General features: G+C 56.6%; 16 protein-coding genes, 8 long non-coding RNA genes and 1 other non-coding gene across 49 annotated transcripts; 15 read left to right on the forward strand and 10 right to left on the reverse strand.

The window, feature by feature from the left end:
* Positions 1-5,186: 5,186 nt before the first annotated feature.
* On the forward strand, positions 5,187-36,273 carry TKTL1 (transketolase like 1). Its single transcript, XM_027053281.2, has 13 exons — positions 5,187-5,404; positions 15,360-15,477; positions 19,588-19,685; positions 21,072-21,263; positions 21,344-21,471; positions 22,698-22,891; positions 27,092-27,256; positions 29,491-29,647; positions 29,997-30,127; positions 31,530-31,613; positions 33,816-33,912; positions 34,045-34,164; positions 35,423-36,273. The coding sequence occupies exons 1-13, from the start codon at positions 5,268-5,270 to the stop codon at positions 35,593-35,595; spliced, it is 1,794 nt and encodes a 597-aa protein (XP_026909082.1). The 5' UTR covers positions 5,187-5,267; the 3' UTR covers positions 35,596-36,273.
* A 3,501-nt stretch (positions 36,274-39,774) lies between these two features.
* LOC128311480 (uncharacterized) lies at positions 39,775-42,494 on the forward strand. 5 transcript variants are annotated; one of them, XR_008289921.1, is made up of 4 exons: positions 39,775-39,913; positions 40,257-40,321; positions 40,420-40,522; positions 40,684-42,494. It is a non-coding gene; the product is annotated as an uncharacterized LOC128311480 (long non-coding RNA). The 5 variants fall into 5 exon arrangements; XR_008289920.1 differs by having other exon boundaries at positions 40,691-42,494; XR_008289918.1 differs by lacking the exon at positions 40,257-40,321.
* On the reverse strand, positions 39,874-41,670 carry LOC113597362 (uncharacterized). Its single transcript, XR_003418140.2, has 3 exons — positions 41,563-41,670; positions 40,676-40,829; positions 39,874-40,508 (listed from the first exon to the last, which is right to left on the reverse strand). It is a non-coding gene; the product is annotated as an uncharacterized LOC113597362 (long non-coding RNA).
* Positions 42,495-43,442: 948 nt separating the features above from the next.
* On the forward strand, positions 43,443-47,519 carry LOC128311481 (uncharacterized). Its single transcript, XR_008289922.1, has 3 exons — positions 43,443-45,025; positions 45,142-45,534; positions 47,169-47,519. It is a non-coding gene; the product is annotated as an uncharacterized LOC128311481 (long non-coding RNA).
* A 1,380-nt stretch (positions 47,520-48,899) lies between these two features.
* On the forward strand, positions 48,900-51,787 carry LOC128311482 (uncharacterized). The gene is made up of 2 exons (XR_008289924.1): positions 48,900-50,617; positions 51,355-51,787. It is a non-coding gene; the product is annotated as an uncharacterized LOC128311482 (long non-coding RNA).
* FLNA (filamin A) lies at positions 51,384-77,175 on the reverse strand. Of its 3 annotated transcripts, none has more exons than XM_027053200.2 (48): positions 77,022-77,175; positions 73,479-73,966; positions 70,244-70,492; positions 70,039-70,136; positions 69,758-69,905; positions 69,143-69,261; positions 68,986-69,063; positions 68,730-68,892; positions 68,439-68,639; positions 67,802-67,939; positions 67,592-67,715; positions 67,362-67,498; positions 67,070-67,263; positions 66,807-66,920; positions 66,570-66,713; positions 65,740-65,863; positions 65,497-65,657; positions 65,316-65,406; positions 65,056-65,225; positions 64,670-64,787; positions 64,312-64,574; positions 63,487-64,084; positions 63,219-63,392; positions 62,974-63,136; positions 62,734-62,894; positions 62,474-62,644; positions 61,960-62,083; positions 61,714-61,870; positions 60,843-61,032; positions 60,664-60,687; positions 58,011-58,258; positions 57,804-57,899; positions 57,513-57,615; positions 57,286-57,426; positions 57,065-57,193; positions 56,718-56,891; positions 56,459-56,620; positions 56,162-56,365; positions 55,934-56,086; positions 55,694-55,816; positions 55,306-55,572; positions 55,020-55,157; positions 54,726-54,841; positions 54,062-54,194; positions 53,192-53,368; positions 52,790-53,008; positions 52,499-52,702; positions 51,384-51,890 (listed from the first exon to the last, which is right to left on the reverse strand). In XM_027053200.2, exons 2-48 carry the CDS (start codon positions 73,849-73,851, stop codon positions 51,703-51,705), a joined length of 7,944 nt encoding a protein of 2,647 aa, XP_026909001.1. In that variant the 5' UTR covers positions 73,852-73,966; positions 77,022-77,175; the 3' UTR covers positions 51,384-51,702. The 3 variants fall into 3 exon arrangements, with proteins under 3 accessions (XP_026909001.1, XP_053057861.1, XP_026909002.1); XM_053201886.1 differs by having other exon boundaries at positions 73,479-73,887; positions 77,022-77,152; XM_027053201.2 differs by lacking the exon at positions 60,664-60,687.
* Positions 77,176-81,543: 4,368 nt separating this feature from the next.
* Positions 81,544-84,130, forward strand: EMD (emerin). Its single transcript, XM_053201889.1, has 6 exons — positions 81,544-81,777; positions 81,867-81,974; positions 82,144-82,221; positions 82,455-82,588; positions 83,531-83,577; positions 83,683-84,130. The coding sequence occupies exons 1-6, from the start codon at positions 81,696-81,698 to the stop codon at positions 84,014-84,016; spliced, it is 783 nt and encodes a 260-aa protein (XP_053057864.1). The 5' UTR covers positions 81,544-81,695; the 3' UTR covers positions 84,017-84,130.
* Positions 84,131-89,271: 5,141 nt separating this feature from the next.
* LOC128311485 (uncharacterized) lies at positions 89,272-94,372 on the reverse strand. Its single transcript, XR_008289931.1, has 3 exons — positions 92,786-94,372; positions 92,277-92,669; positions 89,272-90,641 (listed from the first exon to the last, which is right to left on the reverse strand). It is a non-coding gene; the product is annotated as an uncharacterized LOC128311485 (long non-coding RNA).
* A 944-nt stretch (positions 94,373-95,316) lies between these two features.
* LOC128311484 (uncharacterized) lies at positions 95,317-99,189 on the reverse strand. Of its 5 annotated transcripts, none has more exons than XR_008289928.1 (4): positions 97,901-99,189; positions 97,493-97,557; positions 97,292-97,394; positions 95,317-97,120 (listed from the first exon to the last, which is right to left on the reverse strand). It is a non-coding gene; the product is annotated as an uncharacterized LOC128311484 (long non-coding RNA). The 5 variants fall into 5 exon arrangements; XR_008289929.1 differs by having other exon boundaries at positions 95,317-97,127; XR_008289930.1 differs by lacking the exon at positions 97,493-97,557 and having other exon boundaries at positions 95,317-97,079.
* LOC128311486 (uncharacterized) lies at positions 96,122-98,066 on the forward strand. Its single transcript, XR_008289932.1, has 3 exons — positions 96,122-96,248; positions 96,982-97,135; positions 97,306-98,066. It is a non-coding gene; the product is annotated as an uncharacterized LOC128311486 (long non-coding RNA).
* Positions 99,190-101,281: 2,092 nt separating the features above from the next.
* On the forward strand, positions 101,282-103,944 carry RPL10 (ribosomal protein L10). 2 transcript variants are annotated; one of them, XM_015085585.3, is made up of 6 exons: positions 101,283-101,448; positions 102,330-102,388; positions 102,483-102,590; positions 102,820-102,958; positions 103,484-103,646; positions 103,734-103,944. In XM_015085585.3, exons 1-6 carry the CDS (start codon positions 101,426-101,428, stop codon positions 103,884-103,886), a joined length of 645 nt encoding a protein of 214 aa, XP_014941071.2. In that variant the 5' UTR covers positions 101,283-101,425; the 3' UTR covers positions 103,887-103,944. The 2 variants fall into 2 exon arrangements, with proteins under 2 accessions (XP_026909029.1, XP_014941071.2); XM_027053228.2 differs by lacking the exon at positions 103,734-103,944 and having other exon boundaries at positions 101,282-101,448; positions 103,495-103,603.
* Positions 103,303-103,435, forward strand: LOC113597407 (small nucleolar RNA SNORA70). The gene has a single exon (XR_003418172.1). It is a non-coding gene; the product is annotated as a small nucleolar RNA SNORA70 (small nucleolar RNA).
* A 1,802-nt stretch (positions 103,945-105,746) lies between the features above and the next one.
* DNASE1L1 (deoxyribonuclease 1 like 1) lies at positions 105,747-110,952 on the reverse strand. The gene is made up of 8 exons (XM_015085588.3): positions 110,766-110,952; positions 108,473-108,684; positions 108,035-108,123; positions 107,869-107,955; positions 106,823-106,923; positions 106,565-106,677; positions 106,236-106,484; positions 105,747-106,152 (listed from the first exon to the last, which is right to left on the reverse strand). The coding sequence occupies exons 2-8, from the start codon at positions 108,602-108,604 to the stop codon at positions 106,036-106,038; spliced, it is 888 nt and encodes a 295-aa protein (XP_014941074.2). The 5' UTR covers positions 108,605-108,684; positions 110,766-110,952; the 3' UTR covers positions 105,747-106,035.
* A 2,052-nt stretch (positions 110,953-113,004) lies between these two features.
* TAFAZZIN (tafazzin, phospholipid-lysophospholipid transacylase) lies at positions 113,005-124,694 on the forward strand. The gene is made up of 10 exons (XM_027053248.2): positions 113,005-113,495; positions 113,664-113,792; positions 114,790-114,835; positions 115,080-115,165; positions 122,467-122,547; positions 122,618-122,659; positions 122,884-122,946; positions 123,141-123,193; positions 123,615-123,692; positions 123,842-124,694. Exons 1-10 carry the CDS (start codon positions 113,387-113,389, stop codon positions 123,941-123,943), a joined length of 789 nt encoding a protein of 262 aa, XP_026909049.1. The 5' UTR covers positions 113,005-113,386; the 3' UTR covers positions 123,944-124,694.
* An 8,708-nt stretch (positions 124,695-133,402) lies between these two features.
* Positions 133,403-141,361, forward strand: ATP6AP1 (ATPase H+ transporting accessory protein 1). The gene is made up of 10 exons (XM_027053258.2): positions 133,403-133,610; positions 133,848-133,974; positions 136,350-136,424; positions 136,703-136,896; positions 137,420-137,460; positions 138,519-138,604; positions 139,043-139,281; positions 139,907-139,954; positions 140,047-140,278; positions 140,501-141,361. Exons 1-10 carry the CDS (start codon positions 133,468-133,470, stop codon positions 140,708-140,710), a joined length of 1,395 nt encoding a protein of 464 aa, XP_026909059.1. The 5' UTR covers positions 133,403-133,467; the 3' UTR covers positions 140,711-141,361.
* Positions 141,362-141,930: 569 nt separating this feature from the next.
* GDI1 (GDP dissociation inhibitor 1) lies at positions 141,931-148,004 on the forward strand. The gene is made up of 11 exons (XM_027053257.2): positions 141,931-142,113; positions 143,342-143,449; positions 143,589-143,688; positions 143,835-143,969; positions 144,432-144,630; positions 144,898-145,029; positions 145,618-145,717; positions 146,108-146,279; positions 146,578-146,722; positions 146,861-146,915; positions 146,998-148,004. The coding sequence occupies exons 1-11, from the start codon at positions 142,069-142,071 to the stop codon at positions 147,148-147,150; spliced, it is 1,344 nt and encodes a 447-aa protein (XP_026909058.1). The 5' UTR covers positions 141,931-142,068; the 3' UTR covers positions 147,151-148,004.
* A 757-nt stretch (positions 148,005-148,761) lies between these two features.
* On the forward strand, positions 148,762-155,380 carry FAM50A (family with sequence similarity 50 member A). Its single transcript, XM_027053261.2, has 13 exons — positions 148,762-148,967; positions 150,181-150,265; positions 150,371-150,470; positions 150,658-150,803; positions 153,233-153,309; positions 153,422-153,488; positions 153,630-153,691; positions 154,001-154,077; positions 154,459-154,513; positions 154,694-154,742; positions 154,842-154,912; positions 154,996-155,106; positions 155,237-155,380. The coding sequence occupies exons 1-13, from the start codon at positions 148,857-148,859 to the stop codon at positions 155,243-155,245; spliced, it is 1,020 nt and encodes a 339-aa protein (XP_026909062.1). The 5' UTR covers positions 148,762-148,856; the 3' UTR covers positions 155,246-155,380.
* Positions 155,381-166,655: 11,275 nt separating this feature from the next.
* On the forward strand, positions 166,656-182,461 carry PLXNA3 (plexin A3). Of its 3 annotated transcripts, none has more exons than XM_053201891.1 (33): positions 166,657-167,034; positions 168,916-169,539; positions 169,916-170,455; positions 170,930-171,112; positions 171,941-172,069; positions 172,140-172,240; positions 172,604-172,727; positions 172,829-172,985; positions 173,065-173,164; positions 173,338-173,452; positions 173,619-173,819; positions 173,956-174,052; positions 174,193-174,383; positions 174,463-174,608; positions 174,680-174,800; positions 174,906-175,042; positions 175,151-175,321; positions 175,607-175,700; positions 175,784-176,023; positions 176,099-176,242; positions 176,312-176,546; positions 176,636-176,778; positions 176,858-177,114; positions 177,239-177,305; positions 177,399-177,545; positions 177,631-177,790; positions 177,945-178,048; positions 178,223-178,319; positions 178,605-178,795; positions 179,051-179,220; positions 179,706-179,918; positions 180,057-180,207; positions 181,689-182,461. In XM_053201891.1, exons 2-33 carry the CDS (start codon positions 168,943-168,945, stop codon positions 181,782-181,784), a joined length of 5,619 nt encoding a protein of 1,872 aa, XP_053057866.1. In that variant the 5' UTR covers positions 166,657-167,034; positions 168,916-168,942; the 3' UTR covers positions 181,785-182,461. The 3 variants fall into 3 exon arrangements, with proteins under 3 accessions (XP_053057867.1, XP_053057866.1, XP_053057865.1); XM_053201890.1 differs by having other exon boundaries at positions 166,658-167,038; XM_053201892.1 differs by lacking the exons at positions 180,057-180,207; positions 181,689-182,461 and having other exon boundaries at positions 166,656-167,038; positions 178,605-178,884; positions 179,706-179,878.
* A 3,609-nt stretch (positions 182,462-186,070) lies between these two features.
* Positions 186,071-187,418, reverse strand: LAGE3 (L antigen family member 3). Its single transcript, XM_053201893.1, has 3 exons — positions 187,094-187,418; positions 186,652-186,780; positions 186,071-186,409 (listed from the first exon to the last, which is right to left on the reverse strand). The coding sequence occupies exons 1-3, from the start codon at positions 187,309-187,311 to the stop codon at positions 186,295-186,297; spliced, it is 462 nt and encodes a 153-aa protein (XP_053057868.1). The 5' UTR covers positions 187,312-187,418; the 3' UTR covers positions 186,071-186,294.
* Positions 187,419-192,540: 5,122 nt separating this feature from the next.
* UBL4A (ubiquitin like 4A) lies at positions 192,541-195,229 on the reverse strand. Its single transcript, XM_053201894.1, has 4 exons — positions 195,073-195,229; positions 194,789-194,894; positions 194,381-194,595; positions 192,541-194,261 (listed from the first exon to the last, which is right to left on the reverse strand). The coding sequence occupies exons 1-4, from the start codon at positions 195,118-195,120 to the stop codon at positions 194,151-194,153; spliced, it is 480 nt and encodes a 159-aa protein (XP_053057869.1). The 5' UTR covers positions 195,121-195,229; the 3' UTR covers positions 192,541-194,150.
* Positions 195,230-195,828: 599 nt separating this feature from the next.
* Positions 195,829-199,588, reverse strand: SLC10A3 (solute carrier family 10 member 3). Of its 5 annotated transcripts, none has more exons than XM_027053251.2 (3): positions 199,218-199,588; positions 198,826-198,859; positions 195,829-197,633 (listed from the first exon to the last, which is right to left on the reverse strand). In XM_027053251.2, exons 2-3 carry the CDS (start codon positions 198,850-198,852, stop codon positions 196,062-196,064), a joined length of 1,599 nt encoding a protein of 532 aa, XP_026909052.1. In that variant the 5' UTR covers positions 198,853-198,859; positions 199,218-199,588; the 3' UTR covers positions 195,829-196,061. The 5 variants fall into 5 exon arrangements, with proteins under 5 accessions (XP_026909052.1, XP_014942775.3, XP_026909053.1 ...); XM_015087289.3 differs by lacking the exons at positions 198,826-198,859; positions 199,218-199,588 and adding an exon at positions 198,216-198,256 and having other exon boundaries at positions 195,829-197,051; positions 197,139-197,633; XM_027053252.2 differs by lacking the exon at positions 198,826-198,859.
* Positions 199,589-199,646: 58 nt separating this feature from the next.
* Positions 199,647-200,655, forward strand: LOC128311489 (uncharacterized). The gene is made up of 2 exons (XR_008289934.1): positions 199,647-200,255; positions 200,365-200,655. It is a non-coding gene; the product is annotated as an uncharacterized LOC128311489 (long non-coding RNA).
* A 2,792-nt stretch (positions 200,656-203,447) lies between these two features.
* FAM3A (FAM3 metabolism regulating signaling molecule A) lies at positions 203,448-211,552 on the reverse strand. The gene is made up of 10 exons (XM_053201898.1): positions 211,358-211,552; positions 210,603-211,146; positions 209,078-209,191; positions 208,517-208,540; positions 206,218-206,341; positions 206,069-206,127; positions 205,552-205,602; positions 205,144-205,228; positions 204,941-205,067; positions 203,448-204,125 (listed from the first exon to the last, which is right to left on the reverse strand). The coding sequence occupies exons 2-10, from the start codon at positions 210,613-210,615 to the stop codon at positions 204,030-204,032; spliced, it is 693 nt and encodes a 230-aa protein (XP_053057873.1). The 5' UTR covers positions 210,616-211,146; positions 211,358-211,552; the 3' UTR covers positions 203,448-204,029.
* A 991-nt stretch (positions 211,553-212,543) lies between these two features.
* Positions 212,544-229,881, reverse strand: G6PD (glucose-6-phosphate dehydrogenase). 2 transcript variants are annotated; one of them, XM_053201895.1, is made up of 14 exons: positions 229,615-229,881; positions 228,601-228,728; positions 221,353-221,390; positions 221,163-221,271; positions 220,266-220,483; positions 219,134-219,292; positions 218,849-218,974; positions 218,440-218,533; positions 217,888-218,074; positions 217,367-217,602; positions 217,200-217,276; positions 217,022-217,114; positions 216,856-216,921; positions 212,544-215,681 (listed from the first exon to the last, which is right to left on the reverse strand). In XM_053201895.1, exons 1-14 carry the CDS (start codon positions 229,724-229,726, stop codon positions 215,474-215,476), a joined length of 1,851 nt encoding a protein of 616 aa, XP_053057870.1. In that variant the 5' UTR covers positions 229,727-229,881; the 3' UTR covers positions 212,544-215,473. The 2 variants fall into 2 exon arrangements, with proteins under 2 accessions (XP_053057870.1, XP_026909084.2); XM_027053283.2 differs by lacking the exon at positions 212,544-215,681 and having other exon boundaries at positions 216,156-216,921; positions 229,615-229,851.
* On the forward strand, positions 224,916-254,159 carry IKBKG (inhibitor of nuclear factor kappa B kinase regulatory subunit gamma). Of its 7 annotated transcripts, XM_027053289.2 has the most exons (11): positions 230,124-230,276; positions 233,933-234,134; positions 236,829-237,040; positions 242,079-242,197; positions 244,145-244,297; positions 244,848-244,944; positions 246,031-246,174; positions 246,414-246,556; positions 246,766-246,827; positions 247,027-247,203; positions 248,854-250,288. In XM_027053289.2, the coding sequence occupies exons 2-10, from the start codon at positions 233,948-233,950 to the stop codon at positions 247,167-247,169; spliced, it is 1,260 nt and encodes a 419-aa protein (XP_026909090.1). In that variant the 5' UTR covers positions 230,124-230,276; positions 233,933-233,947; the 3' UTR covers positions 247,170-247,203; positions 248,854-250,288. The 7 variants fall into 7 exon arrangements, 6 of the variants coding, with proteins under 6 accessions (XP_026909095.1, XP_053057872.1, XP_026909090.1 ...); XM_027053294.2 differs by lacking the exons at positions 230,124-230,276; positions 248,854-250,288 and adding an exon at positions 224,916-225,072 and having other exon boundaries at positions 247,027-247,839; XR_008289935.1 differs by lacking the exon at positions 248,854-250,288 and having other exon boundaries at positions 246,353-246,556; positions 247,027-247,096.
* The last annotated feature ends 557 nt before the right edge of the window (positions 254,160-254,716 follow it).

The following is a 254,716-nucleotide window of genomic DNA, read 5'->3' on the forward strand; positions in this document are numbered from 1 at the left end:
TTCATTCTCTGGAAGCTACTAGAGAAGGAGTATCACCAAAACCAGAGGGGAACCTAAGAAAGAGGTTGAGATGGGATCGATGAGACCAGTCAAGAGGAAGCAGAGGGTATCTCCAGCATGACGGAAGGGGAGCCCAGGCTAGTGGCTGGAGGGGCAAGTCAAAAGGCTTCAGGAGAGAACACTGCAAGGGAGTGAAATGCACGTTCTGCTGGACATCTGTAACCAGCTGGAAAGGAGATGGAGACAGCTGGGGAGAGTGCGGGCCTATGGAAAGTAGTAGAGAACAAGAAACATGGGAGCGGGGTGGGGTGGGGGCAGACAAGGGTTAACTCTAAGGTCAACGAAACATTGGGAGAGAAAAGTCATCAGAGTGATGACTCAGTTATAACTAGTGTTCCATGGACTTGATAATGCAAACACCAAGATATGACCTAACCCTAATCATTGTATACTGTACTGGAAGGGTTTGGTGTGTGTGTGTGGGGGGGGGGTGTATGACAAAGAGCTACGTTATCATCTTCTATAGTGAAAAAAAACAATCAATAATTGTTCAAATATAAAAATAAAAATAGCACTATAAACAATTTATTTAGGGAATTGGAGCTAAATACCAAAAGAAACAGCTGAAAGAGTTGAAAGCGGTTGATTCTAGGAGGTGGACGATTACGTGGGTGGAAACGATTACAGTTTTTGCAATAAACCTTGTAGAACCATTTAACTCTTTGAAGCAAGAGTTGGCCCAACAATGGCTTGGTTTTATACAGGTGTCAGCTAAGAATGGTTTATTAAATTTTGAAACGGATGAAAAAATCAGAAGAGTATTTTGTGACGCGTGAAAAGTATGTAAGATTCAAATTTCAGTCCGTAAACACAGTGATTGGCACATGGCCACACTTGTTCATTTAGGTGTTGTCTGTGGCTGTATGTGTGCCACAAAAATGGCCTAAATGGCTTCAACAGAGACCACGTGACCTCAAATATTTACTATCTGGCCCTTTACAGGAGAAGTTTGCTGACCCCTGCTTTCAACTATGTTCAGATAAACCATTGAATGAATAAAAGAACAAAATAATTGTTTATTTAAAAACAAAGTGGGGGGTGCCCGGTTTGCTCAGTCAGTAGAGCATGCGACTCTTGATCTCTGGGTTATAAATTGGAGCTCCACGTTGTGAGTAGAGATTGCTTAAAAATAAAAGCTTTAGGGATGGCTGAGGGGCTCAGTCAGTTAAGTGTCCGACTTCAGCTCAAGTCATGATTTCATGGTTTGTGAGTTCAGGCCCCACATCGGGCCCTCTGCTCTCGGCACAAAGCCTGCTTCGAATCCTCTGTCCCCCTTCTTCTCTGCCCCTCCCCCGCTCACACTCTCATGCTCTGTCTCAAAAATAAACATTTATAATAATAAAATCTTAAAAAAACATAAAATCTTTAAAAATTAAAAAGGAAGTAGGAAATAGGGTGAATGGACAGTTGTTAATGACTGGTTCTATTGTGGAATTTTATAGATAACATAAAAAACTCAAAATTGAAAAAAAAATTAAAGGTAACCATTAGAAAAAAAGAGTCACGTACATAAGATCCAAATAACCGAGGGGAGAAAAACCATGGAACTCTTAATCCAAAAAAAGGAAGGAGAGGAGGAACAAAGAGAAACGAGATACTAGGGTACACAGAAGCTATAAAATAGGATGCCGATGCGACGTGATTATCAAAAAGCATACGCTATGTTCTTGAACAGAAGACTCAACGCTACAAATATGTCAGCCCTCTACACATAAACTTATCAATTCAATGAAATCCCAATTAAAAACCCAATGGAATTGTCTTAGGAATCTTACATTAGCTACTTCTAAAACTTACTTGGAAGAGAAAATGCAAAACAGCGGCAAAGAAGAAAGAATTTTTAGACAGAGAGAGAGAGACGGTACAAGCGCAAGTAGGGAAGAGGGGCGGAGGGAGAGGGAGAGAGAATCCCAAGCAGGGTCCACGAAGAGTGTGGAGCCTGATGAGGAACTTGATCCCACGAGTTCACAGCCCAAGCCAAAATCAAGAGTCAGATGTTCAACTGACTGAGCCACCCAGGCGACCCTAGCAGAGCAATTTTTTAAAAAGAATAATAAATATAGTCTTGGGACCATTGGCTATTTGAAAAAATGAAATCACAGTGTTATCTTACATCATATACATCATATAAAGTTGAGACAAGGTACAGAATTGAACCTAAAAATGAAATAATAGGGGACTCCTGGGTGCCTCAGTCGGGGGTAAGCGTCCGACTTCAGCTCAGGTCATGAGTTCATGGTTCTTGGGTTTGAGCCCCACTTCAGGCTCTGTGCTGACAGCTCGGAGCCTGGAGCCTGCTTGGGATTCTGTGTCTCCTTCTCTCGGCCCCTCTCCCCCTTTTGCGTGTGCGCGCTCTCTCTCTCTCTCTCTCTCTCTCTCTCAAAAATAAATTAAACTTTAAAAGAACGAAAAAACAAAAGTGTTAGAAGGACATAATAGCAAGTGTTTTTACAATCTTTGTGTGAAGAGAACCTTTCTAAACAAGAGTCAACCCAAAATTCCACAGAGAAAAAGATTTATATATTTTACCACAGAAAAAAAATTCAAACCTTCTCATGGAAAAAAAAAAGCATGAAGTTAAAAAGAAGCAACATGGGGGGGTGGGCTAAATGGGTGATAGGCATTAAGCAGGGCACTTGGGTCGAGCACTGGGTGTTATATATAAGTGAATAAATAAATTAAAAATACAAAATAAAGAAGAGAAAAGCAAAAAAAAAAAAAAGCAACATTTAGGTTTGGGCTCAAACACTTAAAACCAAAGTATCTCTTAATATTTTCAAAAAGCAACAGGTTGAGAAAAAATATTTCCAGTCTCCCTGACAGAGAACAGTCTGGTCAACACAATATGCAGAGAATTCCTACAAAGTAGGAAACTAAAACAAACAATCCACTATAAAAACAGTAAAGGATAGTAGGCAATTCAGAAAGGACAAACTACGAGTGGCAACAAACGTCCAAAAAACTGTGCAACTACAAGGATATCAGGCAAATGTAAATCAAAGCACTGACTGTTGAATACGATTTTCTCATCCATGAGAATGGCACACACTAAAAAGACTGAACATTCAGTGTCGATAAGGAGGTGGCAAAAAGAACACTCACATACTCCGCGGGTAGGAATACACGTAGGTTTTTCTTGAGCAAATAAAATTTTCAACGCAGATCCCCTTCACCCAAGCAAGAACATGGGAGCGTAGCCGCCGCGTTAACGGACACTCGGGGCCTCTCGGGAGCTGGGCCCTTTTGAACCAAGATGCTCCGCGTCGGTTGAACTTAGGGCATAGAGTTGTGGGGAAGCCACGGTGGGCCTTGGAAGATCATCGCAAAGTCAAAGCCAACAGCTGAGACTACGCTGCGACCTGAAGGAGGTGGGAAGCTCCCAGAAGTCAAGCTCCCTGGGGAAAGCTGCACGCTAGCATTGGGCTAAGGCCATCCCAACCCTCAATAGTCACAAGGGGCTTGTGGCCTGCCGCCGTGCACAGGGTTCCAGAAAGAAAGAGGTCACCGCAAAGACAAGTCATGCTCATCTGCTAAGAAGCCCACCTGGGCTACCTTGGGGGTGGGGGGAAGGGACCAACAGAGGGTAAAATTCCAGCGTGGCTTTTTTGTTTAAATATTGTGATCAATTGCATGAAACATAAGCTTCACCATCGTAACTCTTTAAAGTGTGTGAAGAAGTCCCGTTTACATTCACCAGGTGGTGAAAAGACAACAACATCTAGTTCCAGAGCCTTTTTATCACCCCCACAGTAGCCCCTGGACCCCCGGCAGAGGCAGGCCTCTTTGAATTGATAGCACAAAGGGATATGTAAAGAAATTAAGTTATTTCGATTAATGTCCGCACACACGCAAAGAAGAGTTCAAAATCCATTGAGCTGAGGGAGCAGCGCGCGAGGGGGACTGACGCGCGGAAGGGCCGGAGCGCGGAGAGACTGGCGCGCGGCGCAAATTGGCGGGCGGAGGGGCCTGCGCTCGAGGGCAGTGGGCGCGCTGAGAGGAGACTCGCGGAGGGAGCAGTGCGCGAGGAGGTTTGGCGCTCGGAGGGGGGCGGAGCTCGGAGGGAGCGACGTGCGGGGGCAATCGGCACGAGGAGGGGCGGCGCGTGAGGGCAATCGGCACGAGGAGGGGCGGTGCGCGGAGGGAATCCGCACGAGGAGGGGCGGCGCGTGAGGGCAATCGGCACGAGGAGGGGCGGTGCGCGGAGGGAATCGGCACGAGGAGGGGCGGTGCGTGAGGGCAATCGGCACGAGGAGGGGCGGGGCGCGAAGGGAATCGGCACGAGGAGGGGCGGGGCGCGGAGGGAATCGGCACGAGGAGGGGCGGGGCGCGAAGGGAATCGGCACGAGGAGGGGCGGGGCGCGGAGGGAATCGGCACGAGGAGGGGCGGGGCGCGGAGGGAATCGGCACGAGGAGGGGCGGGGCGCGGAGGGAATCGCCACGAGGAGGGGCGGCGCGCGGAGGAAATCGCCACGAGGAGGGGCGGCGCGCGGCGGCAGCGGAGTGCGGAGGGTATCAGCACGAGGCGGGGGCGGAGCTTGGAGAGAGCGGCGCGCGGCGCAAATTGGCGGGCGGAAGGGCCCGCGCTCGAGGGCAGTTGACGCGCTCGGAGGCGACGCGCGGAGGGAGCAGTGCGCGAGGCGAATTGGCGCTCGAGAGGGGGGCGGAGCTCAGAGGGGGCGACGTGCGGGGGCAATTGGCACGAGGAAGGGCGGCGCACGGAAGGAATCGGCACGAGGAGGGGCGGGGCGCGGAGGGAGCGGAGTGCGGTGGCTATCAGCACGAGGCGGGGGCGGAGCTCGGAGAGAGCGGCGCGCGGCGCAAATTGGCGGGCGGAGGGACCCGCGCTCGAGGGCAGTTAGCGGGCGAGGGGGCGGTGCGCGGAGGGAGCAGTGCGCGAGGCGACTTGGCACGAGGAGAGGGCGGTGCTCGGAGGGGGCGGTGCGCGAGGGCAATTGGCGCGAGGAGGGGCGGTGCGCGGAGGGAGCAGTGCGCGAGGCGAATTGGCGTGAGGAGGGGGCGGAGCTCGGAGGGAGCGACGTGTGGAGGCAATCGGCACGAGGAGGGGCGGTGCGCGGAGGGAGCGGAGTGAGCAAGGACTCAGCACGAGGAGGGGGCGGAGCTTAGAGAGAGCCGCACGGCGCCGACTCATACGCTCCGCGGACGCGCTTCGCGGCATTCGGTCCTCAGACGCTGAAGAGTTCGCAGCTATGGCAGACCCTGCGGTGAGCACTGTGACGGCCGAGGAGGAGACCAAGCCTGACTGGAAGACCCTGCAGATCTTGCGAGACATGGCTAGTCGCCTGCGCATCCATTCTATCAGGGCTACCTGCGCGTCGAGCTCCGGGTAAGGTTCCCCCGTCAGAGGCATCGTGGCGGCCGGCGCGTGAGGTGTAAGGAGTAGTTGGGAGGTGGGCGGGCAGGCGGGCTGGGTCGTAGAGGCCCCGTTTGGGGCCGCGGGGGGAGCATGGACGGGCTCGCGTGGCCGGCGGGTCTGCGCTGGGGGGGGGAGGGGGGGAAGGGAGCGGCTCCCGTGGTCTCTCCCGTTGAGTAGCAGGCAGCCCGGAATCTTTCGGGCCCGGCGGGGAGGCGTTCTGTGGACGGCCTCGGGCCCGAGTGGGAAGGGGGCGTGCGGCCGTGGCGTTGTGTGTGGGCAGCTGCCCTCGACGCTGGCGTCCCGGACTGGAAAGCGAGCCGCGGAGAAGGCGGCTTTCCGATCCCCTGGCGTGTGCCAGGACGCTCGGGTTCGTGCGGTCGCGGTGTGGTAGCTTTTCCGTGAGGCGCGCGGGCGGCGGGACGGTTCGCGTTCCCTGGGGGCCGTGCTCGTGCTTGAAATTCACCAGTGAGGCCGTCGGGGCCCTGTTTTCCTGTGCAGAGAGGTTTTTGACTCCTGGGTCAGGCTTATTAGTCACGGGTGTATTTCAAATCTCTACTTGGTCCTTAGGGTTCTTGAATTTTCTGCTAGAAGTTTCTCGGCTGGTAGCCGATTTGTACAGTTCTTCGTAGTATCGTCTCTTCCCTTTTACGTCTGTGTGGTTGGTAGTACTGTTTTTGCCTTCATTTTAGAAATGAAACTGGTGTTTTCGAATCAGTAAATTTTAAAGTTAAAATGTCTTCGTTTTAATTTTGGTCATGTTCTTAAACAACTAGCTTTTGTTTTCATTGATCTGTTCTACCGGCTTTCTTGGTCTCCATTTCTGTTCTAATTTTTTATTTTTGCTCTAATCTTTATTACTCTTGTAGACTTGGGTTTAATTTTGCTAGTTCTTATGTTGTAAAGTAAGGGCTTTGATTTTTTGATCTTTAGGTCTTAATGAAAGCATTCATAGTTGTAAATTTTTTAGTATGGCTTTTGTGTCCCATGAAGTTTGGTGTGCTGTTTTCATATTCCAGGTATTTTTTTAAGTAAAAAAAAATGGGGGGGGGGAAGCTCCCCGGCGGGCGGGCCGCTCGTGGGGGGGGGGGAGGGGCGGGCGGGACGCACGCAGGCCCGAGGAGGGGGAGGAGAGAGGGAGAGCGTGCATCTTAAGCAGGCTCCATGCTTAGTGTAGAGCCAGGCTCAGCCAGATCTCAGGACTTTAAGATCCTGACCTGATCACGGAAATCAAGAGTTGGGCTCTTAACGCACTGCGCCACGCATGCGCCCCTCCAAGTATTTTTCTAATTTCTCGTCTTTTGACATATTGGCTGGTTAAGAGTGTGGTATTTAATTTCCACAAATGTGTGGGTTTTCCAGTTTTCCTTCTGTTAGTAATTTCTAACTTGAATAGTGGTGAAATAAAATACATTCCATGATCATCCCTTTTTTCACATCAAATAATCTTTTCAGGGGCGCCTGGGTGGCTCAGTCAGTTGGGCGTCCGACTTCGGCTCAGGTCATGATCTCACGGTCCGTGAGTTCGAGCCCCGTGTCGGGCTCTGTGCTGACCCCTCAGAGCCTGGAGCCTGCCTTCGGATTCTGTGTCTCCCTCTCCCTCTGCCCCTCCCCCGCTCATGCTGTGTCTCCCTCTCTCTCTGACCCTCCCTCATTCATGCTCTGTCTCTATCTCGAAAATAAACATTAAAAAAAAATTTTAGATAATCTTTTCAATACTGAACTATGGTGTTAAGATTTCATAGATGAGTTTAAGAACTGCGTATTTTGGGTTTTTTTTTTTTACTTTCATTTTGCTTCATTCACCTACAGAACTAATAATGGTTTGCATTTCTTCAAGGTATCTGGCAATTTTTCTTCAATTTTTTTTATATATGAAATTTATTGTCAAATTGGTTTCCATACAACACCCAGTGCTCATCCCAAAAGGTGCCCTCCTCAATACCCATCACCCACCCTCTCCTCCCTCCCACCCCCCACCAACCCTCAGTTTGTTCTCAGTTTTTAAGAGTCTCATGCTTTGGCTCTCTCCCACTCTAACCTCTTTTTTTTTTTTCCTTCCCCTCCCCCATGGGTTCCTGTTAAGTTTCTCAGGATCCACATAAGAGTGAAACCATATGGAATCTGTCTTTCTCTGTATGGCTTATTTCACTTAGCATCACACTCTCCAGTTCCATCCACGTTGCTACAAAGGGCCATATTTCATTCTTTCTCATTGCCACGTAGTACTCCATTGTGTATATAAACCACAATTTCTTTATCCATTCATCAGTTGATGGACATTTAGGTTCTTTCCACAATTTGGCTATTGTTGAGAGTGCTGCTATCAACATTGGGGTACAAGTGCCCCTATGCATCAGTACTCCTGTATACCTTGGATAAATTCCTCGCAGTGCTATTGCTGGGTCATAGGGTAGGTCTATTTTTAACTTTTTGAGAAAATTCCACACTGTTTTCCGAGTGGCTACACCAATTTGCATTCCGACCAACAGTGCAAGAGGGTTCCCGTTTCTCCACATCCTCTCGAGCATCTATAGTCTCCTGATTTGTTCATTTTGGCCACTCTGACTGGCGTGAGGTGATACCTGAGTGTGGTTTTGATTTGTATTTCCCTGGTAAGGAGCGACGTTGAGCATCTTTTCATGTGCCTGTTGGCCATCCGGATGTCGTCTTTAGAGAAGTGTCTATTCATGTTTTCTGCCCATTTCTTCACTGGGTTATTTGCTTTTCGGGTGTGGAGTTTGGTGAGCTCTTTATAGATTTTGGATACTAGCCCTTTGTCTGATATGTCATTTGCAAATATCTTTTCCCATTCCATTGGTTGCCTTTTAGTTTCGTTGGTTGTTTCCTTTGCTGTGCAGAAGCTTTTTATCTTCATAAGGTCCCAGTAATTCATTTTTGCTTTTAATTCCCTTGCCTTAGGGGATGTGTCGAGTAAGATTGCTACGGCTGAGGTCAGAGAGGTCTTTTCCTGATTTCTTCTCTAGGGTTTTGATGGTTTCCTGTCTCACATTCAGTCAGGTCCTTCATCCATTTTGAGTTTATTTTTGTGAATGGTGTGAGAAAGTGGTCTAGTTTCAACCTTCTGCATGTTGCTGTCCAGTTCTCCCAGCACCATTTGTTGAAGAGACTGTCTTTTTTCCATTGGATGTTCTTTCCTGCTTTGTCAAAGATGAGTTGGTCATACATTTGTGGGTCTAGTTCTGGGGTTTCTATTCTATTCCATTGGTCTATGTGTCTGTTTTTGTGCCAATACCATGCTGTCTTGATGATGACAGCTTTGTAGTAGAGGCTAAAGTCTGGGATTGTGATGCCTCCTGCTTTGGTCGTCTTCTTCAAAATTACTTTGGCTATTCGGGGCCTTTTGTGGTTCCATATGAATTTTAGAATTGCTTGTTCTAGTTTCGAGAAGAATGCTGGTGTAATTTTGATCAGGATTGCATTGAATGTGTAGATAGCTTTGGGTAGTATTGACATTTTGACAATATTTATTCTTCCAATCCATGAGCAGGGAATGTCTTTCCATTTCTTTTAATCTTCTTCAATTACCTTCATAAGCTTTCTATAGTTTTCAGCATACAGATCCTTTACATCTTTGGTTAGATTTATTCCTAGTTATTTTATGCTTCTTGGTGCAATTGTGAATGGGATCAGTTTCTTTGTCTTTCTGTTGCTTCATTGTTAGTGTATAAGAATGCAACTGATTTCTGTACATTGATTTTGTATCCTGCAACTTTGCTGAATTCATGTATCAGTTGTAGCAGACTTTTGGTGGAGTCTATCGGATTTTCCATGTATAATATGTCATCTGCAAAAAGCAAAAGCTTGACTTCATCATTGCCAATTTTGATGCCTTTGATTTCCTTTTGTTGTCTGATTGCTGATGCTAGAACTTCCAACACTATGTTAAACAACAGCGGTGAGAGTGGGCATCCCTGTCGTGTTCCTGATCTCAGGGAAAAAGCTCTCAGTTTTTCCCCGTTGAGGATGATGTTAGCTGTGGGCTTTTCATAAATGGCTTTTATGATCTTTAAGTATGTTCCTTCTATCCCGACTTTCTCAAGGGTTTTTATTAAGAAAGGTGCTGGATTTTGTCAAAGGCCTTTTCTGCATCGATTGACAGGATCATATGGTTCTTCTCTTTTTTTTTTGTTAATGTGATGTATCACGTTGATTGATTTGCGAATGTTGAACCAGCCCTGCATCCCAGGAATGAATCCCACTTGATCATGGTGAACAATTCTTTTTATATGCCGTTGAATTCGATTTGCTAGTATCTTATTGAGAATTTTTGCAGCCATATTCATCAGGGATATTGGCCTGTAGTTCTCTTTTTTTTTTTTTTTTTTTTACTGGGTCTCTGTCTGGTTTAGGAATCAAAGTAATACTGGCTTCATAGAATGAGTCTGGAAGTTTTCCTTCCCTTTATATTTCTTGGAATAGCTTGAGAAGGATAGGTGTTATCTCTGCTTTAAACGTCTGGTAGAACTCCCCTGGGAAGCCATCTGGTCCTGGACTCTTATTTGTTGGGAGATTTTTGATAACCGATTCAATTTCTTCGCTAGTTATGGGTCTGTTCAAGCTTTCTATTTCCTCCTGATTGAGTTTTGGAAGAGTGTGGGTGTTCAGGAATTTGTCCATTTCTTCCAGGTTGTCCAATTTGTTGGCATATAATTTTTCATAGTATTCCCTGATAATTGTTTGTATCTCTGAGGGATTGGTTGTAATAATTCCATTTTCATTCATGATTTTATCTATTTGGGTCCTCTCCCTTTTCTTTTTGAGAAGCCTGGCTAGAGGTTTGTCAATTTGGTTTATTTTTTCAAAAAACCAACTCTTGGTTTCATTGATCTGCTCTACAGTTTTTTTTAGATTCTATATTGTTTATTTCTGCTCTGATCTTTATTATTTCTCTTCTTCTGCTGGGTTTAGGCTGCCTTTGCTGTTCTGCTTCTATTTCCTTTAGGTGTGCTGTTACATTTTGTATTTGGGATTTTTCTTGTTTCTTGAGAGAGGCCTGGATTGCAATGTATTTTCCTCTCAGGACTGCCTTCGCTACATCCCAAAGCGTTTGGATTGTTGTATTTTCGTTTGTTTCCATATATTTTTTAATTTCTTCTCTAATTGCCTGGTTGACCCACTCATTCTTCAGTAGGGTGTTCTTTAACCTCCATGCTTTTGGAGGTTTTCCAGACTTTTTTCTGTGGTTGATTTCAAGCTTCGTAGCATTGTGGTCTGAAAGTATGCATGGTATAATTTCAATTCTTGTAAACTTATGAAGGGCTGTTTTGTGACCCAGTATATGATCTATCTTGGAGAATGTTCCATGTGCACTCGAGAAGAAAGTATATTCTGTTGCTTTGGGATGCAGAGTTCTAAATATATCTGTCAAGTCCATCTGATCCAATGTCTCATTCAGGGCCCTTGTTTCTTTATTGACCGTGTGTCTAGATGATCTATCCATTTCTTTAAGTGGGGTGTTAAAGTCCCCTGCAATTACCACATTCTTATCAATAAGGTTGCTTATGTTTATGAGTAATTGTTTTATATATTTGGGGGCTCCGGTATTCGGCGCATAGGCATTTATAATTGTTAGCTCTTCCTGATGGATAGACCCTGTAACTATTATATAATGTCCTTCTTCATCTCTTGTTACAGCCTTTAATTTAAAGTCTAGTTTGTCTGATATAAGTATGGCTACTCCAGCTTTCTTTTATTTCCGGTAGCATGATAAATAGTTCTCCATCCCCTCACTCTCAATCTGAAGGTGTCCTCAGGTCTAAAATGAGTCTCTTGTAGACAGCAAATAGATGGGTCTTGTTTTTTTATCCATTCTGATACCCTATGTCTTTTGGTTGGCGCATTTAATCCATTTACATTCAGTGTTATTATAGAAAGATACGGGTTTAGAGTCATTGTGATGTCTGTATGTTTTATGCTTGTAGTGATGTCTCTGGTACTTTGTCTCACAGGGTCCCCCTTAGGATATCTTGTAGGGCTGGTTTAGTGGTGACAAATTCCTTCAGTTTTTGTTTGTTTGGGAAGACCTTTATCTCCTATTCTAAATGACAGACTTGCTGGATAAAGGATTCTCGGCTGCATATTTTTTCTGTCTAGCACACTGAAATTCTCGTGCCAATTCTTTCTGGCCTGCCAAGTTTCAAAAGAGAGATCAGTCACGAGTCTTATAGGTCTCCCTTTATATGTGAGGGCACGTTTACCCCTTGCTGCTTTCAGAATTTTCTCTTTATCCTTGTATTTTGCCAGTTTCACTATGATATGTCGTGCAGAAGATCGATTCAAGTTACGTCTGAAGTGAGTTCTCTGTGCCTCTTGGATTTCAATGCCTTTTTCCTTCCCCAGTTCAGGGAAGTTCTCAGCTATTATTTCTTCAAGTACCCCTTCAGCACCTTTCCCTCTCTCTTCCTCCTCTGGGATACCAATTATGCGTATATTATTTCTTTTTAGTGTATCACTTAGTTCTCTAATTTTCCCCTCATACTCCTGGATTTTTTTCTCTTTTTCTCAGCTTCCTCATTTTCCATAACTTTATCTTCTAGTTCACCTATTCTCTCCTCTGCCTCTTCAATCCGAGCCGTGGATGTTTCCATTTTATTTTGCATTTCGTTTAAAGCGTTTTTCAGCTCCTCGTGACTGCTCCTTAGTCCCTTGATCTCTGTAGCAAGAGATTCTCTGCTGTCCTCTATACTGTTTTCAAGCCCAGCGATTAATTTTATGACTATTATTCTAAATTCACTTTCTGTTATATTATTTAAATCCTTTTTGATCAGCTCATTAGCTGTTGTTATTTCCTGGAGATTCTTCTGAGGGGAATTCTTCCGCTTGGTCATTTTGGATAGTCCCTGGCGTGGTGAGGACCTGCAGGGCACTTCCCCTGTGCTGTGGTGTATAACTGGAGTTGGTGGGCGGGGCTGCAGTCAGACCTGATGTCTGCCCCCAGCCCACCGCTGGGGCCACAGTCAGACTGGTGTGTGCCTTCTCTTCCCCTCTCCTAGGGGCGGGATTCACCGTGGGGTGGCGTGGCCCGTCTGGGCTACTTGCACACTGCCAGGCTTGTGGTGCTGGGGATCTGGCGTATTAGCTGGGGTGGGTAGGCAGGGTGCCCGGGGGCAGGAGGGGCAGGCTTAGCTCGCTTCTCCTTCGGTGATCCACTTCAGGAGGGGCCCTGTGGCAGCGGGAGGGAGTCAGATCCGCTGCCGGAGGTTTGGCTCCGCAGAAGCGCAGAGTTGGGTGTTTGCTCGAGCGAGCAAGTTCCCTGGCAGGAACTGGTTCTCTTTGGGATTTTGGCTGGGGGATGGGCGGGGGAGATGGCGCTGGCGAGCGCCTTTGTCACCCACCAAACTGAGCTCTGTCGTCTGGGGGCTCAGCAGCCCTCCCTCCCTTTGTCCTCCAGCCTTCCCGCTTTCCGAGCAGAGCTGTTCACTTATGACCTCCCAGATGCTAAGTCGCGCTTGCTGTCGGAACACACTCCGTCAGGCCCCTCCGCTTTTGCAAGCCCGACTCGGGGGCTCTGCTTGGCCAGCGAGCCGCCCCTCCGCCCCGGCTCCCTCCCGCCAGTCCGTGGAGCGAGCACCGCCTCGCCGCCCTTCCTACCCTCTTCCGTGGGCCTCTCGTCTGCGCTTGGCTCCGGGGACTCCATTCTGCTAATCCTCTGGCGGTTTTCTGGGTTATTTAGGCAGGTGTAGGTGGAATCTAAGTGATCAGCAGGACGCGCGGTGAGCCCAGCGTCCTCCTACGCCGCCATCTTCCCTCCTATCTCGTAAATTTTTTAATATGTAACAATTTTAAAATTCCTGTCCTGCACTTATGGAATACTTGTGAGGCAAGGGGTTTAAGTCTCTGCTTTGTAATTGTGAAGTTTGAAAGAAGACATGATTAATACATGTGAGCTGGGCCTAAAATCTTTTCTGAAAGTTGAGGCAGGAGTTCTAGAGAGTTGGTTTTGTTCCCCTGTCCTGTCTCCTCTTCCCTTCTGGGTTAATGGACTGGCTGGACTCCCAGGCCAGCTGCTCTCTAAGAACAGCAGTTACTTTGGATTTCAGTAAGGACCTCCAGTTACTCCACCGTGAGAAACTTGGGTCTCACCGTTCACTTCCTAAAAGAAAATCATTTTAGGTAGTATGTGATCTTCGCAGTGTTTTTTTTTTTTTTAATTTCCAGTTTTGAGATAATTGACAGCTAGTTTTCTGTAAGTTTAAGGTATACAGCATGGTGATTTATGTATATTATGAAAGGATTACCATGATAAGTTTAGTTAACATCTATGATATATACATGGAAATTTTTTTTCATTGTGATGACAACTGTTAGGGTATACTCTCTCAAATATACTATATAGCAGTGTTCGCTGTGGTCATTATGCTGTACCTTACATCTCTGGTAGTTATCTCATGATTGGACACTTGTACCTTTTGACCACCTTCATCTAATTCCTCCCTCCCCCATCCCCTGCCTCTGGTAGCCATAAATCTGATTATCTCTTTTCCTAGGAGTTTGGAGGTGTTTTTGTTTTTAGATTACACATGTGAGTGAGGTTAGCCGGTATTTCTTTCTCTGTTGACTTGTTTCATTTAGGATAATGCCCTCAAAGTCTGTCCATTTTGTCACAAATGGCAAATAGCCATTTGATATACATATCACATCTTTGTTAATGGACATTTGGGTTGTTCCTATGTCTTGGCTGTTGTAAATAATGCTATGGACAGATGGATGCAGATTTTTTTGACATAGTGTTTTCACTTCATTTAGATATATTCCCAGAAGTAGAATTGCTGGATCATATGGTAGTTTAATTTTTAATTTTTTGAGGATTCTCCATACTGTAAATTAGTTGCACTAATTTACAATCCCACCAACAGTGCACATGAGGATTCCCTTTTGCCCACACCTTGGCCAGCATTGGTTACCTCTTGGCTTTTTGATAGCCATTCTAACAGGTGTGAGGTGATACCTCCTTGTCGTTTTAATTTGCTTTTCTCTGATGATTAGTGATTTTGGGCATCATTTCACATGCCTGTTGGTCATGCATATATTTGTGTGTGGGGGGGTGTTCAGGTTCTTCGCCTATATTTTTACCTAAAATTTTTTAGGTTATTGGGTTGTATGAGTTTTTCTATGTTTTGGATATTAATCCCTCATCAGCTAACATGATTGGCAATATTTTTTCCTGTTCTGTAGGTTGTTTCACCTTGTTGGTGGTTCCTTTGCTGTACAGAAGCTTTTTAGTTTGATGTAGTCGCCCTTGTTTATCTTTTATTGCTTTGGCTTTAGCTGTTCTATCTAAAAAACAAGGATACATGTCGAGGTTTCTTCCTATGTTTTTTTCTAGGAGTCTTAATGGCTTCTGGTCTTACATTTAAGTCTTAATTTTATTTTAATTTCTGTGAGTGAACACTAGCATTATAGTTTCATTTTTTCACATGTGATATCCAATTCCCAGCGCCATTTATTGAAGACTGTTCTTTCTGCATTGAATATTCTTGGCTTTCTCGTCAAATTCTAGTTTCTCATACATGCGTGGGTTAATTTGTGCTTCATGGTGTTTTTGATCAATGATCTCAAAGATAAATTCAAATAAGTAAAAGACTACTCAGTTGCTAATAGTCACCAGATGAACTTGCCCCAAGTATACAGGTACTCCATTGATAGAGGGGGAGCTGGTCTTGAAAACCTTGCTCTCCACAGGGAGAGAGGTTATGAAGTTACTGGGCCTTATAGCATCCTTAAAAGCCATGAACTTGGGAGGCAGTGGCCCTGCATCCCTTTTCCTTGGCTGGATTCTTCCATGCCTGGGAGAAAGGACTGCTGCTTCTAGTCTGAGAAGCCTGTGTAATAAAAGGCCTCCTTGTGCACCGGGTCCCTGGTGAATCACCTGTGAGAAATGACCTGTACCATGTCTGTCTTTAAGCCATCCCACGTCCTCCAGTAGTGCTGCTGAGGTCATGGCCGTGCTGTTCTTTCACATCATGAGGTATAAACAGGAGGACCCGGAGAACCCAGATAATGACCGTTTCATCCTCTCCAAGGTAAGTCCCACAGGAGCCCGGAGCCTGCCCAGTTGCTTCTTAAAAGTCATTTTCAAAGCCACCACGTGGCAACAAGACCGGAAATGGGCTCTGTTTATTTTTTTGGTTCTTCTTTGTCTGCCTAATGTCTTGAGAGTCTTCAGTCTGCTGTGACAAAATAACTACAGACTGGGTAGCTTATAAAGCATAAAAGCTTATTTCTAGTAGTTTTGGAAATGGAAGTCCAAGATCAAGGCACCAGCATGGTCACTGCTGGTGGGGGGGTCCTCTTCCTGGTTGCAGATTTTTCATTGTACTCTCACATAGAAGGGGAAGTAGTCTTCTTAGGCCTGTTTTACAAGGGCACTAATCCCATTTGTGAGGGTTCTGCCCTTGCAACCTTATCACCACCCAAAGACCCCCCCCCCCAACCTCCTGATACCACTTTCGGCCTTAGATTTTCAACATCAGCGTTTTGAGAGGCACAAATATTGAGACGATAGCACCTCGTAAAGATTTAAGAGATGTTCTAGCAAGGATTGCAGTAGTGGAAAGGATGCTTGTGGCAACTGGCCACCCTTCCTTTCCTTTGTTGGTGCTCTGCCTTACGCCACCTAGCACTAAAGGCCCCCCCCCCTCCGGTCCCCAGCAGGGTCATGCTCCCATCTTCTGCCACCTGGGTAGAGGTGGGCAACATTAGTGGATCTATGTTGAGCTCAAGGAAAATTGAGTTGAATTTGGAGGGATATTCCACCCGACAGTTACCTTTATTTTCTATTTCTCAGTAAATTTGACCTGACACAATGGGAGGATTTTCTCGTTACACTAGGTGTAGCACCAGGTATCTCATGACATTGAGGGGCAGGAAAGGGGAGTAATATTAAAAGCAGGGTTGATCTAAAAGAACATTCAGTTCTTTTGATGTCTGAAAGTTTGTGGTGTTCTGAGAGAAACATTTAAAACTCAGCCAGCGTGTACAAATAGAAACCTCAGATCTGGGTAGTGGGTGTTAGTTTAGAGAATAAAGTCAGAGTATGGGCATGGCTGAAGTACCTGGGGTCATATTTATGACCCATGTCTTGGTGTCTGAAATGTAATTTCAAATGAGGTTTGGCGAAAGATAAAATTTCTGAGCATGTAGTGTAGAAAAAGCAAGATGAAGCAAAAGTGGTCCCTTAGCAACAAACCTAGGTGAAGGGTACATGGGATTTCGTTGTACTATCCTTACAAGTTTTCTATAAGCTTGACTTTTGCAATAAAAAATGGGGGCGCCTGGGTGGCTCAGTGGGTTGAGCATCCGACTTTGGCTCAGGTCATGATCTCACGGTCTGTGGGCTCTGTGCTGGCAGCTCAGAGCCTGGAGCCTGCTTCAGATTCTGTGTCTCTCTCTTTCTCTGCCCCTCCCCTCTCATGCTCCGTCTCTGTCAAAAATATTTTTTAAAATTTTAAGTAATAAATGCAGATGTACAAACAGCATGCGTACACAGATCTTTGGTTTAAAACCTGTAAGATGGGGTGCCTGGGTGGCTCAGTCAGTTCAGAATTTGACTCTTGATTTCGGCTCAGGTCATGATCTCAAGGTTAGCGAGTTCAAGCCCCACATCTGAACTCTCTGCCCCTCCCCTGTGTGTGTGCTTACTCTTTCAAAACTTAAAAAAAAAAAACTGTAAGATGGCTGGATTGTCCTGTAACTGTTGCTGTCTTAGTGGGATAAAGAGGCTTTCTGGCATGCGGTAGCAAGTTGGGCACTGTTCAGCTGCCAGAATTTATGGATTCATCAGATTTAAGAAGCAGGTGAGTTTGGAAGGAAAGCGAAAACACCTAGGAGTGTAGTTCGTCTTGGCATTGGCTGAGAATGGAATAAATGGACTTGCTATGGCAGAGGAGCCACAGTCTTCACGATTGGTACTCCTGGGATGTGAATGTCCGGCACCAATAACTGCATCAGGAGGCTCACTGTTAAGACCTGGCAGTATCGGTATTGCTGATTATGAGGTACTGTGAAGGCTTCTGGGGAGGTTTTTGTGATCCCTGTACATCCACTTCTATCTCGCCGCAAGGCCTTGTTTTTTATCAGCTGTTTCTCCAACCAAGCAGGCCAGAGAAGTAACCAAAAGTTCTTTTTGTAAACTGGTTCTTCAAGCGTATTTTGTGCCAGAACAAAGGTAAGAAGTGCCACCTGAAAGAGCAGTGTTTTCCGAGTGTGCATAGATCGCACCTCGTATGCATTCTATTCTAGCTCTTGCTCCTCCCCCCAGTTGTGAGTGTATCCCCCCTTGCCACAGTGTAAGGGTTCTTGGGGAAGGTAAGGGAACCCATGTGGGGTGCCTCCATCATGCTGAGCGTTGTGCTGGGGCTTGCCAATCTTCTCAATCCTACAGTCTCCTGCTGGCTGAGGGGGACTCTTTAGCAGAACTAGAGACATCAGGAGAGACTTCAGCAGGATGGTTCTGCAGGGCTAGGAGTACAAAACGGAGTCTCTGGGGGCACAAAAGTGTGAAGAAAGCTAAGGACAGTTAAGAGCCCTGGACGGAGCATGATGAGAGAAGGATCAGAGACTAACAAGTACCGTTGGCCCATCCTTGGTACAAAATACCTCATTCTTTGCTTGAATGGAGGGGACATTTGAGTGGAGGAGGAGTTAGACAGGAAACCTGGGTAACCAGCATGTTGGATGGGCTTGAGCATCCCGGATCCAAGGGAAGTGAGGGTGGGAGGGTTTACCAGTTTAAACAGATAGTCCAGGAAAGCCTCGAAGCTGACATTTGAGCAGAGACTTGGGGGTGGGGGGCGTAGTGAGAGGGAACTGTGTGCCTGTTTAGACTCCTGCACTTGGGGGATAGGGAGCTGTGAGTGCTAAGGCCCTGAGGCAGGTGTATGCCCAGGGCATTCAAGGGATGCAAGAAAGCCAGGGCATCCAAAGCGATGGCAGGAGAGAGTAGGACATTATGGGGGCTGGAGGGTGGTGTAAGAACTTGGACGCTACTTGGCACGAAATAGACCTTGGACAGCTCTCTGCAGGGTGAGGAGTGGACCTAGGTTTTGACAGCCTCCCCCTGGTGGCTGTGTTGAGAATAGGTATGGGGGGAAGTAAGGAGGTTACTGCAGTGAGAATTGAGATGTTTGTGGCCAGTTTAAGATGGTGGCAGGGGAAGCAGTGAATAAGTTCAGTGTGTCTTCGGAAGCTTGGGATCTTTGACACTGCCTTGTGGCACTGAGAGGGCATTATCTTTATGGATAGTAATAGCCTGTGCATAGACACAGGAGGAGGGGAGAGGAAGCAGGGGTGTAAAATGATTCATCTCTGGAATGAGCACTTACAGATGACCGCTTCTGAAATCTCATTTGACCTGAGTTTTACAAACCAGGGAAATTGTAATCTTCAATTGGGGGGGGCGCAGGGCACAAGTGAACGAGGGGCAGAGAATCCCATGCAGGGTCCACACTGTCAGCACAGAGCCTGAAGTAGGGCTTGAGCTCACCTGATGCAGAACTTGAACTCCTGAACCATGAGATCATGACCTGAACTAAACTCGGATGCTTAACCTACTCAGCCACCCAGGAGCCTCCATTTTCTTAAAATGTTTATTTTTGAAGGGGAGAGAGTGCAAGTGGGGGAGGGGCAGAGAAAGAATCCCAAGCAGACTCCACAAACTGTCAGCACAGAGCCCACCTCGGGGCTCAGTCTCACCATGAGATCGTGACCCAAACGAAGATCAAGAGAGACACTTAACCAACTGAGCCATCCAGGCACTCCGGTGTTTCAGAACCCGCATTCTCCAAAGAGATTGAACATCTGGTTTGTGCAGGACTACACGAAAGGCTTTGTGAAAATGGCAAGGCTCATGCTTACATTTTCTGCTTTGCTCTTAGGCTCTGTTTAGGCTGCTGTGTGAAGAAATTTCCCTTCTCTATAATTCCACAGGTCCAGCTGACCTTGGATTACCTATGGCTCCCCCTGTGTTTGTGATGTTGAGACTTGGGGTGCTATGTGGATGTGGTAAAGAGAAATCCACCCCAAAGGGTGGGAGGGGCCGTGCCAGAGAGCAGCCTGTGCTCCATGCTGGAAGTTGGACTGATAACTTGTGTCCTGCAGGTATGTCTAAGTTCATTTGGTCCCTTCTCTTACAGAGGCTGTCATTTGTTGATGTGGCAACCGGATGGCTTGGGCAAGGACTGGGGGCTGCTTGTGGGATGGCATATACTGGCAAGTACTTTGACAAAGCCAGGTAAGGCTCTTATCCACTGTTTACCTGTCCCCACCACACCCCTCAGGCACTTTGGCTTTACTTATGGTTTACTAGTTTGGGAAGACCGTGATTGTTTAGAAAGGTCAGGTTCCCAAGTGTCCTAGCAGTAGAGAAATTGTGTTTCTGTAAACTGTTCTGGCTTCTCTGGTTGGATTCTAAGTGCTGCCTGTAGCGTATAGACTGGTTTATTTCTGTTGCTCTCTAAGAGTGACATGTTTGTGTTTTCCATTTCTCCTGAGCCTCATTATAGAGCTAGTAGCTGGTGCATTTGCGACTCGTTGGGCCCCATTGTATGTTAATAATGAAAGAGTTCCTTTTTTAGAGTGGTTCCACTAGTGTCTTTCCTACAGGGGTGTATGCCCAACTGCCGCTGATGTGTGAGCAAGATGGGGGTGGTGCTGGGGGTCCCCAGGGTTGGCTGTGTTGGTGTGCATGTTCTCCCGAGATGCACCGGATGTGCCTGAGTCCAGATCCAGTCACATCTTGGTTCCAGCCCAGGTGGCCCCTTTGGAGGCACTTGGTTGTGCTTCCTCCACTGCTCAGGCAGCTACCCTCTTCCATCTCCCAGGAGTCTGTTAACGTTTTCATCTCATTATTGCCTGTATTAGTTCGTATCCTGTAATCAATTTTTAAACTTTTTTTTTAATGTTTATTCAGAGACCAAGTGTGAGCGGGGGAGGGGCAGAAAGAGAAGGAGGCACAGAATCTGAAACAGGCTCCAGACTCTGAGCTGCCAGCACAGAGCCCAATGCAGGCTTGAACCCGTGAACCATGAGATCATGACCTTAGCTAAAGTCAGCCGCTTAACTGACTGAGCCACCCAGGCACCCCATTAATCATTTTTTTAAAAACTTTGCAGCGTTTTGGTGGGGTCTAGGTTGTGTCTTATCGGTCTTAACGTTTTTGTGTTTTTATTGTGGAGAAGTTCACAGTTTACAACAGAACGTATGTTCCTGAGGGACAGTGTTTTGTTGTGATTGTTGTAAATAAATTTGTTACATTAGAAATAGTGGTTGTGCTTAAAACGGAGCTTACCGAGAAACTGTATATATGAATGTTGTTTGGGTGTTTAAGGAGCTACTTTCTCCACATCCCCTGTTGTTTGTGGGTCCCAGAGACATGGCAAAAGAATGCTAGAATAAGAAAACTAGCCCAAAAATCCATCTTGTGAGGCCCAAGTTTTTTAAAGCTGTGTTTCCTTAGCTCGTAGAGTTTGGACAGAACTGAAAAGAAAGTTTTAGGAACGTAATGATGTGTGAAGCAACTATTTCATTCTATTCCTTTGTTTTTCTCCATGAAATACATTTGCTTGAGTGCTCCAGAAGAGCCCTAAGCAGGGTCTTAACCTTTCTTGGCTTGCCCTAGCTACCGGGTGTTCTGCCTCTTGGGAGATGGTGAGTCCTCAGAAGGCTCCGTCTGGGAAGCGTTGGCTTTTGCTTCCCACTACAATCTGGATAACCTTGTGGCCATCTTTGACGTGAACCGCCTGGGCCACAGTGGTGCCTTGCCCATTGAGCACTGCGTGGATGTCTATCAGAAGCGCTGCGAAGCCTTTGGGTAACTGTGTCTTGTTTTATGTCACCCTTTTGCCCCATTCCCCCTTCACCTTGTAACCTAGCCTCCTCCTGGGTTGACAGGTGGAATACTTACGTGGTGGACGGACGTGATGTGGAGGTACTGTGCCAGGTGTTCTTGCAGGCAAGTCAAGTAAAGAACAAGCCCACTGCTGTAGTTGCCAAAACCTTCAAGGGCCGGGGCACTCCAAGTAAGCAAATGTTTCTTTTCTGCTCAGGGTTATTGAAAACCTCTGTCTGCACAGCAGTGTGGCAGGAGGAGACTCAGTCTGGCCAGGCAGACATCTGGCTTAGTGCTCAGTGATCCCACCTGTAATGTGCTGGAGGCCCTTGCTCTCCTTGGTCCTTACACATAGTGGGTCTGGTTAGGGTTGGAGGGGAAACCCAGACCCCCAGCAAGTGAGCAGCGATTTTTCCGTGTGCAGGAGGGAGTAGCTAGGAGGATAGTCCATCAGAGGACTGGCAGAGAGCGATTTGCATAGAAGTGCAGAGTGAGAGAGAATGCTATTATATGCGTGAACAGATATGCAAATAAGGGCATGTACACTTGCCTGTGCCCACACTCTCTGGGAGGACACCTACAGACCTGGTAATAGTGGCACTCCTGGAAAAGGTACCTGTGGAACTGAGGGTCAGGGAAGGAAGACGGGGTTTTGAAAGTAGTCTGGCAGATTTCAAAGCTGTACCTGAAGTCATTCAAGTATAAATAGTTGCAGAGGGTGTGATTCCTGCTTTGTTTTAATATCTGTGCTTTAGAATAAAACTGTTTCATGACTCTTCCTTAAAATACAGTCTTACTGTGGTGTCCCCAGTTCAGTAAATGACCACTTGACCAGTTTGCTCCTGGGAGAATTCTGGGTATTATCCTTGCCCTCGCCTCTCCCTTATGTGCCCCCTACATGCAAACACAGTCTGTCATCGATTTGGATTGATTCGGGTTGATCTCAGATCTGCTTCTTGCTCTCCGTTTCCCATGCTCAGATCCAAGTCATCTCTCCCTAATTATAGTCTCCCCAAGCCAGTCTCCACACGGCTGCCATGGTGGTCTTTGTACATTTAAGAGCTCATCAGTCACCTCCCCACTCCAAATTCCTCTGTGGTTTCCTATCTTGATTCTGACAAAACTCAAACTTTATATGCACAGGATCCTCCATGGTCCACCCTGCCTGTCTCTCCAGCTTCCTATCTCACACTCCCCCCTCCATTCACCAGTATATGGGCCAGTGCCTCCCCCCAAGAGCCTCTGGGCCTTTTCAGGCTGTCCTCTGGGGCTGCAGTACCAACTCGGGCTCCCTGTGCCAGGTTTTTATTCTTGTGAGTCCTCAGCTAATATCTTTTCCATAAGGATGTCTTTGAGATGATCTAACAGACGCTCCATTATGTACTTCTGGAACAAATGTCTTTTATTTGGTTGCAGATATTGAAGATGCAGAAAATTGGCATGGAAAGCCAGTGCCAAAAGAGCGAGCTGATGCGATTATCAAACTAATTGAGAGCCAGATACAGACCAACGAGAATCTTGACCCAAAACCCCCTATTGAAGACTCACCTCAAATCAACATCCTAGATATAGAAATGATTTCTCTACCTGCTTACACAGTTGATGAGAAGGTAGGCAAACTGTTCTCTGCTTTTTTTTTTTTTTTTAAATACCCAGGACTCTTCATTTACTCTGATCTCCATGGATGAACCAGTTATTAGATTGCATGACATTTAACTAAAGGTTATATGCAATAAAAATAGGTTTATCTTCTCTTTTACTATTTCTGATTTTTATTTCAAACTTCAGTCTGAATATTCTTACTAGTCAATTGATACTTCTAAGCGTCTAGTGCTGTGTAGCTTTTGCTTGCAAAATTGTGGTGTGGCAGTCTACTCTGTGTGAAACTGCTACAATTCTGTGTCTACTCTAAGGGTCGGGGCCTGGCTGACCAAGGTTTCGAACTTACCCCTGGATTACAGAAAGAAGTAGGTCAATTCATCAAAGACCAATTCTTCAAAAAGGAAACAAATTAGGTATGAAACCCTGCCATAATAGCAGACCCCAAATAGGCAGAGTCTTCAGGACCAAAGAAAAACAAGGTGATGAACCCAGAAGGAAAGAATTTTTTAGCCTTCATTTATTTATTTCGAGATCTTTAGAGTGTTGCTTATGTTTTCTTAGCCTGGTAATATGGGTTAAAGTGAATTGATTACACCAGAAATTAGGGGGGGGAGAAAACAGAAGAAAGGTGTTAATCAGGAAAATGCACATACTAATGAACGGTATTTTGGCACCACTTTAACTGTTCATACTCTTAGAACTAATAGTACAACTCCTAGGAATTTATCCGGCAGAACTATCTATGCAAGTGTGCAGTTATGTCTAGAAGAATGAATGTTGGGGCACCTGGGTGGCTCAGTTGGTTGAGCATCTGACTCTTGATTTCAACTCAGGTCATGATCCCAGGTCACAGGGTCAAGCCCCACATCAGGCTCAGTGCTGAAAGTAGAGCCTGCTTGGAATTCTCTCTCCTTCTGCCTGTCTCCCCCCACCTTAAAATAGGTAGTAAACTGATTTCAGCATTGAATGCTTATGGAATTGGAAAAACCCAACAAGAGGCTAAGCGTTCACCCCAATTACTAAATTTTTCAAGTTGTAAAGCAGCATAAAATCGTTTTTGTGTAGAAAACCTTAAAAGGTGGGGGGCATCATATATTATTAGAAACCATTGGAAAGTGCATTTGGAGAAATGACACCAAATTGAAGGTGGAAGGTGGGATTTTGAGAACTTTTTTTTTCTTAGTTTATTTTTTGAGAGCGAGCAGAGGAGGGGCAGAGAGAGCAAGAATCCCAAGCAGGGCACGAAACTGAAATTATGACCTGAGCCAAAATCAAGAGTCCCAACGCTTAACTGAGCCAGCCAGGTGCCCTTGAACTTCCTTTTTTTTTTTTTTTTTTTTTTTTTTAAAGAGGTTATGTTTTTTATGAACAGGAAAAAATTAAGTCCGGTTCATAAAAAATGAATGAGTTTAAAAACCAAGTCAGGGGCACCTGGCTGGCTCAGTCAGAAGAGCATTAGCTCTTGATCCTCAGGGTCCTAATAAGTTCAAGCCCCACAGTGGGTATAGAGATGACTTAAAAATAAATGGACTTTAAAAAATGGTGTGCCTGGGTGGCCCTGTCAGTTAAGCATCTGACTCTTGGTTTTGGCTCAGGTAATGATCTCCTAGGTTTGTGGGTTCAAGCCCCGTGTTGAGCTCCACACTGACCTTGCGGAGCCTGCTTGGGATTCTTTGTCTCCCTCTCTCTCTGCCCCTCTCCCACTTGTGCTGTCTCTCTCAGAATAAATATCAAAACTTTAAACCAAGAAACAGGACTGCTAAGACACTTCTATTAGATTCTTGATCTAGAGGTCTTAAACCTAGAGCCCTCTTCATACTTCGCAGTGAAGTATCTCATTAATCTGCCAGAGTGTCAGCCCCACTCTGGAAGTGTTAGCCAATGAGGTTAAATAACAGTAAAAGACTCCCTCCTGACTAGGAGGAAGGCAAGCCTCTCATCATTTGTAGGTGATAAAGTTGTATGTCTGGAAAACCCAAGAGAATCAGCTGGAAACCGTTATAAATAAGAGTCCAGGAAAAGAGCTTGTATCAAAACTAATATATGGGGGTGCCTGGGTGGCTCAGTTGGTGAAGTGTCCGACTTCAGCTCAGGTCATGATCTCGCTGTCCGTGAGTTTGAGCCCTGCGTCAGGCTGTCTGCTGTCACTGCACAGCCTGCTTCGGATCCTCTGTCCCCCCTCTCTCTGCCCCTCCTTGTGCATGTGCTCTCTCAAAAATACTCAAAAAAAAAAAAAAAGATTAACTCCTTTTTTATATTAACAAAACAGATGATTTTTGTAATGGCAAGAAAAACTAAAAAACTTAAATATATAGGAGCTATATTAAGATACTTTTAGGGGCACCTGGGTGCCTCAGTTGGTTAAGTCTCTGACTTCATCTCAGGTCATGATCTCGTTTACGGGTTTGAGCCCCATGTTGGGCTCTGTGCTGACAGCTCAGAGCCTGGAGCCCGCTTCAGATTCTGGGTCTCCCTCTCTCTCTGCCCCTCCCTCCTCACACTCCTTCAAAAATAAACATCAAAAAAAATTTTTTTTTTAAAGGTACTTTTAAAACTGTAGCCCCAAAAGAAACCCACATGCTTTATATATATGAGATGCTCAACAAATATCTGTACATAGACCATTCCTGAAAAGATGCTATACAGACTCGTCCTTTCTGTCTGCCTCTGGGCAAGGGACTGGGTGGATGGTGGACAGGTGAGCAGGGAGAGGATGGCCTCTTCACCCGAGGCTTTCATAACTTGAATTTTGTACTACCTACATGAATTGTTTATTTTTAAAGATATGTGTTTAGAGAAATGAACACAGACATGAAGAGACCAACCTTTTTCTTTAATGACTTTACTGAGATATGACTATATATAATCCATCCATTTGAAGTACAATTCAGTGGTTTAAAGCATATTAACAGAATCGTCCAGTTATCACCACACTGTCTTACGGCATTTCCATCACCCTCAAAAAAAAAAAAAAAAAAAAAACCATGCCCATTAGCAGTCACCCTCCATTTCCCCCAGCCCCTAGTAACCACTTGTCTACTTTCTGTGAAATTGCCTATTCCGGACATTTCATATTAAATAGTCACGTGTGAACCTTTTGTCTGGCTTCTTAGCATGATGTTTTTGAGGTCCATCCCTGTTGTGGCAGTACAGTATTCCATTTTATGAATATACTATACATTTTGTTTATGCATTCAATCCTTGATGGACATTTAGGTTTTTTCTACTTTTATGGCTGTTGTAACTGCTGCTTTGAACATTTGTGTGCAAGGTTTTGTTGAGATCTAGTTTCCTCTTGGGTATATACCTAGGAATAGAACTGCTGGGTCACGTGATAATTCTGCTTGACATTTTGAGAAAATGCCAAGCCTTAATTTCTAGTAGAAAAACTCAATCTTGTGAAAATGTCAATTATCCCCTGAATCCATAAACTCAGTTCAATCTCAATATCCTAATGGAATTTCTTGTTGGTATCATGATTCTAAAGTTCTATGTTTTAAGGGGTGCCTGGGTGGCTCAGTTGGTTTAAGCATCCAACTTTTGATTTTGGCTCGAATCATGATCTCACAGTTTGTGGGGTCCGGCTCCGCACTGACGGCAAGGAGCCTGCTCGATGGGATTCTCTTGCTCCCTCTCTCTGCCCCTCCCCCACTTGTGTTTTCTCCCCCCTCCCAAAATAAACTTTAAAAAAAGTTCTCCATTTTAATTTTTGCACTGTGCATTATCAGTTTTATAGTTACAAAGTCACAGGCGTTTGCATTTTGGGAAATTTAAGTATTTTGATAAACTTCTGTGAGGGGTGCCTGGGTGGCTCAGTTGGGTAAGCATCCAGCTGTTTCAGCTCTGGTCATAATCTCACAGTTCATGAGTTCGAGTCCACAGCAGGGCCTGTGCTGACAGTGCGGAGCCTGCTTGGGATTCTCTTGTCTCCCTTTCTCTCTGCCTCTCTCTCAAAAATAAACATTTAAAAAATTTTGTCTTGGTAAACTATATGAATGGGGGCAGAAGAATAAGTTTTTTTGAGAATTGCTACCCAGTGAACCAAGGATGGGCTTAAGATTGGCTAGCCATCCATTTTTGTGACACAAAAGGAAATTATTGATGAATTACAAATTTGCTTTCTTCGTTAAGACAAAAGACCATTTGTAATCCACAAAATTTCACCTTCTAAATCTGCTCTAGAAAACTCTACCATTTGATTTTTCCAGGTAGCTACTCGGAAAGCATGTGGTTTGGCGCTGGCTAAACTGGGCCACGCAAACGATAGAGTCATTGTGCTGGATGGTGACACCAAGAACTCCACCTTCGCAGACATATTCAAGAAGGAGCACCCTGAGCGCTTCATTGAATGTTTTATTGCTGAGCAAAACATGGTGCGTGTGCTATGGGTGTTCCTCCTGGGTCTTCTCATTGACAGTGGCCTGCTGGACACAGGAGGGCAGCCCCGAATTACAGTTTTTCTTTCCATTTATAAAAGCAAAGGTGCTGGAGGAGAAAATGGCTCTGAGGAAGCAAGTCGAGAGTAGCTAGGCAGTTTGTGGGGTAGCTTCCAGGACTGCTAGGATTCATTTGGAACAAGTAGTATTTATCAATTTTTTTTGATTGCCAGGTTTTAAAAATAAGTTTTTCTGTAGAATCCAAATTTCTGGATTCTCTTAAAGAGTAGGAAGATCTGTCAGCACCAAGACGGCATTACCTCCTGCCACCAGTTGGCTGGAACTAAGCAGGGGCCCCCTTTAGATGGTTGTCCACAGCCAACTGGCCCATGTCCCTGCCTCTGGCCACCCTGCACTTTGATTTATGGTGCTTCTCTGGGCCTGTTAGTATTAGAATTTAAGCTACCCTGTTAGGTAAAGTAGATCGTTAACATCTGTAAGCATAAATACGTTTTTCTCTAGGTCTCGTTAAGTTATTTCCATTTTGAATGGAAAAAATACAATCCATCATTCTCCAAATTGAGTCTCTTATCAGAAAGCTTGCTCCCCATCTCCTTGATTCCTTTAGTTAACAGCCTTCAGCATATACTCTGTACTGATGGGTTCCCACAGTGGGAAGAAAATTAGTAAAACTGCAGCTAATAAGTAGTATCTAATGCCATGTCGAACCTGGTGGCTATGGTAGGAATGTAACCGGGGCCAATCAGGGATGGTCTGTCAGTTGATGTGACATTTAAGCTGAGATTTAAGTGATGAGTCGTGCACAGATCTGGAAGACAGCATTAACAGCAGAGGGGACAGCTATCTCTGCAGCAGGCCAACATTTGAACCATCTAGGGAGAAAAAGTGGCAGCATGGTGAGTACAGGAGGAAATTGGCAAGGTCACCAGGGGCCAGATCATATGGTGCTTTTACTGGCCACTTTCAGTATCTTGGGTTCTTTTGCAGTTTACTGGGAAACCACATGATATGTTTTACAAGGCCCTGCAATGTGAAGAATAGCTTGCTGGGGGGCGGGGTGACAAGATGGGGACTTGGGCCAGGTTGGAAGTAAGTGGACTCATCTGGAATCTCTTTGGGAAGGAGAGCTAACAGGATGCCATAAGGGTGGGTGTCAGGGCAACAACCAAGGCTGGCACTCGGGTGTAGGCCAGAGTGCCTGGGTAGAGAGAGGTGTCACTTCCCAAGATGGACACGACTGGGGGAGAAATGGATTTGAGGGCATGGGAGCTCTGTTTGGGCCCTGGGGGGTCAGAGTACTGGTTGGTAAGGGGTCAGGTAGTTTGGAGGATACGTCAGTTGTCTTCAAGTGTATTCTATTGCCCTAACTTTTTTTTATACATGAAAGCCTTTTTATTGATAACCTGGAAGAGGCTGGGCAGAGAGTAGGAAGTGGGAAAGTGAGGATGGTATGAGAAGTTTTTTGTGAGGGAGAGCCCAGGTGAAGGGTGGTATCTGGAGGGGGAGGATGAGGTGGAGGTGGAGAGGTAGAGATAGAAGATACGAGCATATATTCGAGTGGTGAGAGAGTAACACGAGAAAGGGGCTGGATCCATGAGGGGAGGGGATAACTGCACTGCTGGAGATGCCCTTGAGGACTCAGGAGAAGGGTGAGATTCAGCATGGCAGGTGGGCCAGTGGACCGTAGGTAGGTGCAGGTACCCTGTCTCCTAGCCAGCAGGTGGGTGGTTGGGGGCCGATGGGAGAGCCTCTGTTGTTCTCTTCTCATTTCCCAGGAGATGCAAAGTGAGGGTACCATGTGAGGGAATAGGGAGAAGGGTGCAGAAGGGGACCTGCCAGGACTGTGGGGAGGGAGGCTTTGAATGTCCCGAGCTTTCCTGTCTTCTCTTCCCTATCTTCCTGACTTGAAGGAGCCAAGTCAGTGCCCCAATTCCTGTTATTTTCTGGAAGTTTGGGGGACATCAGGGGTTTGCCAGATTTCGGGTTTGCCCAGCTATGTGCCTGGGGAAGGATGAGGTGGTGGGGGGAATGTGGAGTAGAGATTATCCTGGGACACACTGTGCACTGGGGAAGGGGAAAGGAGGGGCAGGGTTCAAGCATTTGTTTTCCCTTTCACTATTGTGGTTTTGTTTTCCCAAGGCTTCCACATTTTAATTTTTCTTAAATAGGCCAACTATTCTAAGGGTGTCTAATTCACCTTTTTATTGCAGGTGAGCGTGGCACTGGGATGTGCCACCCGTGGTCGGACTGTTGCTTTTGTCAGCACCTTCGCTGCCTTTTTGACCCGAGCATTTGATCAAATCCGGATGGGAGCCGTTTCTCAAACCAACATCAACCTTGTTGGGTCCCACTGTGGAATATCTGTTGGTATGAGTTCTCAGTACCAGCATGTTTTGTTTTGCTTTTAGAATTTAAGGGTTTTTTTATGCTTATTTTTGAGGGGGGGGGCAGCAGAGAGAGGGAGGCACAGAATCCAAAGCAGGCTCCAGGGATCTGGAAGGTCAGTTAGGATCCTAACCCACAGTGATGTCTCGTGGGAGACATGTAGCAGTTAATTATGGCATTATATTGGCCCAAGAATTGGACAGTTTTGTAGGGCTCAGCTACAAGTGTGGGCCCTCCCCCCATGGAAATAAGCTTTTGTTTATCCAGCAGAGAGCAGGTTCCCAGTTGGCCCTTGATCATGCATTTTTGGGCTGTGGCTTTGCTTTCTCAGGTGAAGATGGCGCCTCCCAGATGGCCCTGGAGGATCTGGCCATGTTCCGAGCTGTTCCCAACTGCACTATTTTCTATCCAAGTGATGCCATCTCAACAGAACATGCTGTTTTCCTGGCAGCCAATAGCACGGTATTTTTTTTATTATTATTTTTGAGAGTGTGAATGGGGGAGGGGCGGGGAGGCACAGAATTTGAAGCAGGCTCCAGGCTCCAAGCTGTCAGCAGAGAGTCCCAACAAGGGGCTCGAACCCACAAACTGTGAGATCATGACCTGAGCCGAAGTCAGACATTTTGACTGAGCCACCCAGGTGCCGCACTAAGGTATTTTTTTTTTTTTTTTAAGGGGACACTGTTTAAGACGAGATGTTTCTGGGATCCGCTGCTAGTTTGATACCGATGATTGGGTTTTTCCCATTATTTTCTCAGTGTAAAGATCATATTTGTTATAGAAAATTTGGCTGTACGATTCCTTTAAGAGACAGAACAGTTACCCCAAAAAAGTGATTGAGCATGTAGAACATAAACATGATCACATTGTAAAAGACAGTACAAAAGGACACGGAACAGCTGACGGCCCATATGGGGCAGGGCTCAACACGGCGAGGAGAGTGCTCTGGGCACTCCAAGGAAAAGGGGGGCTGTCAGCAATGTCCTGGGAATGGGCTCCAGGAGGGATCAGTGATGCTGGCCTTAGACACATCCCATGCTGTCACCACCTCGTGACATCCAGGAAGCTGGAGAGTGACCAGTGGGTGGCCAGTGTCTCCACTGTAGACAGACCTCAGCGTCCCCAGCCCAGGTCCGCCCTCCAAAACCTCTTAGAAGGGCAGGAGTATGAATTGTGCCCCACTTGCCCTTTCGCAAGTCTCCCACAAGGGCTGTAGATGGACTCAACCTAATTCCTGTCTAGAACCCAGTTTCAGGGCAGGCTAGAGGACAGTCTGAACCTTTTCAGCTGCTCCACCTAATGGTCAACAGACTCCCCTCACCACCAGCCCTGTGCCCACCCATGGCCCTGCATAGGCAGCCCTGGGCATGGTTGGGATAGAACCAGTGTTCCTAAACTAATAGTTTATAATGTATAGTTTTTTAAAGAATGAAATGTTACGAACTATTATGGCAAAAATTAGTTGTTTAATGTCGTGTTCTGGGCTTTTTATTAAACATGAGTCCGTGCTGTGGCCTGCATTTGTGTTCTGCAGAGAAAGAACAAGTCCATGGGTATGTGAGAAAGCTTTCCTATATCACTGAATGTGATAGCATAGAAGGCTTGTCACTGAGGGCATCTGCCAGGGTCCTATGTAGGTTTTTGCCTGGCTTGGTGTAGTGATCTGATCAGGTGCCACCTGACGTGTTTGCTAGTAGCTGTATAGATGTTTATCCTCTGCTCCAAAATGTGTGCTTTGTTTTTAGTGAAGAGAATTGTTTAGCTGTCTTCCCCCCCTCCCTTTTAAAACAAGTTTATTAGTTGGAAATTTAGTTTTGTTTTGTTTTTTTTTTAACTGTAGCTCTGGTTTTAATTTACGCCCTAGGGGATATGCTATATTCGGACCAGCCGACCAGAAACTGCAGTTATTTACACCCAACAAGAAAGCTTTGAGATCGGACGGGCCAAGGTAAGATCTTAAGTCCTGTAGTGCCTTCTAGTATCATTTCATGTGGAGAGATGTGGTCTAAAGCTAGCACTAGGTATCCCTACAGTCAAGGCTTGATCCTTTCTTTGCTCTAGTTTAAAAAAAGTTCCGTTGTGACCTTTACCTCCTTTTCCTCAGGAAGGAGCATTCTACCAGTATCAGCCTAAGCAAACTTTTTCCCTTTCCAAATGGAGTCTCTTCTTTGTTGAACTCTTAAAGTGGTAACAACTTAAAGGTCCTTGAGTTGTTGGGGTGTAAATTACCACAGCCTGGAGCTAAATGAAATAGTACAACCGATTTCAAATGAATAGTGAATCTGTCAGGTTTTGGTTTTGCAGATCCAAGCCAGGAATAAAAGGGAACATGAATGTCTTGCCACTGGTCGTTGTGTGGCACTGAAGTTGGTGGGATGTGGCCTTGCCCATGGGCCTGATAAAGGCTAGCATCACTGGGCACTTGCTATCTTCTGTGTTCTCGCAAAAGCCCTAGAAGCACAGATTGGTAGCAGCCCTGTGTTGTAGGTGAGGGGCTTACTACGGGTTCACAGCAGCAAGACCAGGATTCAGACCAAGACATTGACCTGGTCTCTGTTGGGGCCCATGTATGTGCAAAGAACAGAACCAACAGCGTCTGGGGAGAAAATAAGTGACTCTGCTCTGCTACCTGGAGAGCAGAGCTCGCAGATGTTCTGACACATTTCCTTCCTGCCTTTCTTACGGTGTATATGTATGCTTTATGTAGTTGAGATCATATTGTGGAAGAAAGTTTGTATGTTTTAAGCTTTTTTGGAATGTCATTCATACTTAAATGTGTGAAAGAGCACTAGCCAGTGTTAAAGGAACAACAGGTGACATCTGACTTGATTGCTAAGAACTAAGCTGCTGGAGAATTCATAGTTTGTAGTGCTCAGAAGGACTGTGTCTGAGTACTGAATGGCTTTAGTGCTGCAAAAAAGCGGGCATAACCAAATGTTCGTGACCTGCTGCTGGGTAGCTTGCCAGCACTGAATGAGAAAGCCGCAGTATTCATCTTCAGTGTTAACCACAGGTTCTGTTGTTCCCCTTACTCTCCCGCGGAAACTCAAGGCTGAATGTCCCTGAGGGTGGAGGTGGGGGTCTCGGTGAGTGACCTGTAATTTGGCAGAGCTTTCTCATAGCTTGTCTTCTTTTTCCCCTAATATTTGCCCTGTCCTGACACAATGAAGTACATTTCCTGATGGTAAAGGATGTGAGTTAAAATGCGTGTGATAATGTGCGTGGCATGGATAATTCAAGGGCTAGGTTTTGCAAAGGGGGTGTGCGTTATGTATTTATATGGACGTATATGAAAAAGTTAGGATATTCTCAAAGAATGGGGTGGCTTAGAAGCCCTGAATGTTTGTACTGTCAGCAGTGCTTAAGCTGCAAGGAAACCTATACAAAAGGATGAAGTGCAGAATAGTTCCAGATGCCTTTGGTTGAGTGACTTTGGAGGAAATAGAAGTCTATGGAAAAAAAGGCCAGGCCCCTGTCCTTGCTTACAGAATAGCTAGTGGGTGAGCATGTAGGCTTTGATGTCAGATGGGCTTGGCTGTTTGCCTCAGCCCTATCCTGAGCAAGTTCCTCCCACTCTGAGGTTTGCTTTCTCCAGCCACAGAATGAGCCCTCTAATGCATGGGCTTTATAGGGCACTTGGACATGCAAGGTGCTTTGCACAGAACATGTCGCAAATGCCCCCAAATTATCCCCATTGACGTGTTCATCGTCAGAGTCCAGTCTGTGTGCACGCCCCAACGAGATGTTGCGGGTGGTCCAGAAATAGTGCTGTTACAGACCCTCTGTGAGTGTGAGTCTGTGGTCTGCAGCATGTGTCCCATACAACTTGTTTTTGGCCCTCTGCCTTTCAGATCCGATTTGAAGTCCACCTTCTTTGCTAAAGGGGCATTTTGTTATTCTATAAGAACTTAGTGATTTGGCACCGTGTATATCATGAAGCATGATAGGTGAATTTGTAAAGTGAATATGAAGTAGGATTTATCAAAAAGAGTGTCATTTGTCAGTGTGTTGATGCAGCTTTTTTTTATAGTGAATTATTAAGCAGTAAAATTGGTAGGGTCAGGGAAGAGCAATGTAGCAGAGTGTTATCTTTGAGATGTGCTCCGTGCATAGTAACCACGGCTTTTTTGTTCAATGGGCATAATACCAGGTCCTCCGCCACAGTGTCAATGACAAAGTCACGGTTATTGGAGCTGGAGTTACACTGCATGAAGCCTTAGCAGCTGCCGAAGATCTTTCCAAGCAAGGTCAGTTGGTGGTTGGTGAACATTGAAGTTTAAGCTGGGCAGAGGTAGGACTTGGGCTGCTTCATGTGCCCCAGTTGGTCTTTTTATTGTAAGTCAATTTCACACATAAACCTGGCTATTGCGGTTTTCCAGATATTTCCATCCGTGTCATTGACCTGTTTACCATTAAACCGCTGGATACTGTCACCATCATGTCCAGTGCAAAAGCCACAGGTGGCCGTATTATCACAGTGGAGGATCACTACTCAGAAGGTATGTGCAAGCCTTTGAGGGTCATGTTGAAAGTCTGCTTTGGTTAGAAGTGTTCTTGTTTACCATGATGGGAAGCGTGACCTGCTTCAGGGTGTCAGCCAGCCAGCCACTCATACAACAGTCTTTATTACTGCTCTTTGCAAGTATATCATCTTACAGGTCTCTTGCCCACCTACACCAGCTCCTCGCGGAGGGCAGGGGGGGCATGCCCATACTCATTTGTGTGGCCCCGGCACAGTGCCTGGTCCCCAGGTGGCTTAGTGGCAACACAAAGGAGTGTCTGTAACTCTCTTGCTGGCAGGAAGGGATCATAATGAAAAGCTTCACAGTTGCTCTTGAGTTTTGAATGATTAATAATTTGTTCCCCTCTCAAAATGGGAAATAGTGGCTTGCAAGCAGAGAACATGGCAACTTGCAAAAAAAAAAAAATGTGCATGGCAGGGAGAGGGAGGGAACTGGGAATGTCAGGTGGGGCACATGAGGGAGTGGAGAGTTGCATGTGTTCCTGTATCAGGGGCCCCAAGAGCACCCACCCCACCCCCCCCACCCCCCGCATGATCACTGAGCACTTAATGGCTTTAGTGATCCTCTGGAAGCACTCTGTGCTCTCACAGCTGAGGTTATTACGAGGAGAGAACACACACCAGGACCCGCAAGGACAGAAGACACAGGTCAGGGTGAAGGACCCCACGTCTTGGGTTCCCTTCCTCCCTTCCATGGGGGGACCACTGAGTGCTCTCCCTTCTCCAGCAGTGACAGATGCGTCCCTGGAGACCAGCGAACCCACTCAAGACTCCGCAGCATGGGTCTTATTGGGCACTGGCCACATGGGCCCCCTCTGCCAGGCACACAGCAAAGCAGGTGTTCCTGGGTACTCACACCAGCCCATTGCCCAGGTGTCACCTGAGGACCAGCCTTGCAAGCAGCCTTGTGCTGGTCATTCTTTTCTGTATGGTTTATTCGTTGGCATAATCGTTTTGGGTTTCCTGACAGCTTTAAGTATCTCAGCTTGCAGACCCCCGCATCTATGGAGCCCCAATTGAGCTCCTGTTATAGTGGGGCTGGGAGGAATTTGGAGACCCACAGTTTCGAATGAGACTTCTTTTGGCTAGCCAGAGGGTGGCTGTTGACGTGAATCAATGGCTGCTGAAGAATATTTTTCCCTAGGAGCCAGCAGATTCAAAGGCTTCTATACCTTGAGGCTTTAAGGCTGACCAGCTGCTTCCAGAACAGAGCCTCATGTCTCTTGTTTCCCCAGGTGGCATCGGGGAGGCCGTCGCTGCAGCTGTCTCTATGGAGCCTGACATCTTGGTCCATCAGCTGGCAGTGGCAGGAATCCCTCGGAGTGGGAAGCCCAGTGAGCTGCTAGATATGTTTGGAATCAGTGCGAAACACATCATAGTGGCTGTGAAATGTATGTTGATGAACTAAAATAGCTGTTAACTTCCGACATACTACCGTTTAAATCTATACTGTTGTGCTTTGTTTTTAAAAGCAAAGCAAGTTAACTATCTTAGGCTATAACTACATATGCAAGTGTAACACTGATCTTTTAGTCATTATATAGTGTGTTATAAGGTTAAAAATAACAGAGGAGCTGACAAAACCACCACCTAATATGAAGTTTTCTGAGAGGACAACATGTAACTGAATTGGGCATCAGCTAGTGTAAATTTCCCAAATGTGTGTAGAGTGAAGAAAGGCAGATTGAACCGTGCACTGCAGTCCCTCAGGCTTGGGACACTGTAGCACCCTGCCACACCCCGCTGTCCGAGTTCGAGAGTTTGTGCGCTGCCATCCTACCTGCAGCTTCCCGGGTCCAGTGTGACTGTAGTTGCCCTGCAGTGTCCTCCCGGTGCTTCATTTCATCTCCCCTCCATGGCCCGACGCAGAGGCCGCAGAGCAGCGGCAAAATCTCTTAGGATGTCCTGTGCTGCTTGCAGAGGGGACCCAACTAGTTCTAGTCCCCACACTGCACTCCCTAGTGAGGTCTCAGAAATGTCTCATTTGTCCAGTGCCCAGACCAAATCTGATAGCTCAATTGCATTCCTCTACTAATACTTGTTACTGTTAATACTAGTTACTGTTAATAAAGCATTTTAAAAAGCAGCTGCTTGATCCCATTTGTGCGATTCGGTTTCTGTTTGCTAGAAACTCCTTCCTTAATTAGAATTTTATCTCAACCAGGGGAGCGAGCCACGCTCTCCCACAACAGAAACCTCGGAAAGGAGGGTATGGAAAGGGTACTGGACGGGAGGTGTGCTGCTCGAGGATGGTGTAGGGCCGGAGCGGACTCGTTACTTCAGCTGTGAGCACAGGACTCATGTGGCTGGTACGCAGGAAGAAAACAGCCAGGGAACTTAGAGGTCAGTCCAAACTTGAAAACTAAAATTGACTGGAAGTGTCTGATACGGTTCTAATCTTCATTGCCCTCATGAAGTGCTCGTCAGGGGGTCTCTGTTCTAGAATGTATGGTAGAGAGCCCAAAGAACTGGCCTGGCACTTGGAGTCCCGCTTCTGCTCCTGCCCTTTTAAATCACTGTGAACTGGTTTCCTGGTCTGTACCATTCGCATGGCCGTTGCTGTACTTGTTTCCGAAGATTTCAAAAACCTGTATTTTTCTATAAAACAGTTGACAGTGGATACAAGATACAAAAATATATAAACACACACAAATACTAAAAATGTCACTGGATCTTTGGTAAAACACAAGGGTCACTGTAGAAAGTTTAGAAAAGCAGAGGAAATTCTGACCTCTCACGCTCCATATGATTCACCCTTTTAAACTGCACAATTCAGTGGGTTTTCATATACTCACCGAGTTTTGCGACTGTCACCCTGGTCAGGTTTAGGACCTCTGCATCACTCCAAAGAATCCCTGAACCCCTTAGCAGTCATTCCATTCCCCTTCTAGCGCCTGGCGGTCACCCCTGTATTTTTGGTTTCTGCGCATTTGCCTCTTCTGGAAACTTCCTAGGACTGCGGTCATACAGCATGCGGCCTTCTGAGGTCTGGCTTCTTTGTTTAGTGTAACGCATTTGGGGTTCGCCTACATCATAGCGTGTGCTGAGACTCCATTCCTTTTTGTGACCACATCATCCGTCCCATGTGTAGACCACATTTTATCGGTTTATCAGTTGATGGACATGTGGGTTGCTTCTGCTGACATACGTTTACAGACCTTCCCATTCAGGTTTGTGGATGTGTATTTTCACTTCTCTTGGGCGTATATAAACGTGGGAGTGGAGTTGTAGGGCCCTGTGACGTCCGTTCACTCATGTGCGTGTGTGAAAACGGTTTGTGTGGAGTGAAAGAGTCCGTGACCTCTGGAGCCCCACATTCTTGAGGAAATCCGTCGTGAATACAGCCGGGATGTGTGGCCACACGGGGGCACCACACCTGCTTGCATCCATCAGATGAGATCCACATCAAAAGTAGAGTAACAAGGGTGATGCACGACTCAAGGACCATTCCAGAAGCCTGCAGACCCCCACAGGTGCTAGGCAAACGCGGTAGGACTGATTTGGTAATGGGCCCAGAGGAGCCACGAACTCGCGGAGAAGGGAATGGCCTTGTGGCCAGCTGTGCGCAGCTAGGCCTCCTGACTACAAAGTATGGCCAAGGTTATGGGGGGGAGCACATTGTCAAATGGTGTAGTTGGTGAAAGACGGCTGGGTGTTGTGGGGCGAGGGGGGATGAACCTTTTTGTGTTGATGACGATGATAGTATCTATGTCATAGGGCGAGGCCAGGATTTTAGAGGTGCCATCGAAATGTCCCAATGGAGGGCCTCCCTGCCTTCCTGGCACGTTTCTACTCCTCAGTCCCTTCTGGGCCTCACTGGCGTGGTCCCGGGCTCCGCATCGAATAGGCCCCGCCTTTCCCCTCCCTGGCCAGCCCTCTCCTCCTCTGCTTCCCTGGCTGCTCGCACCCACCTCCAAACCGCCTGTGCGGTACAGGGACTCCCTCTACCCACCTTTGACACCGCCTCGCTCCCGCCACGCCCGCCCGGCAGGCCGGCCCTATGCCCCCGACCCGCTCTGGACACCGCCGACCCAATCCCTGGCGGCAGCAGAGCCACGTTATTGGGTTTTTTCCCGTCGCTCATTGGGCTCCAGCCAATCAGCGTCGTCTGCGCCAGGCCGGCAACGCCCCGAGCGGCGGGCGTCAGCGGGGGCCAGGCTGGAAACCGCACGCTGACAGGGGTGGGCAACTGCTCTGGTACCCTGGGCTCAGTCGGAAATGGAACGCTGCTCTTAAGTGCGGCCTGACCAGCAGGAGACAGGGGAATGCCTAGAGAGAAGGGGACACTGGGGGGGGGGGGGGGGACGGCCCCGCAGGAGCAGGGATGGGAAGGTTGAAGGTTGAGATGGCTGGAGGTGCAGGTAGGGTGGGGGCAGAGGTGTGCGGCACAGGCCCTCCTGCGCTACCAAAGCGTAAGGAAAATGGAAACAGCGTGCCTTGTCACACTCACACCTCTGAAGCAAGCGGGTCTGGGAGAGGAGTTCTCTGCCCAGAGCAACCCACCCACAGCCATGGCAGTCCAGCTGTGGCCTTGCTTCCCCCGGAGCATAAGACAGGTTACTTCCATCTCCTTCCTGCGCTACCATGCCAGTCGTGATTGGGAGCAGAAAAGCAGCGGCCTGGAACTTTGGAATCCTAAAATGATGCCAAATCATTCCCTATTGGGGAGGGCGACAAACAGCAGAGTCACAGAACGATCAAAATAGGAAGCCCAGAGCCCACAAGGGGAACTGCAGGCAGACAGGAACTCTGCCCTCCCCCTCAGTGTATGCCTGTCCTCCCACAGCCTGCTGGGGCTCAGAGGGGCTGATGGCATCCCGACTCTCAGCTTCGACTGAGGCCGAGCAGACGTCCCAGTTCCAGGTTTCCGGGCCACACTCCTCCAACCACGGCCATACCTTTCACACGAGAAACACAGAGAGGCTGGGAATTCAGTGGACTTTGGGATTCTGTAACCCGCACCGATAAACTTGTGTTTAATCTTCACCACGAGGAACCCTTGCAGGTACGGAAGGAAGGGAATTTTTAGGGCTGTCGGGGGGAGTTCTGTGCGTGTCGTGCTGTGACTGGAGCTGAGAGGTAAGGAACTAAAGTTGCCATTGTTTTCTCTGCGCGCTCCGGGATCACCACACCACAATCTTCAGAGCCGTCCTTACCGCCGTGACAGTACAGCAGCCACGCCGGCTCCTCAGGGCTTCCCGCAGGTGGCCCTTCATCCCGGTTCACTGCGGGTGACAGCCTGATGAAGGAAGAGGTCCCCGCAGACCGCGGGTGCTACGTACGCGCCCAGTTCCCATTGGCAGGGAGCCCGAGCCCTGCCCTGGGGCCCAAGGGCGCGACCACACCCATCCCCACATCCCCACTTGGCGGGCCCCTCTTCTGAGACCACTCCCAGGTCCGACTCTGTAGCAGTCGGGCAGGAGAAGGAGACGAGAAATAGACACGGTTTCTCAGCAGACGAAATCGAATACGAGCATTTGGTGGCTCAGGGCCCGGAGGGCTGAAGAAACAGATCGTGTGGCAGAAAGCTGCCGTCCCTAAGGCGAGGGGAAGCGGGAAGAGGTCGGGCTGAGCAGACACCTAGACGCCAGGATGAGGGGCCTGGAAGAGGCAGAGCCTGGATCTCTGAGGAGGGGCTGCCACAATTTCTCAGGGAAGGCGGAAGCAACCTTATCCACCACGAGGGGATATGGGGCAGGAGATGATTTCTGAGGACCATCTTCCAGGTCAGTAATTCTTTCTTCGGTGGCATCTGTTTGTGGTTTCATCCGTCTGTTGACGGATTTTATTCCAAAGGCTATGTTTTGTTACTCCTACGCTTTTTCATGTCTATTATAGAGAGACCGAGAAAGAGCGCGAGCAGGGGAGGGGCAGAGAGAGAGGGAGACACAGAATCTATGCTCCAGGCTCTGAGCCATCAGCACAAAGCCCGACGTGGGGCTCGAACTCACGAACCGAGAGATCATGACCTGAGCCAAAGTCAGACACTTAACAGACTTAGCCACCCAGGCGCCCGACTTCGACGGTTCTTTTTCAAAAATGACTGGGTGCTTTTTTTTTTCTTTTAAGGAACCTCTGTGTGCCCAACGCGGGGCTGGAACTCGCAACCCCGAGACACAGAGTTGCGTGCTCTAGTGAGTGAGCCGCCCAGGTGCCCCGTGCCTGGGCTTTTAAAATTATTCTTATCTGTTTGATTCCCTCTTCTGTGTTTTTATTTTGTTGTGTCTCACAGGCCATTGAAGACTTGGGGAGGTGGAGTAGCTTTCTATCACAATAACGCAAACAACGCGTAGATATCCACGAGCGCCGCTCTCTGATCTCCTGAGAAATCAAAGGTAATGCCAGTCTGGGTTTTGAAGTCCCTCCCCCCCCCCCCGCCCCACCCCAGTTAAGCACAAGAGGGGAAGGCGGCTCTCTTTCTCACCCTGCCCCCTTTGCTGTGTGCTGGCCCGAGGAGGCTTCCGTGGGGGATGGCCACCTGGGCTCACCTCTCAAGCCTCCAGGACATGCTGAGTGTGCCACACGTTCCCCGGGGACCTCCAAGTGAGGGAGCGAGCCGCGCCGTAGAGCACAGCCCCACAGAAGGGGATCTGGCTTGAGCCCGACGTCCTTGATCCACACCCCGCCTGGGCCACTTGCCAGCTAGTGGTGCGGAAGAAGCCATGAATGGGGATCACGCCTCGAACAGGCTGCTAGGGCTGCGGGATGGCACAGCCGTGAATGGGGATCACGCCCGAGGCACACCGCAAGCTCGCAATGCCATGACCGCAAACGATGTCCTCTGGCCTCTGAGAGTTGCACCCTGGGAAGGTCCACAGGGCCAGTCCTGTCTTCGACAGGCCTGCCGATTCTCCACCAAGGTGGGCCGTGTCTTCAAGTCGAGGTTGCTGACGCGTGTCCCGCTGGGCCTCTGGGGGTCCTGGGCCGGAAGCCTGGGGTGAGCTACCCTTCCAGGGAGGGTGGATGTGCTCGGCCGGCCCGGAGCCCAGCAGTACCACGACGATGCAGGGGGAGCAGTTCCCCTCTCAGCCTGCAGCTAGGGGTGGGGGGAAGGCAGCCCCTCCCTGTTCGCGGCTGCTAGGACTGGAGTCAGGGGGGCGTTCGTCCCCGCTCCCTCAGACCCACTTCTCCTTATAGCACCATCCTGCCTTTGTCCCGCGGGGGGTCACCCTTCACCAACACGGGTTTTAGGTGGGGTCTCGGTTCTGCCCTCTGACCTTCTGAAAGCCATTTGCTCCTGGCACCTGGGAACCCCACCCCGGGAGCTCCTCCCCACCCCGGGAGCTCCTCCCCACGGCCCTAGCGCATCCCTGCTCACCCACCCCTGACTTTGCATTTGCTCTGCGTCCTCTTCCCCGGGATTTCTCTTGCTTACCCGCGCGCCACCTATGCGTGTTTCTCATTCCGTATTCGCTGGTCTTTCTCCCAAACTGGACTGGCATCCCTGGAGGGCAGGGGCTGGCTGTCAGAGTGGCACCGCCCCCAGCCCCCAGCCTAGGCAGCCCCGCATCATGTGACCGGCGCCCAGGGCCACAGCCATTGGCCCAGCGGGTCAACCTACCAGCCCGGGTCACCGAGGACTTGGCAACAGGCTCATCAATGCCACCCCGAGTCTCCTTACTGTCATCACACGTGGGAGGAGGCCTTCGTGCCCACTATACGCAACCCAGAAGTCGCCAATTGACAGTTTAATACCCTTGGTGGTATAAAAATGTGTAACTTTGGGGCGCCTGGCTGGCTCAGTCTGTAGAGCATGTGACTCCTGACCTCAGGGTTTGAAGTTGGAGCCCCAAGGGGGGGTGTGTAGAGATGACTTAAAAACAAAAACTTTAGGGGCGCCTGGGTGGCTCATTCGGGTAAGCCTCCGACTTGGGTTCAGGTCATGATCTCACGGTTTGTGAGTTCTAGCCCCACATGGGGCTCTGTGCTGTCAGCATAGAGTCTGGTTTGGATCCTCTTGACTCCCTCTCTCTGCCCCTCCCCCACTCGCGTTCTCCCTCTCTCTCAAAAATAAACAAACATGGAAAATGATTAAAAATTGGGGTGCCTGGGTGGCTCGGTCGGTGAAGCGACCGACTTCGGCTCAGGTCACCATCTCACTCACGATTCGTGGGTTCGACCCGTGTGGGGCTCTGGGCTGACAGCTCCGAGCGTGGAGCCTGCTTCAGATTGTGTGTCTCCCTCTCTCTCTCTGCCCCTCCCCTGCTTGTTCTCTGTCTCTGTCTCTCAGAAATAAATCGCGTTAAAATTTTTCAAGGAAAATAAGTAATTAAAAATAAAAGTAAAATAAAAACTTAAAAAAAAAAATGTATACCTTCTTGACTGCCCAAACCGGCAAGCCTTGTCCTTGAAGACAAAAGACATACTGGGGGCAAAATATTTGCAACATAGGTAACAAAGAACTAACAGCCCTAGTGTACCACCAGTGGGGTCTTTCGGTCGGGAAGGCCATCTCTTAGTATCTATTGACATTTCAAACGCCCATAGGTTTTGGCCTGTCAATTTCGCTTTAGAGGTAATTATCCTAGAGGGAGGCCGACACACGTTCACAGTTGGTACTTGCGGTGCTAATGCCAATGGCAGAGAGAAGAGGAAAGGTAAACGTACCATCCAGTTGGGGATTCATTATGTAAATTATAGTACCTGCATATAGTACATACATACAGTACATGCATCAGATACCACGCAGCCAGAAGAGAAATGAGCTAGACATTTGTTTAGTGACATGGAAGGTTTTCAAAGACCTATTGCTAAGTAAGTAAGTAAGAGAAAATCACAATTAAATATATAGGATGTATGCTTTTTATTTTTATTCATTTTTGTTTTTCCCTGCCCGCCCCCCACCCCCGCCCCAGGGTATATGCTTTGTAAAACTCTGTAAATGACTATGTTGGTGATTGCATTAGAAGACTATATGTAGAAGAGAGAGACAAAATTGTTAACAATCTTGCTTAATATAATGTTGCTTTGTAAAAATGTTCGATGATGCGCTCTAAAACTGTGCAGGGTGCTGATGGAAAATGATAACAGCCAGGGTGGACCGCAAGTGGGCAGTTTCTCCCTTTAGGAGAACTAAACATCCAGGGGCGCCTGGCTGGCTCGGTGGGAAGAGCGTGCAACCCTTGATCCTGGGGTGGTGGGTTGGAGCCCCACGTTCGGTATAGAGATTACTTAAATAAATACCCTAAAATTAAATGAAATATTTAAAGCTAAACATCCATGTCCATAGGACCCAGCAATTGCACTCTTGGGCATTTAGGCCAAAGAAACAGAAGCTTAGGATCACGCGAAAACACGTACGTGAATGTCCATAGCGGGGGTATCTGCAGCAGCCTAGGACTGGGGACGAGCAGCGTGTCCTTCAGCGGGTGAATGTTTGAAGCAACCGGTCGACCCACACCAAGGACCGTAGCTAGCAATACGAAGGAAGAACTGACTATGGATACACGCAACCATCTGGATGGATCTCAAGGGCATGATGAGAGTGAAGGGAAAAAAGCCCACCCGGAGTCACTGAGACCTACTGCATACCGCATCATGGTTCCATTTACCGAAGTGCTCAAATGACCAACTTGTACACGAGCGAGCACACAACACTGGTGGTCGCGGGGTGGGAGGGAGCAGAGGGGAGGAGGCTGTGGTTACGAAAGGTTAACAGGAGGGGTCCTTGGGAGGGAACCAACTGGACGCGGATGCCCGTGGGAGTCGCCTGAATCTACACGCGTGGCAAAAGTGCAGAGCTACGCGCGGCCGCACACGCGGGTGCGGCACACACGGAGCAGCTCTCGGACGGCAGCAATGCCAAAGCCGGGTGTGCGATTGCACTAGATGTGCACCCTGCCGGTCCCAGGGAACTGCGGGAGGCGCCCCGGCGCTTCTCCGGAACTCCCCGTGAGGTCCGTCACTTCAAGATCCAAGTTCCAGCCAAAAGCACACAAGCAGGGCTTGGCGTGGACGGACACGACGACTTGCGCGACTCTGCACGCAGACGTCCCGCTCGTCCCGGCGGGACGTCTAGGCGTCGCGCGGCCCACCGGGCCCGACCGCTAGAAAGGAGCGCGCGGGAGCCGAGCCCAGAGGGGCGCGCAGGCGACCGGCTTGTTTTGATTGGGCAGGGGACACGTCCGTCAGGCCGCGGGGCCGGGGCTTCCGCGGGCGGCCTGGGAGCGGCCCCGTCCTGAGCCGAGCTGGGGCATTGGCGGAGCTAGCCGGAAGGGGTGGGCAGGAAGGCGGTGCCCCGCGACCTGTGGGGCGGGGCTTCCTGTGGCGCGCTGAGGGACAGGAGGAGACCGGTGCCGGGGCGGTGAGGGTGGGCGCGGCGTGCCCGGACGACGCCCCGGCCTTCTGGACACCGCCCTCCATCCCTGAGCTCCGCCCTCCGTCCCTGGGCTCCGCCCCCCGCCTCTCCGGGTCCTGGCCCCTGCCAGAGTCTCCGTTCCCCGAGGCCTGGGGACCTGTGCGTTCCGCCGGGGCGAGGCCGACCTGACGGTGTCTGGCCCTCTAGACGGCCAGGGCCAGTGTATCGGGGCCCCCGGGGGCCTAGTGAGGGGAGAAGGGGGCGGCGGCCCCACCGGGATGACCAAGGGCATAGTCACCGCGTCTGCAGCCCCTCCCCGCCCTGGCCTCGGAGAGCGGCCTTGCTGTGCGGTCCGGGGCGCATCCAGCCTCCCGGGGACCGGATCGCGGCACCCCCGCCCCCCTCCCCCCCCCTCCCACCCCTTCCTTGCCCGGCGCGCTGTGTGTTCCAGCGACCCTGAGTGCGTCTGGGACAGTTCTCTGTAAAGCATGGATCCCACCTCCACACACACACAGGCCTAGTACCCGGTACCCGGGAAAAGGTGGGCAGAGCTGGTGCCCGTACCCGCGAGTGTGGTGTTGGCCAGGGGAGCTCTCCAGGCTCCTGCAGGTGAGGACGGCAGGAAGGTAACACAGTCTTTCCCACGCCACTTGACAGGTGTGGTCCCCCTGGGAGAGAGTCCTGCCCGAGTCACCCTGTTCTCCAGGACCAGCTGTGGTTGTCCCTGCCTGTCACCTGGGGAGGTCACAAGCAAGGGCGGCCCCGCAGAGGCAGAGAAAGCTCGTGGCTTCTCTACAAGTGGGTGCCATCAGGAACCATCCGTCCCCGTGGTTCTCAGGCTGGACGGCCGCGTGGGAACACCTGGAGGGCTTGTTCAACCTCGCGACGCCGGACTCCACCCCGGAGTCTCTGATCTTGCAGATCTGCGGTGGGGCCTGAGAACTTGTGACTCTAACAAGCTCCGGGCTGACTGACGCTGCTGCCACCACCACGGGTCTGGGACCCCCTCTGTGAGGAGCACTGCTGCGGAGACCTGAGACTCACTCCTAGGTGTGTGCGTGCCCCGTGCCCTCCCTACCTGGGCATGGCCCCTTGGCCGGGTCCCCACGGGCCTGGGAAACGCCAGGAGGCTGCTAGCCCTCGAGGATTCGGGGACTTCCCCGTCGAGGGGCAGTCAGCGTTTCCTGCCCCGGTTTGTCTGGAGGGCACCGTCCACAGCCCGGGCGGGGAGAAGGTGTCTGTCGGGTTTGTACAGGCGCCCGGCAAGTCCCAGACCGGAGCGGATAGGTCCGGACACGTAGGAGAGAGAGGGGCGGAGATCAGAGTGGGGCCCGGCAGTGGGGATGCAAAGAAGCCTTGGATGAGGCAGAGGACAGAGCCGCACCCTGAGCTCGGGGCCGGGGGAGGACCCTGGGCCCTGAGACCGAGAATGTGGATTTGGGGGGAGCGTGCAGACGGGAAAGGGGGTCGTCTGCCCGGGACCGGCCCTGCCAGTCGTCTGGTCCGTGGGTGCCGTCGGCCCTCTAGCTGCTGGGAAGCCACTGCCTTTCTCCAGCAACATGGCCTCCCAGGTCCCCGGCGGTGCCGCCCGGAGCTGCTCGGCACCCGGCGCCACGACCGCCACCCACCCACTAGGGCCGGTCTCTTTGCTGGTCGCTGTTTGTTTGACTCCGCGGTGGCTTGTCCCCGGCTGGTGGGGGCAATGCAGTGCCCGGCACCGGCCGCCATTTGTCTCCAGAATGAGCAGCTCTGCAAGGCGGCGCACGAGCGTGTTCTGGCCGTGGGGTCAAAGGGTGTAGCCTCTGCCTTTCCTTCTCCCTGCTCGCGCCCCCTGCCTCTAGCTACCGGGTCTTGGCGCTTTTCCTGCTGGACCGCTTCAAGCTCTCTCTATAGGGTAATGCTACGAGGCCTGAGTCACGTCTTGCTAATCTTTCCCCGAGCTGCGCTGTCACTTGTCTCTTGACTGTGGTTTTGGGTTTGTTCAGGCCAGGCAGACGCGTTTAGTTTCTGTGTCATCGGGCTTTCCAGGCTCTTCCTAATGGCTTCCGGGGTTTCTCGTGGGTTCCTTTGCTCCAGACTTACTCAGAGAGGCTTTCTCCACGTAAATACCTGAGTGGCTCTGCGACGTGGCACACGAGCGTGTTGTGGCCGTGGGATCAAACGGACTAGCCTCTGCCCCTCGTCCTCCCTGCCCCCCCCCCCCGCCCCCAGCTACCGGGTCGTGGCGCTTCCATGTATTCCTCACCCATTGCTGCACACCGAGTTACCCCGACGTACCCCTGCCACCACTAATCCCTGTGATCTGACCTCCACACTGTCTGAGGACAGGCTCCTAGAGGGCTCGGTTGGGGGGCTCTGGCTCAAGGTGGCTCACAGGCCACAGTCCAGGCATCAGCTAGGGCCCAAGCCACCCGGTCTGCCTGTCGGGCGGGCCCTGCGTCCAAGCTGGCTCCCGTGGCTGTGGCGGGGCCTCAGTGCCTCCCCCGTGGGGCCCCTCCATAGGGCAGCACAGGGCAGGGCTTCCCAGAGCCAGCGATGTGACAGACGGGAGACAGAAAGAGACAGAGAGCGAGGGGGCAGAGGGGGAGAGAGAGAGAAGAGAGGGGCCCCGAGATTGAAGCCTCAGCCGTTTTACAACTTCATGTCTATGTTCCTGTTCCCTCCCCTCTGCTGTGTCCTTCTAGGTCACACGGGTCCACCTGGAGCAGTGCTGGAGGGGACGACACAGGAGGAGCGTCCTGGCTCCTGAACCTGGGTGCGGGCGTCCTGGTCTCACAGGGCCCCTCAGGAACACGTCCTTTGTCTAAAGGGGGGGGGGGGTGGCACGTTCCGGCCCGCGGACCAAGGCAGGCAGGGCCCGCATTTGTATGGGCAGAGGGTGGCTCTTCGTCTTTAAAGGCTTGCAGACAAAACGCACAAAGAGCCAGAGACAGGAAGAAGAATATGGGACCGGGTTCCCGGGCGGCCCACGCAGCCCAAGAGGGGCGCTTTCTGCCCTTTGCGGGGCAGCGTGCAGCCCTGGCAGCCGTCCCGACACAGGGGCGGGCAGCTGTCTGTCATCACGGCAGCCGGTCAGCACCGTTGCCAGCGTGCTGAGTCCTGCCCAGGCCTGAGAGCAGGAGGCTCTGGACCGCCGGTGCTCCCGCCCGGGCGCCTCAGTCCTGCCCCCGCGTCCTCTCCTTCCCCGGGGCCGGGGGCAGCTGCCCCGTGAGGCAGGCAGGGGTGACCTCTCTCCGCACACAGGCGTGCCCCCCCTTCTGCCCCCTGCCCTCCGCCGGGCGGCTGGCAAGCGGGTGAGGGCAGGGAGTGGAGAGGAGTGGGCCCCTCCTCAGTGATGGTTCGGGTAGCCGGGTGGCCCCGTGCTGGACTCTGGTGGCCCAGGTGGTGGCAGGCACCGGCTTGCGGTGGGGGAGGGGCGGGGTGCAGCTGTCAATTCAGGAAGGAGCTCCCACTGTGGCCACAGGAGGCCAGCAGCATCTGGTTTCCCTGGGGAAGTGCCCACCCGGTCCTTCCTGGCTGGGCCTCAGAGATGAGTTCGCTCTGACACGCTCTGACATGCTCCCGAGCTCTGGGTGTCACGCCGGTTCTGTGGGCCGGACCTTTCCCGTTGGCCGTTGCTGCCGCGCAGGGCCAGGGCCCGGGGTGCAGCTCCTGGCACCGTGGGCGGGCGGCCGCCGTGTGCTTTTTGAACCCGAGGACAGAGGGTCTCGGGGCAGCCAGGCCGTGTCCCGGGAGCAGCAGCAGAGACCAGGGCGTTGCTTGCTGGGCCTGACCTCGGGGACCGTGGTCGTGGCTCCTGGGGACATCCCCCGGCCAGCGTGTCGGGTGGCTTGGTCCTGAAGACGCCCCCCGGAGACCCACAGGCCCAGTGTGGCCCCACACGCCGGGGCCATCTGGCCGGCGTCGTCGCCAGCCCCCTGGCGTGTGTCTGAGCTGAACGGCTTTCCCGTCCCTCGGCCCCAGCAGGAGGAACAGCAAGGAGGGCCCGGCTTCTCCCGGCGGCCTTCCCTCGGAGGCCTCCTGCCCCTGGTGGCGGGCGGCGGCGGCGGGCGGGCGGGCGGGCGGGCGGGCGGGGAGGGGCGCGGAATCTTCCCTTTCCCTCACGGGGCCGCGCAGGCGCTCCCCCTGGTGGCCGGCCCTGTGGGTGGGCGCAGCCCCCCCCCCCCCCCCCCCCCCCCCCCCCCCCCGGCAGCCAGATCCTGCGCCCGCTCACCTGCCCACCCACCTTCGGTGCCCATCCCTGCACCTCACCGTCTCTGCCCGAGGACGTCTGTGCCCGGCCGGTCCTCAGCAGGTGTGCCGGCTCAAGGGCAACCCCCCACCCCACGCGTGGCTCAGTGGTTTGCTCAGCCCCGCCCCCGCCGCCGCCAGTGGCCTGGCTGGGCTCCTGGAGGCCCGGCCGGTGGGGAGCCCGTGGGGAGCCCGTGGGGAGCGCTAGAGGCGGCGGAAGCCAGCCCCACCTCTGAGCCGCACAGCACAGCGGCCCCAGCTGGGGACCGCCCTCCCCTGGACGCACCTGCCCCGGAGGAGGAGACCCCACCCTCTGGGGGACCCGTCTGCACTTGCCATGGGCCCACTCCCCCACACCCACCGCAGCGGGAGCGGGAGGAGACCGTCCAGAGCTGCAGAGCACTGAGCGCACGGGAGGTGCCTGTGGCGGGCACCTGTCGCTCTGCTCTGCTCTGCGTGCTCGCTGGCCCTGTCTTAGCGGCCACCCCATCCTCTTTCCCTTGGTTCCGCCGGGGTTCCGTGGTCGGGGCTGCCCTGGAGCACCTTGGCCCTATGCCCTGGAGCGGGGTGTGGCCACCCGCGCTGGGGTGGGCCCACAGAATCCTAAGGGGCCCCGGACTAAGAGGTGCTGGGACTCCCTCGCTGGCTCCCGTGAGCGGCAGCCCCACCCACCCTGAGGGGCCGGGTGCCCCCCTTTCCTCACCCCAGTCCCCTTCCAGCCTCTTTTGGGGGGATGGGGGGCGGCGGGCGATGGGGCAGAAGGGCGACAGGCAGGGCCAGGTGCAGAGGTGTGGCTGGGGCCGGCTGGAGGCTGGCTGTGGGGTGGGGCTGGTCAGCTTCCCCCTGCCCTGCGCTGCCTGGACTCAGAGCGGACGGGACCCCAAGGATGGGGGGCGGGGGGCGTGCTGCTCCCCACTGGGGTGGCCAGCGGTCCCGTCCCTACACTTCGAAGATGAGATGGGGCCAGCCTGCGGTCGCCGTGTGGCGGGGACCGCTCCTCTGCTCCTGGCGCCCCGCCTGGCAGGCAAGGCCTGGGCGCTGGTGCGGGTGCGGCGGGGCTGGGCCACCATCCCCGCTGGCTCCGGGCAGGTGACCAGGCCTCCACACCCTGTGTGTGAGCCCGGTGGCGGGCCCGGGCCTTGCCCCTCCCTGTCTCCTCCTAGCACCTGGCGGCCGGGGTGTCCTGCCGGGACTCTGCCAGTGCACCGGGTCCCAGCCCGCTTGCCGCTCGTAGGACAGAGTCCCGGTGCCATGCGCCCGTCCTACCCCAGAGCCCTCTGCAGGGATGGAGCCCCAGTCCTGCTCCCTTCTGCCCCCTGCCTGGGCAGGGCCGGGTCTGTCCTGTAGCCTCCGTGCGCAGAGCCTTCCCCCCCGGGGCTTGTTCCCCACCCCCAGGCTGGCATCTTTCGCCCTTGCTTCCCTGCGTCTGTCACAGCTGCCTGGACAGGATGTGGCATCCAGGGAGGGACAGGGGCTCCTCCTCAGCTCAGCCCAGCTCTGGAGCTGTCCTGTGGGGACCCTGGCCAGCATGCCCCGCAGAAGTGGTGGGGCCTGACTTTATTCACCTGCGTGCGGCCTGCCTTGAGAGGGCGGTGTCGCCCGGGACTGGCCACCGGGCGCCTAGGGTGGCAGGGCCGCCGCCAGTTTCCAGAACAGTGAGGAGGTAGTGCGACTTTTCTGCAGTTCAGGGAGTGTCTGTTCTCACTCTATTTTGCCGATCGTGTCTGCCGCTGCACTGCTGGCCACATCCTGGTTCTCTCCTCCCTTCCTGGCTGCAGTTCTTTTTTCATCAGACAGTATCAGAACTGTGCCCTCTGCTCTGGGCTTCTGCTGTTCCCGGACATGCTTCCAGATAGAGCATGGCCAGCGAGCCTGGAGCGGCCAGTAATGGGAGGCCTGCAAGGTGAGGCTTGGCTGGGTTTAGAACCCTTCCCTGCATGTGAGGGACAAGGCTGACTTCAGAGGGAGGGGGGGTGGCTATGAGTGGCACGTCGGTGACCGTGTTTTGTAGGTGGCGGCAAAACAAGGACTTGAAGCGAGGCACCCGTTCTTTTTTTTTTAAGAGCGGGAGACTGTGGTGTGGGACGTGGCGAGCCATGGCAGGGTGGCAGTGCAGGAGTTAAGCGAGGGGCTCCGAGCTCCCCGCGAGACCGCCTGGGGCAGGGAACCGGCACACTGCAGCCAGTCTGCCTCTCCTTGATCGGGGCCGCCTGTCCACCGAGTGGCCTCGAGATCCCTTGGGACAGAGGTCCTCATGACCAGTCCCTCATCCAGGGGGATGGTGACACAAGAAGCCTGGGAGATGGCCAGGGAATGCTGTGATTTCAAGGCCTGTTTATCTGGTCCCGACATCCAGTACTTTGCCTCCTGTAGTCTGGTCATGGCCTGGCTTTCCCTTAGGACAGTCTCTGTTCCTGGTGCGGCCCCGGGGAAAGTACACCAGCATCATATCCCTTTCTGGGGGTGGGACACGTCTCTCACCTGACCTTGGTCTGAACCCAGGGAGGCAGAGAAGACTTGCCAGTGGGCCTCTTACAGTTGGGAGCGGGGCACGGGTCTGGGAAAGCGGGAGCCCCTCGGTGCTAGGCCTGGAGCTCTAGCAACTTGTGGGCCCGTGCCCACACTTCAATCATCCTGTAGGAACCCTTGCAAGAAAGCCAGCACCAGCCTCAGGAGAATGGAAGCAGAACTTTATTCTTCTTGGCTAGGGAAGAGAACTAGCGGGTGGTCGTGCATAGTACCCCCCCACCCCTCCCAGAACCAAAGAAGACAGGCGGAGCCACCAAAGGGCTACCTCTGCTCGCCTCTCTCCTTTGCCCATGTGGAGGCAGGTGAGTGCAACGCAGGGCTGGGGTGGCTGCAGTGATGGGGCGGCCAGGGCCGGCCGGGGCTCCGGGGCCAAGGAGACCGGGGGGCTGCTCAGGTTGGGGGGATGGGCGTGGGAGCACTTCTCATCCTGGGAGCTGCCAGCTGGCACAGGCACAGAGCTCAGGGTACCAGGACACGGTAGGGGCTGCCTGGGATGTGCTCGTCACCCCACTTGACCACCAGCGTGTACTCTCCCTTGTCCTTGAGCAGGTAAGAGACGCTGTAGAGCCGGCTGCCCACATGCTTCACCAGGATTTCCTCGCACGGTGTCCGGGGGCCATGCACCCCTACCAGCAGCATGTTGTTGCCTGGTAGAGAAGGGGCCTCAGTTCCAGACCCCAAGTCTCTCCCTCCTACTGAGAATCCCCCGAGCCCTCTTTCTGTCTTGGTATCCTGCCCCCACCACCCTGTTGTGTTCAGGGGTGACGGCCCTTCCTAAAGAGCTGCCAGCACAGGAGACCCAGATCCTCCCCAGGCAGCTTCCCGAAGGGTAGAAATGATGGCGGGGAGGCGCAGATGGGAAGTGGCTTCAGAAGTGACAACCACGCCCTGGGGGCGCCTGATGGCTCGGTGGGTGAGGCGGCCCACTTCGGCTCAGGTCATGATCTCGCGGTTTGTGGGTTCGAGCCCTGCGTCGGGCTCTGTGCCGACAGCTCGGAGCCTGGAGCCTGCTTCGCATTCTGTGTCTCCCTCCCTCTCTGCCCCTCCCCAACTCATGCTCTGTCTCTGTCTCTCAAAAATACATGTTAAAAAAAAAACACCAAAAACAAAAAAAGAAGTGACAACCATGCCCTTGAAGGCACTCCCACCCCATCCACCCCCTTTTTCCCACGTTCCCAGGCACTGGTCATCCCATCTCATCTCTGGCCTCGTCTTTCTGGAGGGCACAGGTGATGGGCGGGGCCGGGGCACCCACCTGCTTTGCTACAGTCCACCGTGAAGCTGCTCTTTTGGCCCGCGTATGCCTTGCTCAGCCCCAGGCCCTTGGCCAGCACCTTGCTGGCGTCAGTGGAACCTGCGCCTGGGGCCCCGTGCTGGGGGGCACTGGCAGTCTTCGTCAGGGAGTCCACGAACACTGACGATGTCTCATGGAGGCTGTGGTTGCTGACAAGACGGGGACCTGCGGGGCGGTGGGGGGGGGGTTGCTAAGAGGTAGCCAGAGTGCCAGGCGTTGCGTTGGGCACTGGCAGTCTGCTGCCAGGCTTACCTGTGACTTTGGCCTTGAAGGGGCTGCCCCCGATGTGGTAGGGGCCACCGTACTTGATGGAGATGAGGTAGCTGCCAGGTGCCATGGGGGTGTAAGTGACCCGGTAGCCCTCAGGGCACTCTTGGCAGTCCATCTTCACCTTGGAGGGCCCATCAATGGTTACGGACAGGGCGCCGGCTCCCGCGTTGCTCGTGTTCACGATGAACTCAGCTGGGCTCCCTGGGGTTGGCGGGGGGCGGTGAGGAAGAGCTGGCCCGGCCTGCTTCCCCATCCCCCCACTCCTAGCCCCCCAGCCCCCCAGCGTAGCTTCATCACCTCTACACCTCCTCTTGTCACTGACAGCTTGGAGGAGGGGGCCTAGCATCGGTGTCCACACAGCGGAAACCGCATCCACTGACCTACCTGTGACACCACCTTCCAGGCCGGCTCCGTAGGCGGACACCAGGCCCGGGTCCCCTCCGTGCCCAGGCTCCCCAACTCGGATCTTGAAGGGGCTTCCAGGAATGTGGGTGCCGTTGAACTTGACGTCAATCAGGTAGACACCGTTCTCCCGTGGGATAAAGCGCACGGCATACTTATCTGAGGGACAGAAGGGCATGCTGAGGGCCTGACATCCCTCCCCGAAAACCGAGCAGGTGGCATCTGTGAAGAGGTTCCCTCGCCCACCAGTCCAGGAGGTCCACGTGGCCCACTCCGCTGCTTCTGGGGACCACACCGGGCACCCACACCCCATGGCACAGGCCTCCCCAAACCGGAGGACTGAAGCGGTAAACGCCCAAGCAGCCTGCTGTCGGTGCTCACTTGGACGGAAATCTACAGGCAAAGCACTTGCCTCTCTGCCTCCGGAAAAAGGTTACCACAGATGCCAGCCCCTGCCTGTTACCAGGGGCACGGAGGTCATGGGGCTGTGCAGGGGCACGACTAGCTGTGGGACTGGCGACATTGGCTGCCTCGGGCCTGTCTGCAGGTGCCAGCCCCGTGGCTAGACTTCGGGTCTCTCCCTCAGGAGACCGCATCATATTGCCTGCAGAAGGCGTTCTCCTTCCTAGAAGCTGTGGCTTCCAAGCAGACCCGCCGCCCCCCCCCAGGGCTGGGGTCGTGAGCAGGGGAGGGGCTGCCCGGCTGGGAGAGCCCCAGCGCTTGGGCCCTGCTTGCAGAATCTGTACCTTCCTTCTGTACTCTCAGTCTGCTTCCAGCCAGCTGGGCAGGCCCGCTGCTCCCAGCAGGGCCAGGGAAGATGGGTGGGTGGCCCGGGCAGGGACAGGGCCTCACCTTGGTCGATCTCTGTGACATAGCACTCCTCCAGGGCTCCCGAGGGGCTGTGCACCTTAGCATCGATCGCCCCCTTGGCCCCGTTCAGGCTGACTGCAAAAGAGGCTGGCTGGTTGACCTTTAGCCCTGACTCCTGGAAGCATAGCAGACGTGGTTAGACAGGGTGGCTGGGGTGCAGGAGAGCAGGGTCCCAGCGGCGGGAGGCCCACGGGGGTTACACTTACCCATCTGGCGTCCGATTTGGTTTAAAGAGGGAGAGCCACTGATTCTTGAGGGGCAGTAAGCTACAGGCACACGCCCCCACCCCCAGACCCACACTCTGCAGTCACACAGCCAGGTGGCAGGAATGGAGGGTAGCCCTGCCCTGTGGGCAGCACTGGGCCCTGGCAGGCTGTCCCTCTTTAAACCTCAGCCCTGGTGCTCAACGGGCACAGGCTTCTGTTCAAAGCCTTTAGACCTGAGACACGAGAAAAACTCCACACAGTGGGCAGGGGTGTTTCCTGCCGACCCCAAGCGTGGGCTGCGCCCGGCCAGAGCAGAGGCCCGGCGCCCTGAGCTGGGCTGGGCGGGTCACTTGACACGGGGCCAAGTCCTGCTCTGTGCGACGGCTCTGGTCTGGCCGGGCCCAGGAGCCCCAGGCAGGCGGTTTCTCTCGGTGCCTCACCTGAAGACTAGAAACAGTAAGGCGGCGGGCATCGCCAGACGGAGAAGCCACAGGTACTACGAAGGGGCTGTCAGGGATGTGCTCCTCGTTGAACTTGACTGAGACCTCGTAGTCACCTGGGCAGGAAGAGAGCACAGAGGGCGTGCTGGGAGGCCCCCACTTGCCACAAACAGCCTGGGTGGTCCTGGGACCTCAGAAGGGAGGGCGGGAGCCAGGTGGAGCCGTCCGCTCAGACCCAGACCGACACCCACACCCCGATGCCACCTCCCGTGGCCCTGGGCACGCCCTCAGCACCTGGCTCCTGGACCACATAGGCCACGCCGCAGGAGCCGTCCTTGCGGTCCTCGAAGGAGATCTCGGCCTTGCTGGGGCCCTCGACAGCAATGGCCAGGCCCCCGGCGCCAGCTTCCCTGGTCCAGATGCTAAATTCGGCTGTAGAAAGAGCAGTGTGTCCTCACGGAGGGCTGCTATCCTGGCCTCAGTCCCCTCCGAGCATGGCTGACGTGCTGCTAGCTACTTCCTCAACCCCACCCCCCGCCCCAGCCCATAAGAGCAAAAGCCTGGCAGGAAGCAGGCATACCTGGCACTCCGGCTTCAGCCCTCTCCAGGCCAGGGCCTCCAGCACGGACCTTGTGTGCTCCCCCTTCCCCCAGGGGCCCCACGGTGAACTGGAAGGGGCTCCCGGGCACGTGCTGGCCCTTGTACTTGACGCTAACTGTGTGCATGCCCATCTCGGCAGGTACAAAGCGGATGCAATAGGTGTGGTTCTCCCCTTCCACGATCTCAGCCTCATGGCTCTTGCCTGATGGGCTGGTCACCTGGGCTGTCATGTCCTGGATGCTAATTTCTGCAGGTGGGGGACAACGTGGTGAGCAAGAATCCCGGGCCCCACCCCTCTGCTCGGGGCCCCGTGGGGCTGGTACCCAGGACTCCCCAAGGCCCCCTCCCTGGCTCCCTAGGGCTCCTACCAGGGATCTTCAGGCTGAGGTCGCAGTGACTGCCGACATTGGCCACCGAGGGGGCCCGTCGCCGGCGTGTGATGCTCTCTTTCACCCGGCCCTCTCCTGTTACCTTCACAGAGAAGGGGCTGCCTGCAGGAAGAGAGCACGGCCCGTGCACCACGCAGGTTACGTTTCTGCCTGCAGGCTGTGGTGCGTGGCAGGGAGGGTGGCCCCGTCACGGGGGCAACGTGTGCATGCCCCACTCACCAGGCACGTGCTGGTCAGCGAACTTGATGTTGATGATGTAGTTTCCGGGCTCTGTGGGGCAGTAGGTGACCCTGCACGTGCCATCCTCCAGGTCCTCTGTGTTGATGTCCACCTTGCTGGGGCCCTCGATGGACAGGCTAAGTCCGCCGTAGCCTGGGAAGCGACAGCCCTGAGCCAGGGGGCCGAGCATGGGGGTCCCCCCCCAGCTGGTAGGTGGCCACCACCTACCTGCATCACGGGTGTCGATGATAAACTCTGCAGGCTCAAAGGTGTGGCCCTCGTGGAGGCCCTGGCCTGAGACCCGCACACGGCTGGCATCCCCGATCTCCGACTGGCTGATCACCACTGGGATGGGGCTGCTTGCCACGTGCTGGCCATTCTTCTTCACGTGCACCAGGTGCTCCCCCGTCTCCTTGGGCACGAATGAGATCCCTGGGCACAGGGCAGGGCCGTCAGCCAGGGGAAGGCGGGCCCGCCCCTCGCGGCGCCCCCCTTCCCAGGAGGCCCTGCCCCTCCACCTCTTACCCACGTGGCCATTGCGCAGTCGCTTCAGGAGACAGGGCTCCTCCCGGCCCGAGGGTGGCACTACCGTGGCTGTCAGCAGGCTGAGGTCCGTCTCGGAGATATTGATGGGGATGTCGGCGGCGGAGCCCACCTTCAGGTGGGACATGCGCATCGAGTCGTCGCCTGCCAGGGGACAGTCGCTGCATGTCCAGGTGCGGTGGGGAGAGGGTGCCCGCCCCGCCGTTCGCCTGCTTTTGTCACTGCTCCCAGTGCCACATACCCGTGACCCTGGCGGTGAAGGGGCTGCCCGGGATGTGCTGCTCGTTGTACTTGACCAGGATGCTGTAGTCCCCGGGCAGCACGGGAAGGTAGGAGACGCTGCACGTGCCGTCCTGGTTGTCGGTGCAGCTGATCTCTGCTTTGGATGGGCCCTCAATGGCCAGGGACAGGCCCCCTACGGAGAGTCGTGGGTGAGGATGGGAACCACGCCGGGGCCCCCGCACTGGTGGCACAGAGCCCCGACAGGCAGAGGCTGGGGTGGCAGGTGCGGAGCCCCACTTAGGGAGCGTCTCCGCTGGATGACGGCGTCCCACGGCACAACGTGAGGCTAAGATCGGAGCGGCTCACCCTCTCCCGCATCCTTGGTGTTAACGGTGAAGACCGCGGGCTTGTTCACCACTCCGTGGCTGAGGCCAGGCCCATAGGCGGTGACATGGCCGCAGTTGACATAGTCCACGTAGAACTGCAGGGGGCTTCCTGAGGCAGGAAAAGGGGCCAGGTGGAATGGGGCTCTGTGCCACCTCCCCAGGCTCCTCCCAGGGCGCTGGCAGTACAGCGTGGGGGCGCACCTGGGATGTGCATGTTATCGTAGCGGATGTCCATCTCGTGCAGGCCTGCTTCGCTGGGTGCATAGCGCACGGTCACAGTGCCGTCCTTGTTGTCAGTGATGGCTGGCTGCGCCACCTTGCCCGAAGGCATCCGCACCTCCCCTGCAGGGCAACGGGGCCAGGGTCAGGGCAGCCACTGGCAAACCCAAGCCTCTGTGGCTCCCGAGCCCCTTCCTGCTCCCACTCACCAGTGATCTCGCCTTTCTTGATGGTGAAGGGGATGACGAGGTCGAAGGGCCTCAGGCTGGTCACATCCAGCCCATTGACACCCATTAAGGGTCTCTCTGGGGCCTATAGTGGAGACAGAGGGCCCAAGTGAGGTGCTGTAGGATGGGTGGGCGTATGAGGAAGTCCCAAGGGAAGCATCTGGAGGTCCCTCCTCACACGTGGCAGGAGGGGGCCTCATGGGATACCCAGCTGGCCAGCCCCACATGTCCCCTAGGGCCGGGAGAGCCAGAATGAGGCACGCGAGGTCATACCCAGGTCTGCTGGCCACCCTGGGGATAGGTGTACGGTGGGGCCAGCTGCTGAGGCCGAAGTGGGGGCTGTGCTGTGGGCTGGTCCCCAGCTAGAGCCTGCAGAGCATCACAGAAGAGTTGGTGAGTCTACTGTCGTAGAGATGGCCCAGGGGGAGGGACAGGCCAGGCTCCCTCCGCCCAGACCCCTCAGCCCCGGCCCCTCCTGACCGTCACTTGGAAAGGGCTGTTGGGCACGTGCTCGCCACCAAAGCGCACGCAGATGACATATTTGCCCGGCTGGGGGGCCGTGTAGAAGATGTCAAAGGTGCCGTCCTCATTCTCTACCACGTCCACATCTACCTCCGAGCCGTCGGGCGTGCACACAGTACAGGTCACCTTGCCTTTGCCTGCTGCCTTGGTGTCGACGGTGATCACCGTCTCCTCCCCAATCTGGATGGTGGGGCCAATGCCAGCACCTGGTGGGGCGGGGTGGGTCCCCAGAGGGGGGCCGGCGCGTGAGCTTGGCACCTGAGCTGCTCCCGTCTGCCTGCCACCCGCCCAGGCCTCTCATTGCCACCACCAAGCGCAGCCAGGCCTCCCGCCCCCACCCCCCAAGCTGGGGCAGTGAGTGGTTTCTCAGAAGGCAGGAAAGGTTCCCCTGAGCCGCCTCAAGCCCGGGGACCCTGTCTTGGGGATAGCTCCACGTGGGAAAGGACTGACAGGTGGCGCACAGGTGTCTCGGAGGAAGGAAGGGCCTAGAGGCCCAGGAGGCCACCGCCATCGTCAGGGCACAAGCATTTGCTGCCACCTTCCCGGCCAACTGGGCCTCAGCCGGTGCAGTGGACCGACACCAGTGCCCTGGCCGGGCCCACGGCCGCCTTTGTCCCTGCAGCCCGGCCCTGGATCCCAGCGCTGTGTGCAGATGCGGTGAGGCAGGGTCCTGCTGCAGCGTGGGGGCGTGTGAGTCTCGCCTCCCGCCCCCCATGCCTGAAGGTGAAACCGGGCTTTCCTGACGACTGAGAACACTCGCTCGACCAGAGGCTCGTGGTGAGGGGTGGCCAGTGCGGCCCGGCACAGGCAGGGAACCGGGAGCGAGGAAGCAGGGAGCAGCAGGGTTGGCCCCCAAGCGGCACAGCACAGCAGGCAGTGGCGGCATCCGGGGGGGGGGGGTGGCAAGGAAGGGGGGGGAGAGGCACAGCACAGCAGGCAGCGGTGACAGGGGTGGGGGGGACGGGAGGCCCAAGCCGCAGCCACCGCCACTACGTTGCAAGGGCAGAGCAGCTGAGCAGCCTCTAGGGCCCCAGAGTGCCCGAGGAGAGGGGAGGGGCAGTGACGTTATGATCTGGGCTCAGCCGTGAAGGCCTGGCGGGGGGCTGTGGGCTGTGAGGGCCGGCGGTGAGTGTGCTTCCTGCAGCCCGGCCCCTGCGGGGAAGCAGCCGGGAGCACTGGACCCACTCGAGGGCTAAGCTGAAGGGGTCCCCCTGGCCGGCCTGCCACTGAGCTTCCCTGCTAGGTGAGGGCCCCCGCCGGGCCGAGCTCCCTGCTGGCCTTGCACGGCTCTCTCAGGCTGTAGACCTGGCCGCCTGCTGCCCACCCTGCCCTGGGAGGCCTCACCTCACGCCCACACCCGCTCTCCGCAGCTCGTCATCTGGACCCGCCATCTAGCTAGCGGCTTCAGCCCCGACCCCACAGGTCCCCCCAGTTCCCCACCTTCCCCGCTCAGCGCCTAGCCCATCCACAGGTCTTGGCTGCCCCATCCTCCAACTGCACTTGCCACGTTCGCTCCCCACTTAAGCCGCATCGCCACCAACCTGGCCCAGGCCGCCACTCTGACCAATCCAGAAGTGACTCTGGCTCCCCTACTGGGCTCTCTGCCTCCACTCTGCATACAGTGGCCAGATAAACTGAAACCACTCCCTTAGCCAAGTCTTGGCCCTGTCCCTATCCCCAAGGCCCTGTTCCCCGGCCCTAAGCATACATGCCTGTCACCTCAGATCCTAGAACTGTTCTGCCTACCAAGCCACCGAGCCCTTGCCCCAAGACCCTAGCCACCCTCTGAATCTTGTCCTGGCTACCTCACCCAAGCTCCAGGCCAGGAGCGTCTGGAGGCTTCCACGTAACTGGCACCTCTCACTGGAGTCCCTGGTGTCCCTGGCTGGCGCTAGAGCTCCCCTCCCATGCCCAAGCAGGAGAATCTCTACGCCTGGTTGGGCAGTATCTGAATAACGTCACTGCTGGGTAGGGGGCAAGGGGAAGGAAGGAGGTGGGGAGGGCGGGCAGGCCACCGAGTGCACTTTGGGGCTCTGAGGCTGGGCTGGGCCCAGCCATGCTGCCCGCCCAAGCAGTCGACGCTGGTGCTATTGCACTACCAGCCCATCCCACCCACTCATGCAGCCTGGACCTCCCCCGGCCTGGGACACGAGGCCCCCAGGAGAGGGGGATGCGGGGTCTGTGGATCCGGCCAGGGCCGGGGACTCCCACCGGTAAGGGCAGACCCCTTGTCCCCTTAGCCCACGCAGGAGCCCTTGACACGGAAGGAAGAAGTGAGAAGGAAGGGCCTGCTGCCCGCCCCCAGGGCTTCCCCAGGGTGCCGTGATCCCCAGACCCCGGAGCCCCCAGTGGGGTGCCTCTCAGGATGCACCTCACCCCCAAGCTCTCAGCTGCAACCCGACATCTCAGATGGGGAAACGGAGGCCCAGAGAGAGGGAGGGCCGGAGCGCTCGTGCTCTGTCTGGAGGCCCCCCTGGACACTAACCCTCCAGCTCCCCCTCTGTCCCTGCCGAGAGCTGCAGCTGGACCCCGCCCTGGGAGTCAGCACGGAAGAGGAAGGAAGCTGCCCTCTGGGCAGGAGGGGCATCGGGGCCCCCGGCAAGCAGCTTACCTAGCCCGTGACCTCCGATTGACACTGAGGTGAGAGGGCAGAGAGCAAGGAGAAAGGTCAGGTGAGTCACTCAGGGGGGCGGCCCCCACTCCCACACGCCGCCCCAAGCAGCGAGCCCTTGCACACAGGCACACCCAAGCCCCGTGCCGAGCGTCGCGGCCGCCGGCAGGCTGGCTCACCTGTGACTGTGCACTTGCTGGCATCTCCGGTGGGCACGGCCCGGACGCGATACGGGGAGAAGGGGATCTCGTCACCACCGTACTTGATGAGGATGGTGTAGCGGCCGGTCACATCCGGCACATAGGCCACGGTGTACGTGCCGTCCTGGTTGTCTTGGATGTGCGTCTTCTTGGGCTTGCCCTCGGGGTCCTGTGCCGCAGAGCACAGGGGAGGTGGTTGGCCCGAGCCCAGCCAGGCCCAGGATTACCTCGGACCCTCTCAAAGGAGCAGGCATCAAGCCCCGCCGCTGCAGGGACAGCCTCCGAGTCACTCGACCGCCACGGCCCAAAACGACTGCCCGCACCCGGCACCGCGGCACTGCCCTTTACTTTGGTGTAGCCAAGGTACGCGAGGGATGTCCCAAACGCCCAGCGCGCCCCCAGGTGACGACGCGTACGGCAGGGAGCTCGGTGCCCGTCCTGCTTTATCCCCGTGACCACCTCTTGGCTCCCATCCCCCGCCCCAGGGCCTGCCCTGGCACTAGGAACAGCTCCCCGAGAGCTCTCAGGGTCCTGTTCTGACCCCTGACCCACGAGAAGGTCACAGGTGTGCAAGCCCAGGCACTAAGGGCTTCGGTCACGTGCTCGAAGTCAGCAGTGAGCAAGCGTGTGCCCGGGAAGCCCGTGCCTGCCACCGCCATCCTAGAGGCAGGGGGCCTGGCCTGGCTGGCACAGCTCCAGGGGAGACCATAGACCCAGACCGGTCCATCTACCCTAGTCTCCTGCCCTACACTGCACAGCTCTCTGGCCTCAGCCCCCTCCTCCCTGGCCGCCTCTGTGCCTGGAGCTGTAATCCAGCAGGGCCACACAGCATCCCAGGTGGCCAGCTCACCGTGATCTGGACAGCCAGCAGGCCCTCTCCTGCATCCTTTGCATCGATGGTGAACTCCACAGGGAGGCTGGCGGGCACGCCAGTCGTATTGAGCCCGGGGCCGCTGGCCTTCACCTTGCTGGCATCGTGTGTTGGCAGCACCTTGACCTTGAAGGGGCTGTCGGGCCAGGGTGTCGTGAATGGTCAGAAAGGCTCTTGGTGCTCAGCCCAGGCACCTTCCCCCAGGCAGCAGGCCCTGCTTCCTACCTGCGGGGTACCTCCTCCTCCCCGTACATCACGGAGATGCTGTAGGGCCCCTCCCGGCTGGGCACATAGTTTACAGTCTGGGTGCCGTCTGCATTGTCCACGACGTCCACAGGCTCCACCAGGCCTGTTTCCAGGCCCAGAAAGAGACTCAGCCCGTCTCCTGGGTCCCCAGCCCTACCACACCGGAGCAGCCGGGCTTGGCAGTGCACCCAGCCCCCACCCCGGGCCTAGGCCGTGCTTTGCCCTCACCTGCCCATCCCTGGGGATGGCCCTGAGCCCCCCAAGACGCCAGACACTGATCTGCGTGCCATCTTGGGCCCTTGCTTGCCCTCCCTGCTGCCACATCTGCTCGGTGGCCAAGTCCTGTCTGTCAGACCTCCTTCTGGTCCTCTGCCCCCGGGGCACTGGCTTCACTGTCACGTGAGACTCCTCCGTGAACTACTCGCATACTGACTTCTCTGCACTGGGCCTCTGGTCTCCCTCCCCACTCGCCCCCAGGCATAAGAACACTCACCTTTGGGCCCCTGCACTTTGACCTGCAGTGGGGCCACGCCGGCCTTGCTCGTGTCTACCTGGAAGGACTGAGGGAGGTTGGCGCGGACCATGCCAGGGCTCAGGCCAGGCCCAGAGCACTTGACCTTGGATGCGTCCGTCACGTCATGCACAGGGACCTTGAAGGGACTGCCTGGGGAGTGAGGAAGGAGGACAGCTGTGTGAGAGAGTCGAGGGCCAGCGGGCAGTCCCAGCACAGCCCTAGCGAACTTGCGTGCTTACCTGGTACTTGGTGGCCACCATAGGTGACGTTAAGGCTGTAGGTGCCAGCCTCATAGGGGATGTATTCGACCGAACAGCTGCCATCCTTGTTGTCCATGCAGGACATCTTGGCCTCAGAGGGTCCCTCTACGGCCAGGCCCAGGCCACCAGTGCCGGCTCCCCTGGTGCAAACAGACAGCCCGTTACGTCCTGGGGTCCCGGGGCCCCTCACAGCCCCAGCCCTCCCGGGCGCTTGCTCACCTAGTCTCCACAGTGAACTTGTTGGGTTTGTTGGTTGTGCCGCTTTGGATACCTGGCCCATGGACACGCACCCGGGAAGGGTCACAGCCCTCGGTCACAGGCACCTGGAAGGGGCTGCTTGGCACAGGGCTGCCGTCATAGGTCACGTCCACAGAATGGAGTCCTGGAGGAGGGCAGGCTGGGTCAGGAGGAGCCCAGGCCACCGGATCTCTGAGCCACCGTCCCCTGGGAGCCCCGGCGCGTACCCTCCTCATAAGGTGTGTACTCCACTTTGTACGTGCCGTCACCACAGTCCTGCACGTACGTCTCGGTCAGGTTGCCTGAGGGGTTGGCCACACGGGCCTTGACGTGCGGCCCTCCGGTCTGCGTCAGAGCGCGGGCATCCACGCTGAACTCGGTGGTAGCCTCTCGGAAGACACCTGCAGGGGCAGGCATGGGGAGGAAGCGTGGGGCTCCAGGGACCCTGGGGGCACCGGCCTCCCCCCGCCCCCATGATCCTCAGTGGGGCCTCACCTTGGCCCTCGATCCCAGGCCCATAGCACTGGATGCCTGAAGTGTCCACCGCGGGCTCTACCTGTAGCTTGCTGGGGAAGTTGGGCACGGGCTGGCCACCATACTTGATAGTGACGGTGTAGGCCCCGGGGCAAAGCGGGATGTAGGTGATGGTGTGGGTACCGTCGCCGTGGTCCTGGATGTGCACCTCGGCGGGCAGCCCTGCCTCAGAGCGGATTTCGATGGTCAGCTCTGCGCTGCCCGCGCTCGAGCAGTCCACGTGGAACTGGCCCGCCTCACCGGCGGTGGCCCGCTCCAACCCGGGGCCTGAGCATTTGACTTTGGACGCGTCGAAGCAGGGGACCACGTGAGCCTTGAAGGGGGAGCCAGGGATGTGGGTGTCAGCAAAAAGGATGTTGATGTTGTAGTCCCCGGGTTCGGTGGGCACATAGGACACGGAGCATGTGCCGTCCCCGTTGTCCAGGCACTCGAGCTGGGCCTCGCAGGGGCCCTCCACCGTCAGGCCCAGGCCACCCATGCCAGCACCCTTGGTGTCGATAGTGAAGCGGGCGGGGGAGCCTGCGCTGCCCCCCTGCAGGCCCGGCCCAAACGCCTTCACCTGAGGGAAGAGGGGCACGTCAGGAGCCGAACCCATACCACTTCCCTGGCCTTTGACCCGAGACCCCCAGCCTGACCTTACATCTACTTTCGTTCGTTCTGGCTACCCTCCCCCACCAGCTAGGGGCACCAGCAGGCTTAGGCAGGGCCACTGGTCCTAAGGACAAAACTGGGGAAGGGGGAGGGTGAGCCTGGAGGAGAGGGGGTGGGCTCCCAAACCCCAATTACCTTGCTAGGCTTGGTGGGGGGCAGGGCCTCCAGAGGAAAGGGGCTGCCGGGCACAGGCACACCGTCATAAGTCACCTCGACCTCATAGGGCCCCTCCTCTCGGGGCACAAAGCGCACCACACTGTTGTCAGCCCCTAGGCCTGGCTCCACCTTGCAGGGCACTACGGTGCCCGAGGGGCCTGTGATCTTGGATGCCACTTTGCCTTGGCCACCAGCGCCCTTCGATTTGACTGTGAATTCCTGATCTTTGCCAACGTCCACCTCTGTTGAGATGACCAAAGGAGGGAGAGAACTGTGGCATCCAGCCCACGTGCCCCTGGGCACCCTGACTGATTGTGACAGAGCCCCAACTACTTACTCTCTCCCAGGCCAGACACCTTGATCTTGCTGAGGTCTAGGCTTGGAGACACTCCCACCGAGAAGGGGCTCTTGGGGATGGGATCCCCTCCGTAAGTGACATTGATGCCGACTGGACCCTGGAAACAGTGCAGAGAGGCAGGGTAAGGAGTGAGGACCTTGGTCACCCCGGCCCGTGCCTTCCCCACTTGGGCATGGAGGGAGCCTGAGGGAAACGCTGGCTTCGCTCCCCCACCCCCAGCCTTCCACGCTGGCTCTCTCCCGGGTAGGAATCAAGAGTGTGTAGGAAGCGCTCGGGAGCAGCCCAGCTAGCCCACTGACGAGGAGGCCCACGGGCTCGGTGTGGGTAGTTGAGGAACGCGGCTGTTGGGAAGTGAAGGCAGCTACCTGCTGCACGGGAGTGTACTTGACCGTGTAGGTGTTGTCATGGTGGTCGATGATGTCCACATCACGCGCCGCATCCCCCTTGGCCAGTCCTGAGAACTGGACGTCCAGCTTGCCTTTGCCAGCAGCTTTGGCATTGACCGTGAAGTGGGTGGGTTTGCCAAGCTCAACACCTGAGGAAACATGGCAGCCATGTAGGGGCCCCTTGCCCCAAGCCTCCCTGTGGGCCCCCGACTTCCCCACGGGGTGCTGCTCATTCTCACCAGTGCGACTGAGGCCAGGGCCCTCAGCCTTCACCTTGCTGGCATCGTGGGAGGGCTCCACCTTGACCCGGATGGGGCTGGTGGGTGTGGCCTGCAGGGGGTGGGAGGAGACAGGCTCAGAGGAGAGCAGCACCCCAACACTCAGCAAGCAGTGTTAGGGGCTGGCAGGAGCAGCACCCACCTGGTCGGCAAAGAGGACCATAATGGTATAGCTACCGGCCCCGCGGGGTGTATACTTCACCGTGAAGGTGTCATTGTCATTACGGATGATGTCGAAGTCAATGTCGGCCTCAGTGGGGCCCACCACGCCAGGAGCACACTTGATGCCGATGCTGACATCACCTGTGGTGGTGGTGGGTGCAGAGGCTGGGATCGCGTAGGGACACCTCACCCCCGAGCCCACCCGCTTGGGGCAGGGCCTTACCCTGGCCGGCCTCTGTGCAATCCACAGTGAAGTACGTTGGCTCATGAGCCTTGAGCCCGGTCTTGGCTACTCCGGGGCCATACACCTTGACCTTGTTTGGGTGGCTACCAGCTCCCACGTTCACCTGCAAGGCACAGGGGCAAGTGCAATGGCATGACCGGCCTGGGGGAGAGGCTTTTTCACTCACTGCTGACAAGCACACGAAATGTGAGCACGAAGTGACTATCTGGTGCCGCGATGCCACCTTTAGGTGTCCGTGTATCAGGAGGAAGGAGACGACTCGTCCCCATGAACACTCGTCCTCGAATGTTCACGGTGGCACTATTCGCAACAGCCAAAAGGCACAGAACCCCCAAATGTCCATCAACAAAGAGATAGGTAACGTGTGGTCTGTCCACACACTGGCATGTTATTCAGCCCTAAAAGGGCGGCAGGTGCTGATTCACGCGAGGATGTGGGTGAACCGTAACAAGAGCATGATGCTGAGTGAAAGCGGCGAGGAACACGAGGCCCCATACCGGATGGTGCATCTACAGCAAACGTCTAGGACGGGCAAACCCACACAGCCAGGAAGATCGGTGGTTGTTTAGGGCTGGGGGAGGGGGAGTTGGAGGGTAGAGGGGTTTCTTCTGGGGATGATGAAGATGCGCCCCGCTTTGATTGTAACCGCAGCTGCCTAACTCTGGAGGTACTCAAAACCACCGAGCTGCACACTTGAGACGGGGGAACTGCGTGGCTGTCATCTGACACAGGTGGAGGACAGAAGGGAAGCAGGTGCCCCGGGGAGACGGGCTGCAGGCCCACTGGAGGCCCCGGGAAGGCCGGCTCACCCGGAAGGGGCTGTTGGGGACGTTCACGCCTCCCCAGGACACCACGGCCGTGTGCTTCACAGGCTTCCTGGGCACGTAGGAGCAGCTGTAAGTGCCGTTGCCGTTGTCCTTGACTGACGCCTCCACGGGGCATCCCTCATTGTCCTGGAAAGCGGGCAGGGACAAGCAGCCTGCCGATCAGCCCGGGCACCTGGCCACCCCACCCCACCCCACCCCCACCACGGGTGGGCACCCCACCTGGACTTGGATCCGGAGAGGGGCCTTCCCGCCATGCTTGGCATCCACCGTGAACTCGGCCGGCTTATTGACGGCCACACCCGTCTTCTCCAACCCAGGCCCGCGTGCCTTCACCTGATGAGAGGCCACCCAGGTCTCAGGCCACCAAGGACCCAGAGTAGCAGGAACACACCCCTGGGGATACCAGCCCAGCCACACCTCCCAAGGCCCCAAGCAGAGGCAGAAGGGGGCCGAGACCCAGGCCAGCAGTGCGTGCCCCTCACCCTATCTGGGTGGAAGTCCTGGGGCGCCTCACGGATGTCGGCCATGAAGGGGCTGAGGCGGATGTCCTCACTGTTGCACAGCACGTGCACTGCATACTCGCCAGCCTCCTGGGGCCAGTAGCGCACATCACAGGAGCCGTCGCCCTTGTCGTCACATTCAATCTTGGCCTGCGATGGGCCCTCCACCGAGAAGCCTGAGGACAGCCGCCGGTCCCATCAGCACCCTGGAACCCGGTCGGGTGGCCTCACCGCCCTCCGCCCCGAGGTGTCCACGTCACAGCCTCCAACCTACCCAAGGTGCCGACGTCGTCCCCGATGGCCTCCACCACAAAGTCTGCTGACTTGCCGACAACACCCCCTTCCAGCCCAGGGCCCCAGGCCCGCACCTTCTGATTGCCACACTCCGTGCCCACCTTCACCTCGAAGGGACTGTGAAAAGAGAGCCACGCAGGGCAGCGCTGAGGGCCCAGCAGGGAGAAAAGCGCGCTGCCTGGGCTCTGAGGGCTCTGCCCGGGGCCTCACCTGCGCCCAATGTTCTGGCCGCCCCACGTGATGGTGACAGTGTAGGTGCCGGGGACCATGGGGTAATACTCGAAGCCATAAACGCCGTCCCCCAGGTCCTTCTGCTTCACACGCTCCTCACCCTCTGCCCAAGACAAGGGAGGGCCTCAGGCCTGGCCAGCAGCAGCCCCGGGGTCTGCTGCTGCCCATCCCAGCCGTGGCCCAACTTACTGGGACCCTTCACGGTGACCTTCAGCTCCCCACTGCCCGCGCCCTTCGTGTACACCTTGAAGTCCGCAGTCTCTTTCACCCGCACACCCTTGGGCTGCAGGCCCCGGCCGACGGCGCGGCAGGCACCCGGGTTACAGGCTGTGGGTACAGGGCCGGCTAAGCCACTGGGAGCGGGCTGTGGGCGACCCCGCCCCCCACCCCCCGCCCAGGGCTGGGGGTCCCTCAGAACTTGGTCCCACGGGATGGCGAGGGACATGCAAGAAAGAACTGCAAGGGACCGTGACCCCAGGACCTGCAGGCCAGGCCTCCTCCCAGCTCCTCAACACCCGCCCCCCACCCAGCCCACCCCCTCCCAGAGGAAGACAGATCCAAGTACCGTTGACCCTGTGGGCAGAGCAGAGAGCAGCAGGTTTCTAAACAGCTGGAGCGAGCTCTTCTGAAGGTGAAAGCGTGGAGAGAGAGCCGGAGAAGGAGGAGGAAGGGCCCCAGTAGGGGATGACAGAGAGCCCAGACAGTGGAAGCATAGAGACCCAGGGGGCCAGGGCCGGGGCCGCACGGAGACTCGCCCTAGCTACCCCCTCCTGAGGAAGGCCCAGTCTACAGCGCCCCGCTCAGGGGGCGGCTGGGACCGGCCTACCTTGGCCAACAGTGACAGTGTAGGGGCTGCGAGGGATCGGCACGCCGGCAAAAGTGACGTGCACCGTGTGGACGCCCTCCATGGTGGGCTGGTAGCTGCAGCGGTATGTGCTGTCGCCCCGGGCCTCCAGCTGGGGCTCCACGGCGCCCTTCTGTCCCGTGGGGTCCTGGATCACAACGTCCACCTCACCCGTGCCAGCTCCTGCCACGAGGCACCGGCTCAGGCCCGGGCTGTTCCGGGACCCCGGCAGCTCCCACCTCAGACCTGCCAGCCTGAGCAAAACCCCCTCACCTGCCGTGAAGATCTCAAAGTAGGTGGTCTTGTTGGCAATGTTGCCACTGGGCTCCAGGCCGGGGCCCTGGGCAGTCACTTTGCTGGCATCACCCTGGGACTTGTCCACATACACCTCGAAGGGACTCTTGGCGATATGCTGGCCGGCAAAGAGCACGGTGACCTGTCCCCAGGAGGGGCAGACCGTGAGGGGCGAGCTCTGGGCCTGCCGGCCACCGCCTCCACCCCCCCACCTCCCCTGGGGCTGAGGGCTCACCTTATGAGTCCCGGTCACCTCAGGGACATACCAGACAGAGAAGGTACGGTTCTTGTCATTATTGGCTGTCACCTTTGCCTGTAGCGGGAAGGAGCGTGTGAGCCGTGCTCGGAACGGGGGCACCGCCGAGCCCACTGCGGTCCGCCGGGACCCCTACCTCCTCCTGGTGGCCGGCCGGGTCCTCCACATACACCAGCACCTCTCCCTGGCCGGCGCTTCTGGTCTCCACCGTGAATTCTGCCCGCTTCTTCACCATGTTGCCCGTGGGCTCGATGCCTGCCAGGCAGGGTCAGGGAGCCGGGAGCCGGCCGTCAGGGCCGCCACCTCACCCCTGCATCCCTCCCCTGCCGTTCGCCCCTCTCCCCGTCAGGCGGGCTCCGAACTGGGTGAATCGATTCCATGTGAATCCTGGCCCAGCACACAGCCTGCCCTCGTGCCCCCGCTGCATTCTTGCTGTGGGCCGGGCCCGGGTCTGTTTCCTAGTACCCTCACTCGGTCGGCCTGGGCCCTAGTTCCCGTGTTTCGCCCTGGCTGGTTTATCTCTGTTTACAGGAGAACGGCTGGGTCCTCCCTCCTGAACATGCTCCACCTTGCGCTGGTGACTCGCAGGCTTCTAGCCAAGTGGCCAGTCCTGAGCAGCCCTGGCCCACTTCTTGGATTCTGAGGGGGCGCTTGAGAACCTAGCCGCCACGTAAGCAAAGAGTTCCCAAGACCTCCAGGTCCCACGGGAACGAGGTAAGCACTCAGAGCATCCCTGCACCCCCCCCCTCACCTGGCCCGTAGGCGCGGGCTTTCTTTGGGTTTAGTTTGGGCCGCAGCGGAGCCCCTGGCTTCAGCTTGGCCTTGGGGAACTGGGACAGGTAGGTCATGACGGAGTGCTCGTCTACATTGGGATCCACGATCTCCTCGGGCGTGATCACCTAGCACAGACGAAAGACAGAAACCACGTGACCTCCAAGCCTCAGGCTCCCGGGACACGACACAGCTGGGCTGCCCGCTGGGAACGGGACCGCACCCCCTGGACGGCCTGCACGCGGCCGGGCGGGGGCGTACCTGAGGAATGCCCAGCCAGTCATCGGCCTGCTGCATGGCCTCCCTCGCGTTGTTCACGGGCTTGCTGGCGTCCCAGGAGTCCCAGTCAGGACACAGGCCTGCGGCACAAGGAAGGCTGGGAGGAGAGGGGAGGGACCCGCGGGCCCCCCGACGAGAGCGCTGCCCGTCACCTCAGCCCCCTGCCCCGCACCCCCTCGCCCCTCACCTGGGGCACAGCTGTCGACGAGGGCGCCCAGGGCCCTGCCGCTCTGCCAGTCCCGGCTAAAGTTGGTGATGGGCAGCTGCGGCAGCTTGTTCTGAATCCAGCCCAGAAGCCGCTGCTTGGGGGTCTGCTTCTTGGCTTCCTCGTCCTCCTCCTCATCCCACATGGGCATAGAGATGGAGTAGTGCAGGATCAGGGTCCAGATGAGGCCTAAGATCAGCTTCAGGTTCCCATCCACGATGGCCTTGCTGTCTGTGAGGAAATCGAGTGGCCGCACTGAGCGCGTAGGCGGCCAAGCTCGAGTGCCCCCGGGCACGCGCACGCAGGGCACCGGGCGCTCACAGGTGGCGCGGGGGGAGCAGGGGGACGGGAGAGCCCTCCTGAGGGCATGGGGTGTGGGTCGTGCCCTCTGCCCAGGGTCCCTGTGCGGGGTGAAGGAGACGAGAGAGACCTCTGGGGACGGACGGGGTGACACCCGCTGACACGTGGTGCCGATACAGTGCAATGAAGCGTGTTGCTGGGGGCCCAGAGGCAGCCCCGACAATGGACCCAGTCTGCAGACAGGGCCCGGGGTGGGGTGGGGGTGGCGGCTCTGGAAGAGCCCTTCTCCTGAAGGTGCTTTGCAGCTGCCTGCCTCCAGGGTCCCCAAGGAATCGGGCAGGGGGAGCAGCCTGGCCCCGGCGGGCCTAGATGCGAGAGAGCCCCTGAGCTGACCCTGGCACTGGCTGTGGACTGGGGCTGCGGCTGAGGAAGAGGAAAGCTGGCCGGCGGGACAGTTGAGAAAGAAAACCATTGCCTCAGGATGACTGGGTGGGCCGAGGGCCACGCAGGACAGGGGAAGTGGAGGCGTTGGGCAAGGACCCTTTGTGTGGAGGATGTGAGCCCTACCCCCACTTCCTCAGTGCCTCCCACCCCCCCACAGACCCAAACTGGGAGCAGGCCCGGGGTGGGGAGTGCGGAGGACACAAGAGCCAGTGCTTGGGTTGCGTGGCCCTGACTCACTGAGACCCAGCAGCTGGCCTGCCACCCAGGGTGATGGCCAGGACACATGCCAGGGAGCCCCTTCGCCCAGTCCGAGAAGGGCAGAGCTAGCCAGCCTGGGTGGGGCAGCCAGGGCCCCGCTTGGGAGCGTGGGTGGGGTCCCTGACTCCTGCTGCCTCAGCAGAGCTCGCCGGCGGCCGCCTGCCCTCTTCACCACCTAACGGGGCCCTGGGCCTCAGGGGGGTGGCTGCCAAACTCACCACAGGGGAAGCGGTTAGGGCGGGCACCCGGCACCCTGTCACCCCAGCAACCCCTCCAGGCTCTGGGCCCCACCCAAGGCACTTCTGGGTCTCAGCTTCCTCAGGGGTGGGGCCCTGGAAAGGGGAGGGCTCCGGGAGCCACCGGAGTCCTGCACCCCCATCAAAATCAGGAGAAAATACTTGTGTGATGAGTCAACTGGAGGGTGGGAAGAAGGAGATGGACGCCACCAAAAGGGCCATCAGTGGCAGGCAGCCTCGAGGACCGGCCAACCCACTCAGCGAAGCAGCCTCTCTGCTCCCAGACTGAGGCGTCCTAGTTCTGCACCCCTGTCTTGTTCTGTGCCCAGACAGCAAGGGGACGTGGTGGAGGAGGGGCTTTGGGGCTGCGGGTGAATGGAAGGTTCAGAGAAGACCAAAGGCACAGGCCTAGCCAGGGCTTCCCAGCAAGCCCCCACCTCAAGTCCTGCTGTGACTTAGGAGAGGACACATCAGGCCAAGCTCATCAGCCTCAGTCGTTGGGCTGGGCCCTCCCCTCAATCATCAGTAGGAGGCTGGCCTAAGCCCTCCTCCATCCCCCTCACAAAAGAGGGAGGGAAGAACCAGGGCCCGGGGTTGGGAGACAGCCCGATTGGATGGCCCCGCCCCATCCCACCCCCTTTCCCCAGCCCTGGGGCTAGCCTGCCCCCTCCCTCCCCTAATCACTGCTGCTTTCCAACATTTTTTTGCCTTATATGGCAAAGCTCTGGGAACTAGGCCTGCTCCAGCCAGCTCACAAGAGGAGGAGAAGAAGGGAGGAGGGAGGAGGAGACCCCCCCCAGACAGCTGGGGTGTGGCCTGCCTCCCCACATCCGGTTGCCCCCCCACCCAAGGCTCAGAGATGACTCAGCTTGGCTAGACTGAGGCTGGGACTGAGGGGTGGGCCTCATCCCCGACTGGCATTCCAAAGAAAGAGGTGGGGACCTGGAGACCTGCCCTCGGAGTGGCTGGGGGCATCTGAGTCTCCGTCACTCAGACTGAGGCTCAGCAAGGACCGTGCCGTAGGGACGACTAGAAGAACTGTAAAGAAAAGAAAGCTTTCCTTCTCTCTCGGCAACACGCTGCCCCCCCAGTGACCCACCAGTTCCGGTGCCTGTCTCTGAGCAGCCCCCATCTTGAAAAGAACCTGGGATGCCACAGTAGGTCCGGTCAATGCCAGCCTCACCAGCCTCACCCGTCCAGTGACACGGACACTAGGTTGGCGGTGAGCCCAGTGCACGCTGGAGTACCTCCCAGCCAACTCCTGCATTCTAGATGCAGAAAAGCAAGTCCTACATGGAAGCAAGAGTTTGGCCCAAGCTCAACGGTAACTTGGAGTTGAAGTAGACTACAAACCAGCTCCCTTCGCCAGCCGACTCATCTCACGTGCCCTTTGGCTAGCTATCATCCTCTGTGGCCCCGAGTTCCCCGAGGGGAGATCTAAACTGGGGGTTGGAACCATCTCCAATAGAAGGACCCATCTCCCAAGGCCAAAAGGAGCCAAGAGCCCTAGACAATGGGACCCACGAGCTCCAAGACCCTGTTTAGGAACTACAGGAGCGCGGGAGGCCAGAGGGCCCTTCCCAAACTGCGGAAGGGGAGGTGGTGGAGAGCCTGAGACTCCCCCTCCTCAGGGATGGGGCACTGGGCGCAGGGCCAGAGCCTGGCCAGTGCCCGCCTTCCGCAGGCCCTCTCCCACCGCGGGCTCGGTGGCGGGGGCGCGGCCTGCGGAGGATGTGAGCTCAGCCTGGGCGCGGGCCAGCCGGGGTGCGGCGGGCGGGGGCGCGTAGCGGTCTGCATGCCTGGCCGGCCTGCCAGCGCGCCTTTGTTCTCGAGGCCTGCGCGCTGGAGCCCGGCGGCCGGGGGGCAGCGCCGCGGCTTGGCGGGGGTGGCTGAGAGGGGTTGGCCTGGGAGAGAGGGGAGGACGCGTGGAGCCCCCGCCCTCGACCTCCCGGTGCCACAGGGGCGACCCGCGCCCTCACCGATGGACACGAGCTTGATGCTCTCGCGGTCCAGGAACTCGAGCGCCACCGACACGTTCTCCAGCTGCATCTGGCGGAAGGTGGGCCTCTGGTTGTGCTTGCGGTGCATCTTCTTCTGGCTGAGCACCTCCAGCAGTGCGATGAGCCGCAGCCCATCGCTCAGGTCCGTCTGCAGGTTGGCGATGCGCTTGCTCACGCACTTGAGGTGCTCGTTGCACCAGCGCGTGAACGTGTTCTGCTGGATCTTCTTCCACGGCGCGTCCTCCGCCAGGTCCTTCTCGGTGGCTGGCATCTCGGCGTCCCGCGTGTCGGTACCGCCGCCCGGAGCCGCGCCTGCCGCGCTCTGGCCCGCCCGGGAGTGGGAGCTACTCATTTTGAGGCGCGAGGAGCCGAGGGGCGGTGCTGCAGCCTAGGCGAGGGGACGGCCCTTTAATTAAAGTCGCAGGCACCTCGGAACACGCAGGGCGAGGCGGACAGCGGAGATTGTGCTGCGGAGAGAGCGAGCCCTTTAAATGCGGGAGGGGGGCGGGTTCCCTAGGGGAGGAGCCACAACGGGGCGGGGCCCCGGGGTGGGGCTTCGGGCCGCACCCTCCCCGCCCCGCCCGTCGGAATGCCCCCTTCAGCCCCCCAGTCCCGTCAGTTCGGACCCGACACCGAGGCTCCGGGGAGGGTCTTTGGGTCCCGAAGGGGGCAAGGACGCGCCCTCGCCTCATGGCCTCGCACCAGCGCTGCAGGAAACGCTGCAGCAAGGAACGAGTGAACAGCGTCTGGCGCCGTACCACTTGGCCGCCAGCGGGCACGCCATACAAGGGACTTTCTTTCCCCAAGTCCCCTGCGGGGGGGTGGCGGTGGGTGTTGGGTGAGGTGAGGTGGGGTGGCTCCTTCTCCCCGAGTCACCTGGACTCTGTGCCGTCCCCGCAGCCCCCGCAGCCCCCCGGCCCCCTCCCTACTCGGGACTCCCGCGCCTGGGGTTCCCCGACCGCCCCTGCAGCAGCGGGACGGGACCCGATCCTAAGAGCGAGCCCTTGGAGACCGCGGGTCCCAGGCCCGGCGCTGCTGCCAGAGCTTCACGCCCGTGCCCCCACGCCAGGGAAGCGGCCGCGCCACAACGCCTGTGCCAGGCCCACCTTCCCGCTCTACGCGGTCCTGGCCCGCGCACCTGCGCCCGCCGTCCCGCCGGTCCCCACCGCCTCCCTCCCTCCCCACTCCACTTGGGAGGAAATGGGGCACTGGGCCAGGAGGCCGCCAGCACTCCAGGAGCAAGCAGCCTTGCAAGGGACTGGGCGTGCCAATGGGCACTGGCAGAGGGCCGAATGAGGCGCGCAGACGGCGAGTGTACGCCTGACCCACCATGCCATCCACCTGGGGCGCTGGGGGTTTGCTCTCCTCTTGCAATGCCTGCCCCCCCCCCCCCGCCCCGGTAGTCCCAGGAGGCAGCCTGGTGGGGGGGGGGGGGTCGGGGCGCCTTCCAGACCCAGAGGGCCTGCTCACGAGTTCCAATAAGGGTTGGCAGGCTCTGAGTACTTGGGTCTGGGTGGGCCTCGGCCCCGTTGCAGCACAGGGGCGGGGGGGGGGGAGGGGGGTGGCAAAGACAGGGATCCAGGGTCCTGATGTGGGCGAAGCATGGAGGGCTGCAAGGGCAATGGGAAGCTATTCAGTCAAGATCAATTTTCTGGTCGATCGGTCTGGAGACAGTGGGAAGGCTGCCGTGGGGAGACAGAGACCACCAAAGGAACAGAGGCAAGAGGTCTTCTGGGGACCCTCGCTGCCACCCTCTTCAGTCTAGAGAAGCCAGCCTACCAGGACTCCTCCCAGGCCTGTGCGCCTCCCCTCTGCAACCTGTTCCCTTCCTTATGTCTTCTCTCAAGAAAGCCATGCCTCTTCCTCCTGCGTGCTTGTGAGACTGAACTGCACACTAGCAGGGTTTAAGTTACCTCCTAAAGACCAGTGCAGGAGGAGGCCCCGGGTCAGCCAGCAGGTCGTGCCCAAATATGGTTGACTGAAGTAGCCCCGGGAGTCTGTGTTACCCGCGGTGGGGCTGCAGTCCCAGGCAGCATGTCCCCCGCCCTCTGGCACGCTCGCTGTGGGGCTGCCTGTCACCCTATTGCGCTCCTCCCTCTCCCGACCACTTTCAAACACGCTTGCACAAAACTCCACGAAATGGTGTCTGGGACCTGGGCTGGGAGTGGCAGTGACAGCTGTAAAGAGGGAACCCATATGGACCCCTCCCTACCAGGTCCCGTCAGGACGATGTGAGATGTGACCTGGTCTGTCCCCATGCCCCACTGGAAAAGCAAGTTCCCAACGACAGAATGACGGGAAATCACTGGATTTTCTCTCCACTAAGTGCCATCCCACTGGGTCATCTGTGTTCATTCTGTAATCTTCAGAGACCAGGCAAACTAAGTCAGCACAACTGAGCGGTAGTCAGCCCCAGCAGAAAGGGGAACAGAAGCTGGGTATCCAGGCTTCCAGCCCTAAGCTTTCCCGGTTTGGGGGAGACCAGGGAGGTGGGTGTAGAGGGTTCTTGTCCTCAGGAAACACAGTATCGCCACCAGATGGCGCCCCGTCTCCAAGCCCCCAGATCGGGCAGCCCTCGGAAGCCAAAATCCAGCTCTTTCATATTTTCCCTTATTTGGAGTAGATTCTTGGACGTTAGACACACCCCGCCCCCACCCCACCCCCGGCCCTCAGACCCCAGGCCAGGCCCTCCCACATGGGCGCTTCAGCTGGGGCGGAAAGCTGCAGGGTGGCCCGGTGAGAAGAGACCTGGGCTGGAAAGGCAAGTCCAGGTGCCGCAGGTGTGGACACTCACTTCCTGAGCTCCCACCTTGACCGCTGGCCTGGAGCACGTGCAGGTGGACCTGCCAGGGGACTTCACCTACTTTTCCTGGACCCAGCTGACACAGGAATCTGGGGATGCTGCTGCTCACATCCTGACTGGCGCTGAACATCCAGCTCAGAGCCAACCTGGGATAGGGCCCAGCCGGGGAATCCGGCCCGTAGGAGGAGCCCCTGCCGCCTGTGCCTGGCCACACCCCTGCCCCAGCCCCCACGGAGCGTAGCTGCCCCGGAACCAGCTCCCCCGTGCCCGAGGCAGCTGGTGCCCTGAGGACTGGTGCCAGCGACGACCCCACTATTACCCTCCCCGGGGGTCATACTGGCTGCGAAGCGTCCTTCTAGGTGACCACTCCGTCTCAGCCCATACAATCTCCTGCTCTCGGGAGCCCTTCTTTCCCAGCAATGCAGTGGTTAGCTCATGGGCACCCGCTTAGCCCGTGTCCAGCCAAACACTCAGACACCATCTCTCTGAGGGACCTCTATGGCCCAGGGCGCCCACACTCCTGGGCACCAGCACGCATTCTCGGGTAAACTAGGGAGGGCAGCTCCTGGACACCGCATTCCCAGGTTCACTCCCAGCTGCGCCTGGCTCCGGCGCGATGCGCGCCGGCGCCCGCGTTCTCGGCGCCTCTCCGCTCTCCTTCGCCACCCCCGTTCCCGGTCCGCGAGCTGCGCGGTGACCGTCTCGCGCGGAGGCCTCACCTGCTGTCGCCGCGGGCGGCCCGCGACGGCGGGAGTGGCGCCGGGGTCGCCTTCGCGCCCGCGCCAGGAGCCTCGGGGTTCCGCCGGCGTCCGCTGCGCGCCGCGCGCCTCCACGCGAATGGGCCGCCGCTGCCCGCCTTCTTGTTGGCCGCACCCCCGCCCCGCGCCCGCCCCGCGCCCGCCCCGCGCCCGGCCCGGCGAGAAAGCCTTAATTGGTAAAATCGCCCAGGAGCCGGGGGGCGGGGGCGCGCCGCGAGCTCGAGCGCCGGGGCCGCCTGGCGACTCCGCCACCCCCCCACCCCCGATGAGCTCACCGCCCGGCGAGGTCCGCCTGGGGGTGGGGGTGCCTGCCTCAAGATCCCGCGGGGTCTACGGGGCCCACATCTCAGCTCAGCGGGAAAGGCCCCTCCCTCCAGGGAGCCGCCCACAGTCACGGCCCCCTGCATTTGCCCCAAGCCTGGGCTGGCCGGGCAAGTTGGATTCTGCCCCCTAGGGTGGGGGTGGGGGGGGCGGACAACAGTCCGCTGCAGGTGTTCGCTGAGCTCCGACCACCGGCAAGGCCACAGTGGGTCAGAGCCCCAAGCCCCGTGCCGAGCGAGCATCCCGCTGCCACCGATTTGGCCCCTGCTGGGTGCCAGGCCTGGCCTGGGAGCCAGCGGCAGAAAGACACCGATTCTCAGGAGCACCATGAGGTGCGGTCCCGAAGTCTGCGAGCGCCCAGGGCGGTGCAGCCGAAGAGCCAAGTATCGGGGCTCCTGTTCCTCTTCTACATGCCTACAGCCTGGCAGCTTCAGATTCGGCTCAAATGTCATTTCCTTGGGGAAGGCCACATAAAGCAGTGTCGTTTTAACATTTTGCCCACAAAGCCCAATAAGAACTACATTTTACATCCTGAGCCAGTATTATGTGCTTGCCCGTGCACACGCACACAGATTGACCCAAGTAACTGAAAGAAACATTTCACAAAATGAGACTTCTCCTTACTACCTGCAAAGCACTCTGATATTTTTTTATTCTATGCTACCTCATTAAAAGAAAAAGAGAGGGGCGCCTGGGTGGCTCAGTCGGTTAGGCATCTGGCTCTTGATTTTGACTCAGTTCATGACCTCACTGTTCATGAGTTCGAGCCCCACATTGGGCTCTGTGCTGACAGCGTGGAGCCTGCTTGGGACACTCTCTCTCTCTCTCTCTCTCTCTCTCTCTCTCTCTCTCTCCCTCTCCCTCTCCCCCTCCCTCTCAAAATAAATAAATAAGTAAACATTTAAAAAGAGAGAAAAAGAAAAGAAGAAAAGGAGGGATGGGGAAAGAAGTAGGTCATACCCGCTAAATGAATTTGGCCGTCCATCTGCAGTTTAACGCTAACAGCAAGGCGCTGATCGTCCTCCTGGCCTCCCTGCATTCATTGCTGCCTTTGCTGGCTCCACTGGCAATGACCTTCCACCCTGACCCAGAGTGGGATCTCCCAGCAGTGCCAGGGTCTCCTGCTGCTCCCTCTCGTGGGAACCACCCCCCCACACACACACACACACTGCTGGGGAGACCAGTGGATTTTTGTCACTTGATAGATGAGCGTGGATGGCCACCATGAATTCAGGCCTGTGAGGTGGCTGTGCCGGCGCTTATGGACAAGACTGTCCTTCAGGGATGGAAACAGACATTGCAATGGTGGAGCTCACCACGGAGGCTACGGCCACGTGGCCGGATCTTGGGACCCCCACCTCCATTTGAATCCTCTTTTTGCACTACTGCCTCCCTCCTCCTCCGTACATGACCCAGACAGGCTGGGGGGAAGCGAACGTTTGTACGGCGCCCGCTGTTCTCTGACAAAGGTTTGATATTGGTTGTGACGATCTTCCGGGTACTTATTTTCACAGTAGTCCTGCCCTTACGACTTTTGTTCCTATCTGAGCAATGTTTCAAAGTATTTGAATACCACTAGGTAAATCCAAAGTATCCTTAACATCCTTGAAAAGTTAAGTTTTATATCAAACTAAAGTATCAAGAAGATTCTGATCTTAAAACGTTAAAGAGCTCAGTCAACAATCGTCTGGCTGAAGTTCCAGAGAAATTCCTCCTCTTCTTTACCTCTGCACACCCTTCCCAGAAAGACTCTGCTGGAGGCCCAAGATTTCCCCCAACAGCCCCTGTGATGACTCAGAACCCCCAGACCGTCCAGGTCACTGTCCTGAGAACTAAATACTAGCCGTGGGGACGTCCATGTTGGAATTGCTGCACTGGCGATCCCTGCGCATAGTCGTTTCCCTGTCTAGGCCTCCAATTCCTCCTCTGTGTGATGGGGGTGGTGCAGAGGGCCTCTCAGCTCCAATGGTCAAGGGCTTTCCTGGTTTCTGGTGTCTAGAAGAGACCTGCACAGCAGTGGGGCTGGATTGGGGCTACAGGTGCCCGCGGGGTGGGCGCAGGGGACCGTCACGGTTCAGCCTCCTGGTGCCATCCGTGGCGGGACCCCATAGCAGGGCAATGGGTGGGACATAAAAGGCAGAGTGCCGAGGCAGGTGCCGGGGGAAGGGGTGTTCCTTGGGGAGAAGGCAAACCTAGAATTCCTTGACCTCATAAGGAAACAGCTCAGATCCCTACGGGGAGGGGTGGCGTGGAGGAGGACCGGGCCTCTGGGACAGGGGCCAGCACTGCAGAAGAAGGCTTGGAGAGGTGCTCGGGAATCAGATCTTGCCAAAACTCACAATTCCATGAGGCAGCCTCTGAGCGCCCCGAGCCCGAATGCCATGTGTTTCCCTGCTCTGAAAGATGAACAGCAAGCCCCCGCCCTGCCCCGGCTGTCCCCTTGCTGCTGCCATGCATTTGTCTCGGCAGCCACACACCTCCGCCTCCGATTTTGAGAGACAGAGCAGGCTTTGCGTATACTCTAAAACCCAGCCAGCTGCAACTCTTCTGGGGGTCTTTGCATGTGCTCACATCAGGACCACATCTCCTCACCACTCCGTGTGTGGCTACCTCTTCTCCACCCCATGACTCACAGAGAACCAGTCTGTGACCCTCACCAGCTGGACCTAGCAGCCTGGGTTTGACCAGAGCCCTCCCCTCGTCTCCTGGTCACCAGCTGTCATCTGACATCAGACACAATACCTCCTCTCCCTATGCTCCCAGCTCTGGCCCTACCCAGGGAGGAGTACATCAGTTGGACCGACACTCCATGAGCTGGCTTCATTCACGATATGATTGTTATAATCACACCTTTGCAATCTCCCCAGGGACAGCTCTTTATTGACCAAGGCCCCCACTATTTCCTAATAGCAGTCCACGCTCTTCCACAGGCCTTGAAGCCCTCCATGGTTCGCCCACATCAGGACCCCGGATCCCTGTCTTTGCACCTGCCCCTGTGCTGCAACGGGGCCGAGGCCCACCCAGACCCAAGTACTCAGAGCCTGCCAACCCTTATTGGAACTCGTGAGCAGGCCCTCTGGGTCTGGAAGGCGCCCCGACCCCCCCCCCCCACCAGGCTGCCTCCTGAGGCTACCGGGGCGGGGGGGGGGGGGGGCAGGCATTGCAAGAGGAGAGCAAACCCCCAGCGCCCCAGGTGGATGGCATGGTGGGTCAGGCGTACACTCGCCGTCTGCGCGCCTCATTTGGCCCTCTGCCAGTGCCCATTGGCACGCCCAGTCCCTTGCAAGGCTGCTTGCTCCTGGAGTGCTGGCGGCCTCCTGGCCCAGTGCCCCATTTCCTCCCGAGTGGAGTGGGGAGGGAGGGAGGCGGTGGGGACCGGCGGGACGGCGGGCGCAGGTGCGCGGGCCAGGACCGCGTAGAGCGGGAAGGCGGGCCTGGCACAGGCGTTGTGGCGCGGCCGCTTCCCTGGCGTGGGGGCACGGGCGTGAAGCTCTGGCAGCAGCGCCGGGCCTGGGACCCGCGGTCTCCAAGGGCTCGCTCTTAGGATCGGGTCCCGTTCCGCTGCTGCAGGGGCGGTCGGGGAACCCCAGGCGCGGGAGTCCCGAGTAGGGAGGGGGCCGGGGGGCTGCGGGGGCTGCGGGGACGGGACGGAGTCCACGTGACTCGGGGAGCGCGAGCCACGCCCAGCGCCTCGGTCCCGCGCGGCTTTCCTGTCCTGGCCGGTTTCTACCGGTTCGATTTGCGTAGGCACCCCCCCTACCTCCTCCCTTCTGGCCGTGACACACCAGCCGGTGACGCCTCGGCCGCAGACCCCGCCCCGCTCCCACGTCCCGACGAGCCCACGCTCTTTCCTCTCGCGCGCAGGCCCAGCTCCCCTCTCGAGTCCCTCCCGAACGCGCCAGCAGGCGGTGTCTCTAGAGTCGCTGGCCCCGCCCCCTTCCCGGGGCGCGCGGCCCCGCCCGTTCCCGCGGCCGGTCGGGCGTGCGCGGTCCGGGCTTCCGCGCACGCCCCGCCCCCTTCTGCCTCTAGCCTATCCTGCCCGTTTGTGACGTCAGGGCTCGTCAGGCCCGCCCCGCCTGCTCCCACGGCCCGACCGATCCGCACCGGCTGCTGCTCGCGGCCCGGCCCCGCCCCGCACAGCGCGCGCCGCCCGCAGAGCCCGCGGCCGTGACGCGGGCGTGACGCGGGCGTGACGCGAGTGCCGCCGCTCCCGAGGCCCTCGCGCTGTCCCCGCCGCGCTCCGAGGCAGCCGTAGCTCGGCCCGCGTCGCCAGGCCCCGGGCCGCCCCCGGGTCCCTGCCGCCCGCCGCCCGCCATGGACGACTACGCGGTCCTGTCGGACGCTGAGCTGGCCGCCGTGCTGCGCCAGTACAACATCCCGCACGGGCCTGTCGTGGGTACGCGGCGGCGAGCGGGCCCCCTCCCCGCGCCGCCCCCGGGCTCCCGGCCCGCGCCCCTGACCGCTCCGCGTCCCGTGTCTGGCCAGGTTCCACCCGCAAGCTCTACGAAAAGAAAATCTTCGAGTACGAGACCCAGAGGCGGAGGCTCTCGCCCCCGAACTCGTCCGCGTCGTCTTTCTCCTATCGGTTCTCGGGTGAGGCCCCCGCCCCAGAGCCCCACCTGGCCTCCCGTGGGGACGGGGCTTGGGCGCCACGGAGGCCGGGGTCGGGAGGGTGCAGCAGGGGCGCCGGCCGGGAGGGAGGGGCACGGGGGAAAGGAGGGGGGCCTCGGGGGCAAATGGTCCCGGCCCCCCCCCCATTCAGACTTAGACTCGGCATCAGTGGACTCGGATATGTACGATCTGCCGAAGAAAGAGGACGCCTTACTCTACCAGAGCAAGGGTAAGGCCGGGATGGGCCGGGCACCCAGCCACCTTTATGGCACTCCCTCAGGGACCCTGGTGTCGGGGGGGGGGGGGGGGGGGAACCTGGGATCTCGACTCCCATCACCCTCGGCAGCCCTAGAGGGGCGAAACAGTGCCACAGGCTGGCAAATGGGATTCAGATTAGGTCCACTGGGCCGAGGTGGGGCACTGCTCTCCCCTCTGCTACCCTGTCCCCCACCCCTTCCCAAGGCTACGGTGATGACTACTATGAGGAGAGCTACTTGAGCACCAGGACTTATGGGGAGCCCGAGCCTGTGGGCGCCTCGAAGGGGTTCCGCCAGCCCCCAAGTTCACTCTCAGACACAGACACCTTTCACCACCAGGTGAGCTGGCCGTTGAGCACTTGGGTGCTACCTGAGGGGGTCGTAGCTGCCTTCGGATAAAACGGGGGGGCTGCTGGGACAAATGGTGGCCCCCCGTGCCTCCAGAGAGGTGTGGTCAGCAGACACCTTCCTGGTCAGGACCGTTCTTTGGGGGCTGTCAGAACTGTTAAGAATAGAGCACTTGTGGGGCACCTGGGCGGCTCAGTCAGTTAAGCGTCTGACTTCGGCTCAGGTCACGATGTCATGGTTTGTAGGTTTGAGCCTCCTGGTCAGGCTCTCTGCTGACAGCTCGGAGCCCGGAGGCCGCTTGGGATTCTGTATCTCCCTCTCTCTCTGCCCCTCCCCATCTCACGCTCTGTCTCTGTCTCCTTCAAAAATAAATAAACATTAGGGGCACCTGGGTGGCTCAGTCCGTTTAGCGCCCACAACTTCGGCTCAGGTCATGATCTCGCAGTTCGTGAATTTGAGCCCCGCGTCGGGCTCTGTGCTGACAGCGTGGAGCCTGGAGCCTGCTTCGGATTCTGTGTCTCCCTCTCTCTCTGCCCCTCCCCCTTTCGCGCGCGCGCTCTCTCTCTCTCTCTCTCAAAAATAAATAAACGTTAGAAAAAAAATTTAATACAAAAATGAATACACGTTAAAAGAAAAAGACTAGAGCACTTGGGACCGGCCTTCCACCCTGATCTGGGATCTAGCTTTGAGCTCTTTCTCGGAACTTCGGGGCAGAAAGTAAGGTGCAGGCAGCCAGGACAGGCGAGGAGCAAGCAACAAAGCCCTACAGACCCTACAGACACAGGGCTCGGACCTCAGGAGGGTCCCGGGAGGGGCAGGGTCTGGGCCTTTAAGCATTGGTCAGAATAGGCCGGTTGGGAGAGTTTGGACTGAGGGAGAGGACAGGCCACGCCGACCTGCCTGCTGGTCTCCTTTCCTGACTCTCACCTACAGGTGCGTGAGGACAGTCTTTTCTCTTCTGAAGAGGAGAGCAAGGATAGGTGAGTAGGAGGGAGGACCAGGCACTGGGTGTGATTCCAGGCCCTGGCGCCCCCCCCCCCCCCCCCCCCCGCCGCCCGGCTCACCTGCTCCCCTCTCTGCCTCAGGGAGCGCCCCGTGTATGGCCGGGACGGTGCCTACCAGAGCGTCGCGCACTACCGCCCTGTGTCCAGCGTGTCCAGAAGCTCCCTGGGCCTATCCTATTATCCCACCTCCTCCTCCGTCTCCCCCATGTCCTCCTCTCCATCTTCCCCCACTTCGTGGCTCACTCGTCGAGCTATCCGGCCGGAAAAGCAGGCCCCTGGGGCCGGTCTGGGCCAGGACCGCCAGGTCCCCCTTTGGGGCCAGCTGCTCCTGTTCCTGGTCTTTGCCGCCTTCCTGCTCTTTGTTTACTACTCCTTGCAGGCTGAGGACGGCAATCCCTTCTGGACGGAGCCCTGAGGCTCTGGCTTCGTGGCCGCCTGTTCTCAGAAGTCCTGGCTGACTGCCTTAGTAGTGTTTGCTAGGGGAGGGGGTGGGGGCTTTTCTGTGTGTTCTGGCTTGGGAGCGCCGGGCCTGGCCCCGGGCACCACCGGGCCTGGCCCCGGGCACCGCTCGCTCCCCTCGTTCTGCGGGGTAGGTGGCAGGCCCAGGCCCTCCGTGGCACGGTGGGCTTGGGCAGGCCTTCCTCTGGAGCCTTCTGGATCCTTCCTGCTTGCCTCTGACCCTTAGGGCCCAGGAGGGCAAGACTCTTCTCCCGGAGAGGAGAACATGGTTGTTGTCGTTGCATGCCTCCTGTCCGTTGTCACCTCGTTGGGGGGGTCAGCCAAAAGACACCCCGACTTTGTTTTCGTGGACACGCAATAAAAAGACCATTTATTTTTAACGTGTGGGCTCCTTCTGCTGGGTATGGGTCGGGCTCCCCTGGCTGGGGGCCTCCGGGGTCGACATCTGGCTTTGTTGCTTCTCCCCTTTTGCTTTGGGGTTGGGGTAGGGATCGCATGCTACCCGTAGGCGTGTTTGCGCTTTACTTATAGGGTCCCTGACTCCTTACCCAAAGCTGCTGTAACTACTTAGGACAGTAACTGCCACCACGGGGCACGGAGAGCGCATTTGGGAATGCAGGCGAGGGCACGGGCACAACGCTACTTACAGAGGCTTTAACCTCGGAGAGCTGACAACGGGCCTCAGTGTCCAAGGGCAGGGACGTGGGCAGGAAAGGAGACATGTTTGTTTGCTGGGGTTTCTCCTGGAAAGCTGCTTGCTTAGTGGCATGCGAGCTCACAGTACTCAAATGCCTCATCGCCTCTGGGTCTAATCCAACCCCTTACCTGGCTATATTGTTGCCTATCTCCAGGTTTTCTGCCGGGCTGGGGGGTGTTTCATAATCTTCAAAGTTGACATGTATATATATATATATATATATATATATATATATATATATATTTTAAAGATTTCGTACACCCAATGTGGGGCTCGAACTTACAACCCCGAGATCGAGTCACATGCTCTACTGACTGAGCCAGCCAGGTGCCCCAAAGTTTACATGTATTTTTAATTTTATTTATTGACTTAATTTTAAGAGAGAGAGAGCACAAGCCGGGGAGCGGCAGGCGGTGGGGAGGGAGAGAGAATGTTAAGCAGGCTCCATGCTCAGCATGGAGACCGAATCAGGGCTCAATCCCACGACTGTGGGATCATGACCTGAGCCGAAATCAGGAATCGGACGTTCAACTGACTGAGCCACCCAGGTGCCTTTACATGTAGTTTTTAAAGCAAGTGCTAAGGAGCCGGAGGGCAGCAGACTGCGTGAGGCCCTGCATCCTGGTTCTGCATGCCGGCTGAGAGGAAGGCGCAAGGGGTGGGGGTGGGGGGTGGTCCGGGCAAGCACTCCAAGCGCTCAGGTGGCAAGCAGAGTCCCTGGCACGGGTCCCTGACGGGTGGGGCCCTGGCATCAGTGCCTCACCTCTGACCAGCTCCTTGCTTGGGCAGTAGGACTCGGCCAGGCCTACCTCCCTGGGCACAGCACCCGCGGGCCCCTATTTATGGTACACGATGAACTTGGGTCAGGGCTGGAACTGGGACCCCCCCCTACCCCGTGCTCCTGATCATTTCTTTTTCCTGCATGCTAGTGTTTCTCCCACGTGTGTGTGTGTGTGTGTGTGTGTGTGTGTGTGTTTTCTTAAAGTAACACGTGCATTTAGAATTTAGGGAACAAAATGAAAGAAATAAATGGCTTCTCATTTTCTCACCACCCCCACAGCTCAGCCTCCCTTGTTTGCTCCAAGCCACTCCCACCCCGGCCCACCCCCACCCCTGCTCCCCACCCCTCCCCCCCAGGGCCCAGCCACTTTCGGGGAGGACTCCCCAGGCTCCCTGCCTCTGCCCCTTACCGTCCACCTAGACCCGGCTGCTCTGGGGTGGGTGGTGGGCACGGACACGAGACGGTGCCTCCTTCCTGATGACGAAGGGGCCTGATGATCAGATCAGTGAGCCCATGTCAGGTCGCCAGTGCACCAAGACCCCAGAGGGGCACAGTGATGCAACTCGTCTCACCCACTGATCCCCAGTCAGGTGTGTTGAGAGGAGGGACTGACCCTGCCTGGGAGAGCAGCTACCCCACGGGCACTTGGCACCCAGGCAGAGACGCAAGTGAAGCCTAGCGGACCCAACATAGGGCCTGGGGGAGTGGCGAGCTTGACGTGGTGACACTCTGGAGTGGCTGGGGCAGAGTGAAGGCACAGCGGGAGGCGAAGGGGAGCTGAGCTTGAGACATCCCAAGGAAAGGACAGAGACGGGGCATGGCTTCTGGACGTGATGGCCCTCTATAGGCCTCTATCTGGTGCGGGAAAGGGGGCGACAAGGTGTGCTTGGCAACCACTGTGGTTTCTTGGATGCGAGAAGAGAGGAGAGGGAGGAAACGGTCCTACCCATGTGACGCAGTCTCCCCCTTTCCATTCATTTCTTCCCCGAGGTGACCTGCATTCACCCCCCTGTGGCCAGGTGGAGGATTGCTGAGGACTCTCACAGTCCCTAGAGAGCTCCCCCTTTGAGCCTCCTGCCCTAGGGCTCAGAGACACCCCTGTCACATGCAGTCTCGATAGCTTGGGAGCATACTGGGCCTTCCCCAGGACTCCACTTCAAGCCTGGCCCCCTGCCCCAGGGCTCTGTGGGTCCCCGTGGACTCCCACACCTTTCCCAGTGCCCTGAAGGTTCCGGGCCTCCACGTGCTATTGTGCCCCATCCCTAGCAGGCACCCGAGTGCTCTCTACTGCTCTGGGGGCCCTGATCCTAAGGCTGTTGATGGCTCCGTGGGGACCTGCTGGAGCACTGAGCTTCAAAGTCTCTACTTAGTGCTCTCTAGGACTCTGGGACTACCTCTGGGAAAGCTCCCACGGGCCCCCGTCCTGAAGTTACCTAGGGCAGCTGGGGTTCCAGGATTCCAACTCCCAACAGCTCAGGTCATCCTCCTTCCCCCTCCAAGGGCTTGCGAGGTGGCCAGGGGCACGGTAGGGGGACAGTAGCTGCCCTCGGTCCAGGGCACAGCGGCTGTGCTGGTACAGGGATGTCAGCCCCGCTGGAAAGGAGAGGCCCCGGCAGGCAGGGGCTGCCAGACTGGGCACAGCAGCATCCCAGGACAGGGACAGAGAGGAGGGCCCTACAAACGTGGTCTGCAAGGAGGGCCCATGAATGTCCAGGGGAAGAGGAGGACCGCACTGGAACAACATAGGACTGGGCCTGCCTTGACACGCCCACTGGACAGAGGCCAGCAGCTACGGCTAGAGAGGGCAGTGGCCAGGCTACTTGGTCCCAGTGCCTCCACGAGCATATACTACCCCAGGCCTTAAGACCCTAACAGATGGGAAAGTCGCACTACCTCCTCACTGTTCTGGAAACTGGCGGCGGCCCTGCCACCCTAGGCGCCCGGTGGCCAGTCCCGGGCGACACCGCCCTCTCAAGGCAGGCCGCACGCAGGTGAATAAAGTCAGGCCCCACCACTTCTGCGGGGCATGCTGGCCAGGGTCCCCACAGGACAGCTCCAGAGCTGGGCTGAGCTGAGGAGGAGCCCCTGTCCCTCCCTGGATGCCACATCCTGTCCAGGCAGCTGTGACAGACGCAGGGAAGCAAGGGCGAAAGATGCCAGCCTGGGGGTGGGGAACAAGCCCCGGGGGGGAAGGCTCTGCGCACGGAGGCTACAGGACAGACCCGGCCCTGCCCAGGCAGGGGGCAGAAGGGAGCAGGACTGGGGCTCCATCCCTGCAGAGGGCTCTGGGGTAGGACGGGCGCATGGCACCGGGACTCTGTCCTACGAGCGGCAAGCGGGCTGGGACCCGGTGCACTGGCAGAGTCCCGGCAGGACACCCCGGCCGCCAGGTGCTAGGAGGAGACAGGGAGGGGCAAGGCCCGGGCCCGCCACCGGGCTCACACACAGGGTGTGGAGGCCTGGTCACCTGCCCGGAGCCAGCGGGGATGGTGGCCCAGCCCCGCCGCACCCGCACCAGCGCCCAGGCCTTGCCTGCCAGGCGGGGCGCCAGGAGCAGAGGAGCGGTCCCCGCCACACGGCGACCGCAGGCTGGCCCCATCTCATCTTCGAAGTGTAGGGACGGGACCGCTGGCCACCCCAGTGGGGAGCAGCACGCCCCCCGCCCCCCATCCTTGGGGTCCCGTCCGCTCTGAGTCCAGGCAGCGCAGGGCAGGGGGAAGCTGACCAGCCCCACCCCACAGCCAGCCTCCAGCCGGCCCCAGCCACACCTCTGCACCTGGCCCTGCCTGTCGCCCTTCTGCCCCATCGCCCGCCGCCCCCCATCCCCCCAAAAGAGGCTGGAAGGGGACTGGGGTGAGGAAAGGGGGGCACCCGGCCCCTCAGGGTGGGTGGGGCTGCCGCTCACGGGAGCCAGCGAGGGAGTCCCAGCACCTCTTAGTCCGGGGCCCCTTAGGATTCTGTGGGCCCACCCCAGCGCGGGTGGCCACACCCCGCTCCAGGGCATAGGGCCAAGGTGCTCCAGGGCAGCCCCGACCACGGAACCCCGGCGGAACCAAGGGAAAGAGGATGGGGTGGCCGCTAAGACAGGGCCAGCGAGCACGCAGAGCAGAGCAGAGCGACAGGTGCCCGCCACAGGCACCTCCCGTGCGCTCAGTGCTCTGCAGCTCTGGACGGTCTCCTCCCGCTCCCGCTGCGGTGGGTGTGGGGGAGTGGGCCCATGGCAAGTGCAGACGGGTCCCCCAGAGGGTGGGGTCTCCTCCTCCGGGGCAGGTGCGTCCAGGGGAGGGCGGTCCCCAGCTGGGGCCGCTGTGCTGTGCGGCTCAGAGGTGGGGCTGGCTTCCGCCGCCTCTAGCGCTCCCCACGGGCTCCCCACGGGCTCCCCACCGGCCGGGCCTCCAGGAGCCCAGCCAGGCCACTGGCGGCGGCGGGGGCGGGGCTGAGCAAACCACTGAGCCACGCGTGGGGTGGGGGGTTGCCCTTGAGCCGGCACACCTGCTGAGGACCGGCCGGGCACAGACGTCCTCGGGCAGAGACGGTGAGGTGCAGGGATGGGCACCGAAGGTGGGTGGGCAGGTGAGCGGGCGCAGGATCTGGCTGCCGGGGGGGGGGGGGGGGGGGGGGGGGGGGGGGGGGCTGCGCCCACCCACAGGGCCGGCCACCAGGGGGAGCGCCTGCGCGGCCCTGTGAGGGAAAGGGAAGATTCCGCGCCCCTCCCCGCCCGCCCACCCCCGCCCGCCCGCCGCCGCCGCCCGCCACCAGGGGCAGGAGGCCTCCGAGGGAAGGCCGCCGGGAGAAGCCGGGCCCTCCTTGCTGTTCCTCCTGCTGGGGCCGAGGGACGGGAAAGCCGTTCAGCTCAGACACACGCCAGGGGGCTGGCGACGACGCCGGCCAGATGGCCCCGGCGTGTGGGGCCACACTGGGCCTGTGGGTCTCCGGGGGGCGTCTTCAGGACCAAGCCACCCGACACGCTGGCCGGGGGATGTCCCCAGGAGCCACGACCACGGTCCCCGAGGTCAGGCCCAGCAAGCAACGCCCTGGTCTCTGCTGCTGCTCCCGGGACACGGCCTGGCTGCCCCGAGACCCTCTGTCCTCGGGTTCAAAAAGCACACGGCGGCCGCCCCGCCCACGGTGCCAGGAGCTGCACCCCGGGCCCTGGCCCTGCGCGGCAGCAACGGCCAACGGGAAAGGTCCGGCCCACAGAACCGGCGTGACACACAGAGCTCGGGAGCATGTCAGAGCGTGTCAGAGCGAACTCATCTCTGAGGCCCAGCCAGGAAGGACCGGGTGGGCACTTCCCCAGGGAAACCAGATGCTGCTGGCCTCCTGTGGCCACAGTGGGAGCTCCTTCCTGAATTGACAGCTGCACCCCGCCCCTCCCCCACCGCAAGCCGGTGCCTGCCACCACCTGGGCCACCAGAGTCCAGCACGGGGCCACCCGGCTACCCGAACCATCACTGAGGAGGGGCCCACTCCTCTCCACTCCCTGCCCTCACCCGCTTGCCAGCCGCCCGGCGGAGGGCAGGGGGCAGAAGGGGGGGCACGCCTGTGTGCGGAGAGAGGTCACCCCTGCCTGCCTCACGGGGCAGCTGCCCCCGGCCCCGGGGAAGGAGAGGACGCGGGGGCAGGACTGAGGCGCCCGGGCGGGAGCACCGGCGGTCCGGAGCCTCCTGCTCTCAGGCCTGGGCAGGACTCAGCACGCTGGCAACGGTGCTGACCGGCTGCCGTGACGACAGACAGCTGCCCGCCCCTGTGTCGGGACGGCCGCCAGGGCTGCACGCTGCCCCGCAAAGGGCAGAAAGCGCCCCTCTTGGGCTGCGTGGGCCGCCCGGGAACCCGGTCCCATATTCTTCTTCCTGTCTCTGGCTCTTTGTGCGTTTTGTCTGCAAGCCTTTAAAGACGAAGAGCCACCCTCTGCCCATACAAATGCGGGCCCTGCCTGCCTTGGTCCGCGGGCCGGAACGTGCCACCCCCCCCCCCCCTTTAGACAAAGGACGTGTTCCTGAGGGGCCCTGTGAGACCAGGACGCCCGCACCCAGGTTCAGGAGCCAGGACGCTCCTCCTGTGTCGTCCCCTCCAGCACTGCTCCAGGTGGACCCGTGTGACCTAGAAGGACACAGCAGAGGGGAGGGAACAGGAACATAGACATGAAGTTGTAAAACGGCTGAGGCTTCAATCTCGGGGCCCCTCTCTTCTCTCTCTCTCCCCCTCTGCCCCCTCGCTCTCTGTCTCTTTCTGTCTCCCGTCTGTCACATCGCTGGCTCTGGGAAGCCCTGCCCTGTGCTGCCCTATGGAGGGGCCCCACGGGGGAGGCACTGAGGCCCCGCCACAGCCACGGGAGCCAGCTTGGACGCAGGGCCCGCCCGACAGGCAGACCGGGTGGCTTGGGCCCTAGCTGATGCCTGGACTGTGGCCTGTGAGCCACCTTGAGCCAGAGCCCCCCAACCGAGCCCTCTAGGAGCCTGTCCTCAGACAGTGTGGAGGTCAGATCACAGGGATTAGTGGTGGCAGGGGTACGTCGGGGTAACTCGGTGTGCAGCAATGGGTGAGGAATACATGGAAGCGCCACGACCCGGTAGCTGGGGGCGGGGGGGGGGGGGCAGGGAGGACGAGGGGCAGAGGCTAGTCCGTTTGATCCCACGGCCACAACACGCTCGTGTGCCACGTCGCAGAGCCACTCAGGTATTTACGTGGAGAAAGCCTCTCTGAGTAAGTCTGGAGCAAAGGAACCCACGAGAAACCCCGGAAGCCATTAGGAAGAGCCTGGAAAGCCCGATGACACAGAAACTAAACGCGTCTGCCTGGCCTGAACAAACCCAAAACCACAGTCAAGAGACAAGTGACAGCGCAGCTCGGGGAAAGATTAGCAAGACGTGACTCAGGCCTCGTAGCATTACCCTATAGAGAGAGCTTGAAGCGGTCCAGCAGGAAAAGCGCCAAGACCCGGTAGCTAGAGGCAGGGGGCGCGAGCAGGGAGAAGGAAAGGCAGAGGCTACACCCTTTGACCCCACGGCCAGAACACGCTCGTGCGCCGCCTTGCAGAGCTGCTCATTCTGGAGACAAATGGCGGCCGGTGCCGGGCACTGCATTGCCCCCACCAGCCGGGGACAAGCCACCGCGGAGTCAAACAAACAGCGACCAGCAAAGAGACCGGCCCTAGTGGGTGGGTGGCGGTCGTGGCGCCGGGTGCCGAGCAGCTCCGGGCGGCACCGCCGGGGACCTGGGAGGCCATGTTGCTGGAGAAAGGCAGTGGCTTCCCAGCAGCTAGAGGGCCGACGGCACCCACGGACCAGACGACTGGCAGGGCCGGTCCCGGGCAGACAACCCCCTTTCCCGTCTGCACGCTCCCCCCAAATCCACATTCTCGGTCTCAGGGCCCAGGGTCCTCCCCCGGCCCCGAGCTCAGGGTGCGGCTCTGTCCTCTGCCTCATCCAAGGCTTCTTTGCATCCCCACTGCCGGGCCCCACTCTGATCTCCGCCCCTCTCTCTCCTACGTGTCCGGACCTATCCGCTCCGGTCTGGGACTTGCCGGGCGCCTGTACAAACCCGACAGACACCTTCTCCCCGCCCGGGCTGTGGACGGTGCCCTCCAGACAAACCGGGGCAGGAAACGCTGACTGCCCCTCGACGGGGAAGTCCCCGAATCCTCGAGGGCTAGCAGCCTCCTGGCGTTTCCCAGGCCCGTGGGGACCCGGCCAAGGGGCCATGCCCAGGTAGGGAGGGCACGGGGCACGCACACACCTAGGAGTGAGTCTCAGGTCTCCGCAGCAGTGCTCCTCACAGAGGGGGTCCCAGACCCGTGGTGGTGGCAGCAGCGTCAGTCAGCCCGGAGCTTGTTAGAGTCACAAGTTCTCAGGCCCCACCGCAGATCTGCAAGATCAGAGACTCCGGGGTGGAGTCCGGCGTCGCGAGGTTGAACAAGCCCTCCAGGTGTTCCCACGCGGCCGTCCAGCCTGAGAACCACGGGGACGGATGGTTCCTGATGGCACCCACTTGTAGAGAAGCCACGAGCTTTCTCTGCCTCTGCGGGGCCGCCCTTGCTTGTGACCTCCCCAGGTGACAGGCAGGGACAACCACAGCTGGTCCTGGAGAACAGGGTGACTCGGGCAGGACTCTCTCCCAGGGGGACCACACCTGTCAAGTGGCGTGGGAAAGACTGTGTTACCTTCCTGCCGTCCTCACCTGCAGGAGCCTGGAGAGCTCCCCTGGCCAACACCACACTCGCGGGTACGGGCACCAGCTCTGCCCACCTTTTCCCGGGTACCGGGTACTAGGCCTGTGTGTGTGTGGAGGTGGGATCCATGCTTTACAGAGAACTGTCCCAGACGCACTCAGGGTCGCTGGAACACACAGCGCGCCGGGCAAGGAAGGGGTGGGAGGGGGGGGGAGGGGGGCGGGGGTGCCGCGATCCGGTCCCCGGGAGGCTGGATGCGCCCCGGACCGCACAGCAAGGCCGCTCTCCGAGGCCAGGGCGGGGAGGGGCTGCAGACGCGGTGACTATGCCCTTGGTCATCCCGGTGGGGCCGCCGCCCCCTTCTCCCCTCACTAGGCCCCCGGGGGCCCCGATACACTGGCCCTGGCCGTCTAGAGGGCCAGACACCGTCAGGTCGGCCTCGCCCCGGCGGAACGCACAGGTCCCCAGGCCTCGGGGAACGGAGACTCTGGCAGGGGCCAGGACCCGGAGAGGCGGGGGGCGGAGCCCAGGGACGGAGGGCGGAGCTCAGGGATGGAGGGCGGTGTCCAGAAGGCCGGGGCGTCGTCCGGGCACGCCGCGCCCACCCTCACCGCCCCGGCACCGGTCTCCTCCTGTCCCTCAGCGCGCCACAGGAAGCCCCGCCCCACAGGTCGCGGGGCACCGCCTTCCTGCCCACCCCTTCCGGCTAGCTCCGCCAATGCCCCAGCTCGGCTCAGGACGGGGCCGCTCCCAGGCCGCCCGCGGAAGCCCCGGCCCCGCGGCCTGACGGACGTGTCCCCTGCCCAATCAAAACAAGCCGGTCGCCTGCGCGCCCCTCTGGGCTCGGCTCCCGCGCGCTCCTTTCTAGCGGTCGGGCCCGGTGGGCCGCGCGACGCCTAGACGTCCCGCCGGGACGAGCGGGACGTCTGCGTGCAGAGTCGCGCAAGTCGTCGTGTCCGTCCACGCCAAGCCCTGCTTGTGTGCTTTTGGCTGGAACTTGGATCTTGAAGTGACGGACCTCACGGGGAGTTCCGGAGAAGCGCCGGGGCGCCTCCCGCAGTTCCCTGGGACCGGCAGGGTGCACATCTAGTGCAATCGCACACCCGGCTTTGGCATTGCTGCCGTCCGAGAGCTGCTCCGTGTGTGCCGCACCCGCGTGTGCGGCCGCGCGTAGCTCTGCACTTTTGCCACGCGTGTAGATTCAGGCGACTCCCACGGGCATCCGCGTCCAGTTGGTTCCCTCCCAAGGACCCCTCCTGTTAACCTTTCGTAACCACAGCCTCCTCCCCTCTGCTCCCTCCCACCCCGCGACCACCAGTGTTGTGTGCTCGCTCGTGTACAAGTTGGTCATTTGAGCACTTCGGTAAATGGAACCATGATGCGGTATGCAGTAGGTCTCAGTGACTCCGGGTGGGCTTTTTTCCCTTCACTCTCATCATGCCCTTGAGATCCATCCAGATGGTTGCGTGTATCCATAGTCAGTTCTTCCTTCGTATTGCTAGCTACGGTCCTTGGTGTGGGTCGACCGGTTGCTTCAAACATTCACCCGCTGAAGGACACGCTGCTCGTCCCCAGTCCTAGGCTGCTGCAGATACCCCCGCTATGGACATTCACGTACGTGTTTTCGCGTGATCCTAAGCTTCTGTTTCTTTGGCCTAAATGCCCAAGAGTGCAATTGCTGGGTCCTATGGACATGGATGTTTAGCTTTAAATATTTCATTTAATTTTAGGGTATTTATTTAAGTAATCTCTATACCGAACGTGGGGCTCCAACCCACCACCCCAGGATCAAGGGTTGCACGCTCTTCCCACCGAGCCAGCCAGGCGCCCCTGGATGTTTAGTTCTCCTAAAGGGAGAAACTGCCCACTTGCGGTCCACCCTGGCTGTTATCATTTTCCATCAGCACCCTGCACAGTTTTAGAGCGCATCATCGAACATTTTTACAAAGCAACATTATATTAAGCAAGATTGTTAACAATTTTGTCTCTCTCTTCTACATATAGTCTTCTAATGCAATCACCAACATAGTCATTTACAGAGTTTTACAAAGCATATACCCTGGGGCGGGGGTGGGGGGCGGGCAGGGAAAAACAAAAATGAATAAAAATAAAAAGCATACATCCTATATATTTAATTGTGATTTTCTCTTACTTACTTACTTAGCAATAGGTCTTTGAAAACCTTCCATGTCACTAAACAAATGTCTAGCTCATTTCTCTTCTGGCTGCGTGGTATCTGATGCATGTACTGTATGTATGTACTATATGCAGGTACTATAATTTACATAATGAATCCCCAACTGGATGGTACGTTTACCTTTCCTCTTCTCTCTGCCATTGGCATTAGCACCGCAAGTACCAACTGTGAACGTGTGTCGGCCTCCCTCTAGGATAATTACCTCTAAAGCAAAATTGACAGGCCAAAACCTATGGGCGTTTGAAATGTCAATAGATACTAAGAGATGGCCTTCCCGACCGAAAGACCCCACTGGTGGTACACTAGGGCTGTTAGTTCTTTGTTACCTATGTTGCAAATATTTTGCCCCCAGTATGTCTTTTGTCTTCAAGGACAAGGCTTGCCGGTTTGGGCAGTCAAGAAGGTATACATTTTTTTTTTTAAGTTTTTATTTTACTTTTATTTTTAATTACTTATTTTCCTTGAAAAATTTTAACGCGATTTATTTCTGAGAGACAGAGACAGAGAACAAGCAGGGGAGGGGCAGAGAGAGAGAGGGAGACACACAATCTGAAGCAGGCTCCACGCTCGGAGCTGTCAGCCCAGAGCCCCACACGGGTCGAACCCACGAATCGTGAGTGAGATGGTGACCTGAGCCGAAGTCGGTCGCTTCACCGACCGAGCCACCCAGGCACCCCAATTTTTAATCATTTTCCATGTTTGTTTATTTTTGAGAGAGAGGGAGAACGCGAGTGGGGGAGGGGCAGAGAGAGGGAGTCAAGAGGATCCAAACCAGACTCTATGCTGACAGCACAGAGCCCCATGTGGGGCTAGAACTCACAAACCGTGAGATCATGACCTGAACCCAAGTCGGAGGCTTACCCGAATGAGCCACCCAGGCGCCCCTAAAGTTTTTGTTTTTAAGTCATCTCTACACACCCCCCCTTGGGGCTCCAACTTCAAACCCTGAGGTCAGGAGTCACATGCTCTACAGACTGAGCCAGCCAGGCGCCCCAAAGTTACACATTTTTATACCACCAAGGGTATTAAACTGTCAATTGGCGACTTCTGGGTTGCGTATAGTGGGCACGAAGGCCTCCTCCCACGTGTGATGACAGTAAGGAGACTCGGGGTGGCATTGATGAGCCTGTTGCCAAGTCCTCGGTGACCCGGGCTGGTAGGTTGACCCGCTGGGCCAATGGCTGTGGCCCTGGGCGCCGGTCACATGATGCGGGGCTGCCTAGGCTGGGGGCTGGGGGCGGTGCCACTCTGACAGCCAGCCCCTGCCCTCCAGGGATGCCAGTCCAGTTTGGGAGAAAGACCAGCGAATACGGAATGAGAAACACGCATAGGTGGCGCGCGGGTAAGCAAGAGAAATCCCGGGGAAGAGGACGCAGAGCAAATGCAAAGTCAGGGGTGGGTGAGCAGGGATGCGCTAGGGCCGTGGGGAGGAGCTCCCGGGGTGGGGAGGAGCTCCCGGGGTGGGGTTCCCAGGTGCCAGGAGCAAATGGCTTTCAGAAGGTCAGAGGGCAGAACCGAGACCCCACCTAAAACCCGTGTTGGTGAAGGGTGACCCCCCGCGGGACAAAGGCAGGATGGTGCTATAAGGAGAAGTGGGTCTGAGGGAGCGGGGACGAACGCCCCCCTGACTCCAGTCCTAGCAGCCGCGAACAGGGAGGGGCTGCCTTCCCCCCACCCCTAGCTGCAGGCTGAGAGGGGAACTGCTCCCCCTGCATCGTCGTGGTACTGCTGGGCTCCGGGCCGGCCGAGCACATCCACCCTCCCTGGAAGGGTAGCTCACCCCAGGCTTCCGGCCCAGGACCCCCAGAGGCCCAGCGGGACACGCGTCAGCAACCTCGACTTGAAGACACGGCCCACCTTGGTGGAGAATCGGCAGGCCTGTCGAAGACAGGACTGGCCCTGTGGACCTTCCCAGGGTGCAACTCTCAGAGGCCAGAGGACATCGTTTGCGGTCATGGCATTGCGAGCTTGCGGTGTGCCTCGGGCGTGATCCCCATTCACGGCTGTGCCATCCCGCAGCCCTAGCAGCCTGTTCGAGGCGTGATCCCCATTCATGGCTTCTTCCGCACCACTAGCTGGCAAGTGGCCCAGGCGGGGTGTGGATCAAGGACGTCGGGCTCAAGCCAGATCCCCTTCTGTGGGGCTGTGCTCTACGGCGCGGCTCGCTCCCTCACTTGGAGGTCCCCGGGGAACGTGTGGCACACTCAGCATGTCCTGGAGGCTTGAGAGGTGAGCCCAGGTGGCCATCCCCCACGGAAGCCTCCTCGGGCCAGCACACAGCAAAGGGGGCAGGGTGAGAAAGAGAGCCGCCTTCCCCTCTTGTGCTTAACTGGGGTGGGGCGGGGGGGGGGGGGGGAGGGACTTCAAAACCCAGACTGGCATTACCTTTGATTTCTCAGGAGATCAGAGAGCGGCGCTCGTGGATATCTACGCGTTGTTTGCGTTATTGTGATAGAAAGCTACTCCACCTCCCCAAGTCTTCAATGGCCTGTGAGACACAACAAAATAAAAACACAGAAGAGGGAATCAAACAGATAAGAATAATTTTAAAAGCCCAGGCACGGGGCACCTGGGCGGCTCACTCACTAGAGCACGCAACTCTGTGTCTCGGGGTTGCGAGTTCCAGCCCCGCGTTGGGCACACAGAGGTTCCTTAAAAGAAAAAAAAAAGCACCCAGTCATTTTTGAAAAAGAACCGTCGAAGTCGGGCGCCTGGGTGGCTAAGTCTGTTAAGTGTCTGACTTTGGCTCAGGTCATGATCTCTCGGTTCGTGAGTTCGAGCCCCACGTCGGGCTTTGTGCTGATGGCTCAGAGCCTGGAGCATAGATTCTGTGTCTCCCTCTCTCTCTGCCCCTCCCCTGCTCGCGCTCTTTCTCGGTCTCTCTATAATAGACATGAAAAAGCGTAGGAGTAACAAAACATAGCCTTTGGAATAAAATCCGTCAACAGACGGATGAAACCACAAACAGATGCCACCGAAGAAAGAATTACTGACCTGGAAGATGGTCCTCAGAAATCATCTCCTGCCCCATATCCCCTCGTGGTGGATAAGGTTGCTTCCGCCTTCCCTGAGAAATTGTGGCAGCCCCTCCTCAGAGATCCAGGCTCTGCCTCTTCCAGGCCCCTCATCCTGGCGTCTAGGTGTCTGCTCAGCCCGACCTCTTCCCGCTTCCCCTCACCTTAGGGACGGCAGCTTTCTGCCACACGATCTGTTTCTTCAGCCCTCCGGGCCCTGAGCCACCAAATGCTCGTATTCGATTTCGTCTGCTGAGAAACCGTGTCTATTTCTCGTCTCCTTCTCCTGCCCGACTGCTACAGAGTCGGACCTGGGAGTGGTCTCAGAAGAGGGGCCCGCCAAGTGGGGATGTGGGGATGGGTGTGGTCGCGCCCTTGGGCCCCAGGGCAGGGCTCGGGCTCCCTGCCAATGGGAACTGGGCGCGTACGTAGCACCCGCGGTCTGCGGGGACCTCTTCCTTCATCAGGCTGTCACCCGCAGTGAACCGGGATGAAGGGCCACCTGCGGGAAGCCCTGAGGAGCCGGCGTGGCTGCTGTACTGTCACGGCGGTAAGGACGGCTCTGAAGATTGTGGTGTGGTGATCCCGGAGCGCGCAGAGAAAACAATGGCAACTTTAGTTCCTTACCTCTCAGCTCCAGTCACAGCACGACACGCACAGAACTCCCCCCGACAGCCCTAAAAATTCCCTTCCTTCCGTACCTGCAAGGGTTCCTCGTGGTGAAGATTAAACACAAGTTTATCGGTGCGGGTTACAGAATCCCAAAGTCCACTGAATTCCCAGCCTCTCTGTGTTTCTCGTGTGAAAGGTATGGCCGTGGTTGGAGGAGTGTGGCCCGGAAACCTGGAACTGGGACGTCTGCTCGGCCTCAGTCGAAGCTGAGAGTCGGGATGCCATCAGCCCCTCTGAGCACCCCCATAGTGGTTCAAGTAGCTGCCCCGTGTCTAAGGGACTGGTGTCCCATCGCTAGAGGAATGTGTCATTATCCCGTGTGGGCTTGGTCCCTTGTAATGCAATTCATATTGTCCTTGAGATCCTGTGCAACATCCCGCTTGCCATTCAGCCCATACGTAGGGTGCAGTCACAGTATGCCCCACGGCTAAGTCTGAACCATGAGGAAATAGCTCACGTGTCAATAAAAGTTCTCAGATGTAACTGGTATCTAACAGATTAATCCTATTTGAACATTTGTGGGAATGGATTCTCAGGCTACCAGGCTAAGGAGGTGAGCTAAGGCACTCACTGGGGTAGATTCACTGATAGGGATGTACTTACTAAATGTTACTGAAGCAATGTGGAGCACTTGTAGCTGGTAAGAAATACAGGCCCGTGCTTGTTTGGTTGACTGAACTTGGACTCACTGGTGGCCTGTAGTTGATCGGTTTCAATGCCAGGACTCTCTTGGCATGAGGTGGAGAAGGGAATCTAAAGTGTTACGAGAAAAAGAGAAAAAAACCCCAAGTGTTAGAGAGAGAACAACTTGGGAAGTGTTAGAGAAGATCACGTTGGATCTGAACACTCCACACCCTATGTTCCACAGGATGGTCCAGAAGCAGCTCCTTTCAGTGAAGCTTTGAGAGAACCATTAGAGTAGGAACAGTTGCATCTTAGAAAAGCTCTGGAAAGATCACCATGGGGGCCCCTGGCTGGCTCAGTTGATAAAGAATGCAACTGTTGACCTCTGGGTAGTTAGTTTACCACATTGGGTGTGGAGCCTCGTTAAAAAAAAAAAAAAAGATCAGGTGCCTGGATAGCCCAGTGGGTTAAGTATCCGACACTTGATTTTGGCTTAGGTCAGGATCTTCAAGGTTCGTACATTCGAGCCCTGCATTGGGTTCCGTGTTGACAGTGCAGAGCCTGCTTGAGATTCTCTCTTTCTCTGTCTGGCCCTCCCCTGTGTTCTCTCTTAAAAATAAACATTTTTTAGAAAAGAAAGAAGAAAATGAATGAAATAAAACAGGCCAAGTGCTACAGCATGTTTGATATATAGAACTCTAAATGCTCCAAGTATGGGAGCCAAAAATCTGGCTTGAGCTGCTCCAGTGGAGTCACAGACTCTCACCCAGTTTCGAGACCCAGAGTCCCTTCATGGACCGGGAGGTGGGTCCCCTGAGACACACACTGCACCATTGCTCCGGTGGAAACCACAAAGGGATCTGCAGGCCTGTACTCAAGTGACAGGTTGTCCCGGAGAACAGGTGTGCTTGAGCAAGCAGGCCTCCCTCCTTGGCAGGCCACACCTATCAAGTGACATGGGAAAGGCTTTGTTACCTTTCTCCTGTCCCCACCTCTAGAAGTGTGGACAGTTCTGGGATTTACTGAGATCGCTGGTAACTCAAGCACTAACTCTGCCCACCTCTCTTGGATCCTATTCTTGTTGTGGGGTTGGGGGGCTTATTGTGAACCATCTCAGGGGCACACTTTCGATGTGCTGGAACACAGTGGGCAGGGAAAGGAGTGTGTTGAGGAGGCGTGGAGGTGTGCCACAATCTGGGCCCTGGGAGGACGGAAGCGTCCAGAACTGCACCGCATGGCTGCCCTCAAAGGCTAGGAGTGGGGCACAGCCGGAGAAGGAATGACAGTGCTCCTTTGCCACCCTTGGTGCGGTTGTCGCCTCTGTCTCCAAGTCACCCTGGGGAGCATAACGTCTCTTTTCTCTGCCTGGTCAGGGTGGGCCCAAAGGTGTACACGGGGTCTGCCATGCCCTGGATCATGAGGGAGGCTTCTCCTTGCCCTTTCTCCAGCGAGAGGGCGCAGCTCTGCCAGTTGTCTTCGACGAACCGGGAAACTGTGCATGGCTTACAGCAAAGGCAGCTCCGGAATCTTCGGTTAATGCGGAGGGCGGGGTGGTGGTGCGGGGGCGGGGCGAGCCTGCCGCTCCGCCGACAAAGGGACGTGGACCTAGGCTCCAGCACAGCATGTGCCATGGGGTCCTGGAGCTCAGAGGGAGGCTCGGGCCGGGGGCGTATCCCAGCCCCGTGACCCCCGGGAACACGCAAGCAGCCACAGTAAGCCACACTCAGAGGTACTTTCCTTCTTTCAACCCCAGGAGTATATGGCGTTCATAGTTACGGCAAAGCCTCGGGGAAGAGTTCTACACCCAAGATGGCCGGCCGGAAACAGGCTTCTCGCGCCGATGTGGCGAGGCCAGATTGGCTAGCTGGCCGCCCGCATTTGAACGCTCAGCTGTGTCCCGGTTCAGCTCTGGAGCGGAGGCCCGCCCGCACGCAGGCGCACAAAACTGCTGCATCTATGTTCCGGAAGTGTGACAGAGCGTCCACCCTCTCTGGCCAGGACTCTATGGTTCCTATGCGCGAAGATCGGCCGCCTATATAAGGCATGCGCAGGCGTGGGAGCGCCTCTTTTCCTTCGGCGTGGTGAGTAGTCGTGGTTCTGGAGTTGTGCGTTGTCCTTGCTGGTTCTCTGTCCCGGTTTGAGGCCTGTCCGCGTCTTCTGTTCCGACTTTGTCTGTTTCGTTGCAGCCACTGAAGATCTTGGTGTCGCCATGGGCCGCCGCCCCGCCCGGTGGTGAGTGCCAAATCCGTATAATTTCGCTGATGTGAAAAATGGAGGGAGAACTGTATTTCAACGCTAAAATTAACCGTGGGGTGGGGCCTCCGGGGCACCTTTTCTATATTGCGAACGGACTCCACGTTTTTACTGATATTCCGGGTCGCTTGGGGACTTCGTTTACACTGTCTGTTTCTTTTAAAGTTCAGGCCTTTCTTAAGCATTTCTTCTGTTTTGTTGGGGTGCCAGATTTACCTTGGCCTGCATGTGTTCCACCACTTACAGGCTGAAATCGACGGCCGCCTTACATCTAGTCTCCGTCCTGGAAATTAGCCACCTTTTCAGACTCGATACCCTCTCAGGGCCTTTGTGTGCCATCCCCATCTTATTTCCGGGCGACATGCCCGTTCGGCCTCGGTCGCCAAGGGCCGCCCTGACCAGAGGGCTCAGCCACCTCGTGTGCCCTGCAGGGGGCGTCAGAATCTTTTCACATGTGGTTTCCAAGGCGGATTTATTGCCACGTGCCCAAAAATCAGTGGCATGAATTATGTTACTAATTAGCAAGAAATTTGCAGTGCCTTAGAGATGTTTCTCTTATTTAACTGGAGAAGTGCCTTTCCACCTGTTGACCTTATAGGAAGCATGGAACCATAATAATACGGGGTTGAGGGAGATTTTTTGCTTCTATGTTTTCTGTATGAGTGTTCTCTAATTTTTGGTCACTTTGTTTTGACCGTGTTTTGCTTAGAGCCAAATTCCAGGAGTGGAGACAGCTAGAGATTGAGATGTTGCCCCCGGTCCCCATTCCCTGCCCTCCTTTGGTCTTAATTTAAGGGAGTTCTCAAAGTGCTTATTGGGTTCACTTGTGAACTATAAACTTATTTCTCCCCTCCCCACAGTTACCGGTATTGTAAGAACAAGCCGTATCCAAAGTCTCGTTTCTGCAGAGGTGTCCCTGGTAAGTAGTGGGAGAGTTCCCAAACTGGTTTGGCTGCACTGACTCAGTTGCCTCCGGTGCCCCTCCCCCACATACTTATCTCCATATTTTTCAGATGCCAAGATCCGAATTTTTGACCTGGGGCGTAAGAAGGCAAAAGTGGATGAGTTCCCACTGTGTGGCCACATGGTGTCAGATGAATACGAGCAGCTCTCCTCTGAAGGTGAGGCTGGATTCCTTGTTAATCCCATCCTTTCTAACTGCTCCCCTCCCCCACCAGACCCAGAACAAACTGCACCAGATTCACCATTTAATCAAGAGTATCTGATGGCGAGCCTTTTTATGAAGTTCACCCAGTCGATACAGATGTACACTGAGGGCCAGGGACGGTTACCGTAAGTGGCTCTGTCCTATCTTGTCTCACTGCTGCCTCCCACCTGCCCCCAACCTAGCCCTGGAGGCTGCCCGAATTTGTGCCAACAAGTACATGGTGAAAAGCTGTGGCAAAGATGGTTTTCACATCCGGGTGCGGCTCCACCCTTTCCATGTCATCCGTATCAACAAGATGTTGTCCTGTGCTGGAGCTGACAGGTGAGCTGGGTCCTGGGTGTCTGTCTTTTGAGGGGTTTTCCCATAACTTGAGGCTTTTGTTTGCCTTGTTTTTTCCATCAGAACAAAGAGATGGTCTCTCGTACGGGATTCCCCCATAGTAAAGCCAAGTTAAAGGTTCCCAAAACAAAAGGTATCACGACTAAGTCTTAGCCTCTGGGTGACAGGTGGAGGGAGGGGAGGTGCTTCTGAGGGAGAGGCTTTAATCCTGATGATACCCATCTGCCAGCAAGCAGGTAGCTGAAGCAGCCACCAGTTGGAAGGCTTTCAGCTGAGCCCAATGACACCTTGTAGGGGCTGCCTAGTCTTTTCCAGTTTTCCATTTTCTGCAGCCAATTAAGCCGACTGTGCTCTTTCCCCATGGGGCCCAGTGTGCAATGGCTGCGAACAGCAGCCTCCTTGGTAGTGTATGCAGCCTGTTGGTTGTACGGGTTGCCCTAAGGGACCTTGGAGACAGTTTTGTTCCAGTGGACATTGAGGGTTGGCCTCATGCTTTCTCCAATTTAGGCTCCAGACAGGTATGCGGGGTGCCTTTGGAAAGCCCCAGGGCACAGTGGCCAGGGTCCACATTGGCCAAGTCATCATGTCCATCCGTACCAAGTTGCAGAACAAGGAGCATGTGATTGAGGCCCTACGTAGGGCCAAGTTCAAGTTCCCTGGCCGCCAGAAGGTAAGTTGTGCCGAAACCTTGGTCCTGCTTTACTTGCCCTGGTCAGTGTCCAGGTTTCCTAATTCCGTTATTTTCATCTTATCACAGATCCACATTTCCAAGAAGTGGGGCTTTACTAAGTTTAACGCGGACGAATTTGAAGACATGGTGGCTGAAAAGCGGCTCATCCCAGATGGCTGTGGGGTCAAATACATCCCTAATCGTGGCCCCTTGGACAAATGGCGGGCTCTGCACTCATGAGAACCTCAGCACTGCCCTTCCCCATTCATGCCCACCAATAAATCCTGCTTCCTGTCTATTTGTCTTTGCATCTGGATTCAATGGTGGTGGGCTGGGAGGGGGACTCTAGAGTCACTACCTTGTCTTTTCAGAAGAAGGTTGACAAGCTGGCCAAGGCCAGCAAGGAGACAAACCTAGCGACATGGCCTGGGACCAGCATCCTCTCAATTGTCCGGTTGGGACTTTGACTTAGACCTGCCTAGATCAGAAGCTATCAATTCAGGTTTTCCCTGCCAAGTTCATGCTGTGATTAGTCCAGTATAGTCCAGTGGATGCTGCCTTACTAAAGTGCCCTGCCCAGTGATGAAATAGGGCTGGTGGCCTAAGGTTGACCTCTGGCTGCTTGTGGAATCTTTCCCCACAGGTCCCAGACCAGCAACATCACTGGAAACAGAAGTGAATCAGACCAGGCATGGTTCCAGCCATGTTTTAACCAGCACTCGAGGAGACCCGGTCCTCCAGTTAGCCCTTGAATAGTTTTCCTGTGTTGGGAGTTGTCCAGCTTTGACCCACACCATCCACCGCTCCTGTGGCCTCATTTCTGGGTCCCTCCTCACCACCCTGGCCAGTGTCCCCTGACCTCGAGCTCCCCCAGATGAAACAGCCCAAAGGCTTGGCAGTGAGAGACAGTGGCAAGTATGCAGCTCCCCTGGCCTGGAGCTCCTGGTGTGCTGGCCAGCACTTCTGAGGGCCAGGATTACAAGAGCAGGAACAGGCCTGGGGAGTTCTTAGCAGGCTGGATGGCCTGGGGCTGTGCATGCATGAGGGGATCTGGTTCCAGAGCTGTGCACGGTGGCCCCAGAGCTGCTGTGTACTGCTTCCTGGAGCTGGACTGTGCTGCACTTAATCCTTGTGGCTCCTGAGAGTCCTTTTGTAATCATTACGTCCAGTCATTTATGAAGTTTAACATTTATTTTTGGGACAGAGAGAGACAGCATGAACAGGGGAGGGTCAGAGAGAGAGGGAGACACAGAATCAGAAACAGGCTCCAGGCTCTGAGCCATCAGCCCAGAGCCTGACGCGGGGCTCGAACTCACGGACCGCGAGATCGTGACCTGGCTGAAGTCGGACGCTTAACCGACTGCGCCATCCAGGCGCCCCGCCATTTATGAAGTTTAAAATGACCTTTATTTTTGACCTTGAGGTGGTTCTAAACCATAAACATTTGTGCTTAAGTGGCTCTGATGTCTTGCTAATGGGCTTTACTGAGCACTGCTCTCTGGAAAAGAGCTGGAGAAGGAAGGGTTCTGTGATACCAACACCCCGAATAGGATCATTGTTGACATTTTGCTATGTATCCTATCATGTATCCCCTTTGGCTGCGCAACCATGTAGCCACACAGTTGCTACCACAGTTGCATGGTAAATGCTACATATAGATATTTTCTGTAAGCCTGAGCCCTGCCAGCCACTGGACTGACCCTGCGTGGGGCAAGGCTGGGCTGCAAGAAGGTTGCAAATATGGGCTCCCGCAGCAGGCACAGCAAGCACGGGGGCTGTTTGAAACATTTTCTGTTCTCTAGTTACTATGTGTATGTGTAAACTGCTTCTCAATCCTTGTATTTGCTGTAGTCCCAATACTGATGTAGATGAATCCTGTGTGCAATGGAAATGGCCCTTTGACGTATTCGCTACACATACACGATATCCCTACAATTCAGCTTTTTGTTCTCAATGTGTAAGTTCCCTTTTTGTCATAGAATAAAATCTTTGGGTCTGTTGTGATTCCCTTTTCTGAGACCAGTTTAGCCAGAATCACCAGAGCCCTCTCTCCTCCTCCCCCTGCCCCGGAGCCTGCTCTATCCCCACGCCTGACAGTAGCTGGGGACACAGTGGCATGGGTCTAGCCTCAGGGCCCCTCCCTGCCTTCCTCTTCTACATTCTAATGCCAGCCAGGAGCCCGATCAAAGAACGCAAGCCAAACCTAAGAAGAGACAGATGGAGGAGAGCCACAGTCCAGTGGGGCAGAGCTCTAGTCAGATGGAGGAGGGCTGCAGATGACGCCCTCAGGAGTCTCTGGACCCCAAAGCCGTCCGAGAGCAGATGGCAGAGACCAGGATTTGAGTCCTGAAGGCAGCACCGTCCTCACGTCTGTAGGCAGCAGGCCCAGTTAGGGAAGCAGCAGCAGCAGCAGCAACAGAGCGGCGGCCAGGCCGAGAGGCTGGACCCTGCGTGCCGCCCGGCTCAGCTCCACTTCCACAGGGTAGTGGTCGCTGACGTTGAGGGCCTGGGGGGGCGGGCAGCGAGACAGAGCGTCAGTGCCAGGGCTGAGGCGCTTCCCTGGGAAGCCGTTCACGTCTCCCCCTTTACCTCCTCCTCGGTGAGTCCGAAGCTCCCGGGGAAGTCAAAGGCGGCAGCGGAGCGCAGCAGGCTCTGGCAGCGCTCGCCGTGCAGCACGATGCGGTCATACGCGCAGTGGGTGCTGGCGCGCACCGTGGTGTCCTCCTCGTCAGGGATCACCCAATGGAAGCCTTCCTGAGTCCGCAGCACCAGCTCACCTATGCGCTTTTTGGTCAGCGAGGTGCAGTCAGCGTTGAAGTCCCCAAGCAAGATCATGTCCTGGAGAGGGGGTGGCGGTCAGGCCGGGCCACCCAGGCATCATGTCCCCGGCCCTCCCGCGCAAGCTGGCCCCGCCCTACCTTGCTCTGCCAGTGCTTGGAGACGTCCAGAAACACATCGTACAGGGCGTTCAGCTCTTTCTCCACGGCCTTCGGACTGGTGTGCAGTGGGACCAGCACCAGGCTGGGGAGGACTGCAAGACCCCGGGGACGGAGCACTCACATCCTCTCCTGGCCACTGCCCACCCCACCTCTTCTCAGTAACCGAGCACTTAGTAGAGCCAGCCAGGTCCTCCTTCCAGCTCCCAAATAGCAGGGTCACCCCTCTCCCCTTCCTACCCTTGCTGGGGAAGGTGAACCGGGCCACAAAGGGCTCCCGGGCGAAGAGATCATCCTCGTCATTGTACACGTAGGAATCCAGGACCTGTGTCTTGTGTGACCTGGGGGAGCAAGGGATGGGAAGCAGTGGCCTCACATCATGGATTCTGGTTTGCAAGTGGCCACAACCTTCCTCGCCTTTTTCCTAGAACCTGTTTTTTATTGAGCTAGAATTCACATACCTGGAAGTTACCTGTTTAAAACGCACAATTCAGTGGTGTTTAGTACATTCACAGGTTGTGCAACCATCACCACAATCAATTTTAGAAACTTTTTATGGCCCCAAAGAGAAACCTTGCACCCGTGGCAGCCGCTCCCCAGTCCCCTCCTCCTCAGCCCCCCCAGGCAGCCACTGATCTACTGTCTCTGTACACGGATACTGCCTTTCATTTAGCTAGTGCGCAGCCGATGGACACTTGCACTGTCATTTTTACTTTGGGGCCGTTACGAGTGTTCCCATGTGGCTGTGTTTCTGTCCCCCCTCCGCCATTACTTTGAAGTGAATTCTACACATCGTATGATTTCATCTATACAAATAGGCCTCCTGACCTGACCCCTCCCCTTGCCCTCTCCATCCTGACCCTAGAGGGCTCTGCCACCGCCAGGCTGTCGTAAGGACCTTGGGCTGTCTCCAGAAACCGGGCCTGTCCAAGGCCCACAGGGAGCCCCTGTCGTTGGGTCTCTTCCCAGAAGTGTCAGCCAATTCCCAAAAAGGACGCCAGCCTTGCCCTGAACCGCATTCCCAGGTTCACTCCCAGCTGCACCCGCCTCGGGCGGTGCGTGCTGGCGCCCGAGTTCCTGGCGCCTCTCGGCCCTGCGGAGGGCCCCGCCTTTGTGCATGGAGAAGGCAGGCCTCTTGCTGTAGGGACATATGGGCACCAGAGCTGAGTAGGGCAGAGGAGAGTAAGATCCCCAGATACAATCAGTGAGGAGAAAAAGTGCAATGAGAAGGTGAGGGCCACCCCTGGGGGGGAGCACCAGTTGCCCCGGCTGCCCTCCGCGCTTACCGGTAGACGTACACGTACTTCTCCATGTACGTGCTGCGCCCCAGCGAGGGGCTGCTCAGCAAGGTGTAGGACCCGGACTCATCAAATCTGCTGCGATAGGGAAAGCCAGGCTCAGGGACCCTGCGGCTCTGGTCGGGGCGGGTCAGACCCACAGAGCCCTCCTCACCGATTGAGTTCTCGAAGTAGGAGGGACATAGCACTGCCAGAAGAGTCCACTACTTCCTGAAGCACCATGATATCACAGCGAACCAGGATCTGCAGGACACCAGGAGGGCCAGCCCCACTCAGTGCCAGCGACCCCAAGGGGAAGGTGTGGTCCCTGGGGAACTGGCACTTTTGTGGCCAAGGGTGCTGTGGCTCTCTGGCTGAAGCCCACAGAGAGCACTGAGACCAGAGAGGACCTGGGAGAACACCGAGTGCCACCCCATCCACACCGCACCCATATCACAGAAGAGGAGACTGAGGCCGATGACAGGGAAGGAGCGTGCTCCACATCTCCAGACCCATGTCTCTCGTTGTCCCCTCTTCTCTCGGGAATGCCCCTGGTCCGGCAGGGCGGGGGCTTCGGGCTGTGGGCACAGCTTTCCTTCAGGGATGAACGTACCCGGACCAACGTGTCCATCACATGTTCCCTGGCCGCCTTCGCGAGCGTCAGCCGCTGGGCATTGAAGGCACAGATGCGAAAGGCCTCGACCCCACCAGGCAGGAGAAGCAGGAGCACCGCCGGGTAATGCATGGCTGGGCGTGCGACGCCGGGGCCCTCGAGGGAGCCCAGGCTGTCCCAGGGTGCACTCCCAGCTAGGCTCGCTTCTGCTTCTGGAAGGACATGGCAGTGGGGGACAGAGGAAGTGACGCTCGTCCTGCTGCCCAGCACCAGCCTCCCGAAGCTGCCAGCATTGCAAATCTCCCGCCTTTCTCCCTGCGGACGCTTTCCAACATTGGCACATATGGCTTGACTTTCACGCCTAGTGAGGAGCCCAAGGAGGGGCTTGAACTCGCGACCCTAACGTCAAGACTTGGGCTCAGATCAAGAGTTTGATCCTGCTTTCAATCCTTTCGCATATATATCCAGAAATGGAACTGCTGGATCATACAGTAATGCTAGGTTTAGTTTTTTTGAGGAGCTGCTATACTATTGTCCATAGTAGCTAAACCCTTTTTTTGCATTCCCACCGGCAGTACACAAGAGTTCAACCTCACAGTGAACTCCAGCTTTTCACCATCATTAGCAGTGAGAGGATCTCCTTCACACAGATCTCTTTCCACTTGTGACATGATATCAGCAGAATTGCTGGGTTCAAGGGCGTGTACATTTAAAATAATCTCAGCTATGCCAAATCACTCACTGCAGTGTGTGATGGGGCCCCTTTCCCACACCCCCGCCACACTGGATACCCCTTCTTGTTCATCCTGCCAGCTGAAAGGCCCCTCTTTGGCAGCGTCTCTTGGTTAATCTTTGTTTCAGATGCACCCAAACTTTGTCCTGTCACTTGGGCTCAGCCCCTTGCTCTGCTCCTGCTCCCTGTGACATTCTCAGTAAGCAACATTAAGTCCCTCTACTTCTGTCTGCCTCCTTCTCTCTGTCACCTTTGTAACTAAACTCAAGGGGTTCGCCACTTGGGGTGCGCCGAATGGAACACAACCTAAGGAAGTGTCGAAAGCAAAGAACTGTTTGCTTCTTGTTACAAGTAAGGTGACAGGGAGATAGCTCCGAAAGCACTGTCTCCCCGTGGGGTTAATTCAGGAAGCTTTTATCCAGTGTATTACGGGGTGGGGGCAGGGAGCTGGCAGAGGGACTTTTGGTTCAATTGTGCGTGCCTAGCATGTCAACATGCTACTGCACACATCTGTTGGAAAAATGGTGGAAAACTCTGCCTATGGAAGATTTTATATTATACAACTATAAATTTTATATTATAAAACTAATTTTTTTAATGTTTGTTTATTTTTGAGAGAGACAGAGCATGAGTGGGGGAGGGGCAGAGAGAGGAGACACAGAATCTGAAGCAGGCTCCAGGCTCCGCGCTGTCTGCACACAGATGTGGGGCTCGAACTCACGAATGGTGAGATCATGACCTGGCCGAAGTCAGACACCCAACTGACTGCGCCACCCAGGCACCCTTAAAATAAATTATTATAATGAACTAAAGGTAGTTATTTTAGGACAACTTGGGGGGGGTGCTTCTGTGGTCAGCTCCGATCCAGCCCCAAGTGGCTCACGTGAGGAGCTTCGAGGCGAGACACAACCAGCAAGGGGCTATGGGGCGAAACACCTAGCTAGCTGGGTGTCTCCTTGGCTGGAACTGTTGGTTCTGGAAAACAAACCATATTCCTTCTCTGCTTTTGTCCCTTCCCCTCCTCCCTTCTGCTCATAACTTTCTGCCCTCTTATTTGAGTAACTTCCCACTGCATCCTAGCTAAGGCTTTGTCACCTTCCCCCTCGGGCTCACTTTCTGCCTCAACCAAGGCTCTGCCTGTCTGTCTTTCTCCCTGTCTCTTCTCTGTTCTCCCCTCTTTGTCATGCAGTCTCTGTGCATCTCCTTCATATTTCTGGCTGGGCTGAATGCCTGTCTCTCCCTGGCCACCTGCTCTGTCACTCATGCTGGTGGTTGGGGGGGGAGAGAGGGGCTGCCCTGGTTACTATTCTGGGATGTATGTGGACATTTGAGCAGCCCTGGGTGGTTTAGGGAAGGCCTGGAGGCTCTGGGGTCAAGGGTCCCCACAAGGGCCGAAGGCAAGAAGAACCGGAGAGTGACTGTTCCTGGACTCGGCCCAAAGCCCAACCCAGGCTCCCAGCACCAAGCCTTGGCCACAGCCCTGGGGTACCCTTCCCCTCTCACCCCCTCCCCAGTCTGGGGGCAACTTCCTCCCTCCCTCTGCTTAGAGGGCGCCCATACCTATTCAGACCAGCTCAGGTCCACGCGTGCCTTGGCTGTAAGCAGACCAGCAGATCACCACACCCTCAGGGAATCGCAGCAGCTCTCTGGGCAGGAACCCGAGGGGAGAAAGGAGAAAAGAGGAAGAGGCGGCCTTCCCGACCCACCCGTCCGTCCGGGTCAGGCCGTCGCCCCACCCTTCCTGGAGCTTGGGCTCTTCCCCGGGCTGGGCCGGCCCCCCGACCCCGCCTTCCCTGACCCGCCTGGAAGCAGGCGCTGGCAGAGGCCCGGAGCTGTGGGCGGATGACAGACCTGTGAGTCACAGAGGGTGATGGAGCCTCAGCATTCCCATAATGAGTGGTTTCCTGTGCCAAGGCCGCGCGGCGAGGAGGAGCTGCTTGGACAATGCAAACCCGGAGCTGTGCTCTCCCGGGCCCAGCGCTCAGCCCCTGACATGGGCTGCCTCCAGGCATCCTCTGGCAGGGAACAAGCGAGAGCTGGAGCTCGTGCCCAACGTAGCCTGGGCACCAGAGTACAAGAGCTTTCTCTCCACGTCCTCAGGCTGGTTGTCAGGGTGGGTGCACACTCCTAAGTGCTCTGGAGACCCCAAGTGAGCGACAGTCAGCGTGGGAACTGGGCACCACTGCAGTCAAGGCTGGACTGAGGAACTGTCCCAAGAGAAGGGGAGAAGAAAGCTGGCAGCTCGGTGTCCCGTGTGGTCCTGCACTGTCGCTGTTGGGACGACCACAGGACTCATTGGAGTCTGCGGCCTGGCGGCGGGTCCTCACCGATGATTGCAGTGTGGTCCCGTTGTTGGCCGGACCCATGTGCATGAGCACATTAGGATTGCAGTGGTGATGAGAACACTAGAAACACTGTTTTATTCATTAATCAACTTAGTTTTTAAAGTTTATTTATTTTGAGAGAGAGAGAGAGAGAGAGAGTCCGAGAGCGCTTGTGAGTGGAGGAGGGGCAGAGAGAGAGGGAGAGAATCCCAAGCAGGCTCCTCGCTGTGAGATCATGACTTGAGCTGATACCAAGAGTCCCACGCTTAAACAATTGAGCCACACAGGCTCCCCAGAAGCATTTTTAAAAATCAATAAAACTGTGCTTCAAAATGTAAAAAACACGGGTGTCTGGTTGACTCACAAGTGCACCATGTGACTCTTGATCTCAGGGTGGTGAGTTCAAGCCTCATGGTGGGTGTAGAACATACTTAAATTAAAAAGGGGCGACTGGGTGGTTCAGTTGGTTAAGCATCCGACATTGGCTCAGGTCATGATCTCACAGTTTGCGAATTCAAGCCCCTCACTGGGCTCTGTGCTGACAGCTCAGAGTCTGGAGCCTGCTTTGGACTCTGTGTGTCCCTCTCTTTCTCTGCCCCTGTCCCGCTTGCACTCTGTCTCTCGCTGTCTCTCAAAAGTAAATTAACATTAAAAAAAAAAAAAGGAATAGGAACACCTGGGTGGCTCAGTTGGTTAAGCATGCAACTTTGGCTCAGGTCATGATCTCACCGCTGGTGAGTTCGAGCCCCACGTCAGGCTCTGTGCTGACAGCTCAGAGCCTGGAGCCTACTTCCGATTCTGGGTCTCCCTCTCTCTCTTCCCCTCCCCTGCACGTGCTCTCTCTCTTTCTCTCAAAAATAAATAAACGTTAAAAATTTTTTAAAAAAGGAATAAAAACAAAATAAAAAGACTGTTTAACAGATATAAGGCTTTCTTCCAGGGTGATAAACATGTTTTGTAACTAGTTAGAGATAGTGGTTGACGGCACTGGGAATGTACTGACATAAAATACTATATTACATATATTATGCAGACTATTTCTTTTATTATATGCCATATGTTGCTGCATATACATTACATATTACATCTACACATATGGTACAAATCTGTACTATTTTAATCCTTTAAAATTATATAATGTAACATCTATAACATCGTATATATGTTGTATATATAAAATACGGTGTATAGCAGAAATCGGTATCAAAATACCACAAAACGGCGAATTCCGTTATATAAATTTTGCCTCCATAAAAATAAAGGGGAAAAAAGCGAAAGTAAGGTCCCCGCCAGCTCCGACCTTTAGCGGTGTCGGCTAATTGTGCTGCGTAGCCCAAATTGCCTCTCGGACCTTTCTGTGCCCGAATTAAGGGGACAAAAAGGAAGCGCGCACTCCAGCGGCCGGGACTCCACCTCGCGCTGGAGCGGGGCGGGGCGACGCAGCCCGCGGGCCCGCCCACGCTGCCGTCAAGCGGCCTGAGAGCGTTTTGCGACAGGCAGCCGGGAGCCGGGCCCCGTCGCTGGCTCGCTTTCCGGCCGGGGCGCGGGGCGCCTGGGTGCCGCCGCCGGCCCCTCTCGCTTCTCCCTGGGCCCCCTGGCTCCTGACCCCGGTGGCGGCTGGTCTGTGGCGAGAGGTCGGGCCGGGCCGGCTCTGGCCTGACCTGCGAGGTGACCTTGGTCGAGTCCCCGGTCGCGCGGAGCCGCGGCGCCCGTGTGTGGCGCGGGCCTGTCAGGGACCCAGTTCCCCCGCGGCTGAGGACACAGATCTAGAGCGCCCCCCGCCCCAGGCTGCCCCGTGGCAGGGGAAGCGCCAGGCCGCCTGGGGCGGAGCGGGGGAGCTCGGTCTGGGTGGGGGAGATGCCCCTACGTGTGAAATGGCCGTTCCCCGCGGTGCCGCCGTTCACCTGGACCCTGGCCAGCAGCGTCGTCATGGGCCTGGTGGGCACCTACAGCTGCTTCTGGACCAGTGAGTGGGCCTGAAGCCGAGGCAGGGTCGGCCACGGCTGTCCACGCCCAGCCAGAGTTGGGGTTCGGGGTTGTGGGTGCGGGCCGGGGCTAGTTTGGCTGGGGGGAGCCCTGGGCCCCAGGGACAGCGAGGCCAAGACCCCTCCCCACAGTCCGTCTCTCCCCCCAGAGTACATGAACCACCTCACCGTCCACAACAAGGAGGTGCTGTACGAGCTCATCGAGAACCGAGGCCCAGCCACGCCCCTCATCACTGTTTCCAATCACCAGTCCTGCATGGATGACCCTCATCTCTGGGGTACCTGGCACCAGTGTTCTGGGCACAGGGAAGCATGGAGAGACCCCGGGAGGGCGCCAAACAAAAGCAGAACAAACTCCCTTCTCACAGGGCTCTGTACATAGCTCTGGCGCTCCTGTTTCTGGGGTGTCCTGCCCCAGGAGTCAAAATACGATTTGTGGCCCGGTCGGTATCCTCTTGGAACATGATTTGGAGATGGCCTCAGAAATTTGGAGGGAATGAGCAAGTGGGGGAGTGACTGCAGGGCAAGATGTGACGGCCTCTTTAGTTTGATGCATCAGGCCCGTGGAACCCTCTATCCTCTGTAAACCATTGAAGGTCCCACAGAGTAGTGGAACACATCTGAGAACCATAGGGTGTCCTGGCAAGGAGAGTCTAGGCTACAGGCTGGGAGACCTGCGTCCTGGTTCCAGGTTTGTTCCAGGCTGAGTTTGTACCTTTCAACTCCCCTCATTTGGGAGCCCACTTCGCCACCTAGAAGTTCCTGCTCTGCTGACTTCATAGTATCCAGTAACCCAAATGGCTGGCTCAGGGGGTGCCTAGGACCTGTACGGATGACTGCAGGTCAGACTGTCACGGGAAGTCAGTTGGTCAAATTGCAGCCTTTCCGAGCTCACCCTGGCCATCAGGCAGAGAAGGGTCTGTACGTTGCCACAGGCAGATCCCTGGAGGCCAACAAGGAGGCTTTAGAGCCATTCAGTAACATGCACTCGGGTGGTGGCGCTAACAGTGGGGGGACAAGTGTACAAGAATACACAGTGTCAAAATATGTCAGTGTGGTAGGCAGGCCAGATGTGACTGTTAAGATATGGGTTGGGGTGGGAGAGAAGAACGAGTCAGGGACAACCTGAGGGTCCAGCCCAAGGGTCTGTAACATGGCACTTTGGGCACAAATGGTAGAGCTGCTGCCCTTGTTCCTCATTTCCTGAAACTGGGAGCGAACAAGATGCTCCCTGCGGACAAGGCAGGTTGGGTCATGAAGCCTTTCCTTCTCTAGGGATCCTGAAACTCCGCCACATCTGGAACCTGAAGTTGATGCGTTGGTGAGGAGGAATGGGCCCCTCGCAGTGGGCCTGGCAGGCCTCACCCGTCTCTGCCCAGATTTGCCCTCCTCCTGCTCTGCCCAGGAGGCGGCGTCCAGCAGTACAGGCAGGGCACGGGGTGGGGTTCCACAGGCCCTCCTGTGCCGCGTTTCCACATCGCCACTGATGTCAGGCGCCATGCTGGGGGGACGGCAGGGCATCAGGGTGCAGGAGCCAGGGATGACTGCGTCTGTCCCTTCTTCAGGACCCCCGCGGCTGCAGACATCTGCTTCACCAGAGAACTACACTCCCGCTTCTTCAGCTTGGGCAAGTGTGTGCCTGTGTGCCGAGGTGAGCTGAGCCTCCAAGGAGGGGTCCGTGGGCGAGTAGATGCAGGGAGGCACTTCTGGGGCCTTTTTGGGCTTTATTTGCAACGGGGACTGTGGCTAGTGCTTCTGGCTTAGCAGCACTGGGCGTGGAGGGACCCAGCTAGGACACACAGCCTGGGAACAAAGGGAGCCAGGAGCCGCTGCTCCACTGGTGTGAGTCCCAGTTGTATTGCGTGGCTGCCGCAGACGTGGCAGTGGCTGCCGGAGGAGCAATGGCTTCTTGGGGAGCACTCGTGCCCTGGGACTGCCTGAGGGTTGTGTGAAGCCGGGGCTCTGGCATTAGAAGTCACGAGGCATTGGCCACAGCCTCTTCCCTCAAGGGTGTTGCTAAGAGACCCGCTGATGGCACCGCAGCGTCATCGGTCTGTGATGGGCACTGCGGGCTTTGGGGTAACAACCAGGCTTGCGAGGTGAGGGTGTGACAGATGTGAAGGTTCCAGAACAATCATGTTAAGAATGTTGGACTCTGTTCTGTCATCTGGGTAGTGATGTGCTTCCAAATCTGTTCTTCCCAGAGAGCACCCTGGCTTCAGCATGGCTGGTGGCTGCGAGCAGAGCCCAGTAGAGGCAGGGAGCTGGATGAGGGGCTATCGCAGTGATCCTGGTGGCATAGCATGGTAGCGGCCCTCTGGGGGCCACTACAGACAGCTGGACAAGGGCAGCACTCTGGACGCAAAGTTGACGGGACTTGTTGATAGATTGGCTATGGTGGAGGGGGGAGGAGGAGACAGCCCACAGGTGACTCTTGGTGATATCTGACACTGAGCCACTGGGAGGAGGGGATGAAGGGAATGCAGTGTGGGGGTTGGGAGGGGAGGGGAGTTCCGCTGTGCATGTGTTTCATGTGAGGAGGCCGTCCCCCGAGGAGGGGAGCAGTCCCGGAGGCAGTAGGATGTGCGGTTCTGGAGCGCAGAAGAGCACTTGAGAAGATGTCGGGGACCCAATTGGTGACAAAGTGGCAAAAGTAGAGGAGAGATGGCAGAGAGGGAGAACAGACAGAGAGCAGGGGCCCGGATGGCACCTCAGAGCACAGAAGGAGAGACAAGCCACCAAGGCAGCAAAGTGTCCTGTTTCTGGTCAAAGTGAAATGCGGTCAAATGCAGTGAAGTTACCTCAGTCAAGGGCTTTTAATGCACACTCCTCCAGGCCCTGAGATCTACTCTAGGCACACAGCTGCCTTGAGCGCTTGCTCTTGCTGCTGCCTTTGGAGGCGACTTCGTTTCTCTAAAACACAAGCGGAAGCTACAGTGTTGTGGCTAGTGACCATGGTCTTGTTTACCACACCCCGCTCTCGGACATGGGGACTCTGCTCGGATACTCCCGTCCCTGAGCCTCAGGTCCTCTCTTCTGCAAGCTCGCCCAGACGTCTTCCGTGTGCACGTTTCTGACATGTTTTACTTATTTATTTGTTATTTTTAATGTTTGTTTGAGAGAGAGAGCACGCACAAGCTGGGGAGGGGCAGAGAGAGGGGGGCAGAGGATCTGAAGTGGGCTTTGTGCTGTCAGCGCAGAGCCCAACCCAGTTCTCACAAGCCGTGACACCGTGACCCGAGCCGAAGTCGGACGCTTAAGCGACAGCCACCCAGGCGCCCCCATTTGCTATTTTTAAAGTTTATCCTTTTTTGAGGAATCTCTATACCCAACATGGGGCTTGAACTCATGACGCCAAGATCAAGAGTCACATGCTCTTCTGACTGAGCTGGTCAGGCCCCCTCCATGTCCAATTCTTGTCTTGTTCTTCTTTTGGTCTGCATCCAAGTGTTCTTGCACTATTAAAAACCGAAAAGAAAATCTTAGTGCTAAGCACTTTGAGTGAGAGAAGGTGGGCAGGGACAGGTTATTTATTAAACGTATTCGATGTGCAGCCAAGAGCTCACGTGGTAAAGCAAAGGAAGTATCTGGCATGCTTGGCTTTTGTATTCTAGAACATTCCATCCTCCCAGCGTAGGCCTTATGATATGACATGAAGTATGGAAGTGGTGTTGTACAAGCTTTTCTTTTTTCTTTTTTCACTGAACTATAGTTGACACGTGTTACATTAGTTTCACGTGTACAACACAGTGATTGGAACTCTGTACATTATGCTGTACTCACAAGTGTGAGTTTTGTGACCGTACAACACTCACAACACCATTGACTATATTGCCTATGCTGTGCCTTCCATCTACATGACTTCTATTCATCACATAGCTGGGAGGCTGTATGTCCCACTCTCCTTCATCGATTTTGCCCATCCCTCCACCCCTGCCCCTCTGGCAACCTCAATTTGTTCTCTGTATTTATGGGTCTGTTTCTGCTTTTTCTTTGTTTATCCATTTGTTTTGATTTTGATATTCCACACAAGTGAAATCATATGGTACTTATTTTTTTCTGATTTCACTTAGCATGATACCCTTTATGTCTATCCGTGTTGTTGCAGATGGCAAGATCTCATTCTTTTTTTATGGCTGAGTAATTTTCCACTGAGTGTATATGTCTCTGTGTGTGTGTGTGTGTCTGTGTGTGTCTGTGTGTGCCTGTGTCTGTCTACGTATACGCCACATCTTTATTCATTCATCTGTCGATAGACACAAGGATTGTTTCCCTATCTTGCCTATTGTAAAGCTGCAATGAGCAGGGGTGCATATATTTTCAAATTAGTGTTTTTGTTTTCTTTGGCTAATAGGAGTGGAATTACTGGATCATATGCTATTTTTATTGTTAATGTTTTTTGAGAGAGAGAGAGAGAAAGCTAGTGAGAAGGGGGGGCAGTGAGAGGGACAGAGAGAGAGAGAGAGAGGGAGGGAGGGAGGGAGGGAGGGAGGGAGAGAGAGAGAAAGAATCCCAAGCAGGCTCTTCACTGTAGTACAGAGTCCAACATATGGCTCAAACTCAAGAACCATGAGATCACTACCTGAACCAAAATCAAGAGTCAAATGCTTAACAGACTGAGCCACCCTGGTGCCCCTATTTTTATTTTTAATTTTTTGAGGAAGCTCCATACTGTTTTCCACAGCGGCTGTACCAATTTACATTCCCGCCAACAGTGCATGAGGGTTCCTTTTTCTCCACGTCCTTGCCAACACTTGTTATTTCTTGTCTTTTTGATACAAGCCATTCTGACAGCTGTGAGGTGATCTCTCATCGTGGTTTTGAGTTGTAATTCCCTGATGGTGAGTCATGTTGAACATCTTTCCACGGGTCTGTTGGCCATCTGGATGTCATCTTCAGAGAAATGTCTAGCTTTGTAAATTGGATTATTTGATTTTTTTGGTGTTGTGTAGGTTCTTTACACAGTTTGGATGTTTGGATATTAACCCGTTATTGGAAATATCATTTGCAAATGTCTTCTCCCATTCAGTAGGTTGCCTTTTCGTTTCGTTGATGGTTTCCTTTGCTGTGCTGTACAAAAGCCTTTTATTTTGACGTAGTTGCAAGAGTTATTTTTGCTTTTATTTCCCTTCTCTGAGGAGATATATCTAGAAAAAGGTCACTAAGGCCAGTGACAAAGAGATTACTGCCTATGTTTTCTTCTAGGAGTTTTATAGTTTCAGGTCTCACATTCAGGTCTTTAGTCCATTTTGAGTTTATTTTTGTGTATAGTGATAGAAAGTGCTCCCGTTTCATTCTTTTGCATGTAGCTGTCCAGTTTTCCCAGCACTATTTGTTGAAGAGATTGTCTTTTCCCCATTGTGTATTCTTGCCTCCTTTGTTGTAGATTAACTGATCACATAAGCATGGATTTATTTCTGGGCTCTCCGATCTGTTCTATTGATCTGTATGTGTTTTTGTGCCATACTGCTCTGATTACTACAGGTTTGCAGTATCTCTTGAAATCTGGGATTGTGCTGCTTCAAGATAGTTTTGGCTATTTGGTGTCTTTTGTGGTTTCATACAAATTTGAGGATTATTTGTTCTAGTTTTGTGAAAAATGCTGTTGGTATTTTGATATAGATTGCATTGAATCTGTAGACTAGGGTCATATAGATGTTGGAACAATATTAATTCCTTCAATCCATGAGCATGGAATATCTTCCAATTTGTGTCGTCATCAATTTCTTTCATCAGTGTTTTGTAGTTTTCAGAGTACAAGTCTTTCACCTCAGTGGTTAAGTGTATTCCTAGGTATTTTGTTCTTTTTGGTAGAACTGTAAATAGAATTGTTGTCTTAATTTCTCTCTCTGCTAGTTTGTTATTAGTGTATAGAAATGCAATGGATTCTATGTGTTAATTTTGTATCCTGCAGCTTTACTGAGTTCCGTTTATTAGTTCTAACAGTTTTTGGTGGAGTCTTTAGAGTTTTCTACATGTAGTATCATGTCATCTGCAAATAGAGACAACTTAATTTCTTCCTTACCAACGTGGATGCTTCTTATTTCTTTTTCTTGTCTGATTTTTGTGGCTAGGACTCCCACTACTATGTTGAATAAAAGTGGTGAGAGTGACATTGTTGTCTTGATCCTGGCCTTCAGAGAAAAGGTCTCAGTTTTTCCCCATGGAGGACGATGTTTGCTGGGGGATTTTCATATAGAAGGCCTTTATTATGTTGAAGTATGTTCCCTCTGAACCGACTCTCTTGAGGTTTTTATCATGAACAGATGTTGCATTTTGTCAAATGCTTTTTCTGCATCTATTGAGATGATCATGGGGTTCTTATCCTTCATCTTGTTAATGTGGTGTATTACATTGATTGATTTGCACATATTTGAACCATCTTCGCATCCCTGGAATAAATACCACTCGATTGTGGTGAATGATCCTTTGAATGTGTTGTTGAATTTTGGTTTCCTGATATTTTGTTGAGGATTTTTGCATTTACCATCATCAGGGATATCGGCCTATAGTTTTCTCTTTTTTTTGTAATGTCTTTGTCTGGTTTGGGTATCAGGGTCATGCTGGCCTTGTAGAATGTATTTGGAAGCGTTTCTTCCTCTTATATTTTTTGGAATTGTTTGAGAAGAATAGGTATCAGCTCTTCTTTAAACGTTTGACAGAATTCACCTGTGAATCCATCTGGTCTTGGACTTTCGTTTGTTGGGAGTTTTTGGATTATAGATTCAAATAATCAGTCACTAGTAGTCGGCCTGTTCAGCTTTTCTATTTGTTCCTGATTCTGTTTTGAAAGACTGTGTGTCTAGGCATGTACCCATTTCTTCTAGGTTGTCCAATTTGTTGGCATATAATTTTTCATAGTAGTCTCTTATAATCCTTTGTTAAATATATTTTAAAAATTTTTTTAATTTATTTATTTTGACAGAGAGAGAGGGAGGGCACACTAGCAGGGGAGGGGCAGAGAGAAAGAGAGATAGAGCATCTGAAGCAGGCTCCACACCAGCAGCATGGAGCTTGATGTGAGGCTCGATCCCACAACCCTGGGACCACGACCTGAGCTGAAATCAGCAATTGGATGCTTAACTGACTGAGCCACTCAGGCGCCCTTCTTAGAATCCTTTGTGTATCTGTGGTATCAGTTGTTATTTCTCGTCTTTCATTTCTGATTTTATTTATTTGGGTCCTCTCTGTCTTTTTTTTTTTTAATGTTTATTTATTTTGAGAGAGAGAGAGACAAAGCGGGAACAGGAGAGGGGCAGAGAGAGAGGGAGACACAGAATCCGAAGCAGGCTCCAGGCTCCGAGCTGTCAGCACAGAGTACAACACAGGGCTTGAACCCATGAACCATGAGATCATGACCTGAGCCGAAGTCGGATACCCAACTGACCGAGCCACCCAGGCGCCCCGCCACTCTGGTCTTTATTATTTTCTTCTAACTTTGGGCTTTGTTTTTCTTCTTCTAGTTCTTTTAGGTATAAAATTAGAGTGTTTATTTGAGATTTTTCATGTTTCTTCAGATAGGCCTGTATCACTATACATTTCCTTCTTAGAACTGCTTTTGCTGTGTCTCAAAGATTTGGGAGCATTGTAGTTTAGTATGAATTTTTATTTCCAGCTGGGTGCAGTTGCACCAGCGGCTCAGAAGGAGATGACACCTCTGAAGCCCACCCCCTACCAGTTAATGCTACCCGAAGTAGGGGAACCAGTGCTCTCACAATGTCCTGAGAAGCTGTGGTGGGTGATTGCTCCTCAACTCCAGCCCGTGAAGAAGCTGACAGGCCAGGTCCCAATTGGGTTGGGTTGAGACCCCTGGATGCCTCACTAGCACCTTCTAAAGACTCGGCTTTGCAGAGAACAGGTTAAAAGTCCATTTCTTGGTGAACTGGCCTGACATAGTCCCAATGTGTGTCTCCTCCTCTATATGATATGGCTTTCCCTACTCGATAAGTCTGTCTGTCACTGTCCACGATATGGACAAGATCGAGGAGATTCTTAGTACGTGTGGTGACAGTGGTCTCTGAGGGACTCCCAGTTGAAAGCCAGTATATAGCATTAGGTATGTGTGTCTGTGTTGCTGCAAATGCCAGGCCACCTGGGTCTAGTGTCATGGTCCCCAGGTGTCTCCAAGGTGAGTGTTATTAGCCTTAGGGCAGCCCCATTCCCCTTCTCTCAGCCTAGCCAGTCTGAGTTTTTCCCAACCCTCAGTGACACTGTGTTCCATCGAATGTTCTCCCTTTTCCAAGAGATCTCGATAACTGAGAGACTAGTTTCAGAGGGAGCAAAGCCCTGTGAGGAGTGAAGGGGTCAGCAGAAGAGAGGGATGGCGGTGGCCGAGGGCTCAGGCAGGGCAGGGAGGCCCAGGAGGGATGGCTGTGGGCACAAGCCTAGCCAAGACCCCAGGAAAGGGTTGCTGTCCAGGATCCTGGGCCCAAGCGAGGCTGGAGATCGTGAGTAGACTTGGTTTGCTCGAGCGGTGCCCTCTGGGCCGGGGGCAGCACATGGGAGGCTCGCCACAAGGCTGGTGCGTCCCAAGGAGAAAGCAGGCTGCAGGAGCTGGAGAGGGAGGGAGGGCAAGGAGAATGCTGAGCAGATCCAGGAGCCCACAAGGACGCATTCTGTGGGTGTCTGTGGTGCAGTGCCCGAGGCTGTGGCGGGGCCAACAGGTAGAAGGTGGGGTGCAGACTGGTGAGGGAATCGCCGGTTAAGAATGTCAGTTGGAGACTGAGACAACAATGCTGCCTTGCACATGACAGGTAGTTTAGAGAATATTCTGAACAAAGGATGTCGAGGGCACAGCGCAACCGGGGCTGAGTCTTCAGAGAGTTCTCGGAGGATGTCCACGTGGATGGTGTGGTGGAGGATGAGGAAGTCCTTGAGCTGCTGCTTCGTTCCCAGGGGAAGGAGGGAGCCCCGAGAGAACGGGGACTGATGGCGCATGCCTTCTCTTGGCAGGAGACGGTGTCTACCAGAAGGGAATGGACTTCATTTTGGAGAAGCTCAACCATGGGGACTGGGTGCACATCTTCCCGGAAGGTCAGTACAGTTGGCGGGGTTGCACACCGCGCCAGCTGCCAAGCCTCATCTCTGTCCTCTCTCTCCACAGGGAAAGTGAACATGAGCTCTGAGTTCCTACGCTTTAAGTGGGGTAGGCACTGCTGGCCTCGTGTGGCTGGGTCGGACGGTGGCAGATGGGGCAGATGGGTGTGTTGGTTGTAGTGGGAAGGGGGCAGGTGCTGAGACGAGGGCTCGACTGGCAGAGGAGCTGGACCAGGGGAGTTGGTTTTAACCGGAAGACGGCAGGGGTGGCCTGGCTGTAGGCTGGCGCTGAAGCTGTGCTCTTGCTGATGTTCCCGCCTCTCCCCGCGGCAGGAATCGGACGTCTGATTGCCGAGTGTCATCTCAACCCTGTCATCCTGCCACTGTGGCATGTCGGTGAGCACCTGTCTTGGGCCAAGGCTGTGGCCTGGGTGTGGGGGCGGGAGAGGAGGGGCTTCCCTAGGTCTTGGGGGTTTCCCCTGGCTGGCAGGGAGAGGACCTCTGGGGTAGGGGGCCGGGGCTCCATCTGTTCCCAGGTCACCGTGCTCCACCCCATGCCCACTTCCTGGCCTCTGTCCACTGTGCTGCAGGAATGAATGATGTCCTTCCTAACAGCCCGCCCTACTTCCCCCGCTTTGGACAGGTGTGTAGGGGCTGTTGACCTTCGTGTGTCTGTCTGTCTACTGTGTGCGTCATGTCTCCCACTCAGCACTGCTGAGGCCAGATTCAGGAGCTGAGCTTGAAGCTGCAGCAGGGGGACCGAGTGGAACAGAGAGAGAGGGACTTCCTGGCACCAAGGCCAGTAGAAGGAGAGCAAAAGAAATCAGGGTGGGTGGAGGCGGCGAGCCCTGGGGTTTGGATAAGACAGGACATTCAGAGCATGGACCGCAGGATTTGAAAGGCACTGAGCCTGGCCACTTTGTCTTAAAGAGGGAGAGTGGCCATGAGGGAGCATGCAGCAAGTTAGGGGAAGGACTTGGCTCCTCGCTATCTGGGGTGGTTGGGCCATGGCTGTGGGCACTCTCCCTGTTTCTGTCACCCACTGGTGGCTGGTCTCCCTGCAGAAAATCACCGTGCTGATCGGGAAGCCCTTCAGCGCCATGCCTGTACTTGAACGGCTCCGGGCAGAGAACAAGTCGGCCGTGAGTTGTCTCTCTGCCCTGCACCCCCCCCCCCCACTGCCCTTTGCCACCCGGCAGCTGTCTTAGCCTCTCCCGGCACCCTCAGCCTCCCAGGGCTCCTGGGCAGAGCTCCCTGAGGGCCGCAGGCCAGCCTGAGTCCTTCCCCTCAGGTGGAGATGCGCAAAGCTCTGACGGACTTCATCCAGGAAGAATTCCAGCGCCTGAAGGTCCAGGCGGAGCAGCTGCACGGCCACCTGCAGCCCGGGAGATAGACGGTGCCCTCACTTCCTCCTGCAAGGGGGCGGCTGGCCCCCAGGCCCGGGACAGAGGCAGCTCCCACCCAGGCCCTGGCCACCAGCCGCCGGCCGCCAGCGCTGTCTCCAGGCTCTTGCCCTGCACAGAGCTGAACTGGGGGACGGACTGATGTTTTGAGCAGATATGTTCTTTTAGACAGATTTGTGCACAACCCCAAACAGGGATCATGTCCCAGCTGGTGAGCATTCCCTCTGCTCTGAGCTGCTTCGGTTGAAGGAAGGGTTTCAGCTACTCCTCCCACTTGGCCACGAGAGGAGGAAAAAATTTCGGCAGGGACCTCCTTCCTCTCCCAGGGCTGGCGTCAGGACGGAGGGTACTTGAAGGGGGGCAGGTGGCCAGGCCAGAGGTCCGCACAGGACTTCATGAGGCCCTTGGCTTGGCATCCACCCGATAGGCCCGATCCAGGAGCTGCCTCAGCACGTCCTCAGGGACGGCCGTCGGCCACCTCTTCCTTCCGCCCACACTTCCCACAGGCGTGGGGTCCTCAGGCAGGGCCCAGCTCCGCGCCGCGAGCAGAAGGGCAGCCTTTTGCTGGAAGTGAAATCCAGCTGGATGGAGCCTGCGGCAAGGGCCCACAACCCAACCACTCACCCGTGTGCCGGGGCCCAGCAACTGCTCTGTCTTTTCCACCTCCCTGGCATCACCAGAGACCCCTGGGGCCTGGGTTTTCATGTTTTGTAGCCAATAAAGCATCTGTGTCGTGTTTTACCTCTGGCCTCGTCATAAGGGTGGGGATGGGGGGAGGTGACCTGCTGGAAGGCTGGACCCTTAGAGCAACCAGGGCCCTTGAGCAGATGGGCGTCAAGCTCTCAGTGTGCACCACTCACGTAAAACTTCAGTCGTTACCTGTAATCCGCATAACAACCTTGCAAAAGTAGGGATTAATTTCATTTTGCAAAGGAGGCAGAGCGAAGCTAATGGACTTGCTTCCAAAGCTGAATCGAGTAAGGTAAGAAGCAGCAGATAGCAATAGAATCCTCCCCAGGCTTGTTTCCAGGCGGGAGGAGGTCTCCAAAGGGCCCAGCAAGCCTCCACGAGCCACAAGTGCTTTGAGGGGAGGTGGGAAGCGGGACACCTTGATGGAGCCGGAGACCCTTGAAAGGAGCAAAGACGGGTGGAGGCACTCTCTGTACAAGCAAAAGCAAATCCTCTGCAGGAAAGTGAGCTCGGTTTAGGTCTCCAGTTCATCCACAAGTTAAACTCAACCCAGAAGACTTCACAAAGATCAGCAAACATAGAGGGAAATGAAGCATTGTACTTATGTCAGCAGGAACAAGAACAGGTTGAAACCTGTGGGAACTTCTGAAATTGACAGGGTCAAACAGAATATGCAAAATAATAGAAATGTGGAAGAAAAAAAAGGTAGAACCTGATCAGGATGGCAATTGTGTGTGAATCTACTTATTTCAAAGTAAGAGGTTTGGGGGCACCAGGGTGGCTCAGTCGGTTAAGTGTCTCTTAATTTCAGTTCAGATCATGGTCTCCCTGTTTGTGGGATTGAGCCCTGCATCTGGCTCTGCACTGACAGCGCAGAGCCTGCTTGGGGTTCTCTCTCTGCCCTGCCCCCGCTTGCATGCACTCTCTCAAAATAAATAATTTTTCAATGTTTATTCTTTGAGAGAGGGGGAGAGAGAGAGCACGAGCAACGCAGGGACAGAGAGGGAGACACAGAATCTGAAGCAGGCTCCAGGCTCTGACCGGTCAGCACAGAGCCCGGCGTGGGGTTCAAACTCAGGAACTGTGAAATCATGACCTGAGCTGAAGTCGGACGCTTAACTAACTGAGCTGCCCAGGCACCCCAAAATAAACATTTTTTTTAAAAAAGGAGTGCCAAAGGTTTTTTTTTTTTTATTTCTTTTAACGTTTATTTATCATTGAGAGACAGAGCATGAGCATGAGCATGGGAGGGACAGAGAGGGGAAGACATAGAATCCGAAGCAGGCTCCAGGCTCCCAGCCGATCAGCAAAGAGCCTGATGCGGGGCTCGAACTCGCAAACCTTGAGATCATGAAGTTGCCCCAGGCGCCCCAAAGGTTTTTTTAAAGTAACCAGAAAGGAAAAAAATCACTTGCGGGGAGGGACACATACTGTTGGCTAATTTCCATTTGCAGGTCCAAATGTAATACCACTTTTTCATATATGTCCATTTGAACAAACAACTACAGATATTTACCATATAGATGTTTCTGCAATTAGGTTTTTTCATACAAATTATTTTTCAGAGTAGTTTTAGGTTCACGGCAAAATTTGGCAGGGTGCCTGGGCGGCTCAGGTCATGATCTCATGGTTCGTGGGTTCGAGCCCCACATCGGGCTCTGTGCCGAACTCTTACTTGGAGCCTGGAGCCTGCTTCAGATTCTGTGTCTTCTCCTCTGTCTTCCCCTCCCCTGTTGCAATCTGTCTCACTCTGTCTCTCAAAAATAAATGTAAAAAAAAATTTTTTTTTAATTTGGCTTGTCCTGTGATTGTGAAATCTACAAATACCATTCACCGTATTAACCAAATAAAGGAAAAAAACCCATGTGGTTATTTCAATAGATACAGAAAGAGTACTTGATAGAGTATTCATAGTTTAAAAAAATTTTAGCAAACTATAAATAGGAGGGAACTTTCCTTTTTTTTTTAAGTTTACTTTTGAGAGAGCTTGTGTGTGCACAAGCAAGTGGGGAAGGGGCAGAGACAGAATCCCAAGCAGGCTCTGCACTGTGAGCTCAGAACCCGATGTGGGGCTCAAACCCACAAACCATGAAATCATGACCTGAGCCAAAATCAAGAGTCAGATGCTTAACCGACTGAGCCACCCGGGCACCCCTTACCACAATTTTAAAACTCAAAATTTTAAATGTATATTTATTTATTTTGAGAGAAGAGAGAAAGGGAGAGAGGGAGGCACAGAAAGAGAGAGAGAGGAAGAGAGAGAATCCCAAGCAGGCTCCGCCACAGCAGTGCAGAGCCCGATGTGGGGCTCAAACCCACCAACCGCGAGATCATGACCTGAGCCGAAATTAAGAGTCGGACGCTTAACTGACTGAGCCACCCAGGCGCCCCTAAATAATCAAGATTTTAGAAATAATCTGATCAATATAACAAGTTGATTCTAAAGTTTATATGCAATCACAATGGCCCGAGAAGAGCCTCTTGAAAGAGAAGAATGAGCAGGTGTCAGAGCTTAGTATGAAGCTATGGTGCTTGAGACACTGTGGTGTTGGATAGACAGATGGACCACTGGCATGGCATGGAGAGCCCCGAAGCTGATCCACAGCCGCATAGACGCTTCTTATCCCCCAAAAGCACTCTTTCAAGACACTGGGTAAAAGGATGTTTGTCTCAATAAACAGTACTGGGACAACTGGACATCTTTATGGAAAAAAAGAAAGTTGACCCCTACCTTCACACTATCCATAAAAGTGTGAAAAATAAGACAACTTCTAGAAGGGAATGTAGGAGAATATTTCCATAATCTTGGAGGCAGGGAAAGGTTTCTTAAACAGGAAATTAAAAACATTAATCATAAAGGAAAAAATGGTAAATTTGACTTTTGAAAATTAAGAAGTTTGGTTCATCAGAAAACATCATTAGGAGAGTGAAAAGGGGTGGGAGGTACCTGGCTGGCTCAGTTGGTGGACCACCTGACTCTTGATTTCAGGGTCGTGGGTTTGAGCCCCACATTGGGCCTGGGGCCTACTTAAAAAAAAATTTTTTTTTTAAAAAGAGAGTGAAAAGGGAAGCGATTTGTAACACACATAAGCAACACAGGGCCCTGTGCAGAATATGTAAAGAGCTCATAAATCCCCATAAATCAACAAGAAAAAGATCAACAATGCAACAGAAACATGGGAAGATGGACAGAACAGGCATTTCACAGGAGAGGAAACACAACGGGCAGGGCTGAAAATATATATACTACGTGAGTTTCCTGTAGCCACAGTAACAAGTACCACAAGCTGAGGGGGCTTAAAACAACACAGATGTATTCTCTCCTGGTTCTGGAGGCCAGAAGTCCGGGGTCAAGGCGTGGGCAGGGTTGTTTCCTTCTGAGGGCTCTGAGGGCAAATCCGTTCCCACCCGCCTCCTAGCCTCCGGTGGTGGCCAGCGGTCCTTGGTGTCCCTTGGCTCCTAGAAAAGTCACCCCGATCTCTGCCTTCACCTCCATGTGACCTTCTCTGAGTCTGTGCGCCCCTTTTTCTCTTCTTAAAAAGGCCCCAGCCATTGGCTTAGGGCTTGCTCTAACTCATCCAGCATGACCTCATCTTAAGTAATTACATTTATAAAGACCCTATTTCCAGATAAGGTCCCATTCTGACGTTCGAGGTGGGCGTGAATTTTGAGGGATGTTATTCAACCCGGTACATATACTGTATGACCTGGCCATTCTCCACCTAGGTGTGTGCCCACCGGAATGCACATGCATGTGCACCACAAGACATATACATAACTGCAGGCAGCACCGTTAGCCATACTAACCAGGGTAGGAAACCACTCAGATGTCCGTCCCCAGGGGAAGGCCTCAATCACTGGCAGAATATTTATCCAGGGGAATGCCACGCAGCAGTACTGCTATCATGCAATGATTCGCATTAACCTCCCATTCTTGAGCAATCATGATGCAAAATATAATACTGAATAATTTCACTTACATGAAGTCCCCAAATAGACAAAACAAAGCCATCGTATTTAGAAATGCATGCTTAACTGGTGCCATGGTCTGAGTGTTTGTGTCATCCTACACCAAGTTCATACGTTGAAACCTAGTGTCCTAATGGTATTAAGAGGCAGGGCGCGAGGAGGTGCTTAGGTCTTTAGGGTGGAACCCTCACGATTGGGATTAGTGCCCCCCGAGGGGCCCCAGAGAGCTCCCTGGCCCTTTCCACCAGGTGAGGATACAATCAAGGCCCGCAACCTGGAAGAGGGCCCTCGCCCCACCCTGCTGGAACCCCGATCTCGGACTCCTGGCCTCCAGAGCTGTGAGCTATAAATCTCTGCTGTTTACAAGCCGCCGGTCTGTGGTATTTTATCATAACAGCTGGAACAGGTTAATGCAATTAGTAAAATGATCAGGACCAAAGTGATGACCACAAAAGTCAGGTCCGGGCTCACTTCGGTGGAAATGAGATGGAGGTGATTAGAGAGGAGTGCAGGCATTAGACACATGGGCACATATATATGTGGTCAACCTACTAAGAAAAAGCAGAGAACGGCAAATACCAAATTCAGGCTAGCAAGGACTTCTGTGGGGCGGCAGGAAAATGGGATGTGGGGGACCCAGATTCCTGCCAAGGAGTTGGCAGTGGCCTGTGAAGTCTGGGGCAGGGTTTATGAGGATTCCTTTTATTGTATGCTTCATATACAGGTAACATATAACAGGTGACACATATACATGTAACACATATGTAACCTGTGTAGCATATAGATATTACTCATGTCTTGCTTCATGTCCAATATTCTATTAAACAACTTAAGAAGGGGCGCCTGGGTGGCCCAGTCACTTAAGCTTGATTTCAGCTCAGGTCATGATCTCACAGCTCAGGAGTTCGAGCCCCGCATTGGGCTCTGTGCTGACAGCACGGAGCCTGCTTGGGAGTTTCTGTCTCCCTCTACCTCTGCCCCTTTCCTGCTCATGCTCTCCCCCTCTTCTCTCTATCAAACTAAATAAATAAACATTTAAAAAAATAAAACAATTTAAGAAGACATAGGGATGATGAGGGCCCAGAAGGGTTCTAATGAATTATTGAAGTTAAAAAAATTTTTTTTTAATTTTTTTAACATTTATTTACTTTTGAGAGAGAGAGAGAGAGAGAGAGAGAGAGAGAGAGAGAGAGAATATGAGCAGGGGAAGGGCAGAGAGACGGAGACACAGAATCCGAAGCAGGCTCCAGGCTCCAAGCTGTCAGCACAGAGCCCGACGCAGGGCTCGAACTCACGAACCGCGAGATCCTGACCTGAGCCGAAGTTGGACGCCTAACGACTGAACCACCCAGGCGCCCCGAATTATTGAAGTTTTTACCGTAAAGGTGGAGGAAGCCCATAGAGAGAAGATGCTCATTGGTGCTGTCAACATTTAGTGTGAGTGACTCAGCTTAGATGTCACCTCCTGGTCAGAGCAGCCTCAAGCAGGTGCCCCTCTCTGTGCCTCCCTCCCAGCCTCATCCCTCCCCATTTTGAACATCCATCAGCCTGTGTCATGTCCTGCTGTCCTGCATCTTCTCTAGACCAGACTGGATTGGGAACTTGGGGGAGGGGGGGTGGGGTCCAAATCTGACTCAGTGCCTGGCCCATAGCAAGTGCTTTAGGAAGCCTCGAGGGTCACCACTCCAAGGACCCCTGACAACTCAGAGGAATAAAAGCAGCCACAAGCAACCTTCCCCCCTAAGGATGAAAGCATTTCAGCAAGAGACTGCTGGCTGGCAACGTCGCATTTGCAAGAAAGTCATTGCCTTCAAAATTTATTTAAACAGTTCTTTTTGTATTCTTCAGTTTGCTCACGGCCAGTGGTTCCTCTTATCACTCTGTGTCACCATTCTCCTGGTCCCCAAGGCATCCATCCCTTTCCCTTGATACCTTCTGCTCCTGTGGCACCATTCTAGAACTTTCCTCCCAAAATATGGCCCTTGCTGGGTCTGTCCTGAGCCTGGAGGACTTCACCACACTGCGATGCCATTTAGGGACCTCGACCTCGTTTCTTTCACCACTGGGTGCCAGCCCAGGCAGGCTCTCCAGGACTTCCGTGAGTGACCAAACGAGGGAATGCAGCTGAGTCCCAGGGTCGTGCTGTGTGCTGGTCCCTCGTCTCCCTGGCTGCCCCAGCTCTGGCTCTGGCTCCAACTTCTCAGTTCCAATGCTCCCAGGACCCCTGCCCCCATGCTGGCATCATGACACCTGGTCAAAACATCAGTCCTGGACCAACGCTGAGGCAGCAGCCTCTGGTCTGTCTAGCCTTCTCTCTCTGCCCCTCCATTACTCTTGCCAAGCTCCCATCCTCTCCGTCCCAGAGACGTGACAGCCTCCTCTTGGTCTCTGCTAGTGCTCTCATCCCCTCTAGTCTGCTCTGCTTACCACAGCCAGATCAGCCGCTTAACAAAAAATCAGATGGGGGCGCTGGGTGGCTCAGTCGGTTGAGGGTCCGACTTTGGCTCAGGTCATGATCTCATGGTTTGTGAGTTCGAGCCCCGCGTTGGGCTCTGTGCTGACAGCTCAGAGCCTGGAGCCTGCTTCGGATTCTGTGCCTCCGCCTCTCTGTGCTCCTCCCCCACTCAAGCTCTCTCTCAAAAATAAATAAACCTTAAAAAAATTAAAATCAAATCATGGCACTGGGGCTTCTGGGGATAAAGTAAAGCTCCAGTGCAAACGTCTCCCCTCAGCTGGCCTGAACATGGCCACTTGGGGGTCCCACAACACCCCAAATTTAACTGTCCCTGGTTGACTCCGTCTCTCAGTCCTCAACTGAGAGACCCAAGAGTCACCTTCGGACACCGTCTTCCTCAACCATGTCCTATCAAGTCCACCTCCTCTCTCTAGGCTCAACTGCCACTGTCCTAGTCGGAGCCACGCTCGTGACAACCACGACTACAATCTCTTAAGCAGTTTTTCTGACAAGCAGTTTCTCTGACAAGCTCAGTGAGCTGGCCTGGGTGTTTGAAGGGCAGCGGTGTCTGGACATAGTGTCTCGCTGTCCAATCATGAGCGGCTGGCTTATTGCAACCACAAATGGTGCCTCAGCAGACCTTTTTGCATGTGCGTCTCCCGGCTCAGGTGAGTATTTCTGTTGAATGGACCCGTATGAGGAAAATTGCTTGGTTGAGGGTCATATACATTTTTCAGCTTGTTAGATGCTGCCAAATTATCCACCAAATTGGTTCTACCAACTGACACTCTTACCACTGTGTAGGTGAGACTCTATCTCCTAACATCCTTGCTGACAATAGGCATTATCAAACTTTCTTCTCAATTTTTGTTATGAAAAATGTCACACATATCGTGTATTAGTTTCCTAGGGCTGCCGTAACAGATCACCATAAATTGGCAGATTTAAGACGACAGAAACTTCTCTCCCAAGCCTGGAGGTTCCAAGTCCAAAATCAAGGTACAGGCAGGTCCATGCTCCCTCTGAAAGCCCTAGGGAGGAAACCTTCCTGCCTTTTCCAGCTTGTGGCCAGTCCAGGGGTTCCTTGGCTTACGGCCGTAACACTCTAATCTGTCTCCATTGTCATGCGGCCTTCTTCCCTGTGTGTCTGTCTCTGTGTCCAAATTTTCCTCTTCTTATAAAGATACCAGTCATTGGATTTAGAGCCCACATGAATCCACCATGACCTTATCTTGATCACATTTGCAAAGATCCTATTTCCAAATAAGGTCACGTTACAAGTTCATCGGATGAACATAAATTTCAAGGGGTCACCATTACATCCAGTACATACAGCAAGGTCAAAAAAAGCTTACAATGCACACCTGTAGATCCACCCCTAGGTTGTGCCATTAACGTTTTACAACTGTTGGCTTTATCACAAACCTATCTCTGTAGCCACACTTCCCTCCATTTTATTTTTGGTGCATTTCAAACTAAGTTGCAGCCATCAGTTCATTTCCTCCTAAATAAATCGGTGTACATATCCCTAACGGGACTTCACTGATTACAGCTACCAGGTTTTTTTGTCCGCTTGTTTCTAATAGTCACCAGTCTGAGAAACCGAACATGGCACAGAAAAAGATAAAAGTCTTCCAATTCGTTTTAGGCGGTGTCTCCCATCTTCTGACTCTAGCTGTCACTCTGTCTCTTTCCTCTCTTTAAAGGAAACTTCGAGAAAAGACAACTTAACGACCGTGTCTCCTTCCTCCCATTGACATCGCTCTTGCCAAAGTTTCCAGTTGTTGCTAAGTCCAAGAAACAGTTTTCTATCCTCATCTTACCTGCTTCCTGGCAGCAGTTAACTCTGACATTGTTCAGCTTGGTATCCTTGAAACCACGCTTCTCCCTGGGTTTTCCCCTCCTCCTGGATACTCCTCCGATCTCTTCTGGACCCCCCTACTCCCTGCCCATTTTAAGTGCTGGGGTTCCTCTGCACGTTATCCGGGGCCCTCTTCTCTCCTCATCTGTTTCAAGCAGAATCCATCTGCAGGAAAAGAAAGCACTCTTGCAATTTTAAGCGGAAGGAATATTAAAACCGAGAGGCGCGAAGCCCTGCGTGTGAAGACCTACCAAGTGGAGCCGTCCCAGCCCCGCCCTAACTCGCGATGGGAACCAAGAGCCGGCCGAGCTAGGCCCTGCCTCCTTTCCCACTTGGAGCGTGCGCACCCGGAGACACGCCCAGCCAATCAGTGAACAGGAGTGGCCGTGAGTGGCATGATCTTTGTCCAATCGTCCGTGGTCCTGGGGAGCGGGCCTACTCGCGAGCCAATGGCGGCGGGGGGCGGAGCTCGGGGGGGGGCGACGGTCACCTGATCTGCAGCGGCGGCGGCGGCCGAGGCAGCGGAGGCCGAGGCTGTGATGGCGGCGACCGCAGCGGCTCGGCTTCAGGCGGGGACGCGGCAGGCCCCAGCGCTCTGGCAGATGCGGTGGCTACTGCTGGTGCTGGTGGCGGTGGCGGAGGCGGAGCAGCAGGTGCCGCTGGTGCTGTGGTCGAGTGACCGGTGAGCGTGGCGGGCCGGGCCGGCGCAGGCTGTGCTGCGCGCCGCGGCGGCTGAGGTGCCCTCGCCCGGCTCCGGGGCTGTCCTCACGAGCGGTGGCCGAGTGGGGCAGAGGGGGACTGTCCAGCCAGATCAGAGCTCGGGGCCCCACGCATCAAGATGGGAGCCCGTGAGCTTCAGATCCTAAGTCATGCGCCCCCCCCCCCCCCCCTTGACAGCACCTCTTCTGTCCCCTGCCAGGGACTTGTGGGGTCCTGCGGCCAACACCCACGAGGGCCACATCACCAGCGACATGCAGCTCTCCACCTACTTAGACCCCGCCCTGGAGCTGGGCCCCCGGAATGTGCTGCTGTTCCTCCAGGACAAGGTGCGCCCGCCCCACCTCTCTCTCCCTCAGTTGTCAGGAAGAAGTCAGGCCCTCCCCCCCCGCCCCCACACCTAGGCCCATTCCCCAAGGGAGGCTTCAGTGACCTTGTGCCAACTGTAGGGACGTGGGACTCCTCTCTTGGGAAGAAGGCCTGCAGGAGAAGGTTCAGTGGGAAGGACGGGGGCCCTGAAATGGCACTGCCTCGATTGGGTGAAGCAGGGGGTCAGAGGCAGATGTCTTCTGAGTACCAAGTACTTACCTGAGCTACTCTGTGCGGTGGGGATTATTGACCCTGTTTACAGATGACAAGACTTCTGTCCAAGGATGGCAATGGCAAATGACACAGCTGATGGGTGACAGAGTTGTGATCCTAACTTTAATGATCATAATTGAGATGATCGAAAATGATCACTTATTGACTGCTTCGTAGGCACTGTGCTAAGCTGATGTCATTTTCTTGGTTTTGCTGCCAGGGAAACTGAGGTTGGTAGAGGTGTGACAATTGGCTGGTGGTCCGTAGTTTATGCGCACCACAGTTGGTTCCTGTCTGCCAGAGGACCCCCCCCCCACGGCTTGTGCTCTAGCACACAGTTTTCCCTCCCATGCAGGTTTCTCTGCCTCCAAAGCAGGCAGATGGACCATAAGAAGATTCTAGGGCAGTGGAGACTTGGTATTTGGGAGGTTACCAAGCCTCTGCTTATTCCATCGTTGGTGGCGGCCTGTGTGGCTCATTCCCCTTGTGGTCTCCCCCTGTTGCCCTGTGGGAAGACAGCGGTGGCCATGCTGGCCCGTAGTCCTGTCAGGAGGTGGTAAATAATGTAGTTAGACTGCAACTCAGTTCTAGTTCTACTACTTGCCAGACTCTGGACGTGCGAGAGAATCAGAGAATGCCCGTTTCCTTATCTGTAAAATGAAGACACCACCTCTGTCAGAGGGCTGTGAGGAGCAACTCTTATAATCTATGTAAAACAGCTCCCTGCGGTCCCCTTATGGCATTCACACGTTCATTCATTTGCCAAACGTGGACTGCCTAGTATGTACCAGGTATCAAGTGTTGGGGACAGAGCAGTGAGCAGAATAACCCAAGCCTCTACCTGGCAGAAGCTGACGTTCTTGTGAGGGCAACAGGTAAATGCTGAATTGGTGTATGATATAATGTCAGTGCTGTAGTTTTCAGAGAAGGAAGCAGGCCAAGGGGAAAAATGACTGGTGATGCTGTTTAAGGGTGATCAGGCAAGGGCTCCCTGACAATATCCAAGCAGATACCTAAATGGAGGGAGGGACAGAGCCATGTGGGTATGGGTGGGAGGGCTTCCTGGCAGGGGGAACAACAGGTGCAAAGGCCCTGGGCCAGGAGTGCTCTCCGTGAGCCCAGAAAGAGCTGGTGTGGCTCAAGTGGAGTGTCATGAGGGAGAGAAGGGGGTAGGACATGGTCAGCCAGGTAGCCAGGACATGAGGGGGAAAGGCTTGCTGTAGTTCTAACGGTGGCGGGAAGCTTTGGGGCAATTTGGGGGCCATTTTGAGCGAAGACTATCGGGAGGACACAGTGGTGGTTACTGGGCTTTCAGAATGAGAGCCCAGGTGGCCAAACAGGGTCAGGATCCCAGCCCAGAAGAGAGAGGAGGCTGGGCAAGTGTGTGTACTAAACAGAACGAGCTTAGAGAAACTGATTAAGATCACCTCTGGGCCTAACTGGGAAAAGCCAGAGGAAGCCGGGAGTTGGGGTGGAGGGGCAGGAGTTGAAGGACATCTGTAGGCTGGAGAGGAATAGGGAGGGGTCAGGGTTACTGTGTCCGGAGAGCTTAGAAGACTCAGAAGACTTCGGTCTTCTTAAGCGCATTCCATCGTCTTCACCTCTCTCCTCCCACCAAAACGAGGCAGGGAAGGAGGTCCTTGCTCTTGTCTGAGAAGGGTCCCGTCCAGACCGGACATAGGTGGCGTTATAGCCGTTGCGACTGAATGCAGCGTCTCGTTTTCTCTGACTTCTGCCCCGGGGATGGGGGGGCGCTGCAGTAAATGCTCCTCGCTGCCCCCTACCCCTCTCCCAGCTTCCCCATTCCGTACCCAGTTCCTCATCCGAAGGTAGGTGGCTGACTCTTAATCCTGAGGTTACCACAAGTCAGCTGCCCACAGATTTCCTCCCAACCCCGTGACCACCACCCATGTTTTCTCACCCTGCCAGGAGGGTGCCAAACGAAAAAAAGAGAACCTTCCTTTCCCCCACTCCCTATCCCCAAGCATGCCTTTGTTCAGTCTTTTGACCAGACCATAGCTGGCTGTAAATGAGATTTGGCTGGCCCCACAAATGCACGCGGAAGCTGTGTGCCCCTTCCCTGGCCCCACCTTCGGAGGCATCCTCTCTGCTTCTCTCCTAGCTGAGCATTGAGGACTTCACAGCATATGGTGGCGTGTTTGGAAACAAGCAGGATAGCGCCTTTTCGAACCTGGAGGTAAGCGTCCCCTCCCAGCCAGGGGCCACGGGGGCTGTCCAGCACTCTCCCCCACAGCACAGGAAAAACCGTCCCCTTAGGAACCAGACATGTAAGCTTGGGGGTAGAAAAGCCTGAGGTGTCGGGGGCCGGGAATGTGGGGTGTTTTCTTTCTGACCTCAGATAAGATGCCGGTGTGGGTGTGCCTTGCTAAAGAGGGCTGCCGTGGAGATTTGGGGGCTGGCACGGGCCCACTGGTCCCTTGCTGACTTGTCCTTTTGCCTCCCCCCGGCCCCCAGAATGCCCTGGATCTGGCTCCTTCCTCTCTCGTGCTTCCTGCCGTCGATTGGTATGCGGTCAGCACTCTGACCACTTACCTGCAGGAGAAGCTTGGGGCCAGCCCCCTGCACGTGGACTTGGCCACCCTGCGGGAGCTGAGACTCAATGCCAGCCTCCCAGCCTTGCTGCTCATCCGCCTACCGTACACAGCCAGGTGTGTCCTAGCCCTGGGGCCCAGAGAGCAGCGAAGCTCTTGGCCGTGGTAGCACAACTTGGCCAAAACATCAGTCCTCCTGTTCAGTACCTTGAAGCCCTATCAGAAGGTGCCTCGTATGTCCAGAAGAGGCGGGAAGGGCCTCTGGTCGGTTGTGACTCAGGAGTTAGTGCCCGCCCCTGAGTGAGGCCCTCTAGAGACGAGGCAGATCTGGGCCCTGCTGGTGGCAGCTCGCTCCCTTGGCCAGGACACGTTCACGGAGCAGCCGGCGGGGCCTCGCCCGGGTCTGTGAAGCTGGAGGAGAGGGGCAAGGGCAGGGGCACGCAGTGAGCAAAGGTGCGGGGGGAGGAGTGACCATGGCTTCCAGAGCCCCCAGCTGGAGTGTGCGGGGTGAATGGGACTAGTAGGGGAGGATGGTGGCATGGGGTGGAGGACACGCTGGCGGAGTAGGGGGCAGGTGTCCCCAGGCAGTGGGGAGCTGTTGGCATTGCAGGGGCTCAAACGCTCTGCTTCTCTTCCACAGCTCAGGTCTGATGGCGCCGAGGGAAGTCCTCACGGGCAATGGTGAGTGGGCTCAGGGAGGGCATGCGTTTGCCAGCCTCATTCAGCCCGTGGCTGCAGAGAGCTGGCTCCAAGTTCCCCAGGCCCTCTTCATTCCCAGGGTGCCCCCCCCCGACTTCTCAGAATGATTGGCGGCTGAGCAGAGAAATGCGGCCCCCAGGCCTCACCCCTCTTCAGCCAGCTCGAGGTGTTGGGACATCTAGGGGCCTTCCGTGTGGGGGGGCCCGTGGAGTCCGTCTCCACTCCAGAAGCGTGAATCCTAGAGTTTTGGGTTTAACAGACCGGAAGTGTTTCAAAAAACAGTTCTGAGGACTTCCCTTTTGCTATGAAGGATGATCGTTCCCCCCAAAAGGTCATTGAAAATGTCTAAGTGAACCTGGAGTTTTCTATATCTCTGTCTTTTCTTATTTATTTATCTATCTATTTATTTATTATTTTAATGTTTATTTAGTCTTGAGAGACAGAGCGTGGGCAGGGGAGGGCAGAGAGAGAGACACACACACAGAATCCGAAGCAGGCTCCAGGCTCTGAGCTGTCAGCACAAAGCCCGATGTGGGGCTCGAATTCACAGACCACGAGATCATGACCTGAGCCGAAGTCGGACACTTAACCGCCTGAGCCACCCAGGCGCCCCTTTTCTCATTTAATTTAGTTAGGGCTTGGCATTAGCCAACTGCTGAGGCCGTAGGTGTCCCCAGGGGAGGCTGGGGATGCGTGGGATAAGAAGCAGCTGCTCTTAGGGACCCGTGAGGGACCCTGAAAACGTGAGTGAAGGGTGATAGGAGCCAGCTCTGTGAGGATCTCGGTGTCCCACCACACAGGGTGTGTCAGTTGCCAGAGGTGGGAGGCTTCACAGTGCAGACATCTGGTGGTCCCCACCCCAACACGGTAATCCCACTGGATGTCGTCAAGAGAGGCTGCTCACATGGCACATGGAAGGGCACAGCCCCGTCTCCATTGTCTTCTGCTGCGGGACTGGCAGCCGGCTTCTGGCAGGTGTTGGGCGTTCCCGTAAGTAGCTATCTGCGACCTGGTTCTCTGCTCTCCCCCTCGCTCCTCAGATGAGGTCATCGGGCAGGTGCTGAGCACACTCAAATCCGAAGACGTCCCATACACCGCGGCCCTCACGGCGGTCCGCCCTTCCCGGGTACGTAGTGTGTGCTTCTGCAGGGGCCCTGGAAGCCGGGGGCAGAGGCAAGTGCTGAGTGGGCCTAGGTGTGTGGCTCCGAGGGGAATGCCCTGGGGGGGCCGGTTTCTTCCCTGGGCCTATGTGGGGGGACAGGGATGAACCAGAAAGTGACGCTTTCTCTTTCCAGGCTGCAGCCTTCCATCTGGCCCAGTGGGCCTCACAGGCTGGCATATTTGGACAGTATGTCCAAGTGTTCCTAATCTGGAGGGACTAGGAAGATCACAGGGGCTTAGGGGTCCGCCCGGGAAGAGCTTCCTGGAGGAAGGGCCTCCGAGTATGACCAGTGCAACTGCAGATACTAGAGAGGGTGCCCAGCGGGGACAATGAGGAAGGCCACTTGATTCTGGGCCATGCTCTCAGCTCCACTGAGACAAGGCTTGTGGGTTGTTTGTACAGGTGGCCCGTGATGTAGCCATGGTGACTGGGGGGCTAGGTCGCCAGCTGCTGCAAAAACAGACAGTGTCAGCTGTGGTCCATCCCCCTGTGAGTTACAATGACACTGCCCCCCGGATCCTGTTCTGGGCCCAAAACTTCTCGGTGGCATACGGGAACCACTGGGAGGACCTGACCTCCCTCACCTTTGGGGTCCAGGATCTTAACCTCACTGGCTCCTTCTGGAATGACTCTGTTGCCAGGTAAGGGCAGAGTTCCTGTCACTGCAGGTGGGTGCATGTGTATGTTGGGGGGGAGGTTCCCTGTGGGAAGCAGGTGAGATTGTGGGGTGGGGCAGGTGGAGGGCTCTTGGAGTGGGGCTTGCTCAGAGTTTTGCCTCTCCATGCCTTCTAGTCCTTGCCCAGAACCTTGGTTGTTAACACTTCCCAATCACCAGGGAACCTGACACTTCGCCACACCCCCTTCGCCTTAAACAGCCTCAAGGTGACTGCCCGAGGGTGTATACCAGGCCTGAGTTAGTTCTAGGGCTTCTGTACCCTCGCTGCATGGCTGGAGAGACCACCTTTATCCCCAAAGCCCAATCCGGGCATCTCAGCAACCCCGAGGGAACCTGAAAGGAGGGGCAGTAGGCTCAGGGAAACCAGAGGAAGGTGCTTTTAGCTGGAGGTGGGGGACCTGGGTGCTGGTTTCTGACCTAGATGTGATAGGGCCTTAGTTTCCCCATTTGTCAGGTTGGGACACTGCCTCTTCAGGTGCTGTGAGTACCCGGGGCAGCATAGGTAGAGTGGACTTGAGGAACTTGCTCTACTGCTAGATGTTAAAGGCCCCCCAGAGCCTGACAACTCCCCTCTTACTCTGGCCCCGCAGGCTTTCGCTGACCTACGAACAACTCTTTGGTACCACCGTGACGTTCAGGTGAGTCCGAGGGGCAGTTGACGTGTGGGCAGGCTGGCGTGGCTCCGGCCTTCCCGGCTGCCTGACGAATCCCCGGACGGCCTCTCCCTCAGGTTCATTCTGGCCAACCGCTTCTACCCAGTGTCTGCCCGCCACTGGTTTACCATGGAGCGCCTTGAAATCCACAGCAACGGCTCTGTCACCTACTTCAATGCCTCCCAGGTCACAGGGCCTAGCATCTACTCCTTTCATTGCGAGTACGTCAGCTGTCTGGGCAAGAACGGCGACCTCCTCGTGCCCCGCGTGCGGCCCTCTCTCTGGCAGATGACCCTTCAGCACTTCCAGGTAGGGAGCGCGGGGCCCGGGCTGTGGGGAGCAGCGTACCTGGGGGAGGCGGGTGGGCAGCGGAGGCCTGATGGCTCCCGGCATCTCTGGGCCTGGGCTTGGCCGCGTAGTTGAGGGTCCTGTGCCCACAGTGCTGCCATTCTGTGGGATCTGGACTCACCCACTAACTTGGGACCCCCGGTCCTCACGTGGGGCCACATGGGCCTTTCTGTCCCCTCCCAGATCCAAGCCTTCAACGTGACAGGCGAGCAGTTCTCCTACGCCAGTGACTGCGCCGGCTTCTTCTCCCCAGGCATCTGGATGGGGCTGCTCACTTCCCTGTTCATGCTGTTCATCTTTACCTATGGCTTACACATGATCCTCAGCCTCAAGACCATGGACCGCTTTGACGACCACAAGGGCCCCGCCATCTCTTTGACCCAGATTGTGTGACCCCATGCCCGTGGGGGGTTGCAGGCACGATGGTGTCCAGGTTGTTGCTTTCCCACCTCGAGGCACGCTGGACCGAAGGGCTTCCCCTCTTCCTACCATAGCATGAACCCCCCAGTTCCCCTCGGCCTGTCTTGTTACCCGTTCAACACGCTGAGGGGCTCTCCATCCTCCATCTACCAGCAAGGTGTACATAGTTCTTCGTAGATAGGAGACAGATCTCCCAGGTCCAGTCATTGTAGGGGGAGAGGACATGAGTTCTGGGACCCCCTCTTCCCCCTTATTTATTCTCATCTCTCCACCTTCACCCTTTGCTGTTTATAGTGCTTTTGTGTATCAAATGCTCCCTCCCCAGACTTTACGGGGCTCCCTGCAGCAGCTAGAAGCTGAAGGTTCCCTGAGTTTGGGGCGGTGTGGAAGTACTATTTAATTGTCCTGCTTGGCTGGTGTCATTGTCTTTTGGTGATGTTGTGCTAATAATAAGCAGTACACTGGGGTTTATTTCTGTGGCCTGAGAAGGAAGAGACCTCCACAGCAGCTGGGTTGGGTGTAATCATTGGTTTTCTGGCATGTACCCGCCAGGAGTGCCTGGCAGGAGCCTGGGGTTCTGGGTGGTTTCCTTCCTAATAAAATAAAGACAGGTTGCCATGCTTAGGCCTCTTCTCACTCATTTCTGCACCGGGCACGAGGGGATGCGCTTGGCTGAGGGCTGCAGGAGGAGGCGCCCGGATGTAGCTGTAACGGAGTCAGGCCAAAGGGAAGGCCGGAGGGTCTTCAGCAAGCCCTTAACCGGCGAGGGTACGGAGGGGCTGAGGCTCGCGGGCGGGGAGGGCGGGGCGGTCCGTGCCTGTGGGGGCGGGGAGGGGGGGGGAGAGACCGTCGTGACAATAGCTGCCTTCGCGTTCCGAGGGGGCCGCCCCCGGCTGCCGCAGCGGCGCGCGCCCGCCGCACCCAGCCTCCTGGGGGGCGGGGCGGGCGGCCGGGTCGCGCGCGGCTCCCGCGCACGAATCCCTCGCGGGCCGCAGCACCGGCCGCCGGCCGCCCCGCCCGCCCCGCCCCTCTCCTGTCCCCTCAGGGCTCTCGGCGAGCGACGCCGCCCGCGGAACCGCGCTCGTGCTGCCTCCCGGACCCCGGCCGCCCTCCTGGGAGGCGAGCCAGGGAGGCGGTGGCCCCAGCTGGCGCGGCGGGACGCGGGGAGGGGCTGGGACTCTTTGACGCGGCGGAGGGGTCAAGCGGCGTCGACTGCCGCCATCTTTGGTCCAGTGCGGCGGCGGTGGCGGCGGCGGCGGCGGCGGTGGTGGCGGCGAGGACTGTGCTGAAGGAGGAGGAGGAGCGACGGGCGCTGGCAGCGAGGCCTGACCATGGACGAGGAATACGACGTGATCGTGCTGGGGACCGGCCTCACCGTAAGTGCGGTCTCAGGCGCCCGGGGTCCCGTATCGTCTCGTCCTTCCTGCGGCGCTGCCGCCCCCGACCGCAGACCCCATCTTCCCGTCATTGCCGTCCGAGGCGCTCGGGTCCCCAAAAAGACCGCCCCGTGCCCACCCCACCACCGTCCGCGACATCGTCTTTCTCCACCCCCGTCGTCCGGTCTGCAAGAAGCGGCCCTCTACCTAGCCGCCCCCTCGACTCCCCGGGCTCGACCTCCGATCCCCCCCTTCCTCTGTATCCAGGCCTCCTGGGCCAGAAGATGCACCCCCCCACTCGGCCGGAGTCCCCCCTCCCCGACGTGCCCCCGACCCCGCCCACCAGGCCCCCAGCCATCATCCGCACCCTTCGCCCACACAGCATCCCTCCCACATCTTGTGCTAATTCTGGTGCGGGTGAAGTACAAGGTTCCTGGGTAAGGGGGCCTCACCGGGGCGGGCCCTCATCCTGCGTTCCTGGCTTCTCAATGCGGCCCGGGGCCCAGGGAATGTTCCAGAAGGAACAGCATTGGGGCCAGGGAGCACATTCCCGCTACCCTACCACGGTTTCCCATGGAGATTCCAGGCTGAGGAGTATTTGCAGCCTTTGTCCTTGGCCTGGTGACAGAAACGAGTGAGGGTGTTTATCTTCCCTCTTCCCCCAGACCCTGTTGGACTGCTCCCCTGGAGAGGCTCCTCTTTCTCAGTCAGGGTGTAGAAGCCCCTCCTGTGGCTGGGCACACACACACAGGGTCAGCCGCTCCTGTCCTTTGAGGAAAGAGCAGCCCAGGGTGGGGCCTGAGATTGCAGGCCGGTGTCGAGCCTCTCTTCACTTCCCTTTCTGGTGCCCTTCGTTGTTCAGCTGGATCTCCTCTGAGGCTCATTGTGGGCTTTCTGCCTTTTAGCGTGGTTCTACATAGGTAGATGGCTTTCTTGTCATGGCCAAGACCATCCCTGTGTCTGCTGGGCACTCTTTCTCTGGACACCATCCTTATTTCTTTTTCCTTGTTCAACTCTGCTCAGCAAAGTTGTAAAAGGGACTGTGGTCAGATGAAGCTGTCACCCCGGCTTTTAGGGGAGCCAGCCAGCCAGGGGTGGAAGGAGCTTCCGCTGGAGCAGGGTCTCTGTAGGTTTGCTCTCCCGTCAGGTTTAGGGTGGGGAACAAATCAGGGCGGCTGTTGGGAATGTGGGCAGAGGGAAATGCGGCAAGTGTTGCCCCCTTCTCCAGGAATGTATCCTGTCCGGCATCATGTCCGTGAACGGGAAGAAAGTGCTGCACATGGACAGGAACCCCTACTATGGGGGAGAGAGCTCCTCCATCACGCCCCTGGAGGAGGTGAGGCTCCTGGGCCCAGGCCCATCCCCCGTTGCCCTTTCACAGAAGCTGCCTGAGCAGCTCCATAGATTCTCTGGGAAAGGGGGGCAGGGGCCAGACGGGGTGGTCCTTGAGGCGCCTCTCTTTCTCCTGTTTGCAGCTGTATAAGCGTTTTCAGTTGCTGGAGGGGCCCCCTGAGGCCATGGGCAGGGGCCGAGACTGGAACGTCGACCTGATCCCCAAATTCCTCATGGCCAATGGTGAGAGAGATGAAAAGAGGTGTCGTGGGAGGTGATGAGGACGGCTGAAGAGGGGCAGGCTCCGGAGGAGGGGTGGCCATACCAGCTAGGGAGCTTCGGGAGGGGGGAAGCTGTGCCAATGTTGTTTCTTCCCCACCGCCCCACAGGGCAGCTGGTAAAGATGCTGCTGTATACAGAGGTGACGCGCTACCTGGACTTCAAGGTGGTGGAAGGCAGCTTTGTCTACAAGGGGGGAAAGATCTATAAAGTGCCATCCACTGAGACCGAAGCCTTGGCTTCCAGTGAGTACAGGTTCCCTGGGCCAGAGAATTATGGCGAGGGGCAGAGCAGGGCGCCCAAGGTCACATTCCCCACGCACTGCCAGAAGCCCCTTGGTCTGGCCGCCTTCACCTGCCCTGAGCCTCACAGTGGAGGCCAGGAGGGAAGTCCACACGCAGAACGGATGTGTGGATGGTTGCTCCTTCTGGAAAGACTTCAGCCTCTTGACCGGGGCTCCACTTGTCCCGTGAAACATCCCCAAGTGTTGGAGCTGGGAGGATCTGCAGAGTCTGTCCAGCCCAATCCCCTCTTTGTACAGATGGGGAAACTGAGACCAAGAAGGGCAAAGGGGCTCATGTGAGCTTACACGGTGGTCGTCAGCAAAGCTTGGCTGCGAGCTAGGGCACCTGCTTTCTTAGCCCGCCTGCTGGGAAGGAGGGCTTCACGTTCTGTGGGGTACAGGCTTCTCGCATCTGCCTCCACAGATCTGATGGGCATGTTTGAGAAACGGCGTTTCCGCAAATTCCTGGTGTTTGTAGCAAACTTTGATGAGAACGACCCCAAGACCTTCGAGGGTGTCGACCCCCAGAGCACCAGCATGCGCGACGTCTACCGGAAGTTTGACCTGGGCCAGGACGTCATCGACTTCACTGGCCATGCCCTGGCGCTCTACCGCACTGATGAGTGAGAGGAAGCTGGCGTGGCAGACCCCCTCGTCTGGCTGCACCCTGCCCTCCCCACTCCTGCACGCTGCTCCCTCCATCCGCCCTGCACGTTTCTCGTAGTCAGCCACACGTTCACCCGTCAGCTTTTTTGTTCTTTTTGCGCATTTATTTGACCCGGAGCCTTCCCCAGGCCATAGACGGTGGTGGGGAGGCTGGCCTGGTGCTTGGGTGGGGGTGAGCTGGGGTGCTGCTGTTGGAGCTTCTTCTCTTGACCCCATCCTCCCAGTTACCTGGACCAGCCTTGTCTCGAGACCATCAACCGCATCAAGTTGTACAGTGAGTCTCTGGCTCGGTACGGAAAGAGTCCTTATTTATATCCGCTCTACGGCCTCGGTGAGCTGCCCCAGGGCTTTGCAAGGTGAGGTGGCTTTTTTCTGTTGGCAGTACTAAGTAGGACCAAGAACGGAAATGGCCTTGAGGATTTTTGTGGCATTCGTGCCTTCCCATCGTGGTCTAGTGTGCTTTGTACTGCACGTGCTCGGGTGCTGGGGCGGGGGGCGGTGTGCCACAGCAGGGCGTGGAGGTACAGGGTTGAAGGACCAGGGCTTCACCAACAGGGCCTGCCTGGCTCCCAGCCACGTTCAGGCGGCACCACGGCTGGGCCTGGGGCCTTGGAACCTCAAGTCGGAGGGCTTCCCCAGAGCCCTTTATTCTGCTCCCCAGACCATTCCCTTGAGGAGCCATGCCCTTAGGCTTCTCTCACGGTAGCCCTTTGCAGAGTGGTTTGGGTGGAAACCGGAGAGGAAGGAGTACTCTGAATTCAGTCCTGAGTCTGTGGCAGTGACAGAGGTGGGAAGAACCACCAGGTCTACTGAGCTCTGCCTGCCTAGGGCAGCCTTCTTTGTACCCCAGGACTGGTTTGGAGGCGGGGAGTGGACAGCACAGGGGCACCAGTCCCTGTTTTCTCCTGGGAAGGAGACTCCCACCATCATTCTCCCCACCACAGGTTGAGTGCCATCTATGGGGGGACATATATGCTGAACAAACCCGTGGATGACATCATCATGGAGAATGGCAAGGTGGTGGGTGTGAAGTCTGAGGGAGAGGTAAGCCTTCTCTGTGGTGCAAGGATGGCGGTCTGGGTGGGGCTTGGCCTTCTCCTTAGAGGCTCTCTCCCCGGTGACTCGGCCTCTGCTGGGTCTCTCCGTGGGTCCCCTTGGGCTGCGGACCAGGGCTCCGGAAGGAGTCCACATAGCCACTTCTGTTGGTGAGAGGTAGCTCTCAGACCCGCTTGCCGTGTCAGGGGTCCAGGGAGTGTTCCCCATCACAGGGTCTGGGTAAAAGGTGTTTCCCAGCGCTGCATTCGGGGGCCCACCTCCCCGAGGTACAAGATGAAGCTGTACCGCTCAGAGGAGCACAGTGCCAGCCCTCGCTGTGGACTCAACCCCACGACCACCTAGGGGAGTGTTTGGATAGGCCTTCCGGTGTTTTCACAGGTGGCCCGCTGCAAGCAGCTGATCTGTGACCCCAGCTACATTCCAGACCGGGTGCGGAAAGCCGGCCAGGTTATCCGTATCATCTGTATCCTTAGCCACCCCATCAAGAACACCAATGATGCCAACTCCTGCCAAATCATCATCCCCCAGAACCAAGTTAACAGGAAGTCAGGTAGACTAAGCCCCACGTGACTTCCTCTAGTGTGTTCTCTTTGGGGTGGCTCTGTCTCTCCCCGTAATTCTTGGAGCTCTCTGCCTGATCCCTCCATGGAAGGATGGGGACCCGCATAGCAGGCCCTGTGACTTGGGGCCCTAGGGATTGGGTGGCTTGGGCTGTGCTCTGTGAGGGTGGCAGTCTGGATGCTGCCTGCTGTGCCGGACTGGGGAGGAGTGGGCAGGCAGGCCCGAATCGAGCCCAGCTTCCAGAGGCCCTCTGTGCCCGTGTTAACGGAGCCCCTTCTTGCGGGCAGACATCTACGTGTGCATGATCTCCTACGCACACAACGTGGCCGCGCAGGGCAAGTACATCGCCATTGCCAGCACCACGGTGGAGACTGCAGAGCCGGAAAAGGAGGTTGAGCCTGCCCTGGAGCTGCTGGAGCCCATTGACCAGAAGTGAGGGGCTGGGGGGCTGGGGCCGAGGCTGGGCGGGGGGGAAGGAAGGGAGCCGAGGAGCTGGGGGGGGGGGTGCAGAGGCCACGGGGAGTAAGGCGTGTCGCGAGGTCTCCTCCCTCCCCTCTGTGTACCCCTCAGGTTTGTGGCCATCAGTGACTTATATGAGCCCATTGACGATGGTTCCGAGAGCCAGGTAAGCAGGCTGTCTTGGCCCCAGCTCCTAGCTGCCTACCCAGGGCCCCTGCCCAGCTCACCCTGGCTCTGGGTGTTTTCAGGTGTTCTGTTCCTGTTCCTATGATGCCACTACACACTTCGAGACAACCTGCAATGACATCAAAGACATCTACAAGCGCATGGCAGGCTCCGCTTTTGACTTTGAGAACATGAAGCGCAAACAGAATGACGTTTTTGGAGAAGCTGACCAGTGATTGATGCCCCTCCCCCACAGCCTAGCCCTTGGTGCCCTCTCCCCTGACCTGAGTCGGTTTTCCTCCAGGGCTGGGGAGATGGGCGTGGCTGGGCACCCCTGTTTCCAGCATTCTCTGCTTCCCCCACCACATTCTACATTCCTGTCACCCACCTCATTGATTCACTGACCAAATCCTTAACCTTAGTGATGGTTTGGGAGACGGGGGGTTGGATAGCATCCTCTTTCTTGGCCCTTCCTTATTCTGGGAAAAGAGGGTTCTTTACCTTGTGTGTGTCTCTTCCCCCTCCACTCCTAATTCTTCTGCTCTGTTTGGGAAGAACGTGGAGGAAAAGCTGACTTCTGTCCCCACTGCTCTTACCCCTACTTGTAGTGGCCTTTGGAGATGCCCCCTGCCTCCCCCCACCAGCTCTCTTGCGTGTTGGAGAGAAGGGGCCCTCCCAGCACAAAGTTGCATTCCGCCCCCCGCCCGCCCCGCCCTCGTTAATTTATTCTAATTTATTAACTTCGGCCCCCCTGATTTGGGAAGGGAGCAGAGTGCCTCTGCCCGCAGCCTTCTGGTGTGGCCTGGGAGGGGGGGAGGGCTTGCGTGCAGCCCGGTTGGAGGTTGATCTTGCTATTTTTGTTGCTAGTTTTGTGTTTGTGTTCTCTGGCATTTGCCGAGAGAGAAAAGAAATGTCAGCAAAGCAGAAGGAGGTGGGAAAATGGATCCAAACCCCAGTGCGCCCTGCCCCAGCCCACAACCTTTCCCTTAGTGGTGGGAAACCCTTATCCTGCAAAGTGAATGTGTCCCCTTCCCCGACCTCTAGTGTATTTCACAGAAAACCTCTCAATAAAACTGTGTTGAAACCCGAACCCAGGTCTTTCGCTTTATTTCCAAAAAACGGGTGCTGCTGGGGCCTCTGCTCCTGGGGCTGTTTCGTTGTAGCAGTTTAGACTCTGGCTTAGTTTTGCTCCGGATGGGAGTGAAAGGGGACTTTCTTCATCAGGGAATTAGCTGCTAAACCAAAAGGGCCCGTCCGGAGGAAATTGGTCACACAGGCTTACCCAAGGCCACCCAGCGAATTGGTGCTGGCACCAGGACTGCAGTCCCTTAGGGTCAGTGTTGGGGGAGGGGGGAGGAGAGGGAGAAAGGAGTCCGGCATGGGGTGGGGGGTGGAAGTAGAGGAAGTGGAGAGGGCAGGGTCCCTGTCTCCAGGTCAAGGAGGAGGACACCCAGGCCCAGCTTCATGGCCTGGGTTAAAACAGGAGACTGGGGCCCAGTCTTGGGTGGGGGTGGGGGGTCAAAATCGAAGCTGTGGGAACCGGGATGGCCTCAGGGAGGCAGCAAGGGCGCGGGGCAGCGGTGTGGGTCTGGCCTTGGGCTGGCCTCAGCATTAAGGAAGAGGAGGGTCTCGGGGCCCAGGCTTGAGGTCAGCTGGCTGAAGCAAGACGGGGGACCCAGCCTCGAGCCAGGGGGTAACGTCATCAAAGGGATGACGGGGAATCTAGGAAGCGAGCGACTGGGGTCCAGCCTCCGGAGGCCGGCGGGAAGGGGCGGGGCGGCCGGCGGGGCGGGGCGGGGCGGGGCGACTGCGCGTCCCCTGGTGCCTGACGTCACCGCGCGGGCGTCAGCTGACTGCACGGCCGCCGCCGTCCCTGCAGCCTCTGAGACTCCAGCAGGCCGCTGTCGCCGCCGCCGCCGCCGCCGCCGCCGCCGCCGCCGCCATGGCTCAGTACAAGGGCGCCGCGAGCGAGGCGGGCCGCGCCATGCACCTGATGAAGAAGCGGGAGAAGCAGCGCGAGCAGATGGAGCAGATGAAGCAACGGATTGCCGAGGTGCGGGCCCGGCCGGGGCCTCTTGGAGCACGCGCGCTGCCCGCCGCCCCGGCCCTCTGGGGCCCCGCGAGACCCTGGGCGGCGGATGCAGAGCGCAGTCGGCGAGCCGGGGCCGGCCCCTTGCTCCCGCACCTCCAGCAAAATGTAGAAACGATCTGGCGACAGTCTGCTCATCTGTAAAATGGGCCCAGGAGGCGGAGACGAGCTGGCTTGTGACAAGCTCCCAACAGGAGGGAGCCGTAGTCGTGGCTCCGTTGGTGGCATTAGGGCTCCCCTCGCGTACACAGAGCGTTCTCGCCCTGGCCCCTCGGCCCTGAGAACGAGGCCTCTGCCCTGATCCCATGGATGCCAGGGAAGTCAGGCCCGACAGGCCGTGGCGCATCCACAGGCCACTGAGGCTCATTCCAGAGCCCTTTGCACCGTGACAGAGGCAGAGTCCAGCGTCCGGGGTGCTAGCGGTTCACTAAGGGCTTTAATGAGTGGTCGGTGGCGGCGGGCTGGCAGGAAAAAGGATTCCTCTGCTTGGGCCTTTTGGGGAGACTCGTCTGCAGAGCGGGGACCCGGGGTGAGAGGGGAGAGCAGGCTACGTTGGGTACTGTGGATGCCAGGCCCAGGGAGACAGCTGTGCGCCGGGGCCTGGCGTGGCCTCGCTTCACGCTGGTGCCCAAGCCCTGCGGTCTTGGTGCGGGCTCTTCAGTCCGTGGAGTTGCATTTCTCTGCTGGCCACCTGCGTTGGAGGCCACCAGCCAGAGAACGACCTGTGTGGTACCGGGTGGGGTGGGGCTGGCCTGGAGCGAGGTCTCATGGGAAGCTGTTGGCAACATCTAGAGCCCCTTGGCCACTCTTCACTCTCTCCTGTCACCTCTCGGCTTGGGTCTCCAGACCTTCAGCTTAAAGGCTGGGTATGAAAAACACCCAAGGCAGGTAGGGCCGGTGACCCCAGGGCCACTGAGGGAACTCTGGTCCCCAGCAGGAGACATGGAGGGGCCAGATCAGCACACAGGTCGCAGGGAGCCACTTCATTTGGCTCCCTCAGCACTGGAAGGGCCCTTCATAGCCCTGTGGAACCTCCCATTGATCGAGGAAAGGGGACATGTCTTTCCCAGGGTCACATTATCGTGAGCCCAGCAGCAGATCTGGGGTTAGAGCCCAGCTCCCCGCTTTCCCGGTGGGGTGGTGGGGGGCCCTCACTGCTGTCCTCCCTCTGCCACAGGAGAACATAATGAAATCTAACATCGACAAGAAGTTCTCTGCGCACTACGACGCCGTGGAGGCGGAGCTCAAGTCCAGCACCGTCGGTGAGCGAAGCGCACACCACCCCCCCCACCCCCTCGGATCCAGAGCCCTGCTGCTTCCCCGCGCTGGGCCACCCACCCTTATCCTCGCCTCTCCTCACCTCGTAGGTCTCGTGACCCTGAATGACATGAAGGCCAAGCAAGAGGCGCTGGTGAAGGAGAGGGAGAAGCAGCTGGCCAAGAAAGAGCAGTCGAAGGAGCTGCAATTGTGGGTCCTGACATCTCAGCCGGCAGCCCCCCCTCCCCGCCCCGGCCCCAACATATAGCTAGTGCTTGGGGGTGGGCCGGGTGCTTCCTGCCCCGTGAGAGTGGGCCTGCCTGTCTGCAGGCAGCCCTGGGCTAGGGAAGGGGCCTCAGGGTGGGGATGTCGCGCATGGTGTGCTGTGCCTTGGTAGGAAGCTGGAGAAGCTACGAGAGAAGGAGCGCAAGAAGGAGGCCAAGCGGAAGATCTCCAGCCTGTCCTTCACTCTGGAGGAAGAGGAGGAGGCAGGTGACGAGGATGAGGAGGTGGCTGTGTATGAGGAGGAGCTGGAGAGGGAAGGTAAGGCCGGCTCTGGGAAGCCAGGCCATAGCAGAAGAAGCATATCCGTTACCCCGTCTCGACGGCCTGCTCCGTCGTGGTCCTGAACCTCACACATCGGGTGGGAGAGAGAGCGGCCGTGGGGCTTGCCTCCAGGGGCAGAGTGAATCAGGGCCTGGCGTGTGGCCGCTAGGCAGGGCTGTGGGCTCTTTGGTGCAAGACGCCGATGCTTGATCAGGAAGTCTTCAGAAGCTGCCCTTCGTAAGTGCCCATGAAGGATGGACCGAGGAGGGGAGAGGATGGCCTTGGGGCAGCCCAGCAGAACCTTCTGCGACGATGGAGACGTTCGGCTCTGTGCTGCTAGCTGGCCACTGAGCACGTGGCTTGTGTAACTGACGCCGAGTGTCCGTTGTTTGATTCATTTCAGTGTAAATTGATACAGCCACAGACATTCAGGATCTCAGTAGAGGTCTCAGCCGAGGGACCAGGGGGTGGCAGGGACAACTCGGGAAGGCTGGGGAGCAAGGATGAAACCAGCATGGGGGGCCCGTGTGCCACGTACCTGTTCTGAGCCAGCGCCGAGGCAGACAGATAGAGGCAGGGCGCCTTTCCTCTCCTTGGAGTCACATGGGTGAGCGCACGCCCTCTGAAGGGCCCGGGTCCAGCCCAGGGCGGGGAGAGCGTCTCACGGTGGGAACAGGTGAGCCGGGCCTTTAGAGCGAGGGGACTTCCACGAGCAACCAGAGGTGAGGCGTGGAGGGATGTATTGCGTCCAGAATGAATGTGGCCGGCAGCAGAGCCAGCGGGAACGGACACAGTTGAGGACGTGGCAGGGCTTCCCGGCGGGAGGGATCTGAGGCGGGGGATGGTACCTCACGGCGTTGCCGCGGCCCCGTATGGTGGCTTCAAGAGGACCGGCTGACGCGGTAAGGAGAGAGAGCCCGAGCCTCCTGGGTTTCCCTGTGTTCACGAGCCGCAGTCAAACATGCTGAAGAGAAACCAGTGAAGATAACTGCAGTCCCGTTTAGTAATTTTGTTTGTTTATTTATTTATTTTGAGAGACAGAGGTAGAGAGCAGGGGAGGGGCGGAGAGGTCGGGGGAGAGAGAGAATCCCAAGCAGACTCCGCGCCGCCAGCACGGAGCCTGACACGGGGCTTGAACCCACGAACCGTGAGATCATGACCTGAGCCAAAGTCAAGTGCCGGATACTCAACCAACTGAGCCCCCTGGGCGCCCCAGTGCTGTTTCGTAATATAAGTGTTGAGTAGCATTCGATACTGTGCATCTTCGCGGCAGGGAGCACTGTGGTGGACGGCGCGGATCTGGGGGGAGGCTGTGAAGCTCAGTGTGTGTCACTGGGGCTTTGTGAGCACTTCCTTCCCCACAGTGGTTTTGTTTGGGGGGCCCGGCGATGAGGCACTGGCATGGGATTCTTCTCTGGGTGATGCTGACGTGCAGCCGGGCTCCGGAACCGTGCTCCTAGGAGCCTGTAAGACCCTTTCAGGGGGTCTGCGAGGTCAAAAACACTTCCATAAGTGCGGCAAAGCCTGCTCGGCCTTTTTCATCCTCCTTCTCTCTTGAGCATGTGGTGTGGAGCTTTGCAGAGGCCACGTGACATGTGATGATGTCATCACTCCAACAGCTAACAGAACGTGGGCTCTCCCACTTCCGGGTCTTCACTGTTTCTCAGGCTTAATTTCAAATTCGGTGACTACCCAGAGCTACAGCCCCCAGAGGCGAGAGCTCTCCGGGGTCCTCGGTAACTTATAAGGAAGAGGGTTCGGGGTGCTGACACCAGCAAGTTGTAGTTCCTTCGTGTCTGAATTAGGGAAACTGAGTCCCAGAGTCCAAGATGTTGACGAGCCTGGCCTGAGCCCTAGCGGGGCTTCTCCTTCCCTCTTCCCCTCCGGCCCCAGTGTTAGTCGTCGTGGGACTTTGGGCTTCAGTGTCCTTATCTGGGAACAAGGAGTGCCACACCCCTTTGGGGCTGTCGTGAGGGTTAGGTGATACATCAGGTGTGGGCCCATGATGAGCACGGCTCCCGGTGCGGAGCGGGTCCTCCGCAAGCATCCACCCTTCTGAGGATGCCCCGTCCCTCCGTACAGAGGGTCCTTTGCTCCCTCACACACCAGCACCGATGCCTGAGGTCCCCTGAGGCGCCTGAGGTCGCAGCTGATGGGATGTGAACACAGTCCCCGAACTCCTGTCCAGCTGCTGGCAGTGGAGAGCGAGGCGAAGCCCTCTTGGCAAAGGTGCTTTTTGGGTCTCCATAGTGCTGTGGACAAGACAGTGCCGGCCACTGTGACTGGGAACCCACGGTGGTGCCACGGCGCTCCGGGGAGCCTCCAAGGAGGTGGTGTGTGAGCTGAGGCTGCAGAGACAGAGGGCCAGGGTGCCCTGGCAGTGGGGCCCGTCATGCAGCCGACTGCCCTGTTTCCTTTTGCTCCAGAGATCACTGCAAAGAAGAGGAAATTGGGGAAGAACCCAGATGTGGACACGAGCTTCCTGCCCGACCGAGACCGTGAGGTAAGAGTGGCCTGCTCCCTGGCTCGGGCAGGGGCTTTTTCTCAGGGAGTGGGGTCCTGCTCGCCCCCCGAACAGCCCTGGGCCCCCCTCCTTCATCCCCCTCCTCTCCCAGGAAGAGGAGAACCGGCTCCGGGAAGAGCTGCGGCAGGAGTGGGAGGCCAAGCAGGAGAAAATCAAGAGTGAGTGCCTGCCGCGTGGGGTGCTGGGGGTGGGCTGCCTCTCCTGCCGACAGTTGTCGGGGCAGAGGCCTCAGGTCCCAGGAACTTGCAGGGGGCAGGGACGTCTGCGTCTGGAGGCCAAAAGGCAATTCTGCTTTGTAGGTGAGGAGATCGAAATCACCTTCAGTTACTGGGATGGCTCCGGGCACCGGCGGACGGTCAAGGTGGGTGGTGGGGAGCACGCACAGCCCCCTCCCTGGGCCCCCCCAGGGCCCAGCCTCCCTCGGGTTCAGTGGGAAGGAGCTTTCAGTCCTGACTTCAGAATTTCACAGGCCCTTTCCTGTAGGAGGACCCCGGGGAGCCTGGAGGGGCAGGGAAAAGGGCCTGTCCCTCGTGGGGGGTAGCCTGGGGCTCCTAGGTCCCCAGCAGGGACCTCTGGGCCACTGCCTTCTTAAGAGCTCTTCTCCAGGCTTCTGTCTTGTGTTACCAACCCCTTGCTCTTGTGGATGCTCGTTCCCGGGCCGCTCCTCCAGATGAAAAAGGGCAACACGATGCAGCAATTCCTGCAGAAGGCCCTTGAAATCCTGCGCAAAGACTTCAGCGAGCTCAGGTGCGCGTGAGCTCAGGAGCACGCACAGCACGTGTGTATGCTTGCGCTTCTGGAGCGCAGGGTCCCAGGTGCCGGAGCCCCAAAGTCTGGCTGCTGCTCCTTGGGTGGGAAGGTGGCATGCTGGGCACTGTGTTCCTGAGCCAGAGGGTCAGGTTTCTTTTCCGTTCGCGTCACCGGGGACAGCTTAGGTGGGGGTTTCTGTTTTGGTTCTTTAGCGCCGAGGCGTAGGGTGGTGGGTGCCCATCCTGGGCCCGCCAGACCTTGCAGCCTGCCACGAAGCATTCTGGGTTGCCACCGGGACCACTGCCTCCCAGCTCCGGTGCCGGGGTTTCCTTGGGTGGCTGCTCCCGGGCGCCCACAGCCTGTGCCTTTCTCCCTCAGGTCAGCGGGGGTGGAGCAGCTCATGTACATCAAGGAGGACCTGATCATCCCCCACGTGAGGCCCTTCTCTTCCCTGCAGCTGGGGGCGGGGCGGCCGGGCGGGGCCGTGGACTGTGGGGTGCCTCGGGGCTTCTCGAGAGGGCACCTTGCTCCAGCCTGGCCCTCTCGCTCGGGCCGGCGGGTGGGCTGGGGGGGGGGGGGTGACTCGTCAACCACGGCTCTCTCGCCTTCACAGCACCACAGCTTCTATGACTTCATTGTCACCAAGGCCCGAGGGAAGAGTGGTAAGTGTGCCCGGCCCGGCCCCCTGCCTTTGAGTTCTCTCCTGTGTGGCAGGGTGGCAGCGTGACCCTGACCTTGGGATGGCTGCTGCTTCCCTGCAGGGCCGCTCTTTAATTTTGACGTTCACGATGACGTGCGGCTGCTCAGTGACGCGACCGTGGAGAAGGATGAGGTGTGGAGGGGGAGGAAGAGCGGAGGGACGGGGTGCCCGCCCTCCCCCCCAGTAGCCTTGAACGGCCCTTCTCCCCGCCTCAGTCACACGCGGGCAAGGTGGTGCTGCGGAGCTGGTACGAAAAGAACAAGCACATCTTCCCTGCCAGCCGCTGGGAGCCCTACGACCCCGAGAAAAAGTGGGACAAGTACACGGTGAGCGGCACCGGGCCGGGAAGGCTGGGCAGGGGTCGGGCTGTGCGGGCCATTAGAGGATGGAAGGCCAAGGCCTTCCGGCCCCTGCTCCGCTCCACCTCCCTCTTCTGTGCTCTTGTCCTCACACCAGATCCGGTGAATGTCGCCGCGCCTCCGACCCCCTCTGCCCCCTTCCCGGGGCCTCCGGACTCCGGGCGCTGCCCCCTGACGTGAAGGGCCGGCTGGCCCCTGCCCCTGCCGTCGTCATTTACTGCCTTTTTCTTTTACAGTAAATAAACACGTGTCCGAGTCGGAACACCTCCGTTGTGTTTTGTTTTAAACATTTTCTGAAGGAAAATTCACCATTTTGACCATGTGAAGGTGTCCAATTCAGGGGTATTTAGTCCATTCACAGTGTTGGGCAACAATCACCTCTGCCTACTTCCAGAATATTTCTGTCATCCCTCGAGGAGACCCCGTGCCCATGCACAGTCCCTCCCCCAGTCCCTGGTACCCCCTTGTCTACTTTCTGTCCACATGGGTTTCCCTCTTCTGGAAGTTTCACATAAGTGGAATCATACAGTATTTCTGGCCTTTGTGTCTGGTGAGAAAGTGTGTATCTGGTGCGGGTGGGGGTGGGAAGGTGGAAGACGAATGTGAGTCTGTGGGGGGAGAAGGCGGCATCTGCAACCCACTGGGGCCTGGGCGGACCCAGCTGTCCTTGCGGCCAACCCGCACTCCCCAGGGCACCTACATGGCATTGTGGTTCCTTATTGTGGGTGGGAGGGGTGTCCCCCCCAGGCGCGTGGGCCCCTCTGTGCCTCGTAGCTCCCCGTTCCACAGGGGACGTGACCGGCCTGTGGCTCCCAGCGCCCTCCGTCCCTACCAGGGCTCTGCAGACACGCCTTGGCCCCCTGGTGCCGCTCCCTTCCCGGCATCTCTTCCCGTCCTCACGTGGGAAGGCGGCCGTGGGTGCTGTTACACGCGGGCTCAGCCAGCCCTGCTCGCACCGCCATCATGGTCCCAAGGGGACAAACCTGGTTTGGGGGTGGGTGCCCCTATTCCCCCCCCCCACCTTGGCAGCCAGATCCCCCAGTTCCCCTTGGGTAAGCTGAGGCAGGCGGTCCCATTCCGGGAGGCTGAGGAAGGCAATCTGACCAGTCCCGGCTTCCATTCTTCCCCTTGCCTGAGGCAGAGCAGAGGGAACGGGGCGGCCCCGGGGCTGGTAGAGGGCATCCAGGCTCTGGGTCTGGCCCCGCCTCCTTGGCAGATGCACAGATCCGACCGTGGGGGGACTTCCCGGGGTACAGAGGCTCCTGTGCCCTCCTCCCACGGGCTGGGCCCCGAGTCCTGTTCGGATGCACCATGGGAGGGGGGGTCCTGGAGCAGAGCCATCTGGGGTCATTTGCAGGAGGGAGGAAGGCAGCCTGGGCCAGAGTACCTCGGGGCACAGCAGGGAGTGGGTGGCCAAGCCTGACCCTAGGTCCTGGACGTGGGGGACAAGTGTGAGAACGTCAATGGGGCCTTTTGTTTGGCACTGGGAACCCTGGACAGGGGATTGTCCGGCCTCTGCACCAAATCCTTCGTGCTGTCTCTGAAAAGGAAAGGGAGCCCCTGTTAGCCAGCTTACCCAATGGAAATGGTTTCCAAGGGAACCGCCTTCAGGGGGCCCATAGCTTCTGGAAAATAAACTCCTTGGGCCCAATCTTGGGTCCTGGCAGGAAAGGACCTGGAGGTTGGGTGGGGGTGGGTCAGGGAGGGAGTCTTTTGGGGGTCAGGATTGACAGGCCAGTGGGACTGTAAGGGAAGGAGACCCACTTCCCCATAACCAATGAAGGGACAGAAAAGGCTATGCCATAGTTGGGGGTGGGGTCTCAGGGAGGAGCCCCTTGTCCTAAGTAAGGGCGTCACTCAGATGCTCTTCCTGGCTGCTGGCACTGGGCATCTGGCCTCACGCTTGGCTGGCACAGGCCAGAGTTCCTGTGAGGAGGGGGACTGCACGGCCTTCCTCTTGGGACCTTGGACCCACAGGAATGTGGAGCTCAGAGAGGGTGGGCGGCTGCAGGGAGAAGTAGGTAAGCTGTCTGGACAGGTGTGAGACTCTGGAACTAGTGACATCACCAAGGTCAGTGAGTGGTCCCCGATGTTTCTGGGGACCAGCCTGTGCCAGGGGTGGGCTGGGTCCTGAGGACACAAGTGAGAGAGGCTTCATTCCTGATGTGTTTGGTGGGGGGTAGGGTGGGAGGCTGAGTGTGCACGTGTGTGAACGTAAACAACAAACAGGGAAACAAAAAGTGAACTTTCTGAGGTCAGGACATTGAAGCTGGCAAGAGGGACAAGAGGTCAGCCGTCTCAAAGTGGAGGAGGGAGTGTCGCAGGCAGAGGGGAGAGCAAGTGTGAAGACACTGGCAGGCAGGCTGGAGGTGAGCAGGGCTGGGATGGAGGGAAGGACGGACGGGAAGGAGAGGGAGGGGAGAGACAGGTCAGAAGCCTAGGGTCCGGGAGATGAGCCGGAGGGGTGGATGCTGATCCTTTCTCGTTTACCTTGAACAGTTCTGCAAAGCCCAGGTTTTCACCCAGTTCACACATCAGCAAGAAAGGGGGGACGCGGGGATGCCCCGCCTCCTGCCCGGCCCTCCCTTCCCACTCCTCAATGCCCCCAACACAGAAGCTCTTGCTTTTGCCACTTACCAATACGTCTGAGTGTCCTGTGTCTCTCTCCGCGTCTGTACACTCAGAGCCTCCTCATGCTTCTGTTTTAAAGGAGCATAATTGATTTTACCGACGTTGGCAAATCCCCCTCCCTAAGGCCTGGCCCATTTTGCAACCCCACCAGCGGGTGAGAGTGTCCTGGCGCCCCCGAGCCTTGCCCACAGGGGACGGTCCATCACTCCTCGCCAGGGGACAGACGCAACCCGAGACGGAGTGTGTGTTCTCGCAGTGGGGGCTTTTTAATTTTTAAAAAGTCTTTTCAACCGAAGGGCACCTGGGTGGCTCAGTCATTAAGCTTCTGACTTCGGCTCAGGTCATGATCACGGCTCGTGAGTTCAAGTCCCACATCGTGTGACCTGGAACCCCGCTTCGGGTGAGCCCCGCTTCTCCCTCTCTGTCTCTTTCTCTCTCTCTCAGCCCCTCGCTCACTTGCACCCTCTCTCAAAAAAATTCTTTTCAACTGAGGAAAAATTCACATAACAATAACCATTAACCATTTAAAAATGTAGGTTTCAAAGTGGCATTTACTTTGTTCACAATATTGTGCAACTGTGACCTCTGCCTGGTCCCAAAACATTTCCATCACCTCAAAAGGAGACCCTGTGCCCATTAAATAGTCTCTCCTCACCCCCTTCCCCCAGCTCCTGACAACCACTAACCTTCTCTGTTTGTATGGATTTGCGTCTTCTGGAAATTTCACATAAACAGAATCATACAATTAAAGATCTATGAACATGGAAAGACACTTCATCTTCATGGATTGGAAGGCTCAATACCGTCAGGGTGTCTCTATTAGGTTTCCATCGCTGTGTAACAAATTAAGCAAAACTCAGTGGCTTAAAACAACACCCAGTCGTTACCTGACCGTTTCTGTAGGTCAGAAGTCCAGGCATGACATAAGCGGGGCCTCTACTCAGGGCCTCACGAGGTCGCCCTGAAGGTTGGCTGGGCTGCATTCTCACTGGAGGCTTGGGGTCCTCTCCCAAACTCATATTGTTCTTGGTAGGGGTCAGTTCCCTGTGACTCCAGGACTAGGTCCCTGTTCTCTCATTGGCTGTGGGCCAGAGAATGCTCTCAGCTCCCAGAAGCCACCTGAGATTCACTGCTACCCTGGAGCCCTCCATAGCCATGTTCATGCTTGGAATCTCTCTCTTCAGAAAAGGCCCCTTTGTGGTTAAGGCCTCACCTAATTAGGTCTGGCCCACCCAGATACGCTCCTTTTTGATGAACTCAAAGTCAACTGGTTAGTAACCTGACCATAGGAGTGATGTCCCATCATGTGTGAAGGGTCTGCTCTGCCTCAAGGGGAGGGGATCATACAGGCTTATATGCTAGGAGGCAGAAATCTTGGGGCCATCTTAGAATTTTGCCCCATGATGACAACTTTCCCCAAAGTGATCCATGAATTCAATGCAATCCCTACCCCAAACCCCAGCATGCTTTTTTTGTAGAAATTGACAACCTCATCCTCAAAGTATATAGACATGGGAAGGACCCAGAATATCCAAAAAACAATTCTGATTTCAAAACTTACTATGAAGCCACACTAATCAAGGCATGTCATATAAGTACAAGGATAGGTGTGCAGGTGGATGGCACAGCATCAGGAGTCCAGAAATAAATCCTTACATTTACGGTTAGGAAATGATGCTGGGAGGGCGCCTGGGTGGCTCAGACGGTTAAGCATCTGACTTCGGCTCAGGTCATGATCTCGCGGTTCGTGAGTTAGAGCCCCATGTCGGACTCTGTGCTGTCCTTGCAGAGCCTGCTTCAGATCCTCTGGCCCCCTCTCTCTCTCTGCCCCTCCCCCAGTTGTTCTCTCTCTCTCAAAAATAAACATTTAAAAAGAAAGGAAGGAAGGATGGATGGGTGCTGGAGCAGTCAGATATCTGTATGGAAAAAGTGAATTTTAACCCTGATGTCATGGGTTGAATTGTGTCCCCTAGAAAGAAATGTTGCACTACTCCCCCAGGAGCTTGGAATGTGACCTGATTTGGAGACGGGGTTTTTATAGATGTAATTAAGTTAAGATGGGCTTGTATTGGAGAATGGGCCCCAATCTAATATGACTGGCATCCTAAGAAGAGAGGAGTCGGACACACACATGCAGGGAGCAGGTCATGTGACAACAGAGACTGCAGTGATGTGTCTACTGTCCAAGGAAGGCCACGCACTGCCAGCAACACCAGAGGCTGGAAGAGGCAAGGACGGAGCCTCCCCCTAGAACCTTCGGAGGGAGCTCGGCCCTGCTTTCCCTCCTCTGGCCTCCAGAGCTGTGGGAGGATAAACATCTCTTGTTTTAAACCCCTCAGTATGTGGTTCTTTCTTTCGGCAGCCCCAGGACACTCACCTTGTTTGACCATATGGAGAAATGAACTAGACACGGATTATAGGCCGAAAAGTAAGAGCCCAGACTGAGAAAAACATCTAAGTAAAACACGGAGAAAATCTTTGTGACCTTGGGCAGGACACAGAAGACATTAATAATAAAAGGAAAAATGAATAAATTGGACTTCGGGGTGCCTGGATGGCTCAGTCGGTTAAGCGTCCGACTTCGGCTCAGGTCATGATCTCACGGTCTGTGAGTTTGAGCCCCGCGTCGGGCTCTGTCCTGACAGCTTGGAGCCTGGAGCCTGCTTCGGATTCTGTGTCTCCCTCTCTCTCTCTGTCCCTCCCTTGCTTGCACTCTGTCTCTGTCTCTGCCTCTCTCTCAACAATAAACAAACATTTAAAAATTTTTAAAAAATAAGTTAGACTTCATAAAAATGCAAACTTTTTTTTTTAAAGTTTACTTACTTATTCTGAGAGAGAAACACAGAGAGACAGAGGGAGGCAGAGAGCGTGAGCAGGAAAGGGGCAGAGAGACAGGGAGACACAGAATCCGAAGCAGGCTCCAGGCTCCAAGCTGTCAGGACAGAGCCCGACGCGGGGCTCGAACCCACAGACCGTGAGGTCATGACCTGAGCCGAAGTCAGACGCTTAACTGACTGAGCCATCCAGGCGCCCCAAAGCTCATTTTAAAGGGAAGACAGAAAACAAAGGCAATTAATGAAACTGGTTACCTAAAGGAGGAGGGACAGAACCAGGTGGTAGTGGTTCAGGAGGGGATGACATTGCCCTGGGTGTATCTTCTGTGTAATTTTGACTTCTGGACACATGTTGCTGCTTTATATACCTAAAGACTAAAAACAACAGAATGGGGGGAAAGCTAAAATTGAACACAAACAGAAATTATCCCAAGAGTATTTTGAATGAATAGCATAACCATATTAAAGGGATACGTGAAAAAGACTATCCAAGCAATCTTTTTTTTAACGTTTATTTATTTTTGAGACAGAGAGAGATAGAGCATGAATGGGGAAGGGGCAAAGAGAGAGGGAGACACAGAACCGGAAGCAGGCTCCAGGCTCTGAGCCATCAGCCCAGAGCCCGACGCGGGGCTCGAACTCACGGACCGCGAGATCGTGACCTGAGCTGAAGTCGGATGCTTAACCGACTAAGCCACCCAGGCGCCCCATCAAGCAATCTTTTAAAAAAAAAAAAATTTTTTTTAACATTTATTTATTTTTGAGACAGAGAGAGAGCATGAACAGGGGAGGGTCAGAGAAAGAGGGAGACACAGAATCCGAAACAGGCTCCAGGCTCTGAGCTGTCAGCACAGAGCCTGACGCAGGGCTCGAACCCACAGACTGTGAGATCATGACCTGAGCCGAAGTCGGACGCTTAACCGACTGAGCCACCCAGGCGCCCCCAAGCAATCTTTAAATATAGCATTCTTACTTTACACCCTCAGTGTTGACGGAAGACACAAACAACAAAATCCTGCAAATAAATCCCAAACCCCACTCAGTAGGTTTGTCTGTCCTGGGGCTATGGGTGCTGCCTATTACAGGAGGATCACGCAAACGAGTCAACATATTGACGATGTTGGGAGCTAGGTCTCTGTCTCCCACTACTGGAGAAGGGAGACATAAATATGGATTGGGGAAAGGCTAAGAGCTTTTATTGTGGAATTGGAAGGGAAGGTATCAGTAGTGTGTCCTCCGGATTTGTATATATAAATCTGTCTGTCTATCTATCTCTCCGTCTATCTATCTATGTATCCATCTATCGGGGCAGATATCCTAGCTCTGCCCACTGACAGTGCCTAAGAGCACGATACCCCAGTAGCAATGAGCACAGCTCAGCCCCATTTCTTGGTTTCTAAATATTATTCTCCTTGGAAGAATGGCTGATTCCAGGGTTGGGGTGAGCAAAAGTACAAGAAGCATGTGGAAATTCTTGTGCCAAAAGTAATAAAGGACCTAAAGAATTATGGGGCGGGACGCCTGGGTGGCTCAGTCAGTTAAGCGTCTGATTTCAGCTCAGATCATGATCTCACTGCTCTTGGGTTCGGGCCTCACGTTGGGCTCTGCGCTGACAGCTCAGAGCCTGGAGCCTGCTTCGGATTCTGTGTCTCCCTCTCTCTCTGCCCCTCCCCCGCTCATGCTCTGTCTCTCTCTCTCTCTCAAAAATAAACATTAAAAAAATTTTTTAACAATGATGGGGACATGTCAGAAGGGCAGAGTCGTCAGCTTGAAGGGGCCAAATCTGACACAATTTGAACATCAACATGAATAATGAACAATAACGGGTTATAGTCCACTGAATAAAATGACGGTCCACAAGCCCATATTGATGATGAATACACAGATAAACAGAGGAGCTCTTCCTGATGGCAGAAGGCCATCGAATAAATGTAGGAGGGGTCACGGAGGAAGAAAACCCCTCTCGCGGCTGTCAGAATAATCAGTGATGCAGGCAAGGATTATCAATGATTGGGTGACGTTTTGATGAGGAACGGAATATTTACCTAGTTTTAAAGTATCTTCCTACAAAGTACTTTTTTGTTAAGTACACTCTACACCCAACATGGGGCACAAACGCAGAACCCCAAGACCAAGAGTCACACGCTCCACTGACTTAGCCAGCGAGGGGCTCAGCTACAAACTAGTTTTTTTTTTTTTAATCTTTATTTATTGCTGAGAGAGAGAAAGCAGGGGAGCAACAGAGAGAGAAGGAGACACAGGATCCAAAGCCGGCTCCAGGCTCCAAGCTGTCAGCACAGAGCCCGACGCGGGGCTCGAACTCACAAGGTGCTCACAGTGAACGTCACAGGGAGGGGACAAGGCAAAGACACACAGAGAGACGGCCTAGCCTCACAGGGAGAGAGCGTGGGTGTCTTCCCAACACGACACAGCCTGGATCTCACCATGAGAAAACATCAGACAAACCCAAACTGAAGGACATTCTACCAAATACCTGGCCTGCATTCCTCAAAAGTGTCCATGTCATGAAACGCCAAGGCAAGCACAGGAATGTTCCAAATGAAAGGGGACTGGAGAGAAGTGACAACCAAATGCAATGTGCAGTCCTAGGCTGGACCCTGCATCAGAAAAAACAACGTGAACATTTCTGATGTTGACATGTTGTACTGTGGTTATGTAAGTCACTAAAATAATTCTATCGTAACTATACTGTGGTTATGGAGTGCAGGCTGAAACATTTAGCAAGGGGCAAGGGGCAAGGTGTATGCACATGACATTGAATAGTTCAGAAAAATATCAATTTTTTACATAAAATAAATGTTTTATACTATATATATATATATACATACATATATATATACATATACACGTGCATACATCAGAGAGAGGTGGGGGTGACGGAGAGGGTGAGTGAGAAAGCAAATGGGGCAAAACATGAACTATGGGTGAGTCTGGGTTAAGGGCACATGAGGGCTCTCTGTGCTGTTCTTACAATTTTTCTGTAAGTCCAAAACAATTGCAAATTATAAAATTAGAAGGAAATCAACCACTTCTAGCCAACATTTGACAGGAAGGTTTAGCCATGGCAATTAGGCAACAAAATAAAATAAAAGACATCCAGGTTAGAAGGGAAGAAGTCAAACTACATTTTCAGATGATGTAATCTTGTATATGCAAAAGCCTAAGAGATCCCCTAAAAACATATTAGAGGTAATAAACGAGGTCAGCAAGGTTTCAGGACAAAAGGTCATTACGAAAACCAACTGTATTTCTATATACCCTAGCAATAAACAATCCAAACTGAAACTAAGAAAAGAATTCCATTTACAAATAGGATCAGAAAAAATAAAACACTTAGGAATAAATTTAACAAAAGAAGTACAAGGCTTGTACACTGAAAGCTACAAAATATCATCAAAAGATATTAAAAAGGACCTAAATAAACAGAAAAACATCTGTTCAGCCAGAGTTCTCCAGAGAAACATAACAGGACACACACACAGAGGATTTATTTTGAGGAATTAGCTCATGCAATTGTGGGGGCTGGCAATTTGGCAGGCTGGAGACTCAGGCAGGATTTCAATCTTGAGGCAGAATTTCTACTTCTCCAGGAAACCTTAATTTTTGCTTTTAAGGCTTTCAATTGAGTGGACCAGACCCACACAAATCATGGAGGGCCATCTGTACTTAAGGTTGACTAATTGTAGACATCGACCATATATACAAAATACCTCCACAGCAACACCTAGATGAGTGTTTGATTAAATAACTGGGGACCATAGCCTAGCCAACTGAAATTAATAAACATATAATTGATCAACATCCCATGTTCATGGATGGAAAGACTTAATCTTATTAAGATGGCAACACCCCCTAAATTTACCGACAGAGTCAATTTCATCTCTATCGAACTCCCATTGGCTTTTTTTTTTTTTTTTTTGCAGAAACTGACAAGCTTACCCTAAAATCATAAGTAAATGCAAGGGACATTGAGTATCAGGCAAAACACTCTTGGAAAAGAACAAATTCAGAGGACTCACAATTCCCAGTTTCAAAACTTACTACAAAACTACAGTGATCAACACTGTGATATTGGTATAAAGATAGACATATAGATCAATGGAATAGAAATGAAAGAGTCCAGGAATAAACCCATATATCTATTGTCAACTGATTTTTGATGAGGGTGCCAAGACCATTCAATGGGGGAAAGAACAGCCTCTTCAACAAATGAATAGCAGTCACATGGAAGAAAATGAAATTGGACCACAACCTCACATTACATACAAAAACTAACCCCAAAATGGATCAGAGACCTAAACTTAAGAGCAAAAACTATAAAACTCTTAGAACAAAGCATAGGGGTAAATTTTTGTGACCTTGGATTAAGGAATAGTTCCTTAGATAGAACAACAAAAGACAAGCAGCAAAGGAAGGATAAATTAGTTGTCATCAAAATCTAAAACTTTTGTGCATCTGAGGACTCTATCAAGAAAGTGAAAAGAGAAACCACAGAATGAAAGAAAATATTTGCAAATCATATATAAGGGATTAATATCCAGAATATATAAAGAACTCCTACAACTTGACAACAACAAAGCAAAAACTCAATTAAAAATGGGCAGAGCTTAGGGGCGCCTGGGTGGCTCAGTCGGTTGAGGGTCCGACTTTGGCTCAGGTCATGGTCTCATGGCCTGTGAGTTCGAGCCCCACATCAGGCTCTGTGCAGACAGCTCAGAGCCCAGCCTGCTTTAGATTCTGTGTCCCTCTCTTGCTCTGCTCCTCTCCTGCTCACGTTCTGTCTCTGTCTCTCTCTCAAGAATAAACAAAACATTTAAAAAATGGGCAGAACTTGAATAGATGTTTCAGATTGCTTTGTATATCACAGAAGACATGCAAATGGCCAAGGAACTCATGAAAAGATGCTCAACATCATTCGTCATCAGGGAAATGCAAATCAAAACAAGATACCATTTCACACCCACTGGGATGGCTAGAAACAAACAATCAGATAATAAGGGTTTATCAGAATGTGGAGAAATTGGAACCCTCATACACTGCTAATGGGAATGTAAAATGGTGCAGCTAATTTGGAAAGCTCTTTGGCCATTTTTCTCAAAATGTTAAAAATAGTTATCATGTGACCCAGAAATCCCACTCCTAGGTGGAGGGGAAAGGAAAATGTGTTCATGCAAAAAACTTGTACACGAATGTTCTTAACAGCATTATTCACAACAGCCAAAAGATAGAAAAAGCCCAGATGCTCAATTGATGAATGGAGAAATGTGATATATCCATGTAATGGAATATTGTTTAGCCCTAAAAGGAGACGAAGTCCTGATCCATGCTACAACATGGATGAACCTTGAAAACATTACGGTAAAGTGAAAGAACCCAGACCTGAAAGACGCATGCATATTGTATGAGTCCGTTCATATGAAATGTCCGGAACAGGCAAATCCATAGTCAGAAAGTAGATCAGTGGTTGCCCGCTGGAGAAGGGGGGGGGGACTATTTATGAGTATGGGGGTTTCCTTTGGGGGTGATGAAATGTCCTAGAATTTGACGGGGTGGTTGCACAAGTTTGTGAATATACTACAACTCACCGAGTGTTACACCTTAAATGGGTGATTTACGTGATAGGCGCATTCTATCTTAATAAAGCTGTTTACAAAGAAAAGGAAAAAGAAAGCAAGGGAATTAAACCTCCGGATTCCGGGCCGCGGTGGCGGTGGCGGGCTGGGTAAGGGGCCAGGTGTAGATGGCTGACAGCCTCCCGTCCTCGTGCTGGGCACTTGCACGGTATTAGCTGCGGGCCCTCCGGGTTATGGATCCTGAGGGGGGAGGGTGTCCCGAGCAAGGACCGCGCGGACGTCGGCTGGTGCGCGCCTGGCAGGTCGACACACGGCCGCCGGCTCACCGGCAGCAGGTGGCCAGGGGCGCGCCTCGGAGCGCCTGGGCGGGGCGGGGTCTGTGCGCGCCGGCGCAGCGGCGCGCCGGGCCCGAGGGGGTGTGGCGCGGGCGCGCGCCGGTCCCAGGGTTGCCCCAGGCGGCGGGCGGGGAGTAGAGGGAGAGGCACGCGCCGCGGACGCGGCCATTGTGCGAGGGGGGGTCAGCTAGCTGGGCGGACACCCAGGCGGTTCCTGGGGTCCCCGGCTGCGCGCTGGGCTCCCCCGGCCCCGGGGTAGGAGCGGCCCTCGCCCGCGCGCCCGGCCGCCCGGCCCTCCCTGGGCGCCCCTGCCCGGCGCGGTGGTACGGTCCGGGTTTAAAAGGCCCCGGCGGCCGCGGGCCTGCCCAGTGTGTGGGCGGCGGCGGGGGCGCGCGCGGGGCGCGGCGGCGGGGACGCGCGAGTGGGGCCGGTGTGGGGCTCGGGGGCGCGTCCACGTGGCTGGCAGGCGGCCACCCGGAGCCAGCGGCAGCGGAGGGACCGGTAGGTAGGTGGCCTCCATACCCTGCCGCCCATGAGGGGACGGACTGCTCGGTGGCCCGGGATTCGGGCAGCTCGGAGGTTGGGTTCGGCCTCGAGGGGGTCGGGCCCTACCTCTGCTCTTGCATCTTGGACGCCGGCCTGAGTGGTCCTTCGTGCCCAGCGCCTGCAAAGACGGCCAGCCTGAGCCCAGCTCCCCTGCCCTATGTGGACCCTTTGTGACTGAGGAGCGGCCCGTCCAAGGATTGCTGGGGCGCCTGCATCCACCGGGGTCCTCGTGGGTCCGTTGAGGAGTGCCCCCGATGGGGGCTGGGCGAGCCAGGCCAGCAGCACGGTGGGGGGCATCGGGGAGTGGGACCCTGGAGCCGTATCTCTGTGTAGGGCTGTCTCTCTCCTCGGGCAGACAGCTGGGTGTGCCTGTGATGCCCGAGGCTCCCACTTACAGGTGGAGGTTGGGGTGGGGGCTTGGGTGGCACATCCTGCCTCTCCAGGTCTCCCTCCTGACCTCTCCCCTGCCCCCATCTCCATTCCTAGGCCTGTATTCCTGCCGGTTGTGGAGGAGGTGAGGGTGGGATATGGCACCCCCATCTCTTCCGCCTCCCTTTCTTCTCTGGCTGTTGCATTGGGGTCCAGGATGCAGACCTGACAAAAGAGCCCCAGAAAGATGATCAGTCTGAGCTGAAACTCTTCAGTTTCAAGAAGGGCCTGTTCCTTGTTCTATCAAATGCATTTTTTCTTTTCTATCTCCTATGCATTCTTAGTTTGGTCCCCTGTACCCCCGCCCCCCGAGCTGGGTACCTTGTGTCTCCCTTGGGGCTTGGGCACAGAGAGGGTAGCTCTGAGCCCTGCTCCACTGGGTGCCATGACACTGCTCTGCTGTCTTTGCTGCCTAGAGCTGGCCAGAAAGCTGGGTGTGGCCTGGGGGTGAAGACCTGGCCAAGCTGGGCATTTGGCCCCCACCCCATCTCCCCAGGGCCTCGCTGGATTTAGGGACATTGCTTCCTTTCCATAGGGCTCCTTGCACCCCCCCCCCCCCCGACACCTCCTGTTCCCCAGCTAACCTCTGGATTTGGAGGGAGAGCTGCACAGGGCCCCCTGGGCCATCTGTCTGGCTGTGCCTGAGCACAGCCTGACTTATGTCTGTCTTGGCGCGTGGCTGTGGGGGCAGGCACAACTCGGCTTTGTGTTGCGGTGGGTAGGCCAGACAGCAGGCTCCTGGACAGCCAGCTTGGGGAGGCCCTTGGGGCGAGGAGGCAGCTGGGGCCAGGACTCCGGGTGTGATGGCACCGGGTTCAGTCTCAGATCTGGATGCCTCAGACCTCTGACCTGGGTCTCCTGGTGGCACTGCCACTCTGGAGTGGTGTTCCCCCCCCCGCCCCACACACACACACTTAGGATTGTTCACTCTCCGCCTTTCCCCTTCCCCCAACTTGGGCGTGGGGCGTCTCTGTGACCTGGGACTTCCCTGTAGTGGCTCTTGCGTGTGGCTGGCCACCCTAAGCTCCAGGATCTGGTGTTTGGGGTCTCATTCTGGGAGGGCCTCCCACCCTTCCTTTTTCAGCATCTGGCTCTGCTGCCCCCTTGGGTGTGGCCCGGTTGTGGGGAGGCCTCCTGGCTCCTTTCCAGCGGAGGTGGGGGGTGGGGGATGATTGATGGCCCTCAAGCCTGCCTGTGCTCGCTGCTCACTCATGCGCCCTGGTGGAGGCCCTCCTTGTCTCCCAGCCACGGGCACCATCTGGGACTCTGTGGTCCGCTAGTGGAGGAGTGGCCTCCACCCTCTGTGGCATGGTGCTCGGTCCGCTGGAGGCCCTAGGCCAGTGGGGCAGAAGGAAGGCAGGCAGCTTGGGCCTGGGCCTCTGATTTGCGCTTGCTTCTTCTCCCCAGGCCTGTCCTCGGGCGCAGCTGCTGGCCATGCCTGCTGTCTGCCTCCTCTTGCTGGTCCTCCTTGCCATGGGGGGGGCCCTGGGCAGCAGCAGGCCCTTCCCTGCCTTCTCGGTGACAGACACGACGCTCACACACCTGGCTGTGCACCGGGTGACCGGGGAGGTGTTCGTGGGTGCGGTGAACCGCGTCTTCAAGCTGGCCCCCAATCTGACTGAGCTGCGGGTGCACGTCACAGGGCCTGTTGAGGACAATGCTCGCTGCTACCCACCTCCCAGCATGCGAGTGTGTGCCCACCGCCTAGCACCTGTCGACAACGTGAACAAGCTGCTGCTCATAGACTATGCGGCCCGCCGCCTGGTGGCCTGCGGCAGCATCTGGCAAGGCATCTGCCAGTTCTTGCGCCTGGACGACCTCTTCAAGCTGGGTGAGCCGCACCACCGCAAGGAGCACTACCTGTCGGGAGCCCAGGAGCCTGACTCCATGGCCGGCGTCATTGTGGAGCAGGCTCGGGGGCCCAGCAAGCTGTTCGTGGGCACGGCCGTGGATGGCAAGTCTGAGTACTTCCCCACCCTCAGCTCGCGCAAGCTCATCAGCGACGAGGACGGGGCCGACATGTTCAGTCTGGTGGGTGAGCCCGTTCACCTTGTCAGACGGGCTGCTGGGCCCTCCTCCCCTGCTGCCTCTTCTTACCCCTCTCATCTCCTTCCTTCCTGCACCCTGTCCTGGCTCTGCCAGGAAGAGCCCTGATCCAGGAGGAGGCCAGCCGCTGAGGCCGGGCCAGGGCCCAGGAGGGTGCTGCTCAGCCCACCCTCGGCGGCCTTTCTGAGCTGCGCTCCTATGACTCTGCAGGCAGAGTGAGATCATGAGGGAGGCCCCAGGGGCGACCGTGTCCTGGGAGCAGGGCCCGGAGTGGGGTTGTGGGGGCCGAGAGGCCAGGGTCTGGGAGGTTGGCAAAGGACACGGGCCTCGTCCCATGCTCTCTCCTGAACCCCTGCCACAGGTGTACCAGGACGAATTCGTCTCGTCGCAGATCAAGATCCCCTCAGACACGCTGTCCCTGTACCCCGCCTTTGACATCTACTACATCTACGGCTTTGTGAGCGCCTCCTTCGTGTACTTCCTGACGCTGCAGCTGGACACCCAGCAGACACTGCTCGACACGGCGGGCGAGAAATTCTTCACGTCCAAGATCGTGCGCATGTGCGCTGGGGACTCGGAGTTCTACTCGTACGTGGAGTTCCCCATCGGCTGCTCCTGGCGAGGCGTGGAGTACCGCCTGGTGCAGAGCGCCCACCTGGCCAAGCCCGGCCTGCTGCTGGCCCAGGCCCTGGGCGTGCCGCCCGACGAGGACGTCCTCTTCACGGTCTTCTCTCAGGGCCAGAAGAACCGGGCCAGCCCGCCGCGGCAGACCGTCCTCTGCCTCTTCACCCTCAGCAACATCAACGCCCACATCCGGCGCCGCATCCAGTCCTGCTACCGGGGGGAGGGCACGCTGGCCCTGCCCTGGCTGCTGAACAAGGAGCTGCCCTGCATCAACACTGTGAGCTTGTGCCCGCGCCGCAGGGCCCCGGCCTCAGTGCCCGCACCCTACCCTGGAACGCCGTGTCTTCCTGTCAGGGATTCCCACCCTCGTTGCCCCCGCCCTCTGCGGCTCCCCTTTCTTTCCCGGCCGCCTTCTCACTGTTGACGGGTGCTCTCTGTTCACGAGCTGCCGGCTTCCGGGTGCTCCGCGCTCCTGCTCCTGGGCGGCCCTGTGCCGTCCCGCAGGCCTCGGAGGTGTGTGGTGTGTCCGGGGGCCACCCGCTGCCTCAGCCTCACCCCCCCCCCCCCGCTCCTCCTCCTCCTCCTCCTGAGCCGCTGGCTTCCTGTGGGGTCCTAGGGCAAGCTGCTGGTCTTGGCTGGTGGGGGGAGCCGGTTCCAGATCCAGCTCCCGTCCGGAATATGGGGTCTCTGCCCTCTGTCCAGCTGGCGCCCCGAAGCTCGGATTCTCACCGCACCCATCCTGTTTCACCAGCCCATGCAGATAAACGGAAACTTCTGCGGGCTGGTGTTGAACCAGCCACTGGGTGGCCTACACGTGATCGAGGGGCTGCCCCTGCTGGCTGACAGCAGCGATGGTATGGCCAGCGTGGCCGCCTACACCTACCGCCGGCACTCTGTGGTCTTCATTGGCACTCGTACCGGCAGTCTGAAGAAGGTAGGGTGAGGGCCGGGGGAGGGGGCACTTCCCAGGCTGGGCCCCAGGAACCTGGCCACACTCCACAGGCGGCTCCTCGGCCACCCGCCCTCTCCAACACCAGTGCCCACTGTGGCCTCAGTTGCTGGCTTCCCGTGACACGGACCAGACCGGTCTCGAGGCCTCTCTGCTGGGAGTGCAGGGGCCCTGGCTGAGCCATCATGCTGGGTCTTCAGTTGAACGAAGGAGGAAAAATGTGAATGTAACCCCTTTTGCCCTCTTGTCCCCTCATGGGCACCAGGGCTGCTTCTGTTCCTAGATGGGGTAGCATGAAAGGGGGAGACGCACTCCGGGAGCCCCAGTGTGCTCGCTCCGAAGGGACAGTGGTCAGGAGAGCCGCCACGAGCTCGTCCGGCTCACCCGGCAAATACGGAGTTGTCCCCAGGAGTTCTGGGGTTGGCTGGGGAGGGTTTGTGAAGGGAGCCAGTGACTTCTGGGGGGCTGGTCTGCTGCCCCTCCTGGGCCCTTGTTTGCATCTCTAACCACTTCATGGAGGCATCGCCCGCAAAGCATACACTTCTCCCACTTAAAGCATACAGTCCGTGGTTTTAGTAAGTTTGCACAGGGTGTAACTGTCAGCATGAGCTCATTCCGGGATGGTGTCTGTCATCCCCCAGAAAGCTCTTCCCCTGCCTATGGCCATCTCGGGAGTGGGCAGGTTGAGAGCTGAGCCGCACCAGGCCCTGGCTTCAGCTTGGCCACGACCTGGAAAGTCCGTGGCTTGACAAGTGGATGTTCTGGGTGTGTGTGGCACCCTGTGGCATCAGGCCAGCGTGTCTCGTGGCCCAGGTCCGGGTTGACGGCTCCCAGTATGCCCACCTGTACGAGACAGTGCCCGTGGTGGATGGCAGCCCCATCCTTCGAGACCTGCTCTTCAGCCCCGACCACCGGCACATCTACCTCCTGAGTGAGAAGCAGGTAGGCCCGTGGCAGGCGGCAGCGGGTGGCGGGGTGGGGGCAGGGCGGGTACTGACGCTGCCGTCCCCAGGTGAGCCAGCTCCCGGTGGAGACGTGCGAGCAGTACATGAGCTGCGCGGCCTGCCTCGGCTCGGGGGACCCGCACTGCGGTTGGTGTGTGTTGCAGCACAGGTGAGGGCCACAGGGCCGGGCGGGGAGGAAGGGTCTGCAGGGGTCCTGCTCCTGGGAGGAGCCGGCGATGCCCGCTGATTGGGGTGGGCAGAGCGTGCCCTTGCCCACGTACCCATTTCTCCCAGTCGTACCCTTGTGGCCTCTGCCTCCGTCCCCTCCTACTTCATCCAGCTAATGAGCGGAGCCCCCATCCCGAGTGACAGCCCTTAGGGCCCAGGGGACGAGGCCAAAGCATGCTGTTGCCTGGCACTGTGGGCTGGGCTGGCCGTCTCCTCTTCCCTGCGGACATATGTGTACCCTCCCACCGCCCGGCCAGGGCCCTCGGGACAGCTGTATAACAGGTTCTGGCCTAACCCCACGCAGATGCTGCCGTGAAGGAGCCTGTCCGGGTGCTTCCGCCCCCCATGGCTTTGCCGAGGAGCTGAGCAAGTGTGTCCAGGTGCGGGTCCGGCCCAACAATGTTTCAGTGACGTCACCCGGGGTGCAGGTAAGTGCTGTGATGGGTGGGGGTGCGTGGGCCCGCGTGTGTGTGTGTCGGTGGGGGTTGGGGGGGGACGCCTCTCGCTCTGACTCCTCCGCCTTCCCCAGCTGACCGTGGCCGTGCGCAACGTGCCAGACCTCAGCGTTGGCGTGAGCTGTACCTTTGAGGAGGTGGCGGAGAGTGAGGCCGTCCTGCTGCCCTCCGGGGAGCTGCAGTGCCCATCGCCCTCCCTCCGGGAGCTGCGGGCTCTCACCAGGGGGCACGGTCAGTAGGCTGGGGCTTTCCGGGATGGGGACGCTCTGCGTCCCGGGCCTGCTCACGGCCACCCCTGGGCTCGCCACAGGGGCCACGCACACTGTGCGGCTGCAGCTGCTGTCCAAGGAGACTGGCGTGAAGTTCGCCGGGGTCGACTTCGTCTTCTACAACTGCAGCGTACTCCGGTCGTGAGTACTGGCATCTCTGACCTCTGTCCCCACACCCCTCCGTCCCCTGCTGTGTTGTGTGGGCCTCAGGTGGGCCCCGGCGCCTCCTCCCTGGGGCTTCCCGTGTGCCCCGTGGGCGAGTGGTGAGAGCGTGGCCTGGTCTTCTGCGTTATTCGCGAAGCCTCTCCCTGCAGGTGCATGTCCTGCGTCGGCAGCCCGTACCCCTGCCACTGGTGTAAGTACCGCCACGTGTGCACCAGCCACCCCCAAGAGTGCTCCTTCCAGGAGGGCAGGGTCCACAGCCCTGAGGTGAGGCGGGTGCCGTGCGCGAGGGGGCTGGGCTCCATGTGGGCTGGCCTCTGGCTTTTCTGCCTTTGTTCTCATTGCTTTCCCGGAGCCTCTTCAGTTCGGGGCCAGCCCAGCTGGGCCCAGGTGGCAGCGGTGGGTGTGTGGCTGACGGGCGGTCTCCCCGCAGGGTTGCCCTGAGATCCTGCCCGGCGGGGACCTCTTGATCCCAGTCGGCGTCATGCAGCCCCTTACCCTGCGGGCCAAGAACCTGCCGCAGCCGCAGTCGGGCCAGAAGAACTACGAGTGTGTGGTCCGGGTGCAGGGGCGGCAGCAACGGGTGCCGGCCGTGCGCTTCAATAGCAGCAGCGTGCAGTGCCAGAACGCGTCGGTGAGGCCCCCTCCCGCGGGGCGTGCTGGTCGTGCAGGTCTGCGCCCGGCTCGCTGCTCAGAGAGCCCGATGTGCCTCTGGCGGGGGACCTTCTGAGCACCTCTGCTCTGGGGTGACGCGGGTCCCTCTCTCCCAGTACTCCTACGAAGGCGACGAGTACGGTGACACCGAGCTGGACTTCTCCGTGGTCTGGGATGGCGATTTCGCCATCGACAAGCCTGCCACCTTCCGAGGTGCGAGGCAGCATGGGGCTGTAGGGCCTGGGGCACGGTGGGCACGAACTGGGGCCAGGTGCGGCAGGGGGACCCCGCATCGGGGTCCTCGGTGCCCCCGGCGCCCCGCGGCCGCCCCCAGCGGTGCCCTCTGCCCGCAGCTCTCCTGTACAAGTGCTGGGCACGGCGGCCCAGCTGCGGCCTCTGCCTCAAGGCTGACCCTCGCTTCAACTGCGGCTGGTGCGTCTCGGAGCACAGGTGCCAGCTGCGGGCCCACTGCCCGGCCCCCAAGACCAACTGGATGCACCCGAGCCAGAAGGGCGCCCGCTGCAGCCACCCTCGCATTGCCCAGGTCAGCCTCCCCGGTCTCCTTCTGTCTGCCAGGCACCCACGAGTCTGGGCTCACCCTCGCCTATCGTCCTGCTCTGCAGATCCACCCGCTCATGGGGCCCAAGGAGGGAGGCACTCGGGTCACCATCGTGGGTGAGAACCTGGGCCTCAGCTACCGGGACGTGGGCCTGCGGGTTGCAGGTGTGCGCTGCAACCCTATCCCCTCCGAGTACGTCAGCGCCGAGAGGTGAGTGCGGCCGTGTGGGCGCCCGAGCCCTGGGCTGTCTGCCCCCAGCCCTGACCTTCTCTCACCCATAGGATCGTGTGTGAGATGGGGGAGTCGCTGGTGCCCAGCCCACCGCCGGGGCCCGCGGAGCTCTGTGTGGGCGACTGTTCTGCTGACTTCCGCACACAGTCCGAACAGCTCTACAGTTTTGTGGTGTGTGGGCTGCCCGTCCTTCCCCCTCCCCTCCCTTCTGAGACCCCTCCCCCCCACCCGCACCGGGCCACCTCCTCCCTCTCCTCAGGGCCGCTTCTCCCACAGACACCAGCGTTTGACCGCGTAAGTCCCGGTCGGGGCCCGGCTTCCGGGGGCACACGGCTCACCATCTCCGGGAGCTCTCTGGATGCCGGCAGCAGGGTCACAGTGACTGTGAGAGATGGCGAGTGCCAGTTCGTGAGGTGGGCGGGGCCCCATCAGCTCTGGCCTGGGCACTGGGTAGGGGGCCACAAGGGCAGGGTGAGTCATGGCCCCGGGCTACCTGCTCTCAGTGCCCCACTTACCAACAGGAGAGATGCCGAGACAATCGTGTGTATCTCGCCCGTGTCCACCCTGGGCCCCAGCCAGGCCCCCATCACCCTGGCCATCGACCGTGCCAACATTTCTAGTCCCGGCGTCTTCTACACCTACACCCAGGACCCTACGGTCACTCGCCTTGAGCCCACCTGGAGCATCATCAAGTAAGACCTGAGGAGGAGTGTGGGTTGGGGACTGTGTCCCTGAGCTCCTGTCCCGGGGCCTCGCTTGGTGACTGGGGCCCAGGGCATCAAGTTACGCGTCCTCCAAGCCTCAGCCCTCATTGGCAGAGGGGGGCAGGGTCCTCCCAACAACATGGCACCTGGCATTCACCCAGTGACCTGGGGTGGGGGAGGCCCCGGGCTCCATGGCAGGTGTGATAACTCTCTGGAGGCCAGGCTGGGAGCAGTGGCGGAGGGAGCCTGAGGCCCCTCCCCCGCTGCCCCCAGTGGAAGCACTGCCATCACTGTGAGTGGGACCCACCTACTGACCGTCCAGGAGCCCCGGGTCCGGGCCAAGTACCGAGGCATCGAGACCACCAACGTGAGTGCCAGCAGTCCTCGCCCTGCCCCTAACCCTGCCACCTGTGGCTTCATGTGCCGGGCTGCCCTCCCTTGTCCCCGCAGACATGCCAGGTGATCAACGATACCGCCATGCTGTGTAAGGCCCCCGGCATCTTCCTGGGACGGCCCCAGCCACAGGTCCAGGGTGAACACCCTGATGAGTTTGGCTTCCTGCTGGATCATGTGCAGACGGCCCGCTCCCTCAACCGGTCCTCCTTCACCTACTACCCTGATCCCAGCTTCGAGCCACTGGGGCCCTCCGGTGTCCTGGATGTCAAGCCTGGCTCCCACGTAGTGTTGAAGGTGCAAGTGGGGCACAGTGGACCAGGAGAGGCCGGGAGGTGGGGAGCCCTGGCTGACCGCACCCTCCACCCACAGGGCAAGAATCTGATCCCCGCAGCAGCTGGCAGCTCCCGCCTCAACTACACGGTGCTGATCGGGGGCCAGCCATGTGCGCTCACTGTCTCCGACACACAGCTCCTGTGCGACTCACCTAGCCAGACGGGCCGGCAGCCTGTCATGGTGCGTGGGAGGTGGGGGAGGCCACTGGGTGGGTGTGGGGGTCAGCTCACAGTGGGGTTGTCCCTGCAGGTACTGGTAGGTGGCCTGGAGTTCTGGCTGGGTACCCTGCACATCACGGCCGAGCGGGCGCTGACTCTGCCGGCCATGGTGGGCCTGGCGGTGGGCGGCGGGCTCTTGCTGCTGGCCATCACCGCTGTGCTGGTCGCCTATAAGCGCAAGACTCAGGATGCAGACCGCACGCTTAAGCGGCTTCAGCTACAGATGGACAACTTGGAGTCCCGCGTGGCTCTGGAATGCAAGGAAGGTGCCTGGGACAGTGGTGTGGTGCAGGGCGGGTGGGCTGGGAGCCTCTCCCCTCCCGCTGCGCTCATTCTTCCTCCCCGCCCTCCCCAGCCTTTGCTGAGCTGCAGACGGATATCAATGAGCTGACCAACCACATGGACGGGGTGCAGATCCCTTTCCTGGACTACCGGACCTATGCCGTTCGCGTGCTCTTCCCGGGCATTGAGGCCCATCCGGTGCTCAAGGAGCTGGATGTGAGTCCCCAGCTCGCCTGCCCGGCCCTCATCCCCTGCCACGCCTCCCCCACTCTCTGAGACGCCCTGTCCCTCCCAGACTCCCCCCAACGTCGAGAAGGCCCTGCGCCTATTTGGACAGCTGCTGCACAGCCGCGCCTTCGTGCTCACCTTCATCCACACGCTGGAGGCCCAGAGCAGCTTTTCCATGCGCGACCGTGGTACCGTGGCCTCGCTCACCATGGTGGTCCTGCACAGCCGCCTCGATTACGCCACGGGGCTGCTCAAGCAGCTGCTGGCGGACCTCATAGAGAAGAACCTGGAGAGCAAGAACCACCCCAAGCTGCTGCTGCGCAGGTAGGTGCTGCAGGGCCCCGGCCCCGCCTCCTGCCGGCCCCACTCCCACCAGGCCCGCTCCTGCCTGGGGAGCAAGGTGGGTGGGCCCCCTCTCCAGTCTGGCCCAGCGCCCCTTTTGCCCTAGGACCGAGTCGGTGGCTGAGAAGATGCTTACCAACTGGTTCACATTCCTGCTGCACAAGTTTCTGAAGGTGTGCTGGGCGGGTGGGCGGGTGGGCGGGGCGACCCGGGGAAGCGGCTGGCGGGCGGGCGGGCAGCGTACGTATGCCTGCCCCTGGCTGCAGGAGTGTGCCGGGGAGCCGCTGTTTCTGCTCTACTGCGCCATCAAGCAGCAGATGGAGAAGGGCCCCATCGATGCCATCACGGGCGAGGCCCGCTACTCCCTGAGCGAAGACAAGCTCATCCGGCAGCAGATCGACTACAAGACGCTGGTGGGTTGGTGGTCGGGTGGGCAGGGCCTCAGGCATGACGGCACACCTCGTCCCGGGTCCAGCCTGTGGTTCCCCTCACCCGCAGACCCTGCACTGTGTGTTCCCGGAGAGCGAGGGCAGCACTCAGGTCCCAGTGAAGGTTCTCAACTGCGACAGCGTCACCCAAGCCAAAGATAAGCTGCTGGACGCTGTGTACAAGGGCGTCCCATACTCACAGCGCCCCAAAGCCGAAGACATGGACCTAGGTGACCTTGCCCCTTCCTCCCGGCCCCCACCCTGTGGCCACATCACATTGACTGCCATTCCCGCTCCCTGCTTGGGCTCTGTCCGCTGAGGGACGTGGGCCCCGGGGCCCAGGGTACTCTGGGCAGGACCTCAAGGGCTGTCTGTGGCCTACAGAATGGCGCCAGGGCCGTATGGCCCGAATCATTCTCCAGGATGAAGACGTCACCACGAAGATTGAGTGTGACTGGAAGAGGGTCAACTCATTGGCCCACTATCAGGTGAGGGGCTGGGAGCCACCTGGGGGCCATGGCCCTGCACGGAGGACACAGTCCCTCCTTGGGGAGCCTCGGGTACCTCCGACACGCACACCACAGGGTCCGGGTGGGTGGTGGCTCAGGCCCGTTGGCTCCCCAGCCTCCTGTGCTGCCCTCCTCTGTCTCTGTGGTTTCCAGGTGACAGATGGCTCCTTGGTGGCACTGGTGCCCAAACAAGTGTGTGCCTATAACATGGCCAGCTCCTTTACCTTCACCCGCTCGCTCAGCCGCTACGGTAGGTGCCTCCAGAGTGATGGCCTTGATTGGCCTTGTGCCCTCTGAGGCTGTGTCAGCCATCCTGGGGAGCCCCCTCTCTGAGTGGCCACCATGCTTCTGGTGGTTGCCCTGGGCCTTGCCCTTGGGAGATGTCCACTTTCATAGAGCCTGGAGGTGGGGTGGGCCGGTAAGAGTAGGCAGCCCCCTTAGCCTGCTGGGCTCCTGGAACAGAGGTGGGCAAGAGCCGTGGCGATGACTGGCATGGCCCCACTGGCCTAAAGGGCATGCCTGTCCCCTGCCCCAGAGAGCTTGCTGCGCACAGCCAGCAGCCCCGACAGCCTCCGTTCTCGGGCACCCATGATCACGCCTGACCAGGAGACTGGCACCAAGCTGTGGCACCTGGTGAAGAACCACGACCATGCTGACCACCGCGAGGGGGACCGCGGCAGCAAGATGGTCTCAGAGATCTACCTGACTCGACTCCTGGCCACCAAGGTGTGGGCCTGCCCTGAGCCACCCTGGCCTCAGCCCAGACATCTTCTAGCCCAGCCTTGGCCCTGCGGTTGGTCCGGCCTGCCCTGGGGGTAGGCCGCAGGGTTCTTCAAATCTGGTGCGCCTTTCTCAAGGCCTGAGGCTGGGGTGGGGCCCGTCTGGGGCACTGTCCCTGCAGGGAAGCTCCTTGCCCCTCTGTCCCCCTGTTCTGCTGTGGGGCCATCCCAACCTGACCTGTGCTCTTGCTGACCCCTGCAGGGCACGCTGCAGAAGTTTGTGGATGACCTCTTCGAGACCGTGTTCAGCACGGCTCACCGAGGTTCAGCCCTGCCCCTGGCCATCAAGTACATGTTCGACTTCCTGGATGAGCAGGCCGACCGGCGCCAGATCAGCGACCCTGACGTGCGCCACACCTGGAAGAGCAACTGGTACCGCCTTGTGTTGGGCCACTGCTGGCCCCCCTGGGGATGGGCGGACAGAGGAAGGGAGGACACCTGTGGCTGTGCCGGCACTCAGAGACCAGGGGGGTGGGTGACTGACGGGGGCTGGAGTGGCCATCCAGGCAGGAGAGGGCCTGCATCAGTCGCCCCTCAAGCACAGAAGGGGAGTTCAGTTGATTCCGGATACGGGCCCCGCTGGGCCATGTGGGAGGCCGGGAGTGGGGCCGGCACAGAGCAGAGGTGCTGACGGCCAGGCCCATGTGGTGGCCGTGGTGCGGGGTGAGATGCAGCGAGGACGGAAGGCTGTTTGCTCTCATTTCTAACTGCTTGAAGTCTGGCAGAAACTTAAAAGAAAAGGCCGCTAACATATGTCACACTTGCTGCTTGTGGGCAAGATGTGCACAGGCCAGGCAGGAAGCGTAGAAGGGAGCATTGATGGGATGGGCTTCAGGTGCCTGTCCCTCTCTGTCCAGCCTGCCCCTGCGCTTCTGGGTAAACGTGATCAAGAACCCCCAGTTTGTGTTCGACATCCACAAGAACAGCATCACGGACGCCTGCCTGTCAGTGGTGGCCCAGACTTTCATGGACTCCTGCTCCACGTCTGAACATCGCCTGGGCAAGGACTCGCCGTCCAACAAGCTGCTCTACGCCAAGGACATCCCCAACTACAAGAGCTGGGTGGAGAGGTGGGCTGGGAGGGGAAGCAAGGCCTGGCAGCCCCGTGCCGGGTCAGCTTGGGGAAAAAGTCCCCAGAGACCGGCCTGACTGCCAGGGCAGGGGCTTTGGTGGCACCTGCCTTTGTGACCTACTCAGGGTCCCAACAGGTACTACCGGGACATTGCAAAGATGGCATCCATCAGTGACCAGGACATGGACGCCTACCTGGTGGAGCAGTCCCGTCTGCATGCCAGTGACTTCAACATCTTAAGCGCGCTCAGTGAACTCTATTTCTATGTCACCAAGTACCGCCAGGAGGTGCGTGCCAGTCTCGCGGGCCCCCAGTTGTTAGGCCCTGATGGTGCGGTCAGTGGCAAACATGGGGGGCCCTGTGAGGGTGAAGGGCACTAGAGGGTGGTGGAGGGGACAGAGGGGGCATGGACCCCATCTCTTAGATCGCTCGCAGCGCCTCCCCTATTCAGCCCCCAGGCTAGCACAGGTGATGCTTTCCAGAGATGCTGGGATTTGAGGGGGCTAGGAGAGAAGCCACTGGCCAGAGAACGAAATTCTGCTCGGGCAAAAGTAAAGGTCCAGGGAAGGGGTGGGCTGAGGGGCTAGGGTGGGGCCAGAAGGTAGGCAGGGCCAGCACCTTATCCAGCCCATGGGATTGGTGACCCCACACTTCAGTAGACAGGGAACATAGAGGTGTGGATCTGAGATCGTATTATTGCTGGAAGTAAGAACCCGTCAGCCAGGACATGGCCCAGAAAGCTCTGAGCCTGGATGAGCTCACCAAGGGCAGCCGAGAGCCAGTGTAGGGGTACAAGTGGCCCACGCACTGAGTCCTGGGGTCCTGGGACACTCAGAGGTGGCAGAGAAGACAGGGAGCCAGCAGCAGAGACTGAGGAGTGGAGGGAGGGACCCTAAGACTGCAGGGTGGCCTCCTGGAACAGGACACACACACACACACACACACCTGGGGCAGGAAGGGGGTGGTCAGGAGGGAGAAGAGTATGATTGGCTTCCTGGGGTGCTACTGATGGTCAAGGGCAATGAAGCCCTAGAAGGTTGCCGCATTTGGCAAGGAGATCCTGGATACCAGCAAAGACAGGGTTGGATGCGGGTCAGGAGGGGACGGGGAAGTTGGGTGCGGGTTGGGATGGGGGTCAAGAGGGGACAAGGAAGTCAGGTGCAGGATGGGGGTGGGTGTCAGGAGAAGACGGGGAGACCAGGAGGGGATGGGGAGATTGGGTGTGGGGTGGGGGTCACGAGGGGTGGGGAGGTTGGGTGGGGGTGGGGGTCAGGAGGGGAAGTGAAGATTGGGTGCAGATTCCGGGTCAGGAGGGGACGGGGAGATGAGGTGTGGGGTTGGGGTTCAGGAGGGGATGGGGAGATGGTGTGCAGGGTGGGGGTCAGGAGGGGAAGTGAAGATTGGGTGCAGATTCCAGGTCAGTAGGGGACGGGGAGATCAGGTGCGGGGTTGAGGTTCAGGAGGGGATGGGGAGATGGGGTGTGGGCCAGGAAGGGACGGGGTGTTTGGGGACAGCGGGTCCAGCCCACTCCCGGGAAGGGCCGCACTGTGGCCGCCGAGCAGAGAAGGTGGTGGCTTCGGGGTGGCCAAGTCGCAGCGTGTGCAGAGGTGGGGGGCTGCAGCCCTTCCCACGTGCCGGGGACCCGCAGAGAGCGGGGTGCGTGGACGCAGGAGGGACAAAAGAGCTCAGGCAGGGGAGGACGGCTTGGCAAGGGAGGGAGCGGCCCCTCCTCGCCAGCCTGGCTCCGGGGGGACCCTCCTCCCCCAGGTCCTCACCGCTCTGGACCGAGACGCCTCCTGTCGGAAGCATAAGTTGCGGCAAAAACTGGAACAGATCATCAGCCTCGTGTCCGGCAACAGCTAAGGGTGGCGGAACCGGCGAGGAGGGGGCGTCCCAGGCCTGAGGTGACCTCGGGGCCGAGCCCTGGATCGGGTGGCACGGGGGCGGGGATGGGGTGGTCACCGGTCTCTCGTGCCCTGCGCACACCCCGGCCCCCTTCATTAGTGCCTTTCTTTGGGCCCTGCGTGGGGGCGGTGGTGACAGGACCAAGGGTCCTGACCCCGGCAGCAGCAATATCCCCGCCGTCCTACCCTCGTGCCCCTGGGTCGTGCCAGCCCCTGCCCCCTCTTCCTGTTTATACCCCCAACCACCTATTTATTTAATTTATCTGCACCTCACCGTGTCCGTCTGTCACCACGTGCCCCTTCTCTGGGATGTGGACAACCTCACGCCCCTTCCGTCCTTGGGTCGTCCTGGCTCGCTGGTGGCACGGTCAGCCTCGGCCTCACCTCTGGCACCTGCCCCTGGCCGTGGCCGGCCCCGCCGGGTCCGAGCAGGGGCCCCCGACACCAGCAGCACTTGACGGCGAGGAGGGGGGCGCCCAGGGTGAGGCGGCGAAGCCATGCCCAGACTGTGGCTGCGCCCAGGGGTCTCCCCGCGGCTGGGTCCCGGCATCCCCTGCGGACTTCTCGGGGGTCGGACCGTACCTTTCTCGGGCGCCCTGTCCCCAGCACCTGGGGAGCTATGAGCAGGTTCGTGCCAGGGCCCCACGTGGGCCTGGGGGCTCTGGAAGTCTCCCTCTCCAGGCCCGAGCGCCCAGCTTCCTCGGCGTGGTGCCCGCTCAGCCCGGACCCGTCACCCCCGCTGCCCTGTCCTGCGCCCGGACCCGTCACCCCCGCTGCCCTGTCCTGCGCCCGGCCCGAGGGGCCGAGGCGGCAGTGCCTTACCCCTCTGTTCCGTCTTCCCCCTCCGAGGAATCTGGCCCCGGCGCGTGGTCCCGGAAACCCAGCTGTCCCCTCTGTTTTGGCATGAGCTTCTTTGTCGTCGTTCCTGGAACCTTGTTTCTGAATTAAACGTCGGGAAAACGGTGGCAGTGTGTGGCAGGTGGCTGGTCGGCGAGCAGGGAAGCAGGTGGGGAGGCTGTTGGACTCTGGAGGAGCTGGGCTCCCTTTATGGGAGGAAGGGTGACCCGTTGCAGGGGTCCCGCGCATCTGAGGAGGTCCAGGGCCACGTCCGATCCGTGCCAGCAAACCCCGGTGGCTCTCCCGTCAAGATCCAGTCGGAACCCGTTCCCTTCTCCCCACCTCCACTGGCCGCAGCCTGGGGGTCTCTCGCCTGCGTGCCAGTCTCCCCACTTCTGTCCTGCCTGCCTTCGTCCCCTTCCCAGCGCAGCAGGCACTGCGACTGTGGTGGTGGTTCCAAAACTATGCATTTGCCCAAACTCCTAGGCCTGTACACTCACAAAGGGGAAGGCTGAGAGAATGGAACTTAGCCCTCACTTCAAACACAAACAAGTAAACAAAAAGGCGAGGTAAACAGTCAAGAGAAAGCTGCTTGATCCAGGATAAGGATTGAAGCCCAGACCAAGGGAGGTGCCGGGCTGACAGCTGTGCAGGCACGTGGCCCAGAGGAAGCAGGCAGGGAGAGAGAGCGGAGGCCGAGGAAGATGGTTTTAAAAAATTACCATTGTGAGATTACAGAAAGGCAATGAAAGACTGAAGGCAATTTAAAAAAATGTTTTAATGTTTATTTTTGAGGGAGAGAGAGAGCACAGGTGCAAGGGGGGAGGGGCAGAGAGAGAGGGAGACACAGAATCCGAAGCGGGCTCCAGGCTCTGAGCTGTCAGCACAAGGCCCGACCCGGGTCTTTAGCCATGAGATCATGACCTGAGTCAAAGACGCTTAACTGACTGAGACACTCAGGTGCCCCTAAACAAGGCAATTTTTAATCTAGGAGGTAAAGAAAGCCCAAGTGAATGGTTCCCCAAGAACCATTTTGGGAGAACGAAGAGGCTAGCAGAATGGAGAGTGGTATAAAACAGCCAGATCCTCAACCATCAAGAAGAAAGGTCTTCAAAATTATTTTTCCAAAGGAAGGAAGAGAAAGAGACCCTTGCTGTAGCCACTACAGCTGCTGTCTGCTGTCAGGTGAGAGTGTCGTCATCACAACCACCACCACTGTCCCCATGACGGCGTGTCTTCCCTGCAGCATGCACCAGCTCGCCCCACGTCCAGCAGTCATAGACTCTTCGTGCGTGTGTAGTAGCAGGGACCGATTTACACTGCCACTTACTTGAAAGAGCCCCCCAAACCAGACAGAATAGATGAGACCCAAGCTGTAAGGAAACCAGGTATCAGGCGATGAACGGCGATCTCTGGGAGATGAGAAGTCAGAGATCGGCCTTGCAATTGTCCCGGCTGACCGCATTGGGAGTTTCGTGCTGAGGCCCACCGGAACTGGTGGGGTAGAGGGCCCCAAGGAGTGGCGGGGGGGGGGGGGAGCGTGTGCGAGGACCCTGTGGGAGGGAGCAGCGCACAGCTGATCAGCGCAAGCGCGCGGGGAGACCATTGGAGGCCCGCTGAGGACCATCTGACAGAACGAAAGTAACTTTGTTGGGCACTCAAGCGGGACAACAACCAACAGCTGTCCCCACCGGCTAGGAGGGCAAACCTCACAACTGGGGAAGTGTGGGAGTGGAAAATGACACCTGCCCCGAGCTGTTCTGGTCCCATAGGGCGAGTCTTTGAAGACTCAAGAGGGTCCAACTGTTCCAGGTAAGTAACGCATCGCGGAACAAAGCTCACAAATATTTCTAGGAATAGAAAGACCTCCAGCACCCAAGGAGAATCATGTCCGGCATCCAGTCTACAGTTAACGGGCACGCAGAGAAGCGGGGAAACCCAACCCACACAAATTCTCTGCTATAAGGTACCCAGGTCAGAAAGGAGGAAATAGAACTGGCTTTATCCTGAGAAAACAATCGCCTATGGAGAAAATCCCGTGGCGTCTGTCCACCAAAGAGCTGCCAGAATTGCTGGGTTTGACAAGTCTGCAGGAGACCTCGTGTGTCACGGGGAGTACACTCCTTCCACCAAAAGGCTGACAGTTGTCCAGCACTTTTCCTCACTGAGCTAAGGCCAGTCAGCCTCGACGCTCCGATTCTAGTGTTTCTGGGTTGTTTGCTCTTCTCGTGCAAACTAATTTTTACATTATTTTTTAAGGATTTTTTTAAATGTTTTTTTTTTTTTTATTTTGAAAGAAAGATTGTGAGTGGGGAAGGAGCAGAGAGAGGGAGACATGGGGCTCGATCTTGATCTCACAAACCGTGAGGTCATGACCTGAGCCCAAATCGAGTTGGACGCTTAACTGACTAAGCCACCCAGGTGCCCCAAATTGTTATTTTTAAATGTTTATTTTCTTGAGAGAGCGTGAGTGTGCACATGAACAGGAGCGGGCAGAGAGAGAATCCCAAGCAGGCTCCCCCACTGTCATCTCACAAACTGAGATCAGGACCTGAGCCGAAATCAAGAGTAGGAGGGTCAACCAAGTGAGCCAGAGGCACCCCCAAATGAATTTTGTTTTCAAATTTTGCCAGAGCCAGCAGTGACAAGGTGTAGCAAAACCAGCATTCTGGCAGAGTGGTAGGTACGTTTTCTGGAGACTAATTTTGCAGTCTTGACAGAGCTTTAAAAGATATACTAAATATTTACCCACTAATTGTACCTCTTTTAACCTAGTGGAAGGAAGCAATCATTCGTGCAAGGTCATATGCAAGAGTTCCACTGAGTCATTACCTAAAATAGGGCAAAAAGGTGAAAGCAATTGAAACGTTCAGTAGTTACATTAGAATATTATAATGCATCTTTTCTTTTTATAAAAAAACAAGTTTATTAATTTTTGAGAGACAGAAACTGAGCAGGGGAGGGGCAGAGGAAAGAGGGAGACATAGAATCCAAAGCAGGCTCCAGACCCTCAGCTGTCAGTACAGAGCCTGACACGGGGCTGGAACTCACCAACTCCGAGATCATGACCTGAGCCAAAGTCAGACGCTCAACCGACTGAGCCTGCCAGGTGCCCTTAATGCATCTTTCCTGCACTCATTCAATATTTTTGAAGAGTTTGGATAAAAAGTTCACATTAGATGAAAGCCATCAGGAGTAATGCGAAACGTGCAAACGATGGGCATATTCCCACATGTCGAGAGTCCTTGATACCGAAGGACAGGACGCACGTGGGTTCTGCCAGTTCCCAAACTGCCTTCTACCACCTTCTGAGACTTGCACGTCGACATCCCAGGAGCCGCCCCGCCCCCCACCTGAGGACAAAGGGAAGACTATCCGGGGGTGCCGCAACTGAGAAGGAACAGGGAATAGCAAAGCTCAGTTTTATTTTCTGCAGTAGCAAACATTTAAATGGCAAACAAAACAAGGGGACCATGAGTGCCCAAGGGCTCGGGCCCTCATTGCCCTCAGGAGACCAGGCAGGCCCCCAACCTCAGGTGGCAGCTAGTGCAGGCATCACTGCCCTAGGAAGGACGGACCGCCCAGACGGGGGACACGAGGCTAGACCTTAGCCCCCTTTCGCCAGCGCAGGCTTAGCGGGAAACAGGGGGCCCGAAGCGCTGCATGGTCCGAATCACCAGGGAAAGCTGGTCAAGAAAGTTGATGATGGAAATTCGGAGGAGGCGAGAGTTTTCAGCTCTCCAGCGGCTAAGAGAGAGAAGAGAATCAAGTTGGAGGTGGTGGCTCCTCCCCTTCCTCGCTCCGCCCCCCCCCAGTACCCATCCCTCGCACCCTTCTCCCCCCAGGAGCACCCCCCTCCGCGGGTGCAGGTGTTAGAGTCTGCGGGGCCCCTCCCCGCACCTAGTGCTCACGGCTCCAGCAGAGCATCCCCCCCATGGAGACGACCCGCCACCTGCAGCCACCCCGACCCCGGCCCTTCCAGAACTTACATGGCCAGGACGCTGTCAGTTACGGTGAGCTGCTTCTCCACGATGCCTCCGTGCGGTTCGCGATCTGGGGCCAAGGACGCACAGGCGATCTCCGCCTCCAAGTGGGACGGGAAAGGCACGCCGAGGGCGCTGGGTGCAGATTCGGTTAAGGTACCACCCCTACTCACTTAGGGCCTGAGCCCCCTTCTCAGGCCATCCTGACGAGGCCACCCACTCCCGGCCCTAATCGCTCGCGGCCACCCCGTTCCCTGGCCCAGGTCCTCCCACCGCCCCCAGGAACCCGTTTCCCCCCTGCTCTCCTTCCTTCCTCCTCCCCCACCTCTCTCCAGCCACCCCGGGACCACCCTGCTTTCAGATCTTTGCCCCACGCCCCGCAGGTTACCGCGGCTCCTCTCCCTTTCCGCCCCCTGCCCATGCCCCGCTGTCCCCTCGGCTAGGATACAATATGTGTATTCGGGTTTCCGGACTTCCGGTCGTGGAGAGGGCATCTCCGCCTGGCCCCGGGGCGTGCTGTGGTCGCGGGACACGCGGAGCTGCGCCGGCGACCGCGGCCTCCGTGCCTGCGCTGCAAAGGCCGCCACAGCCGCCCTGGCCCTGGCCCTCCAGGCTGTTGTCGGCGCCGCCCGCCGGGCCGCCTGCGTCTGCGTCTGCCGCCTGCATGGTCGCCGCGCTCCGCCCCAGACCCCGCCCTTCGAGCACAAGCCCGGCCGCTCGCCCAGTCGACTGGCGGCTGAGGCGCTGCAGCTCCTTCCCGAAGCTCCGCCCCGCGCGCCGACCCCGCCCTCCCCGCGCACGCGCAAACGGGCCGTCGGGAGGCTGCCGGGCGCGTGGCCGGTTCCCGCCAAAGCGATGCTGTCCCAGGCTCTCTCGGACCCTGGCTGCGGAAGCCCCGCCTATCACAGCTCGACGCCACCCCCAGGCGCCTGCGCCAACGGGCTCCTAGGGTTCCTAGTGAGGCCGCCAGGCCTGCGGCCGGTGCCCGCCCAGCCGGCCTTTCCGCCCTTGGGCCCTGGGAGACCCCCTGGCTTACCTAGACTATGAGCGCTTCCTCATAAAGCCCACGCAAGTCACCCGGCCTCCCGGGAGCGCCGAGGCCAACATTTCCCCACCCCCACCTCCCGGCCATTCCCTTGGGCGCCTGACTGGTTCCCGCCCAGCCAGCTCTGCCAGGAGCCCCTAGAGAATATCCCCCCCCCCCAACCCTTGTCCTCCTAGCCAACGAGGGCTCCCTCCTAAGGCTCCGCCCCCAAGCGTCCAAAGCAACCGGGCTCCCAGGAGCGCCTGCGCAAACGGACCCCCTGTGCTCCTCCTGGGCCCGGGACTGCTTCCCGCGCGCCTTGCCCCACAGCCGGCTCCGCTCCCGCGTCCCCTGCCCTGCAGCCAGCTCAGCCCTGGGCTCCCGGAGACCCCGCCGTTGGCAGCCTAGCCAGCAGCTGCTCCCTCACCAATAGTCGCCACGTGCTGTGACGTGTGACCCCACTGCACCCACGCAAACCAGTCCTACCTCAGCTCCACCCCCTCCCCACATCCCTAGCCCCTCCCCAGACCTCGTGGGAGGCCGCCAGACACCACGGCCTGTTGTCCAGAGGGCCCTGTCTCTTCCTTGGCCTCAGTGTCCCCAGCACGTGGGGCTCCACGACCTCGCAGCGGTTCGTGGAGGGAGATGGGCCACAGCCCAGACGGACACGGCCCCGCACCCCGTCCCCCTCCCCGGTACAGGTGGACACACCAAAGCGGCCTTTGGAGGGGGCGACTGAGCACAGGTGCGGATCAGATCGGCCGTCTGGGAAGGTCACGAAGGGGCTCCCGTCGGGGGGGGGGGCAAGCCTGCCAGTAGGAGGCAAGGAGGGAAGGGATGGCGACTGGAGCTAAAGTAGTTAGTGGCCACGGAGAACAGGGATGCGGTCGCATAGGAAACACCACAGTGCAAAAGGGAAATCACTAAAATCCCAACTTAGGAAGCTACTGTCTATGTGCACGGAAATCCTGCAACGGTAGCCTGAAGTGTAAACACCTCGTATCTCTGTGTGGTGGGATTGAGGGTGGTCCCCACTTCTTTTTTGTGTATTTCTCCCCCAAAAGGTTCACAGTGACTTTACGTGACCTTTAGTGTTTTTAATTTTTTAATTTATTTTGTAAGTGATCTCTGTGCCCCACATGAAGCTCGAACTCACGACCCCCCTCCCACACACACCCAAGCCAAAAGGCGCATGCTCTACCCAACGAACCAGGCAGCCAGACACCCCTACGATCAAAAAGAGTTAAAAAAAATTTTTTTTAACATTTATTTATTTTTGAGAGACAGAGACAGAGCATGAGTGGGGGAGGCGCAGAGAGAGAGAGGGAGACCCAGAATCCATAGCAGGCTCCAGGCTCCGAGCTGTCAGCACAGACCCCGACGCAGGGCTCAAACTCATGACCCACAAGATCATGACCTGAGCTGATGTCAGATGGTTAACCAACTGAGCCACCCAGGCTCCTGTCTTAATTTTTAATATAAATCACATAACATCACTTACCTATTTAAAATTCTAAAATGATCTCCCATTGCCCTTGGAATCATATCCAAACTCCTTGATGTAGTTGATAAAACTGTGTCACCTGGCTTCCCGCTCATCCATCGTGTACCGTCACCTGTCTGCTGCCTCATTCTCTGCAGCCTGGGGGGCCCTTTGCTCCTGACCAAGGGTGGCCTGCCCTACCACTTTGAATTTATTCTTCTATTTGGAAGACTCCACAAACTTTCCCATAGCTGGCTCCTCCTTGTCTTCAAGATCTTGGCTCCAGTGTCACCTTTGAAAGGCCTGCTGGGTCACCAGTCTAACATCCTACCCCCAGGCACGATTCATCACATTTGCCCATTTAAGTCTGCTGCATAGAATTTTTCATAATCTGAAATGATAATCTGGTTTTGTTTTCTTCTATATCAGTCATATATCATCTCTGGTACCTTTTTGTTGTTCAGTGCAGTTTCTTCAGTAGGTGGTTTGTTGCTTGTTGAATGAGAGTATTAAGTACAAGAGTCATGGCTGTGTGGACCCTGCAATCTCTCATATAGGCAGTTACTACACAGATATGTAACAGTGAATGCACAAAGTGACTCCTTGTAACATAAGTGGTCATAGGAAACTATGGGGCACAAGGTACGAGTCCATCAGCAGGAAGCTAGTGAAATCAACTATGGTGCATTCATACAATCACCCCAGACAGCAGTTAAAAAAAAAAAAAGAATCCATAATGAAAAATGAAATGATTTCCGGGATATATTGTGTAAAAAAAAAAAAAAAAAAAACAAGAATGCAAAGGACACACACTCTCTCTCTGTCTCTGTCTCTGTGTCTCTCACAGACACACATGTTTATTAGAAAAAAAAACAGGAAGGAGAAACCTGAAACTAATGAAAATAGTCCCCTGTAGGGGTCAAAATGGGCATGGGATTTCTTGGATTGTACCATTTTGTACAGTTTTGACTTTGAACCACATAAATAGCTCACATGTTCGAAAGTACATTTGAAAGAGCTAAAAACAACCGAAATGCAAAAGTTGAATACAAACAAAAACAAATGAAAACAAACACATGAGCCTAACTACACATCCAAATGATAATAAAACCACCCAGAGAAAATTCAGGTGATTTTAAGTCCACTTTCTGCTTGTATATCCCTTCAGGGCATTATATTCTAAGGACACAAGAATTGACCTTACTCTTAGTATTTTTGCCGTCAGCAATGGTAGTCATGAGGTTGCAGTGAGGCCATTTGGGGTGTCCTTTAAGGTAGACTGCCCAGTGCAGCAAATGAGTAAATATATCGCTGTTGTCAGTAACCAGAATTCTCTCTGTGGCATGACGAACGGTGAGAAAGGACTGTGATGCTGGATTGCAGTATGAGCTTAAACATACATATTTCCTTGTTTTGTCCGGTGAAAGGGTTTAGAAGCGATGACCCTCCGGTAGCAATGAACACACCCTACACCCAAGCCTTGCTTTCTCCATGTCATTCTCCACTAAAAGGAACCAGAGCTTCCTGGAGTGATGGGTGATTCCAGAGCTGGGGCAGGAAAAAAATACATGATGAGCCTGGAGCGCTTCGTAGTGCCAAAAAGTAAGGAAGTGCTTGAAATACAAAGGGAGGAGGCATGTCAGAGGGACACAGGGGCCCACCAGGAAGAACCACGGCTAGAACAGTTTGATCATTCAAAAGGATATTAGACTTTTGGGTGAGGAGTATGACTGGGAAGGCGGCGCCAGGGAAGGTGCTGGAGTGTTGGCAGTGTTCTGTGGTTTGATCCAGAGGGGATGGATACACGGGTGTTATTTACTTTAAAAATCCATTGAGCAGTACACTGATGAGTAATGCACGTGACCGCATGCACGCTATAGCCCAATGAAAGTTACCCCCCAAAACATAACTTTTGGATTCTAAGTTGTTGGATAAAAAAGCCCAATGTGTCCACCACGGTAATCAAGAAAAGAGAGCCGGAGAAAGAAAAGCTCTTTCATGAGAAATGCTGCTAACTAATCACCGTAGAACGCGAGCCCTGGCAAACCACAAGTTTGAAGCCGTCGGTACAATTCGTTCAGGCAAGGGTCGGCATCGTGTGGTAAAACCGTTAGAGATTGCTGGGGAACAACACAGGCACATGGGCCCAAGGTGTTTATTACCGCAGACTCCTGGTGCTTTAGGACAGGGAAACGCACCTTTGTGAGGGAGAGGTGTGGCGGCTACAACCTTGACCATGTGACCAGAATGAGCCTCCCCGGTGACGGTGACGGCGCAGCCCCACCCGGGACTCCTGAAGCTGCTGGGGGAGGGGAAGGGCAGAGCAACTGGTCATAGCAGTTGAGCTGAATCTAACGCGGAGGGAATCAGGCAAATCCAGACTCTGGGACATTCTACAAGACAACTGCCCTGGGCTCTTCCAAAACTATTATTGCTTGATTGCCTACAGAGAACGGAGAGTTTTGAGAGGCGAAGGCGGCCTCCTGCGTCCTGTTAAAAGTCTGCCTGAGTGCTGTCGGCATCGACTGAGGCAGGCTGTGGCCTGCAGCATCCTCCCAGCCCTGCAGCACCCGCCCCCTCCCGTCTTCCCTCCCTTGCCTGCCCATCACCGCCCACTTCTGCAGACAAGCTTCCAGAATGCGGGATCCCCTGTCACTGGCACCACCCTCTCTCCTCGCCAGCCTGCAGCTAGCTGCTTCTTGCTTCCCAACATCACCAGCGACCATCTTGTTACTAATGCCTCTTGGCAGTATTGGACAACCCCTCCTCCTTTCTGGAATGGTATGGTTGGCCCGTCATCCTGAGCTTTCCCTGTGGCTCAGTGTCAGGATGTTCCTTGGCCTTTTCTGCATCTCCTGTTGGTGGAATGCTTCGAGGCCCAGCCCTCTCTCCTCTTTGCTGGCTACACTCTCTGGGAAGCCCCCTCATCTGTCCTCAGAGACTCTAGGACATCCTGTCCACACCTAACGCCTGAACGTCACTATAGGAGGCCGCACAGGGCTTGGGGTCCCAGTCAGCTCTTCCATCAGGCTCCCACCATGCATCCTGAACACCTCGTTCCTGCCTCCGTGTCCATCCTGATCTCCCGGCTGAGTTCCCAACCCCCGTGTCCAACTATCCACTCGCCCGCTCCTAATCACCAGAGGGTTCTTGTGGCTCCTGAGCCAGGAGGCGCTGGCACAAGGGACTCAGCGACCATCTCTAGGGTCTGGCTGAAACGCGCATCTGTGTTGCACCCCTGCAGTGGGCAGTTGCTGCCCCAGGCTGCCATCCAGCCCTGGCTTTGGTTGAGAATCCCCCGCTCCCTCCCACAGCTCATGGGTACCCAGGGGGCTGCCCTCCCACCACCCACCCCACCCCCGGCCAAAATCATCAGAACGGGACGTGCTTCTGACCAATGAAAGATAGCATTTATTGGCTGGGGGCGTCAGAGAAGGAAGCTACACCGCAGGCCGAGGCGGTGCTCCCGGCTGGGTGCGAACTAGAGATTTGGCAGAAACCGCAGGCCGCCATCTTCAGATCCTGAGGCAGCAGCCTGGGGTGGAGAGCCAGAGGGGAGGCGGGAAGACACTAGGCGTTTGGTGAAATTGTTCATCTGCTGCCAATATCCCGGGGACTTCTCAGTTCTGTAAACTGTTTCCTTTATCATTTAGACCAATTTCTTTCATGGTTAAACCAATCGTTGGAAACCGAAAGCAGCCTGGCTAATATTGTTCCTTTCGGATACAAGTCAGTTTCACATTCACCTTTAATGGGATTCAAAATTTCAACAAACGTTTCCTGACTGAAAATAAGACGGGAGCATTGGTAAGTCACACGAGCTGCTATACTCCCAGCTCTCAGGCAGAGCCAGGGACTTGACTGCTCTTCAAAGCCTGGGGACCCAGCATTCACCCCATGAGGACCAGGCAGGAGAGTGGCTTCCTTCTAGCCTCGACCGACCTAGGTGTCCTCCTCCAAGGAGCTGGTGACTAGATGACCTCTAGTGCCCGCACATCAGGCAAGGTGGGAGGCTCGGTGCCACCAGCCCACGCTTCTGCCCCCTTCCCAGCGCCCTGAGGTTTCCCTTCAGGCAGTGAGGGGTGTGCAAAGTGAAAGCCCCTGTACGTGCGGCAGGGGAAGGGGTCCACTTCCACACCGTGGGTGAGTGCAGGGTGTGGGGGCCTGTCCAAGGCTGAGTGACCTCGAGTCAGTCACCTGTCATCCCTAAGAGGTGAGAAATGCCCATGTCCAGGCGGAGACAAGCAGAGGGAGTAGCGAAGGGCTGTGACGCAAAGGGCCGGGCCGTCGCATTTCTGGGCCACGCTTGGCCGTTGCTCCGTTTGGGGCCTGCTTACAGAGCGTGGGGTGGACGGAGTGGTGCAGGCCCCTCACCCCAGGACTGGGTAAGAATGAAGGAAATGGAGGTTTCGAGAGTGGCCCTCACTGGGCAGAGTTAACACCTAGGGACCCACGTGGCACAGGGACTCGTCTGAGGTCATACCACACAGGTCCGTGACTCCCCAGCCCGCTTTTCCTTGTCGAGCGCCCACTGGCTGTGGCAGCGGAAGGGCAGCCCGGGGCTGGCTGTCACTTGACCTCCTGCCAATGCCGCACCTGTCAGAGGTCAGGTGACAGGATTGGGCAGCAGGTGCCAGCAGCTTCACTTCTCAGGCCTCGAGAGGAGTCGCTAGAGGATTTGTTCTCAGCGGGCTAAACAAGATTTGCCAAAGGCCGTCCGTCGGAACCCTTCCGAACGGTCCCTGTTTTTCCTGGGCACTCGGAGGCATTTTTAGAATCCGGCTGGACTCAGATGCTGGCTCCCTCACTTCACTGCTGGGAGCCTCGTTGTCTTACCTTTTGTGTGAGGCGTGGGAGCAAACCCAGGCAAGAGCCAGGCGTGGACACCCAGGTACTGCCAGGTATTACTATTATTATGAGCCAGATTGCGACGGGAGAACACGTTTAATGCTACATGCAGCTTGTAGCCTGGCTGGGCTCCTCCCCGCACTGGGAATCTTATTTGGAGAACCCCTTCTCCATGGTTTCAGTTACTTCGGGGTGCAGAAAGCGGCTAGCCAAGCGTTCGATGTCATCCAGCGTCAGGCGGTTCAGGGACCTCTCGTAATCCTGAGGAGAGAAGGCCAGGAGGATTCGGGGGTGCCAATGGGCGGGGGGGTACACTAAGACAGAGTCAGGGGACGGGAGCAGCCGGGCCGGGAGCGGATGTCCTGGGCTACCGTTCTCACCCTCTGTAGTTGATCCAGGACTCTGCTGGCATCTGCCGCGCTGAAGTGGCGGGCCAAGACTTTGGAGATCAGCTGCCAGGCCGGCGGGGGTGGCGGCGGGGCCTCGGCCAGTCTCCGGGCAGCGCTTTCTTCCAGTAACACCTTCTCCAGAGGTTTGACCACTAGGTTGAGCTTGGAATTGGGCCCAACGCTGTAATCGGAGAGTCTTTTCCCATCTGCCAAAGAGAGATTGATGGAATCGTTACGCGCAGCGCAGCTCTGCGGCATCTGTCTGAGGAGGGTTCAGTCACCTCCCCGAAGGTAGAGTGGCCAGCACTCCAGCCATCATACTGCTCCTCGGGCTCGGCCTAGGCACCCCGTCCCCTGAATTCCTGCGGGGCTCCCTGGGCGTCTCCTCTTGCCGGGTACCTGCCAGGGCCTTGCCCTTGAACAGCAGCCGCTGCTGGCGCACCGGGACGTTCAGCTTCTCGGAGACCAGATGTTTCAGCGTGGACACCGGCTCGTCCTCCGACACCTGGCCGGGCCGAGGGCAGGAGGCAGGAGTTGAGGCCGCGGCCCCCGCAGACGGCGGCTCTCCCGGCCGCCCCCTCCCCCCCCCCGACCCCCAGCCCGTCCCCGCCCTCGGCCCGACCCCGCGCCCAGGGGGTGGTGAGTGCCCGAGCCGGCAGGCCGGCGGGGGCCCGCGACGCTACCTGCAGGCTGCACTCACGGCCCTGGAGCGCTTTCACCGTCAGCTGCATGGCGGCCGCGGCGGCGTCCACTGCGGCCGGCGCGCGCCCCACCGCCCCCCGCTGCGCGCCGCCGCCCCGGGCGCGCGCCGGAACCGCCCGCCGCTGCCGGAAGCAGCGCGAGGGGCGCGCCCCGGCCCCGCCCCCCGCCCCGCCCCGCCCCGCGCGCCGGGGCCCGGCCCCCGCCCCCGGCGCCGGAGGAGTCACCTTGGCGTCCGGCCTGGCGAACGCCCGGGCCGACGGATTCGCCTGCCACGGGAGGGAGGAGGAGCGAGTGGGGCCGGATCGGCTTCGTCGGGGAGCTGGGGTTTGGGAGGGGGGGGGGCCCGGCCCGCCCCCGGCCGACTGACGGGCGAGTCGGCGCGAACCCCGACTCTCCCTCTCGGGAGTCCACGTAGTGGCCCGGCCCTGCCAAGCTTGCCCCACTGCTCGCGGGGCCTTCTGCCTCCTCTTTTCTAGTCTGGCCGCAGAAAACTGAGCTTGGGAGCTGGCTGCGGAGCCCGGCCTCTGCCCTCATTCTCCCACGCTCCTTCTAGAACGGCAGGGCCCACCTCTCCCAGAGAGGGGATGCGTGGGGAGGGAGAGTTGAGACAGAAAGTCTGTGCACGGGCCACCACTGCCACCCACGCCAGTCCTCCACCCTGGCCCACATCTACCCAGCCGCACCGTTCCTACCCCACTCCCCAGGCCCCAAAGGTCAAAGACTGGGAGGCACCCGAGCTTGCTTCTCTCTTTTATTGAAATATATTTTCTGAGCAGTGCCCACCTACCTAACTCAGCGTGGCCTCTTTGGCACTGAAAGCTGGAGAATAAAAAACCGGTAAAAAAAATAAGCCTGGATTGTTTTCTGAGTGCATAGTGCATGAGAGCCAAAGGCCTTTGGTACAGGAGAGCTGTGGGGGCGGTGGCTGGAGGCCGCAGGCGACGCGTGGTGGAAGCTGGACCCAGGGGCCTCAGGGGACTGGGCACAGGCTGCTATAGATGAGGTGGCCAACAACCAAGGCCAGCATCTCCGAGGTGCCGCTCAGCGCTACAATGAAGGGGGCCTGGGAGGCGTAGTCGGCTTGAAGGCGACGGAGGGACAGCTGCAGCATGGCCAAGGCCAGCAGGCTGTTCTGGACCCCTACCTCAATGCTGACCGTCCGCCGCTGTGCCGCCGGCAGCTTCAGGCACGTGGCCAGGCAGTAGCCCACCAGGAGGCCGACCAGGGGCACCGTGAGGCCCACCAGCACGATAGGGAGCCTGACACCCACCAGGATGAAGACCCCCATGCGGTAGGCCAGGAAGAGGCCACCCAGGAGCAGCACGAAGCTGAAAGGCTTGATGACGTGCAGCAGCAGCTGGGAGAACTTGGGGAGCTTGGACCTGATCACCACGCCGGCTGCTATGGGGATGGCGATGAACAGCAGGGTCCCCAGGATCTTGGAGATGGGCACATGGAGCGTTTCATGGATGCTGAGCAGGCGGCTGTAGACGGCGGAGGACAACGGCAGGAAACCGGTGGCAGCCACCGTTGAGATGAACGTCATGGAGATGGCCAGGGTGACGTCCCCTCCGAGGAGGAGGCTGAAGAGGTAGCTCCCCCCGCCGCCGGGTGACGAGCAGGTGATGATGAGGCCTAGAGCCAGGGCCTTGGGCAGCACGAAGACCTTGGCCATCAGGAAAGCATAGAAGGGCATGACCAAAAACTGGCCCAGGAGGCCCAGCAGCATGGGCTGGGGGCTCTGCAGGAGCCCTTTCAGAACCTCGAGTTCCACTTTGCACCCAAATGAACACTTGTTGACAAAGATCAGAGGCAGGAGCAAGTAGAGGATCGGGTTCTCTGAGAAGTGGACCAGGTCAGCGCCGAGGGTGCCGGGAGCATCTTCGGCAGGTGAGACCTTGATGCAGAAATCTCTCCGTTCCTCAATTAGCATGGGCGGGGCCTCATGGGGGTCCAGGAGCTGAATGAGGAGCGGGGCTAGCCCAGGCAGGCCCGAGTGGATGCTCACCACGAAGCCGCCCCCACGGCCCCAGGTGATGGCACTCACATTCTTGATGGTCAGCACCTCCGTGTCGAGGGAGGTGACCCTCAGCATGGGGCCAGGCCCTGTCCTGTTGCCCTGGCCTGGGTACTGGCTCGAGATCACAATGATGCCCTCGCTCTCCTCTGGGAACTCAAACTCCATCACAGAGCCGTCCCCAATGCTCAAGTATCGGCCCCCTGTCAGGGGCACCCTGTGGCCCAGAGCTGTGCTGAGGTTGGCACTGGCTGTTCCCCTGGCCCCCAAAGGCAGGCTGGCCAGAAGCAAGGAAGCCCTGAGCATGCCTAGGGGGCCTCGGCAACCGCCACCCCCTCCCAGGCGAGGCCACCACTGGGAGCTGCTTCTGCCCCTCCTGAACACCATGGCTCTTCGCTGAGGACAGTGTGGCCAGGCCCTCTGTGGCTTAGGAGAACAGCCCCGCTGGTGCCGTTGGGCCGTCCGGAGAAGGGTCCATGGGCCGGGCCTGGCCCTGTGCTGTGCTCCTTGATGGCAGAGCTCTTCCTGAGGACAGACGGGACACAGAAAGGTGGCTGGTCAGGGTGACCAGCTGTGAGGCCGGGAGCGAGGGGATCGGTGAGCCCGCCTGCTGGGACACGCAGCAGAGCCCCTAGACCCAAACCCTGGGACAAGAAGGCAATGGCTAGTGTCGACCCTTAAGTGCCATTTGCCTGTCCCCTCCTCCAGCGTACCTGCACCGAGTTTCCCATCCCTCGCCCACAGGGGCCACCTACACATAGGAGTTCCTGTTCAGCCTGCTGATCTCCCTGGGCTTTTCCAGCACAGTGAACATGCAGAAATGTCCTGATACCAAGGGACTTGGGAGAGCCACCCCGCAGTCCCATCACCACTAGCCTGTTCCCCGCGGGCTTTGAGCTATAGGGGGGCCATAGCTATACCACAACCAGCATGAAATCTCTGAAAGGCTGCGTGGGGATGCCAAGGAGACAAGTCTGGTGAGAGCAAAGGGTGTCTGACTGTCACCTGCCAGGCAGAAAGCAGCTGGCAAAGGGGCGTGTGCGGTGGGGCCTTGGGGGCTGATGTCTACCATGGATGTGGAGTTATGAATGGTGCTGCAGTGGCTACCTGGCCTACCCTACGTGCGGATGGTGGTGAGATGGGGGGCAGGTCCTCTCTCTCCAGGGAGCCTGCTGGAAGGGGAAGCAGGAGGGGGTCAAATAGGACCACGTGCTTGCTAGGTGCTTTTCTTCCTCCTGTCAGAGCTCCAACTCATCTGTCCCCAGAATCTGAGCTGCTAGAAGCAATGTGTCACATCTGAGAGGCTCTGCTCAGGGTCCAGAGCCCAGAACTTCCAGTGGGACCTAGTGTTTCCAGTGGGGGAAGGTGCCTCAGGATGGAAAGAGGTTTGCTTGCTTCCTCTTCTCAATTTGGGCTGTCACCAGCCTGTAGTCACATCACCTGCTGGAACTGGGGCACCCAGGATGGGGCCACAGTGGTTTATCATCACTACTGTCGTTTTCCTCTCGGTGCCTGATTGCAGTGTCCCAGTCCTGGAAGAGGCTCTGGCCTCTCGACATCCTATCAGTCTTTGGCCCTGTCCCCCGTCATCTGAGCCTGGGGAGCAGGGGAAGTAGGGTGAATGGGCAGGTTAAGCAAAAACTCATCCCTGGAGAGGTCCCCTCTTACCCGCTGCATGCCATGGCCTCTGCTGCTTTGGAGTTTGGGGGTCACTTACCCTGGAGGCCTTGGTCCAGCTTTGCATCCCACCGCTGAAGAGGGAGGCAGGAAAACCAGAGGGAGTATGAGAAGCAAAGTGGAGGGGAGTCACAGGGAAAAGATGACAGCACCCAGGACTGAAGCCACCGGGGTGGTGTGATGGTTCCTCCCTCCAGGAGGGAGGAGGCTAAGGGCCATCCACCCTGTCCTTCCAGTACTGCTGGCGGCTTTGAGTCACTGCAAGAGAGGTCTGGCCCAGATCCCACACCATTTCTGCTTGAGGGGCTGGAAGACTTTGAGCAGATGCACCCCAAGGCAGGGGAGGGAACCCTGGGCCGGCCGCTTTTTCCACACAGGCCGTGAGTTCGGTGTTTGGGCAGTTGGCATTGCCGACCCGGGGCTCCTCCCTACCTGGGACTCCGGAAGTTGCCGGGTTGGGCACAGAGCTCGAGCGCGAACCGAGGAGGGAGGAGCGCGCCGCCGCCGGGCTCTCGCTGTCGTCCTGCAGTCGGCAGGCGGGTGACCCGTCCGGGCGGTCCCGGGATCGCGCTACGGGCCCTCACGCAACTCCCAGGCCCTGCGGCCGCGCCCGTCGGGCCCGGCCGCCCGAGCGGGCGAGCACGGACCCGGGCCGGGGCCAGAGGCTGCGTTCCGCCCTCCCTTTCCGGCCCAGAGCGCTCACCCGCCGCCGCGGCCCGGGAGTTTGGCGCCGGCGCCAGCGCCTGCCGGCCCGGCGGACGCCTGCGAGCTGGGCCCGCCGGGGCCCTGCCCCGCCCCACCCCACCCCGCCCCACCCCGCCCCACCCCGCCCCACCCCGCCCCACCCCGCCCCACCCCGCCCACAGGGGCCCCGGCCCCGCCCCGCCGAGGCCCCGCCCCTCCCTGCAGCGGCCGGCTCACCTCTAGCGACCGGGGCCGGTTCCGACCGGATGTGACGTATCCGGGAGCGACGAGTCGGCGCGGGCTCGAGGCCCCGGATGCCTTCCGGGTCGTGGTTGGTCCACGCCGTGGGGCTGAGTCTTCTGCGCTTGTTGCCGGGACGACCCGCTCCGGGTTAGGGGCCCTGGTCGGGCCCAAACGCTCTGCGACCCCTGGGGGCAGTGGGACACGGGCTTAGCAGGGCCGGATCGCCAGCGGGCCGCCGGTGGTGGCGGGAGCCCAGGGTCAGGCGCCGCCTATTCCCACCTTTCTTCGTTCGGCCGTGGACCCAGTGTCTAGTTCCACACTGTGGGACATCAGGGGGCTTGTCCGCTTTTCAAAACTTTTTTGGCGCCAGCAGCAGGGTCTGAAGGCTTCACGGACAAGGAATAGACAATCAGATGGCATAAGTTGGGCAAAATGGGGAGACAATAAGCAAGTGCTGAGTCTAAGGAAACTTGCATGTTCCGAAAGGCTGCTGGAAGAACTTGTCACGGCTGTGATGGAAGCTGGTGGCCCCCAGAGTTACAGGTACTTGCCCATGGCAGGTGCACAAGACACATCGTTGAGAACGTAACCAAAACGAAACGGCATTTGTATTTTAATTTTTATTTATTTTTAACGTTTATTTATTTTTGAGACAGAGAGAGACAGAGCATGAACGAGGGAGGGTCAGACAGAGGGAGACACAGAATCCGAAACAGGCTCCAGGCTCTGAGCTGTCAGCACAGAGCCCGACGCGGGGCTCGAACTCACGGACCGCGAGATCATGATCTGAGCCGAAGTCGGACGCTTAACCGACTGAGCCACCCAGGCGCCTCTGTATTTTAATTTTTCAAGTACAGAATAACTTTAATAAAAATCTGTTAATTTAAAAAGTAAAAATATATTAAGTTTAAACTTACTTAAATACATTTTACTTTAAAATTTGTATTTGTGTGTGTTTTATAAATTTCAGATTGGTACGTGTGTACGATATGTAAACAGTTAAACACATGGTTGGGGTGTATGCTTAAGATGGTTTGATTTATGTCAGTGATCAGAAACATTCAGAGGCCCTAGCTCTAAGCTGTTGTTTAGCCTCAGAGGACCAGTAAGGCATAAGCCGTGTGTGTGTGTGTACTTTGTCTAAGAACATCTCCGTACTGTCCCTCTCAAATGAGGTTGAGGGAGTCCTGATGGAAGCAGGGTGCAGTTTGCAAAAGGGCAGTGGGGGTGGGGCCGTCGGGGACTGGGTATTACTGGCCATAGGGAGAGGAGGAATGGGTCAGCCAGAAAGGCAGGGGAAGGAAAACCTAAAAGACTTGTCCCCCCTGGAGGAAACCTATGTTTTAATCATTCAACTAAATGGGAATTGGGGCCAGGGGTCAAGGGGAACAAATGTAGTCAGAAGGCTGCTCCCCGTTATTGTCAGTTGCTTCAGCACTCCCTGAAAAGCCAGAGTGGGCTGGTGGGGGGGTCTGGCATGAGGGAACTTGGCGGCCTCTACAGGAAAAAGGGACGGCTAAATTAAAGGCAAGAGAATGTCATCTAGACTGAGAGAACATACAGAGCAAACGACAGTGACAGCAGTTCGGATGGGAGACCTGCCACTGTACTATGTTATAGAGTCACAATGGTGGCCCTAAGAGGTGTGCTTACTCCTACTTTCCTCCTCTCCAGGCAGGTTTGTCCGGGGACACTGTGATAAGTATGCGTGGAAGACGTGTTCTGTACAAGTATGGCATGCACTTGCTATTTACAGCGAAGTGTAGCGACAGCGGTCATTTTTGTCTACCCAGCATCAGCACCTCAATCCCTCCTCCACATTTGGTACACAAGGTTTGCATGAGAATCACCCCATGTGCTAATGACATTACTGGGGCTAGAATTACTGTGGGCGTTGGGGTCTGATGTGGGAACACTAGTCCCCTCTTTTGTCATTGCTTATTTTTGCTAATGTCCGTTTGACTCGGGATTCTGGCTTTTAAAACAAAGGGTGACCTAACTCTGGTAGGTGGGAGTGGGATTTCGGGGCAGCGGCACCACCCCGGTGGAGGAGGGCTGAAGGATATAGAAAGGTTTACCTCTACTTTGGAAAGTTGGGCAGGCTCTACCTCACACCGCCATTGGCTTCGTAGCCTGTGTTGGACCAAGTGGGGGATAAAGCTGGGCTTAGTGCTTCTGTCTCTGTGACTGTGGAGACTCCTAGTGAAGACACAGCCCCCACCCCCGCCCCGAGGAGTTAGGGGCCATCGCTGGGGCTCGGTCCTGTGTCCCCAGAATGTAACACAGTCCAGGGCAGGGCCTTGGTGAATGTTTGGGGAAGGTCAGGCAATCACAGCGGTGGTTTGAGAGGCCTCCCAGGCTTGCAGTGTGGACCTTCAGTGACATTCAGTTTCATTCGGGGCAAGCTACCAACCTTGAGGAGCCCCACTTACCTGGCTTCCAACCTCCTGGGCTCAGCGGGGACTTTTAGCTCTTCTGTGAATGGGGAGAATGACAGTCCTTTCTTGCTAGGGTTGGCATGAGGCCCACGCAGGTAGTAGGTGTATAATGGGAATGCCAATGGGGGAACTAAGGCGATATGGGCTGTGGGGGTGCAGGTGAAACACTGGGGCAACCCCACAGGTACGTCGGACCTCATTATAGTGTCTTCTCTCCCTTGGGGGACATTTGAAACGGTCTATAATAAAAGATTTAAAAGTGGATCCACGTATGATACCACAGTGGTAGACACACATCATTACACATTTGTCAAACGCACAGACTGTTCAAAACCAACAAGGAACCCTAACGTCAACTCTGGGGTTCAGGTGATGAGGTGTCAGTGTAGGTTGGGGACCTACCTGCGCGAACTCTCTGCACTTTCTGCTCATCTTTGCTGTGCATCTCTAACTGCTCTAAAAAAGCACTTGGCTCGGGGTCAGGCTGGCTGTTGACTTCTCTGATCACCATCTCCTGGGCAAGCGCCCGGGCTCTTGTTGTCGCCACCTCCCTGATCTTTGAGACAGCCTCTCCTCTTCTGCCTGCTCCATAAATACTTCCCTTTCTTGACACTTTGTTCACACTCTGGTAGCACTGGCCTGTTAGATAGAAGGTGGAGGCCCGGGAAGCCTGTTTCCAGAGTAGGACTCATTAAGTCCATCGCCACTGCTACGGCCCCCTCGAGGCTGCCCGGCTGGCGCTTGGATTCCCCAAACTGAGGAAGTTCCAAGTGCCTTTCCCCCTTTCCCTGACCACTTCTTTGCCCACGGGATGTAGCATTCCAGGAAAACTCCTTAGAGTTTCTTGTTGGTTTTCACTTAACGAAGGGAAATAGAACTGTAATCCTCAAGAAATGCCAAATAGGTCACATGACTTGGGCTTCAAAGCCTTGATCTCAAAGGCATCCAAAGCCAAGGGCTGCAGGTAGACACCCTAGCTCTTGAGGGAGCCTGAGGGGAGTGGGGAGGCACCTGGGCTGATTTTAATCCCCATCCCTGTCTCTACCCGCCTTTGAGATGTTGGAGGGAGTTGGTGGGTTTCCTGCTCCCCCAGAGGGTAGAGCCCTCTCTCCTGGGCAAGGGTACAGGAATGCCAGCTGGGGAGCTGCTCTGCTTTCTGCCTGTGTCACATCTCAGCCACCGCAGAGACTGTCAGCGGCAGGAACCCTGGAGACAAAGTGTGTCTGCTAAGGCTGTGGGAGCAGGTTGGCTAAGCCTCAGGGATGTGTCCCTCCCCGCAAGGACAACGCTGCCCGACTCCCCACTTAATGCACTTTATTCCACTGGGGCCACTAATTTATTGAGAGGTCATCTGGAAGGTGGGCCCCCGACAAAGCATGGGAGCCGCCATCTGCTGCGACAGGGCCGGTGATCAGGCGACTTTGGTGCCCCGGCTGGCTCGGCTCCGACGAGGCCCCTTCCCGAAGAGCGCGACGCAGGAGGCAGCCGGGTGTGGCTCATCTGAAGGAATCACCCTGGAAACAGGATCAGCCCCAAGAGCATCGAGCGGCTCTGGGATGGAGAGGTTCTGGAAGATGCCCCGACCCACTGTGGAGCTGCTACCAGACTTGGCGCAGCAAGGGGCGAGCACCCGGGGCCCTTGTGACCACGGGTGCTTGGGAATCAGGCGGGGCTGACCCGGGGAAGCAGCTTTACAAAGAGACCCCCACCACCGGTCACACCTGGTCCCGTCACCGCTTCGGAGCCCCGAGGTGTTGGGGCAAGACAGCACTCCCGGCTGGGCGTGGGGTCAGGCCTCAGCCTCACGCCGGCGCCGCCACCGCCTTCTCCTGGCCAGGCACACGCAGCCCCACTCAGCCCGGTCCCTGTGCTCGGCCGGCTAGCTAGCCGTCGTCCTCCTGGGGATGCAGCCTTCCATCTCCAGGGCCTCGGGCCAGCCTTCGTACTTATTGGTGTGCTTACTGTTCTTCACGTGCTGTGGGGTTTGGGGAGCAGGGGGTCAAGGCCTCAGCCCTAAGGCACAAGGGACAGACAGGGCTTGCAGTCCCCGTGTGCTGCTGTCAACCGACTGTGCACTCTCGGGGCACAACCCCCTCTGTCCCAATACACCTCGATTTTCTCATCTACCGAATGGGTGGAGTAGAAGAAGCCAGCTTCTCTGCACGTACGTGTGCGTGGCACACGTGAATATTCCCGCTCTCACCTGGCCCACAGGGGCTGCTGGAAATTTCAGGAAGAAAAAGGCCAGAGGGAGCATTTGTGCTCAGAGTGCTGAATTGCTCTTTTGAGGCACCCAGAGCCTTCCAGAAAGCACTGGAGCAGCCTATTTGCCTTGTCCTGCTGTGGGGGACAGGGCGGGGAGCCCCGTGGTTTCACCAAAGAGGAGGATGGCACCTGAGGCCTCCCAGCCCTGCACGTGGGGCTTGACATGTGTGGGTCTGGGGGGTCAGTCAGAGGACAGCAGGGGCTGGGGGGAGAAAGCCAGTGCAGTGTGAATCGGGGATCGGGGTTGCAGAAGCACGGGACAGGACTGAGCATCTTGAAGATGTTTGCGAGAAAGGTCTCTTAGTTGTGAGCCTTGCCATTACGAAAGCTTTGCATTTAAGGACCCTGTAGGGTGAAATCCATACAGGACAGGGAAGGTCAACGTTATACTGCCCCTCCCTGTGCACCCGGTGAGGGGTCTGGGGTACCTTGGCTAGGGGTGCTGGGGCAGAATCCAGGGAAGCCTGCGGGGTGAACAGAAGGGGCAGGCACACTATTCTGCGGTGCGAGGCTCTCCACCCGTACCTGCTCAAAGGGGCTCTTGTTCTGCACGCCCTTGGCCCCCACAAACACCCAGCTGTCCCGGAAGGCCAGGTCCTTCACATTCTTGCTGCCCAGATCACTGAAAAGCTTCCTGGTCTCCTCGTTCATCCTGCCGCACAGAAGGAAGACATATAAGCAGTCGCTGTGGAAGGGCGAGGCTGAGGCCGGCCTCGGCAATCACTTACTTGGTGGCTGGGTCGTCGTACGATGCCACAAACACCAGGGTACCTTCATGCAGTGGCCGAATAAACTTCAGCAGATCGTTGACATCTGGGGTGTCAGGTCACATGAAACACAAAGCATCGGGCACCACTGAGTAACCCTCCCTCACCAACCCTTGGTCTCCAAACAAGGAAACTAAAGCAGGGATCAGGCCAGGGACACACCCACCAAGGTCCCCAAGTGAAAGGGACAAACTGGTACAAGAAGCCAGGGCCATGCCCATGACCGTACACCTGTTCCTCTCCCTGCCCTTTCCAAACCCAAGGAAGCGCTCAAGAAGCCACGGCGAATAGACAGAGAACGGTGCTTCAGGGGAGAGACGCCCAGTCATTCTGCTGCACGACGAGCAGGAGGCCATGACCGCCACTCACCTCCTGCCCACATGTCAAAGGCCCGGGCTTCGATGAGCTCACCGCTGACCCCTGGGTTGACAGGGAGGGAAGAGTCCTGCTGGGCGAGCCACCAGGGCAAGGCCACCATACCATCCCGGCCACCCTAGATCGGGCTAAGGACACGGCAGCGGCCACTAGGCGCAGCCCTTCTGGAAGCTTTGCAAACATCCTGCCCATTCATGCCCACCATGCCCCTTGTTCAGAAAGGTGCGGCCCATCCAGGGGCTCCCTAGGAAGCACCCTCCAACTTCCTGGAAACTTCTGGTTCTTTACTGCTTTTGTTTATTGGGTCACTTCTTCTGTGGAAACTTCAGTGTGCACGGACCCTCTTCCGGGCCTCTCTGTGGATTTCCAGAAGTGGGGCAGAGGGAGGAGAGGGCCAAGGCGAACACCCAGATGCCTCCTCATGGGGAGGGTGTGGGGAAGGAGGGTGGCACATCATGGCATGGATCTGCTTCTCTGGTCTGAACTCTGACCCCACATCACAGGGACTCACCGTTCACCAGGGCGATGTTCAGTCCACGGCCCACGTTGTCCTTGACACTGCTCATGAGCCTGGCGGGGGGAGGAGGGGAGCAGAGTCCTCAAATGTCCCTCACAGATCTAGCTTTCAGGCTCCCACCCCCCTCACCGCAAGGAGCTCACATCTTATCTTCGAGGCAGATCTTTGGTCCGATGACATTGGCGGCCCCGCTGACCATGCGGAAGGCCAGGTGCTCCTCGGGACATGGCTGGGGCAGGCCGCATTTGTACTTCCTGGCTCGTGGCTCTGGGCAGGTACAGCAGGGGTGACCCACGGGCCTGGCCCTGGGGTCACCTGAGATCTGGGAGGGGGAGGTCAGGACCAGCCCACAGGTAGGAATGAGTGGCCACAGAGCAGGGGACCAATGGGGTGGGGGGGGGACATGGCTTAGGCCAAGGCCAGGGACACTTCCACGGACACTCTGCATCCTGCTGGCGCCGGCCTCAGCGCAAGGTGACAGGGACCTCGGGGAGGCTTTTCTGCCACTGGTGGGAGAAAAGAGATTGGAGGGCTGGCCTTCGCTTGGCCCCGCCATGGAGAGAGCACAGGTGGGGAAGGAAGGGGCAGCTGGGAGGGCGACTGCAGGAAAGTGGTGACAAAAAAAAAGAGCGCCTGAACCCCACGGCAGAGGTGGGAGGACGGGAGGAGGGCGGCTGGCCTCTGTTACAGGTTCAACTGTGCCCCGCAAATGACACGTTCAAGTCCTACCTCCCAGCACCTTCGAATACCAGCCGATTTGAAAATAGGCTCATTGAAGATGTAATTTGTTAAAATGAGGTCATCCTGGAGTAGGGTGGCCCTAAATTCAATGACAAGTGTCCTTTTAAGGGACAGACAAGACAGAGACGGAAAAGGAGGCCCTGTGCAGACGGAGGCAGAGCCCGGAGGGACGTGCCCACAGCTCAAGGTGCACTTGCGGCCCCCACAGGCTGGAAGAGGCAGGAGGGAGCCTCCCCTGGAGCCTGCAGACTTCAGCCTTCCGGCTTCCTGAACTGGGGGAGAAGCCGCGTCTGAGAAGAAACATCTCAGTGTACGTGGTGCGTGCTCCTTTGTTACAGCCAGGAAACATCTGACAGCAGGAGGTGGGCGCTGCTCCAACAAGTCCCCCAAAAGGTGGAAAGGGCTTTGGAACGGGGCAATGAAGGGAGGCTGTAGAATTTTGGGGTGCAGCCAGAAAAGGCCTCGATTGCCTTATGGGACTGTTGGTAGAAATATGGATGGAAGAGGGCAGAGCTGGTTTGAGAGCGGGGAGAACACATACATCATCATGACCACGTTGTCGTCGGCAACATGAAGGTTAAAGGCGCTCCTGTGGGGCACCCGGGTGGCTCAATCAGTGAAGTGTCTGAGTTTGGCTCAGGTCATGATCTCACGGCTCGTGAGTTCGAGCGCCACCGTGTTAAGCTCTGTGCTGACAGCTCAGAGCCTGGAGCCTGCTTTGTTTTCTGCGTCTCCCTCTCTCTCTGCTCCTCCCCCACTGGCGCTCTGTGCATCTCCCTGTGTGTGTCTCTATCTCCCCCTCAAAAAGAAACATTAACAAAAATTAAAAAGGCGCTTCTGGTGAGGTCTCCGATGGCAACCGGGAACATGGTATTGGATCCTGGAGGTAAGGTTCATAAAGTGGCAAAGAACTCATAAACACTGAACTGGGATACTTAGTTGAGGAGGTTTCCAAACACAGTATTGAGGGCTCGGCCTGGTTTCTCCTTGGTGCTCACAGCAAAACGTGCGAGAGCAGGCTCTGTGCTTGGATGAGCATTTACTACGGAGCCAGAGGGTGCGACTTGTGGACCCGTGCAAGCATGTCAGTAGAAGCCAGGAACAGAAACGGCCTTATCCACGAGAGAACTGGAGGGCCCTCTCATCTCCTCACTTAGAGTCTCGTAAATCGCACAAGAGACCAACAATGTTTTTTGAGAATTTTATACCAGCAGAAAGAGTGCTCTTCTGGGCTGAAAGGGACAGAAAAGGGGCAGAAGGAAGAAGCATGGCTCTGAGGGCAGAGCAGTGGCTACCGAGGCCAGAGATGGGCCAGGCCCAGAGGGTAGGACCGCACCCTCCACTCCAGAGGGTGCCCCTCACCCCCGTTCAGTTACATCCAGAGCACAGAGCATTGGGCCCTAGAAGATTCTTCTCAGGCCTTGAATCCTAATGGCATTTGCCCTACTGGGACTGGTGACTGGTTTATTCCTTCCAGTTCCTCCCTCTTGCAGTGGGGACATCTATCCTATGCTTGTCTTACCAGTAACTGGATTTCTAGGTTCACAGCATGCAAGCAGCTCCAGTGGGCTGCGATGGCCAGTTTGGGGACGGATGAAGGGAGAACAGAGAGCCTGCAGGCCTTAAGGCAGGTAGCAGTATCAGAGAAGCAGTATGAGGGCTGGGCACAGGAAAGGAGCAGGGAGGTGACGGGAGGCTCACCTGCAGTTGCTGAGTTCTCTGGGCCTGTGGATACAGAGAGTTGTTGGTGTCAGGGTGGAGGCCTCCAGGGCCCTGTAGCAGAGCTTCCTGGCCTGACACCGTGAAGTCAAGGTGGAGGATTGATCAGGCTCAGGGGCCAGGGGCTAAGCCAGATTCAAGCCCCCTGCTCCGGGAAGAAAGTAAATTGCAATTGTAAATGGTACTTGGGTGAATCGTCACCAATGACAAGGCGTAGAGTCCTGTCACCATCTCAGAGCCCAGCATATAGCCTGCAGGGAGCAGCCAGGGTGTCGTCCCCAGTGTTCAGCGGAAGCCTCCCTGCCCCTCTCTCAGACACTAGTGACTCCAACTGGGCACAGAATTCTAAATACATGGATTGGAGTTCCCAAATGAAACAACTGGGTGGTAGAGGGAAGAATGTGTTGGATGTCAGGAGGCCGACTGAGGTTAGCTAGAGGTGGCCCACCAGGGAGACAGAAAACCCAGGCCACACCCACCTCACCCAGAGCGAGGGTGGCCACCCTGGCGACCTCCACAGACAATCAAGAGTCCCACACTCACTGGAGAAGAGTTGCTGGATACGAGGAAAGCCACTGCCAGGCCCACCTAGGAGAATGCTGACCACGATCCAGGTGAGGCCCACGGTGACAATCAGGGCCACAATGCGGAGGGGGCCTGGAGGCAGGACAGACACAGGAAGGCCACCTCAGTTGCCAGTGAGCTCCCGAATGACCCTAGGGCCTCTCAGGACTGGATTTCCATGCCCCCTTGGGAAGAAGAAGGTGGGGACCTGTTGCCAGCCGGCAGGCCTGGGACAGGAACTTGAGATCGTGGCAGGTAGATGGAGGAAACAGAGCCCCAGGCTGGGAGCTGGGTTCTCTGTGGAGCCCTGTAACTTCTGGCCTCTGAGGTTACCAGTGTATTCCTGTGCCATCCATCGTGTCCTGTTTCTCCTGTTATGATGGAGGAGGGGGTCCCTACTCAATTTGAAGACCTGTTCCTTCACCTGCCGGGAGCTGGACCCTGAGGTCTCCTACTTGCGCAGATTTCTTGTCATAGTCCCCATTCGCTCTATCTTGTTCTTTCTCCTGTACCTTCAACATCTCCCGTTGTAAGAAGTCACCGAAGCGAAGGGGCTCCTTCAGAATCACAGCCCCATCCTGTGATTCTCTCTCCCCTCCCTTCATCTTCCCCTCCCTTCATCTTCCCAGTTAGCATGGCCTCTCTCTCCCCTCCCTTCATCTTCCCAGTTAGCATGTCCAAAGGCATCTGCACTGCCTCTTTCTGCATGTCACCTTACACTGTGTCCCCACCTACTCCAGCCTGGCCTTGTCTACATCACCCCATCAAGGCAGCTTGTTGTCAAGGCCACCTATGACCTTCGTGGTGTTAGCTCCCTGAGTCGCTTGTGGGTCCCCATGCTGGAAATACTTGTCCACTGGCTTCTCAGACAGCACATTCTAACCCCATCTGGACGCTCGTCAGCCTCGTTGCTCAAATGATCTTCATCTATTTTCCACTGAAAAGCTCCATGTGCCCCTGTTTCCCTACATACAGTCTACTCTCCTATACGTGCCCTCATCAAATCCCGGCCCTGAATTAACCGCCTCCTTTCTTGCTGCAGCCCTGACTGATCTTGAGGCCGTAACTTCCCATCCAGTCCGTCACCGGCCAGTTGTCACGAGGATAGATTTACAACGCTGCAACCCTAGGAGGTCTGAAGTGGCAATTCTTGAGTTCCTCTGAAACCACGCCTCCCCGGTAGCACACCCCGCCCCCTCGAGCTAGCCGCCATGCTCCGCGAAGCCTCTCGCACAACTCATTTTCTCAGACAGCGGCCACAGCGGCCGGTTATCCGAGTTGGGACAAATCGACTATCTTAATCCTCCTTTCACAGTTCTTGAAGTTCTGGGAGGTGAAAGGATTTGCTCAAGGTCATAGAATGACACTTTGTGCAGGGTTCTCCGTTTCCAAAACCACACTCAGTGGTCCATCAGGGCACCTCCAGACACCGATCTCTGGACACCTGGGTCGCCAGGGCGATCCCCTTTCCAACTCCTTTGCAATCACTCTGGACGCCACCCACCTGCCAACCTCATGTCCACTTCTCCCGCGGGGTTGGGGTCGTCGGCAGGTGCAGTGTTTGGGGACCCTGCACTCTGGGGGCAACAAAACACAAGCGTGAGCCTGTGCTTGGTCCTCGCTGCTGGGTGGACGCGACCGGTGCACCGGCTTGTTCGTCCAACCACCTGGCCAGGCTCCTCGGGCACGCGCAGAAAGGCCCTGTCGGGACAAGAAGGTCCTCAGGAACCCGTCGGCTCACGGCCGTGCCCACGGGAGCCCCTGGAGCCGGGAAGTAAAGCTGGTTCGCCCGGACGGAGGCCTCCTCCCATGGGAGGCCCCGTGCTCAGGTCGCCCTTCCCAGGCTGGGGACGGACGACGCCGGTTAGCTGGTGGAGACTTGCCTGGCCGGTGGGGCGATGCAAGCTGGGTTGTGGGCAGCCTTGTCAGGCCGGTCGCCCGGCTCCGCTCGCGAGGGGAGACGGAGATGCGCAGCTCGGTCCGACAGGCCCGGCAATGGCGGCCCGGGGGCGGGGCCACAGCCCGCCGGTACCGCCCCCGCCGCGGGGCTGGCAGAGGAGAGGAGGCGGTGGAGTCCCCGCCCCCGGGCTCAACGCATCCCCGCCCACAGGCCCGCCTCCACCACCCGCTCTGGCCGCCGGGTGGGAGGGGCCCGCACCGGCCCGGCCTCTGAAGGCGCTCCGGCGGGGTCCCCAGGCCTCCAAATGGGAGGAGCCGTGTGGTCGCGCTCCTGATCCACGCGTGCTTCGCGGTACAAACCTGCCCCCAGACTCCTCTAAGGCGGTACGAGCCGGCCTTCCTAGGCTTCGAGGGCTGGGGTTGCACTCCTGCCCTGCAGTCGGATTTCTGAAGCCTCGAATGAAGCGGATGTATCTAGGGTCTTAATTAGAAATTCTTTCAAAATTGGTATGTGTCTCTTTTAGAAACCAGGAGGTATAGAACAGTCCACCGGGGAAAATACCGGAACGTGACGAGCCAGAGGCCACCAAGCTCAGCCTTGCGATGCCTTTCCTCACAGTCGGTTTTCTAGATGGAAGCACGTTCACGTGGTCTCTCACCTCGCTCTGATACTGGAAAACTCGGGTCTGCTCCCCTCAGCGCCTTCAGGAAGGCGTCTTTGCCACCGCCCAGTGCACCCCAATCACCTCCTGCACCGGGAGAGCTGGACCCGCTGTCAGGGGGACCCATCTTTCTTTCTGGACAGCACACCGGGGTGGCATGAGAGTGCGGTGGGGGGGGGGGCACCTGTGCCCCCTGACCCAATGACCCCACGACAAAGCCTTCATGAGGAAAGAATCCAAAATACAGATAAAGCCTGTAGAGCTAGGCAGTGACAGCTCTGGTTACAACCCAGTACCGTCTACACTGGTGTACGCAACACACAAGATCAAAGTAATCGGTTTTAGGCCCTGGCTGCTGCAGGCACGGGTTTGGTTTTTTTTTTTTTTTTTCCTCACGGAGTTTGGTATCAGACATAATGCTGACCATCTGTCAAACACCAGTGCTCTCCTCAGTGCTCTTTCCTGCAATGCTTGTAGCCGTGGTGCCCAGGACGGAGCTCCTGGGCTGCCAGCCAGACGAGGGGCATCTGCCAGACTGGTAGTTCAGAGAGGACACTGTTTACATCTTGCTCAGAGCACGCATTTTGGAACGCTTGCTTTAATGAGTCCCCCTGAGGGTCCTGAGGCACACCCACCATCCCCACGGGCACCACATAAGTCATGGGCCAGAAGCCTGGCATTCAGTTTCAGGTCTTCGGGGCCTTGTGGGACAGCCTTGCACAACTCCCTTGTTTTCTTGGGGACTGTTTTTCAATCCGGACATACGGAGGATTAGGCCCTCATGTTGCCGCCCCAGCACAGGCAGCCAGCGTGAAGGAGCAGAAAATGACTCCGGTGGGCCCTCTTACCTGTGCCCCAGCATAGTTCCCACAGCTGAGGCACCAGTTGACTGTTGTTCCTTGGATCCCCTTGCCTCTGCCTCAGCGTAGGCAATCTGGAGTGGACGTGCCGGCTGATATCCTCAACTGATCTCTCCTCTGCTTCTTGCAGCGTAGAAACTGGCCACGGAGCTGTCAGTCAACGGTCCGCCTCCCAACCTGCGGGTTTCTACCCCACAGTAGACCCCCCTCACCCGGGCCTTGTGGCCTCTAGATTGGGCAACCGGATCTCAGGTGGCAGTCGAATGCCCTCACCTCTGCCACAGTGCGGGACTCCAGAGCTGAAGGGACAATTGGCTTCCCGCCACCCAGTCCTTCAGACCTCTGTGTTTAATAACCCACAGCTAAAGTGACACTTGAATGACCTCAACGGTCCCTCATTCTCCTTTCCAGCACAGGATACAGACATGGGCTTTCGTTCGAATGCTGTTGTCACCTGGGGCCACAGCACTGAGGAGGCACTGGCGTGCCTTCCGGCGGGGTTCACGTCCCTGCCTATGTAGCTCTCATTTCGGACGTGCTACTTGTGGATCGTGTTGGGTTCTCACGTTCTGCCTCAGGGTAGGGACCCAGACCTGAGGTAACCGCTCAGTGCCCACACCTGCCCCTCACCCGAGCATAGGCACGAAGAGCTGAAAGGGGGCTCTCCACACCTGACCTCCAAGCCTTGCCCTAGAGTACGATCAACTTAAATGGTAGTTGAATGTTGGAACTCGGACCCAGGACTTAGGGCCCCAGAGCTCAGGACTGTTGGTCGGCCTCACACAGGTGCTCCCATCCTGTCCCAGTGTAGACATTCAGCGCCAGTTGAAAGCACTTATACCCCAGCACCAATGTTGCTACCCAGAGTGAAAGTGACAGCTTAATGTCCTTACCCGGGATCTCATGCCTCATCCCCACTGCAGGCTCCTAGGGCTGAGAGGACAGTCGACTGTCCTCATCAGGGCCCTCACCGCTTTGTTCCACAGAGGCACCCAGAGGTCAGGTGACAGTTGAATGTCACCAGCAGGGCCCTTATGTCTGCCCCAGTGTAGCACCTACATCTGAAATGTCAGCTGACTGTCGTCACCTGGGCCCATGTGCCTGTCGCAGGAGAGACACTCAGAACACGATGAGATTGGGATGCCCCAACACTCCTCCCTCTGTGCTCACACATGGTCATCATGTGCTGTTGGCCCTGGAGCTGTGTCCCTCTTCTACTTTGGCCTCCTGCTGCTGCCCCTGTGTGGATCCCCCCAGGAGCACCCTCCCTGGTCATGCCATGCCAGCACGGTCCCCAGGGGACCTGGGGACCCAGGAGGACTGTCGACAGAATCCAGCTCTGCTGGGTTCCTCAGTCTATGAATGCCTGTGTGGCACTGCGAAGGACTCTGAACTTGAAGATCCCTGAGGGGTCAGGAAGGACTCCCGCACCCTCAGTTACTTGACTCCTCCCCATCACCAAGGGCTTGAAATTATCCTCATATCCGTATTTTGAGGATTTGAGGTTTGCAGGATGGGCCAGGGCAGCAGCAGCAGACTTAGATGGCTCTTCCCCTGGAGTAGGCAGGGCAGCACCCCCTGGGGGGAAGCAGGGGGAAGGCATGGCCGTATCTTCAGGGAGGGACCCATTCTGCCCCATTCCGGGCCACCATCCCGGGGCCCGGCCCTCTCCTGTCATTTCAGCTCATCCTCCCATCACTGTGGCTGCACCACAGCCAAGGACAAAGACTCTCTGTAGCCACGTGGGAGCCAAAGTGTTCCAGGAGAGCCTGTGAGTTCCCAGGCTGGCCCCCACTGACTCCTGGGGAAGCCTTTGCCACTGCCCCCTCTCCAGGAGGCCACAGGCACTAGAAATAAGGGTGAACGCCACTGCCCTCTGGCTGAAGCCTGGCCTACAATCCTGTCCACATGGAGTCTTCAGCTTCTCTGCATGGACCTGGGGCAGGAGAGGTTTTGAGGTCCAGTTCCCACCCAGCTGGCACTCAAGGCTCTGTGATCTGTATCCTATCCCTATTCCAGTGAGCTCGGTGACCTCCCCCCTTCCTTAATCGGAGGTGTGTCACTTTCCCTGGCTTCAGGAGGGGGTGGGAGGGTGGAGATGGCACCCTAGGGTGCAGGTCATGTGTCCAGGGGTGACCTACTACCCTAGCATATGTGGGGGGAACAGATCAGCCCACCATTGGAGTTTCTTCATCTCTGTACTGCTGTTGCAGAGTCGTGGGTGGGAGCCTTGGTTTATCCCCCCGCAGTCAGCAATCTGCCTGCCACACTGCACTCCATTGGCCTCTCCCTACCCAGGCTCCCAGCTACTACCATCCCAGCTCCGGGCGAGGGGGCTATGCAGGAGCTAAGGCTGGCTGCTTCTCCTCGGTGGCAGGCAGGAATGGGCCTAGACGGTTGGAGCGAAAACCTCTGGGCAACTGATTGCCTCCTAAGTGGGGCACGGGTTAAGCTGGAGGGAGGGGTCACAGCTGAATGCCCTCAACAGCCTGAGGGCCTTCTCCCTCCCGGAACAGGGAGCAGGCCAGCCGCAAGGCCCCGGGGTACGTGTTCACCTCCCTGGGAGTGGAACCTTCCTCCCCTGGTGTCTTTCTGGGCCCCTTGTTCCCGCCGCAAAATGTACCAGCACCTGATCGTGGTGTCCTTCTGTTTCTGGTTGGTTGCATCTAGTGGAACCCAGGCCACGAGTGCAGGGACTGCAGTGTCGCTTCCTGCCGTGTCCCTGTGGCTCAGCCGAGCGGAGCTGGGGGAGGTGGCAGAAAAGACTGGGGGCTGCTGCCTTTGTTGGGAGTGTACTGGGATGAACAGCGGTCCCCCTGATCTGTGTCCACCTGGATCCTTGGCACATGGCCTTGTTTGGAAACAGAGCGCTTACAGAGATAACCAAGGGAAGCCAGGCTGACGCCGTGCTGGAGCCGAGCGCACCCTGAATGCATGCAACAAGACTGGTGTCCTCAGGAGGGAAAGCAGGAGCCGTACATGCACAGACACCAGGCGGCGTGTGGAGACACAGACAGACACAGGGGTAATGTGTGTACAAGCCACGGAAGGCCAAGGATGTTGGCGACCACCTGCACGCGGAAGAGGCAAGGTCGTCCCCTAGAGTCTTCGGAGGGAGTGCAGCCCTGCCAACACGTGGGTTTCAGACTTCTGGCGTCAGGACTGTGACAGGATAAAAGTCTATTGTCTTATGCTCCCCCCACCCCATCGGGCGTGGTGCCTTGTTATAGGCGCCCTCCCCCAGCACCCCCTCTGCCTCTCGTGCCCAGATCCCGCTCGCCAGCATGCACCGGCGGCGTGTGTACACGGCCCCCAGCCGCTCTGCTAAGCGAGCCGGCCGGGGCGGGGACGTCGTCAGGGCGGATGCCCACGTGGGCAGCGAGTGCATGGAAGCGTTCGGTGCAGAGTGAAGAGCACAGACGGGACAGGGGGCTCAGGAGACAGCTGGGACGCAGGGCTTGGCCACAGCTACACCCGGGGTCAGGGCTGACAGCCTAGGTCCCGAGCCCACAGTGCGGAGGGAAGTGGGTGACAAAAACGGGGCGGCCCCGGGCCCTCCACCAAATGGGCCAGCATTAGGCGCAGGTGGCCTCCTCCATGGTTGCGAGTGGCAGGAAGGAAACAACCAGGGAGCATACGGGTCTGTCTGTGGATTTAATGGCAGGGGGCTGAGACGGTGAGTGCCCCTTGCTGTTTCTGCTTTTCCAGTGGCGAGGGGGCCCCCCGTAGGTGCGTGGGCCGTGGAGTGCGGAGTTGGAGGGGCAGGGGGAGCCAGTGGGGCAGAGGTACATTCAGGGGGCCCATGACACAGGGGACGGCGGGGCGGCACGGAGGTCCCTCCCAGCAGGTGACCAGGAATGTCAAGCGGCACGGAGACCGAGACTGGTGAGAAAGCGCTCGCCCCCCGCCCTGCCCCTGTTCTGAGGAGCTCGCTCAGAGCCAGCGGAGTGTGGAGTGGCCTGCCCACCGCCCCTCCCTGCCATCCCTCCCTCCTGTCCTGGTAGGAGCAGCCCCAGACCGGCAGAGAAGCCACACCACTTCCTCCTGTTGGGGCTCACTCCCGCAGACAGAGGTGGCTCAGGAAAGGCTGGTGGCAGCTAGGGATGGTCATGGCGCGAGTCTTGAGTGCGTGGTGCTTGCGGAATGTAGCTAGGCCCAGGGTGGCAGGCGGCACAGAGCGGGCAGGGTGGCCAGGGGCCAGGAATGTGAGACTTATGGTCCTGAAGCCCTCCCGACGTGGGCTCGGGGTGGCGGGTGAGCGGGTGGAACAGGACAGACAGGGCCACGGTGGGTGGGGCAGGGACCTGGGGCTCAGAGCTTGTGGGGGTTCACCCACTTGTAGGTGCCCTCGTACTGGAAGCCCACTCTCTTCATCAGCTCGTCTGCCTCCGCGGGGCCTCGGCTGAGAGAGCGACAGGCAGAGCGGAGATGTGAGGGAGCCCTTGGCCCCCGTGTCCCTTGCCCCCAGCCCATCCTCCCCCCTCCATGTCCCAGCGCCTCACCTGCCATAAACATAGGGGATGGGCTGGGGCTTTTCGCGCTCGATCTCGTGCAGCAGCGGCGTGAAGATCCGCCAGGCCTCCCGGAGCTCGTCACTGAGGGGACATAGGGTGGCTCTGGCGTCATTCCCGGGGTAGTGGGGGAGCGGGTTGCCCTGTGGGCCCTGGGGCCGCCCCTCACCTGCGCACGAAGTGCATCTGGTTCCCACAGAAGACGTCCAGGATAAGGCGCTCATAGGCGTCGGGGAGCTTCACGTTCTACAGGGAGGGGGTCGTACTCAGGCCGCCCATGCACGCGCACCCCCCCGGCCGCCCCCCGCTGCCCCCCGCCCCAGGGCGCGTGGCTACCTTGTATCTGTTGCCGTAGGTCAGGTCCAGCTCGGACTCCTCAGGGTTGAAGAACATGCCAGGCTTCTTGGTCATCATCTTGGTGTACACGGCCTCGTTGGGCTGCACGCGGATCACGAGCTCGTTGCGCTTGCACTGCTGCTGGAAGATGTCTCCGGACACGTCGCGGAACTGCAGACGCACCTCGGCCTTGCGCTCGTTCAAGGCTTTGCCGCAGCGCAGGACGAAGGGCACCCCTGGTTGGGGCGGAGCTGACTTCAGGTCCCGCTGCCCCAGCGGCCCAGGCTGAGCGCGCGTGAGGGGGCGAGAGAGGGGGTGAGGCGGGGGCTGTGTGAACGAGCGTGACATGGGGGTGAAGGCGAGTGCGCACGTGTGCGGCAAGGCGGCCTCTCCCGCCCAGCGCCCCTCGGGCCCGGCGCTCCACGTGTATTGGCTGCCGCGCCCAAGCGGGTCACACCCCGGGAACGAGGGCTCCCTGGGTAGACGCTGGCCCGCCCGCCAGGCCCGGAGATGCCACTTACCTTCCCACCTCTCGTTCTCCACGTAGAGGACAACGGCCGCAAAGGTGGCAGTAATGGAGCCGCGGGGCACCGTGGGGTCATCCAGGTACCCTTTGGTGGCCTCGCCCTCTCCGCTGGGGTTGCCCACGTACTGGCCCAGGACCACGTTCTCTGACTGCACCTCGGAGATGCACTTTAACACCTTGACCTGGAAGAGAGCCGGGGCAGGGGTGGGTGGGGAGCTCCTTGGGTACCGGGGTGGAGCAGCCACGCAGGGGACAGATGGCAGCGGCCTGAGGCGGCCGTGTGACTGTGGGTGGGCTTCCCGCAGGGCTGCCTGGTCTGTGCGGACAGGGGCTGGTGCCCGGCCAGCTGCACACACCCTGCCGAGGGGCGTGGCCGTGGCCTCCCACCCAAGGCCTCTCTGGGGCCACCTGGACCCGCTCTCCTCTTTTCTGAGGGAGAGGCTAAGTGCCGAACTGCCCACAGGTCCTATCGGTCCTGGGACGTGACATCCTGGGCTTCTTGCTCTTGGGCCGGCAGCAGGGACCAGGAGGGTGCGCCTGCACCCACCTTCTCGTCGCGGACATCGTCCGAGTCAGTGGAGGCGGGCTTCTCCATGGCCACTAGACACAGCATCTGCAGGAGGTGGTTCTGCATCACATCCCTGCAGAGGGAAGAGTGCGCGCAACGCACGTCAGGGGCTTCCAGGCTGGGAGGAAGGGGGGAGGCGTGGGCTCACCCCAGCCCCTCCCCGTCGGCCACGCCCAGGCACATGGCACCTCAGACATGGCTTGCTACCAACAAGCTATGACATTTGCTCCGAGCTCATGGCTACCCCTGGACGTCACCTCAAGTCAAGGAAAGAAACAGTGAACCATCACTTCACGGTCACCACTGACCACTCACACACCCACCCACGAATGTGAACCTGGAGGGGGGAGGAGAAGCCCCCAGGACAGGGAGGGTGACAGGCTCTCACCGGATGATCCCAAATTCATCGAAGTAGCCTCCACGGCCCTCGGTGCCAAAGGGCTCCTTGAAAGTGAGGATGACACAGGCGATGTTGTCCCGGTTCCAGATGGGACCAAAGATCCTGTTGGCGAATCTGCAGGAGGCACACGGTGGAGGGTGGCACCGCATCGCCAGGGCAACATCAGGCTGGAACCGCCCCGCCGCTCCCTATGCCTGGCCCCGCCCCGGCCGCCCCCCCTCCCCCCTCCCCCGCCTCCCCAGCTGCATGGCTTCTGCTCAGCCCTGGCCGGACCTCAGCACCATCAGGTTCTGCACCATCTCCTTGCCCAGGTAGTGGTCGATGCGGTAGATCTGGTCCTCACGGAATAAGGACGAGATGTGGTTGGATAGCCGGTCAGAGCTCTGTAGGTCCCTCCCGAAGGGCTTCTCCACAATGACACGGTTCCAGCCTCTGTGGGAACCCAGAGCCACATCACCCCATACCCGTCCTGGGGGAGCGGGGGCCAGAACCCTGTCACCCCCCAGGGTCCCTTCCTCAAGGAGAGGCAGAACCTTCCCTCCCCTGTGCATTCTCAGATGACCAGTGAAGCTCTGCTAGGCAAGGCCTCCTGCCCCACCTTGGCACACAGCCCCCAGACCCAAGGACAGCCGTCGTCTGCGGCCCTCAATGCCACACTCAAAATTTCCTCGGAAGCCTTCCGGCCCGACCCGCTGCTGACTAGCAAGAATGCTCCGTCCAGCGGATCCCACTCCCCTCCAGCCCCACACTGGATCTTCAGGAGTGGCCTGGGAGCTAGTTGGGGGATGGGGTGGGGAGCGGATGTCAGGGTCAGGGGCACAGCCGTCTCCATGGATTTTAAAATGAATAAAGGTCCCTTTCTTTGCTATTTCCCACGGACAGTTAACATGGCATTTTGCATTCAAAACCAAGGCAAAGTGAAACAGACGACTGGCTTTGGGAAGGACGCACTGCCAGGACTGGTGTTCTGTAGGAAGCAACATGCTTGTGGAGCTATGCTGCCACCTTGTGGCCACGAAGGTGACCGTAGAAAGCACTAAAAAAACCGAGAGAACAAGGAACCAGCAGCAGGAATTTTGTGGAGCAACACTGCCACCTTGTGGTCCTGGCAGGCATAGCTGCCAAGGAAACTTGGATTTCTAGCAAGACGGACCACGAGGGGCACGAGGATCTCCAGGGTAAACAAGTGGGGTAGCATTTTCAGTAAATGCTATTACAAAGCACCCGTATTTATACCCTTTTGCCTTCTGGGGGGAACTAATTCACGCGCAGAACAAACAAGGGTCACCACCTTTTTCCGACTCCGGAGACTAGTTTGGCCCAGGGGCTCTGGACAACCGCCAGGGCAGGCCAGACCAGCACAGGGCACACCTGGCAGGCAGGGAGGGCAAAAGACAAGCCTTACGTCTGGCTCATGCAGGTCTCATGGATGTGCTTGGTGACCGCCTCATAGACCGTGGGCGGCAAGGCCAGGTAAAAGAGGCGGTTGGTCTGCGGCCCCTGGTGAAGGCCATTCACGTGGCTGTTGAGGCGCCTGTAGGACGCCACGTCGTCGTACTGGCCAGCCACATATGAGTTGCGGGCGAAGAACTCCTCCAGCTTGGCCTTCTCCTCCGGTGTGGCCTGAGAAAGATGGAGCCAGGGACGATGACCCTCGCCAGCCCTCCCTCTGTCCTCCCACGGCCGGGGCGGGCTCCCTCAGCGGTCAGTCATCCTAGCTCCACGCTGGGTACACCCCCATCCTGTCAGCTTTGCATGCCCACGGGGGGAGGCTGAGGCAGCATGAACACTGCAAGATTTGGGGCCCAGCGGTCACCCCTGGGGGCCTTGTGCCCTAAGCCACAAGTTAGAGTCCAGGAAACTGTGACCTGGGAGAAACACACCGGAGAGAGATCTCTCTCCCAAGTCACCACACCAAACTGCGGTGTGCTGGGAAAGGCAGATCTGTAAGATTTCTGCGGTGAAGAGACTTTCTCGGCTCCTGGCCCCGGGGGGAAAGGGGGCGCAGCAGGGGGCACCTGGTATATCTGGGTCAGAGGGGGACTGGGAGATGGGGCTCTCGGGCCGGCAGGGTTTTGTGCACCAGTGTGCCAGGGCAGTGTGCGTGCCCGGGGGGAGGCAAGGATGACAACTGCGAGGGCATGAGCGCCTCCAAGCCATCTTCCTAACAAGGCCTTGGCCTTGGCCACGGCAGGGGACAAAGGGTCCTGTCCCAGAGAGCAGGAGTACGTGGAAGAAAGGGCATCCTGTGATGGGATGGGAAGGGGGCATGTCCCTCACGGAGACCCCAGATGCCACTCACTTTGAAGAAGGGCTCGCTCTGCTTGCGGATGTCGGCCACTGTGAGACGGGAGCGGGCGTAGCCCACGATGAAGGTGTCTTCGGGCAGAAGACCATCGCGGAACAGCCACCTGAGGGCACAGCACGGCTGTGGCCAGGGCAGGGAGGGTCGGGAGGGCCGGGGGCAGTGGGACGGTACGGGACATGCTTACCAGACGGTGGGGTAGATCTTCTTCTTGGCCAGGTCGCCCTGCGGCAGAGGGAACAGGCACGGTTAGGAGAAGCTGGGGGCAGTGCCTAGACGGTCTCGCCTTGGAGACCGGGGCACTCACCCAGGGTCACCGCTCAGCTACACGTATACCTGTCTCGCCCCTGTAAGTAGCGAGAGGAGCTGGAAGTAGAGCCTGCGCTAGCCCTTTACCCTGCCCCTGGGCCGACAGCACCCCTGTATCCCAGTAGCCACCCTGCCCTGGGGCGAATGGACCTCATCCCAGGAGGAGCGTCCACCGACCTGCTTGCCCTGTGACCACACAAACCATGGTCTCCAGTCTCAGGTGCAAGTGCAGTAAAACCCAGGCCAAAGAGCCCACTTCCGGGGTGCCTGGGAGGCTCAGCCGGCTGAGTGTCCAACTCTTGATTTCGGCTCAGGTCGTGATCTCACGGTCTTGTGATCGAGCCCTGTGTCAAGCTCCATGCTGGGCGTGCTGCCTGCTTTTTTTTTTTTTTTTAAATTTTTTAATGTTTATTTATTTTTGACAGAAACAGAGAGGTAGAATATGAGCAGGGGAGGGGCAGAGAGAGAGGGAGACACAGAATGGGAAGCAGGCTCCAGGCTCCGAGCTGTCAGCACAGAGCCTGACGCGGGGCTCGAACTCACAGACTGCGAGATCATGACCTGAGCTGAAGTCGGATGCTCAACTGACTGAGCCACCCAGGCACCCAGCCTGCTTAAGATTCTCTTTCTCCCCCTCTGCCCCTCCCTTGCTCACTCACGTGTGCACGCCTGTTCTCTCTAAAACGAAAATAAAAAAAGTTTCAGAAAGCCCATTTTTTTTAAAGTTTATTTATTTATTTTGAGAGACAGAGAAAGCACGAGTTGAGGAGGAATAGAGAGAAGGAGAGAATCCCAAGCAGGCTCCGCACAGTCAGCATGGAGCCTGACGCGGGGCTCGATCCTACCAACCATGGAGATCATGACCTGAGCTGAAGTCAGACACTCAAAAGACTGAGCCCCTCGGGCACCCTTCAAATAGCCCACTTCTAAACAGCCCACAGGCTAAATGAGGAAACCTGAAAACTCTAGAACCCAACGGCAACAGAAGTAGCATATATGAAAACCTAGGAGGCATGGCCTGAAATGCTGACATTAGCTTGGGACTAAAGAGCTAAGTGCCAGACTTAAGAAATCAGACAAAAGACAGTAGAACTTTTATTTTATTTTTAAATATTTGTTTATTTTTGAGACAGAGTGTGAATGGGGGAGGGGTACAGAGAGATGGGGACAGAGGGTCGGAAGTGGGCTCTGGACTGACAGCAGCAAACCCAATGTGGGGCTCAAACTCACGAACCGTGAGATCATGACCTGAGCTGAAAGTCGGATGCTCAACCAACTGAGCCACCTGTGCGGCCCGAGAGGATTTTAAAGCCAAACAAATTACAGGGCAGAAAACAATGAAAACTAAAAATTCATAAAATGGAAAACAAACTGAAAAAATATATCAACAGAGCCAAAGTTGGTTTTTAAAAAGACTAATGAAGACAGACAACCCTCTGGCGAGACTGTTTTTCTAAAACGCACCAAGAATTAGGAGTGCAACAGGACAAAAGCACAGTCAGGAAAACACAAAAGGGCATTTTATGAACAACCTCACGCCATGTCTGACAACTTTGACGAAATGGACAAATTTCTAGAAAAATCCAATCCATCCAAATGGACAGGGACCCGAGTGGGTGATGGTCACACAGGAAATCGGATCGCGGCCACAAACCTTTCGGCCCCGACAGTACCAAACCCTGACCCGTGCACTAGGGCGCTTCACCAGGGGGCCCTACCGAAACGCCGGCAAGAGGGAAGCCCGTCCGGAGGCAAGCTCTGCCTACGACCCAGAATATATAACTTACTCCTATGGGAAAATAAGAAACCAACGCAATTAGAGATCGACCGGATACTTGGCCAGGAAGAGAAACGAATGGCTAACAGACACGTGAGCAAGTGTGCGAGGTCATCACGGGGCAGAAAAACGTGCGTTAAACCACCAGATGCTGCTTCACGTCTGTTGGAAAGGCTGCAATCCGAACGACCGGCAGCGCCGAGCGCCGGAGAGGAGGCGGCGCAAACTGTACGTGGACGTTCACGGCAGCCTTAACTCGTGGTGGCCCCGCGCTCGGGACAACCCAGATGCTCAGTCAACATTTAGATTTCGTCTAAGAAACAAACCCTGAAAACCGAACCGAACCAAACCAAACCTCAATGCAACAGTCGAGCAGAGGCTGGGGAATGGGCGAAACAAGGGCAGAAAGTCACAGGAGCCGGCCAACGGACAGCGGCCATTTGCTGCGTCATTCTGTCCACTTTGTGGATGTGTGAGATTTTCCAAAACGAAAGGGTGTTGAACACAAGGCAGCTTCGAGCCACAGCGTGGCGCATCCCAGATATTCAAGAGGAACCCCCCCACCCCAGAAAGAATCACCGAGTTCCTTCTCTCCCCGCTCCAACAAGGTTGAATTTTGTAAGCTAACAAAGGAATTCTCTGCTCCAGGTGGAAGAGGAAGGGGCAAGAACGGTCATGGGCTCCGGAAGAACAGAGAAGCAGAGAGCCCTTTCATCTGTGTGCCCTACAATTAGAGCGTGGGATGGGCCCCGGGTGGGAACCCGCGCTCCGCCAAGCATTGCCAATCATCGGGGAGAGAGGAAGCCAGGCTGGGGTGTACTGGACTTGCCGCAGGCCGAGAAACTAACTCCAGGGACGAGGACCTAAATATTCAATGTGAAATTACCTTTTAGAGGCAATGTAACTACTGGATAAACTCATTTCTATGAACAGCTGCAAAATGGAAGCCACGTGACCAGAACCAAAGCAATTCTGGCCTGGTTAAATGCTCCCCCCTGCAAGAGACAAGCAGTTAGGAAGGCACCCAGCGGGCTCCTGGGTGGGAGATCCCGACTCCGGGTGGGGGCGGGTGCAGGCTCGAGGGTGGCTTGTTTGCTCCAGTTTCCTCCTGTTCTTTGCTCCTCGGGTGACCTGATGTCCCCACGCAGGCAAGTTTCTGTCATCTCCCTGTGTCATTTCCAGGCTCCAATGGGACCCCAAACTCCCAAAGTCAGTGGTTCCCAAACCAGGGTTCCCTGTGTTGGTGCCCGTGCCCACATCTCCTGTTCACAATCGATCCCCCAAGGAATCTGGTGTGGGTCCCTGTTGTAACTGCCACCTTCAGATGGCTTCTGTCGCTGGTCTTTCAAGGTCCCACTCCAACCCCCAGCCTGGGAAGTAAGCTCCCTGTCCACCTCCCTCAGTGCCCAGCAGCCCTCGTTACGGCACTCCTCCCAGTGACCCATCAGTGGGGCTGGGGGGAGACACTGCTCAGGTCACTTCAGCCCTGCGTGCTCCAGAGAGGACCGGTTTGCTGGGGACCAGCCCGCGGGAGAAACAATCAGAACCACGGCCTGCAAACACCTCCCGACCTTCCTTGTGGCAGGTGATGTTTGCTGACGATCAAATTCCAGTAGGCTGACAGGAATCGGGACAGGTTGCGGGCAATGGATTGGTGGCAGGGGACTAGCCTCCTGTCTGCTGAGTCACGATGCCCAACACCCTAAGCTGTTTGTTCTTGCTGCTCCCCTTGGGATTAACCAGCAACGGAACCTGCTTGCCTTGTTCAGCTCAGTCCCTGTGACCAGAGGCCTGCTGGGCTCCACGTCAACCACGGGAGAGGTGAGGTGGGACCCAGGACAGTGGTAGGGGGTCCTGGCGGCTGCTCCAGGGAAGTGGCCCGCCCTCCCCCCCAGCCTAGACCAGCCTCCTTTGCAAGAAGGAACGTGGGAAGGCATCGACCAAATCAAAGCACGCCGTGAGCCGGGAGGGAGGGGGGGTGGGGGGGGATGGAGCGCAGGGACTCCAGGTGAAATGCGGTTGGAAGTCTCATCTCTCCCAACCCGCTCATTTTGCCTGAGAACCACAGCGGGGAAAGAGCTGCCCCGACACCTGTGGTGACCTAGCAGGAGAAGCGGCCCTCGTTAAGATCTCCAGGTACCAACGTCTGTCCCCGCTGGAGTGCAGTGGGGGCCACCACCTGCGTGTTGCCCCCTAGGCTTGACCTCAGCTTCTAGCGTTATAAACCCGGGCCACTGCCGACATCTCTGCATGAGGATTTTACGGCGGAGGGTACAGCAGAGAGCTTCACAGGCTGGCTGCCAGCTGGAGGCCTGGCAGGGGTGGGCCACCCAGGTCCCCCGAGGGTCACCTGGGTCAAGGATCTGCCTGGACTCCTGGGGTGGAGGCTGGGCCCTGGCTGGGGCCCAGTTGGCTCCTGACAGCCGGGGAGAACCTGGGGGCTGCCGAGGTAGGCTCAGCTGCAAAACCAACAAAAGGGCCTCCCTCTTACACCCTGGGGCTCGTGAATCATCAGGCCTCTGGGGAAGTGCCAAGGTCATCATGACACAGCAAGAATCTTATCGACCCAAGGGGGAAAGGCAGCCCAGAAATGCCCCCAAAGGAGAGAGGCGCTAGTGCTTCCAGGTCATACGGGCATGAGGCTCTAACACCCATCAAGTCCATGGCCCTTGCGGTCCAGGTGGGGAGATTTGAGGTCCAGAGAGGCGAGGGGCTCGCCGAGAACCCTGCAGCGAGCCAGTTCTGCCCAGGCACACTCCCTGTCCTATTCTCTCTCCCGCTCCTCCATTCCTTTCTCCATCCTCTATGGGGGAGAGTCCGCTGGCCTATCCGCGGGTCTTATCAGCTGGGAGAGGAGGTGACCTGCCAGGCCCAAGGTTCCCCTCCGACACTGGTCTGTAAAGAGAAACTTGTTTCTTTCATTCCCGACGGGTACAGTAAGTACCTCCACTCCTTCCCCGGCTGGGCGCAGGAGTCCTGAGCAAGGGGGTGACGGCCACACTAGAGGAACAGAGAGCAGCTCAAAGCCTATTGGGTAGCTCCATAAGCCAGCATCAGGACGCTCCCAGCAAGGAAGCTAGGCGTGAGAGCGAGGGGTGGGTAAACAGGGGAGGAAGGAGGAAGGGGCAGAGGGTGGCCTTGTGGGCCCAGCCTTCCCTGGGGCATCTGCTGGCCACTGGCGGCTCTGCACCTGCTCCTCTCTTTGCACGCGTGCTCCCCAACCCTGGCTCTGCAAACCTCACTCGGAAGGCCCTCCTCATGGGAACTGTGTGCCGGAGGTGGCTGGGGACACAAGGGCCTGTTTCCTTTTTCTGTCACGTGCGCCACTACGAGTTCTTATTCGGCTACCAACTCTCCTTGGGTCCCTTCGGCCCAGCACACAGATCACACAAAGAAGGCAGAGCCCGTGTTCACTACACCGCAGAGAAGCCACTGACTACGATTTAATGGATGAACGAGCAGGGAACCTGCTGGTTCCCAGAATCAGGCTGTGGCACAGTGCGTCTCCAGTGCCGCTCTATCTCCTACAAGGGGGGGGGCAGGCATCAGACAGCGGGAGCTGTTCTAGATGCTGCTTGCCCACGGGACGCCCACCGCCTGGCCCCAGCCCCCTTGAGCAGGAGGACGGGCGAAACAACTCAGGACAAGGGGTCCTCCCCCACCCCACCCTGCTGTAGTGGCACTTCCCATTTCTGCTCTGGAAGCCTCTGGATGTTGCTCTCAGGGCAGAGGAGAGCAAAGGGGAACCCTATCAATTGCAAAAAAAGTTGCTCAACCGCAAGCTGGCCATAGGCGAAGGCAGTGAGCAATCAGGGAATTAGCTCAGCTCCAAGTCTCTTGACATCTGTTTCAAAAGGCCTCATTTGCTATGTGGAAACACTGAGGTTCAGAGAGGAAAGACACTTGCCAGTCACACAGTAAGCTTGGATGCTCTCAATAAAGCATCTAAGAGTTGAGGGCCTGGAGTTCTAAGCCATTTATTGTGGCCTGGGGTCTGCTGGTGGAGCGCCCTATGACAGGCTGCTATATGGATGGGGGAAGGAAGAGGAACGATCCTGAGTAGCTTTCTGCTCCAACTTGTTTCTTGAACGAACAGCCTAATGGTCAGAGTCCTAGGTGGGAAGGTCTGTGGCCAATACAGGTATGGCTCCTCGAAGCAGAACATGCTCCCTCGAAGGAGGGCCAGGGTAGAGACCAAGGCTGCTCCCCGCTGCCCCATGTCCCCGGGTTCCCCCTACTCTTGGGGTTATGGACTCAGAGGACAGTGCTTGGGGTGGCCTGCCCTCCCCCCACCTTCTGACAGAGTGCTCCCCCCAGCAGCACTGTGTCCTGCCCTCCCTTTCTGAGTTCTGATCAGAATCACAAAAGCTGGCAAGGAGAGGCTCTGCATATGATACATGAACAAAGAACCAAGTTCTCTTCCAGAGCTAAGGGGACCTTGACATGGAAGGCACAGAGAGACCACGTGTACCCTGTCAAGAGTCAGCTACTTTGTTAGAATTCCCGCTTGAGATTGTACAAGTTACTGGCAGAAATTGTCACGGGATGGTTAGCAGGTTGTCGGGTCTTGCCCAGGAGGAAAGTGAAGAGAGATCACTTTTACTTGGAGATGAAACCCTGGCAGCTCACCTTGCCACCCGGCAGATCTGGTTTCCACAGGGCACACCAGCGGGATGCTTTAGTCTGGGGGGTCACGGCTCCACTAGGCACCCCCAACCCCCTCCTGTCTCCACCCTCCATCATGTCCAGTTCATGTGCTATACCTCTGACTTTGACCTTCTGGGCCAAAATGGCAGTTCCACAGCTGATACAATGGGCTGGGGTGGGACAGGTCATAGCTCCTCAGCAGGCCGTGGAAGTTTGGGTAATGACATGGTATTCAAAGGAAGGTCGAGTGTTTCCCCCTCCGGGGAAACTTGTGGTAGAGAGGGACAAGGTGGAGCTCGGGCCTCAGATCCTGCCTTTGGGACTAACTGTGTGACATTTGTCAAGTCACAGAGAGGTTGGAAAAGGATCCAAAGTGAACAGCCTCCCCTGTCGGCAGCTCGGTTTTCCCCGTGAAGGAAGAAGTCCGACCAGACAGTCTCTAAGGACCCCCCGCTCCAGGACATGGGTCTATAGTCAATGGCTGCACATGGATTTCATGACCACCTGGCAGTGCACTTATACTGGGTGGTACTGGGAAGATAGTGGCATACGGGCAGGAGCAAGAGGGAGGGCCTAGTGGAGCGGAGCCCCTGGGGCCCCACGACAATGAGTTGGGAAAGCCCAGGGACCCAGCAGGAAGGGACCTGAGGCAATGTCACACTCGAAGCCTGTTTAAGATGTGGGGCCCGCGGGGAGACTCACCGATGCACCCATGATGATGAAGATATGTGTGTCAGATCGATGGAAGGCATTGCCCTGGTACAGCTCTTCCCGCAGGATCCCGCACACCTGGGTCCGGCTCAGGGCCACCTGCTCTGCCATGATGCTCTCTGGTTAAGGAAAGGCTCGTTGACAAGGCACAGAACAGAAGAGCATTGAGAAGTTTGGTCCGCTTCTGGAGGGGTCCTTTGGGATCTCACCCAGCGATGCCTGATTATTGAAACCACTCACTGAATGGCTGGGGAACAGGACGGCTGGGGGGTTAGAAACTGCAGGCTCTGGGCTCCCCCCATACTATCCCGGCAACTTTTTCTCATGGCATACTCTACAAAATATACATACTTTACCACACTCAAAGCACTGGTGGATGCCAGCAAGAGCCTCAATTCTGCGAGACTATGGAAAACTGCTGGAGCGCTACGTAGCCTGCCTAGGACCAATTCACCCCAGACTCCAGCGGAAACTCCACAATGAGCGGGAGCATGTTAGACCACGCAGACGACGGTGCAGTTCCAGCGCTCCTCCGGCCAAGCTGGGAGACGCCGGCAAGTCGCCGCCCCTCTCAGGGTCTCTATCTCCTCAGGGGTTCAACGGAGAGATGCAGGGGACACTGGGACCAATTAAACCCTCTCCATTCGGCCCCGCTCCCAAGCATGGCAAATCAAAGGGCCGCGCGGCACAGCATGCTCCTCCGCTGGCGCGGCGCCTGGCCCCTACGTTACCTGCGTCTCACAGCCGACGAACGCCGCGCTCCTAGCCCCTGAATCCCAGGCCGTTTCCGGGGGCTGTGCCCCGCCGGCTCATTTAACCAGCGGGGGCGGGCGCCTAATCTGAGCTGACCGGCCTCAGGCGACGCGCGTGGGCGGGGCCTCAGCGTGCCCCTCCCCCACATGGGCGGGGCGGAAATCGGGCGCGGGGAGGTGCGCGCGCATCCCACGCTGGGGGCCCCCGCCCCCGCTAAGCTCCCACCCTTGGCCCGCCCCGCCCCTTGGGCACCTGCTCGCGCCTCCCGGCCGTGTGGCGCCTTCTGTCCCTGCCGCCGCTGCGCCGCGTCCTCGTTGCCTCGCGGGTCCGCGCGCAGCTCTGCGCTGTCCGCCCGCGTACCCATCGCTAGCTCGGCCCGGTCCTACAATCCAGCTTTTTCGCCCGTCCCGGGCGGCCCTGCACCCTCGCGGAGGGGTCTACTTCCGCCGGCAGTGTGACCACACCTCCTTGACCCTGTTCCAGGGCGGGGCCTTCTGCAGCCAGGAGGCTCCCTATTAGCTCCTCCCCTGGCGGGGGCGGGGCGGCCCACCGCCTGGAGGCTGGAGACCCCTGCCCGAGAGACGAGGGTGAGAGTGGGTCGCGATGCTCCGAAAAGCACCAGGTGCTGCATATCACTGGGAGCGTCCTGTGGGCCGGCGAAGGCTGACGGGCTCGGGTTCCCCTCGGGAGCAGCCTCTGCCACATCTCTGCCGGCTCCTGGGTGGGGGCGGGGCTTGCGTGTTTTACTTCCGGATCTCACAGCTACGACACCGGAAGCCGGAAGTGTGAATTTCGGCAGCGGGAGAAGGAAAAGGTGACCGCAGAACCCGGACTTTCTCGGAGCGCCGGGGCCCGAGGAGTGCTCGCGGCTCGCTGTTCCTGCGCTTCTCACGTCGGACCGTCTCTGCTGACAGGTGTGGTCGTCTTCTCGAAGACAGGGTACTTTCGGTGGGCGTTCCGCTGTCTCCAAGACTCCCCCGGACATCCAGGCTTCCCCTTCCTTTTGGGCCTGGCCCATTTCTGCTGCCTGCTTGTAGCGCACCGGCCGCGGCCGGCAGATGCAGGGGCCGGGTTACCTTGCTGGCGAGCGGGACTGTTTCCGTCCTCCGCCACCGCTGCGGAGTCTGACCACACCCCTGCTTTGTGGATGACTCTTCTAGTTCCGAGACATTTTCTGTTCATTAAACTTGACTGCATTGGAGGTTAAGTCCTTTAAAAAGGCTTCAAATATAGTTTGGCAGCTACGTGTCTTCATGTGCCTCGCTTTGCAAAACGATTAATGTCTACCCGACCTCAAACCGTTTCTGTGACTTGGGGATGGATGAGCCATCCTGGCGTGTTCAAGGAATGGCAAGGAGGCCACTGTAGCTGGAGTAGAGTGTGTGAGGGGAGAATACTTGGAGAAGAAGCAATGAGGGACCAGACAGTTGAGGGCTTTGCAGGCCGTTTTAGGGACCTTGGCTTTTACACGGAGGGCAATGAGGAACTGGTAGGGAACAGAGTAGAGGAGGGACGTGATCAGAATTACCTGTTAGGCCAGTCTGCCCCTGTGGGGAGAACAAATTATAGGAGACAAGAGGTAGGAGCAGGGTGACCTTTTAGGAGGTTATCGCAGTAATCCAGATGAGAGATGGTGGTGCTTTGAACATTTTATTATGAAAAAGTCCAAAGATGTACAAAAGTAGAAAGAATAGAATAGTAAACCCCATGTACTCATCTCCCAGCTTTGACAGTTGTCAACTCATGGCTACTTTTGTTTAAAAATTGTTTTTACATTTATTTATTTTTGAGAGACAGAGACAGGGCACAAGTGGGGGAGGGGCAGAGAGAGAATGAGACACAGAATCCGAAGCAGACTCCAGGCTCTGAGCTGTCAGCACAGAGCCCGACGCGGGGCTCGAACTCACAAACCACGAGATCATGACCTGAGCTGAAGTTGGATGCTCATCGGACTGAGCCACCCAGGCGCCCCAGGGCTACTTTTGTTTAATTTATGCTTCTAACACGCATCTCTTGTTATTATTATTTTCAATAGTGGGTTTGGGACATAATTCTCATACCACCCAATTCACCCATTTAAAGTGTACAGCTCCCTGGTTTGTAGTATATCCAGAGTTGTGCAACCATCACCACTATCTCATTCCAGAATATTTTCATGACTCCAAAAAAACCCTGCACCTCGTAAGCATCACCACTATCTCATTCCGGAACATTTTCATGACTCCAAAAAAACCCCGCACCTCGTTAGCTATCACCTTCATTACCCCCTATCTCTCAGTTTTTAAGCATCCACCAATCATTCTGTCTCTATGGGTTTGCGTGTTCTGGACATTTCCCATAAATGTAATCACACAATATGTTGTCTCTTGTGAGTTGCTTCTTTTAGTGTTATGCATGTAAGACTGGTCCATTTTTTGGCATGAGAATGTGCTGGACTTTTACTCATCAGTTGATGGACTTTTGGGTCATTTTCACTCTTTGGCCATTGTGAGTAATGCTGCTGTGAGCATTTGCGTGTGTGCATGTGTTTTTGTTTCTGCCGGGGAGATAGGTACCTAGTAGCAAATTCCAGACGCTGTATAATTTCACTTCTAAGTATTTCAGTATGCATCTCTAAGAAAGGATTAAAAAAACATGAACCAAATAGCACCATGACACCTAAAATAGTATTAATTGCTCACTGTCATCAAATAGATTCTGGGATACGTTTTGACAGGGTTTCCTGATGCGTTGGACGTGAGCCGAGAGACACAGGAGTCCAGAGGGACTCCAAGGTTTCTGTGCTGGTAGCTGGAGGACGGATTTGCCATCCGCCGACAATAAGGAGGGCTGTGGGGCGGGGACTGGCTTTTGGGGGCCGTCAGGAGTGCAATTTTAAGGTTAGTTTTGAGAACACTACTAGATATCCAAGTGGAGATGCTGGGTTTGGGCATCGTCAGCAAGAGGATGGGGGTTAAAACTGAGAGGCTGAATGAACTCTGTATTGGGGTGACCGATGTTAGAGAAGAGACCCCGGAACAGAGCTCTGGGGCACCACAACATGATAGGGTGGCTTGGTGAGGAGGATCCAGTGAAAGAGCCTGAGCAGGAGCAGCCAGTGAGGTAGGAGAACCAGGAGAGTGCGCTTTTCTGGAAGCTGAGGGAAGGACTGGTGGCTCATCACATCCTGTGGATGGATGGTTCAGTGGGGCGTTCAGGGGAGCATTATCAGCGTAATAGTTTATTCAGCGTTAAAGCCGTCCTCTCTGAGTGCAGGCCTGCTCCTGGAAGCTTGTGTTGGGATTGGCTTCCTCCTCCAGGTAGTCAGTCTTCTTGGGTGGACTTTATAAGGGCTCCAGGCTGGTGCTGCCCCACATTGCCGACTAGTCCACGGGGGAGTGCGCGCAGCTCAGCCTGCTCTCTTAGGCTGCGAGTCCAGCTCCCACTTTCAGAGCCCTCAGTGCGCAGCAGACACTGGATGTCCCATTCTAGCCCTCAGCTCCAGGGAACACTCATGTGGTTCTGAGCAGTGTCCTTGAAGCTCCCCTTACTCGGCAGATTAATTTCCTAGAGCTGCTGTGAGAGATGACCACAAGCCGAGTGGCTAAGGTAACACGTTTATCCTCTCCCAGCTCTGGAGGCCAGAACTCTGGAATTAAGGAGTCTGCAGGACCACGCTCCCCCCGCAGGCTCTAGGGGACGACCCGTCTTGCCTCTTCCAGGCATTCCTTGGCTCTTGGCCACATAACTCTCTGCCTTTGTTGTGACGTTGTCTTCTCTGTGTCTGTGTCTCTCCTTTTCTGTCTCTTATAAGGAGATTTGTCATTGGACTTAAGGCCACTCTAATCCAGGATGATCTCATCTCAAGATCCTTCACTTACTTACACCTGCAAAAAGCCCCTTTTCCAAATAAGGTCAGAACATGGACATATCTTGCTGGGGGCCATCATTCAACCCACTACACTAGGTAAGGGGCCAAAACCCTTCACTCCTGCTCGGAGGTGTATGTAGCAGGTAGGATTCACAGCACACTGATACCTCCCTACAAAAATAATTCTCTCCCTAATTTCCACTCTCTGGGGAATTTTTTTTTAAGTTTATTTATTTTGAGAGAGAGAGAGAACGTGCGTGCGCAGGAGGGGGCAGAGAGAGAGAGGGGGAGAGACTCCTAGGCAGGCTCCATGCTGTAAACATGGAGCCTGACACGAGGCTCAAACTATTGAACCTCGAGATCATGACCCGAGGTGAAATCAAGAGTCTGACGCTCAACTGAGCCACCCAGGCACCCCTAAATTCTTAATTTCAGTTTACAGCCTGGAGATAGGTGCCAGACAGAGTTTATAACAAGTGCTGAGCCATACATAGCCTTTCTAATCCCACATATGGGCCTGCACCTCCCTTTGGAACGAAAGTATATCCCCCGTTTAGACTGAAAAGCCCATTTTAGCATCCTATTACACTTGACACAGTGCCTGGCATTCTGCTTAAAGTGTGGCCTTGGAACTCCTGCACAGACTGCACTCCCTGTCCTTCAAGGTAAGAGAATTCGGCGAGGGTCTCATGTGACACCTCTGCTGCCTTGCTCTTCCAGACCCTGACTTGTTGGATGAGCAGGCCCCCCTGGAAGAGTCAGCTGTGTGAGATGGTGCAGCCCAGCGGCGGCCCGGCAGGGGACCAGGACGTGCTGGGTGAAGAGTCTTCTCTGGGGAAGCCAGCTATGCCCCACCTACCTTCTGAGCAGGGCACTCCTGAGACCTTCCAACGCTGTGTGGAGGAGAATCAAGAGCTCCGAGGTGAGGAAGATAGCAGGTGTGCAGAGTAAAACGTCAGAGGTCCCAGCCCTGTTGGTGGGGGAGGCTTACTCCCCTCACTGGTGCCTCTGCTTTTACTGGGTCTGGGGTGGGAATACACCTGAGAGCCAGCTAGTGATTCAAACTCAGCCACCCTCCCTTTTTGTTTGAGGAGGGAATTCCCTGGAAATGGACTCTGAGGTATAGATTAATGTGCAGGAGGTTTATTTAGAGTGCGCCTACACAGGACCACTCTTGGGGAAGGGAAGGGAAGAAGCAGGGGTGGGCACGGGGAGAAGCTGGACAGCAGTGCAGGCCGACCCTACCGGGAGCTCTGGAACCGGAGCCACCGTTCTGAGTTGCCCCATTTGGGCCAACGGGGCCAGACTTTTCTGCCTCCTCCTGATCCATCATGAAGCACTGGCTATCCTGGGAGTAGCCGGGAGGCTCCCAGGAAGGGGGCGTGGCCTGTTCCGGGAAGGGCCTGCAGGCAGCTTTGGGAGGGGGCGCAGCCTGCCTTGGGAAGGGCCTGAGGGCTGCTTTGGGAAGGGGGCGTGGCCTGCCCTGGGAAGGGCCTGCGGGCTGCTTTGGGAAAGGGGATTTCTGGTTCAGCTTGTCGGGGCGTGACCACAGGCCCGGTGGTGGCTCCTGGAACCTGGAACCAGTTCCTGTCTGTCTTCGTCACCGCCCCCACCCGCTCATCTGCTCATCTGCCGCGTCCTCACTGGTATTGTGCGGCAGCTTCTCCAGGTCCCAGGGGCCTGCACCTTGCCTCTCAGGCAGGGTGGCCGCCCTTGGGAAGGGGCACATTGCTGCCTGGCGTGTGACAGTACCCTACCCCTGCTCCCTGCCTTGTAATCACGCTTAGCCATCTAGGGGCTGTCCTGGTCACTGCATAGTATCGAGCAGCATCCCTAGCATCTACCCCTAGATGCCAATAGCACTCCTCCAGTTATCACAACAAACAGTGTCCTTAATGTTGTCAAATGCCTTGCTATGTTGGGGTCACATAGAGCTGGTGGCCAGGTTGGGGGCAGGGAGACAGCTCACCTTCCACAGCTACATGTGTGGCCTCTGCTGGTCCCCAGCAGGGTGCTCTGGCAAGATGAACTTGGGGTGACAGTTTGTCAGGCTGGGTGTAGAGAGATTATGGCACCACCAGCTCCCCACCCAGGGAGCTCAGGCTGTAGTAGCAGGTAGAGACCTTGAAGCTGCATGGATTGCTTCTGTGCATCTGACCCACGGTTGTTCAGTGTGTTGGCTCCACACAGCATCGGCTCTGCACATTCCTGTTAAATGGGTGCTCTGTGTCAGGTCCTGGGTCAAACCGCCAGGGCCCTGAAGGTGTCTGCTCCCCAACAATGCCCATGATTGTGTCTAAGGAGGAGGGGGCAGGGAGAGGACACAGACTTCTCTTGGAATGTGTATGTGTGTGGGGGAAAATGTCATGGAGGAAATTGCATTAAGCTAGTGTAGGAGTGCATTTATGTGACATGTGCAAGAGGGGTGAATCCAGAGAGAGGAACAGATAAGTGGATGCCAGAGGCTAGGGGCCAGGGGAAGTGACTGCCAGTGGGTATGGGCTTTTTGGGGGTGGTGGTGGAAATGTTCTAGAGGTAGCTAGAGGTGATGGGTGCATAGGTTTGTGAATACGTGAAAGCCACTCAATTACTGTATACTTTAAAATAGTTAAAATGATTAATTTGATGTTACGTGAGTTTTACCTCAGTAGAAAAAGAAGTCGCATATGAGTTGAGCCTTAGGTGGGGAACCGAGCAGGATTACAACAGGTGGAGTCGGGCGAGTGAAGCTGGAAGCCCTGCAGGGGAGAAGTCACATGGGGACGGGAGAGTGCAGAAGGTGACTCTGGAGCCGGGCTCCAAAGCCACTGTAGTTTGAGTGAAAGAATGTTCCGTCAGGTCAAGGGTTTTGACCAGAGGGTGACGTGAAGCTATTGCCTGTTCCTATCTTATATGGTTCTGTAGTTGCTAGAACCTTCACGTGTCACTGATCGGTTTTGTCAACGCTCGATGGTCCTCTGCTGCCTGGGGTGTCCTTGGGTGTGTGGCTCTCCTTTCCTCAGCCTCTGCTGACTGTCTGGCCTTTGCACACGCTCATCCTTTGGCCTGGTGAGAGGGGTACTGGCTGTCTCCTGTGTGTTTATTGTGCCCTGGGCACTTTGCTTTTTCATTTAACCCTCCGCGTCCTATGAGGTGGGTGCGATTATCCCCGTTGAACAGGCACACGAGGACGGTAAAGCTCAGGGAGGCCACCTGCAAACCTGGCGCTCCCAGGCCGCAGCCAGTGATGGCACAGGGAGTTTCCCCTGGTGGCCTTCCCGGAGTCTGCAGGCAGGGTAGGATTTCCCTCGACCGAAGACAGTGACTGAGCGCCCCAGGGCAGGCAGGCGTGCCTCTGACCCGGCCACAGTACAGATGGCCAGAATGAATTCGAGTCACTTACAAAGAGAGTGCCATTTGGCACACACTTTTGAGTGAAGCTGATGTGTTTGGAGAAATTTAGGTGCTGGACGTCGGCGTAATTGATGCTGAAAGTGTTACGTAAAATAAAAGGAACCATCTCAAAGCCATGTCTGTGTAAGAGGCCGCATGTGGGGAGGGTGCCGTGATGGGCCCAGGTAGGGGCTGGTGGGGCGCCCACCGGGTCTCACCTCTCTGCTCTCTCCTCTGCCGCCAGATGCCATCCGGCAGAGCAACCAGATGCTTCGGGAGCGCTGTGAGGAGCTGCAGCGTTTCCAAGGCAGCCAGAGGAAGGAGAAGGAGTTCCTCATGCAGAAATTCCAGGAAGCCAGGAAACTGGTGGAGAGACTGAGCCTGGAGAAGCTCGACCTGAGGAGACAGAGGGAGCAGGCCCTGCAGGAGGTGGAACATCTGAAGAGATGCCAAAAGGTAGTCAGAGGGGCAGGGTGGGTCCTTCCCCGGAGCCGGCCGGCCGCGGCTGCCGGCCACCTGTGACACCAGCCGCCTGCATTCTGCAAACCGCAGGGACGCCAGCATTCCCAGAGGGCAGCTGGGGTCACGGGTCCCCGAGAGCACCCTCGGGCTCGGTGCTGCACTAGGAGGGCCACGGAACTCAGCAGAGCCGTCCTACTCGTGGTTACGGCCGTTATAATGGCTGCTTACAGTGAGAGGATACAGGGGGGAGTCAGCAAGGACCAAAGGGGCGTAGGGCGGGGTCCGGGACAGACCGGGGGCGGGCTTCCGGGTCCCTAGCCAGGGGGGTCGTGGGGCAGTGCGGTCCGACCCGCGGTGACGCGTGACGACGCGCGTAGGATGCCGCCACCGGGGAAGCTTCCCTGAGCGCCGGCGTCCGGGGACTTCAGTGGGGGTCGGTCCTGTGGGCCCGGGGCTCCCGCGTGGCTGACCTCAGATTCTCAGTCTCTGCCCCGCAGACGTGAAGCCGGGGCCCCACCAGGAATCACGCTGTCGGCGCAGATGGCCTGGCAGGGCCCTCAGGGAAGTGTGCCGGGTTCCTGGAGCCGCCATAACAAAGGGCCACAGACTGGGTGGCTCTAAGAAACAAATGTACTGCCTCCCGGTCCTGGAGGCCAGAAGTGCAAGAGCAAGGTCTGGGCGGGACGGGTGCCTCCCGGAGGCCGCGAGGGGGAACCTGGGCCAGGCTGCTTTCCCCACCTTGGCTTATGGCTGTGATGGTTGGCCTCCCGTGGCCTGTGGACGCAGCGCTCCACCTCTGTCTCCGTGGTCACCTCGCCTTCTCCCCATGTCCGTGTGTCTCTCCTCCCCCTCTTATGAAGACACCAGGGTCAGAGAGAAATACAGCTGGACGGTAATTGCAGCGGTGAGAACGGGTTTTATTTGGTAATTACTGACAGCAGGGGATGAGCTGAGCTCCACTGTGATTTGCAGAGGTGACTGTTGACATAAAGAGTGATGGGGATGGAGGGGCAGTGATCCGGGGCTCAAGTGAAAACTCACAAAGGGGCCATCGGTGTAGATACATGAGGCTAGCTGGCAGTTACGGAAGTTAGCATTCTGTCCCGCACAGAGCCTGGGAATGGTTTTCAAGCCCTTGAGAAAGTGTCCCGGGTTGTGGGAGGTGTGCAGATGTTCCAAAGGGACAGAGGAAGGCTTCACATTAGGGAGGCCTCTTAGTAAATGCTCTAAGTGAGCGGAGGTGGGGGCCTAGGTCTGGTGATGGCTAGAACAGGCAATTTTGGCAGCGCTGAGCTTTCCTAGATCGGCTCTGAGTGCAGGGCTTCGGATGGAGTCAAAGTCATTTTGTGCTGACATCTTTTGTAGTTCTCAACAGTCATCGGGTCTCCCTCCCCCACCTCCTCCAGTACGGCTTCATCTTAACTTGATTGCATCTGTGAATCAGGTCCCATTCATAGGTTCTGCGGGTTAGGATGTGGACCTATCTTTTGGGGGCTGCCATTCAGCCCATTACAGCCTCGGACAGATGGACTCACTGCTCTTTACTAAGTGCCTTCAGGGCCTCTGTCCGTGCAGCCCTGGGAGCCCCCACCGGCCGGCCCCGGCTCCCGTGACAGGGTGCTGGTTTCCCGGCAGGGGCCAGGACCCCTGCGGTAGCCCTGTTTCTCCGCTGACAAGCCTGTCAGCTCTGAAAAGCATTTTCTCTCCCAGTTGAAAATTCAGGTCGCCCCTGACTGAGCAGCCTCACCCAAGGTGGGCATCTCAGAGAAGCTCTTGTCCATTGAGCAGAGCAAAAACCTGGGCACAGCCCGAGTGCCCGTCACTGGAGAAGCCAGTAGAACAATACGTTGGCATTTTTTAACGGTTTTGCTGAGATAAAATTCACACGCCATACCCTTTTGAAGTATAGAATCCAGTGATATTTTGGGCGTATTTGTAGACTTGTAGAACCATTGCCACTAGTTCCAAAACATTTTCCTCCTCCCCAGCCTCGCGCTCCCCTCCAGAAGAAACCCCACCCCCGTTAGCAGTCACTCCCCACCCTCTCCCCAGCCCCTGGCACTCCCTGGTCTGCTTTCTGTCTGTGGGTGTGCCTGTGCCGGACCTCACATGCCAGTGGGACCATCCAGCATGTGCCCCTCACCTCTGGCTTCCTCCACTCTGCATGGTGTTTTTGAGGCTCATCCACGTTGCAGCGTGAGTGCGTGCGTGCTGTTCCTTTCATGCCGGGTGATATCCTGGCGTACGCAGATACCACAGTTTGTTTTCCCGTTCATCAGTTCACGGACATTTGGCTCATTTCCACTCTTTAGCTGTTGTGAGTAATGCTGCTGTGTGTTTATTTTTTATTTTAAGTTTTATCTCCTTAATCTCTGTATCCAACGTGGGGCTCCAACTCACGACCTCCCACTGAGCCAGTCAGGCGCCCCCGGTAATGCTGCCATGAACATTTGGGGGTGGACATGTGTTTCCGTTATCGGGTACATACCTAGTGGCTCCCCCGTTAGTTTGAAGCAAGTTCTAGACGCTGTGTGCTTTCATCCGTGAATATTTCAGTATGCGTCTGTGAGAGAGGGCTTCGAAAAGACATAACCACAATACCACGGTCCTGCCCGGAACAGTCAACGTTAATCGCTCAGTATCATCAAATAGATCCGGGATATATTTTGACAGGGTTTCCTGATGCGTTGGATGTGAGCCGTGAGACACAGGAGTCCAGGGGACTCCAAGGTTTCTGTGCTGGTAGCTGGAGGATGGATTTGCCATCTGCCGACAATAAGGAGGGCTGTGGGGGGAACTGGTTTTTGGGGGCCATCAGGAGTGCAGATTAAGAGAGGTTCATCTTGAGAACACTACTAGATACCCAAGTGGAGATGCCAATGTGACAGGCCAGGTGGTGTGGGGAATTTGCACTGTTCAATGGGGAGACCTTCACTGAGGTGTCTTCTAGTAAGGACCAGAACACAGTGAGGGGCTGGGCCGCATGGGTATCTGGGGAGAGCATGTTTTGTGGCGGGTGGGGGGGGGGAGCATGTGCAAAGGTCCTGAGGCAGGGGCATGCCTGTCCTTTTCAGGGACCATCCGAGAGGCAAACATGACTGAGGCTGTGTGGAAGTGGCTGAGGAGTGGGTGGGAGAGTCATGGTAGGGGCTGGTTTTGTGGGCTTTGTGGGGCCAATGGAAGGATTTGGGCTTTGACCCGAGTGTGACAGGGACTGTGGGGGCTTCTGTGCTAGTGTGAGACATTATTTGGTTTCATGTAGATTGTAGAGTGTAGGGGGGGACTGTTATGGGTTGAATTGTGTTCCCCCAAAACAAATGTCCACATCCTACACTCTTTACGTCAGAATGCGATATTATTTGAAAATAGGGTCTTTGCAGAAGTAGTAAAGTTAGAGGTGCCTGGGTGGCTCAGGCTGTCAAGTGTCCGACTGATTTCAGCTTAGGTCGTGATCTCACCATTTGTGGGATCGAGCCCCACATCGGGCTCTGTGCTGACAGCAAGGAACCAGCTTGGGAGTCTCTCTTTCCCTCTAACTGCCCCTCCCCTGCTTGCACATACATGTTCTCTCTCTCTCTCAAAATAAATAAATTAAAAAAAAGGGGGGGGCGCCTGGATCGCTCAGTCAGATGAGCATCCAACTTCAGCTCAGGTCATGATCTTGCGGTTCGTGAGTTTGAGCCCCGTGTCGGGCTCTGTGCTGACAGCTCAGAGCCTGGAGCCTGCTTCAGATTCTGTGTCTCTCTCTCTGCCCCTCCCCTGCTCACGCTCTGACTCACTCTGTCTCTCAAAAATAAAAGTTAAAGAGAGTTTTCATAAAAAAGAGAAATAATAGCTAGGATGTGGTCATGCTGGATCAGGATGGGTCTGTCCAAACACACACAGGGAAGATGGCCACGAGATGACAGAAGTAGAGATTGGGGCAAAGCATCTATGGGCCAAGGAGCGCTGGTGGCCTCTGAGGCCAGGACGGAGGCCCGGCGCAGATTTTCCTGCAGAGCCCCCAAAAGGCAGCAACCCTGCCCGCTCCTTGCTCTTGGACTTCTGGACTCCAGAACTGGGAGGCAGTAAATTCCTGCTGTCGTAAGCCCCCTGCTTTGTGATTCTTTAGAGAAGACCCAGGAGACTGACTCCTACAGGTGCGGGAGCGGAGGAGGAGGCCAGGTGGACGCCATCGCAGCCCCTGGCGAGGGCCTTGAGTGGGGTGGGCGCTAGCCGATGGGGTCTGCTGATGGGCACAGATATGGACCCGTGGGGCAGGTGGTTGGACAGCCGGGCCGGGCTCATGGGAGGAGTCTGTCCTGTTAGCCTGCAGGGGGACAGCAGGCCTGCAGACCAGCCCCAGGTATGTATATGCAGAAAGCCGGGGGTTTGGGCCACAGTCCCTGCAGAGAAGGGAAGGAGCATTGGTGTGGTGCCCGCACAGAAGCCCAGGGTGGGGGTACAGAGGACAGGAGTGTTATTCGCTATGCAGGGTTCGGGATGCCCAGGCCAACCCTGGGCTTGAGTGGCTTGAGGTTGCAGGGGACCTGGGGTGGACAGTTGGATGAGGGAGGATGAGCCTCAGGGCATATGAACGGCTCTTGAGTTTTGTCACTGGCCAGGTCTTCTGGAAACACATCAGTCCGTCTCAGCGCTCCTTCTGGCAGCCTCAGCCTGTGGGTGGAGCGTGTATTTTGACGCTGTCTTTAGGTCTCCCCTCCGTTGGCGGCAAGTCTCAGAGGCTGAGAGATTCCCACTCGGCTCCGTCCTCGCAGCCTGTTCGCCAGCCTCATGAAACTCGAGGCAGCTCCATGCTACCGTCCATGGGGATGAGGAGGGGCTTGGGGGTGTGGGGTCCCAGGAGACTTGCCTTGTTGGGGTTGGGAAGCTTCTGGAGGTGAGAGGCCAGATGAGTGGTGGCACTGGGGGCAGGAGAGAAGCCCTTAGGTGATGTCTCAGTGCCTGCAGGCTGCCCTGCGGCTCAGGGGCGCTGGGGGTGGGCAGCTGGCAAGAAAGCATCACTAATGGGAAGTGGCTTTTTTTCACACAGCAGTTGGCTGAGGACAAGGCGTCAGTGAAAGCCCAGGTGACGTCCTTGCTGGGGGAGCTCCAAGAGAGCCAGAGTCGCTTGGAGGCCGCCATCAAAGAGCGACAGGCTTTGGAGGGCAGGTGAGTGGGAAGGGAGAGCCTGCCAGGGGCTGCTGTCGCGGTGCCTGAGAAGAGTGAGGCACCTTTGGGGCCTCTGGGGGGGGGGGGTTCCTCTGGGAGAGAATCGACTGGAAAATGTGGAGTGTGAGCACACAGGGGCTTGGAGAATCTGGAGCCCAGCGGTGCTTTGGGGCTCCCTGACCTTTTGCTGGATCATTTCCTTAGGGAGCATTTTGGGGGGACCCTAGGAGCACACCCGTGATCCACAGTTATCCTCTAGAAGTACTCCGTGCTCTCACAGCTGAGGTTATTACAGGGAGAGGGCACACAGCAGGACCCGTGAGGACAGAAGACACAGGTCGGGGTGAAGGACTCCACGCCTTGGGCTCCCTCCCCGCCTTCCGTGGGGGGCCGGCTGAGTGCTCTCCCTTCTCCAGCAGTGACAGATACATCCCTACCCACTCAAGACTCAGTAGCAGGGGTCTTATTGGACGCTGGTCACCTGGGCCCCCTCTGCCGGGCACACAGCAAACTCCCTGCCCCCTAGCAAAGCAGGTGCTATGAATAAACCAGCCAGTCGTGCGAACAGTCCAGGCGCAGGGACCACCCTTGTCAGTAGGCAAAGTGTCATGTCGTTTCAGGGACCCGCACCAGCCCATTGCCCGGGTGCCACCAGAGGGCTGACTTGGCAAGTGGCTCTGCTAATGTGAGTGGCCTGCCGGTTGCTCTTTTCTGCAGAGGGCTTCCTATAGTGGGGTCATTGGGTCAGGGGGCACAGGTGTCCCCCCCCCCCACCGCACTCTCATGCCACCCAGGTGCTGCCGTCCAGAAAGAAAGATGGGTCCCCCTGACAGCGGGTCCAGCTCTCCCGGTGCAGGAGGTGATTGGGGTGCACTGGGCGGTGGCAAAGACGCCTTCCTGAAGGCGCTGAGGGGAGCAGACCCGAGTTTTCCAGTATCAGAGTGAGGTGAGAGACCACGTGAACGTGCTTCCATCCAGAAAGCCGACCGTGAGTGAGGAAAGGCATCAGAAGGCCGAGCTTGGTGGCCTCTGGCTCGTCATGTTCTGGTATTTTCCCCGGTGGACTCTTCTGTACGTCTAGTTTTCTAAAATCACGTGTATCACCTGTAGGACAATTTGGTGTCCTTTCTGCCTGTCTTTTTCTGTGTACATAAAGGAAACAGCTAGAGACAACTTTGGTCGGTTAACGACCCCGCATGAATGTTTACTTCAGCAATTCTGGGCTGTTGAGCAACGTCCTTTCGTGTCCCTCCTGATGTGGTCTGGCACTCAAATGCTGAGCTGGACAGCGTGGACATGGCCTCGCTCGCACCTAGGGTTTCCCACGTGGCCATTTTAAGAGCTGCAGACTTCATACACTTCTGTGCCCTGGGCAAGACAGATCACAGAGGGCAGTGTGCTCCGTGCATTTGGACAGTGGTAGCAGTGACCGTCCCCGGTGGCCTCTCCCACCCAGAAGGAGCCACTGTCGCCTCCACAGACAGGACCACGTGAGGCCTTGGGCCAGCAGGATGACATGGCTGGAGCCTGGGCCTGCACATCTAGGGCGCAGTGTGGAAATGGGAGACTGGGGGCCGTGGGGTGATGTGGCTGCGAGGACAGGGGCGTGGGGTCCAGGTGAGAAGAGGCAAGCCGGGCAGGGGCGCAGCTCCACTCCAGGTGTGTGCGCCGGGGGCTCCGGCTGAGCCGTTGCGGCGGGTCAGCTGCCTCATCGCTTCTAGAACACTGAGTGGGAGGGAGAGAGCCACTCCCCTAAGCCGGCCCTGTGCGGTTGCCCCGTCTCTGATGACGGTGCTTCCACGCTGACATGGACAGCCTCCCCCTTTTCTCGCCCAGAACCGGTTCTGCATCGATGGGACGTTGTGAGTGCGCCCGCACCCGCGGGCCGCAGGGCTTCTCGGCCCGGCCGGGACCCCGCCGTGACCTCCCCCCCTTCCCCCGTGCCAGGGCCCGGGCTGCCAGTGAGCAGGCCCGGCAGCTGGAGAGCGAGCGGGAGGCCCTGCAGCAGCAGCATAGCGTGCAGGTGGACCAGCTGCGCATGCAGAGCCAGAGCGTGGAGGCCGCGCTGCGCATGGAGCGCCAGGCCGCCTCGGAGGAGAAGTGAGTGGCGCCCCACCCCCTGGACCGACAGGGGCCGGAGGGCCGTCAGCGGCTCTCTCCCCGGCGAGGAGCCCTTCGAGGGCCCGTCCCCTAGCACCGTCACACCCAGCCGGCCCACCCTCGGTCCCACGACGTCTGCTCCGCGGCCCACGTGCACACGGCGCCATTTGGCCCACGTGTCGGCAGCATCGGGCCCGGGACCCCGGGAGGCTTTCTTGGCGTGCCTCTGAGTCTCCTTGCACCCAGGCCAGTCCTCCCGCCTTTCTGTGTTTTTTGGGACGCTGACTCTTTCGAAGAGCACAGGCGGTTCCACAGTGTTGCAGACGTTCCTTCTCTTATTTTTAAAAATGTTAGCTTTAAGAAAAAAGGATGCTGAGCATTTAGTGAAGCCTGCCTCAGAGCTGACGGCCTTCCAGGCCCGGAGGCACCCTGGCCACCCCCTTTCTGGTGTGTGGACGTGACAAGAAGGACGGGGGTGGAGTGGGAGGCACAGAAGCCTGTGGCTGAGCCAGGACGAGGTGTTTCTCTAGCAAAAGCTCCTTTTCCTTAGGCGGAAGCTGGCGCAGCTACAGGTGGCCTATCACCAGCTCTTCCAGGAGTACGACAGCCACATCAAGAGCAGCGTGGTGAGCAGCGAGCGGAACCGAGTGAGTATGGGGGGACACGTCCCTGGGACTGTCTAGGACTCCGCCTTGCTTCCTCTCCCTGTGGCCTAGACTTGGAGCCCAGTTCCCCAAATTTAGGGACGTTGGAACTCAAGGCCCTATCTGAAGAGTTGACAGAATTGGCTTTCAGGAGGGATACCAGACTTGTCCTAGAGCTTTGTCAAGCTCGCGGTGTGACAGCCCAGGGCAGGACGTGGGGAGACGGCGATCTGTGTGCCGTGCTGTTTGCTGCCTATGGGTGACTGGGCTGGGCCTCTGGATGCTCTCTCTGTGGGCTGGGAACTTGCCTGTCTCCATGGCCAGTCGTTCCTGCCAGCCATCACCAGCTCGGCTCCTGGCTCAGATTTCTGAGAGCCAAGGTAAGCCCTGGGAATGTTTCCATCCCCCTGTTGAAGGTGGCTGGGAGCCCTCTTCTGGTTTGTTCTCATCAGATCTGTACTGGGCGCGGTTTCTAGCGAGCACATTTTGCGAAGGATGTTGTCAGATGTGAACGTACGCAGGGGAGACTTATAAGGGTCAAGCCTGAAACCGACCCTGTGAAGAACGGTTGGTTACAAAGCTGTGGCCCCTTGGTCTCCAGAAGGAAGGCTTCATGGTGTGTGTGGCTGTCCGCGTGTACGTACATGTGTGTGTTTGTAACGTGTGTGTGTGCGTGCGGGGGCGGGGGGCCTCTGTGAGGGACCAGCAGACCTTCGACCAGGGGGTGGACGGACTGATGGCTCTCAGCTTAGTGGTGGCATGTCGTGGAGCGTTCGTGCAGGAGACCCGCTCGGTGTGGAGGGGATGGCCTCAGGAGGGGGTCTGGCGGTGCCCCTTGAAGGGTTGGAGGAGGGCTGTGCAATTGGGGATTCTGGGAAAGGCACGTCGCACCGGCTGACCTCACAGTTCCCCCTCCAGCCTCTTGCCTTTCCTGGGCCCTGCATGCACCGACATCTTGTGGTTGGCATCACTCTGGCGCTGGCCGGCCTCGGTCTCTCGTTCCTCGTGATTCTTGTTACCTGGAGCGGCTGCCGGCCCCTGCCCTGGGCCAGCTCGGGCTCCGGCAGCCCCCCCCTTGCCCATTTCTAGGGACTGCAGCTGGAGGACCTGAAGCAGCAGCTGCAACAGGCCGAGGAGGCCCTGGTGGCCAAGCAGGAAGTGATTGACAAGCTGAAGGAAGAGGCCGAGCAGCACAAGATAGTGATGGAGACTGTTCCGGTGCTAAAAGCCCAGGTGAGCGCGCTCCTCTGTGGCCTGCTGGCTCCGGGACCTCGTGTCCTTTTGCTGTGGCTTCTTGGAAGCCCTTCGTGCCCCTCGTGCCTTTCCTCGACCTGTCGGTGCACGTGCGGGTGACTTTCCCTTGTGCTGTGGGCTGTGGGAGGGCAGGAGCCAGCTCTGCCTGGTCCCCCAGCACGGAGTGTCCGGTGAATGGCCGACGGATGGCAGGCGTGCCCCTCTCTTGGCTTTGCCAGGCGGACATCTACAAGGCCGACTTCCAGGCCGAGAGGCAGGCCCGGGAGAAGCTGGCCGAGAAGAAGGAGATTCTGCAGGAGCAGCTGGCCCAGCTGCAGCGGGACTACAGCCGCCTGAAGGCCAGCTGCCAGGAGTCTGCCAGGTGGGCCCCCCCCCCCCGCCCCAGGACTGGGACCCGGTGCCCTTCTCTTGCAGTGAGTGGTGAGGCAGGGCTCGTGGCTTGTCGGCCCCTCGCCTTCCGTCCGTCCCCTCTTCCCGCCCCCTCCTCCTGCCCCACCCTCCCTTCAGCCTCCTACGTAGGCCCTGGAGCTTTACTTGCCCTCGTTGATCTGGCCGTTTTTCTTTTCAAAGGATTGAAGATATGAGGAAGCGGCACGTGGAGGCCTCCCAGGCCCCCGTAGCCCCTGCCCCAGGTGAGTGAGCCGCTGGAGGGTGGGTGGAGAGGGAGGGTGCCAGCAAAAGCCCCTTACCGCCTCCCCGGACTTACTCTGTGGAGCGCACTGCCCCCTGGGGGGGCCTAATGGGGAGGGGCTGGTGGTGGTGACTCCAGGAGCCACACCCAACAGTTCTGACAGGCCTCCGTACTTTCTGCGGCTTCTCCTCTTTCTCCAGCTCACCCCTCCTTCCACCTGGCCCTGCCCAACCAGAGGAGAAGCCCCCCCGAGGAGCCGCCTGACTTCTGTTGCCCCAAGTGCCAGTATCAGGCTCCCGATATGGACACCCTGCAGATACATGTCATGGAGTGCATCGAGTAGGGCCGCCTGCTGACGAGTAGCACGGGGCCGCACGGTGCGTGCTGTCCTGCGCGCCCGGTCCTCGGTTACGGGCTGGCTGACACGGAGCGGGCCGCCTCTTTGAGCACCAAGGGCTAGCTCGAGGACCTCACGCTTCAGCTCCCCCATCTGCTGGCTTGCCTCAGTTAGGGTACCTGCGACCCCAGTTGGGCCCGATGCTCTGCTGTTTTTGTTTGTTCTGTCTGCTTGAACTGCCTGCCTCTAGGGGCTCTGTCTTTTTCCACCTCCTCTGGGGAAGTTGAGAATCAAGGCCAGGGCTCTCAGAGAGAACTTCTTAAGCCGAGATGGGCAGAAGCCCTTCCCCGTGCCTGCCCCCCCCCAAGCTCCAGCACACCGTGGCGCCAGCGCTCTCGCGGGCTGTGTGCCATTCCGTTTGGAGGCTGCACCATGCGTGATCCAAGCAGTCTGCTGCTGACAAACATTTGGGTTGTGGCCGCTCTTTTATTGTCACCGAGAATGCTACAGCAAACAGCCATGTGTATCAGTTACGCGTATTTCTGGGGCAGATTGTTAGAGGCAGTGGCATTGAGCACGTGCACACGGGGTGGGTGGTGTCAGGGTGCTGCCCCCACTTCCTCGTAGCCTTGCCCATCTGTCAGGCGTGGGGTTGTCTGTTAAGGGTGGGTTTGAGCATCTTTGTGGAGCTTGAAGGATCCTCTCCAGGTCTTCTGGTGGTAATGGCTCGTTTGTACTTTTTGCCCACTCTTCTACCGGTCATAAGCGGGATCAGCTCTCGAGTGTGGTGGACATTGCGATGATCCTCTCCTACCCTGACTTTGTACCAGCGTGCCGTGGGTCTGAACTTTGTTATCTTTCATACTCACATCTCTCCACCTGTCCTGCACCGCTTTGGGTTTGCCGTTGTGAGCAGCTCCCAGTCTGACGGGGAGCCGCTTCCCACGTGTACACTTTTCCTTTCCCTTTCCTTGCACTGCAGCGTGCTCTTGCCCTCCCTGGGCGCGTCGCTGCCCTGTGTGAGCAGTGGTGCTTGTGAAGGGAGGCCACTAGGCAGTGATTGGCAGATCGTGAACGCTGGAGCACTCCTTATCGTTGCTTTGTAAGATGCTGGATGTTTCCTTGGATGTCAAAGCCACGGGCGTTAACCCTGCAGTTGTCGGGAAAGAATGTTGGAAGTGGAGGGAGAATGTCCTACGCTCCCCGGGCCCTCCTCTGTTCTCCCCTGGCTGGGAGCGGGCTGTTGCTGAAGACAAGCCTGGCCCAGGGCTTGGGTGGCGCTTGCGGGAGCAGGGGTGCCTTTTCCATTGCCCGAAGCCCAAGTGTCTAATTGCACGTGATTATACTTTGGGAAAATGTTAAAGGCCCGGACAGGCCCCCCCCCCCCCCAACTCTCACCTGCTGCATTCAGTCCTGATCCTGCGATTTTTCTGTAAGAGCGCTTTTGGTTTGCGGGGGTGGGTATTAAATTCCCGTGGCCCCTGTGACAAGAGACCAATGTGGTGGCTTAAAACAATAGGAATTCATTCTTTTGTGGTTGTGGAAGTCAGAAGTCTGAAATCTGGGTGACAGTGACAGCAGGGGTGGGAAAATCAATTTCAGGCCTATCTCCCAGCTTCTGGTGCTTGCCTCTGTGGTTACATGGCCTCTTCTTTTTTCTGACCGTGTCATCTTTTATGTCTCTTACAAGGACACCCATCACTGGACGTAGGGCCCACCTACATCATATCCACGATGAGCTCACTTCGAGGTCGTTATCTTCATTACATCCACAGAGACTCTTTTTTCCAGATAAGGTCGTAATCACAAATTCTGGGGATTAGGACATGCATCCATCTTTTGGGCCACCATTGAGCCCAGCACAGGGCTGTCTTCTACAGCGCACAGACTAGGACAAATGGAGTTGAAGCCAGATGTCTTCAGCGCTGGTGGCTCCGTTGGGGGGGCTCCGTTCCCCGGGATGATGGTGGCTGCAGAGGCACGTGACTGGTTGGGTGTGGGGCAGGTCCTTGCAGGTGGGAATGTCGCTCTTTACGACATCGTGTGTCCAGCTGGACACTGCGCCAGGGCCGGCAGACACAGGCGGGGAGAGGAGGGGGAGGCTGCGGGACAGAGCCGAGGGAGCGGCCCGCGCCCTGGGCCCCAGCTACCATTTGGGTAGGGACGGGCTTCCTGCTTTGTCGGGGTAGCGAACACAGGCATGGGGAGCCCCTCTGTGACCGGCCCTGTCTTCTGAAAGGGAGTTGAGAGGAAGAGGATGAGACCCGGCAGTAGTGAGAGGCAGATGTTCGCATCCCGGGACCTTGCCTCGGGTTCTGGCAGCGTCACCCGCATGGCCATGCGCCCGTATGGCCACTGTACGTTAGACCCCAAGGATTGAAAGCACACCATTCACTCAGGAGTGAGGGGCTTCTGCTTTCTTCTCTGGCTTTCCTGAGATTGGGCTTCTGGAATAAGTGGTTAGATCCCTCCTGTGAGGGAAGCGGCCTGTCTACCTAATTACCGTGCCCCTTGACCCTCACAACCCTGGGTTCGGGAGACAAAGACCGAGCTAGAAGCGCATCCCGCCGAAACCCGTGTCCTTCCTTGTTGCTCACACTTGACTGTGTGGCTACGTGCTGGTCAGTGCTGAAGAGACATCCAGGTGACCAATAAAATGAGCACAGTAACAAAGCGTTTCTCCTTCACTAGTAACTAAAACACACAGTCAAACTCGACAAAAAGTGATGTCAAACTGGCAACACATGAAGACCTTGGGTGTCCTGCGGGCAAAGTGCACGGCCGGCCCCCTGCTGGGGCCTGGTTTGGCAGGCTGGAACCAGCACTTAGGAAGCAGCCTCAGCCTGCGCCACCGGAAGCGGAAGCGACAGCCAGGTGCACACAGCGACTCTGGCATCGCAGGGGCGCTCGCCGTGCCATCCTTTGTAGCTGTGCTTGGGGACTGTGTTGTGAACATCTGGCCACGTGGAACACTCTGTAGCACGTTGATGTGAAAAAGCCAGTAGACGAGATTCTGTACAGAGTGTGACCCCAATAAAAAAGTAACCGCAGCTGGTGCACACCCGGCTACCGTTTGGATGGGTGTGGGTGGTAGGATGACCGGTAATGAAGTTTCTCTTTTTAAAAAAAAATTTTTTTTAACGTTTGTTTGTTTTTGACAGAGAGAGAGAAAGAGAGAGAGAGAGAGCGAGCATGAGTGGGGGAGGGGCAGAGAGAGAGGGAGACACAGAACGGGAAGCAGGCTCCAGGCTCCGAGCTGTCAGCACAGAGCCCGATGTGGGGCTCGAACTCCCCGGGAGATCATGACCTGAGCCAAAGTCGGACGCTCAACCGACTGAGCCGCCCAGGCGCCCCTGAAGTTTTCCTTTTGTATTTAATGTGTCTTCTGAATGCCTATACTTTGCACGTAGTGAGTTGATACACAGAAAATGTATGTTACTGCAAAGTCCGCCTGGTATTAGCACTGAGGTTTTGTCTGTGCTAGTGGCTGAGAAAAGGGCACACTCACGTGACTGCCAATGAATTGTCTAAGTGACTGATTTGATGCTCCTGGGGTGTATCTGCTGGGGCTGCCGGGACAAGGCACGGCAGGCTGGGCAGCCCCGACAACAGAAACGTATTTTCTCCCGGCTCTGGAAGCCAGAAGCCCAAGATCCACGTGTTGGGAGGCTCAGTCCCTCCTGGGGGCTGTGAGGGAAGGACTGGTTCGAGGCCCGTCTCCTTGGCATGGTCTCCCCACGTGCGTGTCTGTGCGTGTCCGTCTCCAAACATCCCCTTTTCATAAGGACACGGTCCTCTTGGGTTGGGGCCTGCCCTCGTGACTTCCTGATAACTGTCCCGGCTGTAAAGACCACGTCTCCGAGTAAGGTCACATTCTGAGGTCCTAGGGGTTAGGATTGCCACATTTCTTCTTGTGGCGGGAGGACACATTTTAGCCCCTAACTCACGGGTAGCCCAGCCCCGTTTCACAGCAGGAGAGCATGCGGCCCGGCCTGCAGCAGGAGCAGGAAGCCTTCCATTGACAGCTGACCATTGATACTGCACGAAGGTGACCGGGCTGAGCTGGCTTCCTTGGCTGAGGACTAGGCCCCGCGGCAGGATACTAGTAATCCAAATGGAGCTGATGGGTTTTCCCACGTTCTCCGCTGAGCCTCGGAGAGCAGCGGAGGAGGGGACGGTGTGCTAGAGGAGGCCGCCCTGGGCCCGGCGGCTGTGTGATGGTGGGTCCATGACTTCACCTTTCCGAGCCCCAGTCTCCACATCCATAACATGAGAACCTCAAAGCTTTGCCTTCCATTAGAGTAGCCGCTGAGAGCTGGCTGTAGTTTGCCTCCTTTGCCACAACAATGGATGGAGAAGAGAAGGAGGAAATCCCATAGGACCACAAGAGCTTCTCAGCATGGCCGTGTGGCCGCCTCATGGTTTCTCTGCATTCCCCAATATTCCTTTCTCTCCTCCTCTTCTGAAGCCACTGTTAGTTTGTTCCACAAGGTATATCACCCGAGGATATATTTTCCTGTAGTAGGCTAATTATTCTTTGATGTAACAGCTGAATAGAAAGTAGCTGAGCATTATGATTTTTTTTTAAGTTACTTTGCATCTCTGGGGCTCTTGTTTATTTTTTTTTAATGTTTTATTTATTTTTGAGAGAGAGACAGAGACAGAGTACGAGCAGGGGAGGGGCAGAGAGGGAGGGAGGCAGAATCCACGAACCAGGCTCCGGGCTCTGTGCTGACAGCTCAGATGTGGGGCTTGAACCCGTGAACCAGGAGATCATGACCTGAAGTCGGACACTTAACCGAGTGAGCCTCTCAGGCACCCCTGGAGCTCTGTCTTTTAAGTACTTTAGGTAGTAAATATTATATTTACTAAATAGACATCATCAGGGTTCCACTCCCTTTCTTTTCTTTTTTTTTTCCCCCCTTTTCCTCTTTCTTTCATTTATTGGAAGTTCTTATGGAGGAAGAAAACAAATTGCCCTACGGTTTTCCTCACTAGTAATCAGCCTTCGGTATCAAAGCAAGTAAATCCAAATAGCTCTAAGTGCAGTGGACTGAGATCAGAATCCACGATGAATTTAAGTGAAGGTTGTTCAAAGTGCTCCTTTAAAACTAATTCTTGGGGCTCCCAGGTGGTTAGTCAGTTAAGTGTCTGACTCTTGACCTTGGCTCAGGTCATGATCTCAGGGTTTGTGTGTTCAAGCCCCTCAGGCTCTGCACTGATGGCATGGAACTTGCTTGGGATTCGGTCTCGCCTCTCTGCCCCTCACCTGCTTCTGTTCTCTCTCTTTTTCTCTCAAAATAAATAAATAAATTTACACCCTAATTCTTGGGGCACCTGGCTGGCTCAGCTGGTAGAGCACGTGACTCTTAATCTTGGGAGTGGTAGGTTTGAGCCCCACATTGGGTGTAGAGATTACTTAACAATAAACTCTTTTTTTTTTAAACTATTTTTTTTTTAACGTTTATTTATTTTTGAGACCGAGAGAGACAGAGCATGAACGGGGGAGGGTCAGAGAGAGGGAGACACAGAATCTGAAACAGGCTCCAGGCTCTGAGCTGTCAGCACAGAGCCCGACGCGGGGCTCGAACTCACGGACCGCAAGATCATGACCTGAGCCGAAGTCGGCCGCTTAACTGACTGAGCCACCCAGGCGCCCCAACAATAAACTCTTATTAAAAACCCTAATTCTTTTGTATCTATTATGGTGCCATTTAGGAATGATGTTTCCATTGATGTGGGAAGCAAAGACAGAAGGAATTGGCAGATAAAATTAAATTTCCTTATAACCTGCAGCCCATTGGCAAATACTTGAGGCAGGCAAAGTAAACCTTTCCTTCAGAACTCCCTACTGTCTTTTTTTAAAATACGAAATGTATTCTCAGGTTGGTTTCTATACAATACCCGTTGCTCATCCCAACAGGTGCTCTCCTCAATACCCATCACCCACCCTCACCTCCCCCCCACCCCCCATCAACCCTCAGTTTATTCTCGGTTTTTAAGAATCTCTTATGGTTTGCCTCCTTCCCTCTCTAACTTTTTTTTTCCTTCCCCTCCCCCATGGTCTTCTGTTAACTTTCTCAGGATGCACATAAGAGTGAAAACATTGGTATTTGTCTTTCTCTGTATGACTTATTTCACTTAGCATCACACTCTCCAGTTCCATCCAAGTTGCTACAAATGGCCATATTTCATTCTTTCTCATTGCCAAGTAGTATTCCATTGTGTATATAAACCACAACTTCTTTATCCATTCGTCAGTTGATGGACATTTAGGCTCTTTCCATAATTTGGCTATTGTTGAGAGTGCTGCTATGCATCAGTATTCCTGTACCCCTTGGGTACATTCCTAGCAGTGCTATTGCTGGGTCATAGGGTAGATCTATTTTTAATTTTCTGAGGAACCTCCGCACTGTTTTCCAGAGTGGCTGCACCAGTTTGCATTCCCACCAACAGTGCAAGAGGGTTCCCATTTCTCCACATCCTCGCCAGCATCTATAGTCTCCTGATTTGTTCATTTTAGCCACTCTGACCAGCGTGAGGTGGTATCTCAGTGTGGTTTTGATTTGTATTACCCTGGTGAGGGGCGACGTTGAGCATCTTTTCATGTGCCTGTTGGCCATCTGGATGTCTTCTTTAGAGAAGTGTCTATTCATGTCTTCTGCCCATTTCTTCACTGGATTATTTGTTTTTCGGGTGTGGAGTTTGGTGAGTTCTTTATAGATTTTGGATACTAGCCCTTTGCCAGATATGTCATTTGCAACTACTGTCTTAATGGTAATGCTTTGCTGGAGGGAAAATCAACCTAGTTTGACAATAGCTAGGCCTCTGGTATCCTTCTTTAGCATGTGAAAATCTCTTGGGAAACTTTCTCTTGACTTTACCTCCTCTGACTCCCAAAGATATAATCAGTCTCTCCCCAGGGTCCCAGGGCAGCTCTTCCTGCCCATGGCTCCTGTCCCCATATTTTAATAAAATCACCATTTTTGCATCAAAGATGTCTCAAGAATTCTTTCTTGGCCATTGGTCCTGAACCTCACGAACCCCAGCCATCACCCCAAACCTCATCATCCATGATCTAGGTTTTTCTTTTTTTTTGAGAGATAGGGAGAGAAAGCAAGCAAGGCAGGAGCAGAGAGAGAGAGAGAGAGAGAGAGAGAGAGAGAGAGAATCCCAAGCAGGTTTCCACGATGCCAGAGCAAAGCCTGATGTGGGGCCCGAACTCACGAACCACGAGATCATGGCCTAGGCCGAAATCAAGAGTCAGATGCTTAACCAATTGAGCCACCCAGGTGCCCCTCCATGATCTATGTTGATTGAAAGATCAATTTTTACCAGTGACTTTACATTTTACAGCAGTAAATTTTTACTTGTGGGTTTAAAGATTCAACTAGGGGCCCCTGGGTGGCTCAGTCAATTAAGTGTCTGATTTGGGCTCAGGGTATGGTCTAAAGATTCATGAGTTGAAGCCCTGCATCAGGCTTGCTGCTGTCAGTGCAGAGCCTGCTTCAGACCCTCTGTCTCCCTCTCTCTGCCCTTTCCCCGTGCTCGCT

This window comes from Acinonyx jubatus, chromosome X (assembly GCF_027475565.1).
Source record: "Acinonyx jubatus isolate Ajub_Pintada_27869175 chromosome X, VMU_Ajub_asm_v1.0, whole genome shotgun sequence".
NCBI classification, from domain to species: Eukaryota; Metazoa; Chordata; class Mammalia; order Carnivora; family Felidae; genus Acinonyx; species Acinonyx jubatus.

Bases quoted from the DNA above. Each gene is read 5' to 3' on its own strand.
- DNASE1L1 (XM_015085588.3), bottom strand. From the start codon at position 108,604: ATGCATTACCCGGCGGTGCTCCTGCTTCTCCTGCCTGGTGGGGTCGAG. The intron at 108,124-108,472 runs GTACGTTCATCC...GGTGTCCTGCAG, and splicing joins TGATGGACACGTTGGTCCGG to ATCCTGGTTCGCTGTGATAT. The intron at 106,924-107,868 runs GTAAGCGCGGAG...TTGCTCCCCCAG, and splicing joins AAGTACGTGTACGTCTACCG to GTCACACAAGACACAGGTCC.
- UBL4A (XM_053201894.1), bottom strand. From the start codon at position 195,120: ATGCAGCTGACGGTGAAAGCGCTCCAGGGCCGTGAGTGCAGCCTGCAG. The intron at 194,895-195,072 runs GTAGCGTCGCGG...CGGCCCGGCCAG, and splicing joins GCCGTGAGTGCAGCCTGCAG to GTGTCGGAGGACGAGCCGGT. The intron at 194,596-194,788 runs GTACCCGGCAAG...TCTCTTTGGCAG, and splicing joins CAAGGGCAAGGCCCTGGCAG to ATGGGAAAAGACTCTCCGAT.
- RPL10 (XM_015085585.3), top strand. From the start codon at position 101,426: ATGGGCCGCCGCCCCGCCCGGTG. The intron at 101,449-102,329 runs GTGAGTGCCAAA...CCCTCCCCACAG, and splicing joins GGCCGCCGCCCCGCCCGGTG to TTACCGGTATTGTAAGAACA. The intron at 102,591-102,819 runs GTGAGGCTGGAT...CCCCCAACCTAG, and splicing joins CGAGCAGCTCTCCTCTGAAG to CCCTGGAGGCTGCCCGAATT.
- PLXNA3 (XM_053201891.1), top strand. From the start codon at position 168,943: ATGCCTGCTGTCTGCCTCCTCTTGCTGGTCCTCCTTGCCATGGGGGGG. The intron at 176,024-176,098 runs GTGCAAGTGGGG...CTCCACCCACAG, and splicing joins GCTCCCACGTAGTGTTGAAG to GGCAAGAATCTGATCCCCGC. The intron at 179,919-180,056 runs GTGGGCTGGGAG...GGGTCCCAACAG, and splicing joins TACAAGAGCTGGGTGGAGAG to GTACTACCGGGACATTGCAA.
- IKBKG (XM_027053294.2), top strand. From the start codon at position 233,948: ATGAGCAGGCCCCCCTGGAAGAGTCAGCTGTGTGAGATGGTGCAGCCC. The intron at 234,135-236,828 runs GTGAGGAAGATA...CTCTGCCGCCAG, and splicing joins GGAGAATCAAGAGCTCCGAG to ATGCCATCCGGCAGAGCAAC. The intron at 246,828-247,026 runs GTGAGTGAGCCG...CTCTTTCTCCAG, and splicing joins CCCCGTAGCCCCTGCCCCAG to CTCACCCCTCCTTCCACCTG.
- ATP6AP1 (XM_027053258.2), top strand. From the start codon at position 133,468: ATGGCGGCGACCGCAGCGGCTCGGCTTCAGGCGGGGACGCGGCAGGCC. The intron at 139,955-140,046 runs GTGAGTCCGAGG...CCTCTCCCTCAG, and splicing joins GGTACCACCGTGACGTTCAG to GTTCATTCTGGCCAACCGCT. The intron at 140,279-140,500 runs GTAGGGAGCGCG...GTCCCCTCCCAG, and splicing joins TGACCCTTCAGCACTTCCAG to ATCCAAGCCTTCAACGTGAC.
- FLNA (XM_027053200.2), bottom strand. From the start codon at position 73,851: ATGAGTAGCTCCCACTCCCGGGCGGGCCAGAGCGCGGCAGGCGCGGCT. The intron at 57,900-58,010 runs GTCAGGAGGGGC...GATGCTCTGCAG, and splicing joins ACAGCCCTTTCCAAGTGACG to GCTCTAGCTGGGGACCAGCC. The intron at 54,842-55,019 runs GTGCTGAGGGCG...CTTCCTGCCCAG, and splicing joins CTATGTGGTCCAGGAGCCAG to GTGACTACGAGGTCTCAGTC.
- EMD (XM_053201889.1), top strand. From the start codon at position 81,696: ATGGACGACTACGCGGTCCTGTCGGACGCTGAGCTGGCCGCCGTGCTG. The intron at 82,222-82,454 runs GTAAGGCCGGGA...CCCCTTCCCAAG, and splicing joins CTTACTCTACCAGAGCAAGG to GCTACGGTGATGACTACTAT. The intron at 82,589-83,530 runs GTGAGCTGGCCG...TCTCACCTACAG, and splicing joins CAGACACCTTTCACCACCAG to GTGCGTGAGGACAGTCTTTT.
- TAFAZZIN (XM_027053248.2), top strand. From the start codon at position 113,387: ATGCCCCTACGTGTGAAATGGCCGTTCCCCGCGGTGCCGCCGTTCACC. The intron at 122,947-123,140 runs GTGAGCACCTGT...ACTGTGCTGCAG, and splicing joins CCTGCCACTGTGGCATGTCG to GAATGAATGATGTCCTTCCT. The intron at 123,693-123,841 runs GTGAGTTGTCTC...CCTTCCCCTCAG, and splicing joins GGGCAGAGAACAAGTCGGCC to GTGGAGATGCGCAAAGCTCT.
- FAM50A (XM_027053261.2), top strand. From the start codon at position 148,857: ATGGCTCAGTACAAGGGCGCCGCGAGCGAGGCGGGCCGCGCCATGCAC. The intron at 148,968-150,180 runs GTGCGGGCCCGG...CCTCTGCCACAG, and splicing joins TGAAGCAACGGATTGCCGAG to GAGAACATAATGAAATCTAA. The intron at 150,266-150,370 runs GTGAGCGAAGCG...CTCACCTCGTAG, and splicing joins GCTCAAGTCCAGCACCGTCG to GTCTCGTGACCCTGAATGAC.
- SLC10A3 (XM_027053251.2), bottom strand. From the start codon at position 198,852: ATGCAAAGCTGGACCAAGGCCTCCAGG. The intron at 197,634-198,825 runs GTAAGTGACCCC...GTCTGTCCTCAG, and splicing joins GCTGGACCAAGGCCTCCAGG to GAAGAGCTCTGCCATCAAGG.
- LAGE3 (XM_053201893.1), bottom strand. From the start codon at position 187,311: ATGCAGGCGGCAGACGCAGACGCAGGCGGCCCGGCGGGCGGCGCCGAC. The intron at 186,781-187,093 runs GTATCCTAGCCG...ATCTGCACCCAG, and splicing joins GAAACCCGAATACACATATT to CGCCCTCGGCGTGCCTTTCC. The intron at 186,410-186,651 runs GTAAGTTCTGGA...TCTCTCTCTTAG, and splicing joins ACTGACAGCGTCCTGGCCAT to CCGCTGGAGAGCTGAAAACT.
- FAM3A (XM_053201898.1), bottom strand. The intron at 206,342-208,516 runs GTGAGCCTCCCG...GTACCTGCCCAG, and splicing joins AGAGAACTCAGCAACTGCAG to AGCCACGAGCCAGGAAGTAC. The intron at 205,068-205,143 runs GTAAGTGATTGC...TCTGTGCGGCAG, and splicing joins TACGACGACCCAGCCACCAA to GATGAACGAGGAGACCAGGA.
- G6PD (XM_053201895.1), bottom strand. From the start codon at position 229,726: ATGGGTACGCGGGCGGACAGCGCAGAGCTGCGCGCGGACCCGCGAGGC. The intron at 221,391-228,600 runs GTGAGTCTCCCC...CCTCTGCCGCAG, and splicing joins TCATCATCATGGGTGCATCG to GGCGACCTGGCCAAGAAGAA. The intron at 217,115-217,199 runs GTGAGGGGCGGC...ATGTCCCCTCAG, and splicing joins CAGATGCACTTCGTGCGCAG to TGACGAGCTCCGGGAGGCCT.
- TKTL1 (XM_027053281.2), top strand. From the start codon at position 5,268: ATGGCAGACCCTGCGGTGAGCACTGTGACGGCCGAGGAGGAGACCAAG. The intron at 30,128-31,529 runs GTATTTTTTTTA...TTTACGCCCTAG, and splicing joins TCCTGGCAGCCAATAGCACG to GGGATATGCTATATTCGGAC. The intron at 33,913-34,044 runs GTCAGTTGGTGG...GCGGTTTTCCAG, and splicing joins CGAAGATCTTTCCAAGCAAG to ATATTTCCATCCGTGTCATT.
- GDI1 (XM_027053257.2), top strand. From the start codon at position 142,069: ATGGACGAGGAATACGACGTGATCGTGCTGGGGACCGGCCTCACC. The intron at 143,450-143,588 runs GTGAGGCTCCTG...TCCTGTTTGCAG, and splicing joins CCATCACGCCCCTGGAGGAG to CTGTATAAGCGTTTTCAGTT. The intron at 146,723-146,860 runs GTGAGGGGCTGG...TGTACCCCTCAG, and splicing joins CTGGAGCCCATTGACCAGAA to GTTTGTGGCCATCAGTGACT.